This window comes from Sphaerodactylus townsendi, linkage group LG07 (genome assembly GCF_021028975.2).
Source record: "Sphaerodactylus townsendi isolate TG3544 linkage group LG07, MPM_Stown_v2.3, whole genome shotgun sequence".
NCBI lineage: Eukaryota > Metazoa > Chordata > Lepidosauria > Squamata > Sphaerodactylidae > Sphaerodactylus > Sphaerodactylus townsendi.
Window position 1 is genome coordinate 34,820,401 of NC_059431.1, and position 259,244 is coordinate 35,079,644.

Here is a 259,244-nt window from a genome sequence, read left to right on the forward strand (position 1 = left end):
GGCAAGTCTACCCCCATTCACGTACACGCTGAGCTAGGGACCGCTCAGCCTGTCCTTCCCATGGGAGGAGCTCCAAGATACAGGAGCCATTCAAGAAAGGGAGTTCTCTCATCATGATAAGCTGTTCATGTAAGTCTGAGTTGATCGACAAGTCTGTCCTTGTCTGTTTGCTTCATATCCCTTCCTGCCACCTTTCCTTCTGCCCACGTGTAACTTCCCCAAGGCTTAGGGCTTCGTGTGGTGATCTTGCCTTCAGAAGCCTGAGAGGATGGATTGTGGTGGCTTAAGGATGTTCACGCTGAGATTGCTGCTGTTTGTCTTTATGGTGCTACCGGACTTCTATTTTGTTCAGCTGCATGGTGTAACCGGAGATTCAGCAGCACCTTGAAGACTACATGCCTCAGAAGTGGGCTGGCAAGCTCTGTTAAAGGGACTGGGCATTTTTCTCCAGGTCAGTTGGCAACTCCAAGATGGAGGCAAATGGGGTAATACAAAAGAATTGTTTGTAAACCTAATTATTCTGGTTGTTGAAAATACCGAACACCAAAAGAAATAAAACCTGGGCTTGAGAGAAAACCAGTTACATAAAAAATGTGGCTTTATTTACAGAAACTTTATTCCACTTGGACACAATTAAAATATTAAACTTAAAAGAGGAAAAGGAACTTTGACATCAGAGAAAAGTATCTGTTTAACATATGAATTGGTCGGCAATAAATAAGAGAGGCACAAATTGTGCTACAGCAGATCTAAAAGAAGTCCCATATTTCTTGAAAAAGGTTTACATTTTAAAGATTTTTTTTTCTTTAAATCTTAATTTATATAGTGGTTGACCAATTTACAAACATTTACACAAAAATAGAAACAAAATAAGAACTTGGCTTATTGTAGCAGCTAATTTGAGCAGTTATCACTATTATTCTCTTTATATGGAGAAGAAACTGTTGAAAAGGGACTGGACCTCATACCACACGACACCTCAGGCAGAGGAGCAGCATCGCTGCTTTATGATGCTATTTTGTCACAGGAGTTGGGAGGGGGGACACAGGCAAGATGCGCAAGCAACAGTACCACCTCTGCACATTTCTTTTCATCTGCTACGCTAGTAATAACGTAGGAGGAATTGCAGCCCTGGCTTTTGTTTCCTCCCCCGTCTATTTCATCATCACATTTGACACCACCCCGATTTGAAATTATTATTTAAGGTCTTGCTACAGAGAGCGGCTTGCCACATGCCAGAGCTGCACAGCCTGAAACTCACCAGCTGAACAGCCCAACTGTCATGGGTTGTTTTTTTTTAGGATTTTCTGGTAGCTCCTGAAGATAGGATGCACAAACAATTCATTAAGCCTGGTAGGCTGCGTTCAGTCTGGCAAGTCACATGCAGTGTAGTAGCTGTGCCGCTTAAGAAATCCAGTTGTTGTTACAATTCCTGGCGTTGAGCAATTTGCACCAAGGCAATAAACTGTGTTTAAGATGTACCATGTCAGCCTGCAATGGAGGCTCCTTCATACAACAAAACTCCTTCTTCGGAACCTTTCTCTGTCCAAGAGGCAGGTGGCATTTATGCGATCACTCCATCACGCAAATCCCCATCTGCAGACTGAAGTGGTACAATCCAGACATAGGTTTACTATCTCAGTGAAAACAATATTTTGTTTTAGAGCCCATCTGTTATTTCTGCAAAGATGCCACTACTATTTCCAAGATTACAAACTGGAAACAGCCAAGTAAAGGCAAAGCGCAGTCACAAATCAGGGGCAGCTCTTGAGGAAATGTGCCCTGTGTGCTCTCTTTTAAGGTTATAGCCTAGCTGTGGTACGTTACATAATTGATTATCTTCATATCTTAATATTTACTGTGGTTGACTCACGACTACAACCAATGTTAACAATAAATGAATCGACTCCCATCAGATCTGCAAATTCATATTAGTCCCTTTATTGGTCACTGATTCAAGCCATTTCAAAAAAGTAGTCTTTCAAATGGTTTGAATGAATTTTGTTCAGGTTGCATTTTTCTTCTTTGTTCTTGCAGAAGTCTCCTTGACAAAAGCTTGAAAGAAAAATCCCCTTTTTGGGTGTGGGGAGAGTACCAGGGCAAAAAAACCTTCATCTGGGGATTCGCGTCTCAGTCATGGAAATGGAAGTCAGTTATCTTTTCTGAATAGTTGCTCTTAAAGGTAGTATACAGTTCAAGTCTCTCCTGTCTCTCAATCTGTGCCATGACTATGGGATAGAAGAAAATACATCATGAATACAGTGGAATTACCATATCTCAGAGCAGAACAACAGCCATCAAGTTCAGCAGCCAAACGAAACACCCTGGAAGACCTACAGGCAGAGGACAAGCAACCATTCTGCCCTCCAGCCATGGACCCTGAGCCTGGCTCTTTTCCTCCATGATGTCTAGCTCTCTATTAAAGCCATTAAAAGCCATTTCAAGCATGGTTATAGCAGTGTTTACCATCAAAAAGGAGCAGAAGTGGCGTAGGAGGTAAGAGCTTGTGTATCTAATCTGGAGGAACCGGGTTTGATTCCCAGCTCTGCCGCCTGAGCTGTGGAGGCTTATCTGGGGAATTCAGATTAGCCTGTACACTTCCACACACGCCAGCTGGGTGACCTTGGGCTAGGCACAGCTTCTCGGAGCTCTCTCAGCCCCACCCACCTCACAGGGTGTTTGTTGTGAGGGGGGAAGGGCAAGGAGATTGTAAGCCCCTTTGAGTCTCCTGCAGGAGAGAAAGGGGGGATATAAATCCAAAAAAAATGAATATAGCAAGGCAAAAAGACTAACTGAAGCAGGCTCAAGAGGTGTACCCAGTGAATTTTGTAGGAAGTTAAGGGAGTCAATTTCCATATCACGTGGTAAGCTAAAAGAGGGTCAAAACTGCAGTGTTTTCGACTTGTTTCAGCACTGAAAGATGAGAACTGGAAGCCGTTTTTGTTTCAGTACTTTCAAAACACCAAGCAAAAAAATTAAATCTATTTACAAAATGGGTCTTGTACTATGTCGCTAGTTGCATTTTACTTTCCATACCGCATTTTGCTTATTTTGTCCAACGGCACACTAGCTGCTACACACAGTTTACATATTCCCTATTCTCTCATTTTAAACAAGTATTTTTACAACACATTTCAAAGAAGAGAGCCTATTTAGAGACAGATAGATCAGCAATGCTACCACAGCCTGCTCAAATGTACAAATGAGAAATTTAAAGACTCTGATTCTGAATAATACAGAAATATCTGTAGACAAAACACTAACCATGCTTACAAGATACCAGATCGTCTCCCCAAATAACTATTCCACTATGAGATTTTAGGTTACTAGGGAAAAATCTATACATTCCAGCCCAAATTACCAAAATAAGTTCTTTTAAAATCCTAACTAAAGGAAGTATCCAGTGTACTGAATATCATCCTCTCTGATTGCTGAGCAGCAACACAGGAGATGTCCAGTAACAATGGTAAGAACTCCCGGGCCCTGAGAAGGATTCCACCTTATTTGATTCTTTCTCTGAATAGCAGATTGTTTGCCACAAAAGTTTTAAAAGTCCGCTGAGTTTAAAAGGTGGTCTGCCAAGTGACATTGATAGTGTCCTGTTTGGAAAAGGCCAAATCTCCCTTTGGCATGAAGTGCTGGTTGTGTAATTCTTTTCCTCTCGGCCATGGAAAAGAAGCTGTGGCATCTAGTAGGCCTAGACCTATAAGCAGGTGAGGATAGCAGAACTTCAACCATCATAGTCTCTGTGTGTGTTTTAAAACAGTAACAACTGGAGTACACGTTACAAAGAAGATAAACATCTGCAATATAGTTAAAAGTAGGTGCTACATTATAAATGGGGTCCAAAATGGGTCTTGAGTTTGAAAAGTCTGAAGTTGATTAGCTGGTGGAGGGGAAGAGATGAGAGAAACACAAATATGCACCACATTTTAATGCTTATATTTTTCTCTAAACCTTTTATTTATACACAAGGTTTTTTAATATGTAATCACTGCTGTAAAGTTGCATATTTTACCTTTCGAAATTCATCTATAATGATGTCAAACTTCTGTTTCTCATGTACTGCTCTAGCAGTGTTTGTTCGGTCAAAAGGTTCTGGAAATGTTAACAGAATATTGTTAGGATTGTAGCTTTCGCTAACTTTCCCAATTTATCCAAAGCACCAACTATACCACTAATTACATACAAATAATTTTACTGGAGTCAATTAGACTGCTTAAAGATTCATATACACACATTTCTCCTTAATGATGGCCTTACATTAATATATTTTTCTGGTATGAAATAGAATCCAAGACCCTTTTCTCAACAGATTATTAGCTGGTTGTATCTCCATGTTGTACTACATATAACACGGGCCACTATTTGAGACTACATTAAATAGCCTGCATGTAATTTGTAGTATTCAGAAAACAGTTCTAGTGAATAGTTATACATGCTTATCTTTATGCAGAACATGAAGGAGATTCAAGCCACAGTACTCTCTAATGAAACTGGGAGGTATTTGACTACATACAAGGAAACAGAACGTGCACATTTCTGAGAATGTGAATCACATTTATTTAATGCAATAAATAAATTCCACGGGAAGAGGATAAAAAGAGATAACAGTAGAAATTTTAGGGCACTCATTTTACCACAGGATAGCTCAAGATTGTACCATTATGCTGGGCAGGTGACACAACTGCTTGCTTTTACTTGGCTTTAAGAAAGGCTCCAGTTAAGGGGACAATGAGGCTGTAGTTGATCTGAAGGTGGTGTTCTACCCTCATTCTGCTAGTGGAGGAGTGGGGTAAACGTTTTTGATTACTACCCCTGCTACAGTAGACCTTCTCCTCCAACCCCATGCCATTTGTGAGGTTCTCCTGATCCCAGGAGGGTGATCAGTGGTCTGCAATGAAAGGGGAAAAAATCCCCTCCAATGAGTTCTGTAAACAGTTCTTTGGATTCAGCCCATTGATAAATATGGGCCTTTTCCATCTCCCTATGCCACTGCAGGTAGAACTGTTCCTGGGGTTTTTTTAATCTATTTTGTATGGGTGTGATTCTGAAGGGGTTTAGATCCCCACCCCTACCACTCTAGTAAGGCTTCAGAGGAACTGGTTAAAGGCAGTGAACGCTGAAAATATGCGCACTATATCTAAGTGCAGTGGTCCAATGTACATGTTGCTGAACATTTTCCAATACAGAACTGACCAAAATTTGTCATGACATCAAATCTGAACTGTGATGTCAAAATCCTTGTTTGCAGCCAAGAAACAAACCACAATTGATTAAAGTGTCTGATTTGGACATTACAACAAATTGCAATTAGTTCTAAATCAGAAGATTTTTTTCACCTCAGCACAATACATGGGAGACTCGTAAGAGGAACCTTGCATCCTCACAGACCTCTTGGCTCGTTCTTATCAAACTGTGTTGTCTCTGAAACTTCCCAGTGAACTCTGCTCATGCTCCTTTTGCTGTTACCAAAAAACGTGAGTTATCAACTAAGCGCCACAATTTACCTTCTACACAAATGAACTTGTTTCTCCATTCAGTGCCATCAGGCCTTGGAATGGCTTTGGCTTCACGAACTGAAATCATCTGACTGTTCCAGCTAGTGAGAGGAAAACAATTTTCAGAACCCTTTAAGTTAAAAAAAACCCCTCTCTAACAACAAAACAAAACAAAAACCCTCATCAACTCTGTAAGCACAGCACTTTCCAGAGCCAGAAATACTGGCACATAGCCCCTAGCAATGTAGTAGTAAGCAGGGAACAGGAAAGTGCCTGGTATCTGCCACCATCAAGATCCTTTAGATATCCCATTCTCAGCCCTGCATGTTCTATAGAGGTAAGAGAGATAATGAAAGTATTACTGGCGGGGCCAAAATAACGATGGGGAAATATCACACAGTACCAAGCAGAAATCTGGCGGGGGGAGGCTGTCTGAGTTGCCTGCAGCTCATGGACACCCCCCCGCCCCCCACCCCCCACCATTTGGGACTGGATGACTCTCATTAACAAAATGTAGGTTACCGGAAAGAGACACGTTATAACATCATTTGGCTTGCATCCCAACTTGTCAATAAATTGTAGAAAAATAAGCTAAAGGGAAGAGTTATATAACAGAATTAAGCAGATCACAGCAGGCAGTAATGCCTTTCTGCTGCGTTCTGAACAAAACAAACAATTTTTCTAGAATCCATCTGGCTTCTTGCATCACTCAAAAGAAGCAGCTGTATCTTCAGCACAAAAAAAGAGCCTATTGTTACTTCAAAAAGTCAAAATATTAATAAGCTACTTTCAGTATGAAATGCTTGGGATCCATTTGCATTTCGATTTTAGCAAATCAAATAATAATTCACTTCTGTAATTACATTTTTCTTCTCCTGTTTAATAAAGAAAGATTTTATGGAATCTGTGCCCTGTTTTTTTTAAAAAAACCTTCTACATTTATCATACATTACAAACTTATTCTGTAGCCTTTTGTGTCATGAGGAAAACAATGATCTGCCTCCAACATGATAAGAGATAAATAAGCCGGAAGGGATCCTTGAGTTCATGTGCTCTCCCCCAACCCTGGGTTTGTGATTCAAATTAGTGACTTCTGCTTTTGTGACAAATGACAGTATATTATTATGACCAATTTACAAAGTATGGTTTACGCTCTTGCTTCTTAACCTGGATTAAATCACAGCTTGGAACCTTGTTTCGGAGGATGGATCGCAAGTCACAAAAGTTGGAATTAACAATATACTTCGACAATACATTTAACAATATACTGTTTGGCATGAAAGCAGACATCTTTAATAAAGCCATATATGCGGGCAGGCTTGATCATGTAACTTCAAGTTATTATATCTGAAGAATTTTAGAGTAGGAACCAACGTGCTATAGAGTACAAACTGGGTTATCCAGGGTGATGGAATCTTTGCCCCAAGATTTCAAGTCTTTTAAAAAAGATCTTCAGCCATTTCTTATCAAAAGGTGATTATGGAATTTCCGTTGACAAACTGTGGCTTGGTTTATATGAAACGCCAAACCATGTTAAGAGTTATAGGAACAAGCCTTATGTTTCCAAAGGGAGCAGGTTATCCCTGTTCACCACCAGACCACTCCAAAGAACCAGTGCTTATTTTTTGCATATGAATGAATGGTAGCCATTAACTTTTGAAGGAGTATATCAGGCACACCATAAAGGTAGGAAGTGTTACACATTCTCACCATCTGTTAATGTCACTATCTTATTTGGGGGGAGGGGGAATGGTAGTGGATAGCAAATTTACTCTCCACCACAACCTTCCTGGCAGCCATTCAGTTAAATGCAGCTGTTGGTGGTGGGATGGGGAACTCTCACAAATGCCCCAATGGTATATTTTGTAGCAGTTTTAGTTTATATTCTATCATGGCACATTAGCATAACACTGTGCCAATTCTACCAAATATTAGGTTGGATCCAGTGAACTATAAACAAAGAAGGCATATACACTTCCTTACTCAATCAACCCCTGGAATGGGCCCTCTAAAAGCTGCTGAAAATTGGGAGGACTCCTGGAAACATATAGCACAGAACGGTGTATGATGGGATGCTACAGCAAGACGGGGAAAGGATCTGCAGAGGTAGACCTCTCTCCATTTGTGCCAGCTCATCAAGGAACTCAAGCTTCCAATGAAAGATTATTGATAAAAGTTTTATTATTTCACAACATTTTGAACCTGCTTACCAAACGTTTAACTTTCGACAAGCCACTGAAAGCAAAGAACCTCAAGCAATGAAAAGCTAAATACTTACTCAAATTCGGTAGCATAATATTTCAGGAAGCCCAGCAAGAGGTCTCCAAGAGTTGATTCGTTTTTGGAAAGGTAAGGAGGAATAATGCACGGGGCTCGGTGCACAAGGTGGAGCTGCATAGTCGGATCAAAAGATTCCTGCAAAAACAATGAGACAAAAGAAAGGACAGGAACAGATTATTGCTCACTGAGTGTCTACGGAAGCTGTTTGCCAAGATGCTTCCAAAGGGAAAGACATTCACATGACCTCAACACTAAGCCTTGGATCCTGGGCACCGCCACTGTCGGTGCTGGTGGATCTTCTCTAACATCTCCATCCCCCAGCAGCCCTGCAAATGCTGAAGAGGCAACAACAGGGTTTGCCAGACCCGAGTGGACAAAAAAGGCAAATCACATACAGTAAGGGTGGGGGATTTCATCTATAACACCCTCTTCAATTCCTACTTATGATGTATGGTTTTTGGCCAATGGGGCCCTCAAAGTATGCTGGGACGAATTAAAAAAAAATAATGAACACAAGGAAATTAGCCATTAGCACCGTTCCACAAATGTCTGTGCAGAAGCTTGCACAATGATCCAATAGCTGCTACAATAAATATGAATAGCAGTTGTACAAGGGATTGCACAAGCTTTCATGCAAGTTCTTGCATAGGTCAAAACATTTTTGGATGCATCTTCTGGCACAATGATCAAGGCCAAGGTAAAAAACAACAGATCTGTGAGCAGAAGACATCTTCTGCCTAGAAGAAACTGCTAGATCCCAGAGCACAGTGCTGTTTTCAATGAGCTTTTCACTGGTTGTTGTGGGTTTTCTGCGCTGTGTGGCCATGGTCTGGTAGTTTGCTCCTAACATTTCACCTGCATCTATGACTGGCATCTTCAAAGACATGTCATGGTAAGATGTGTTTTCTCCATGGAACAGTGTGGAAACGCATCTTGCTGTGACATGTCTCTGAAGATGCTAGCCAAGGACACGGGTGAAATGTCAGGAGCAAAAACTACCAGACCATGGCCACACAGCCCAGTAAACCCACGACAACCAATTGATTCCAGCTGTGAAAGCCTTCGACAATACGTTGAGGTTCTTCCTTTCTCAATCAAGTATATATCTCCCTCACACAAAGCAATATGCTATTTGTTCCCTCACTGTCTCTTTTACTAAGCCAGCTTAGTTTGATAGTAGTTATATAAACTTTAGAACTCCGGTGAACTCTTCATCAAGTACTTTGTCTTCCATTAGATGTTTTGTGTCAATGGGCTGGATCCAGCAGAAGAGTTCACAGAAGGAGATGGTGGAGCACAGTTTTCCCTGCCTTTCTCAAACAGACTTCAGTTTGTCCTGAAACAGCTCTGAGGATTAGAAGAGCCTTACGTGCAAAATGAACTATAGGTTGGGGTGATGGCGCAGTGATAAGGAACTGGGCAAAGAATGAACCCACAGAAGTTCTGATGAAACTCTGACTGCTTGTTTCTGAAACACATCAGTCCTGTTTGCATGCTGCAGAAAACACATGAAACGCTGGCATGGATGAGCATTCATCTGTCCATGAGAAAGACCAAGGCATGTCCACTTTGCAGTTGAAACCAGGGGCCAGTACCTGGGTGAGTGTGGGGTTTGTATCATATGTTGGCATGCATGCATTAAATCAGGAGTACCTAGCATGGAGCCATGGGGAAATAAGGAAGAGAACCCGCTGTGAACCAATGTTTTACTTTCTGCTATCTCCCTCAGTAGGACAGTCAGAGTCAAACGTAAACCACTTAAGCTTGAATGTTTATTCTCCAGTAGATTTTACTTTCTAGCACAGACTTTCATAAAGGTTACATTTAACACAACAACAGCTGTAACATAAGTAACTATTTACAGAGCTGTTTTATTCATTATGTGACAATTACTCAACACCACTTTTTTTAAAAAAAAATCAAGGGTACACTGTACACAGATTGTAAATGGATTCACTGTAACTTGAGAACTGAGCTAGTTATATATAGAAGTATTTTATGAATTAACTTTATTGATTACTGTAAATATTAAGTACACCGGGTATAGAAATAACTACACATACCAGCATACAGCTATTGGAAGTCCTTGATTAGAAGAATTTCTAGACCAAAATCAGAAGCTATAAGTGTCAAACAGTAAGCTCAGAACTCAGCAGGCTCTCCAGATACCAGGGACCAGCACCCTATCAAAGTCGCTTCGTCAGCATGGCCAATTGGCCATGCTGGTAGGGGCTGATGGGAATTGTAGTTCCTGAACATCTGGAGAGCCGCAGGTTCCCTACCCCTGGTGTAGCCTAAGGACCAGGGAAAAGAGGTCCTGCCCCTTAATAAAAAATTACTCCCTGGAAATGGGCAGCTGCAGCTTTTCACGGCATGAAGGGAAATAACATCACCTGGTAAATAACATTCCATTAAACCTCTTTTATAGGGACAAAACTTTTTTCTTCTCCAGGCCCGTTAGCAACCTTAAGATAGAGGGAACATGAAACTTGAAGGATCATTCTTGTAATGATTAGCTCAGCCTCTGTTGAAGGATATCCAAGTGATGACAGAGCAGATATTAAATCCAAGCCTTCTGGCTACCAGGTGTTAACTAATGAGGTGTATATTTTCATCTGGTATATTTTATCTCTATTTGCATTGCACAAATTTGTCCTTATCAGCGCTTGACCACATCTGCATACGCTGACTGGCTGGGTACGAAGATCCATTGGCACAAAAGATGTCACACACCAGATGGTAGCTGCCGTATCATACAATGGAGGACGCGTCGTCTCGTTTGCTCGATATGGTTGGAATTCTAAAGCTGCTTTATTAAGTAACGTGGGGAAGATTCTGGGGAGTTCTACTCATCTTTCGAAGTATAAGAACTTGGATACATGTATGTCCAGATTTTATGGACTACAGTTCCCACCATCCCCTGCCAGCATCATGCTGGCAGGGGATGATGGGAACTGTACTCCATAAGATCTGGAGGGCCGCGAGTTTGACACCTGCAACCCATCGAACACCTATTTTTTAATTTAAGTAAAAAGAATATTGAGCTAGACCAGGGGTCGGGAACCCGGGGCTCGCGAGCCGCATGCGGCTCTTCCGCTGCTGTTCTGCGGCTCCACGAGCGGAGCCGCCGGCCCCCTCTTCGCCCGCCCTGCAGGAAACAGGGCGGGCACATCTCCAGCCCGCGGCCGGCGAGGCGGCGCGCGGGGGCTTTGGCTCCTGCCCACCCCGCTGCTTGCGGGGCGGGCGCTCTCCCGGCGGCCGGGCAGGCCAAGCCGCCGGGCCCCTCTTTGCCCGCCCTTCTGCAGGAAGCAGGGCGGGCACATCTGCCAGCCCGGGCGGCCGCCGAGGCCACGCCAAGACGTGGCTTTGGCTCTCTGCCCGCCCCGGGCTGCTTGCGGGTGGGCGCTCTCCCCGCTGCCGGGCACGGCCGAAGCCAAGCAGGAAGCAGAGGCGGTGACATCTCCAGCCCGCTGCTGGCGCAAGACGCCCAGCGGGGGCTTTGGCTCCTGCCCGCCCTGTTGCTTGCGGGGCGGGCGCTCTCCCGGCGGCCGGGTAGGCCGAGCCGCCAGGCCCCTCTTCGCCCGCCCTGCAGGAAGCAGGGCGGGCACATCTCCAGCCCGCGGGGGGGGGGTGTGAGCGGGCGGAGGGAGGGAGGGCGAGAGAGCAAGCAAGTCGGCGGGGGAGTGGACGGGGGGCGAGCGAGTGGGTGGGGGGGTGGGGGTGAGCCAAATGGCTCTTTGGTGGTGAGCCAAATTTGGTGGTGAGCCAAATGGCTCTTTGAGGGGAAAAGGTTCCCGACCCCTGAGCTAGACGCAGACTACCATGAGCAGAGCTTCTGGAAGGTTTCTTTGCCCCATTCCTCTTCTTGCTGCACAAAAAAACCCCACCCTGCTTCATGGGCTTCATCTATATTTTACAAAGTCTTTGTGTTTGTTAGGGAACAACATGAGGACTTTGCATCATGTGTGATAAGAGTCGTGTGTGTCTCCAGGGCATGCCAGAACCTTTCTGTTTGTGACCGCAACATGCAGAGATAAATGGTTGCAGTTTCTCCCCCTCTTCTATTCCTCTCCCCTCACCCGAGCTGCTATTGGATCTCTTGTAAAGGTCATGCCGAGAGCAGCTATACAGGGCAACTTGGGAACACGGACATTTCAGAAGAGGCAGCTAATGCTGCCTCTCCCTGCATGCCGTGATTGCAAACATAAAAGAGCCACTGTGTGTCCGGGAGACATGCGTTGCACAGGAGATACAAAACGCTTGTGTTGCAAACCTAAGGGCTTTGCAAGGTGTAAATGGAGGAATGAGGAATGTCTGTGAGAAACGGAAGAAAGTCGTCTTCATCCAGTATCCCTGTGTCAATGAAGCAAAAGCTCCTGGAGAAATGCTCCTCAACACCCCACCCCGCTTTCCTTCCTGTTACAATCCTGGGCCCTTCCTTTTCAGTTTCACACTGTTCCTAAGGATCCTTTACTCCCCAGGGAAAGGTTTTAGAGGGCACAGGGAATGACATAAAGAAGGGAAATCAAATTCCCCTTCCACAGCACAGCTCCTTTCCGGATTCAACTCCAAATGAAGACGTTTTTAAACCCTGCTTTTCTCTACCATTAAGAACTCTCAAAGTAGCTTATAATCACTTTCTTTCCCCCACATTAGGCACCTTTTAAAGTATGTGGTGTTGAGAGAGTTCTGAGAGAAGTTAGTAGGCTTTATGTCAGTGGTTCTCAACCTTCCTAATGCCGCGACCCTTTAATACAGTTCCTCATGTTGTGGTGACCCCCAACCCTAACATTTATCCATTTTACAAATGGAGAACACTGATGCAGAGAGTCTTAGGCGACCCCTGTGAAAGGGTCATTCGACCCCCAAAGGGGTCGCGACCCACAGGTTGAGAACCACTGCTTTATGTGGAAGAGTGGGGAATCAAACCCAGTTCTCCAGATAAGAGTCTGCTGCTCTTAACCACTATACCACACTGGCTCTCTGTGATTAGGAGACATGTGTGTATATATATATAATCCCCACCATTTCAGTTTTAGATTTGAAAAGGAGATCATTTTAACAAATTATACTGATTAGCAGCATCAAATATCACCAAATTCATAATATTTTAACACAAGAAGTTACCATACAAACTGCACAGCTGTGTATGACTAGCTATTCTCTTAAGTATAAATGCTCAATTCAATTAAGGATCGAAAACTAATTTTATCACTCAGTTATATTAACAGAAAGGCTTAATTAGATTAAGTAAAACAGTAAAACCAGATTTCAGAATTACTGCAACATTAAGTGGATGTGTAGATGAGAAACATACATTATGAAGTACAACAGCTAAGCAGATATTAAGCGTTCTTTTCTTCCAAAATAAAATGCTGCATTAACACTACAGCAAACCTGCTTATTCTGGAATCCTAGCATATGTCAGAAAGTTTTCCATTGTGCATTGCTAATCTTAAAAAACTGCAGTTGCTGATGTTAGACGTCTTAAAACTGTACATGATTAGCATTTTAAAAAGCACATTTTCAATGCAAGGTTATAAGCATATGCAGATAACATGGTGTTTTTCAAAGGAGATGGTTCAGCATAATTCTAACAGTTAACTAGTAGGATACCCAGTATGGTGAGCCATAAACTGGATGAGGCAACAGTAGGTTCTTTCTAAACACACACACACATTTGGAAAGGGAATGACAACAGAATTTTTAAAAAGGTAACTGAAAAATGGGAATACTGTTTCCAGTGTCTGTGGTTAGATAACAAAATAAATGATTTCTCTTCTTGTCAAATGGTTACACTCAAGGAAATTACTGCACTGTTTGATGCCGAAGAACTTTTCAAACTCAATTTTTAACCCATCTTCAATACATCTTGCATCTTCCACTACATTTTTTGAAGAAGCAAACAGCCCTTATTCCAGGGGCGTCCAACTCTGGTGCCCCAGATGTAAATGGACTACAGTTCCCATCAGTTCCTGCCAGCATGGCCAAGGACACTCCTGCCTTATACAAAGTGTTCCATCTCCCCCATGCGCTTTCTCTTGCCAGGGATGTCTGTAATTAAGTTGTATTCTATTTCAATGAGTCTTACTCATTCTACTTAATTCTGTGTTCCCTGGATCTGTACCTCTGGATCTGTGCTGTATCTATAGCCCTCCCTTAAGCTGCTTGACCTGTCAACCTCACTGCAGAAAATGGCATTTTCCTCTTTTTCTCTTCTTCTTCTCAGTATTATGATTGAGCGTAACTACAGATCTAGCTAACAACACATGCACTGGAAAAATAAGCTCTAGTTCACAAAAGCTTAGGCCACAATAAATGTGTTTGTCTTAAAAAGTTATACATTGGGGTGCTGTGTGGTTTCCGGGCTGTATGGCCGTGTTCTAGCAGCACCCCGGTGATTCTGGCCGTGAAAGCCTTCGACAAGTTATACATTGTTTGGGTTTTTGCTGCAACCCATTAATTTAATTACATTTCTGGAAAAATTAAATACTCTTGGAAGTGATTATGTTACCAGCAGTCATGACTTACCAATATAATTCGCTAAATTGCTCTAATGCATAGTACAGTGGTGGTGAACCTTTGGCACTCCAGATGTTATGGACTACAATTCCCATCAGCCCCTGCCAGCAATTGGCCATGCTGGCAGGGGATGATGGGAATTGTAGTCCATAACATCTGGAGTGCCAAAGGTTCGCCACCACTGGCATACTATAGGGTTTTTCTCCTCAACTGGTTTATTTGGGACAATGTGGAAACTTCAATTCTCTCTTCTGAGGTCCAGAAGAATCATTTTTGAATCGGACAGCAGAAGTGACTTGTTCAAAAAAGTCCCTCCCATTGTCACATTGGTGTAGGCCCAGTGGTCTCTTCCCGAGACGGTTCAACAAGAGACAGACTTATCTAGCTGGGTCTTTCTGAGCTGCTAGGAGGAAGGTGAGCAGCCAATTTTAATTGAGGCAAAATGTGTTCCAGATTTCAAAGCCACAATACATACCATGTTTCCCCGAAAATAAGACAGTGTCTTATATTAATGTTTGCTCCCAAAGATGCGCTATGTCTTATTTTCAGGGGATGTCTTATTTTTCTGTGTTCTGTTCGTCGGGCATGCTTCCAAACAAAAACTTTGCTACGTCTTACTTTCGGGGATGCCTTATATTTTGCACTTCAGCAAAACCTCTACTACGTCTTATTTTCAGGGGATGTCTTATATTCAGGGAAACAGGGTATCAGCCAACTCTTGTTGAAGTGCTAAATGTGGGTTTCAGATAGCAAGTCTGGCTTCCATGCACCCCCATTAAACAAAAGTCATTCCAGTGTAAAGATTAAAGCACTGGACCAGGATCTGGGCAATCCAGGTTCATATCCCTATTCTGGGTAACCTTGGTCCGGTCACTCACTCTGAGCCTAAGCTAAATACAGATAAGCACAGGGTTGTTCTGAAGGTAAAACGGAGGTGGGGAGACAGAGGCATGTTGCACCAAGTTCCTTTAAAGAAGGGCAGGATAGAAAAGTACTAAAGAAATACATTTAAAAACCTCCCTACCCTCCATACAGAAAGCAATACAGAGAAGGACACTAGCTGTAAATCCAGTTGAATTACATGGGTCTTGCTTCCTAGCTATAAGCAGGCCATAAATTTAGCTCAAACAAAATAAAGGGAAAGTTCATCCTGTACTTTCAAAACATGCAACCCTTACACACACATACAAACACACACGAAGTGGTGGCTCACTGTGAGATTCTAACAAACATGGTCACAAGACACGTCTTGCCATTACCCAAATTTAATAGTTAAATAGCAACATTCATATTGTAGATATAATCAGTTTTTATAAACATATTATGTAGTAATTCATAAGAAGCACTTACTGGGTAATTTTTTTGGAGGGATGGAAGGATAGGTTCAGGTAGGGCTATAAAAAAAAAGTTTAAAGTTGCTGTGATTCATGTACTTCACAGAAAACAACATACCAGCTACACCAGTGGTGTGAACTGAAGGTCTAGGATAAACAGTTACTCCAAAGGGTCAATTACTAGGCTTTTAAATTAAGATTACCTGCATAAATTTGTGTGAAACAGTCTAGAATATGAAAGTTACTAATTTCAGCTACTAATGTATTACTGCTTAAATTTATACACGGTTTATCTAAGGCAGGTGTGGTCAACCTATGGGGCTCCAGATGTTCATGGACTACAATTCCCATCAGCCCCTGCCAGCATGGCAAATTGGCTGTGCCGGCAGGGGCTGATGGAAATTGTAGTCCATGAACATCTGGAGCACCATAGGTTGGCCACCCCTGATCTAAGGCCACAAGGTTATTTTTTCATTATGAAGACATGTTAATTCATTCGGTATGTACATTCAGTACCACCTGGGCTTTCAGCAGAACATCAGTTCAAAAGATGCTAAAACTATGAAACTATAATCACCACCTGCGAATGGCTTCGCTAACACTATCCATTTCTTTGGATACAGAAACGTAATTGGCCCAAGCACAACCAACAGCTATTGTCAATACCAAAGGCATCTCTCACCAATTCTCTTTTAAAAGATCTACTGGATTCCAAATGGGAGGTCAATATTGAAGGTATAACCTCAAAATGTTAGTCACTGCCAGTTGGATCCTAGTGCAAAATTTCTGCTTGCCTTTGGAAGCAGAAGACAAAGATGGTGGTGGCCCCTTGCACTGAGTCAAATTTATAGCCCCCCCCCCCCAATTCAGCTTCATTTGCACAACGTATGGTGCAACACAAAGGGAGAAAATCGCTAGGCATTGTGCAAGCTTTTGAACAAGCGCAATTGTGCTAAGTCAGTTGATGTTTTCACTTGCACACCATTGAATCCAAAGGTACGGCTATGCAGATGCAAGAAATCTTCCAGTTGAATTACGCTTTCTAGATGATTCAATGGGATCAGATCCAATATCTCTATGAATGGACTGAGTTTATGGAGGATTTTGCCTCTTCCCCTTTGCCCAGTAGCTTCTGGCGTCCTTCCAAAAATCCACTCCAAAAGGACAGGGAATCCCCACAACAATAGAGTGGTATGCAGCATAGATAAGCTACAGCCAGAATGGAGTGAGAGAGGAAATCAGAAGCAACTCTTTGTATGATGGAGGACATACATGAGGAGTGATGTCTGCCCTTCTTTTCTGAGGCCCCAGGAATCACATGCTGTTTCCTGACCCTTGGGGGATGGAGAGGGAGACTGCAGGGGCCACTGGAGGATCAAGAAGGAGGAAGACTGGATCCCACCTTTTGGCTGAATGTCTATGAAGCTGACATTCTCCAGGTAGGGCTTAGGACAATGATGGCGAACCTTTTCGAGACCGAGTGCCCAAACTGCAACCCAAAACTCACTTATTTATCACAAAGTGCCAACACGGCAATTTAACTTGAATACTGAGGTTTTAGTTTAGAAAAAATGGTTGGCTCCAAGGTGTACGTTACTCAGGAGTAAGCTTGGTGGTAGTCGGCGGCTTTGCTTTGAAGCAACCGTGCAAAGCTTCAAATGGGTGAATCACGACCCTAGGAGGGTTTACTCAGAAGCAAGCCCCATTGCCAGCAACCGAGCTTACTCCCAGGTAAAAGACCGCGCTTTAGTTCTTCCCATGAAAATCAGTGGGGTTTAACAGCGCTTAACAGGGTTACCTACACTGCTTCCCCAAAACTAGGTCTGAAGTTTAATGCTAATAACCTCCCTGAAATAATTACACTATTATCACATTGGGGGCCTGGCGGGGGAAGGGGGAGGGGTGCGGGGGGAGAGGGAAGTAAAACTTTCACTTTCTGAAACCCAATAACCCCTCACCACCACCACAAAATAGAAGTAAAAAGGCAGTCAAGGAAGGCAATCCTAAGTAAGACTGCTGTGCGACGGGTGGGATAACTTCAGGAAAGCTAAATTTGTGGAGCAGCCATCTGATCTGCGGTTTTTCCTTCACATGTCATCACAGCACTTGACTTCCCACAAAAATGCAACAGGAACAGAAAAATAAAAGCATGGAGAATATTTTGAAATGGACCTCTCTGTCCCACATTTTCCTCTGTCAGAATGGTCCTAATTATGACAAGGGGGGATGGGGAGGGATGCTCAGGGTGGTAAGGGATGCTCCTCTCCCTTTCCTGTCAGTTGGTTGGGTCCTGGTTTAGCTCAATTCTTTATCGGTGTGAAATGCCATTTGTCTTTTGTACTTTTGCTCTGATCCTATGGGAACGGGATTGGCGTAGCGAGCCTAGGGACCTTGCAAGATCTCTCCTCCCTGCCCTGGGCTCCCAGGCACTAAAAGCCCCATCACTCTCTCTCCCAGGAGAGGGGGACCCTTAACAAATTGTACACTCCAATCGGGGTGAGTGCCTGAATCGCACCACTGCACCTGCCCTGCTCTTGGCAGATGCACTCCTCCCAATGGAAGTCCCTCACCCGGACTGCTGCTTTTTAATCCAACCCTCAAAGTTTTAGTGTGGTCCCAAAAGTTACACGCCAAGAGAAGCATGCCAGCCTCCAGTCTCCCAAGCTTTGTGGGGGAGGGGGGGTACTTGTGGGGCAGTAGATGGTACTTACAGCAAATCAGGTCAACTCAAGAGGACCTCCCTGAAGCTCAGCCCCAGCTGGCAGAGCTCCTTGTGCACAGCCAGCCTGTGCAGCGTGACTCCCAACGCGTTTGCTGGCAGCTGCCTCTGGCTGGACAAGGGGGAGATGACGGCATGTGTGCCCACAGAGATGGCTCTGAGTGCCGCCTTGGACACCCATGCCATAGGTTCGCCATCACAGGCCTAGGATCTTCCACCCATTATACCCAACTGAAGTCCCTCCCCAAATCCCACACTCCTCAAGGTTCCTGCCCCAAATGTCCAAGAATTTCCCATCTGGCATCCCTAATGATATCCCAATTGTTCCTCTATATGTATTGTCGAAGGCTTTCATGGCCGGATTCAACTGGTTCTGGTGGATTTTCCGGGCTGTGGTCTGGTGGATCTTGTTCCTAACGTTTCACCTGCATCTGTGGCTGGAATCTTCAGAAGTGTATCACTGAGGGAAGTCTGGACACAGTGTATAACACTCTGTGGTACACCTCTGAAGATGCCAGCCACGGATGCAGGCGAAACGTTAGGAACAAGATCCACCAGACCATGGCCACACAGCCCGGAAAACCCACCAGAACCTGTTCCTCAATAGTTTGGAAACAACTAATAAAAAGTCCATCCATAAAGAAAGGGGAATCCTATAAAAAGGAATACGAAAATGCTTAAGTGGGGCTGGTGTAATAAAGAATAGGGCTACTGAAGTTTCAAAATATGATGATCAGATATCTAAAAATGGCTAATGATATAATTGTCTTGAATGCTTTTTTCTTTCTCCCCAAAGACACTCTCACCCAATCTGCCTGGGCAACTATTGTAGTCAGAAAGTTGATACTTATAGGTTGTGTTTGCTAGAGAACACTATTCTACCATGACTGTATGGCTGCTAGAGACTTGTCTCTAATGCTCACATGGACTTTGGGCTTACAAAATCAGCTTAAAGCCACAGGCAATTAACATCTAAAGATAGATTCTATAACAGGGGTCTAAAACCTGCGGCTCTCCAGATGTTCACGGACTACAAATCCTATCAGCCCCTGCCAGCATGGCCAATTGGCCACCCCTGTTCTATAACAACAGGATGGACTACACAAGAAAATTATACTTGGAAAAGGCATGGGGAGAAAATGATGGATTTGCACCTATCATCTAGCAAGAATTCAGTGAGTAATTACTCATGCACAAAGATACCAACTGTATGTATCCTTTTACATGGAGCTTCTGGAACTATTTGAAATACACCTCCTTGCAACTATTTCAACCTCTGCTTCTCATCTTTACATGGGTACTAATAATCCCAATCTCACAGAATTTATGTGAGGATGAATAAATCTCAAAAAACACTTTGAATAAGTACTAAAGGAATATAAAATATAAGCAGCTTTGCCTCTTGGATAAGATACAGAACACACACAAACTCCATTTTAAAATCCAGTTTCAGTGACAAGAATGATAATAGTGACAACAGAGATGTTTAAACTCCGTTGAGATTTGGGTTGGTTTTTTCCTAAGCTGTTTCCTGCTTTTCGTGTTATATCTAAGAGATTGCAAGGAAGCAAATGCTCATGTTCCAATTTAATTTTTTTGTTAAAAAAATGAATGCAGCTATCAGACGTTAAGATGGAGGCAGTATGGAGAATGGGGCAGTCTAAGAGGAAGGAAAAATATCTACTTTATCGAAATTCTAGTTCTAGAATAGCTATTAAAAATTAAGTAGGGAGAAAAATTTTAAAAAGCATGGAGGGGAAAAATATTTCAAAAGCTACACACATACTTACTTTGTAAATAGTGCAAAACCATCAACACAAGACTGTAGCTGCTTAAAGTGCCTCGACTAGCATCATTAATGCCACGAAAGCTCGCCCACTTCTTCACAACCAGCACTAATGGACGAACTCGACTCTCAACTGTGAATAGGATAAATACTTATCAGGCAGAGCAATTTGGCGCTTTTCTAAAGGCTCATCAGACAATTTAAACTTCAATACAGCCTCTCCCGGTTCACCCAGCATCCCCTCTCTAACCCTAGCATGTTTCTACCCATGATTTTTAGTTGAAAGGCAGTACATATTTTTTTACCTGATTTGACTTAGTACTCCACCCTCCCCAACTGAGGCCAGACTCAGGGTGGTTCACACATGTTTATATTACAATCTAAAACAGTATATCAATACATTAATAATTAAAACACCTAAGGCTGCAATCCTAATCACACCAACTATAGAGAACGTCCCAATTGAACTCAGTGGCTTAATCTTACTCTACTTCTAGACTGAAACAAGTATATGAAACTGCATTGAAGAAGAGCAGGAGGAGGAGGAGGAGGAGGAGGAGTTTGGATTATACCCCACCTTTCTCTCCTGTAAGGAGACTTAAGGTGGCCTACAAACTCCTTTCCCTTCCTCTTCCCACAACAGACACCTTGTGAGGTAGGTGGGGCTGAGAGAGTCCAGTGAGAACTATGACTGGCCCAGGATCAGCCAGCAGGAATGTAGGAGTGCAGAAACACATCTGGTTCACCAGACAAGCCTCTGCCACTCAGGTGGAAGAGTGAGGAATCGAACCCAATTCTCCAGATTAGAATCCACCTGCTCTTAACCACCACACCGGATCATGTTGACACCTTGCTACCTCCCCTCTATGATCTCCCTGTACTGTCGACAATTAGATTGCCAGAGTAGTTTTTTTTTTATTTTTAGCTTCTATTGTTTTGCAAGCCACCACACATGCTGATGGTGTCACATATATAAAATAAGTAATTAACTTATCAAGCTAATCTAAACCTATTACACACCTGAAATAATGGTCTATCAGAGAATTGTGTTGAACAGGAAATATTGAGCTATTAAACAATAATTCTAGTGCCCTTCTTTATAAAGCCCCATCAAGTAGGTATGCAGTCCAATTCCAGGCATATTTCCTCTGCTGCAAATCGTACCGTCTAAGGAATTTATTCCCAAGCACACATGCATAGGATTTACTCCTCTAGTACCAAGAATCTCTCCGTTTGTAAACATAATAAAGAGGGTCATGGAAATTTGCCAATGAATATAAAATAAAATCTACAGATCACTTACTGTATGCATAGGTTCTGAGAAGGAATGTGTTTCTTATTCCTACAACATTGTTTACATTCAAGTCAAACTCCACACAGCTGGAGGGGAGAAAGAAGAAAAAATTATACAACCATTATACAAACCTGTGTCATTCCGTCATAACGATAACATTGATGAGTGGAATATTTTTGTAGATAAAACTATATTTCTTTTTAACCTAAAAACTGACACAGAGCTGTAGAGCAGAATCTGTATTTTCATTCCTGCCCACATGAATTATGCTGGGGCATGCAGTTGAACAAAACAGGACCAGAATAATTTTTCAATATTTATTTATAATCCTGCCCTTCCTCCACTGCTTGACATTCCCTGTACATAGCTCTTCCTTTTTTATTTTACTTTTACAACCAACTTGTGAGGTGAGTCAGGATGAAAGGTTGTGACTGGCCTAAGATGACCCAGCAAGCGTCATGGCAGAGTGGAGATTAGTGTCTCCCAAGCCCATTCTCACCACACTGACTCTCAAACAACATGGCTTAAAGCCCTATAGGACAGACTGTCATTAGCATCATGAAAAAATATAACTGGGTAAAAGGTTTTCATTGCTAAAACACTAGTCTATCGCAGAAAATAAATATATTGGTGTAGATCCCAGAAGTATCCATGGCTTGATTCAGATGTCATTTATGCTGCCCCTACATTCAGAGACCTAATTACTTTGAGCATCATGGCGCATTACCAAGTTGGATCTCGTGGAAGGAGTTGACAAACTAGATCTTTCCTCCCCGTGACCCTTTCCCTTCTGCCATAAGCCTCCTATTTATTCTAAAAGTCCTGAGGGTCAAATGTCCGTGTTAATAAATGCACCACAGTTCAAGAGGCTGTAGCGAGGCTAGTTCTGATAACTCCCCAAATCTCTTTGCCTGATGCCACTTGCCGCAGCTGTGGGAGATTTTTGTTTTTAAATGAAGTCTCGTGTACCTACTGGACGTGGAAAGGACACCTCCAGGAATCACATTTAAGGCTGCATTAAAAAAAATTATCCCACAATGCTATTCCCTACCACCAGCTGCCAGGCACTGGTAAGGGGGGAAATTAAGAAAATTGCTTGCTTTTCTGCTGGGAGCTTATGTCAAGAGGGGGTGTGCCTACTTCACCCAGTTTCTTCTCCTCACTGCTATACTGTGGTGCATTTTGTTATGAGGCTCCATGATGCTTAGAAAGGATTTACAAGACAATGAGCAAGTTGTTGAGGATTAAGGGAATGTAGGGAAAGATTTGCTCCTACAATTCTTTCCATGAGCTTTTCTGCAGGGCTGAACCCAATACGTCTGAGCCACAGTTGCCCTACAAACAATGACTGCCAACTAAAACAAGCCACTGGTTTCAATCAAAGCTTGAGAGATAAATTACAGTTTAATGCACCCACATCAGAAGACTATGGTTTGTCATGAAAGAGCAAGAGACTAGCTTATCATAAGGGAGTGATCATGAGTAGAAGAGGCCCAAAGATCATTGAATGATTGCTCATGTAGCTCCAGACCCATGGCTGGGCATTCCACCTTAATCTCATCAGCGCTTTGCCATAACCAGGGTGGATACAAATCCATAGTTTTAAAAAAAAAACAAAAAATGGATTTTTAAAATTGAAATTTCTAAAATTTAAATCATATTTTAATAAAGTGCTTCTTGAGAAAAAAATTTATCCAAAGATATTTTAAATAGCTTTATATTTAAGATACATTACAGTCCAAAGGTCAAAAGATTATCTGTCATGAAATAAAGATTCGTTTTTAACTATGTAGCATGAGACTGTATACACCTGCAATGTTTACATTTTCTGCTAAATTATTTCTAATTTATTCACAAAGTGATGCTGTTCCAGAGGTTTCTGAAAGATTATTTTGGGCAGTATTTTCATGTAGAAGATATTATCACAGATGCTTGGTTTTGCAGTTTTCAAAACTGTGAATTTGTGTCCACCGAGATAACACGCCTCTTATTTCTTAAGTGCTAAATTTCAAGAAGTTGAATGAACAGAGTTTGGAGTTGGGTAGATCTGCACAAGGAGTTAAGTGTGCAGAAGGAGGGGCAAGAAGTAAAAATAAAAGTGAAATCTGTTGAGCAGAATACTCCACAAGTTTTGAGATCTTTGTGTGTATAGTTTCAGGTTCATTATATTATTCTCTCCCTGTAGGAAAAAAATCCATAAAGGCAGCAGGCCATAAAAGAGACCCAGTTTGGGAATATTTTAATGAAATTCCTCTACCTATGTGTAAGGCAGGCATATGTGCTAAATGCAAACACATAAATAATTGTAAGGGGAACTATCTATATATTTCTAATAATATAATCAAATCAATATTTTTGGTATCTTTATTTTCAGTTTATTACATTAGATTTCTACACTGCACTTTAAAGGCACAAGCCAGGCTCAGAACAGCTAACAACAAACATAATATACAAAAGTCAAATCAAGAAACAAACCATAAAGACATATATAGGCAAAAACAAACATAAATATAAAAATATAAAGACCTTTAAAATTTACATTAGTTAAAATGGTGCCATAATGATTATTCCCTCATTATTGCCCATGCCGGAATAGATTTGGTTCTTTTCCACTTGGCCACTCTGCTCCTGAATTCTAGAATTGGCTGAATTCTAGAAGGGGGGGGGGGGCTATGGATATTTACTGTAAAAAGAAGAAACCCATTGCTATTCTATTGTCTATTCCAGGACTGAACAGAGGCAACTATGAAGTGTTCACAACCCTGGCTCCACCCTGGCTTCAAGCAGATACCCCATTTATCAAGGTCCTGAGAAAACGGATTCAAATAAATTCTAAAGGAGCAATGAACAACTTAATGTAATTACAGTAACTATAATGGATTTATTTTAGCTGGAAGCTCCTTTTCCTGGAGGCAGCAATAAAGGTACAAAATCCATTTCTACTTCTCTCCCAACAAAGCCAATGAGAATGATGATGAAGAGAATCAAACTCATTTCCTTCCTGATACTCCACAAACAACAAAGCAATAGCAGGAAAATGATATTTATGGTCCCATCCATGAACTGGGTGCCCGGCTGTGGTGCAGCGTCTGCACTGGCCACCCCCACCCCAAAGAGGCTTCCCAGTGGCATGGGGAAGCCAAAAAGCCTCCCTGCCACTGAGAAGACTCATTTGGCTGCAATGGACTTACACCAGTCAAAAGGCTGGCTTACCAGTAAGTGGCGATCAAGGTCTGCCGGCATTACACTGGCAAAGGCCAGGAGGGAGTCGACTAATGTTGGCTCCTCCCTCAGCCCACCCCTGTTCCAGAATGGGGGGGGAGTGGTGGCAGCCACATGCTGACAGGATCATCCCTCCACCAGGGCAAGTGCCCTGGGGAGGGCAAAACCCCAAAAAGCCACTCCCAGAGCAGATTCGCACACACACAACCTTTGGATGTTAATAAGAGCAGTGGTTTAATTTATTTATTTATTTATTATTACACTTATATACCGCCCTCCCCCGGAGGGCTCAGGGCAGTTCTCAACCTTCCTAATGCCGCGACCCTTTAATACAGTTCCTCATGTTGTGGTGACCCCCAACCATAAAATTGGTATCTATAAAATATAAAAAGACCGTTTTCCGATGGTCTTAGGCGACCCCTGAAAAAGGGTCATTCGACTCCCAAAGGGGTCACAACCCACAGGTTGAGAACCGCTGATCAAGAAGAAATCAAATGTGGATATTGGGGATCAGCAGGGACTTGCCCCTCCATCTCAATGATCAGGAAACAGGAAAAAAAACATTTTAATAGCAAACCAGGACAGATGGCATGAAGCCAGGGTCAGCTCCAAACTTCTGTATCTCTTACTCATCTACCTCCCCCAAACACAACAGCAAGAATGGCCTCTTAAACGAATTGGCAGCTGTTGCTCTGAGGGAGACTAGCAAACAGGAAAGTGAGGACTGTCAGCAATTAGGCACCACTGCTACTCATTTGTTTACTTGGGTCGTGAGCAGCTACAACTCCTAGCCTCCTGCCACTGACCTGCTCCCCCTCAGGGTGAAAACCATGGGGGCAGGGGCAGTGGGGGCGCTCCCAGGACCTCCCTTGCATACAGAAAGCACCTAATTACTGCAACTAAATGGAAAACATAAATTTGGTATGGTAAAGAGTTGTATTGAACAATCATCTCACTCTTTCCCTCTCTGACAAAATAAGATGGCTGACTTTCATTCCAAAAACGGTTCTTCCTCCTGTTTTCAGCTAGCAGTTTGGATCTGTCTTATGTAGCAACTGTGACATTTTTATTTTGTGTGTCAATGCATAGAAAGGCATGAGATGGTGTAATTATAAGAATGACCCATCATCCCAGGGCACCTGGAGGCTGGCGGAGGGCCAGCAGTTGTGGAGCCCAGCAACAGCCGGGGCGCCTCCCCTGGGGCTTTGCCACGGCCCAGGAGAATGTGGCCTGATGGCCACGGCCGGGGCGCTTCCCTGGAGAGGCCAGCAGTGGCTAGAAGGCGTGGGCCATGCTGCTGGGCCCTCCAGAAGCCAGAGCAGCCCCGGACGGTTCAGCTCTCCCATCCCCTCCTTAAATAAGTAAAATAAAAAATTTAAAGTGTGCGCCAAGGGTGGAAAAATCTGTTCTTGTCCCAGGTGCTGGGGGCGCAGAAAACTCTTGTCTTGCCCTGGGTGCCATTTTCTGCCGGTACGCCTCTGCCCCCTGTCTCCAAGTTAGCTACTCTTCTATTTCCAGTAACCCACATAGAAGGGGCAAGTCATGATGTCATCTAGATAATAGGGTGGGCCCAACCATCTTCTAACTGCTTAAATTATAGAAAAACTCGACTGGAGGATGACTTCAAACCGGAGTCAAAATGAAAGGTAGTGTACAAATGTTTCCATGTACGAATGACTGTGGCTCAGTGGAGTGGGAGGATCAGTGAAGGATCTATTCCAGTATCAAACTTTATCACTTTTACATTTTCTTTAAAATGTGAATGGAAGTCATTCATTTTTGCTGGAGAAAGTAAATTCAGCGTGTTACTCTTGAAAGCATTTTACTCTAATAAGAAAAGGATAAAGGCACTCAGGGAGGTATCAAAGACCACAATAAGACAACAAAAAGTTGGGAAATGCAAAACATCTTTAGATCCCAATAGAATGGGAATATCTGATCCACTGCTACCTGTACCAATGCCAAGTAATGGACAAAATGATACAACCATTATGAAACTGCTAATAAATAATAATTAAAAAAACGAGAACACATTTTATTGTTAAGTATAAGCTTTTACACCTTTGGAACCAAGACCTAAACGAAGAACAGCAGTAATCATCAGTACTTGCCTGACTTTGTCCCTGAACTTCACTATTGGCACTTTTGCTCGAATCAGTTGAGGTCTCTCAATGTAGCTTGCTGTGTGGAGGGGGGAAAAGAGAAAGAGGTCATCCTCCAATATAAAGCTTCCCAACACGTTGTCTACTCTGACTGGTAGAGGTCTTTCACATCACCTGCTGCTTGAGACTTTGATCTAGAGACGTCAAGGATTAGAAGTGGGATTTTTTTGCACATAAAGCAGATGCAAATTCAGGAAAAAGTCAGCCCATTAGCAGCTGGATATTATTTATTCATGTTAAAAAATTTAAACCGCATACGTCACCATCATCCAAACATACTTCAAATAAGGACTATTTCATGTCTTGTGGCAGCTAAAAGTGCCAGCTAAGAAGAATTTCTGCTTATGGCATTTCCACACAAGGGGCTGAATCGAGTGCAGTGTTTCTGCAGGTACAAGGACATCTGCTTGCATAAGGCAACTTTCACAGGTCATCCCACCCCCAACAGTCCAAATGCCCACTGAAATACTACTCCTGGACAGGAGATCCCCCCTCCCCAGAAATAAGACTATGGGAGGGGAAGGCAATACTGAGAACAGGGATCCTAAGGAAATCCTTGCACCCATGGAAACAATGCACCTAGATTCAGCCCAGTCACCAACAACTGCAAGAATCCCAACCTGTTTGTGATCTTGTAAAGTATAACCAATCATTCCACCACATAATCCACTAGAACTTACAAAGTTTCCTACAGAAGAGTTTTTGGAGCAGGCTGAGTATGTGTCTTGCTTCAGTCTTCTGATTAATCTGAAATAAATTATAGTTATGAACTGCTGGACATAAAACCATCACATGAAGATTTTGTTTCAATAAAATTCCTTCTTATAAATTTATCAGATCCTTTCAACATTTCCTTTGTAAGATCCTAGGAATTTCCTATTACCCAACTTTCCTTACAGATCAAGCAGCGTCATTCCCCCCATCCCCAATAATTCACCACAATATATTCAACATGCTAACACAAGGTTCTTCGCTTACGTTCATAAAGGAGACAGCTAAACAGAGTGCATAGAATAACAGATTATTGTCACTAGAACATAAATTGAAAGCATTACATATAAGGCGTGCTAGCTTAATTAGCACTGCTAATTTAGTCCCTTCATTAGAGACCTTCATAGGCGATGTGAACAATGCAATTAAAATGATTAAAACAAATGCAGCATGTAATGCAAGAAAACACTACTTTTACTACAAATGACGGTGCCTAGAAATGCAATTTTCTTCAAATTACCTGGAGGAACGATGTTTTCCACTTCTATGAATAGATACAATTTCAAATGATGCACATTATGCAGCACCAATCCCACCCTCCACACATTTCCCTGCTCCAGTAAGCTTTTTATTAAAACATATATGTCCTGCAAGACACCTTAGAACAGGGGTCTGCAACCTGCGGCTCTCCAGATGTTCATGGAGAATTGGCCATGGTGGCAGGGGTTGATGGGAATTGTAGTCCATGAACATGTGGAGAGCCACAGGTTGCAGACCCCTGCCTTAGAATAACAATTAAAACATTTCCTATCAAAACCAAAAATAAAATGGCAAACACCAAGTATGAGGTCTACCGTTTATCTGTCATGTTCAGTTCCTGTTTGATCCGGCCATATTTTAACTCCTGGCCAGGATATGGGAACCTGGCTTTGCTTATTTCCCTCCCTACTATGCTTCAGCTACACCGCTTTGATTTATCTCAGATTCATTAGCTCATTAGACACCTGCTGGTGTAGCTCTGCCAAGAGTATGAAATGTAGGTTGTTTTAACCCTGGTGGAGGAAGCAGTTTCTTCTTCCAACAGATCACGGTACTGGAGGGGTCCCATCCACCCTTGGGAACTGGTCAGCCAGGGTGGGGCAACATGACATGGGGGATGACGTGGGATATAACTGACTGCACTATTGGCTATGCTTAGTTCTGGCAATGGAAGTCTAAATGCTCATTCCTGATGCTGTTTCATAATAAAGAAATCAACTGACTACAGAGCCTTGTTATTGAACAGTCCATGGGCACGACATAACCCTCTTCACATATGGCAAGGGGTGGGTGCATCTGTTCACATCACACAGGTAAGGTAATAGTTACTCCGAACTGTGCAAACCCCTCCTTTTACACATTAATATATGTGTGTGATAAAGAACATCCTATGTTTCTGTAAGTTCACCAGAAAGAAGGATAACTTGCTGGGTTATGAACTGATGCTAAGAACATAAAAACGTTAATGTTTGACCAAGCACAATGCAGTGGCAACCTCATTAACCAGGTACGTACAATAATTACTAAATTTCTTACAACCCTGTTTGTAGTGCCCCTTGTGAGAATAGTGATTCTTTTCATTAGCACCCATTTTAAAAGGGGCACTTGGTCTCTCCTTCACAGTAAAAAGTGGCTACCGGTACAGCAACTGGAAATTTAGACTGCTTTTAAGTTTGCAGAAGATCTCTAATGTTACTTCTGGCATCACTTCCAATAGCTACAATATGGTCTTCCTTTAGACCTCTTTCAGAAAGGACAACACAATAGTCAGGGATTAGTATCTTGGTTAGCCATGTTGCATGAATAGTTTTTTCTCTCTACTTACTGGCTCCTCCTTAACCACTAGGCACAAATCACCATCACTGCTACGAGTACCGAATCCATTCAGTGAGGATCCAACCAAAAATAGTGTACTATCTGCAGAGCAAGAAAGCGTTAGGTTAAATTCAACTGTTTAGAAAGAGTCTTTTATTTGAAATATAATTTTAGATCTGCAACGTACTTGGAAAGATCTGCTGAATTTCTCTTTGGAGTTGTGTCCGGCAAAGCTCTTTTTTGTTCAAGTCATAGGTTTGTTGTTGACATGCCTGAAATATCTCCAGTACTTGCTGACTTAACTGTTCGATATAGAAAATGATAATACAAAGTCATATTTACTATACACCAAGCATGCTGACATACACAACCTCCTTTTTCAAAAGCTATTTTCAATTCCAAAGTAAGACACGCTTCTGAAATGTCATTTTGGCCACAATCAAGCTAATACAGGATACAAATTATACTATTAAGAGTTCAACTCAATCCATGCTAGGGACAGCTTTCTTATAACACCCATTGTGCCATTCTAAGCACAAACTTCCAGAATGGGCATGCATCCTTCTTCCAACTGAAGGCTAGTCTGGTTAATGCGACTTCCCAGAAGCCTGCCTGGCCTTCATCTAATCAATTAGAGTTCGAAGAAAAGATCACACTTTTTAGAAACATTCCAGGGAAACCCTTCCCCCTACCCTCCTGCCTCTAGTGACAGAATCTACTGGCCATGAGATTCTGGCACACACTTAACAGTATGCCATTACACTTATGCTGGAAAAGGAATATTAGTGTTGCCCAGGGTCTCCCTATTTACAGAGCAGTGAATTAATCCAACAGGTAGCAAACAGAAAACATTGGCCTTACCTTATCTTTGGCCACAGGGAGAGCAGTTTCTATAGGGTCAGGAAATGAAGCTTCTTGTAATGGTGGCACGCATCCGGCCAAATCTGAGATATAATGCGCATGAAGTAATGGCAAGGGAATGGATCTAGGGAATGAATGCCTGCGATCTTCTGGTAAAGGCACTGGTCGGCTAGCTGAAGTGGATTCATGATGAGGTGAATGAAACCGCTGGCGCTTTACTTCACAATGAATATCTTGCTCTTTCAGTCTCCTAAAAAATGTTTTTAAAAGTGCTGGTTACTCCAGTTCTGGAATATAAATATGCAATAATAAAGCAGGCTGATAGCAAACAATGCACATTCTACCAATTCATCACTGTGAACATTCCCACAAGACCATGTATCCGTTTAAAAGGCAGGGATGCCCAGCCTTGATTCAGAGAACCCAGAAAAATGCATCAGTTACTAACACAGGATGCAACAACTGCTGAATGTGTGTCTCCTGGAAAGATGCAATTGAAATGCAACTTTAACTACTCAAAAGTTGAAATCTGCTCAAGCCAATTTGTGCCTATTGCATATAATTTTCTTTCTGAAATAGACACTATTCACAAAAGTCATTCTGAACATCAAGAAGTGATGTATACAGTGGGCACCCAGTGAAAAAAGTGGGAGGAAAGAGTGGGAACGTAGAAAGAAAAACTTACCACAACAGCCATTCAAAATGTAGAATGTGTCTGTGTAGATTTAGATTGTACGGATAGTAAAGTGTTTCATCTGGGCAAAAAAGAACTTCTATTTCATTTGGCAAATATTTAAGGATTAATTAATCTGCGTTCAATTTATTACAGTCAACCCATTACAAAACAGCTTGTTTCTAAAAAACCTTCACAAGCTTGGCATAATTCTGTTACTTTTAAAACATCACACCAAATAATGCAGTTATCTATACAGCATCTGAGTTGTTTTAAACCCCGCAAGTGCTACTGATCAAAGTTTCTACCATGCTTGCAGGCAATCCTATTACACTATAGTCACAGCTGTAGTCAACTGCTGGCAGAGCAGGGAATCTTAGGGTCACAGTCCTTGGGGTCAATGAGGCGTCTGAGATTAGAAAAGCTACAGTTGTCAGAAGGATATTGAAAAGGGACCAAACACTGGATGAAAAGAAGATGACCAGAAAATCAGATGATCAGTAGATTTAAGTTGATCAGTGCAATTTCAGAAAGAATATTGGGGAGAAGGGAAGTCAATTCAGCAGTAGTTGACATAATAAAGCCCTAAGAAAACTGTTTAATACTTATTATTCTAATCAAACTAGGAAAATAGACAACCAAGAAATGGAGAAGATAACCAGCTTATGCCAGGAAAGAGGCTGGAAAATGCTCACCTGAAGCCCTTTAATAAAAGCCAAATTGTGGTTTGGCCATAGCACTTAAAGGGACCTCTCTCTTTAAAAACATTAACCCTATGCATGCAAAAAAACCCACCACCCTAATTGTTTTCTGCTAAAAAAAATAATAACCACATGTTGAAAATTCCAAACAGAACTTGCAATCTGACACAAAAAGGTTCCCTTGGAGTTCATTGTACTGCAAATAAGTAAAGCCATGCACATAAATTATTTTGGCAAATTCACACATTAGTTTTATACTAGTCAGTGACTAAAGCATAGAATTTCTCTGATCTTCTCTGTTCCACTCCACTGTTTCCAGTATAGGTATCTAAGAAACAGACAGACACCCATAAGTACGACTGTGGAAAGGGAGTAATTTCTTCCAGGTTTTCATGGCCAACATTACAGAAGAAGAGAAGGAAAACAAGGAACTGTTTCCCACATGGAGAGACACAGGTGGATAGCAAAGGCTCACTCTAACTCCTGGACATCTAGTGAGTTGTCCGTTTTGATAAACTATTTCTGTGAATAAAAGCCCCAATACGTTTTTCTTTAAATTGAAAGAGGAAAGACTATTCCTTACAGGGGTCTAGCCTGGTGTAGTGGTCAAGAGCAGGTGGATTCTAATCTGGAGAATCAGGTTTGATTCCCCACTCCTCCACTTGAGTGGCAGAGGCTTATCTGGTGAATCAGATGTGTTTCCGCACTCCAACATCCCAGTTGGGTGACCCTGGGCTAGTCACAGTTCTTTGGAACTCTCTCAGCTCCCCCACCCCCTCCATCCCATCTCACAAGGTGTCTGTTGTGGGGAGAGGAAGGGAAAGGCGTTTGTAAGCCACCTTGAGTCTCCTTACAGGAGAGAAAGGTGGGGTATAAATCCAAACTCCTCTTCTTCTTCATCTACTTTACTCTTAAATTTACATTTTTAGATGCTGGGAGCCCCAAAGGGGTTGTGGGAGGGGACAACAACTGGATTAAAGTATTGGACTAGGACCTAGGAGATTCTAGGATTGAATCCTCACACTACCATGCACTCACATGGTGACCTTGGGTCACTCACTCATTCTCAGTCTAAACTACCACCCTGGGCACCTTAGAATAAGGTCACTATTGTACCTCCCACCACCACCAATATTTTGTTCTCTCAAAGCCACGGACAGACTGATTTCCTCCTTTTCTCTTTATCTTTGAGCTGCTGTTGGCACATCACTTCTGGGGAATATTTAATTTTGATCAGGGTAACTTTTAAAGATCTCATTTGGTTAGAGTATGAAGTCATATTTCTATGCGTTCCTGGGGAACCTCCCAAATATGAAGATGTCTCTGCCTTGTCTGTGATGACCTTGTGGTTTCACTTTCATGGAGACCAGCTTATTACTACAGCACAGAAAATATTACACAGCTACAAAACAAAGTCTTAAAGTCCAATAATTACACATGGTGTCCTTACTTTCTGCCTCGGAATAATGCAGGTGCGGCTGATGTATGTACTGGGCTGCCATTTCTGAAGGTGAAGGGTGGAGGTGGTGGTGAAATAGGAAGGACAGTAGAAAGGTTACCACTCACCAGAGCTCTAGGAAGATTAAAATGCAGGATTATTTCATACACCTTATCTCAAATATAACCATTCACCCAGTAGCATAAGGAGCACTACAGACACTTACATGATATAATACAACTGTTTCCTGACAATCTAAACATGCCTTATGCACGATAAAACATACTATTCAAGATGATTACTTAAATTTGATTTCCTATAAACAGCCTCAAAGTTCAATTGGATAAGTGGAAAGTATTTCCCTGAAATGGTTAATTTAATAAGTCCAGTCCTGCAGGTAGGCTAACATTTTGTTCTGATGCACCAGTTCTCAAATAAACTTACGTTGAACTTTGGAATTGAGGATGATCAATAATTTGCTGGTGATAAAAAAGAAGAGGAGGTATATTCACTGGAAGATTACTGAAGAAGTTGTATTGTTGGTGCTCTGGAGGGAAGGGTGGACGACCAAGGTTGGAAGAATTTGGGAACATGCTCCTCTGTGCTGAACGTAAACATGTATTCTTCTACCTATAATCAGTATTTTTTTAAAAAAGTATGAAGTGAGGCAATTAAAAAAATCACAGTAGTAATATTATTGTTCGTAAACTTTGATAAATTCAGCCTGATTTTTGACAGCCAAGTAAATAAGTTTCAGAAAAGGATTTTTCATTTTTGATAATTTAAGCACAGATATGTACAGCGCCATTTCAGATAAGCAACATTTGAAAATTATGGAAAACTACAGATATACTATTTTGCAGACATCAACAAATTACCCATTCAGGGTTCTTACAAGCAGCATTTTAAGTTTTAAAATCTTGGAAAGACATTTCCAATAGGCTCAAAAAATTCACAAATCTGAAGAGCTACAAGACCAGAAAGAAAAACAGAAGGTTTTTTAAAAAGAATTTTCTCTGCTGCCCACTACATAAAAGAGACAAGTGTCAGGTTAAAGGCACCCTCCACTTTCAAACATTTAGTTTCCCATATAATCCAGCAGAATCTCCTAAGAGAAAAACAAGATAAGTATTTATCTAGTTTTTCCTACCTGCTTCCAGTAGAAAAATGGTAAGCAAATACATCAACAGGAAGATGGTTTTCTTGCAAGCAATGGCCCTTTCTGTCCATCTGTCCCCTAACAATTGTTACTCAGAGGCACACCACCTCAAACCTGTGAATCCCTTTTATCGATTATTGAAATACCAATATCCTGCCTCTCAACAACATGCAGCCTTAGAAATGTTAAAACATGAATGGGCAGGCTGCAGGTAAGATACTCTTTTCAAACTCAGGTCAGTGTGCGGAGCGGTGCGGAAAAGCCACTTTTGAACCTCGCTCCACGAGCAAGGTTTTTCAGAAGTGGTGCCTTCCACCCGCTGCGGGTGAACGAGATGGCTGAGTTTTTAAATGACACCAGTTTAAAACAAAAATGGATTGTGAGGAGCTCCAAAAGATCTCTCTAATTGGACGAATGGGCATTAAAATGGCAAATGAAATTCAATAAGAGCAAGTGTAAAGTGATGCACTTTGGGGCAAAAAAATCCCAACTTCACATATACACTGATGGAATCTGTGCTGAGAGCAACAGACGAAGAAAGGGATCTTGGGTGTCTGTAGATAGCTTGATAAAAATGTCAACCCAGTGTGTGGTTGCTGTGAAAAAGGCAAATTCCATGCTGGCCATATTATACAAGGAATAAATAAAGCTGCTGCTATCACACTGCTCTTGTACGAATCTTTGGTGAGAGCAGCCTTGGAATACTGTGTACAGTTCTGGTGACCTCACCTTAAAAAGGATATTGCAGAGCTTCAGAAGGTGCAGAAGAGTAACCAAAATGATCCAGGACCTCCATCAACTATCCCCGTGGTGGTGAACCTTTGGCACTCCAGATGTTATGGACTACAATTCCCATCAGCCCCTGCCAGCATGGCCAATTGGCCATGCTGGCAGGGGCTGATGGGAATTGTAGTCCATAACATCTGGAGTGCCAAAGGTTTGCCACCACTGAACTATCCTATCAAGAGTGGTTAAAATGCTTAAAGCTGTTTAGCTTAGAAAAATGGTGGGCAAGGGGAGACATGATTGTGCTCTATAACATTATGTATGGTGTCGACAGGGTAGATAGGGAGAAACTCCCGCTCTCATAATACTAGAACACAGGATCAGCTGAAGGGTGAGAGATTCAAAACAGACAAAAGGAACTATTTCTTCACATAATGCATAGTTCAACTGTGGAACTCCCTGCCACAGGATATGGTAATTGCTGTCAACTTGGAAGGCTTTAACAGAGGAGTGGACATGTTCCCAGAGGACAGGGCTATCCAGGACTACTAGTCAAAATGAATACTAGTCATGATGCATACCTATTCTCTCCAGTATCAGAGGAGCATGTCTATTTTATTAGGTGCCGTGGAACACAAGCAGGATAATGTTGCTGCAGTAGTTTTGATTGTGGGCTTCCTAGAGGCATTTTGTTGGCCACTGTGTGAACAGGCTGCTGGACTGGATGGACTCTGATCTGATCCAGCAAGTCTTTTCTTAAGTTCATATGTTTGTCAGAAGACTATACCTCCTACCTCTCTTTGACTGCATGCTGAGTGGAGCTGCAAGGTCATTCAGTGATGGAGCACAGGATTCCATGACTTTTAACTACAGTACACTTTCTGGTGGCCAGTTTTCTGTTTTCATCTCATGATGTGCTATCAACTGTCACAGCCTGTACTTTGATAACTGCATAACTTTGGCTTCCTCTCACCCTATTAATCTACTATATTGTGACTATGAATTCAAGTATGAGTTGGTTCCAGGCCTGGGAGGGTTGAAGACCTCTGCAATACACCTTTCCCTGCCCTTTCTACTCACTTTTTTCATATTTCATAATTTACCCTGAATCTCAGTAAGAATGGAAGGTTACAAATGAAGTTAATAACTAATAATACTTTACATTTATTCTTTCAATTTTTAATCTCCAGAAATAAAGCTATCCCATGTATTCCTCCATATATTCTATTCTCATAGAATCTCTACACCCACAATTTTCAACCATCAGTTGTGCCCAGATAGACTGCAGAATTCCAATTTCTAGATCATAAGATGACTTTTTTTACTGTTTCTGGAAGGACTTGTTTGCATAATTACATAACAATGGTTTTTGAGGAATAAAAGACAAAGCAATCATAAAGCATAAGCCATTTAGTGAACAACACAAAAGCAATGCTAAAGCCTGCAGCACTGCATCGATAGATCTAAAAAAGTACAATTTAGAATCAAGTCCCACTTTACAAAATTCAAGAACTAATGCTTTACACCCTCATGACTGAGAAATGATCAAACCAGATGGTCTTGGGCAGGTCTAACAACAATAAACAGATAATGAATAATAACAGGAATAGCTTTCTGACTTTTCATCTAAAGTCAAGCTTTCCTGTTGATCTATCTAAATAAACCCTTCACCTTTTCCCCTGAACTCTTGTGCACTTCAGAGGATTTTAGAACACATTCTAAAGGCCACGTTCAGTCACAAAAAGTTCTGGTGGGATCTGCGACTGAACATGGCCAGAAAAGGCAACCTAGGTCACTTGCAATGCTCATCTACAGATGGAACAGATCACCAAGAAAGGTATGCAGAGGTGGGCAATAAGTCTTTTACTGAAATTTACCTATCTTTCCCGAACTTATCAAAGTTCTCCAAACAAAGCAGAAAATCGTCTCGATCAGAAGACCAAATAAACAATCAACAGAGAGGTTTTTACTCATCTACTATTAGACCTTCGCTTGTCTTTAAGGGGCAACAACGACACTGGAAAATATAAAAACCAGCGCCAGTCTCAGCTTGTTAATAACTATACACAACCGAAACAGGGACCAGGCAATACCTTAGCCCACTGCCTTCCCTCGCGATCCGCTGTTTCTGTTACAGAAACCAGCCCCGGCCAAAGCAACTCGCCAGGCTGCTGCCACCCACCCCCACCCCCAGCAAGGATCCCTGTGCGCATTCCCTGCACCCAACCACGCCGTCTGGAACAGGCCACCCTCCCTTCCCCTCCCCTCGGTCCGGAACGTCTCACTCGCTTCCATCGAGTGAAGCCCCTCCGCTTCATTTCCTGTGGTCCCTCGCAGCCCAAGCACTTACTCTAGTGCCGAACGGAGAGAGTGGGAGAGGCGCCAGACTGGGCCAAGCCCAGCACGGTCCAAAACCCACACCCTCTTCTGTTTTCTTCCCCTTCTCTCTGGAGAGAAAGGGGGGAGGAGGAGGGAGGTGGAACCCTCCGGAAGTAAACCTGAATCGCCCTGCTGAGATCATCTCTATGGCTGAGCTCTCCCTCTGCCCCGGACGGAAATCAGGGGGGCAGGAAGTGAGAGCATCGGAGAGCGAGCGCTCCAGTTTTCCCTCCCCCTCAGCGCTACAGATTCACTCTGCGCATGCGTTGTAGCCCGTCCGGCGAGGCAGCGGGAAGCCGTTGGTTATACTTAGCTTTACTTATGGGTCGTTTGAGGAGTAGTAGGAGAGGTTCGCAGGGAGGGATCCTAGAACCCAAAATATTATTTTTAGTTCAAGTTTAAGTTTCAAAGCAATAGAAATAATCAAAGTGTGAATGTGTATGTGAGTTTTTAAGTCTAAAGGGTAGTATTTGTCTATGTTAGTTATAGTTCTCCTTTCTCACTGAGACTCAAGGGCAGTTTAAATAATGCAAACCAGTACATGCAATAATATGCAGACATGTAATAAAGAATGTAATAAATGTTATTACTGGATAGAAATATAATGCAGTGAGAACAAGTGAAAAAACATATAGCATCAGTTAATACATAGCAGTATAGTCCACATTCCTGTTCTGTCTATTGAAATGGCTTCCTGGTTGTTGCTTTTTAATAATGCAGCCCTTTCCTTTCTAAAAATGCCCTCCTGGACAGTTCTGTTTTACATAAAGCCAAAGGTGTAGGAACGTTTCAGACCTCAGGAAGCCTGAAGGATAGGGCACCAAAGAATAGAATGTGTTGGCCTAGATCAGTGATGGCAAACCTATGACACCTGTGTCAAAGGTGACAAGCCATAACATTTTGAATAACTTAATAATAATAACAACAACAACAAGCATGGGCAAGTGAAGGTCAGTAGACATTATATCCAGAAAGTCAGGAAAATTTTGAAATCCAAATTAAATAGCAGGAATACCATCAAGGCCAACAACACCTGGGCCATACCCGTCATCAGGTTCACTGCTGGAATCATAAACTGGACACAGGCTGATCTGGATGCACTGGATAGAAAAACTCGGAAGCTTATGATAATGCACTACACTTTACCCCCATGTAGTGATACCAACAGACTGTACCTGCCCTGGAGAATTGGTGGCAGAGGATTACTGCAAGTAAAGCAAATAGTGGAGGAGGAGAAACATGCAGTGTCCGATTGTGTGAATGAAAGTCAAGGACAGGTGTGGAAGTGAGGAACTTGAATTTACTGAAAGCCCAGCAAATCAAACAGGAGTACAGAAAAAATGTGATTAAAACGAGAACTGAAAGCTGGCACAACAAAGCATGCATGGTCAATTTCTAGAGAAGATCAAGGACAAGGTGGACAATGAAAAGACCTGGCTGTTGTTGACAAGCAAACTGTAAAAAAGGAAACCAATTAACTGATTTTAGCTGCTCAAGAGCAGGCAATTAGGGCAAACATGATCAAGGCCAGAATCCAAAAATTGCTCAGATGATGTGAAGTGCATATTGTGTAAGGAAGCCAATGAAACAGTAGTTCACATACTCAGCTGCTGCAAAAAAGGTGCAGAGGCACAACTCAGTGGCCATGAGGATCCCCTTGAATTTATACAAGAATTACAACATCAGGATAGCTAACAATTGATGGGAACATCACCCAGAGAATGTCATGGAAAAGGAGAAGGTTAAGATCTTGTGGGACTTTCGAATCCAAATGGGCAAAGTGTTACTGTATAACACACCCGACATCACAGTGATTGAGGATAAGAAAGTGACCATGATCGACATAGCAATACCTGGGGACAGCAAGGTTGATGAAAAAGAACATAAGGTAACTAAATATGATTTGAAAATCAAGATTTAGAAACTATGGCACAAACCAGCTGAGGTCGTTCCAGAGGTCATCAGCACCCTGGGCACCATTCTAAAAACACTGGAATATCTTCAAATCGACAAAATCAACATCTGTCAGATTCAAAAGGCAGGCCTGCTAGGATCTGCACAAATACTACATCGAAACATTACAATGTCCTAGGCCTCTGATGAGGCTCAAATTGTAATGAAAGGCCAACAATTGGCTAAAGAACTGGCAGATGTGATATCAAACAAAATTAAAGTAACAACAATCATATAACATTTGCTGCTACAACGTGGTGTTCCAGATGGGTGTGACATACAGAAGCTTTAAAGGCTTTGGTTGCTTTAGTGCAGGGGTCTTCAACCTTTTTGACCCCGTAGGCAGTTTTGGAACTCTGCTATAGAGTCATGGGCTCAACAAAAAATGGCAGCCACAAGAGGCAGAGCCAATCAGAAAAAAATATCAGGCACTAAAATTATGCATAACTCTAAAAGTAACTAGCATTTCGGGCAGAAGCTCAGCTGCACAGGATATCCTTCAAATAAACATACTGCTTAAAAATCTTTTCTTGCTTATGCACACCTTCAGTCATGTAGTGAAAATACTTGTGCTGTAGTGGCAACTCCTGCTGAAGCATTTAAAAAAAATTCATGGCCAATCAGATCTCCTTTGGCCAATCCTCACCTGACCCTGCCCACTTTCTAAAAACACTTTGAGGGGACCAGGAATGGGGTAGGCAAGCACCATGGTACTAGGTTGCCATCCTCTAGATGAGATCTGGACTGGAGTTCTCCCAGTAACACAATTGACCTCCAGACCATACAGATCAGTTTGCCTGGAGGAAATGACAGCTTCAGAGAGTACACTCTATTGCATTAAATCCCTAATGCAGAGACGTAGCTCCAAGGGGATAGGAGTGCACGCAACGCACTGGACACGTACCCTTGTGGGGGTGTGGTGAGGGTGTGGCAGGGGTGTTCTGGGGTGGGGGGCATTCCGGGGCAGGGCAGGGGCAGAGGACGCACAGTGCACTGGGCACTTTTCCCCCTTGCTACACCTCTGCCCTGATGAGCTCCCTTCCCAAATTCTGCCTTCCACAGGGCAGTGGTGCGACCGCACTTGGAGTACTGTGTCCAGTTCTGGTCGCCGCATCTCAAAAAGGATATTGAGGAGATAGAAAAAGTGCAGAGAAGGGCAACAAGGATGATTGAGGGACTGGAGCACCTTCCCTATGAGGAGAGGCTGCAGCGTTTGGGACTCCTTTAGTTTGGAGAGGAGGCGACTGAGGGGGGATATGATTGAAGTCTATAAAATTATGCATGAGGTAGAAAATGTTGACAGAGAGAAATTTTTCTCTCTTTCTCACAATACTAGAACCAGGGGTCATTCATTGAAAATGCTGGGGGGAAGAATTAGGACTAATAAAAGGAAACACTTCTTCACACAACGTGTGATTGGTGTTTGGAATATGCTGCCACAGGAGGTGGTGATGGCCACTAACCCGGGATAGCTTTAAAAGGGGCTTGGACAGATTTATGGAGGAGAAGTCGAGATTTATGGCTACCAATCTTGATCCTCTTTGATCTGAGATTGCAAATGCCTTTAACAGACCAGGTGGATCGGAGCAACAGCCGCAGAAGGCCATTATACCACATCCTACATGTGAGCTCCCAAAGGCACCTGGTGGGCCACTGCGAGTAGCAGAGAGCTGGACTAGATGGACTTTGGTCTGATCCAGCTGGCTTGTTCTTATGTTCTTATGTTCTTATGTTCTTATCACTTCCACATATCCAGGAGTTATACGATCTGAACAAAAACCAGAGTATTTAAAGACCTTGTCTGTTCCTGATTATAGTCGACTTTTTACAAAAGCAAGGTTAAATGTATTCCTTTCCAGATTTCTGAGAGGTAGTTTCAAAGGTGGTCCTTTCTCGCTTAGGCTCATTCCGCACATGCAAAATAATGCACTTTCAAACTGCTTTCAGTGTTCTTTGAAGCTGTGCGGAATGGCAAAATCCACTTGCAAACAGTTGTGAAAGTGGTTTGAAAATGCATTATTTTGCGTGTGCGGAAGGGGCCTTAGAGTGTGTCCCTGTAACTTTCAGGACATGGAAACTCTCCAACACTTTCTTTTAGACTGTAAGTTGTAACATCATGAGTGCCAGTTAAGATTTTTTCCCCTTTTGTCGAACCTGAGAGGAAGCTCAGCTCAGTCCTGTGTCCACTTTCTCTGTTAGAAAATAAAAGTGGCAGGATTTCTTTGGAGGTAGCAAATGTTTTGGAGGTATTCAGACTGGAAAACCAGAGAACCTTGAGTGCTGATTCTTGGGGAACTTTTAAAAAATACCTTGTATCTTGTGTATGTTTATAATATTTTAATATGATTATTTTTGTTGGTTTATTTATTTATTACGGTCAGTAGATAAATATCTAGGAGTTTGTCAAGCTGGATTGGCAACCCTACATGGTGCTCACATGCGCTGCTTTGAGAACCCCTGGTTTAAGGTATCAGACTGACTGGGGGGGGGGGGAGGGCAGAAGGCTAGTGTGGTGTAGTGACTACAGTTTCTTTCTAAAATGTTGCCTCGTTTGTAACACTATTTACAATTTCCCTTTTAGATATAATTAGATATAATTCAATTTATAATAAATATCAAGATGCAGTGTGACCTAGAAAACCTAAGTGTAGTAAACACTGAATCCTAAAAGCACAGAAATAAGTGAACATCCATTGGATTTAATTTGGTCTAGTGTCCACAGATAAAATTGTTGCTCTTTAAATATAATACCCATGTGAAGGACTTTGAAGTTCATTCTGGGATGGAAGCCAAAAGAGAGGCTTAAGCAATAGAAGGAATTTTCTTTCCCAATGAAAAAACTGTCTTTCTCAGAAAACGCAGTACAGGCCTTGACTAGCGCAAACATGCAGTTCTAAAATGTACTTCAAGAAACAGGACAATAATATCAAGCTCCAAGTCAAGACTTCTAGTGCCAACTGATTTTATTTTAACAGATTGTGATCAGAAATGAACAATATGAAATTCACTGTATTATTTTCAGAGCTTGATTTTATAATCTATCAAGATGTTCAGTTGGAAACCAATATTGCCCATTGTGCAGCATAGCAATATTATTGGCTAGTGCTGTGGGGTTTCTGGAGTTGTATGGGTCAGAAGCTCTAGCAGCATTCTCCCGATGCTAAGCTGTGAGCCCAGGGCTGGCATCTTCAGAGGATCCTCTGAAGATGCCAGCCACAGATGCAGGCGAAACGTCAGGAGAGAATGCTGCTAGAACACGGCCATACAGCCTGGAAACCACACAGCACCCAAGTGATTCCGGCCGTGAAAGCCTTCGACAATACATTAATATTGGCATTGTACAACGTAGCATTATACAGCAGTAAAGTACCTCCCCTCCTTGAATTCTGCCCTCCTCAGGCTCCATCTCTAAAATCTCCAGGTATTTCACAACTCAGAGCTGGCAATCCTAAATAGAATTCAGCCTCCCAAGCATCCGCTTTCTCCAAGGGAACTAATCTTTGCCATCCAGAGATCAGTTATAAGTTGAGGAGATTTCCAGGCCCCACCTGGAAGTTGGCAAACTTTAGGCTGAGTCAGAGAAATTGAGTCAGAGGTATGAACCTGCCCCACAAAGATATTATTCATTCATTCATTAATTCATTCATTTATTAATTAATTAATTAATTAATACTGGGTTTTGTATACCGCCCTATCCCCAAAGGGCTCTGGACGGTGGACAACATAAATTTACAACATATACAGTTAAAAACCCATTGAAGTAAAACACAGCGGTTGATATCATAAAACAACGCCAACAATAAAACCCTCATTAAAACCCTCCCAAAGAGGGAGGAAAGGAAAAATGGGTCCCATCGATGGTAAAGGGACCCCGAGCACAGAAGAATAAAGGGGGCACTTAGCAGCTGGACACCCCAAAAGCCCGGTGGAACAATTCTGTCTTACAGGCCCTGCAGAACTCACCAAGATCCCGCAGGGCCTGGACAGCTGGAGGAAGAGTGTTCCACCAGGCAGGGGCCAGCCACATCATTGAGGGGCCGGGAACCACCAGCAGATTGGCCTCTGCTGAACGCAGAGGCCTAGTAGGGACATATGGGGTAATGCGGTCCCGAAGGTATGAGGGTCCCAGGCCGCGTAAGGCCTTGAAGGTCAGCATCCATACCTTGAAGATGATTTGGAACTCAACTGGGAGCCAATGCAGGCGACGCAACACAGGTTGAATATGATCACGAAAGGCGCCCCCCCATGAGCAAATGAGCCACCGCATGTTGGACCAGCTGTAACCTCCGGATCAAGTGCAAGGGTAGGCCCGTGTAGAGCGAGTTACAATAGTCCAACCTGGAGGTGACCATTGCATGGATCACAGTGGCTAGGTCTACGTGGGAGACGAAGGGAGCCAGCCGCCGGGCCTGACAAAGATGGAAAAACGCAACCTGGGTTGTATGGGCCACCTGGGTCTCCATTGAAAGAGATGAATCCAGGTGGACCCCCAGGCTGTGAACAGCGGAGGTCGGCGCCAATGAGACCCCCTCCCACACCAGTGGCTATAAAAACAAACACACATGACAAACTTAGGAGACTTAAGACAGATTAGTAAAAAGAAAGAATTAGGCCATCTAGGCAAATAAGAACAATTTGTTCAGGATCTGGGGCCTCTCAGTCATCTTCATTGTATTTAAAAGCACTTCAGTTGTGGATTTGATATGCGCAAGTCCTCCAGCTCTTTCCAGAGCAAGGAAGGCAATGATGCATTATATACATACTAAACCCTCAAGCAGCAGAAATCCAGGACTGACATCAGTATTGATTTTTCTCCAGCTGGAAGCAGTCTATTGAAAATCAACTGGATCCTAGTATGCTGTGTGGCAGACTTAACCCCTTTTAACTTTGGGTCCACAGTAGATCCAGATCACCTTTACCGAAGAGCAATCCTTCCAAAACAAGGGTATTGTGCTCATCCCCAATCAAGTTACTATTATTTTGGCAGGATTTTCAGTAGACCTTCCAGTGTCATTATGCTGCCTCCACTGTATTGAGTTGCTTTGAAAACATAAAAATTGATGGGGTGCTGTGTGGTTTCCGGGCTGTATAGCTGTGTTCTAGCAGCATTCTCTCCTGACGTTTCGCCTGCATCTGTGGCTGGCATCTTCAGAGGATCTGTTGGGTCCACGGTCAGCCCCCCAGTGATTCCTGCCATGAAAGCCTTCGACAATACTATATTTTGTTACTGATTTGGATCCAACATGCAAGCAGAAACATAAATGGACTTAGAACAGTTCTACCTATGCAAGATCTTGCACAACACCCAGCGCTTTCCTCCCCATATGTCATGGAATCTGGCAGTTGGTTGCACAAGGTCTTGTACAAGCAGAAGTACAAGTGGGAATCCAATAAGTGTGATTAGCACAAGCCCCTACCACAATCTGTTTCTTGTATTTCTGTTGGCTTAAGTAGTTTAGCACTCCCTGCAGAATTTTTTCCTGGAATCCAACCCTATTTTGCTGAGCGTTCATTACTGAGTTCAAAATGAGGAAGGATACATACAGCTAGACTAGCAGTGCTATCCTGAGCAGAGTTGCAGTCTTCTAAGGCCAAAGAAATCAAAGGTCTAACTCTGCTCAGGATGGCACTGTTTGTATATTAAGCTTTAAATGTGATAGATAAAGCTGTATATAAAGCACACTAGTGTCTGCAGAGGGCTGATTCAACTTTTACCTAGCAGGTTGAGCCTCTTGACATTTCCCTTAAAAGACCAATGTTTCAGCACTTCTCTGAACAATCTGTACCTGTGCTGTTATTTGGTAGAAGCTGGTGGAGACTATGGTGTGGTGGCATTTTGAACCACAGTGGTCTGGATCTTCAGAATAATGAAACAGGAGTTCTAGCTTCCTCATTGGCCCTTTCCCCACTCATCTTTGCCTGAGGGTTGCTGCGGGCAATTCCCGGCGCACGCAATTGCTGGCGCGCGCCCTGGCTTCCCCATGGTCGTCAAAAGGCGCCATTTGAAAAGGCGCCAGGAATTCCGCACGTTGAGGGGGCGGGAGAGAGGCAGAATCGGGGCGGCTGCGTTCTCGCCGCCCCTGAAGTGGGGAGGGCAGCTGGACCCCGCGCTACTTGAGGAGAGTAGCGCGGAGCTTAAGGTAAGTGGGGAAAGGGCCTTAGTTATACTTGTCAGGTATTTATTAGTGGCAAGGTATGGTGGTATCTCAGGTTTAGACTCTCTCTTCATACAGCAGAAACTATCTAGAAAATGCAAGAGAGAACATAGAATCTTTGACAAAGACCTTTGTTGCCATGATCCCTGTAGTTTGGTGCCTCTCAATTTCAGGAATCCGAAAAAACTCAGGATGTGCACCAAAATAAATCTTCACATTAAAAGATAGAAAAATACACATCAACTGTCTCATGGACTTCCTTTTTAATTTGCAGATAATTTGTTTAGATTTTAGATTAGTTTTTAGACCCATGAACTTCCCTCCTTTTGTTGATTACAGTAGTTTTAAGTTTGCCTGACTTTCCAACTAAGATGCAGACAAATAATAGAAAAGCTTTTTCAAGAAGTTGCTGCAATGTTATCCATTTTTCATAATTACATAGGAGACAGTTCATCTTGGATGTTTTGTGAACTGAGTATTAATACTTTTTTATGATTTGAATGAAATTAATTCCAGTGTTAGGCACTTTATAAATGTCAAGCACTCAAATAATCTTCAATTGCCAAATGTATTCAATACAAAATACTATGTTCATGCAATGCTGAGGCTCAAAATTTAAATCTGCAAATTGAGGAGAACTCAAAGAGTTTCTATGGCAACCTTGAGCTCTTTATATATGCAATAGTCTATGGCTTAATTACTGCCTTTATTGATCAGCTTTATATAAGAACCCTAAATTAATTTCAATAGCCAATGTTGACTTAATCTACCAAACATGCTATCCGTACTATTGTTTTAATTGCCAACACATATCATTCTAGAGATATGTTCAATGGTAGCCAAATTTGTACTTTAAAATTACCTAGGACGGTAATGCTAGAAAATATAAATAACAGTGCAATCCAGAAGCAGAAGGGGAGGGGGACAAAAGCATTATGGCAGCAGCAGGATCCCCATACCCACACAAATGCCACTTGCACTAGTGTCAGGATATTTATGCTAGTGCCAGGGCCCTTACGTTGGTGCCAGGGAGTAGCACAGGAGCGTGACAAAGGAGTGCCAGTGCAGCTGGGGTAGCAGCACAGTCCTTTCACAGTGGCTTGCACCAGTGCCAAAGATGACATTCCCAGGGGCGTGGCTAACACTGGTTGGCTATCTGAGCACTTTCAGCCCAGGAATGCCTACTTTTGATGGCACACATTTATGCCTGCCAAAACTGTAGTGCATTCCATAGGTCCCAGTAATAAACATTTCCCAAGCACAACCCCCAATGGTGCAACCCATCAGAGCCAGTCACAACCAACAGCTCTGGTGCCCACCAATAGCAAGTGTCCCCAATCCTACAGGGTTATGATAGGGTGGAAGGGGAGGGAGATTGGGAGGGCTACATGGTTTTACTCCCATACTTACAGCCATACAACCTTGCTGTTGGCAATGATGCAAGGGAACCGGGGCAAACAAGAGCACTCCCACAGGCTCGAGTGCCGAGGCTTCAAATACTACCTTTGTGTTGCAGGGAACAGCAGTTGCCATGAGAGGATGCCACAGAGGTTGCCACCAGCAACCAGCATTAGTTAGAGGGGCCACTGTCCCAATGGTGAGGTCAGAGGGAGCTGGGTCAATGGCACCAATGAAACAGCCCCAGCCCCCAAAGGCATATGATTGGACCAGTTCGACAACCCATGTGATTTGGCATGTGCACACAAGGGAATTCCCAGCCTCCCTCTGCACCCATGCACACTGACTTCCTTTTCACAGACAGCACCAAGAAGCCATCAAAATGGTGTAGGGCAGGATGCAACCCCCACTCCCTGGAGTGACCCACAGGCAGACCAGGACAACCAGCCACACATCCAAATGAAGCCATTCTCAGTCAAACAGCCCCTCCTGCAGCCATCAGCAGACAGAGATATCCTAGGAGAGCCAGAGGTGGACAGCGAGGACAGAAGCATCCATTCTGATATTCCCTTCCTGAATAAAGTTCAATTGTATATGGCAACAATATGATGGCCTCTCAGTAAGGGTGAGAGGCTGCTGGGAGGGTGGCAGGGTTGTGGACAGTAATATTGTGTCAGGCCAGAAAAATAAAATTTGGTCAAGATCACCCTAATCATTAGCTGATATACTTATAGAGTGATCATTAGTAGAATTCATTTCATAGTAGCCTTGTTGACAGTACTACTAGCAGAAAGGCATCTTTCTTTACAAAGCCATAGCTCTATATTATTTAAAAATATATTAAACCAAAGATCATTCCTTCTTTCACAAGGAAACAAATTCTGCATTCCAGCAAGTCACCGGGTTGCTCTCTGCATTTTGTAAACAGGGATAACAAACAGGTTTTACCACAGTCTCACTGTAAAATGCAAAATCACTAACAGAATGTGGGAAAAGAACTTCTTTGACTTAAAAGGCCAGCATATCAAGGACCTGGGTTTCCCCTTTTTCCCTTCAAAGGACCCTTTTCCTAGGTCAATAAAGATAGCTCCATTTGAAACCAGCAATTGTATCTGAGAACTGGTTTTTGTTGTATCCTTACATATCATCTGTTGGTAAAATACAAATCCCAGGGGTGTGTTTGATGCTATTAAGACATCTATGAAACTGTGTACTAGAAATGCTGTGTTTTAGCAAGGAAATATGATTATTCATAATTGAATAAGTATTGCCCAGTATAATTCTGTCCTGGTTAGGTAGGTATTGTGTTAAATACTAGAGAACAGGAATATATATATATGTTACCTGTCAGCTACGAAGCAGCTAACCTTGTGACCTTAGGGTGACAAACATTTGGCAAGGAAAGGAATCCTCCTTCTGGGAATAATGCCTCTCCCACATCAAAGCCCCAAATCCTATCTATCCTAAGATGTTGTGATTGTACCATGTAAACTAAGCTCTTGTGATATATTATTTTGAATTCCTGGCTTATTGTGTACTTCTGAAGAACACAGATGTATTCTGTTTCCCACGAAATCTATATACATAAAAATCTATCAGTGCATTTTTCTGCTGACAGGTAATCTCCCAAACTACTGGACCGATTGTTTTGAAATTTTCACACAACGTCGCATTCGCGTGCAGCCAGGTTTCCATACTGTTTCCACACCTCCTGTTGTGTACATGTCACAACTGTGCCAGTTATTGTGTACATGCCACACCTGTGACAGTTGGAACCATAGTTCTGTTCCGCAACAGCGCCATCTGCTGGCCGTCAAAGCAACACCCTCTGATACAAGGGAAACAACCATGCCTTCCTTGAAAACCGCTGCCATCTGGAGTGAAAAAGATGGGGCCCGCCATCTGGACATGGCCCACCCACCCTAGTGGAGGAAGGGGAAGGTGAGGGAGGGTCCGGGGGTTTGCTGGACCAAATGCTCTGAAATTTGAACACAACGTAGCTCATGCCTCCCAGCGTATTTTAAGCTAGGTACTTCGCCTGCAAGGGAAGGGAGTGAAAGAGACAGGGCCCACCACCTGGGCATGGCCCACCCACCCTAGTAGAGGAAGGGGAACGTTAGGGAGGGACCGGGCGGGGTGCCATGCAAGGGAATGGGAGAGAGGGTGGGGAGTGAGGAGCCCCTTGCCCCTCACCTCCCTTGCAAGCATTGTGCAATGACACATGTTCGAACCGTTCGCTTCCCCTTTTCTTTCTTTTCCACTTCACCAGACTCAGCCACAGCAATGCGTGGCCGAGCCCGCTAGTTTCCTATAAAAATAGAAAGTGCCCTCTTAGCGCTTCACTCAGGAGAAGCCAAATGAGGAGGTAACACAGCCCTCCAATTAAAGCTTATTTCTTTTGACCTCTTACCTCTCTGCTTCCATTATTGGCCTGGAACATTGAGATACAGAACTGATATAAAACTGGGACATATCAGTAACACCAAATGAAGGGTCCAAGTGCTACCCCTAGAGTTACCAAAATGACATATCCAATACAGGAACCATCTATTGTGATTACTATACAAACTTTAATATCAGAAGAAAGCATCAAAAGCCTGTACCAGAGCTTACAATAAGCACCCATGTCAGGGCTAACTGATAGGACAGGAAAGAACACAGTCTGCATATAAGGTGTTCCTGCAGTGAAAGTACAAAGATCTAAAAACAGCCTTTAAATATATCAGGCTAATACTGCATATATAATCATCCAGCAAAGCAGCTAGAAAAAATATCCATGTATTACATGGTATACAAATCCCATGTTTCCATGAACAACGTTTCAGCAACAGGAGGACAATATATCAAAGTCCAAGAGAGAAGAGCATGAGGTCGCCAATCAACTCTAATCTCATTTCTTGGAAGCATATGTCCACTTTGTCAGCTTTCTCAGAATTTTGTAGCTTGCTTGTGTCACTTCCAGAAATTTAAAGGTTATTTAAAGCGTATGTTCCTCAGACTAGCGAAGAAGAAGAAGAAGAAGAAGAAGAAGAAGAAGAAGAAGAAGAGGAGGAGGAGGAGGAGGAGGAGGAGGAGGAGGAGGAGGAGGAGGAGTTTGGATTTATATCCCCCCTTTCTCTCCTGAAGGAGACTCAAAGGGGCTTACAATCTCCTTGCCCTTCCCCCCTCACAACAAACACCATGTGAGGTGGGTGGGGCTGAGAAAGCTCTGAAAAGCTGTGACTAGCCCAAGGTCACCCAGTTGGCATGTGTGGGAGTGCCCAGGCTAATCTGAATTATCCAGATAAGCCTCCACAGCTCTAGTAGCAGAGCAGGGAATCAAACCCGGTTCCTCCATTTCAGAGTGCACCTGCTCTTAGCCACTACGCCACTGCTGCTCCCTAAGCCGTGCATGGTAGATTCTCTAGCGCTATAGTCAATTGAATAGATGGTTCCTGTATTTGGTTCAGTGTATGTGGTTTTGACAACTGTATGGTTGTGCACAAACTGCTGAAAAGCCAGCACCAACAGTCAGCATGGGGGCCTGACCATCGGGGCTGGTACCCCTCTCCTCGTGTGACACCCACAGCAAAGATCTGTTGCTCCCCAGGGGCCCTGGCCCCACTGCCGTTTTGGCAGTGGTGGGTTGGGAAAGAGGACAGGACCCTGGTGGGCAGGCACATTAAGGGGGTTGAGGAAAAGGGGGGGCCTAGGGGGAGGATGGGGATGTTCTCACCACCATACTGGTGTTCCTAAGCAAAGGGACAGGCTCATGTCAAACAAAGCACACCTGTGTTTCCGCAGGGTGGGCAGCAATAAAATTGAAGCCACAAAATTTAAATAAAGAATAAAAATAAAGTTTTAATGCGGTCCAGCAGAGTTTCGTTCGGCAGGGGGAGAAGGCAGAAGCATATACGTTGGTACAATGACATGAGGGCTCAATGCGCGGCAAGGCACAAGGCCAAACCTGGCAAAGTTGCACTGAACACAGAAAAATACAGACTTCTTATAGTAATTTTTAGAGGTTACATTATACACTGAATTATTCAATAATATTACAGGGCCATCAAGGTCCATTAAGGTTCTTCCTCCGAGACATCTGGGTCTTATCTTTGGTCAGGAACACCTCCAGATAGGTGTCCTTGTGATAACACAGATGTTTGCCTGCTGGCTCTTACACATATTCACCTTGACGTTCCTCCCTGTATCTGGCTGTTAATGGGTTTATTCCAAAACTGCTGATTTTTGGGAGAGACTTTTAGTACGGTTAGACAGTTTAACTATTCCTTTGACTTTCCCCAAACTAAGAGGAAATTGTTTAACATAAATTCTGCCATCGGCTACTGGCTTTTCCTGGGTGTGTGTGACAATTACTTGGGGCTATGTAAAAATGCAAAAGGGATTTGCCTGATCCATTAACTGTCTATATCCTGTTTCTCTGGGTCCACCTTCAGCATAATCTAATGTTTTGGGGTGCTGTCTGGTTTTCAGGCTGTATGGCCGTGTTCTAGCAGCATTCTCTCCTGACGTTTCGCCTGCATCTGTGGCTGGGATCTTCAGAGAGAATGCTGCTAGAACACGGCCATATAGCCCGGAAACCAGACAGCAGCCCAGTGATTCCGGCCGTGAAAGCCTTCGACAATCTAATATTTTGTTTCAGCAAGCTTGCAATTTAGACAATGGTTTCAGGGAATAATACATTTTACAGCAGGAAGGAAAACCTTTAAAGAAAAACCAGAATAAAACCTAAATTCTACTAACATTATATGTCTATCTAAAATTATATTAAAATTATATTTTTATTCATCTCTCTGGCTACACCTGCAAAAAGAGGCAAGGTGGCCTGCAAGGTGGCCTGCCTCACCCAGATTAGCAGATTACCCATGAGCTACTGCTCCTGCCAGGACCAGCCAGCCCCCTCCTAGCAGCCGACATGGTTATTTGCATGTTGAAAGGGGCAGCCCCAAAAGGATTGCAGCTGCTGGATCAACATCATTGGGACTATGTTGGGGCATGGCCCTGCACAACATCAGCTGGGAGGCCAGTATCTGTTCTGAGTCCTTGCCAGAGGTGGGATCCAGCAGGTTCTCACAGGTTCCCGAGAGTAGGTTACTAATTATTTGTGTGTGCCGAGAGGGGGTTACTAATTGGTGATTTTGCCATGTGATTTTTGCCTTAGTTATGCCCCTCCTCTCAGCAGTAGCGTGCAGAACTTGAAGCAGTCTAGCAGGAGGTGCACCAGCATGCGTGGCAGCCTGCGCCTATGTACATTCGTTTCCTGCCCAAGGACCGGCGCAGCAGCTGCGTCCTTGCCACAGCCCCACCCAGGAATGCCCCACCCCAGGAATGCCCAGCCACGCCCCCGTCGCGCCCAGCCCCATTGGTGCTACGCCACAGTTTGAATCCCACCACCATGGGAACCTGTTACTAAAATTTTTGGATTCCACCACTGGTCCTTGCCACCCTCAATCACCTTTGGTCAGCCTCCCCTCCTGCCAAGAACAGTGCATCCTTCTGTTGTCCATGTGGGCAGCTTTAGAGTGCTTGGAGGGTGCCATGAGTGGCGGGAGTCTTGGATGCATTATCCTGCTCTTTCTAGGCCCCTGCAGCGCCAGCCCCAGGTTGTGCTGCCCGTTGTTAATAATTGGAATCATTCTATGGACATGAACTTTCTTAAATGGAATTATAAAGCACAGCAGTATAGCAGATACTTTAGCTACTATAAGCAATGACCACCCACAAACAGCAGTTACTGGGTAGTAATGGAATAACCATACCACATGAAACTTAAGGCTTTGCTAATTTGTACTGACTTATTGTTGCTGAACGGATTCCTCTACTGAAAATAACATGGTCTTTTCCTTATCTTCAATTTGTGCCATTTTGCCCCTTGGCTGCTGTTGTTGGAGTAATCAAAGCAGAAAAAAAGGAAGGAAGCCCTTGATCAGCAACATCTGCTTTTGCTGCAGGCATTAAAATTATGGGCAGAGAAGGTGACAGTAGGGGCAGAATTCAGAGGCTAATAGGGTCATGTCAATCAAGAAAACTGCAAGGTCTGAAATACAGAATTGGGATTTTAAAAGCTAATCTATTTTTGTTGTTGCTATTTGGACTACATTGTTTTTTAAAGTCAATGGCGTAGGATCATCCATGAGAAATTGCACTGCATTAGGTAATCCCTCCCTGTTACCCTAGGTAGGCAGTCCACCCTTTCACCCTAAGTAGGCAATTGGGGGAATTAGCTGGAGACAGAAAGCAAGAGGGGGTAACTGGAACTGATGACCTATGTATACAAGGATAGTCTTGGGTGAAAACTCTCAAATGAGCAGGCAGGCATGTAATTAAACAGGAAAACAAGAAACATAGGAAAACAAGAAAAATATCTCAAGTAATAAACCTACGCACACAAAGCATACAAGAGCTGACTAAGAGAAAAAAGGAGGAAGTTGGATGGAGTTTCAGGAATGGGATGGGTGATAGTTACCAGTCTTGAAGAAAGTTACCAGTCCAGAGAAAGTTGTGCTCAAGAGGAAAATGACCAGTGTTTCTAGGAGCCAAGGAAAGAGCCTGCGTGCATGAGCACATGGATCCTGAGTGCACACAGACTACCGTACAAATGGCCAAAAGGCCAACATTTATTCCCCCAAATGGGTCCTGACTCTGAGGCAGTATGATGTAAGCTGGCAGGAAAGCCAGAGTCAAAGGACTGATTGCTTTTCCAGGGTTCTAACAAAAAGATAGGAGAGGCTTGATGAATCGTCAAGACACAAAAGAATGCCTGGGCTATTATCTTAAATACTGACTGATCGTTGGAATGGGTGAAGATAGGGTAAATAATGGTCTGCCCAGAGCACTGATTAAATCACTGTAGGGTGACAGCTAGCCCTATTGTCCAGTTAGGCAGACCTTAGGGAAGTGCCGCACTGGGGTTAAATTGTACCTAGGGGCATGACCGCCTCCCCGCAGCCCCCCCATGCCTGGCTCCCCACACCCTTCCTGCGCCCCACTTATGGGAGCCAGGGAGCCAGCAGGGAGGCCAGGAGAGGGTGAGGCTTGTGGAGGCAGGGCTCAGACAGGTGCCGTGGCGATAGGCTGGCTCCTGGGCTGCCCACTGCTGAGCCCCGCCCCCTGCCCTTCCCAGGGCCTGAGGATGGCAGGGAGGCCTGCAGGAAGGCCAGGGGGCAGGGCTCAGCAGTGGGAGGCTCAGGAAGGCACTCGTGGGGAGGGGGCTGGAGCCAGAGGAAAAGTTCAGTGACCCAGGTTTGAGAGACAGGATGGATCCCAAAACTCTCTGATGGGCACCCATTTTGTGAGGAACAGTGTCTTGCTCTTATGTCCCCATGTTTCTGTGGCACCCCTTAGCTTGAGGATGGGTCAGACAGCTTACAATCCCACTTACAATTTGAATACTATGACTGCATTTGGCCTGCTGCCCAGATATATCACATTATCTAACTGAAAACTAGGTCACTGTTACTTTGACTCAATGAGCAAGAGTTTCTGGCTGATGTGGCAGCATCAATGGCTTATTTTTCAGTGCCAATAGATATTGTTGCAGCCCAAGCTATGGTCTCAGTGCTGTCCGAATGAAATTGTGTCAGCAGGAAATTGTATCAGCAGGAAACAAATACAGATTGACCCCTTGTTCATCAACAGGAGAGTACACAGTCATCAGGGTTCAGGTTGCAATAACCCACCAGAAGAAGAAACAATAACTTCTGTTATTGGCTTTTTGGAGATTCACATTTTATAAATCTATTCACATCGATCTTACTTCCCTGAGGGCAATTACCAACCTAGATATACTCTGTAGTATATCAGTAGCAAGACATCCAGACTCCAGGCTAGCAAGAACAAACATTTTATATATACTCTATATTTTTCCCCAGAGGTTTCTGTTTCCCTTTCTCAAAAAACCCATACACTCTCTCCTTTTCTTGCTTCCCTTTCTTCCTCCCACTCAACAGTTAACCTACAACCTCTGTCTTCTGCTTTCCCCCTTCCCCACCAGCAGCCACTGGGGCAAGTCAACTTACATGGAAGGGAACCCTTAAAGACTTGTGGGGGGGGGGCACAATACTTTTCCCAGTACCCCTCACTATTTCCTTTTTCTCTCCTCCTTGCAACCCCATATTGTCTCCAACCCACCTGTTACCTGCTGCTATCTTCTGCTGTATTTATTATTTATTTGCTTCATTATACCCTACCATTCTCCACAGTGGGAACCAAAGTAGCTTACGTCATTTTCCATCTCTTTGTTTTATCCTCACAACAAGCCTGTGAGATATGATAGGCTGAAAGTATGTGACTGGGCCAAAATTACCCAATCAGCTTCCATGGCAAGTTGAGATTTGAACCTCTGTCATCTAGATCCTCCCCTGAAGTTCTAACCACTATATAACAATGACTTTCATAGAGTGGCGGCTGCTGTTGAACAGTAGAAGGGAGCTAGGCCTAGTTTTCAAGCAAACTGAGGGTTGCCAGCTCCAGGTTGGGAAATACCTGGAGATTTTGGGGGTAGAGCCTGAGGAGGGAGGTGATTGGGGAGGGGAGGGACCTCAGTGGGATGTAAGGATATACAGTCAATTTTCCAAAGTGGCCATTTTCTCCAGGTGAACTCATTTCTGTTGGCTGGAGATCCATTGTAATCCCTGGGGAACTCCAGTCACCACCTGGAGATTGGCAACCCTAATCATTATTGATTTCCAGATGACAGAGATCTGCCCTCCTGGAGAAAATGATTGCTTTGGATGTTGGATTCAGTGACATTATATCTGGCTGAGGCCACTCCACTCCCCAAAACCCCTCCTTGGACTCCACTTCAAAATCTTCAGGAATTTCCCAACTTGGTGATGATGGTGATGGAAAAATGGCAACGAGATGGAATAAAAGACATAGATTCTATAAAACAAATGATAGAAAATATAAGAAAGATAAAAATTGAGAAATATGCTGAATTAGAGAAGAAACTAATGCTAAAATGGTACAGAACACCGAAACAATTGGCATATAAGATAAGAGGATTCACTCCAAAGTGTTGGCATTTTGGTGATTAAAAACGCAATTTATATCCATATGTGGCTGGAATGTCCAGAGGTAAAACGATTGGGGAATAATGTTATATTGTATATCGAAAAATATGTGAAAGTAAAAATAAAGATAAATATAGATCTATAATTCATAGGTTAAATGGAGTATACAATAATAGAACAAAGAAAGAGAATGTTATTTAAATTTATGATCAGAGCGGCTCATGCATTAATAGCATTGGGTTGGAAAGATAAAAGAACCTGGACTATACAGAAATGGATGGAATATATATGGGAACAAATACAATTAGAGATTTTTGATATAATGTCAAGAAATCAAATATGGCAAGAAAAACAAAAGGATATGTTGTGGATCTGGACTGAATTCAAAGATTGGTTAAATGAAATTGGAATCACAGAAGAAAACTGGAAAAGAAGACTAGAAAGAATGAACCTGCTGCTGCACATTTAAAGAAGAGAAAAAGAAGAGGGGGGTGAGGGTGGGGGAAAGGGGAATAAAAGGATATGGAGGATGGAATATAATGATGTATAGTATAAGCATGTAACAATCCAAAATATCAATAAAAAATTATTTTTTTAAAAAAAGGAATTTCCCAATCTGGAGATGGCAACCCTGGTCAGGCCTGCCCACAATGAATCCTCCCTCAAAGGCCAAAACAGTAAAGGGCCCTGCCCTCTTCCCCTGCCTTCTTACAGAAACCCAATCTGGAATACTGGGGTTACCTACAAGTTACAACAGCCACTGAGGGAATCCATTTCTTAAAGCAATAGGCACTCCTTTTATTGTTTTAGACTTTTAAAGGGTTTTTTAAAAAAGATTTCACATATTTCTAATAACTTGTTTTTAGGTTTGTACAAAGAGCTGCCTTGCCTGTTTACAGCTCCAATTACTGGATTTAAGTATCCCCAGGTGATGGTGATAATGATAAAGATTGTGAGTGTGTGTGAGTGTATGCAGTGCAAAACATATTAATATATGAATGGCTGTCTACCAGTAATGTACTAAATATTTTTATTTTTGTCTTTGTTATGCTGATATTTGTTCCTTTAAAATGCTCTCAGATCATTGTGAGAAGAGAACTTTATAAGAGATTAGTATTAATAAAAATGGTGTTGAGATGAGTCCAACAGAAAACATTAAATGTATTGAATTTTCTCTTAAAACCTACTTACAAGTAACAAAGCATAGCTGGGAACAAAGATTTAGCACCAGTTCTTGAACCAGAGGAACAAATTCACAGTCTTTGGTCACTTACAAGTACTATTAAATTCCTGTATTGTTTTCATAGTTTTTATTGTGCTCTTCAGTATGGTAGCTGTGTCCTTGACCAAACAGAAACCAAAATATCACAGCCTTTGGTTTCTCAGAAGCTGTTTTTTGAAGTCAGATATGAATTTGAAGAATTTAAATTGGATTTGTGTCTGCTGGGCTGTTTGGAACTTTGCATTAAAAAAAGTCTTTTGAGAGAGAAGTCAATAATTATGCCTCCTATAACCTGCCCAAGGATACCAGTCTGGCTCAGTTCCTAATTATATATATAGCTGCAAGATCACCCAGACTTGTTTGCTTCTCCATAAATATAGTTCCATGAAAACAGCCAGATCTTTTTCTTCATCTGGTGGGAATGATGGGGGCTGCTGCTGATAGATTGGGAGATATCCAGGTGTTTCACCATGTGAAACTATTTCCCTGTATTAAAAGCTCAGAGTTTACATTTCACAGATCCCTCTCCCTTCAAACGGCATATAGTTATTTTTTCCCTGTACCAGCAGAGATGGTGAGAAGAGGGAAATGAAGGCTGTTTCTATATTTCACAATCTGCAAATCAGAATTCCACTGGCCTGGGGAGACATATGACGTATGAGGGGCAATCTGATATGCCTGTCCAATATAAAGTTCCAAGATCTGGTTCCCAGCATGTAGCTTGCCAAGCCAACTGTGCCATCTTAATGATATGTTTGCATGCATTCTTGCTCGTTTTTGTGGAATCTCTGGTGGTTAGCAAGTACAGTTGCCAATCTCCAGGTGGTGGCTGGAGATCTCTTGCTATTACAACTGCTCTCCAGGCAACAGAGATCAGTTCATCTGGAGAAAATGGCCACTTTGGAAGGCTGACTGTATGGCATTATACCCCTCTGAGGTCCCTCTCATGCCCAAACCTTGTCCTACTCAGGCTCCACCTCCAGAATCTCCAGGTATTTGACCTCCCTATCAGCAAGATCTCCCTCACAGCCGCGGTGACAATTTAGGGTTGCCAACCCTGGATTTGGAAATACCTGTCCTGGAGATTTGAAGGTGGAACTTGAGAGAGTGTTTGGGAAGAAGGAGCTCAATACAGTAAAATGCTTACTAGTCCAAAGCAGCTTTTTTTCCTTGAGAAGGGAAATTAATATTTTAAATAAATAAATGATAAATAAATACCGTAAGTGACTTATGTAGTCTGGAAATCGGTTGTAATTCCAGGAAATCTCCAGCCCCCTCCCCCCCAGTTGGCAACACTAGTGACATAGCCCTTCTTTCTAAAGAAATGCACTTAGTGCCCATTTTGTTATTCTTCCCTCTTAACCCTCTGTGTATTCTCCACTTCTCCAGCAGGACACCCATCCAACACTGGAAACTGTGGTTATGCTACTGTTCCATATCAGTGTCACAAACCATTCATTACAAGGGCAGTAAAGTGTATTGTTGATGCTGAATAAGCCTGGCATATGACTGGCTAAGAGATTTAGAAAAATTCTTTAATCATTTGGAAAGGCTCTAGCTGCCTATGCTAGACAATAGGCCATACTGATTTTATAAAAGCTGTACATTTTAAATCTTGTTTAGTTGCCAGCAGAGCAAAAGAATGCCAGTTTGGAGGAAATTTTACTTAATGGTCTAAAACCATTTTTTGTAGGTCAGAAGAAAGTTTTTTAAAGTCCGGTTGGTGAATGAATCCTAAATACTCCATGTAAAGTTGACAATCTTTGCACAGATACATGGATATCCCAATCAAAAGGGTTCTTATTGATTAAAGATTCACAAGGTGGGGCTTTAAGCATACCAGGCAAGTAATTGTGGCAATGATGTCTTACATGGATGGCGCCTGTTACTGCCTGAATGGGAAATACAGGGAAGCCCTTTTATACAATTCAAAAGTTTTGAATTCATATGAGTTACTTTTAGCCCCCAGGAGTTGGTTCATAGTTTACTTCGAGGCTGATTTTTTGTCTCCTTTCCATCTGTTTTAGTTCTGTCATTACAACATCTTGGCTTCACTATAAGGTCATGAGATATACCCCCAAACAATATTAAAGCCAAATAAATGAAACTGAACCTAAATAAAGTGATTGACTTTGGGGGAAAAGCAGGCATTGAAGGTAATGTGAAATTAACAAGATCTGTGGTCCAAAAACAGTTCTTTGTTCCTTTGGGGAACAGTAAACAAGCAGAATTTTTATCTGTTTCATCATTTCTTGACCTTGCTGTGTTGCTAAGACAAAAAGCTTTAAAAGCGTACTTTATTTTTGGTAAACTCATTTTGGAATCCTAGACAACTTTGTTCCATGTGCCTTTCTCAATTTGTCTTCTGAGTTGGTAGTCACTGTTCTCGATCACATAAAACCTACCTTTCCTCCAAAAGGTTTGGGACATGGAATATGGTTTCCCCCTCCTCCTGTTTTACTCATTTATTTAAAACATTCATTAGCCACTTTTCTACCTAATCGGAACTCAAGGCAGCTTACAATGTAAAATAATTATAAATTACAATAAAATACATGAAAAAGTATTAAAAATCACTAGTTAAAATTAATTGCTTAAAACTGCTAGTAGTCAGGAGAACTAACTCCTGTCTTGGCTTTCTGTATACTATGCAAAATTGAATTATTCAAGTGAGCTTTCAACATAGGCAATAACTTGGACTGTACTAAGTGATTCACAAAGATACTTTAAAAAATCATTAGGGACTGTGGTATGTATAGCTTGTTAAAACTAGGTTCCCACTATGTAATTTTGCATCATTTAATTTGTCATGTGAATACATATACTTTGCTTCAGTTCTGTTCTTAGACTTCTGGTTAGTTTCTCAAACCTAATCCTATAGCATTGTTTACTGAATATCCCATCTGTCAATTGTATCGACTAACTTAAGCTGTGTTATCTGCCTTGAGTACCTATGAGAAAGGCAGACTATGAATAATATAAATAAATAACATTACACATGCCCGCGGTTCACTGGAATCCTATGACTCCCACTGCAGAAATTTGGGGTTCAAAGAAAGCTGGAGTGGGGAGAGGAAGCAAGGAAGTTCCATTCTACTTGCTTTGCTGTCCTTTGGATTCAAGCCATGCCTAGAATCTAGTTGCAAGACACAAATCAAGTCACAGGGCCTTTCCCCACTTTTCCCTCGGCTGCCGTCACTGTGCGCAATTCCCAGCGTGCGGCATCCCTGGCGCGTGCCTGGGCGTCCCCACGACGCGTCTGGGCGTGGGCCGTCCCCACATGGCCTCTGTGAGTAGCAGAGTGCTGGACTAGATGGGTGTGGGCCGTCCCCACGATGCATCTGGGCCTGGGCCATGGGGACGCTCTGCGTGGGGTCATCAAAAGGCGCCCTTTGCAAGAGCGCCAGGGATGCCTCGTGCTGAGGGGGTGCAACAGCGGCAGCGTCGGGGCAGCTGTGCGGTCACCGCCCCTCTCGTGGGGAGTGCCGGGGGACCCCGCGCTACTCTCCTCAAGTAGCGTGGGGCTTAAGGTAAGTGGGGAAAGGCCCACTATAATTAACCACAAATCAGGGGCTCAGAGACTGGCAAACTGGAAATAACTGAATTCTTACATCTTGGTGTTGCATTAGAATAGCTGAAGTGCATATGACCTGAACTTAAAACTCTTTTTTAAAATATAAAATTTTAATTGATATTTTGGATCGTTACATGCTTATGCTATACATCATTATATTCCATCCTCCATATCCGTTTACCCCCTTTTCCCCCACCACCCCTCTTCTTCTTCTCTTCTTTAAACGTGCAGCAGCAGGTTCATTCTTTCTAGTGAACTGAAAACTCTAATACAATTTGTCCTTTGGCATTTTGAAACGTGCCACTTTAAAATATTTCAAATAACACATGTTATTAGACTGCTCAGCAGTTAATTACGATCAGCCTACATAGAGACGATTCCAGCATACAAAACTCTGAAATTGCAAAATCTTCATTGTTCTTGGTAACAATTTGTGGATACTCCTGCTGAAGTTGAGTATTTTCAAGTGAAGCCCAATACCAAGAATCTTGATGCACTTTATGTATCCTCAGCATCTGATGACTTTGAAAAATAGCCTGGAGTAGACTATCTGTAAATAAAACAAGACAAAACAAATTAAAACACTATAATCAGCTGGTGCTTCTGTAGATTATGTTTGCAAAGCAAACTTTACAACAGCTTGATCACAATGAATGATTGCATCCCCCCCCCCCCCCCACATTCTTTTGCTGGCTTCTGTGATATTTTCAGCATTTTTTAAAATGACATTTAGATAACTACCAGTAAGTAGTTATCACAAGTGGCAAATATCTCCCAGCCTCAATACAATCGAGCTTTATCCATTTAAGAGCATATCATCATCCAAATAGAACCTGTGTTTTATGTTTTGCAGAATCTCTGTTACAAATTTCATGTGTATGAAGATTTTATTTTATTTATTTATTTTTGAGGCTTTTATACTGCCCCATCCCCAAAGGGCTCTTGATATATTTGATCTTCCGGTGTTCTTAAGGAAGTTAGTTGTTTTTAAATGTTTCCTGCAAGAAGCATTTTCTCAATTTAGTTATATTTGCATTTTGGTAACGTGACATGCCATCATTGGGTATTAACATTTTATATTGGCTATTATATGACATTTTATATTGATTATTATATTGGCTACCAACATTTTGCAAAAATATTTTCGCCCATAATTTCAATAATTGGGGAGAGTTGGGGAGCAGAAAAAAGCACAAGTCTATGCACTTGTAGCTGAATATGTTTAAAATATTTTTCGTTAAATTTTCAATAAAATCAAGTTAAAGAAGTACCAGTCCATTGGCTTCAAGCCTTTGTACTCAAGCGTAGGGGTGGGTTCGTATCTCACTGAGCAATTGTGTAATCATTTTGGGATGCATTTCTAGAGCAGGCTTGGAGCAGCTCACAAGGGCACCTGTGCATCTGTGCATCTTGGCGTAACCCTACGATTGCCAAGCGTCAGGTGGGGTCTAGGCAATAGAAAACAGTTCACCTAGGAAAAAAATGACTGTTTTGGAGGGTGGACTCTGTGGCATTGTACCCTGCTGAAGTCTTTCCCCAAGCCTCATCCTCCCCAGGCTCCACCCCCGCCCCCAAATCTCCAGATTTTTCTCCACCCAGAGCTGGCAATTCAGCATAACCCTCACACTAACTCCTTCAGCTGGGGATTTATAGACAATGCATCTGGTACAGGTAATCAAGGAAGGGGATCTCTTCAATCAAAATCTGACTGATGCGAATTTCTTTTCCCCTTTCTTCCTCCCCCTGCAATTAAAATGAATTGATTTAACAAGTTCTCCTGAACAGGGGTTAGCAGTGTCTCCAACACAAGGCTACAGGGTAAGTATACCCTGGAGGGAGGGAGGGAGGGAGGGAGGGAAGGAAGGAAGGAAGGAAGGAAGGAAGGAAGGAAGGAAGGAAGGAAGGAAGGAAGGAAGGAAGGAAGGAAGGAAGGAAGGAAGGAAGGAACCTTGTGATATGTAAGCATGATATGTCATGCCAGCATAACACTGATGTTGGTAAATGCCATGCTGCAGCTCACGTGTAGGTGGAAGAAACAGGCAGCGCAACCACATTTAATACTATGTGTACAGGTCAAACACTTACAAAAACTTTTATCTTACAGGCTTATGGAGCAACCCAAACAGAAACTGCAGGCAGAGTTCTAATACAACTCTGTACTGTACATACTAGGCCTATGGCACTATATTTCCAGGATTGGGAATCCCAAGGATTGGATCAGCAACAGAGTGGGGACTAAACGGAAAACTTGGCTTTAAAGAGCTTGGGGGAAGAAGAGGAGCTCGATAATTGGTATAGATTTGTCTGATTGTACTGATAATAGTGTTACCGCGATTTGCCAGGTAACAATAAGTGATGTCAGCTCAGCAACTTAATGAGGCGCAGGGAGCAGGCGTTCTTCAAAGCAAAAGGATTTTATTGCAGATGGTGGTCACAGCTCGGTCAGGAGAGAATCGTGCTCTTGCAATGCAGTGCAAGAACTTTTATTCCCAAACTTCAAAGGGGGCAAAGGGGAGGTGAGGGGGCAAGTCCCTCACCCAAAACACCAATCATGAAACAAAACAGTTTACAAACAGGATACAATTACTCTTTTCTGAATGGGAAACCCAAATCTCGCTATAAGGCGCCTGTGAATTACCACGAGGCGGAGTTGCTGATCGGGGTGGGGGATTGGAACGAGCCCAGCTGGCACTGCCCAGACAAGGGCGGAAATGGAAAGGGAGCCACTATGGGAAGGGGCAGCGCCACCGGATGAAAGGAGGAGCGAGCCGAGGCTTTAAAGGGACTTGCCCTCCTTTGTGCAAGCCATGTGCTTGCCGGCCGACGATTTGTGCGCACCTAGATTGCTGTGGTGAGTATGCACCCCCCCCTCCTTTTCAATAAAGACTCGGTGTTGTCTCCTTACCTGTGGGGGGGGGGACTACCACTTTCGTCTGGTTTACTAGCAGGCCTTCCTGGCCAACGCGACTCGACTTTACCGGCCAGCCCCACCTGCCCTGCCGCCCGGCTGCTTGCAGGGCGGGCAGTCTGGCCTGGCTCCAGTCGCCCACAGAGATGGGGGGAGGGGCGCTTCCCTTCGCCGGGCTGGAGCCGGGCAAGCTGCTGCTCCCAGTCCCACATACACCCCCTCTGCTTGGCCTTCGCTGCCGGAGTAGGCGTAGCTTCACACCCCTCGCGGGGGCAGCTGCGGCAAGGCGGGGAGTGACTTTTCAGGCCACGGCTGTAGCCAGGCGCTCTACCACCAGCGGCAGCTCCCGACCAGGCGGGAGGCCCTCCCGCCGCCCCCCCCCCCGCCCAGGCAGGGGCGGGGGGGGGGCGCCTGCCTGTCTGCGCCCGGCGGGAGCCCCGCGCCCGGCTCCGGCCGGGCGCCCACGACCTCACCCTCCCGCTCCCAGTGGGAGGGGCTGCTCCCGGTCGGGCCGGGAGGCCGCTACGCCGCCCCTGCTTTGAAGCAGGGGCGGGGATTTTCCTCCGCGCCCGGCTCCAGCCGGGCGCGCTACCTTCACCCCTCCCACTCGGAGGGGAGCTCCGGCTCAGTGCGGGCGGGAGGCGCTTCTGCCGCCCTGCTTTGAAGCAGGGGCCCGAGGGGATTCCCTCCCAGCGCCCGGCTCCAGCGGGCGCCACCCCTCCCACTCCGAGTGGGAGGGGCTTCCGGCGGGCAGGAGGCCGCTTTCTGCCCGCCCTGCTTTGAAGCGGGGCGGGGATTTCCCTCCCGCGCCCGGCTCCCAGCGGGCGCCACCCCTCCCACTCCAGTGGGAGGGGCTTCGGCTCCCGGCCGGGCCGGGAGCTGCGCCGCCCCTGCTTTGAAGCAGGGGCGGGGATTTCCCTCCGCGCCCGGCTCCAGCCGGCGGCGCTCCCTTCCCCCCTCCCACTCCAGTGGGAGGGCTTCGGCTTCCGGCGGGCGGAGGAGCGGCGCCCGCCTGCTTTGAAGCGAGGCGGGGATTTCCCTCAGCGCCGGCTCCAGCGAGCCTTCACCCTCCCACTCCAGTGGGAGGGGGCTCCTTCCGGCGGGCTGGGGAGCTGCGCGCCCTGCTTTTGGCAGGGGATTCCCTCGGCGCCCGGCTCCAGCGGCCTTCACCCCTCCCACTCCGAGGTGGGGAGGGCACCGGCCGGCGGGCGGGAGGGGCAGCCTGCGCCGCCGCCTGCTTTGAAGCGGGGATTCCCTCGGCGCCCGGCTCCAGCGGCGGCCACCTCCCTCCAGTGGGGGGAGGGGGGGCTCGGCTTTCCGGTCCGGGGCGGGGGGGGGCGCTGCGCCCGCCGTGCTCTGGGCAGGGTCTGTGGCCCGGCTGGGCTGGCGCGACCCCCCTTCCCACTCAGTGGGAGGGCCTCTACTCCGACTGTACCGGGAGGCTGCTTCGCCGCCCCTGCTCTGGGGCAGGGGCGGGGATTTCCCAGCCCGGCTCCAGCGGGCGGCGGCACCCCTCCTGCTCCAGCCCGGGCTTCAGCCCTGCAGCCTGGCGGCAGCCACAGGGGCACCATCAACATCAGGCTGCGAAATCCGGGCGAGGCCACTATACATGGCGAGGGCAGGAGGGCTTTTGCCTTGCTGGGGCGAGCTCCCGGTACCCCCCCCCCTCCCTGCGAGGCCAGCGGCTTATGCGGGGGTTCCACACCACCAGCGGCAAAAGCGGCCCGGCGGTGAAGTCTTTGCCAGCGGCGCCCGTTGGCCGTCACCATCCCTTCGGGCTCCTGCTAGCGGCAGGGGAGCATCCCAATGCAGCCACCGCAGCCACTGGGGCGGTAGCTGGGTTTCACCGGGGATGTGGGTGGGTGAAATCTGGCACCATAATACACCCTCTCCTTCCAGCCCAGTGGGTGATCCGTGTGCTCCAGCCGCGGTTTCTGTTCGCTTAGCAATGGCTCAGCTGCAGCGGAGCGCAGATCATCAACCCCTGGAGCGCGTCCGCGGCGGCGTGCCAACAGAGAAGCGATAGAAGTCATTCGAGTCACGCAGAGTAGCCAGCGCACTTCATGTATCGCTCGACCCAGTGCCCCTGGCAGCGAGGTGGCGACGGACCACAGCGGGGGGCCTTCCACAGAGGCTTCCTCCATACCCGGCAGGCAGAGGTGTTGGGACAGGGGCCTATGCATTGTTGCTTGGCTTCGGGCGGCTCCCGAGATAGCCCCACCCAGGAGCACCATGGGAGGGCATGTGCGCCTCCTCGCACAGAATACCAGGGTGATGGAGGATCACCGTAGAGTGTTCGAGATGCCCCAGTAGCGAGGGCATAAACCCCCTTCCTTCTACCACCGAAGAGCACCGCCGGATGGCGGATTGCCGCGATGGCGGGCCCTTACGAGGAGAGGGCTCTTTCTTCTTTAGAAGGAGACCCGGTCGCGACCACCAGTTGTCACATTGGGCAAGCGCCAGTGAGGCGGATCGAGTCGTGAGGCGACACACGCGGCGAACTCCTCCCTCCGTTGCTGCGGATCCCACCGCCCGGCTCGAGGCTCCTCCTCTGACAGTGAGTATGACGACCTCGGCGACCCTGGAGCGCGAGGATGGCACATACTGGTGCAACCGGGAGGCCATACAGGCGCTACCTGCTTGGCTCAACGACGAGGCGGAGGAAGGTTGTGCCTGATTGGCTCGACCCCCAACTGCAGCTGCTTTAGGCGAGACTGCTCCGCCATACGAGAGGCATCTTTCAAGAAGGTGCGGGGAGGCCGGGCCTAAGCGAGGGTACATGGTGGATGTGTTAAGCGCTTGGGCGGCGGACGACTTACCGGGACTTACTGGAAATTTCAAAGTCGAGGAAGCGAGCTGGTACATTTGACAATTGGCTTGATGGCTATCGGGCATATGCTGCTATGATATCCGCCGCCTTCCCATTGAGGGCGTGGCAGCTTTGGGAACATCTGGGCAACGTCCTGGAGGCCAGGGCCATCGCCGGGGACGCAGCGGCCATCGACTACGACGAGGGATTCCGCCGCTATGCTTCCCACTCTGACACCACTCTGTGGAATGCTATTGATCAACGGGTCTGGACTTTGAAGGTCCAGGCATATGCCGAGCATGACCGGGCAAAGGGCCAGCGGCCCAGTGGGGAACAGAAAGTGACGGCTGGTGTGTTTAGAATTACAACCAGGAGGTGCACCAGAGCTGATTACCAATCTGAAACCGCGCCTGTGAAGAACCTGCCATGGCGCCATCCCAGGGAGTCTTGCCAGAAGAGTGGCCGGGGCAACCCTTTCGTAATGCCGACCGCGCGGGGCCAAAGGGCAAGGGGTCGGGGCAGCCCCGCTGCGAAGCATCGAGCTACCACCAGGGTACAAGTGTCTGGCCAACCGCCCGGTCCGCACCGCCATGCTCCTTGGCTGGCCAGATACCCGAACAACGGCGGCTGACTATCTCCGGGAACTTCCAGCGAGGGCTTCGCATTCCATGTGAAAAGCATTAATGCGCCAGCGGCGAGAACCTCAAAGTCGCTTCGTGACTACTCCGGCGTGGTTGCCGCCAAGATTGACAAAGAGCTTAGGGCAGGCGAGATTCCGGCGGGGCCATTCCTGAGCCTCCCTTCCCCAACCTGCGGGTCTCACTCTGGGGGTGGTGCCAAAGAAGGCTCGGGGAGAGTACAGTTAATACCGCCTTGTCTTACCAGCGGGGCTCGTCGGTGAAACGGCGGCTGACCCGCCCTATGCTCCGTTAAGTATGCGTCGCTGGACCACGCGGTGGCCATCATTCGGTCCTGCGGTCCCGGGGCATTGCTTGCAAAATGTGACATTCAGTCGGCCTTCCGCCTCCTTCCATTCACCGGTTTTGCCTCTCGGGTTCAAATTTGGGGTAGCTGAGTACCGTGGATAAGGCCACCATGCCCATGCGTTGCTCAGTAAACTGGCTGCCTTTGAGACCTTTGCTTGCGTTTCTGGAATGGGCGGGGACCGGGCCTCCACCCCTCATGTCACCCACTACTTGGATGATTTTTTTTTGTTTTGCTGGGCGGGCGACGCGGCTGAATGTGGTGACAGCCTGCAGGCTTTCAGGGGATAAGCTCTTGAACTAGAGGGATTACTGAAAGGAACCGGAACCGAGGGCCGACCCGTCACTGAGCCTGGGCATCACTTTGGATTTTTTTTCATCACTGGCACCTCCGGCTACCGCCCGGAGAAAGGTAGCTACGCCGGCTCTCTCATGCATGGGGTTGCTGAGCGAAGTAGAACAAATGCTCCCGTTGGAGCTCAAATGATCCTGGGCCACCACCAGTTTTTGCCTGTAGAGATTGGTGGCCCAGTGGGGCCTTTCCTGCGCCGGTTGGCCCCGACCACACCAGGGGGCCGCAGCCCCCCACCACCCGCAGTCTGGGTTACCAATGGGTTGCGGGCAGACCTGGCTATGTGGGTGGAGTTCCTGGACCACTTCAACGGGGTGGTCATGTGGCAGTCCGTCTGGCGCCTGAAGCAGTGCTGCAGATCAACTCGGACGCAGCAGGGGTCCCTGGGCTTTGGGGGTATATTTTGATGGCCGCTGGTGCGCACAGCGGTGGCCCAAGGACTGGGCCACGTCGGGCATCCAGCAGGATCTCACCTGGAGTTTTTCCCCATCCTGGTGGCGGTTCACATCTGGGGGGAGCTCTTTAGAGACAAGAAGGTGCTATTCTGGTCGCGCGCAATCCCAGGCCCGCGGTGCGAGTGATCAATAAGGCAGTTTTTTTCGATTAAGTAGAATTTGATGCGACTAGTCCGTGGGTTTGTATTGATTAGCTGTTGGTCAATAACATCACTTTTGTGGCTAAAGTATGTTCAGGGGCGAGATAAGGATCGCCCGGCCAGCTGTCGCTTCCAGGAGGAGGTTCCGGGCCCTGGCACGGGGGGGCCCGCGCAGCCCGGCCCGGACCTTACGCAGGACCTGTGGGCAAGTGGGCCTGATGCAGGGTGTGCTGGATTCCCTCGCCCCATCGACACAGAGGGCATACCGGGGGCCCTCGCCACTTTCTGGAGCAGACGCCAGGGTTGCGGGGAACACGGTCGAGGGAACCCAATTGGCGGGGGGAGCAGCGTCCTGCGGCACCTCGCCTACACCACGGTAGACCCGCAGCGCACCATCGCGCATTTCTGGCAGCGGTTTCCTTCTATTGTGGGGGCGGCGGGCGTGCGGAGCCCCTCCCACTCATTCACAGCGCGGCCGGGCCCCTCCAGGGGATGGGACCGGGAGGTACTCCCGCCCCGGTGAGGCCGAGGCGATTCCCCATTTCCACCCGGGTCTCCTCGGTCTCCTAGGGGCCCGCGGGGTGAACCATGCTCTCGCGATACGAGACCCTCCTGTTCGAGGCTGACCTTCTGCTGGCCTTCACAGAGCCTTCCCGGCGAATTAGTAGCAGCCTCCTGCAGGAAAGGGGCCCGAGGAGCCCTGGGGGTCCGGGATGTCCAGCTGAGCGACAGCGCCTTATTCATCTGGCTGAAAAGGTCCAAGACCGACCAGAGGGCGCGGGGAGCCCTGGTGACCCGGCACCGGCTGCGTGTCGTGGCGGCCGCTGGCCCACCCTATCTGGCAGCGCCCGACGGGGAGGGCCCCTATTCATCATAGGGACTCATCTGCCTGCCCTGTCCGGTACCGGATTGGCTGGCGTCCTCCGCCTCACCCTGGCCAGTCTGGGGGTCCCAACCCGGGGCTACGGGCTGCACTCCTTCAGAATCGGGGCCGCTTCCACGGCTGCGGCCTTGGGGGCCCCCGGGGCCGCCATACAGGCAGTCGGCCGGTGGCGGTCTGCGGCCTACAGGGGTTACGTGCGCCCTTTCCCGGCCCATTGACTTGTTCCCCCCCCATTTCTTTTGTCTGTTCCAGTTTCACCGGGGGCCGGTGGGCGGCAGGTCTGGATCGTGGGTCACAGCATTGTACACTGGGCGTCTCGCTACGCAGCCACTTCCGGCTGGGGAGAATCAATGGGTCTCCAGCAGCAGGCGGCCATTCATTGGCGAGGCACCCGGGGTATGCGCTGGGCGTCACTGCTCCAACTCCTCCGTCAGGCACGACAGCTCCTCGGCATTCCACATGCCGTCGTTATCCAGCTGGGGGAGAACGACCTGCCAGAATCAACTCGGCTGCAGCTCCTACATGCCATGCTGGCTGGCCTGGGAGCGGTCCCCCTCCTTCTGCCTAGCACCACCATATTCTGGTCACAGCTGCTGGAGAGACGGGTGTGGCGCGGGGCCAGAGCCCCTGGGCGGGTTGATGCAGCTCGTCGGAAGATCAACCGGGCCGTCTCTCGGTTTGTGTTGGCAGCCGGTGGTAGAACCATCGCCCATCCGTCCATCTCCTTTCGAGATCCAGCTTGCTTCAGGGATGATGGCGTCCACTTATCGGAGCTGGGCATGGACCTGTGGATACGTAGTGTTCAGGGGGCTTTGCTGGAGTGGCTGGGGTAGAGGGAAGCGTTTGGCGGGAGACGGGGGTAGGCCCCCGTGCTCTTGTGGCGGTTTGGCGCATGGGTATTGATCTGGAAGGGCAAGGGAAGGGGCTGGGGCAGCCTTCCTTAGGAGCGGCTAACAGTGACAGAAGGCGACGCCCTGTCGAACGGGCGAAGGGGGGAACATCTCTGGCCGGGCGGCCGCCCGGCAGCAGAGCCCCTACAGTAGATCGAGCTTCGGGACTGGGCACCAGCCCTGCGAGCTGTAGCGTACCATGACCAGATCAGACCCATGTAGCCTCAGCTTCTGCTCAATAAAATGGCTATGGCAATTTATTACCCAGCGGTGTGATGTGTATCACTATAGAGGGGCCCTCGCACAGAAGTGATCTCGGACGTAAAGCCTGTGAATTACCGAGCCCGGAGTTGCTGATGAGTGGGGATGGAAACGAGCCAGCTGGCACTGCCCAGACAGGGGCCCGGAAATGGAAGGAGCCACTATGGGAAGGGGCAGCGCCACCCGGATGAAAGAGGGCGAGCAGAGGCTTTAAAGGGACTTGCCCTCCCTTTGTGCAAGCCAGTATTAGCGCGACTGACGATTGCCCACCCACCTCACCCTGCTTTTATATGTTAATGCATGCTGTTCTGTCTAGCCCAGTTCGGCGGTTTGGCGCATGGGTATTGATCTGGAAGGGCAAGGGGAAGGGGCTAGGGCAGCGCCTTCCATAGGAAGCGGCAACAGTGACAAGGCGACGCCCTGGCTTCGAACCCGGGCGAAAGGGGAACATCTCTGGCCAGGAAGCTGACGCCCGGCGAGCCCACAGTAGATCGGCTTCGGGGACTGGGCACCCGCCCTGCCGAGCTGTAGCACGTACCCGCATGACCAGATCCAGACCCATGCTTAGCCTCACGCTTCTGCTCAATAAAATGGCTATGGCCAATTTATTACCCCAGCAACGGTGTGATGTGTATCACTATAGAGGGGCCTCGCACAAGAAGTGATCCACCCTCGGGCAGCAACAGGCGTCTTCCTGTGGGATTTCGCAATGGTCCTGAATGGAAAGCAGATAGCGTCTATTGTAAATCCAGGTGGCTTGCTATCGCCCTCAGCTGATCTTACTATCAGCTGGCTGCTTCCTTCAGTAATGCCCTCAGGTTCCCGCCTCTCTCCGCTGTAACAAAGGGCCTTTCTCCACTTTCGTCCTTCCCCTCTATGCTGCGTGCTGCTCTCAGCGCACAGCATCCCAGGCGCGCACCCAGCACGGGACCATCAAAAGGCGCTGTTGAGAAGAGCGCCTGGGATGCTGCGCGCTGAGGGGCACGACAGCAGCAGCTTCGGGGCAGCTGCACTGTCGCCGCCCCTCTCAGTGGGGAGTGCCGAGGGACCCTGCGCGAGTAGCGCGGGGTTTAAGGGAAGTGGGGAAAGGCCCCACGAAAAGTTCAAACTGTCCAATGGTGGTTCCTGCATGTCTTCCAACGGCTGGGAGATCTTTGGGTGCTGGCCACAGATTTGATTTGTAAATCCAAAGAGGGTCGTCCTTATCAAAAGAGTCGGCTGTGCGTTGGTCTAAGCCAGTGGTGGCGAACCTAAGGCACAGGTGGCAGAGGTGGCACTCAGAGCCCTCTCTGTGGGCACGCACAGAGTATCCCCCCCCCCCACACATATCTAGGCTGGCCTGGACAGCTGGGCTCAATTATTAGCATTAAACCTAAGACCTAGTCTTGGGGAAGTAGTGTAGGTAACCCTGTTAAGTGCTGTGAAACCCCACTGCTTTTCATGTGAAGAACTAAAGCGTAATCCTTTACCTGGGAGTAAGCTCAGTTGCTGGCAATGGGGCTTGCTTCTGTGTAAACCCTCCTAGGGTGGTGATTCACCTGTTGGAAGAGTTGCACGGTTGCTTCAAAGCAAAGTCACCGACTACCACCAAGCTTACTCCTGAGTAACACACGCCTTGGAGCCAACTGTTTTTTCTAAACTAAAACCTCAGTATTCAGGTTAAATTGCGGTGTTGGCACTTTGCAATAAATAAGTGGGTTTTGGGTTGCAATTTGGGCACTCAGTCTCGAAAAGGTTCGCCATCACTGGTCTAAGCTGCATCCCAGAACCAACTTCCTTGTCCCTTAATATCAGACCTTAACTGGCTATTGCTTTTACCATCAGACACAAATTTCAAAAATAACATTTCTAACTTAAACATTAGGGAAATCCTAAAGGATACTTCACAAATACTTATTGGCATGGCTTTCTTAAATCTAACAATAACAAAACCTTAAGCTAACTGAAGAACCTAACTAAACTAACATCCTAGGCTGCAGGCACATCCTAAATTCAATTTAAAAGTGGCATTTATTATATCCTAAAATGACACAAACACAAGGGAAACCACATAGCATTGGCACAATCATACATATACATTCTTTGTGAACCTTATGAAGGCTTCTGAACCACACAAGTCTCCACATCCGGGCATGGAGCCAGTGTAGCCAGGCAGCCTGTCTTCAAGAAAATATTTCTTTATTTTCTTGTGGCGGTAACAATAGAAGGAGGGAGGCTAGGTATTCTGCTGTAGCAAAAAGCATCCTGACTGGACCTCCATTCTCTGTTCCCCGCTACTGCTTGACAGAGCAGGGAGAATGGGGGTAGGGGATTTGGTCTCAAGACAGCATGCAACCTCACTTCCAGTAAGAAACCAGAAGCTATGTCATTGTGTCAGCACAATTCTCTAGGACTGCAACAGGATCCACCCTCTGACCTATCCTACATGTCTTCAGCAGACTGCATAAACAGACTTTATAGACAGACATTGTGTGTAAAAAGTAGGGAGCTCTACTTGCATGGACCGTTTGCTTGTACAGTTCACACATATGCAGGATTTGTTCTCACTATCTCCTGAGTGGGCATAGCAAGTGTTTGCTGATCCTTCTACGAAGACTGCTCCCTGCCACCCACCTGGCCAGTAACTTGAAATGATTGCCTAGAAAAAGGCTGTTGCATTCACATTAGTGAGGCCAACATGATTGCTTGAAGGGATACTTGAAACCTGAATATCAGAGATGTTTGTTATTATCCAATTATCCAGAGATGGCCTGCATATCAGAGATGTTTGGTCATGTGTCTCCCATGTGCTTATGACTTTGAATGCCTGCTTGAACAAGCCAAGGAGGCCATTAAATAGGGCAAAATGATGTTGTTACTTCAAATTGTGCTGAAACTTGAAAGATGGATCTCTGTCTTTTCTTTGTTGGCTCCTTTACACTCTTTCAAACACTTCAGGGAAAGCAAGGCTATAAATAGTGGTGTGAATGTTTCCTGTGAGACATTTTGGTTTTCATTAGTTAAACAGAACTTGAGAAAGTCTTGAGTTAACTAATGGATGAGGGACAGGGAAATCTACTTTTCCCCATTCTGACTGATGGTATTTATGAGGAGAATGTAAAGCCCCCTGCCTACCCCCATCTAAAATGTGGTTATAACAAGCCTGCTTTGCCACCTATCTCCCTTCCCTGTAATCCTGGAATTAGAAGGTTCTAGAGCAGTGATTCTCAACCTTCCTAATGCTGCGACCCTTTAATACAGTTCCTCATGTTGTGGTGACCCCCCCAACCCTAACATTCATCCATTTTACAGATGGAGAACACTGATGCAGAGAGTCTTAGGCGACCCCTGTGAAAGGGTCGTTCGACCCCCAAAGAGGTCCCGACCCCAGGTTGAGAACCACTGTTTTAGAGGTTTCCATTGGAATGGCAGTTGAGACTGTTGGGTTGTTGAAAGGCCTGAAGAATAGATAACATTAGTACCATGAGTAACTTCCATTCAAGAGCAACTTAAAAGGAACTGAAAAGTAATTTACTGGTCACTGAAGTACAGGTATGAATTGCTAAATTAACCAATCACTATCATTAACCAGTCACCAATCACTAACCAATCTTTAATGATTGTCATATATAGTTTCAAAATAATGTGGTTTGATTTCCTTTAATTCTTCTACTGGTATATAAATGCCTGACTAAATTATTGGACCCAAATATTTAGCAATAAAGGAAATAAGATTAAGATGTGGAAAGGTTTTCCAGAAGCCTGGAACGTAGCCATCAGTCCTATTATAAACAGATAATAAATAATAATAATGGGATGAACACAAAGATCCACATACAGTAGTCATTCATAGATAGGCTGTTTTTATATCTTGTGCTAGGACTGTAAAGAAATACAATCTGTCTGTATGTGTGTTTGTGTACCCATGTATGAACTCCTGCTCAAGACCTTATGCAGATATTTGTAAAAAAGCATAAATAGCTATTTTCATTTCATTCATATTTCTTTGGCTCCATAATGGGTATCACGCTCACAATAAGGATAACAGTACAGAGCAGTGGTTATATCTGACCCTTTTAAAAAACATGTTTATTTTCAGATATGTGAAGAATAGCAACATTGTATGAAAGTTTAAATCTCAGTATCAGTTCTAAACTCAGTGAAATAATAATAGTCAATGTTAATAAAGATTTTTCAAATAAATAATAAAGTAATAATAATAAATTAAAATGGAAAAAGAAGAGAGGTGAATGTGTGGAAAAAAATGTAAAAATGTGACAAGTTTGAGAAAACTGTAATTTTTCTGTTTGCTGTAGGCCAGTGTGTTCTTTTTTATGATTTAGTTTTAGTAGTGTCTCCGTTGGCTTCAGGGCTTGGCCATTTACTTCGTCAAGGATATATTTTAAGTCTTTAAAAATTTTAGGAGTGAAACAGAAGAAAACAAAAAGAAATCTTGTGGCAAAGAAGTACACCTTGTCTGAATTTAAATTGTCTCAGCACTTTGTAGCTGAGGTCCCAGGGTTATTTGTAGTCTACTGAAGACAGAAATGTAGATATCTCGAAGTACCAGCAGACAAAAAAACCCAATGGCTTCCCCAAACAACAGTCAGGCATGATCAAAGTACAACTTAATAAAATTGTAAGAATTTATTTCCTATTTGTTTCTGAGCTTTTAATGTACCGGTATTTGTCAGCTGTAACAATCTGAAAAAGTAAACTAGTGTTTTGGGGTTTCTACCAGAAGTACCTTGGAACTGACAATTACTCATTACCAAGGACTGGAATCATTTGACTGTATATCCGTTTTCTCTTTGTAGAGCAGCTGCCAGGCCCTGAACCGTCCAATTCAGTGTAGATGACGTTGGTTGCAATCACAACACTTTCCTGGGAGTAAGCCATTTAATAAAATTGGTCTTACTTCCTATTAGATTTAGGATTGTTTCTAAGGAGGTAGTTTCCTAATTCGTAATCCACACTGCAACGATGATTACTAACAACGGCTTAATGTGGGACATACTTGCTATTTTCATGCTAAGCTTTTATTCTTAGGCTAAAAACGAACAGGCAAGAGATCTTTTCCCCCTCCTGACACAGATAATCACGGAGGTGGATAGAGGGGGCACCAAGGGTCAAAGAAGCTCAGTTTGGCACGCTACCCCAGAGCCAGGCTAATCCAGCCTCCTCTCTACACCCGCCTAATCCCATTCCCTATTATAGCAGCGCTTCCGGCGGCGTCGAGTATTCTGACATCATCCCCCGCACCCCGGTGACGTAAGCGCCTGGAGCAGAGTGTGACGTCGGTGCGTAGGGGAACGCGGTGACGTGTCCTATTTAAAGGTCCCCCTCTAGTAGCCGATGGAGACAGACCAGGCAGGTGCTGCCGCGTGGGGGAAACGGTGGCTGCGGAATAGCCCAGGGACGCTGCACCGGCCACAGTGAGAGCGGAGGGGGAGAGACCCTCGAGTAACCGGCTTGGATCGTTGACACGCCGCAGCATTCAGGCTTCTCCCCGCTCTCCTCCCACCTCCGCCGGGCTATTTTTTTTTTATCGGCGGCTGCAGGCGCCGGTGGGAGGGACGGTGCGAGGAGAGAAGGATCGGGGCGCCCCCTCCGCCCTGCGCTCCGCCCACCCCTCTCGGGGCCTCGAGTGAGGGGAAGGGCTGCGCTGCGCGGGAAACCGGCAGAGGGAGGCGAGCCTGATTGACGGAGGCGGAGGCGTGCGCGCGGGCGGGGGAGGGCGGAGAGGGAGGCCGGAGGTGTGAGGAGAGGGAGGAGGATGTGAGCGGGCGGCGTGGGGTGGTGCACAGCTGGGGCACGGACCGAGCCTGGCAGCGGAAGATCCCCCTCCACCGTGCAGAGGGTGCCCCGAGGTGCGAGAGGGGCACCTTCCTCTTCACTCCTCCGCCGCAGCTCCGTTGGTGCAGAGAGGGGCGGCAGGGGCTCTGCTGCGCTCGACTCCGCCACCCCTCCTCCTCCTCCGCCGCCGCCGTTACTGTGAATGATTGATCTGCCAGCCCTCCGGAGGAAGATGCTCGCCTGCTGCAGAAACGGGGCGTGATTGGAGGGCTGGGGGGACCAGCCGTTTGCCCGACCCAGCCGGGGTCAGAACCGGGTGCCCCGCGCCCATCTCCGCCGCGGCTCCCTTTTTCTCATCCCGCCACCTCCCGACTCCGGTTCCTCCCCACCCCATCACATCCTTCGTAAGGGGATGCGCGGCTGGTGCCCTGCCGCCGCCGCCGCCGCGCTACCGGAGCCCGATGTCAGCGCCAGCGAAGCGGCTCCCTCCGCCTGCTGCTCGGGAAAATGAAGCGACACCCCCCGTCTTCCTGCTGCTGCTGCTGCTGCTGCTGCCGCCGGCGGGGGTGTTAGAGGCAAGGGCGGCGTGGAGCGCTGCGCACACCGCAAGCCCCATCCCGCTCTGCACCTGAGGACGGACGGGCGGACTGCTCGCCTGCCGGGAGCTCTTGGCTGCTCTAGAGCCATTGCGATCGGACTGCCCGGGGGGGCATCGGCGCTGCCGTTGGGGTTGGCATAACCCCCCTGCCAGAGGCAAGTGCCTCCGCCTTCCCCCTGCAGAAGGAAGGTTGGCTGGTGCTGCTACTGCTTCTACCTCCTCCTTGTCCGCCTCCTGGCAAGGAGCTGAAGCTGCCCTGGACCCCGTGCTGCAGGGGAGGGGTCTGCGGAGAAGAAGACGGGCTCCGGGAGGCTATGGGGAACGTTCCCATTGGGCTTGCTCCTTAGGCAAGACCTCCCTTTCTCCTCAAAAGGGTTGTGATCCCCCACCCCCCACACACCTGGCTTCGCTCCCACATGCCTGTAGGCTTGTAGCCTTTAAATCCTGCTGAGAGGTGCTTAGGGCCACCTGGATTTGTGGAAACACCTGGGATCTACAGCCAGAAAGGCAGAAAGCCAGACAAGTAACAGGAGTGTCAGCGCGGCGTTGCTTAGCAGGCTACTCTTGCAGCTCTGTCACAGGGTGAAGAAAATCCTTTTTAGGAATTTGGCTGCTTAAACAACTTGCATTTGCACGTCTCCATTGGTCATCATGGGGTAAGATATTTCATACTGAATCATGGAGTTGTAAAATGGGGAAGTGGATGTCTAACATGTTCAGTTTATTTCCATGAAGTGCCCTGTCAATCCCTTGATAAATGTGAAGGAAAGACAGAGGTTAGTGTTCATGAAACTTAAGGTATCAAATTTGTTTTCAATAATGGTCAAATAAATGTCTTGTTTTTGGTCAGCAGTATTGGAAATGTTGTTAGGGCCATAAAACCATTGACATTTAAATTTAATCCAGCCTGCAATATAAGGTTACTTGAATATTTCAGTCACAAGGCAGAAAACACTTGTTGCTTTGGTTTTGACACATCTTTTTCATTGGTGATTCTGCACACCCTCAGTGCTGAACTCCAAGGGGGTTTGTAAGTTTTTCTGCTCTGAGAATACTTTGAGAATCTTTCCTGCAGGATTTTTTTCTTTGCTTTTTTAGCCCTTTTGGTAGCCTTCCGAAGTGAGGAAAATGACTCCTGTAATCAATGTGTGGGTTTGACATATACAGATTCAAAAGGTTTTTTCCCCGCTTTTCAGTTTCTTGGTGACAGCTGTCTGAAGTAGTTTTCTCAAGTGACACTTAATTGTTGTTAATTTGATGTTTTTCACATTCCTGTGGACATAATTGGATGTAGAACCTACAATAACTGGAATGTAGAACAACTTAAAAATATGTTGTCTGACCTCCATTAAGAACATAAATGAGTTATACATTCTAGACTGAAAAATGTGACAGAGTTGCTTGGATATATGCTGAGTAATCTATGCTAATATCTTTATATATCAAGACTAATACATGATAAATAAGGTTGGGTATCATTGCACCATACATGTCATACCTAACTAGTAAAATGCAACAGATGTCCTGGTCTTGTTTTGTAGTACGGCAGTCTGTGTTGTCATGATGGTCAGCTGATGTTGGTGGAAGGTTTGGGCCAGTGAATTTGACCCTGGAATCTCTACTAGATTCTGCTGTATGTGGTTAACTTAGTAGACCTAATGAACTTGAAAGCTTGTCTAACTATTTAACCTGAAAGCAGATAGTTTCCTACACTTATAATGTTATGTGTAGGTCTACACTAAATGTAATATAAATGTCATATAAAATTGTTTTATGTTTTGCCTGCTCCTAATATAATGTAGGTTTTCAGTGAGGGTCCTTAACTTACTGGTTCCTATATGAAATGAGCTTTGCTTAGAGGCAGTAGCAGAGGAGATGAAAGTTATTTTATGGTCACTGTTGGACTTCACTATATGTTGGAGTTCTGGCATTTTTTTCTTTATTTTTGTGGAAACCTTGGGCAGGCTGTGTCTGAATGGATGAAGGGCAGGCAGAGGGTTCTTTGTTCTTTTTCCAGTTAAAAGGGGATCATGGGGTCATAATCACTTACCTTACCCACTTAGGATAGGGATTTTAGCTGAAAAATCGAAAGGGCAAAGGGTTAAGCAGTATACTAGATTTGGCCTGCTTTGGGTTGTTTTAATTATTTAATTATTTCCACTGGCAAACTGCCAAACAGCACTTAAGTTTGCAGTTAGGATGACTTGATTGGGCCAAGTGGTAATTCCAACTGTGCCTTCCAAAAATACTGAAGCCAGAGGCTTGTTGCCTCAGAGGGCAAAGGATAGAAGTAGGCAAGATCCTGAGAGTTTTATGTTTGGAGCTCCCAGCATTTTCCATTTTGTTCATATATTTGGTTCATAGGACTCCAGTTTAATTTGGGATTAAGATGTAGGTGTAGTATAAATTCCAGCTTTTCTCCCTGTAATGGTTTCCCTACTCAAATTGTAGAGAAAGAGGGAATATAGTTTCTATGCAGAACCTCACAGGGCTGAAATTTGCCCAGTTTGAAATGACTGTTCATTGGATCCAGATTAAATTGTCCAACGGAATAAGAGAACAACCCTTACTGATTTAATTCCTAATAACAGGAGAGTGAAACAGGGATGTGTCTTGGCTCTGTTGCTTTTTAACTTTTTTTCTTAGTGATTTAGTATCAAGATTAACTGGTCCTGAATTTGTTTTCCCCACTTTATGTTCTCAGAAAGTCTCAATCCTACTTTATGTGGACAATGTGGTTTTAGTTTCTGTTACACCTATTGACCGAAAAAAAAACTATTAAACAAATTGGCAGAGAATTGCAATGAAGAGGCTCTTAAAATTAACTATAACAAGACCAAGGTTGTGGTTTTCAGGAAAAGACCCCGAAAGTTTCACTGGAGCATCCATGGAACCTCCATCAAACAATGGAATAATTTTAAATGTGTGGGGATAACCTTTAATGAAAAACTTTGTTGGAGAGTTCAGTTGCCAACTATAAGATCTACAGCATCAGAAACAATGGAGATTATTCTGAAATCCTGTTATGCAAAAGATGGCCTTCTAATAGAACTAATTCAAAAGTCATATCTGACCAAAGTATTATATCTGACCCAACTTTTTATGGGGTAGAAGCTTGGAAATTGAATGGCAACCTATTAGCAAGTTTAGAACTGGTTCAAAGTTATTTTTTTCCAAAGGATCTTGGCCGTACCTAAGGGGATCTTAGTCACTGTGGTTTGGGCTGAATTAGGTATGCCCTCAATAAGGAGTTGCTCCCATATTTCCTTTTTAAAATACTGACAAAAACAAGGCAGTGCCTTTTTCAATCTGCTCCCCAACAACCCTTCCAAGAGATGGCATGATTGAATGTGCCCTTGATATCCTATGTGAGTAGTACTCTACTGGATGGCTCATTAGAACCTCTTTATACCTGGGTACACAATTCAGGACTGACTGTACAAGTATGATGCTGCAAGTGATAGGTCAGCCGTCTCCCAGTCAAAATCCTCAACTTGTTTTATAGGATTAAAAAAAATTATACCAGAGCTTCCTACTTATAATTTATCTAATCTTAGCTTTCACATCACACTGCTTTCAGACAATGCCAACTTCCTCTTGGATGATATTCCCAAATGCCAAGCCCCATCCAATCCTGGAGACTGCCCCAGCATCTCCAAGAGGACTTTCCAGTGGCCCAACCTCCCAATCGTTGAAGAGCCCCCAAGAATGGTGTAAGTTCCAGGGCTGGGGTGCCATACTTCTGGCCCTCAACCCTGGAGAGGGAGCTCAATAATGTATTTCTGCCCCTGGAAACACACTGCCCTGCCTCCCACGCTGACTTCTGAGCCCCGCTGCAGCCATGACTTTTGGGTTCTGTGGTGGTGGACTGTGGGATGGCTGACTGCTGGTACATTTGCTCCCTCCACCAGGGTAAATGTCGCAGGGAGGACAAGCGGGCTGATGCAAGGCTGTGCTGATCCTTAGAGCCCTTTTGGCCCCATCCTTTGGATGGAGCTGGCCAGCACATCTGCATTTTTGCATATGTGGAGAGTCAGTTCCTGAGGACTTAATGCATTATGTTTTCTTTTGTCCCCGTTAGGCAGAATCTAGGATTAAATTTCTAGATAAGTTGTTCATTGGCCCAAGTGACCTCACAGGATCATAGAAGCTGGTTGTACTTTTATCTGAGACCAATCCTTTTGTTACCTACAGCACTTCTCTTTATGCTTTTGCTGCCAAAAAGATATGGGACTGAAATTTTAAAAATATGTTTAATGATCACTCCGTTCAATCTAAGTTTTAACTCTAGGTTTAACTGTGATTTTTAACTCATTCTTAGCCATACATATTTTTATATATATTTAATTTTTTGTTTTATTTATCTACTTATATATATATATATTGAGAGAGATTCTTATGTTTATTGTAAGTTGTAACTATCTGTGACCATAAACAGTAATAAACTTGACTAGAATAACAAAATATCCCTTTCCGACACAAATGACATTTAGGGGTAATCAGTACAAATTGCCAATTAAATCTGGAACCAGACCTGTATGTTTGTTCTGGTGGTGCAGACAGAGGAGCAAGGTCTTTGCATTTAGAGAAAAATGGGGTGGGGGGAACATCTCCTCTTGCTGAGGTCCTGATTGGATTCTGTGGTCCCATGCACCAGCTTTTTTTTTTTTTAAACCCTGATGGAAGCTCCTTGTCTCGAACTTCCAGAGTCTGGTTTGGCCCATCTGCCTTCCCTTTTTATTGGATTGTGTGGCCTTCTCACCCTTTGGATTTGATCTTCTTGGCCCTGGTCCATTTTGGGCATTGTTTTTTTCAGGCAACTTTTTTTCCAAATACTGAGAAACTGTGACAAGAATCAGAGTCCAAATGCTTGCCATTGAACCTGACATGTGCAACTGAACCTCAGTGCCTCTTTGTTTCAAAAAGAGCCCATAGAGTAGAGAAGTATCAGCTGAGATGCTTAACCCTTTTCCTGCTTTCATCTTCTGCATTCTAAATTGCATCTTAAGTTTCTTCTTCTCCCCTAAGCACCCATAGGGTTCCAAGCACATGCTAAGGTGTGGCAAGGGTCAAAGCATTCAATACCTATTGTTGTTCCTATAAAATTATTTTTCATGTGGAAAGAGAAGGATAATTAAATTCTGATATCTGACACCATGTATAATGTGTAGTTGTATGCCCTCATCAAATAAATTTGATGTAATCTTAGAATTTGCCATTTTGGGCCTAATTATCCAGAGATCCCATCCTAAGAGGAGTGGTTAAGACAGCATTCTTTCTTATTTCTATCTGGAACAACTGATCAAGAATTTTTTTTTTTGGTATATTGGCACTTTGGTCAAACTATTAGTCACATGTTATCAAATGTGAAAAAATGTAGTGATGTGATTCCGATGATAGGTACTCTTAATCAGTTGGAAGACCCTTATGGAAGTTGGAAGAGCAGCAGTGACGTTGTGGTTAAGAGCAGGTGCATTCTAATCTGGAAGAACCGGGTTTGATTCCCCGCTCTGCCACTTGAGCTGTGGAGGCTTCTCTGGGGAATTCAGATTAACCTGTGCACTCCAACACATGCCAGCTGGGTGACCTTGGACTAGTCACAGCTTTTTGGAGCTCTCTCAGCCCCACCCACATCACAGGGTGTTTGTTGTGAGGGGGGAAGGGCGAGGAGTTTATAAGCCCCTTTGAGTCTCCTACAGGAGAGAAAAGGGGATATAAATCCAAACTCTTCTACTCAAATTCTTCCTGTGAATGTACATCCCTCGAAAAATCCCCACAGACAATGCTGTTAAGTTACCTTACTTTCTAGAACACTGAATGGGAAATGAAGATCTAGAGTTACACTGAGCCAAGTCTAAATACTTTATAGCTAACTTGCATGTATTAATAATTAAGCCACTTTTTGAGCACTATAAATGCATAAGGCTTTTCTATACATGCATGTGCAAATTTTAGTATTATAATGGAATAAACATTGCAGTTCAACTGGTAAGTGACTAGAGTGGATTGACAATTTTCTACTGTGAGCATAGCTGAGGAATAAATGTTAGGGACTGGTTCTGGTGGGTTTTCCAGGCTGTGTCGCTGTGGTCCAGTGGATCTTGTTCCTAACGTTTAAATGCTAGGTAGTTTTCTCCTATGAATTCTAATTTTGAAAGAGTAAATTTCAATACTTTTAAGAAGGTGGTTTGCTCTTCTGCTGTGTGTGGGAGCCATATTATGTTTTAACTCTTTTGTCCTATGGACAGTGGTGTATCTACCTAGGGATAAGGGGTACCCCTTGTCCCCTGGCGCCAAAATTGGCCCCCCATGTGCCCAGGACTTCCTGCTGCCTCCAAGCACTCTCAACCCCACCCTGGACTCCCCCCCCCCGCCAGCTGGGCTCCCAGCCAGCAGCCTGAAGTCTCTTCTGACCTCCCCTCCGGGCAGGCCAGAAGACACTGCAGTCCCGACCTCGGAGGCCTGTTTTTATAGGCACTGAGGCCGGGGGTGGGACTTGGGGAGCAGGAAGAGGTGGGACTTCCTGCTCTCCAAGCCCAACCCCCAGCCTCAGTGCTTATAAAAGCAGGTCTCCAAGGCCGGGACTGCAGTCTCTTCTGGCCTGCCCGGAGGGGAGGTCAGAAGAGATTGCCGGCTGGGAGCCCAGCCGGCAGGGGGAGGGGAGGTGGGCACCCTAGACCTTGCCCATGTCTATGGTGACATGGGCGGGGTCAAGGTCAGTGGGGGTGGAGCCTGGAGGCATCGGGGCGAAGCCGGGGTGGTGGTGGGGCAGAGCCTGGGGGAGCATCCTGGAGATAATTTGTCTCCGGGCGCCATTTACCCATGGTACGCCTCTGCCTATGGAAGAGCATGTATAGATGACCATACATTAAACAAAAATTAACTGGAATGAACAGATTACGTGGGATTTGCAGGGGGAAAGACTGAGTATGAATATTTTCTTAAGCATATTTTGTTACGCATGTACTCCTTCTGCAGGGGAAAAATGTGATGGGGGCATATCATAGCAGACCCAAACTGTTTAAAATATTTTCTTTTCCAGCATAATGTTGGTTAGTTATTATGCAAAAAGTTCAAGTAGTGTTGCAGAAGAGAATATAACTCAGCTACTCCTAGGGTAAAACCACTTCAGAATTCTTCCCTCATCTCTTTCCCAAGCATGGTAGTAATATTCCAAGATAAAATCCTGACTTTGTTGAAGCAGTAGTTACTTGGAGTAGACCACCTTGTAGGATGCAATGCAGAAACAACTGACAGACACACAGTCAACGGTGCAGAAGTTCTATTTATTGCTACGACTACCGAAGTGCTTCGCTAGACAACAGGTGTTTGCAGGCACACTCCTCTGTGTTCTCTGTGCCAACTATATACAATACAGGTCCCAATCAGGTGCACAGGTCTTATCAGTTATACACACGTTACTTTTGTTGCACTCGACACTGATTATGCATGCGGCACCTGTCTAGGGGTGGACACATCTGTCATATAGATTTTGCTCGTCTGCACATGCCTTTTTGACAGGTTCTAACAGACTTGCACTTCATTGCTGGAGATGCAGTGTTATTCTAAGTCTCTACTTTAGTTGGGGGAATTAACCGGAAACAGAGGGTGGTGGGGTGTAACCAGTGGTGGGATTAAAATAATTTAACAACTGGTTCCAGCGATGGGAATTCAATTAATTTAACAACTGATTTTTTACAAGTACCTTTTTAAAAATCGGTTCTGCCGAAGTGGTGCGAACCTGCTGAATCCCACCACTTAGTGTAACTAGGATCGATAACCTGTGTATACAAGGATAGTCCTGGGTGAAAACCCTCAAATGAATAGGTGGTTGTCTAGTCAAAAGTAGTTTTTATTAAAGAATTAAGCAATAAAAACCAGAAGTATGTTTCAAACGATGAGCACACACAAAGGAAGCATACAAGATCTGACTAAGAGAAAAGAGGAAGTTGGAGAAGACTTCAGGGATGGGTGATAGTTACTAGCCTTGAAGGGGTGTTCAGGGAAAGTGGGGCTGAAGAGGAAACCAGCGTTTCCAGAAGCAAAGGAAAGAGCCTGCATGCAGATGGAGATGCACAAATGGATCCAGAGCATACGCACTCTATGAATGGCCAAAGGACCAATATTTATACCCCAAAATGGGTTCTGAGGTAGTATGAGATAAGCTGGCAGGAAAGCCAGAGGCAGAGAATGGATTACTTTTCCAGGGTTCCAGCAAAAATATAGGAGAGGCTTGATGAGCCATCAGGACCCAAGAAAATGTCTGGGCTGTTTTCTTGAATACTGATTGATTGCGGGGATGGGTGCTGATAGGATAGGTATTGGTCTACTCAGAACACTGCTTAAATCACTTTAGAGCAACACAGTGGAGAATAGGTAGTACAATAGAGATATGAATAGACAGTACAATAGAGATATGAATGAGATAGGTTGACCAATGGTCTCATTCTGCATAAATGGCTTCTAGTGTTCATACATGTTCAAATGTGAATGGAGAATCAGCTTTTTTTTTTTTGTCTTGAAGAGGGCCAGCATAGTGTAATGGTTAAAGTTTCAGACCAGGATCTGGGACACACAGATTTGAGTCCCCATGAAAACTTATTGGGTGTCCTTGAATCGGTCACTCTCTTTTATCCCAATCTACATCACATTGTTGTGAGGCTGAAATTGTGAAGAGAATGGTGGATCTCCATGGGAGAGAAAAGCAGCTTTAAATATCCATAAATATAACTCATAAATTGTAAAAATAGCTCCAAAGCATAGCTGGGTGTGTAGGGTGGTCTTAGGTCCTTTGAGATCTTCATGATGGTCTTTGGTGCATTTACTGCAATCTGTACAATTCAGTTGGTGCCAAGGCTAGAAAGCCTATCAGTTTCATTCAGAAGTGGCTTCTAATTGGCATCGTCACTTTACTTAATTCCTTGTGAGTTTTTCTTTTGTGTTGTTTAGGCACCAAAAAAAATCCTGTAGGTTGTTTTATGTTTGTTTTCCTTCACATGCAGATAGCTTATAGGGAGTGTGGAATGCTCTGTGGAATTTTGTGGTGAGAACTCTTGAGTGTAAGTCAGTTATTCAAACACGGAACCTTGATGTTCGTGAGAGAGAACGCAAGTTTAGTCATTCTTCTGTTTAGGCTTAGCCAGCATTGACAGTTGGAACAAATGTTTGTGGCTAAGTTTGAATGCAGACAAATTATATTTTTGTCAAATGAAGATTCTAGTACCCATCGGGGCTTGCAAATATTACCCATTTTGAGATCTTGTTGTCTATGTTGTATCCTAAGTATTTGATGAATAGGATCTATAGGGCCCCTTTTTCTATTTTGGGTTTGAATGTGTTTCAGAATAGATCCATCTTGGGGATCTTTAAATGTATCTTAAGTTTTATATTAATAGTTAGTTAGTGCTTTATTATTAAACTGAAGGTGTGTCACAGCATATCCAGTCGCTGTGAAAAACTGCTACATTTTATCAAAGAAATGGTTGAACAAGCCGGTCCCGTTTACAGTAATGACAGCTCATTCCTTCTAAATTGACACCTTGGGTTGAAACTAGTCAAATGATCTACAACTGTGGGTTCTTTCAGGGAATTAGACTGGTCAGTAACTGGCAATTTTAAATTGGAATTTGCAATGTGACATTTCTTATTTGTGTAATTCAGTGATCATTCTTGAGGTGGTATGAAAAAATTAAAATGGATATTTTTTAAAGAGAAGGTTTTATTTGGCTTGGGGCATAACAGAAAGCAGCACTGGACTGGGCATTATTAAGATCTCCTTAGTGTGTTTTGGCAACAGTGCTCTTGAAAGCCCATCAGAAATAATACGGAGGGGTAATTTGGGGGGGGGGGGGACCCAGACCATACCCCAAATCTCCCTGTATAACTATATCTTTCAAAACATTGAGCAGAGTGATCAGTGCTCCTCATCTCTCCTTTCCTTTAATTGATACTTGGCATTTGTAAACGTTTCATTACTTCTGGGAGAATGTTAATCCTCACCAGGAGGAGGGTTTGCTTGAAGTCTTTGTATTTCTTTTGGTTAACATCACAGTCTTTTTTTCAGCATACTTTGGAAGTCTCATTACCCTGTTTTCCCGAAAATAAGCCCTATCCTGAAAATAAGCCCTAGCATGATTTTTTGGGATTTTTGGAAGATGCTTGAAATATAAGCCCTACTCCAATTTCCCAGTATAGCTGATCTGGTCACGTGGGGGATGCAAAATCATGGGAAAAAATAAGACATCCCCTGAAAATAAGCCCTAACGCATCTTTTGGAGCAAAAATTAACATAAGACCCTGTCTTATTTTTTGGGAAACACGGTAGTAGGTTATTAAGACCCCTACCCTATCTACTCATGGCTACATTGTAAGACTTTCATTATATACACAGGGAACAGGTACTTGCAATAGTAGCCTTATTTATGATGGCACTGAAATTCCTGGTCATGACCATGATCACCTAGTTGCAAAGAGTAAAGGAGGTTAGGCTGAAATTAGCAATCCTTGCTGCTATTTTATAGAGATTTTTTCCCCCCCCCCCCCCCCCAAAAAAAAAAAGCTTTACTCAGGTAGTGAAACTTAAATATATTGCCGTTTGTAGTCTAACAGAAAAAGATTGTGGGGAACTTCATTTTTTATAAAAGTTAAAGTAAAATTGGTGATTTTGGTGAAGTGATGGGTTTGACCTGAGTCTTGCCTTGGGTGCTGACAGTGTTAGGAGAAAGGCAGGATATATAAATGTCCTAAATAAATCACCTATCTGCTGGATAGTGAGTTTGGCCCTTCATCTCACTGAAATTTGAAGTATTGCACAGTAACCATATATGGCACGAAAATAACTGCTTATCTATTTCCCTGCAGCAAGTAAGGATTGCCCCCAGGCAAGTGAGTGGGAACTTTTTCATAAATCAAATGAGTGCTCCTTTTTTGGACCATTGTACTACAAATGTATTGCTCTTCCGTGCATTATTAGCAAATGGACTAGCACAGATTTTCATGGGCAGATAACCTTTGAGAACTTATATTCTACTTCACTGTTTTATGGGATTATGGTAAATATTTTCTTGGGGTTTTTTCTTCTCTGATTACAAGGGGGTGCATAGATGTTAAACTTCACTAGTTTTATTTGATTCTTGTCTTGACTTGTTTGAGGCCTGTCACTTATGATAATTGTTTTGAGGAATGCCCATGCATAAAAAGTATGCGAAGATTTATCAAGCATGGGTTCTTGTATCTTAGGTACTAATGTTTTGTGACTTCTACAGTATATTTCAAAGTGAAGCCAGTGTGTTGACAAGCACATGGACCAAGTTCGTAAGGGTCAGTCAGCACATGGGCTCAAATAGGGAGGTAGGAGTATGGTCTGGAGTTGAGGAGTCGCAGGATAATTCCACCAGGCTGTTTTCCAGGGAGCACTACCAAAGGCTCTTAAAAAAGGTTATTGGTATCCTCAAGTACCAATTAAAGGGGGATAACCAGGATACTAATATCTCTCCCTGTGCTAATCTTGGCAATAGAGCTTTCTACAACCAGTTAAACCTATTTCTTACTGCTTCTTGCCAGACCACTTTGCAATAGTCATCAAAAGGAGTAGGCTTTCCCTGGCAACAGTACCTCCTTGGGCCTGATAGCTAAGTTACATTATACCCTTAATGAGGAGGCCATGGATGATCTCAAAGTGCCACTGGTGGGTGCCCCACTGGTGACCCTCTAATTAGGAGTAGTCCTTTTGAAAGGTGAGGAGAATGTCCTTAAGAACTCGCAAGAATGAACAGGGTCTTAAAAAGCATATGAAGCCTCATCACTGGCTATTAGAGTGATGACAGCCTTACCTAATTTTGCTTGAGCCTTTTGTTTGGACTGATGACTTACTAAAGGGTCAAGAGTTGGACCCAAATTCCCTCAAATGATCCCTATTAAAAATGCAGAGGGCTTCCCAATTCTTTGCGCATGCCTCATAAGATGTGATGCAATTCTGTGCACAATTCCAGGCAGCTACAGTGCTAGTAGCTAGGAACCTATGGCTGAAAAACAGGTAAGTAGATACTTTAACCAAGGGCAACCTTACAGTGGAATGGTTTACAGGTAGACTGCTGTTTGTAGAATCAACTCTGGAAAAAGTACTAGTGAAAACCAAGGGAAAAATGTGATACCACCTTCTTCATACCTGGCTTCAAAGGACAAGGACTACAAAATGGGTCCATTTTGTTCTTTCACCTTTCATTCAAGCAAAAGGATCAGAGTACCGAAGATTTCGAAATCCAAAATCCCCAGAAAATCTTACCATTCTGAGAGAGGTCATGCAGCATCTGTAAGACATTGAAGTTATAGATCCTGTACCTGTAGCACAAGTGGGTCAGAGAGTGTACTCACCTGTGTTCACTTTCCCCCAAAAGTCCAGAACATGGAGGGCCATTCTCAGTCTGAAATAACAAGATCACTGGATTAAAAAAGAAGATTCCAGATGGAGTCTGTTGGTTCCATATTACAAGCACTGCTGCGGCATGATTTTTTTACCTTGGCATACTCAAATATCTCTGTCCATCTATTATCCTGATGTTTTCCTACATTTCTATATCCAGAGGCAATTTTTCCCATACAGAGCCCTCCCCTTCCATCTCTCTGCAGTTCCCTGGGACTCCATAATGGTGCCAATGACCCTGGTGACACACCTGAAGCCATGTTTATCCATGGCTGATTAGCCACAGCAAGGTTCCCGTGCCTTCAGTGAGAATTGACCAGGGAGTCTTTATTTTGGGGCATGTTCGGCATTATTACCCTCTGCCCTGTTTACAGCAGGGCAAGGCATTGCCCACTAGCTGGCTTTTTGCTTGCGTCCGTGGGTGTGTGTCCGTTTGTGATGCTTCACAGGTTCTCTATTGCTTATGCGTGCTTTAATTTTTGATGTAATATTCAATTTTTATCTTTAATCTTTAGATTGATATATCGATCTATCAATAGATCAGCATTAAAAAGGGAAACTATTACAGAAAAGTCTTGAATATGCCATCTGTACACTTTGCCCGAACACTGGTTGTCTTTTGTGGTGGGAAGTGATGGAGTAATGGCAATGTGCAAACTGCAAAACTGTAAAAGGACAACATGAAGTGCCATTTGCTAAGCTGCCAGGTTCACAATTGTCTGTTTCCCAATGTTCTGTAAACCCAAGCATCAACACCAACAGGTTTTTCCCTGTGAATCACTGTTTGCTTGTGTGTAAACCTACGAGACTGGAGACATCCCAGTTTGTTGATTAAATGCAGGGGCAAATTCAGTTTTGTACTGAATGACTAGTCTTAATTATGTTTACTTTTTTAGTATTAGTATCAATTTATCGATCTTTCCACATGGTTATTTAATTTTTTAAAATCAAAAGATCTAAAGGTATGTAGGAGCAGGGAGGCCACGGGCAATAGAAATGATGCGGAAGAACAAGAAGCAGGAAGTAGTCAGCAACAGGGAGGAGGGTGTTGCGGAAGTGTGCATGGCAGCATGAGGGGGGTAAGACTAGGGGGGCTAACTACAGGTGGAGGGAAGAGGTCTGGGGCAAAGCTGTGCCCACTGGTGGCAACATACATTCAACTCCACCATGCAGTAAACACATTGTGCGTAATTGGTCCATAAATGGACGACATCCTCCTATGAGCTTCTTTGGAGTAAGCGCTCCTGGAGGACACTCACTTGACTATCCAGGTTTTGGAGGAACATGGATTCCGTGGGAGCTCTCTCTCCCCAGCAACTGATGTAATTCACCTGTGGGCTAGGATTGATACTATTTAGGGGAAGGGTTTTTTTGCCAGAGGGAAAACAGAGCAAAGAAAGGGATCCAGTCTTATTCACCTGCAGCCAACAGTAATGGGACCTGATGGGCGAATGTAATGTTCCTATCATACAGGAGCAAAAATACAAGGGGAAAAGGCTTCCAAGACAACAGTTGATCGTTGGGTGAAACAGGGCATACAGGTAGCCTTTGAGAGCTGGCGCTGGGGCTCATCACTGCGCATGTACGTTTGTGTGGTACTATAGACTGGACCAGCAGACATTGGCCAAGGCTGCCTCAGGAAGGAAAGTCCTTCAGCAAGTGGCACTCCAAGATCATTGTTATTAAAGTTTGTTCCCTCTCAGGGATGGCTTAGCCTAGATCAGTGGTGGTGAACCTTTGGCACTCCAAATGTTATGGACTACAATTCCCATCAGCCCCTGCCAATTGGCCATGCCAGCAGGGCTGATGAGAATTGTAGTCCATAACATCTGAAGTGCCAAAGATTTGCCACCACGGGCCCAGATGATGGAGTCCTGTTGAAGGAGATTGACAGGTTGGACTTACTGTGCAGCTGTTTTCTCTTCAGTGGGATGAAGTCATCCACTCCCCCCACCCAAGGCCAACAAAGGGTGCAGAAAGGGAAAAAGAATTTAATGGAGCTAGGCTGTGGGAATCCTTGAAGGGCCAATCTCCTACAGTACAGGAGAGTAGCAAAAAAATTTGCATAGCCCTTTAAGTTCTCCAAAAAAAACCACAACTAAATACAAACTGAGTATTATTTCTGTACTTGTAGAGTTTGTTACTTGGCACAAACTTGTGGTTTAATTCTTGTCACAAAATTGTCAATACCTTGCGGGAAAAGTGTATTTGGTATAGTCCTCTAAATTTTTGGTTCTTATACCAGGTTTTTCCTAGCAATTAACAGAACAGGAAAATTCACAGGTAAAACCAACATAATAACTGTGCAAGCCTAATATGAGTATTCAGAAATAAATCCCACTGAGTTCAGTAGGTCTTACTCTGTAGCAAGTGTGTCTAGGATTGTAATCTAAGGAAACTTTGTAGTTGGTGATATATCTGCTTATTTTAATTGAAGGAAAATAAGGATCCTCAAGTGAACATGTAGACTGAGCAAAAACACCTTGCTGTCCCAGGGTTAAACATGACTGCCTTGTGATTCTCTTAAATTGTTTCAGAAGGAAAAGATGGGTATAGAAGGGGGAAAATTGAGGGGCTGGATTTGAAAGCAGGCTACTTTTTCCCAAAATATGTCTTTGCCTTTTCACTTTATAGTTGACGTGGCTCACTGGTGAAGCTAGCTGGGGGGTACCAAACATGCTTATCATGTGAATTGGTCTTCTAGTTAAGCAAGAAAATGAAACTTCGCTGATTGAGAAATTAATCTTGTTCCTAAATGAGCTATCTTTGCATTCTAGATTGTCGATCTCTTGAGAAAATTATCTAGATTGCTGCGACTCATTGTATTTACTGATTTCAATTGCTGGAACTGCAGCCATTTGTATTTGCAGCATGCGTAGAGCATGAAGTCTGCCTGACCCAATTCAAGTTCTTGCAGACGGTAAAGAGAGGCTTTTAAGGTAGTAACATTCTGTACTTTATTGCTGATAAACATGTGTTTTGTACTTTGTTTCTGAGATACATCAAGGTGAAGAAAAATGGAACTGGGAAATTAGGTCATACCAGGAACTGATTTGTAAAATTCTGTGAAAAGTGCAGGAGCAGAATTGAATATAATTTTGGAGGGATTGTGGATGTGGGTCTAAAGATCACGGAGTGCAGCTTCACTTAGTAGTTTGTTTTGATGTTAAAAATGTTGGTAAAATGTATTTGGAAAAAAATGGAAAATGTATACACAGGCAAACTTAGAAGCTGCTTAACATTTCTGTAGGTTGTATTTGTAGGTAAACCCTAAGTTTAATGTATAATGTAATTATGCAGTTACAGCTTGAATGTGTGACTGCAGCTGAACTAATTGTAGTCACCTGCAGAGTGGTATTGGAAGCACTACTGCCTTAAACTAGATCTAATTCTTTTTTTGGGGGGGGGGGGGGGAGGGACCAGGGCCAGGACAAAACCCTCATGTGCAAGTGGAAAGTCTTTGTGTATGTGTGTTGAGGGTGTGTTGTATATTTTCAAAATACCCCCTACTGTTCCAGGGGGCCTCCAAACTTGGGATGGCTGGCACTCTGGAATGTTGCCTGGACTTTGTTAACTAATGTGCCAGTCCTGATTCTTCTGCTGATTAAAAACAATAGCAAAACTTTCAGGTTATCAGAAGGCACCATGTGGATTAGTGCTATACAATCAGTAATAATCTGGTGGAGTAGCAGTAGTAAGTATTATTGCTCAAGTCTGAAAGAGGTGGAAGGACAAACCTTGATTGTGAGTTAAAAGGCTTTAGGAAATAATGGGTGCTATAAAAGTGTATGTAAAATTCCTAATACAAATGCAAGCATATTTTCAGTAACTTGTTGTTAAGCAGTAGTCGGCAGAGGTTTTCATGGTACCTGGCTTGATTCCCATCAGTCATTGGGTTACTCTAATTTTGACTTGGGTATACATGATAGTTGCTGTGTCAGTAGCAGCTAGCTAGTGTTTCATGTTTGAACAGATTAGGTTCATGGAAGCTTAAAAATATTTTATCTAAAAGGCTAAACTGGTTGCAACACTATCTGGTTGTGTTTCAACATGGAACTGCCCTGTTCATGTAGAGAAAGGAAAGTGGGTGTATGTGTCAGATTGTTTAGACAAAAAGGATTTGAAGGTGATGGGCATTGAACCCTTCCTGCAATATCTCTCCTGAAGATATTTTCCCTAGTAGAAGTGCTGACTAATTGCTTGAAAAACTGTTTACAGCCAAACAGAGAGTTAGGACCACCCATGAAACTACTTGTTTCTCAAATATTAATGTTTAGGGGGAAAGGCACAGTGCTTATCATTTGGCACTGAATCTGAATTTGAAAGCTGTTGTGGGCAACAACATACATTATAGCTGTTTTATAGAAAATGGATGGAAATCTGGGGTTTTAGCAAATTATTTTAAAGTGTGGATTCTTGTTTGCCTCTCTTATTCATGCAGTGATATTGAGCAACTCCATTTTCTGATGAGTAAAATTTCCATAAGCAGTCTCATAATGGAGCAGCTCTGTTTCATAAGAGAGGAAGTTTATGTTCATGTTGGGCTGGAAATACTACCAGTCTGTGAACAAGCAAATTATGGAGTGGAGGTAAACATAAGGTATAAAATAGAAGTTTGGCATATGGGCTTGGCATTCTGTCCTGTAAGCTACAGAACAAACTCTTCTAAATTGTCTTTGGCAATTTGCCTTTGCTTGGTTGTCTATCAAACTCATCAGAATTATATGTTCATTTGCAATGCTTTTCTTCAAAAGTGAGATCTTTTCCCACTGTTAATTCTTTACATACAAAAACAAAGTTTTACTTGAAGGCAGTAGAGTATGGAGCAATAGAAATTATGGGTAGAGATGCTTTGGGGAAATGATGGGCAGAATGATAGTAAAGAAGGGCTCTATAATAGAGGCAGAAGGCTGAATCTAACGTAGTGTTTCCAGTTGCCTGCAGTATTTAACTTTTTGGTGCCCATTCCCTTCACAGCCCACATTTCATCCTGAAATCCTGCTTGTGGAGCAGAGGCCCCCCTGTAGCCAGCTGAGCTGCCACTGCCAGGGCCCCCAAGAATTTCTGCTCCATGAGCGGAAGTTGTTGTGCCTGTAGAAACACTTAATTCAATCCGACCCAAGAAAATTGGTTAGGGTATGGGGTGGAATGGGAATTCAGCACTGGCTTAGGGATTTGAATGCTGAACTAGCTAATCAGTGTTGGGTCTGACCATTCTGGTCCTCGGTTTTCATAACAAAGTCTCTATAACAGGAATCATGGCAGATAGTAGTAACAGTGTAGTGATACTGTTCTGTCTGTGATGAATGTTGATCATATATCATGTTGCTGGTAATCTTAAAACTTCAAATGAATGTGGGTTAAATCTGCTGGAAATACATAATAATTCACACTGTAGATTTTGGATCTGACATTTAAGTGAGAACCTGAACTACCAATGCTATACAGGTTATGAAAAAAGAAATCATGACTTTTTCTGAAATTGTGAACATGTGAGCTTTGGTAGTATGGACTTAGAAGACTAAATTAACAAAAATCTTACAGCTTTTCGTTAGGTAACAGAGTGGGCAGGAACATCGTATTACTAGAATTAATCCAGTATTTTAATCATGTTTTCAGAAAGAAATGTTTCTGTATTACAGTAAACCAATAATTTTATCATTTTTATGTTGGTGGCAAGAATACTACATGGGTCAATATGTTCTGCAACAGCAGACAGCCTAACCCTGTGGTGTCATTTCAAATGCCATGATGCAGTGTGAATAGTGCAGTATGTGAACTGTATGTGGAAAGTTCTCTGGTTAATCATAGAAACAGTTCATATTATGGAACTGATTGCTGAGAATATGAATTTGTGAGCTAGTCCTATGTCCTATTCTAGGTACGTGGGACAAAACAATCCACCTCAACTTTGTTTGCTGTTTACATTGTACAGATTGGTGCTGGCATTAGAGAGATGGACTCTTGTTTCTGAAGGCGGGTGCTCCTTGCTGTCTGCTTTTTCCTCCCTTCTTGCATAGACCGTACGAAAGCCCTGGCATAGCAGTGCAGCTAGCTATTACTGTGCCAGAGTAAAAATAGAGCTGGGTCTCACCTATGGGACAATTGATAGTCACAGTGCAGGGGACCTTTTGCTGACTTGTTTCACTCTTATATCTCAGAGCTATGTATGCAGGATCTATTAGTATACTTCTGACTCCCACTGAGAAGCTATGAAATTCCATTACCACTTATGCTTTCAAATGATTTAGAATAGATGTTTTAAGTGGATCTGACACTCTCCATTATGTACTATTATAGGTGCTAAAAGAGGCCACACACTGATTTAACTGAAGTTACAATCTAAATAAACCCAGTGCAGGTTGAGAGAAGGGTATAGAATGGAAGAAGTTCAGTGAAGCACTGGTAAAATTTTGGAGATCTAGATTTATTTTAGTATTGGACTTGGAGTGGAAATAGTTCAGTCTTGGACTTGGGGTGGGTGGAAATAGTTTTGGTTGCCCTGGAATAATATTGATTCTGTTGGATCTCTGAACAGCTTTCTGTACCATTCAACCATGATGTACTTGAGGAGAGGTTGGCTGGATTGTGGGTAAGGGTACTGCACTTTGATAGTTTCACTCATACCTGATGGACTAAAACCATGCTGCTTGAGAGGGTGCTGCAGGGATTTTGTCCTCCATTCTCTATAATAGCTACATTAAACTGCTGGGAGAGATTGTCTGGCAATTTAGAGTAATGTGTCATTAATATATGGATGACACCAGCTCTCTTTCATACCTGCTTGGGGTGGGTCTATGGAAGTCCTAAAGAAGTGCCAGAAGAAAGTAGTAGGATGGTTGAGGCCAAGTGAACTGAATCTCAATCCAGGCAAGGCTGAGATGCTGTTGCCCCATAACTAAGTCACTTGGGCTGAGAGGTCAGCCTAATCCTCTTTTTGGGGGGGGGGGGCACGGAATACTCGGTTTGGAATGCACCTATGTTATACGGAACATTCTTATTTCTTGTGGTAGCCATTTTATGTTGATTCCCATTCTCAAAATTCCCAAAGGACCTGTAGGGTCAACAAAGTGGGAGACTTTGGGGTCTATGTTTCCATTGAGCCCATGGTGAAGAAAGCAATCATTTCTTGACTATCTCTGTATCCCAACTTTGAATTGGTCTCTCAGATACTAGGCTATCACTTAAGATGCTTTTGTCATGTTACTTAAGCAGTATGCTATGGTTTGCCACAAACTAGGCAGGGAGGGAGGGAGATTCAATATATGAAGGCACAGGCGTGTTCCTGATCGTATTTATATAGAGCCAAAGCTTGGATTTACCACTGCTTCCTGACCAAATTTTAGGCTTTAAATACCCAGATTAAAATTTTAGCTGGAATAGAATCTATTGTGTCTTTAATATGGGAAGACACAAAAGCTTACTCAGGTTTATTAGTGTAAAATTAATAAAATTCTTTTGAATGCTGAAAGTATTGGGATAATGCTGGAACCCTTGAAATTTTGTGGTGCTGGGGTGGGGGCAGAGTAACATACCGTATATACTCGTGTATAAGTCGACCTGTATATAAGTCGAGGCACCTAATTTTACCACAAAAAACTGGGAAAACTTATTGACACGTATAAGTTGAGGGTGGGAAATGCAGCAGCTACTGGTAAAAATAGATACCAATAAAATTACATTAATTGAGGCATCAGTAGGTTAAATGTCTTTGAATATTTATTTCAAAGAAAAACAGTAAACCAGCTCTGTAAGTGGAAAAGGGAGTCAACAACAACAATATGGTCTCAACAATAACTGTAAAAGTACAAAAACCTTAGCTCAATCAGCAACCAAACTGAAACACAAAAGTTAAAATCCTTCAAAACTGGATTTTGGTCAGGGGAGGAATGTTTATGTTAGCAGTACCAACATTTCAGAATATCTTTAGGAGACCCTCCTGATGATACCACCCAGGTTTGGTGAAGTTTGGTTCAGGGGGTCCAAAGTTATGGACCCTCAAAATGTAGCCCCATCTACTATTAGCTCCCATTGGAAACAATGGGGGATGGGGCACCCCCTTTGGGGGTCCTGAACCAAACTTTACCAAACTTGGGTGGTATCATCAGGAGAGTCTCTTGAAAAATCTCTGAAATTTTGGTGCCACTAGCCTAAAAACTGCGCCCCCTGGCAGCCGACAAAGTAAAAACCCTAAAATATTTTTTTTAAATACACCTGACTCGCGTACAAGTCGAGGAGGGCTTATTCAGCACAAAAAATGTGCTGAAAAATTTGACTTATATGCGAGTATATATGGTATATGATCGTATCCTGTCCAGGGACTCTAATGAGTGAGAAATAAATTTAGAGAAATAAATAAAATAAATACATCTGCAAACACTTTTACGTAGAAAGAAACAGAAGAAAGAATAGGCAGGGAAGGAAGAATCTCTTATTGCTAGAAACCCTTTTCTACTTTTCAAAGGGCCCAATTTTTGTCCTCTGTGATCAAGTTTAGAAGCAGAATGTTTCTTTTGTTTCTCTAGAGCTGTTTTACATTTCCATACAATTTGGGTACCTTTACAAGAGATGCTAAGAATGCTTTTGGGCTGTAGCGCAGGTTAATTTGGAATCTGAACTTGATAAAGTAAAGTGATAAAGGTCATGCTGTAGGTTTTATCTCTGTGGAATTTTGATGACTGAGTGCTCATTTTGATGCAGTCCTTGTTTCTGCTGAAAACCAGTCATTTGATTTCAGGTACAAGCTCCTCTTGCAGCTAAATCTAAAGAGTGGGTGTTTTTTTTCTTTCAACAATAGCTTTTTTGGGGGGAGGGTGTTTGTGTGTGATGGGATAACTAAATAGGGTTTACTTCTCTACCTCCTAGATTGTCATTTAAACAAAATAATGTCTTCACTGATCATGTACAGCTGTGTACTCCAGCTGTTCTGAAGCACCACAATAGTGACAAATTAATATTCAAAGAAATTGACGTACTATGAATAAAGTTTTAAAAAGTGATTTTTGTTCGATACTTGTATATTTTGACCATCACTGGTTCTCTAGAGGCAGAGAGAATGCCAAAAGTAAAGGTATGTGACCGAAGCAGCATGAAAACAGGCTGGTTCCGTTACTGTGAGACAGCTATGGTTCCAGGGTAAGAACATAAGAACGTAAGAAATAGCCTGCTGGATCAGACCAGAGTCCATCTAGTCCAGCATTCTGCTACTCGCAATGGCTCACCAGGTGCCTTTGGGAGCTCACATGCAGGATGTGAAAGCAATGGCCTTCTGCTTCTGCTGTTTGGGGGTACATACAGTGTAAGCAGCATTTCTTTTCATAGATGTGCATGTTCCTTTGTCCATGCACTCATTGAAAGATGCTTTCTGTGCTAATTATTGGCTGAGAATTATATTATTTATTCATTTCTCCCGTGTTGCATTATACTCCCCCCCCCCCCGTGTCGCAGAGTAGTAAGGTGCAGTAGTGCAGTCAAAGCTCTGCTCATGACATAAGTTTAGATGACTGGCGAAGGCAGTGTCAAGCCATCTCATAAACATAGTCTGCCTACTAAACATCGTGATGTGACCTCACCCCGTTGGTCAGTAATGACTTGGTGCTTGCACCTTTAGCTCCCTCTGGTAGAGGCCGAAAGTGGCTTAAACTTGTTCTCTTCTTTGTTTTGTCCTCACAATGATCCTGTGAGTCAGGTTAGGTTGAGAGGGCGTGACTGTCCCAAGGGCGCCAAGCAAGCTTCTATGGTAGAGTAGTATTTTGAACCTGGATTTTCCAGATCCTAGTCTGACATTTTGACCACTGCACTATACTGGCTGGCAGCGTGCTCTCTCTTAATGTTCGCACTTTGGGCTGTGCAGGTTCAGAATACGAGAAGAGGTTCATAAATTATGCCGCCACACCAAAAAAATCTCTTCTAGATACAAGATTAACAGCTCCTTTAGAAACGATGAGAGATCATTGAGTCTTTTGAACCTCACATCCTCAGTTGGAAGTGGTGCGTGCAAGATAGCGGCACAGCACTGTGGTTTCTTTCACCCGTACTGCTTCAGCAATAGAAAACTCAGCATGTAATTTCGGGAGGACTAAAATATGTTAAGGGAAAGCTGTTAAGGTGCCACCACAGTGATTGTCTTTAAAGCTGCTTCTGAGGTTTTGTGTGTTCGTATTTAATATGGCGTAGCTTAATAAATAAGAGTTCCTTTTCTTCTAAGAACTGACCAGTGGAAACTTTTAAATCAGCTTTCACTTTTTGATTACAATTCACTGTAGCAAGTGGCAGCTCGATAGAGCTCTTTGAGAAGGCAGGACGGGGGCTTAACATACATAGCCATACTGCAGATCTGAATTAGAGTCAACGTGCATGTTATTAAAAAAGCTAGTGAGCTCTATGCGCAGAACTCGCAGCATCTGTTTTGACCCCTAGGATAAACAGAACATGAACTGTCATTTTATGAGTATTTGTTGTCTTAGTAACCAGCTTCTCTGTAGCAAAGATTTTTATCACACAAAATCCAAAACAGAATCACATGCCAATCTTACACATGCTTATAAATGCATGTAGCTGACTTCAGTGAAGGTGGGTTTTTGTCCAAGTAGTATATCTGGCATGCTGTTCAGTAGGATAACTTTAATCTTTTGTGTTTCCTACTGAAATAATGCAGGCATATTTTTTTTTACTGAAGACAGAGGTGTGCATATGAGGTTTTGCCTCTTTTGTGTTCCCTCCTGAAGTAAATATTCTTCCGTACAAATCAGTGGGCTCATGAGTGAATAAGGCAAGTCCACCATGAAATTTTAGCAGCTGAAACACTTTTTGAATTCCACTTTTAATGATGTACTAGTTATTCTTAAAATCAGCAGATGAACTGCATGCTGAGGCCATGCTCCATGAAATAACTTTGAACTTGACCTTTTAAGAGCCGTAATGCTGGGAACTAGGTTTTGAGAAATTAAGGGCTTCAGATAAGCACTTGAAGAATAAATCTGAATAAATGCTGCAAAGATAACACAAGCAGGACAGCACTGGAGCTTGCTAAAGCTGCTTATATCAGTAGGCCTGGTATTTCCTTTGTGCTATTGCTGAGCATTTATCTGCTATTGAAATTTCATTTGTACTTTTAGATCTGTTCTAATATTAATATGCAGCTGAACCAGAACTGTATCTGACCTTTCTTTAGCAATAGAACTGTAGCTCTCCCCTCCCCCTAAACATACTGAAACCTGCTGATATCCTTCTCCAACTATTAGTTGGTACTGAGAGATCTCCTTGGCAAAAATAAAGGTCAGAATTGTGGTCACACTTAGTGTTTTCCTTTTTGAAGCTTAGGATTTATTGAAGATGCTAGCCGGCAGGCCAAGAACGTGCAGTGGAAAATACTTTTGATTTTCCTTATCCCAGCTAAACATACTGTTCCATTTCCCGTGTAAACTGTTAATTCGTTATTATTTTATTGTTTGCCATTTTATTTTATTACTTATCATTAAAAATGACATAAGCAAACATCACAAATAACGAAATCAAGTAAAATACAAAACGAATGGCAAATGTAAACAGAATCTGACAGATTACAGCGATATAAAGACCTACAGACCTTATTCCACCATGCTATCCAAGGTTTTCCCCACACTTGAAGGGGCTTTTCTCTTTCAATGGCTGCCACCACCTGGCCTTTGTAGGAATTGCACATTGGGAGGGCCAGGACTCCCCCTTGTGCCTTCCCAGTTCAAATGCCTTTTCTTTGTGTCCCTCACTATCCATTGTCTGGTCATCACAGGGATAGTTTGCAGCCTTGTATGCCGCTGTGGGAGTAGGCCCTTGCCAACTGACTACCTCTCCCCTTCCTCCTTGTGCTCCTTTTAAAATAGCATATCCCAGATGGTGGAGTTCTATGTGGTACAGAGAGTAACTACCAGCATCAAAAGTTATAAAGTATTTATGAAAAAGGAAATGTCTACAAGTGTACTTTCAACACACCAGTGGATTCAAAAGGAAGGGTAAAATGCAATTCCTCTGTCCCTGCTTCTATACACGCAGATGCTAATTGTAAGGCAAGCTCCTTAGCTTGGAAAATTGCAGATATTTTGCATTACCGTGAAGCCACTGCTTAGATGTGCCAACCTGCACACAGCAATGGCTGCCTCCCACAGGCCTCAGATGGAAATTCTCTCTGTGTTGATAGAATCAGGCTAAATGAGCCTTCAGTATCATGAGTTTTATCTCTCTTTCTCCTCCCCCTGACCAGGTCAGACTAGGTCTAAGAAATGTTTCCTGAAATCACCAGAATTTTTTTCCCCCTTAAGTCTTTCTAGCCTTTAATTCCTCCATATCTGTGTTCCCTGTTAGATACTGCCTGTCTGGGGCTGCGCTTGACCATCCTATTGTAAGCACTAGAACCCAAACAGAATTCTAGAACAAAGACTGTCTAGCACATGACAGAAGACGTTCTTTTTGTTGAAAAGGGTATAGAAGCATTTCTAAAAGGGTGGCTGTGGTGAGGCTGATTGACTTCCTCCCTTCTGCCTGTTCTCTAGTACGACAGAGAAAAATGTTTTAACATTCAAGGTGAAGGTTTTGCTCAATTCAAGCCTCCAAAGAAAAATAAATTTCTTCACTCACCAAACCAGAGTTTTTTATTGTGTCAACATGCTCTGTGCTTATTGGAATAGGTCCCAATTCAACCATACATACACACATGCATATGCATGCATACACATACTCAAGAGTTTCTTAGCATCTTCCAGTATGGCATAAACCAGAGCTTACTCTCACAAAATGTGGTTTGGACTTCCCATCCCAACAAAGATTGTGAAGTAGGATTTGAAGCTAGCTAGCAATCCTGGTTCAGAGGAGAAATGCTGTTTATGGTTTAGTTTAAGCATAATGGTGAACTTTAGCCTGTGCTATACTGAAAGCTGTGGATTCTGAAAATGGAGACAGGATATCGGCACAGGGCTGTTCATATCATTCTATCATGTCTGGACTGACAGATAATGTGTAACTTGTCAAGGAATATTTGGCTCACATCTCACGGCTGGTGCACATACATACGCTTCTTGTTTCCTGAGTATGTGAACTAATTCGGATTGAAAGGATTGTTTGAAGTGACAGTGAGTGACATGGAAACAGGATGTTAGATTTGTGGCAAATAATTTACATAAGAGGTTGATCCAGACTAAATTTCCACTAATGGAAATTTTTGGATAATTTCCACCAATTCCCTTGTCATGCTGCAGACCCCCAGTTTGTACCTGTCCTCCAGGAGCAGCAGTTTGGGGAGATGAGGAGGTTGGGGGTGGGCAGGAACTTTTTGTTCCTGTGACAGAAGTGCCTTGTTTGAGCAGAAAATTTAGACAGGATACAACTCTACATGTCACTTGATGCTTCACTCATCAAGTGATGAATGTACACATATGAATCATTCCTAAAAATATATAGCTCCAGTTAGTCACTTGCTAAAACAGCTACTTCTGTAGGTAGATTGCATTTTACATTCCTGCCCTGCACAGTACATCTGTTCTATTCACCAAGCCATGGTTTCCCTGTCAATTTAAAGCACTGTGGAAATTATCTCTTAGGAGCTTGGGGTTAATAATCACCTCCCTAGTGCAAGAGCTCTTTACATAGCTGCTTCTGGGAGTCAAAGGAAATATTTCTTCTCATATTCTTACTTGATCCTTTATTGCTTATTACACTATGTTGATTAGATTTTGAGTGTTTTCCTTTTAGATTAGCATCCCTTTGGTTAAGTATTACACAGGGAGTAGGTTAAAAGTCAGAAGACTATGCTTACTTTTATTTACTTACGTACGAAAGATCTCTGATCTTATTGAGCCTGTGGGCACTGCTAGTATTTTAAGAACCTGTAGTGATTCCCCAGATTTGGATGGCCTAGACTAGCTTAGTCTTGTTAGTTCTTGGAAACAAAACAGGATTATCACTGGTTAGTATTTGGATGGGAAACCACCAAAGAAACTATTCAGAGGCAGGCAACAGCAAACCACCACTGCATGTCTTTTGCCTTCAACTTGGGTGCCTCCTGACGGCACTTTATAAGAACATAAGAAAAAGCCGACTGGATTAGACCAGAGTCCATCTAGTCCAGCACTCTGCTACTCGCAGTGGCCCACTAGATACCTTTGGGAGCTGACATGCAGGATGTGAAAGCAGTGGCCTTCTGCTGCTCCCGAGCACCTGGTCTGCTAAGGCATTTGCAATCTCAGATCAAGGAGGATCAAGATTGGTAGCTATAGATCGACTTCTCCACCATAAATCTGCCCAAGCCCCTTTTAAAGCTGTCCAGGTTAGTGGTCACCACCACCTCCTGTGGCAACATAATCTAAACACCAATCATGCATTGCATGAAGAAATGTTTTCTTTTATTAGTCCTAATTCTTTTATTCTTTAGTCCTAATTCTTTTATTAGTCCTAATTCTTCATTTTCAATGAATGCCCCCTGGTTCTAGTGTTGTAAGAAAGAGAAAAAAACTTTCCACCACCAGAGATCACCCCCACAAAATGGCTGCCGTGGAGGGAACTTCAGTGCTTTTAGTTCTCTGGAGGAATATTAGCCCAAGCTTACAAACTTTTTATTTATATAAACAAATATGTTGTGAGTAGTCTTATTTAACATCTTGGAGTCTTTTTCACACAGGGCACAGGAGAATAAGTAAATTTGTGGCACAAAGTACAATGGATTTTAGTGTGCTATGTTTGTTTTCTAGAAAAGGCAGGTGTTAGGAGGGTAACTGAAATCCTTAATTCACTCCCTCCCCCCTCCCCAGCCTTTTCCTCATCTCTTCCAATTCTTCTATTACTTTTGCTTTTTGTAGTGAAGTTCCATCCCAAGTTTCTTTCTGGCTGGTGATAGAACTGCTATTGTAGCAAAGTAGTTTCAGGTGAACACCCCCCCCCCCCCACACACACACACTGTAAACGGAGGCACTTGATACACTTTAAAGGAACAAAAAACTAGAATGGGGCCCCTTCCGCACATGCAGAATAATGCACTTTCAATCCACTTTCACATTTGTTTGAAAATGGATTTTGCTATTCCACACAGCTGGAAAGGGCATTGAAAGTGGATTGAAACTGCATTATTCTGTATGTGTGAAGGGGTCTGGGAGGGGTTAGCAGAAGGGAAGTAAGGAAGCAAACAGGTACACTGGCAAGCATCACACTGAGAACTGCTTAATGAATATACCCTAAGAAATACACTGAGGCATCAGCCAGTTCCTTCATCTTTTCAAACACTTCAGATCTTTCCTAACTCTTTAATCCCAAGCTTCTGCTTTTGAGAATGAAGAACAAGGAAAACTGCTCAAAGATAAAAGATCAACACTACAAAAAGAAAAAAATTCAGGCATTTGCCTGTTGAACTTCAATCTGTATCCTCAAGAGCTGCGTGAACCAGAAGGCAGTATATTCTATTCACTAAGCCATGGTTTCCCTGTCAACTTAAAGCACTGTGGAAATTATCTCTTAGAGCTTGGGGTTAATAACCACCTCCCTTGTACAAGAGCTCTTTACATAGCTGCTTCTGGGAGTCAAATGAAATATTTCTTCTCATATTCTTACTTGATCCTTTATTGCTTATCACAATGTGGCTATGGGTATATATGTCAATTTCCCCCTTCAGACAATAAATCACTTGACGAGTTCAAGGATTTTATTGAAGATATGAAAGAAAGACAGCAGAAGACTGTTCTGGCGAATTGGCGCCAAACCAGTTGATAATATGATGTAGCAATCCCCACCCACATATGTGAAACATTTCAGTACAGTATCAACAGCCCAGCCTGGAGCATCTTTCCAGCTCAGAGCTCCCAGGCCAGAGAAGCAGATAAGCTCCTCCCCAGCTATTCCCCCCTCCCAGCAATGGCACCCTGACAATGTACAACAAATATTTGCCTTTTTTTTATTCAAGGATATATTGTTCTTAGTTTCAGAAGGTAGCCATGCCTGCTGTAGAACAGTTGGATTCAAGTCTGGTATCACCTTAGAGACCAACAAACTTTTCAGGGAATACGTTTTTGAGAGTCCAAGCTCCCTTCACCAGGCATGATTGTTTATTAGATTATATTTGTCTTTAAATACATGGCATAGAATATTTGTAACCAATTTTCAGCTTTTTAAAATGTTGAATTGCTGATTGCGTATATCAGTGTCCTATATAGTTGTTCCATATCTTCCATCTGTCTGTTATTACAAAACATTGCTGTTACAACTATCTTTCTGAGTGTCCTTGGGTGCATTCCAGGTAGTGCAGTGTTATAACACAAGGAGAGCAGAAAACAAGTGTGTGATGCAGAAGTCTGGGTTACAGTGACCTTAACAACTGCCTAGTCACTTTAGAGAACCACTCCAGATTTCTGTGGCTGCTGCTGTCTTTACATTTGACTTCAGCTGTATTTACTATATTGGCTTAGCAAACTGTGCTAGGCTAGTTGACAAAAACATTTGCGCTTCGAGTGTGTGCTTTGGTCTATTCTCCCCACACAATTTTTCCATTCATATTGGAATTCCTGAGCAGCAAAAGGATCTCAGATGCCATCTGGCTCAACTTCTTGTACTGAGCTGAACTTGTTAGAGGAGGTTGCAGAGCTTTCTTAGTTTTAGGGCGAGGACCACGGCGTGAAAAGTTACCTCACGTTGGAAATTTGTCAAAATGTGGCCGCAGCATCTTCACAGGCTGAATAGCATATCAGTAAATCAAAAACAGCTTAGTAGTTTTCCTATGCTTTTTTCATCCGCTTCTGATTGACGCTTTTTTAAAAAAAATCTGTTTTATCCAGGTTAAATGTGCATGTTGAAATTTCTGTCTAACACTGTATAAGCCTGTATATGTGAACAATACAACTATATGGTTATACTTTGCTAATTCCTTCTTATTCTACCATTTAATGCAAGCATAGTCCACATGGGCCAAAAACAGTGGTGTGAAACGGTGTAAACCCTTTTACACCATTTTAAAACCATTTTAACCATGGGCTGTTTTTGGCCCATGTGGAATCTGCCCAGGGGAAGAAAAATTGTTGTTCACCTTTGTAAGCAGTATTTTAAACACTTAAAGGCTTATTTCTTATTTTAGGCTGAAAGTTTTAGAGAATTGTTTCAATTCCAAATGTAGTTTACTGGGTTTTAACCTGAGAATAATGCATTAATTTGCTAATTGGAGCTTTGGCTGTACTTTTAAGTCTAAGGCTGATTCCCCATGGGCCAAAAACAGTGGCCCATGGTGGAATGGTGTGAAAATGGTGTGAAGACAGTATAAACCCTTTTACACCGTTTTAAACCCTTTTACGCCATTTTCACACTGTTTTCACTCTGCTGTTTTTGGCCCATGCGGAATCAGCCTAAGTCAGTGGTTTTCAACCTGCGGGTTGCGACCCCTTTGGGGGTCGAATGACCCTTTCACAGGGGCTGCCTAAGACTCTCTGCATCAGTGTTCTTCATCTGTAAAATGGGTAAATGACTTAGGGTTGGGGGTCACCACAACATGAGGAACTGTTTTAAAAGGTCGTGGTATTAGGAAGGTTGAGAACCACTGGTCTAAGTGCCCTTATTGCCCCTTTTTTTCTAAACCTATTGCAGTCTGTCTCTTAATAATGTCAGTAGTGGGTACAGCACCATCTATCTTGAAGTGAAGCTACCCAGAGCAAACACAGTAGTCTCCATCTTTATCTTTACTAATTTCAAGCACAGTAAAAGTATTTGATGCTTTTGTTAGTATTACCAGATAGCCTTGTGATACTTTCAGTGCCAACAGAGAGAAAAGTCAACCCTGCTGGCCACCCTGCATTACCACTATTAAGAGAGCAAGAGGCAAGATTAGGTGTGAACATATACTCTTGTTATCTTTGCAGTATATCTGGGGAGTTAAGGGTGTGTGTGTGTGTTTTTGTGTGACATTTCTTCTATGCCTTCAAAGTATGTCTGTTTAATCCCACTCTGGTAGTATTTCAGAATACACAAGTTATCAAATCATGAAAACAAATAAGAGTCTTGCCCCCTTCCAACTGAGAGGTGGACAAAACAGATACCCAACCATGCAAATCACTGCACACTGGGCCACGGAGAGAAAGATGTCATACTACGACAGCTATCTGAAGATGCCAGCTATACATCCAGATGAAGCATTAAGAGCTAAAACTACCAGGCCACAGGCCACAGCCACACAGCCCAGAAAACCCACCAGTCAGTTGATTCCAGCTGCAGAAGCCTCTGACAATACATATAAGAGCTTGCTCACAGGAATTCTGTTATCTCTGTTTTACTACTTCCTGCCTGTTAACCTTCTGCCTTTTGACCTCTGCCCACCTCAAATGGGTATTGAGGTGGATGGTATTAAATTGGATATATAGATAGCTGGAACCTTTGGATGTCAGAGAGGGGAGGTCACTTTACCTTAACCAGATTACAAGTGAGCAGCAGATATGGATGCATGGTGTTTATTGTCATCTGGCAGAGGACAATGTCCAGGAATGAGGTAGAAATGAACCTGATTCCAGAGCACACTGTACTAAATATCTTATTGTCTAGGCTTGGATTTAAGTGTACAGCCTTAGATTCTTCTGACTTAAACTACAGTGCCAGCACATGCTGTCCCTGTCACATACAAACATGTACACTTATTTTTACACACACACACACACGCACACACGCACACCCACCCTTTGAATACATGGTAGGGTGAAGATTCATGTGAGTTCAGTATAACATTCTGGTGATGAGGCTTCAACAATGAAGACATATTTTGCTGAGAGACGTACTCAATATGTATACAAGCCTGAAAACACTTTCAAAGCAAGATCTGAACTGGTGGTTGTGGGTTTTCCGGGCTGTGAGGCCGTGGCCTGGTGGATCTTGTGCCTAACGTCTTGCCTGCCTCTGTGGCTGGCATCTTCAGAGGTGTATCACAGAGGGAAGTCTGTTACACACTGTGTCCTGATCTGAACAATTTATTTATTTATTTATTTATTTGTTCCACTTTTATACCGCCCTCCCCCAAGGGGCTCAGGGCGGTTTACAACATAATACAAGTGGATAAATAGAATAAAATGTTAAAATTTATATTAGTTAAAATGCAGCGCTCCAAGTAAATAAATATTTAAAACAGATGGCGTTCAGCCTTTCACTCCCCTGACTCTGAGAGGGGGACAGCGGATCTCAGTTGTTAATGGGCACCTATCAGCAGCCGGCCTCCCCAAAAGCCCGGCGGAATAACTCGGTCTTACAGGCCCTGCGGAATTCACTGAGGTCCCGCAGGGCCCGGACAGCTGGCGGAAGAGCATTCCACCAGGCAGGGGCCAGGGCCGTAAAAGCCCTGGCCCTGGTGGAGGCCAGCCGCATCATAGAGGGGGCGGGGACCTCCAGTAAATTGGCCTCTGCCGAGCGCAGAGACCGACGTGGGACATATGGGGCCAGACGGTCCCTAAGGTACAAAGGTCCCAGACCGCGTAAGGCCTTAAAGGTTAACACCAATACCTTGAAGACGATTCGGAATTCCACTGGGAGCCAGTGCAAGCAGTGCAACACGGGCGTGATGTGGTCTCTGGAGGCACCTCCCGTGAGCAAACGAGCCGCCGCATGCTGGACCAGCTTCAATTTCCGAATCAGCCTCAAGGGTAGGCCTGTGTAGAGCGAGTTGCAATAGTCTAATCTGGAGGTGACTGTTGCATGGATCACTGTGGCCAGATCCGCCCGGGAGAGGAAGGGGGCCAGCCGCCGGGCCTGGCGAAGATGGAAAAACGCAACCCGGGTTACATGGGCCACCTGGGTCTCCATAGAGAGAGATGAATCCAGGTGGACCCCCAGGCTGCGAACCGAGGGGGCCGGTGCCAATGAGACCCCCTCCCACACCGGCGGCTGGAAAACCCCTGCCCCCCCCCGGCGGCCTAGCCACAGGATCTCCGTCTTTGCTGGATTTAGTTTTAACCTGCTCTGCGTCAACCAACCAGCAACCGCCTCCAAACAATGCTGTAGAGCTGCAGGGGCGGTGTCTGCTCCCCCCTCCATTGACAGAATGAGCTGGGTATCATCAGCATACTGATGGCACTCCAGCCCAAAGCTCCGTACCAGCTGAGCAAGGGGTCGCATATAGATGTTAAATAACAGCAGGGACAACAGCGCTCCCTGAGGCACACCGCAGTAAAGCGAGCACCTCCGGGAAGCTTGGTCCCCGCACCACACTTGCTGACTCTGGTCCCGGAGGAACGAGGCAATCCATTGAAGGACAGTGCCCCGTACCCCGGAAACAGCCAGGCGGTGGGTCAAAAGATCGTGATCGACCACATCAAACCCTGCGGTGAGATCTAACAGCACCAGCAGCGCCGATCCGCCTCGGTCAAGCTGCATACGGAGCGTATCTGTGACGGCGACGAGAACAGTCTCCGTCCCATGCCCAGCACGGAAGCCGGACTGGAAGGGATCGAAGGCTGAGATCCACACCATCAGGATCTCCCACTTCCTAAGAATTCCAATGCCGTATTAGCATCTAATGATAATATTAACTCTCCAGGAGGAAAATAGTAAAACATTTGTAAAAAACCTCCCCAGGTAATATCAGATTCAGATCATGTAGAGATTAGGTTGGTGAAACAATATATACAGATTTGAGAGGGAAGGGCTCTTCCCCTAGTGCAACTACCCAGTCAAATTAGCAATTCTGTGCAGCAGCCTTGGAATAATACATTTAGAGATCGTGGGTTAAAGTCGTTACAGTTCTGGACTAAGGACTGGGATATCCACTTTCAAAACCCTAGAAGCAGCCAGTCTCAGAAGACTACCAGTGCTTGGGGACTGAATCTGCTAATGAGTACTCAGAGTACACAGTTTGAAAGCCATCTTTGGGATAGAGGAAGTTAGGATGAAAGTATCTCTATGATGTATGGTGAACTCAATTATTTATCAGAGATTCCTTGATTTTTTTTTCTGTTGATAGATACTTGACTATCCTGATTTGTGTTTCCTAGGCATAAAGAAGTATAATTTGATATATGTATTAAAAGCCATAGTGAGCACTGGTGTATCTAAGGGGGCAGGGGGGTCAGAGCCCCAGGCACAAGTTCTTGAGGGCACATTTGTACCCCGCCCAATTGCTCGCCTCTCCGGAACTCCCCAATTGCGAGCAGGGCCAGCTGGGCTCACCCCGCCCCCATCTCCATGTGGAGGTCAGGTGGGGGGCTGGCTCTGTTCAATCTCCACATGGAGATAGGAGCAGCAAGGGTCCATTTGAGCCTGACTGAAGCCAAGCTTGGATCCAGCTCTAAGCCACAACTTTAACTGTTTGCTCCACCCCCAAGCTCCATATCCAACTCAATATGGAGCTGAGGGTTGGGAGCAGAGCCAACAGTATAAAGGTAGAGGCCAGGCTTGGATCTGAGGTCTAAGCTGCACCTTAGAACTGGATTCAGGCCTGGCCTCAGTCAGGCTCAAATGGGCCCTTGCTGCTCTTATCACTGTGTGGAGTGTATGGGCAGGGCGAGCTTGGCTTGCCGGCCTTCAACTGTGCCTCATATGCGGTGGGGACCAGGTGCAGCTGTGGGAGGAGGGCATGGCACCTGGGCATGGCACCATGGCACCTGGGCCCCTGGTGCCATTTTAAGTAGATATGTTCCAATAGTGAGAGATTGTTAAATGTATTTTTCTTTTATGTACACTGAGAGCATATGCACCGGAGACAAATTCCTTGTGTCCAATCACACTTGGCCAATAAAGATTCTATTCTATTCTATTCTATTCTATTTTGAGGTGGAGAAGCAACTAGTCCCCCACCCCAGAATCAGTTTGGGGACTGAAGCTATATCATCATTTATTTATTTTTTTACCAAGGATGAACAGGGACGTAATAAAGTTTGTAGATGGCCCCAGTTTGTTCAGGAAGGTGAAAATAGAAGGGAATTGCGAGAACCTCTACCAATTGGCAATGAAAGGAAAGATAAAAGTTCCTTGTATGTGCAAAATGATGCATAAATCCAAATTTCACATATAAGCTGATTGGGATCTGAACTGGAAATGACAGACCAAGAAAAATACCTTTGTGTTGGGTAGCTTGTAAAAAATACCAGCTCATTTTGTAGAAGTAGTAAAGCCAGCATGATCTAGAAGTAAGAGTGTCAGACTAGGATGAGAAGAATGGCGACTGGACCAATTGATAAAGAACAGCCAAATAGGACCTCTGTGGCCACTGAGTCAGGGCAGAGGTCTTTGCTTGTGGGCATCCCAATGGCATCTGACTTCTTGTTGTTAGAAATGTAATGCTGGTGTAGATTAGTCAGTTGTCTAATCCAGAATGGCTACTTTTAACATTCGAAACAATCATTTAGTGTTTGGGTTTTTTTTTAGCAGATATCATTGTTCATTAAATATCAGGCCATAATAAAAATTTTGAATTGTCTTTATTATGATGAGTTGTGGAAAAGTATTGCTAGGTGTTCTCAATATACTAGCTTTATTGACAGCCAGTGTTAAAGAGGTTGACAGATGGGTGGAGGGGGAAGGGAAGGTGGTAGATCAGTAGTGCCTCTATATTTAGATACGTCTTTTTTATCTGACTGTACAGCTGGCCACTCACTTTGTTTTAAAGGACTCGTGTATCCCTTGCTTGTGAGTACCATTCATGTGCTTTGCAGCTATATCCCTCTCCACTCATAAAAGCTTGTGTGGGGGCAAATATATTACTCATGCAAAGTCAAGTCCATAGGACACAATGGAGGGAATATCCAAATGACGTATGTACAACTGTACTGCGTCCACATCAGATTCACCACTTTTACTTTTTGCCTTTCAGGGAGCAACCCATCTACAGCACCCGAGCTCATGTCTTCCAGATAGATCCTAATACGAAGAAGAACTGGGTTCCCACCAGCAAGCATGCTGTTACTGTATCCTACTTCTATGACAGCACAAGAAATGTCTATAGGATAATCAGCTTGGATGGCTCAAAGGTAAGCTGTTTGTTTAAGCTCAGGTAATCTATTAGAAATACTTTGAACTTTAAGCATAAGCTTTGCTTTAATTTGTGTTTGATTTAGAACACAGTTTTCTCTTGGAATGTGATTCAGGATGAGAATTTTCTTTGGAAATTTGTTTGAAGTAATTATTTATTAAAAGAGATATTTAAAGTGGTTGTCATTATAGATACTTTTATGTATTCCATGTAACTAAAGTTAGTGGCTCAAATATTTGCTGTGAAATGTAGTTTACTAATATCACTTCTCCAGAGGAGTAGGACAGACATTTGTTTAGTTGGCATACTTTTTAATTAAATATTTAATTAACACAATTCCATTTTCTAACACAAATTCTGGTCTTTTTTAAACATAATATTCAAATAGATGAAAGTATTTGTAGTACAAAAAAATTCTTAATTACACTATATATAAGGTTTTTGGTTGTTAACCTGTCTTCTCCCCTGCCCTACTATTTTTAAAGTGGATAAAATTCCCTAAAGTCAGTGTGAAGTTTCCAACTGGTTTCTTATATTAGTCAAAATACAAGCATATACATGTTTTAATATTTAATAATGCATAAAATACCATATACAAATTAACAGTTCAATTATTTAAAATACTGCTTGAAAAGTGTCACAGAACAACTGCTGTTTTGACTAATGTTCAGAATGCCTAAGGACAAAGCAGAGTTCTGGACTTTATAGAAAAGAAGAAGGTTTGCAGTTAGGTAATAAATATGTAGTTGTAGCAAGTGCCTGTTGGATTGCAAATGAAGGTAGAGTTTCCTCTGAAGAGGTGGAGGAGAACAGATACAGGTAGGAGAAGAGGCTACTTTTAAAAATCCTCATTTTGCTCACTAGTCTGCAGTGAGGATGTACCTTTAGGACTTTGAACTTGCAGAGTTTTGCCAAGTTCTTCGCATGTTACATCAAAACCCCAGGTTCCTGCTCCCATTTTTGTCTTGATGTAGATACTGTAAGAATTTAAATTCCCAATTTCTAGAAACAACTAATTTATGCCAGTCTGCTCAAAGTTTTTGTTTAAATTCAAGCATCGAAACATTGAAGCCTGTTTGTAAGAAACAGAGAAATCTTGTGAGGCTATCAATTCTGTTCAATGTCACGTTTTAGGGGATTGTTGACAATATCAGGGAAACAACTGTTGTGTACCACGGGAAAATTAGTTTACACAATTATCTAGCACCACCCACTGGATGTCTTAAATATAAAAACCTACAGTGTTCATTCAGTTTTCTGCAGTTAAATGATCACAAGTCCTCAGTTGAATAAAAGCCAAAACGTTGACATCTGACCTAGGCTGTCGCTAGGAAAATCCAAAGCGTCCTATCTCCCCACACTGCCCCCACAGCATTGTGAGATTTCTGAGCCCAGTATAACCTTTTGCTGGCCTATGATAACCAGTTCTTGCTGTGTAGTGATTGCTTGCTGCTCAAGGAAGCAGATTTTTTGGGACTGAAATCGCATACAGTACCCTGATTCCTGCTCCATAAGGACTGTAATGCATCTGACCTGGGACTTCAGTAATATCTGTCCCTTTTTGAAAATGCATTCCTTAGATCAAGCTGCAGTTTACCCTACCCGAGCATTGAACAAGTATATCTTTCTTTGGTATTCATGAGTGGCAGATTTAAGTCTCTTCTGGTGAGCCTCTATTTGTAGCCTCAGGAAAGATGACCTTTGCTTTCAGGAACTGATCTGGCTGTGGGTGTCAAACATCTCACGGGCTAATTATTGCTTTCAATAGAGCCTTCTCTAATTACTGAGTTGTAGTTTACTTGACTATGTAAATGTTATACAACAGTGATGGCGAACCTTTTCGAGACCGAGTGCCCAAATTGCAACCCATAACCCACTTATTTATTGCAAAGTGCCAACACGGCAATTTAACCTGAATACTGAGGTTTTAGTTTAGAAAAAATGGTTGGCTCTGAGCCGTGCGTTACTCGGGAGTAAGCTTGGTGGCAGTTGGTGGCTATGAAGCCCCCGTGCAACTCTTCCAACAGATGAATCACGACCTTAGGAGGGTTTACTCAGAAGCAAGCCCCATTACCAGCAACCGAGCTTACTCCCAGGTAAAGGATTGCGGTTTAGTTCTTCGCATGAAAATCAGTGGGGTTTAACAGCGCTTAACAGGGTTACCTACACTGCCTCTCCAAAACGAGGTCTTAGGTTTAATGCTAATAATTGAGCCCAGTGGCCCAGGCCAGCCTAGATGTGGAGGGAGGGGGGACTCTGCGCGTGCTCACAGAGAGGGCTCTGAGTGCCACCTCTGGCACCTGTGCCATAGGTTCGCCACCACTGTTATACAGCCTGTATTCTTTTGATCAATTGAAAAACAAAATTAGTTTACTGATTATGTTTAGAAAATTTTAGGCTTCTGCAGGTGGGAAAATTGAACTCCACAAGCAGAAATCTTTGCATCTGTGGAAACACTAATCTGAATTCAAGCATTCTATGTTTTCCTGTTGGTTTACAAATGCTATTCTGGCACACGGTACAGAAGAACAGACTAAGTCCAATACACAAGTTCTAGCATACCCAGAGTTTCACTAGGATGGGTCAGCAACCTTTAACACCCAAAGAGCCATTTGGACCTGTTTTCCATGGAAAAGAAAACACTTGGAGCTGCAAATACTTTTTGACATCTAAAATGAAGATAGCACTGTATATATTCTCATGCAGGGAGAAGTTCCCTTCTTTGGGGCTCATTTTACCCATCAAAGCAAAAGGGGGGAGGGATAAAAAGCCTATTTTGTACATGATTCAGATGACCAGCAAAAGAACCCCCGTTTCACACATTTCTCTTTTCTGGTGTTGAAAGACACTGATTATGCCCCCCCCCAAGAACCCCCTCAAATTCCATTCTGCTGCTGGGCAGGAGTAGGTCAGGGCTACCTTGGAGTTACGTTTCAGTTCACATAGCAGGGAATGTTTCTGTATGTGTTTTCTCCATTTCCTCCTCTCCCCAATGTGGTGGCCAAATTACAAGCAGATTAGTCATCCTGCATTCTGCTTGCACCAGCATGGAACAGGAGACATTGGTTTCCAACCCTTCAGAGAATGGCCCAGGACCATTTCTGCATATCATTTTGAGTTTTGAGTCTTTTTTTTTTCTAAACCGTATCACAAGAGTTAGGGCCTAGCCCTAGCTAATCTCTATCCGATCCCTCAGTGGAGCCTTTCCCTGGTATTCTCATACCTCATCAGCAAACCATTGAAACCATTGACATCATGTGACTTAGCTGACCTGTCCCACAAGGTTGTGTTCTTAGGTGCCATTACGTTAGCAATCAAGGTTGGGGACTTACAGGCTTTGATGTATCACCCACCATTTACCAAATTTCACTCGGATCAGGCCATGCTTTACTCTAGCATGGAACATCTCCTAAAGTTGTGTCAGCATTTCATTTGTGCCGGAGCATAGTCCTGCCTGTATTTTTCCCCCAACCCTCATCTGATGTGAAGAAAACTACATTGCTTAGGTGTGTGTAGAGCACTTCTGTTGAACTGAATAAATTTATTGTGCTCCACTGACCCAATTATACTTTTGTTTTATTTAGAAAGAACAACTTTTTTTAGATTAGATTGACACCTATTTGTTTGTTCTGCTGGCCATACCCTGTCCAAATGGGTGACCAAGGCTATCCACAGAGCTTATGCTGTGGCCCAAATAGAGTGTCCCATTACTGTGTGTGCTCATTCCACCAAGGCCCAGGGTTCATCAACTGCTTTTACCGTGCATGTGGATATCAGAGACATCTGCCGGGCAGCGACGTGGCCCAGTCCGTCCATCGTCATTTATCCGGCACTGCACCATCGATGTAGACTCCAGATGCGATGCAACTGTTGGGAGAGCAGTGTTACAGAGCCTGTTTAAGTAATCATGGAAACAAAACAGTGTTGTCTGTTTCTATTTTACATGGTCTGTTTTTCAGTGACAGTCTCATCCCACCTCCAAGGTTGTTAGTTTGCTACTTTCCCATGTGGAACCGCACATAAGACCATGAAGGTGGAAAACAATGTTGCATGTGCCTGTAACTGTTTGTTGAGTGGTCTTCGGTACAGGCACACATCCCTCCTTCCTTCCACACAGAGAACTACTCCTTCACCACTCTGGAACTTAACTGTATGGGTTCACTTGCAAGTAATGAGGAGTTGGTCTGTGATGGTGGTTTGAAAACATAAAGGATTGCTTCCTTCCCCTCCACCCTTGTGACCATTTTGGCGGGAAAGTCTCCCATCTTTGGCTCGAGGGGGAGGGAGCACTCTGGAGATGCAGGAATGCAGAGAAAAGCTTGCCACTCTTCTCTGTAGCAGACTTGAACATGTGCCTGCCATGTGTGCCTGCAGAGAAGACCACTTGATGAACAATAGTTACAGGTAAGTGCAACCTTTTTTTTTTCTTGTTCTACTGCCAATTCCTTTAGCCCCAACCTTTTATTCCTCATCTAGGGTTGACTGAAGTTTCAGGAAGTATCACTTGAGCTGATTAGGAGATAGGTGCTCTGCACACTGTGAGTGGGTATCCTTTTATAACATCTCTGTATCAGTTGCACAGGTCTGTTAACGCTTTTGTTTCAGAATGCCTGTCTTGAACAGATACTTCTTTCTTCTCACTGAATACTGATGGTTTCTTAAGCTGTAAAAAAACCCCTGCTTTTTCCTTTTGCATCTATTTTTTAATGCCCACTTGCTACTGTGATTAAAAAATACTTGGGAAAAGTTATTCGTTCTTACATTTAAACAAGTCATTTTTTGAATAGTCACAATTCTGCGGGCTATTCTTTCATAGATTGAACAGTGTATGTTTCATATTCTGTTGTACAGTGTTGTTCCCTTTGGTAGATCAGGCAAAAAATTAGGATCCTGTAATGTATTCTGTAATGTGATGTACAAAAATTGCTTTGAAGAAAATGTTTTTGTGTTTATTTTCAGAATGTTATTCTGTTAGACCGTATGTTTATGTAGTATCTGAGTCTTCTTTCCAGACAGCAGTCTATCACACCCATCTCCCCACTTACTATTTTGGTGTGTTCTTGGACACAAGATGTCACATGTTAGGGATGATTATCTTTCATTTCACTTTGAAATGCTGCTGGATGCTTAAGGTTTGGTTCTTTAGCTAGGTAACTGAATTTCACAATGGACTGACTGTTTTACTAAGCTCATTCTATAACTCCTTTTTGATAGGCAATAATAAATAGTACCATCACGCCCAACATGACATTCACAAAAACATCACAGAAGTTTGGCCAGTGGGCAGATAGCAGAGCAAATACTGTGTATGGCTTGGGATTTTCGTCCGAACATCATCTTTCAAAAGTAAGTACCGGAAACATGCAACTTTGACTGTTTAGGGGTTTCATTGGAATCTCTAAAAATGGTCCTGAAATGTTTTACGGTATGTTGTTAAGGAACAAGAAGTGGCCCACAATTCAAAGAATCTCTAAGCAATTCCTGAAATTTCTATTGTATTCCTTCAGTACATCAGCAAAAGCAGGTTAATTTGAGGGTTTGGGAGGAATAATGCCACATAAGTCATCACACTTAAATCTGTTCTTTAAATGGACTGATTTTTTTCTGTTGTTGATGCACCTCATTCTAACTGCTTGAAACTGGTTTTCAGTCTATTTGAAATATTATCACAACTGCTAAAATATGCTCAGACTGCTGGCCATATACCAGCTTGTTTAGCTGAAATTCAGAGTCCTTTAAAATTTCTGAAAACTGTTTGGGTTTGAACATAGGGAACTTTCTATGGAAGGAAACACCTGAATAATTGGGCAGCAAGTGGCTGTTTGTGCAGAAATTGTGCTAGTGTGAAGGTGCTCTCATACAGTCTTGGCTATCATTACAGATCAAGGTGGGGAAAGTGTTCTTGTGTTTTAGGCCTGAACCAATGCAGATTCCATAATCAATTGCTTATCCTAAGCCCTCTCAGATTCTGCAGTAGTGTTCCATTCTCACAAAGCTGCATCTCACTAGCAGCATATTTGGGAAACACAATATGCTTAGCTGCTGTATTGTTTGAATAGTTTACTTTCTTGCATACATTTTTCAGGTGGGTATAGCTTCCACTGCTCATATGAATGAAAACTTGTATACTCAATGAAAACCCACTTTTTGCCCAATTTGCACAATAATGATTGCATATATCATGCTTCCTAAATGGGGTGTTAGCTGGTTTGTTTGTTTTTTGCATGAATAGAATGCTAGCATAACATTTGCTAATGGGGTGTAGTGGTTAGGAGTGTCAGACTGGGATCTGGGGGACATATGTTTTAATGTGGTTTTATTGTAACTATTGTTTTATTGTGTTGTTCACCGCCCAGAGCCCTTCGGGGGAGGGGCGGTATATAAAACCAATAATTAATAAATAAATAAATAAATAAAAACAAAAAATAAAAAAATAAAAAAATAAAAAAATAAATAAAAATGTTTGAATCCGCGCTCTGCTGTGGAAGATTGCTGGGAGACCTTGGTCAATCATGCATGTTCAGCCCCTACCCTGCTTCACAGAGTTGTTAAGGTAAAATGAAAAAAAGACAATACCGTAAGTTTCTTTGGTTCCCTACTGAGGAAAAAGATACATTATAAATGAAACTAGGGCATTTTCTGCCTGGTCCAAATATCCCAGGATGGGACAGTGAATTATCCCGGTTTGTGCAAGATTTTTGCATGGTTCCTGGTCCTAATTCAGGTCTGCTCCACAGCATTTCCCTTGTCCTGGGATTTAAAAAAATCGCCAAATTGGCAATTCTTTTCAAATATCCAGCACTGATCCCAGTACCATGCAAACACCGTGGGATCTGGGCCAGTATTTTTCCCACCTCACTGCCTGCTTTCAGTGCCCCGTGCCCGCCTCCCTAGTCTTCCCTTCTGACGTCATGGTCTTCTCCCCCCGCACTGGCGTCTTGACTGTTTATTTGCTTTTACAACCTTGCCTGCCCAAGATCTTGGTGAGCTGCAGGGCTTGCTGGTTGTCCAGGGTCTCACCACCGCCATCCCCTCCTGCACTGCCGCCGCCCCCGTTTCTCTCCATCTCAGTGAACAGCGAGCTGGGCATCATCCCACTGGAGGGTGGGCTGCTAGCAGGCAGAAGTCTGGCCGGGTCTGACCCTGAAGGACAAAGCAGGCAGCAAGCACAAGCATGGTCAGGTCGCAGTCCAATGGGTCAAGGCAGGCAGTAGGCAAGAGATAGTCAGGTCACAGTCCAATAGGTCAAGGCAAGTGGTAAGCAAGGCATAGTCAGGTCGCAGTCCAATGTGTCAAGGCAGGTGGTAAGCAAGGAATAGTCAGGTCACAGTCCAATAGGTCAAGGAGAACCGAGGGGCAGGTTAGGAATCAATGCAGAACCAGGCACACAGTGGCGACAGGTAACATACTTGTTACACCCAGGCAGAAGCAAGCTAACAGCAAGGCTTATATAGAGAGCCTTGTTCAGGGGACTGGGATTCTGCAAGGTGTTAGTTCTCATCAGATGCAGAGACTTCTAATCTCCTTGCTTCCAAACGAGCACTCCTCCTTCTGTTCTTCTGCAGTAGCAGCCTCTGCTTCTGCCTCCTATGCACAGCTGGCTAATCATTGGGTTTCTTAGAAGGATCTGCAGGCGCCTCCAACTGTATGTCATCAGGCAGGGAAGGACTGGGGATTGGCTCTGCTGCCTGACCTTCCCCAGGAGCAGCCAACTCTGACTGCACTGTATCCTCAGGTTGTGCCTCAGAGTCCTCTGTGTCCTGGTAAGTACCTAGGGGTTGATTCATGACAGAGGGGCAGGATATTGCCTTCTTCCTCCTCCTCTTCCTCCTGCTCTTGGATTAGTGGCAGGGGTGGTATGTGGTGTGGTGGGGGGAGCCAAGCAGGAACAAGGGAAGAAGCCGAGGCAGATGGCCAGGCAGTGAAGGGAGCACCCCCCACGCCCGTTGTAAATTCAAATAAACCGGGCTTGTGCAAAAGAAACTGGAGTACTTCATCCCGGTTTTAACTCAGTTCCTGGACAGCCATGCGAAGGGAGAAACCGGGATAAAATGGACCCGGTATGTATGATCCCGGGTCTACCCTGGTGTAATGCAGAAAATATAATACTTCCCCTCCCCTCACCCCACAAACAAACCCACCCTGTCAGGAAAACCACTCTCCCTTCCCCTTGGATCAAGCATAGTAGTATGATACTCTCCTTCAGGGGAGGCAATGTATGCCAGTTTTAGCCTAGAGCTCCAGAATTTTCCAAAACCATTCCTCTCCAGGCACAGAATTCAATATGCGGGGCTACACAACAACCATAAAGACAAGGGAGATTGCAGAAAAGCTGAATGAATTCTTTGCATCTGTCTTCACCCAAGAGGAGGTGAGGAAAATTCCTGCACCTGAACCAAGCTTCTTAGGAGGCGAATCCGAGGAACTAACGAAGATAGTGGTAGACAAGGAAGAAGTTCTAGCAGCCATTGATAAACTAAATGCTACCAAATCCCCTGGCCCAGATTGCATTCACCCAAGAGTTCTTAAAGAGCTCAAGCATGAAATTGCTGATGTTCTCACTTTAATATGCAACTTATCCTTGAAATCAGGCTCCATCCCTGAAGACTGGAAGATGGCCAATGTCACACCAATCTTTAAGAAAGGATCTAGGGGGGACCCGGGAAATTACAGGCCAGTCAGTTTGACATCTGTTCCTGGTAAATTAGTAGAATCTGTCATTAAAGATAAAATTATAAAACATGTACAAAAGCAAGACCTGCTGAGAAAGAGTCAGCATGGCTTTTGCAGAGGCAAATCCTGTCTTACAAACTTACTAGAGTTCTTTGAGGATGTAAATAGGCATGTGGATAAGGGGGAACCAGTGGACATTGTCTACTTGGATTTCCAAAAGGCTTTTGACAAAGTTCCTCACCAGAGACTATTGAGAAAACTCAGCAATGAAGGAATAAGAGGGGAAGTCCTCCTATGGATTAAAACCTGGTTGAGAAACAGGAAGCAAAGAGTGGGTGTAAATGGGAAATTCTCACAATGGAGAGATGTGGGGAGTGGTGTCCCCCAAGGATCCGTATTGGGACCAGTGCTCTTTAACCTATTCATAAATGACCTGGAAGTAGGGGTGGGTAACGTGGTGGCCAAGTTTGCAGATGATACCAAATTATGTAGGGTGGTGAGAACCACAAAGGATTGCGAAGAGCTCCAAGCGGACCTTGATAAATTAGGTGAGTGGGCTAAGAAATGGCAAATGCAGTTCAATGTATCAAAATGCAAAGTGATGCACATAGGGGCAAAAAATCCAAACTTCACATACACGCTACAGGGGTCAGTGCTATCAGTCACAGACCAGGAAAGGGATTTGGGCGTCTTAATTGATAGTTCCATGGGAATGTCAACTCAATGTATGGCAGCTGTGAAAAAGGCAAACTCTATGCTGGGGATAATCAGGAAAGGAATTGATAATAAAACTGCCAAGATTGTCATGCTCCTTATATAAAGAAGCAGTGGTGCGACCACACTTGGAGTACTGTGTTCAGTTCTGGTCACCACATCTCAAAAAGGATATTGAAGAGAAAGAAAAGTGCAGAGAAAGGGCAACGAGGATGATTGAGGGACTGGAGCACCTTCCTTTATGAGGGAAAGGCTGCAGCGTTTGGGACTCTTTAGTTTGGAGAGGAGACGTCTGAGGGGATATGATTGAAGTCTATAAAATTATGCATGGGGTAGAAAATGTTGACAGAGAGAAATTTTTCTCTCTTTCTCACAATACTAGAACCAGGGGGCATTCATTGAAAATGCTGGGGGGAAGAATTAGAACTAATAAAAGGAAACACTTCTTCACGCAACGTGTGATTGGTGTTTGGAATATGCTGCCACAGGAGGTGGTGATGGCCACTAACCTGGATAGCTTTAAAAGGGGCTTGGACAGATTTATGGAGGAGAAGTCGATTTATGGCTACCAATCTTGATCCTCTTTGATCTGAGATTGCAAATGCCTTAACAGTCCAGGTGCTCGGGAGCAACAGCCGCAGAAGGCCATTGCTTTCACATCCTACATGTGAACTCCCAAAGGCACCTGGTGGGCCACTGCGAGTAGCAGAGAGCTGGACTAGATGGACTCTGGTCTGATCCAGCTGGCTTGTTCTTATGTTCTTATGTTCTTAAGATACGCTTTGAAAGTTTATCGCTGGTTGTCTGATTTCTGGATGAAAAAATTCTCCCCTGTAGCAGAAATTGATAGCTAAAATCTGTCCTTTAACTCTACAAAGGAAAACAATTGTTCTTTATTGTAAAGAGTTTGAAAATTTGTCCTTGTGCAAACATTGCTGTGTCAGCGGTGGCAAACTCCCTATTACCAGTAGATGTAAACTCTCCCTCCTGTTCTTTGGTGAAGGATGTAGCTCCACTTCTGTACTATTTCCAGTGTGGTCCTATGAATGAAACTGACTGAGGACAGAAGATCCAAACTGGCTACATAGGAGAGAAAATAAGACCCTTATTACACACCCTTAATTAGCAGATCAGATCCATGAAAAGGATGCTGAATATTTGGTTAGGTATACGGTCTTATCATTAAAGAGCACCAGCTGACCAGTGTTTGCTGCTAAATGACACAAAAACATTTAAGAAATATTAAATACACGGACAAGCCTCTGAATGTTGGAAATGTAGCCAAGTGATGTGTTTGATTTCTATGTGGGCAGTTTCTTGAATGTGCAGCTATCCTAGGGAGTTATGCAGTTGACCTAAGCTATAGAATTTGAATTCCAAAGACTCTGTACCTGAAATTCTGTCAGAATCACTGCAGTAGTTGGTTTTGTGAAGCCATATCAATACCCAGGCAACACTAACAGGTGGAAAAGGAAGTACGAGTCAAGAGCTGAAAATTGGAAAGCCAAAATGACTGCGCTGGCAAATTACAATGCATACTCAGAAGGGAAAGACCATTCACCTGAGATTGCAATACAGTATTAGGAAAAATTATCAGGGGGAAGACATTGCTCTAAATAAATGATAAGTAACTTGATTAGTAACTTGTAAATGATTAGTAAATGATTAGTAACTTGTGCTTGAGAGTTGATTACTAGTGTAGGGAGGATGAAGAAGAATCTTGTTGGACTCACAGGATACAAGTTTTCACAACTTTCAAGTTCTCTCAGTGTCCTGCCTGGCGTTAGAAACCCATCCTATCCTATCAGTAGCTCAGAAAACCAGCAGCATTTGATCATACCTTGAACAGCAGGCAGCCTCCCCTTGATCAAGCATAAGGTTGGCTCCTAATACCACAAGCTCTGGTTCTGTTTAACTAGTGTACTATGTCTAAGTCTTATACGTGATTTTTATCTACAAAGTAAATAACAAAAATGTCACAGCAATTGTATGGTGTGGTCATTGGACTAGGACCCAGAGGACACAAGATTGCATTCTTGCTCTTCCATGGAAACTTGCTGGGTGACCTTGAACCAGTCACCCATCTCAGCCTCACCTACTTCATGGTGTGTCTGTATGTGACATTTAAATGGAGAATAAAATGATGTAAGCTTTATTTTGGGGTCCCTGTTGAAAAAATGAAAGGGTGCAAATAAAGTGGACAAAAACATATCTTTTGTACATTGATTTTGAAAATGTGTATGCTGTCTCTCCAGAGATGTGCTACAGATACCAAAACAAAGCCATTAAGCAAACCACTGAAAAGCTAACCTACTCCATTAAATCAAATCAGGGTGTAACAGGTTGGTCCACTTTCTTATCAGCCATTCATAATCCAGAGCGTCTGGATTGCAGTTTGCAAACAGAATGATGGCAGAAGCTCTGTCACTTCAGGAAGGATTTTCAGAAGTTGTCTCTACTGTTGGTTTCACGTTGTAAGTCTCTGTCGAAGATAAGAATGTCCTGGCACAACTGTGTTTTCTTTGGCCAAAATATTAAGAACAGAGCGATCAGTAGAATTTTTTGAATGTAGTGTGTAATTTATGTAATCTTTGCGTTCAGTTTGCAGAAAAGTTTCAGGAATTTAAAGAAGCTGCAAGACTAGCTAAGGAGAAATCCCAAGAAAAGATGGAATTAACAAGTACGCCTTCACAGGTGCGTTTTGTTTAAATCTTTGTCGCTAGTTGGCATAATTAATCTATTACAGGCTTAATAGCAGAGTCATATCCTTGGTTAACAGACTGCATTCAGTACTCCAAGGCCGTGGGAGGGGCTGCAGCGATTGATGTATAAATATGAGGAAGCCTCCCAGAGGAGAGGAGAAAACAGGAAGGAGTTGGTTGGATTGGCATCTTACCTTCAGTCATAGCTGCAGTAATTAGGAGTCCTAGCAGTTCTTCCTCGACATCATATACTCCCCCCACCTCTACCATCAGACCAGCTCTGCTGACCAGATCCTGCCACATAGTTGTCTGGGTGACTGGTGCCTTTCTGTGAAGTATGAAAGTCTTCTGTTGCTCTGTAACAGACTTTTGCCTAGCCCAGGGGTCTGCAGCCTATGGCTCTCCAGATGTCCATGAACTACAATTCCCATCAGCCCCTGCCAGCATGGCCAATTGGCCATGGGCTGATGGGGATTGTAGTTCATGAACATCTGGAGAGCCGCAGGTTGCAGACCCCTGGCTAGCCCCATGCTTGACATGGTCTTTACATAGCAGGGGAAAGACTATAGGTTCACAATCCTTGGGGAATGGCTCTGGGTAGCAGGAGTGAATGCGGCTCTCAGATTGCTGTGATTTAAGCTGTATTCTGTGAGAGTAATGGAAATGCTTGAATGAGCACGTGTGACTTATTTTAGCCAGAGCTTTTTGCATTGGAGCCCTGCAGAGAAATCAATGTTCTTATTTAAAGTTGCCTTCAGCTGCAGGAAAAGGAGGAATATAAAAAAATAATAAATAACAAATCATACGCTGTGTATGTGTTCCTCTGAAAGATGCAGTGGATTAGATCCAAAGTGGCTCTTATACAAATTAAAGATAATGCAAGGAGGATTTCTGCAGAAGAAGCTTTTGGAGGGTAGTGGGGGTGAGGGCTGCAAAAGATGAGGAGGAAGAAACTATCCTTTCTGTGAGCCGACTTCTGCAGTTCTGTGCATTCAGCCCATTCTGCAACTTGCAGCCTCACAGGTGTCTAGGATTAAAGCTCAGGGTTTTCTTTCACATATGGGACAGTTGAAAAGTTACTATGAAAAATTTTCTTAGTCAGACAGGAGAAATACTTGTTCCAAAGATATATTGCAAAATCCATGTTTCTGCTGTTGTAAAACTTCCAATGAATGTAAAGGCTGTGTTTTAGTTTGCTGTATGAGATCTTGGGATACCTTCTATCTGTCAGTTTTATACACATGGCATTCCAGAGTTGTAAAAAAGTTTTTACTAGAGAAGACAAGCCATTTTATATATATTTCCCCAAATAATTGTATCTGGGTTTATTCTGCAGTAACTCCTGTGGTAACTGATTTGACTCTGCCCTTACACACACTCATACATTTTTACACTAATTAAACTGCTACAAGTTTGCACTAGTTTGACATTCCCTACATGTCTTCCAACATTTAATACCTTTGCTTTGTTGCATTTGTCATAATAGTGATCCTTCTGTTTCTCATCTAAATTTTTGACTTTCCTTTAAAAAAATCCTTACTTTTCATAGAGTGGGGGCCAGGGGAGGGGGGCATAATTCAGTGGAAGGATCTGCTTTGCATGCTAAAGGTCTCTTCCTGCATCTCCAGTTAAAAGGATCGGGTAGTAATTGATTTTACAAAGCTCACTGATGGAGATACTGGAGTGCAACTGCCAGTCAGACTAGACCTGTGGTGGTGAACCTTTGGCACTCCAGATGTTATGGACTACAATTCCCACCTGCCCCTTCCAGCATGGCCATGCTGGCAGGGGCTGATGGGAATTGTAGTCCATAACATCTGGAGTGCCAAAGGTTCGCCACCACTGGACTAGACAATGCAGACCTTGATGGATCAATAGTTGCAGCTTGAGGGTATTTCATGTGTTATGAGCCCAAGCAAGGGCCCAAATTCTTCTGAACAACTTGATTTGGAACTTCTCAATTTTTATAAAAAATGAGCTCACTTTTCATGGGTCTCTGACCAGTTGCTTCTTTTTCTTATTTTTTAATTCATGATCCTTTCTGTATTAGAGAGATCAAAGTGCAGTCTGAAATGTGCCCATACAGTAGTAGGGCATTTTAATTAATATACTACTGGTGTACTTGCCCTGATTTGGATAACCCAGGCTACCCTGATCTTGTCAGATCTCCAAAGATAAACAGGGTCCACAATGGCAAACATTTGGATGGGAGCCCTTCAAGGAATATCAGGGTCATAATGCAGAGGCAGGCAGCGGCAAACCACTTCTGAAATTCTCTTTCCTTGAATATCCCACCAGGGATTACCATAAGTCAAATGTGACTTAATGGCAAAAAAAATACTGCAGTGTACTCCATGCATATTTACTCTTTGTCATGCAAAACAACGTTTTGTGTACTGTACTTGATTCTACCCTGCTTGCTGATGACATCAGCCTAATTTCTTCAGGCTGGTAATGTTACAGATCTGTTCCCTCTGCCGTATTTCTAATCATAACATGCACAATAGACTTTTCCTCCAGTAAAAGAGAATGTTAGAAATAGGGAAGAATCAGCTAAAAGTGGCATCTCTGAAGTATAAAGGGCAACTAATTTCCAGGTGCAAAAATCCACATGAACATAGTTCATGTATAAGGAAAATGTCAGAAAACTAAAGCAAAAAGAAAAACAGATTTGTTCTTCTAAGTGTTTGCTACTGTGTTAAATTGACATCCAACACCCATTATCCCTTTCTCCATTGCACCAGATCTAGCAAGTGTTTTTTTTTAACATGAACAAGACCACAATGAGTATTAGGTGTGAAAAACAGCACACCTTTTTTCTCTATCAAGTTTTAATGAAACGGAGACTGAGGAACATGGGATTGTGTACCCCAACTCATGCCAGTGCACTCTGGTGTTATTATTAGTGGGTACAATTAGTTACTGTCATTGGGTTTGTACTTTCCTGATACATTAATTTAGTCTCTTGAAATGGTTCATTATGCTCTTATATCTGTCAGCTTTGTGCAGTATTCCGTGGAAGCCTTGTGGCACTGGCAGCTTCATAGTCATTATGCTTGAAGACTCAGAGGGTGGAAGCCGTTCAATATACAACATGAATATTATTTTAAAATTGCCCCAATTATTTTCCCCAACTGCTTTTTAAATTCCTCTGAGCAATTTAGCAACGTTGTAGTAGCGTAGCACCTCAGTTAGTTGCAGCTCAAAGATACTTATGGCCTACTGTTAAATGTTCTCAACCTTGGGCTACAAGCAGAATAGCATTCTTAGATGTCTTCTCTTTTTATTCACTTATTTACAGCCCACTGTTCTTGCTGAGACTCATGCTGGTGGATAAAATTAATATGTAAAACAGTGACCCCTCTATTCATAAGGTGGTCATCATTGAGAATTCATGTACATGATCAGTTGCCAATCTTCCTCAGTTGCAGGACAACAGCTGTAGAAGTCTTTGCTCAGAGGGGTGAAGTCATGGTAGGGAAGGTGGTCCTGCAGATACATGTGACAAAGGTTGTTGGTGACAAACAGGGCCTTGAACTGAATCCTTGGTTAAGAACACACGTAAACCATGCTGGATCAAATCAGAGCCCATCAAGTCCAGCAGTCTGTCTGCACAGTTTAACTAACTAGGTGCCTATAGGAAGCTCACAAGCAAGACTGCTATAGCACCACAGCACCTAATATAGCAGGCATGTTCACCTGATACTGGAGAGAATAGGTACACATCAGGAATGGAATGACAGTAGAAGGGTGCCAGGAGCATCTCCCTAGTTATGTTGTTAATAATCATGGGCCTGCCATGGAAAGTGTCTTCTCTCATGCCCCCAGCCAATGAGATTCTCTGGTCTATGGGAAAGTCTAGAAGGCCTCTTCCTATGAACTTAGTACCCTGGCGTACAGGAGAAAACAGTCTTGAGATACCCTGGTCTCAAGCCATGTAGGGCTTTAAAGATCAAAAACAATGCCTTGAATTGGACTCAGGACCAAAAGAAAAGGCAGTTGGGGTCACATGAACCTGACAGCTGGCTTCAAGTAGTTGTCTAGCTGCATTCTGTTCTACTTGCAGTTTCCAAATGTTCTTGGAGGATTGCTCCAAGTAGAGCACAATTGCAGTAGTCTAGCCTAGTTGTAATTAATGAGGAAACTGTGGCTAGATCAAACAGAGCTCAGAATGGGCACATCTGGCACACCAGCCAAAGGTGGGTGAAAGCACTCCTAACCTAGCAGCCACATGATTTTCTTGTGTCAAGCAACATTCCCAAGCTGAGAACCTGACTTTTCAAGGGGCATGTAATCCCGTCCAGGACAGAGGAGATCTCAGGTCCTGGTCTGCCTTTCTTCTAACCCAGAGTACCTATGTCTTGTCAGGATTACGTTTCATCATGTTCATCCTCATCCAGCCCATTATTGACTTCAAGCACTGGCTTAGAACCACAGCATCTTCCTTGGAATTAAGTGGAAAAGAATGCTAGAGCAGGGGATCATCTGGATATCAAGTGATAACGCAGCCCAAACCCTCCTAATGACCTCTCCCAGTGGCTTCATATATATATCAAATAGCATGGAGGATAAAATCAAGTCCTGAAGAAATCCACTGGCCAATAGCCATGGGGGAGAACAGGACTCATCTAGCACAATCTTGTAGGGCTGATCTCCTAGATAAGACTCGAACCACCACAGAGCTGAGAGGCAGCCCAATAGAGTGCTATGGTTAATAGTACTGAAGACTGCTGAGAGATCCAGGAGAACTAGTAGGGTCACATTTTCCCTAATCTAGTTCTTGCTAATCAACCAAGGCAACCGAAGCAGTCTGTGTTCCAAATGCTGTCCTAAAGCCAAATCGAAGTGTATAAAATCAGTCTCTGCCCAAGAATAGAACATCGCTGCTTCATTCTGTACCAACTGGTGTTTCCAAGTTGATTCTTAAGGGTAGACTCGTGTAGTGTGCATTATAATAGTCAAGTCTCAAGGTAACCATGTCTGATTGGTTGGGTCAAGATAGGGAGGTATCCTCTGGACTAAATGAAGATAGATGAAAGCATTTTTAGCTGCTGTATCAACTTGCTTCTACAGTAATAATGTTGTATCCAGTATAACCCCTAAGTTCAAAAGTGAATTCAGTCATGTCAGTTTGACTCAAATATAGGAAGCACAGTGTCCTTCAAGACCTCAGCCTTCCAATCAGCATTATCTATGTATTACTAGGATTTAGTTTCAACTTGTTCACCCATAGTCATTTAACCACAACAGGCACTGGCTCAGGACTTCTACAGCATCACTGAGCAATGCAGAGAAAGAGATAGAGAGCTGGGTATTTTCAGCATTTTGATGGCATCCAACTCCAGAAGCATGAATGGATTCTCCTAAGTGCTTTACATAGAAATCAAATGGCATGGTGGGATAAGACTGAGCATTGTGGAACCCCACAGAACAAGTTTCACACTGATGACCACTGGTCTCCCAGCAGCAACCCAATCCAAAGCAATCGCTCCATCCCTACCTCTATCCCCAAACACCTCAACCAGATTGCAAGGTCCACAGTATCAGAGGCTATTGATAAATCCAGTAAGAGCAACAGAGAAGCACACCGGTCTTGTCTCTTCTCAGAGATCATCAGCTGAACTTGTCGACCCCATCTCTGTCCCATAGGTCATCCTGAAACCAGACTGAAAGGGGAGGGTGGATGAGTCAGCCAGATAAACCTGGAGTTGTTCTGCAACCATGCTCTCTATTTATCTTGTCCAGAAAGGACAAAGTAGAGGTTGATAATTTCTAACTTAATGCCCAGTGTTTGTCCAGTTTTTCTTATAGCTACTAAGCATATAGTAGTTTTAAATGTATTATTGCACTGCTGTACTCAGAAGTTTTACCTGTTGAGTATATATTGTGCACAAAAATCAATGTGTAACCAATACCTTCTTTCTTTAAGGAATCTGCAGGAGGTGATATTCAATCCCCTCTTACGCCTGAGAGCATTAATGGGACAGATGATGAAAGAACAACTCCAGAAGTGACCCAAAACTCAGAACCAAGGGCTGAACCCACCCAGAATGCTTTGCCATTTGCACATAGGTACAGATTCCATTCACACATCCTTATTAAGTAAAAGGACCCTTTCCCCATTTTTTTAAATATAAAATTCAACGAGACTTAATGCTTGCTCTATGGGACAAGTGTGTGATGGGGACAGTAAATTTGCTTACCATTTTACTGGAGCATTTCCCTCTGCCTAATGCTGTTTGTCTCCAAAAGTAGGAACTGCTGCAGCAAAATCGGCAAGCTGCACTCCGGCAGTGTATGTTTTCTGTCTTTGTGAAACTGAGCTTTAGCGTTCTAGTGATGTTGGTAGTTTGTTATTAAATGATTCAGAATATGGTTTTTTGATGTCTTGAAATGTTAACAGAATTTCTGAGCATGCACGGGCTAGAAAGTACTCCTGGCGTGTGTTGCCTGATCACTAGCCCTTTGTGCATGCAACACTATCAGTGTCTCAGATTCATGGAGCCCTTGCACATGTAATTTTCAGGGCACTTGATGGCTCTGCTGTGACTACATATCCTAGAGTTCTTACCTCTTGGAACACACAGTTGCAGCATTCCAGCAGGGACCAGGCAAGAAAAGGCCTCAAGGATTGGCCACATTCTGGTAATCACCACTGTAGTTGCTGTTGCCACCAGATCAGGCATGAGGAAAAGAGGCAGCCCCTCAATTAGAATGCTTATGGGCAAGTCTGGAGGTTTGTGGCAGAGCAGGCATTTAGGCAGAGCCTTTCTCCTGATGATGTGACGAGGAGTGCAACAAAAACTTTGGAATGGATTTAGAAAAAGCTGTGGAATGGACTTAGAAAACACATGTTATTTGCTAGGGTTTTTTAAATGGCTTGTATCAACCTGTTCTGAATCCAGGTGAGGGGAGTATGCCTATCCCTGTTTTTCTTTAAAACTAATCACGCCGAAGGTGAATGGGGATACTCTTTTAAGTTCAACGTTGAAACAAAATATTTTTGAAACAAAATATTTTAGTAAAAGCACTTTATTCATGTTCATTGGAAGCAATATTTTAAATGACTGTGGCTTTATTAGAATTAATTGCTTTAAAGGACTTTAAATGTTTTAAATCCTCTTAAAATGATACCGTGAAATTATGGAGTCATGGCATGCAAAGGGCTATTTGTAAATTTTAAGTCTCAGAAAGCGGGCTGTATCAAAACAAAAGTTTCAGGTTTTGTACTTGTTTCTAACAAGCAAATAGTAAACGCTTCCTTCAGAAGTTACTAGAGATTATTTTGAGGAGAGAATGTGTGCTGTTTTTTTGCTTTTGAACCATAAGGAACACATACAATTTTAAAAAGTAAAATATATTATACTTGCATCTTAGAATGTAAATGAGATTTTCAGAATTCTTGAATAGCAGAGGAAATATTTTTAGAACAAATGTGCTTTATAGTCCAATATCACATTATTAGCTACTAAAATTAATAGTAATCTTTCGCAATTTTGTGCTTTTAAATATATATAAATTGTGATATTTTATGTGAATATGAGTGAGTCTCTGCACCCACTTTCAAGGGCTGAATTTGAAATTTCATATGTAAATTTTATGCAACTTCCTTTTTGCGCTCAAGTTGGAGCATAATGGTTAATTGTAATATGCTAGTAAAATTCATAATTGGTAGACTTGATTTCATTTGCTGAAAATGTTTGGGTGCCTTTAGAAAGCCTACGTATAGAAACACTTACATGCACTGTCGCACTTCAGGGTTCGTGTTCTCCCATTTGCTAGTTTGGACAGAACTGAGAACCTGTGCAAGACCATGTCCTGAGTAGTGGGAAGTGTTTTGGAACCCCCAGCCCAATAGGATAAAAAACCCCACGGCCACTATCACTGAGGAATATGAGCAGAACATAGAGGGAGCAACGGAATTGAATACTCCCTGTGTTACTACTTATTACCAAGTGCCCAAAGGGTCCAGGTAGTGATTCGCTCTTCTGCCAGGTTGCAGAACCTCTCCTCCTGAAAGTGAGATAAAGCATCTGCAATACTGTTATCAATGTTCAGGACATGGCACACTGAAAACAAAATGTTGGCAGACAGGAAGACCACGAGGCGTCCTTTTGGCAAAAAAACTGAGGCCAAAGAGGCCTGTTCTGGACTGCAGCACATTGAGGACCTTGTGAGAACCCACAGCCTGGCTCAGGTCCTCGTAAGGCAAGCCTTGATTGGTCGGCTGGGCCAGAAGGAAGCCAGGTGCCAGACAGGGAAGGTCCATAGGCCTACTGAAGAAGGTTGGGTGGCCAGGACTGTGCTGCAGTCCTCTGACCTGTCATACCTTCCTCCTCTCTCCATCCCCTCCCCATGTAGGCCCACGCTTACAGGTTCTAGGCATACTGTTCCTGGTGTGCACTCTTGGTTGCATGCCAACATGCAACACACTTAACTATTTTTGTAGCCATCAAGAGAGAGTTTAGTTAAGCAGGCAAAATCAAGATATATGAGTTTGGACTTTCACTACATTTTTCTGGAAATAGGTTGAGCCAGGTGCAATGACTTAGTAGATGGTTATAACAAATCCTGATCTCAGTCATTGTAGAACCTCACTTCTCCCATTTGGTTTAGTTGTAAATATTTTTATAACAGTTTCAAAATGAGATAATTATTTGCAATTAGTGGCAGTTAATGTTTTTCTTAAATAAGGATACAATGACTCATTGTTATTCTGCTTATATTTTGCTGGTCTTATTGGTTAGGTTTACCTGGTGTGATTTTCTTATCTGTTTTATTCACATGTTATACCAATAAAGGAATCTGAATCTGGCTTATTTTTAGACTACTTGTATTACTGTATTGCCAGTAATAAAAGTTTCCTTTACACTATTATGCTATTTTACTTAATAGTCTTGAGCTGATATTGCAGTACTGAACCTTCTGTTGAAATTAGACTGTTTCTGAATGTCTTGTTAGCTTCAGTAAAAGCTTAGCAGCAAGTTGTGATTCATCAAAAAAGCTGATTTTTCAGGTGGAAAAAAATGCTGTTGCAATTGTCATTAAAATGAATGCCTCATTAAGTCATAATGTTGTGGTTCAAAACAGATTTTTATATGCAATTACTTTGTTATTGGCACTTTTCCACCAAGAGAATAAATAGAATTTTTGTGGTTCTGAAAATCTTTTGTGTGTAAGCTATTCTTCTGTAAAGAACAAAAGAATATTTGTGTTGCTCTTCATGGATTGTTTTTTCCTCAGGCATATCAGCTTGGCTTCTAGGGTGGCAGTTGTGTGACATATTTCAAATCAAAATCTGAAATTCTAGATTTGAGAAGGAATCATGAGTACATTAGCATTTAATACAGAATTCTGGGGCCAGTTTGAGGAACAGATATAAAACTGAAATTATTTCAATGAAAATTATCATTTTAGAAAGAACTGCATTTCAGAGTCAAAATGTTGTGTTTAATGTTCTAAAAAGTTTATAATAGCATAGCTCAACTTAAACAACACAGTTTGTGTTTATAATAAGTTGTATCTTGCAGATAAGAACTTAAGTAACGTGTTTCCCCAAAAATAAGACAGGGTCTTATATTATTTTCAGGGTAGGGCTTATTTTAGGGGAAATATGGTACCTTCACAATTCATTAAGGCGGGCTCTTGGCAGTCCCGTTGCTTCCCAGTCACATGTGATGCAAGCTGCATCCTCATTGGCAGGGAGCGCTCTGCTGGATCACACCATCCAGATCTGTAACTACCAGTAGGGCTTATTTTTGGAGTAGGGCTTATATTTTAAACCTCCTCCAAAAGTCCTGAAAAATCATGATAGGGCTTATTTTCGGGATAGGTCTTATTTTCGGGGAGACATGGTATATTCAGCAACATAACTGCCCTGTTCTGTATCTTCCAGCACTGTCTGGAAAGCCATTGACATGCACAACTGTCAGTCCCTGAGTCTGGGATTTACTGGGATTGGAATAGGCCAGCATATCATGTGTCTTCTCCTCTAACACTCCCATCTTTTCCTTTTGCTTACTTCTGCCCAGTTTCTACATTACGTGTTATCATTTCCAACACACTTCTATTTTTAAAAGTCATTCTTAGACTCTGCTTTATTTGAGAGTTTTCCTCTTGCTCATTGGTATAATCTATGCACTGTGGGGCTCAGCAGTGCTTGAAGGATGGAACTTCTCCCTCTTCCTAGTACAGGGTGCCGGTCGCCTTGAAATACTTCTCCTGAGGGTTGGGGGACAACATGAGGGGTCTGTGGGGTGTCTACAGTGGGAGAAGGTAATTGGCAGAAATAACGTTAAGACAAGAAGAACAAGACACAAGTGTAAATCTGTTGTAACTTAGCTTTATAATTTGACTGAAGCAGCAGTAGGGTGTTGGTGTATGTAATTTACTTCTTGAACTTGTTTTTAACTGTGAGCCAAAGAAATAATGCCACCGAGAATTGATTTGTGTCACATAAGTTGCCCCAAGACCAGAACACACATGGCAGCTTGAATCAGTTCTTCAACTTTTGCCTTCTCAGTTATGGAATGTAACAGAAGGAACTGTCTCATCCGGAATAAGACCAAGAATTCATTTACTCTGACAGAAGTTCTTGGAAGACTCAAGAAGGATTCTAGCCTTTTGGAATTTCTCAGTCAGAGATGCCAAGGATTGAGCCTAAGACCTTAGGCATGCAAACTATTAACTGCACCAGTGAGTTGTAGCCCTCCCTAAGCAAGGAAGGCACTATGGGAATGATGAGTAGTACAGGAGTGGATGGAGAGCTGTTTGTGATCTCTTCTTCATTGGTAATGTTAAGCTGCTTCAGTTTTTTGCCTTTGAGAAAAGACATGAGCTACGTATCTAAATAAACAAATAATATATTTCTGAGGTTACTGCTACCTGTAATGGCCAAACGGCATTCCCAGACCCAACTTTAATTCACCTCAGTCAGGCAGCAACTGCGTTAATTAATTTCTCAAGCACTGCAGGGTCCTAATTCAGATCAGGACCACAGTGCAGAAGATGGGGTTTCAGCCTTCCTTCCCATTCTGTTTTCCAAACCACAAACAGTGCCAGCAGGAATTATTTACTCCATGAATGGAACTGCATGTTCACAAATGTTCGCCCCCTTCCCCCTCAAAACTATGCTCCTGATACTATTTGGGCTCCTTTGGCACTTGAAAAATCATCAGCTACTGTCTGAGCGAGAAGAATGAAAGTCATATTTTGGGAACCTTGATTTTGGGAACCATAGATGTCCAGTGTATCTACTGATTAATGCCACCAAAAGTCAGAATACACACCACCCACACACACACACACACAGAGTAGCAATGTGGGAGCAATTTATTTAGAAAAACATTTAGAGTCTGGTAACATATGTAAAATATAGCACATTCACATTGTTTTGTGAGCTCTTTCAAACAGTTTTTCCTTTTTGACATTATTTAGCTACTATTCTCGCTATTTTTTATAATAAGGCAGGAGAGTCCTCAGGAATTAAGAACAGAAACCTACACCCTTGCATGTCACAATTGTATTATTTTACGATTCTGGAAATCTGCTGATGGCAACATTGCTTTCCACCCACTTTCTTGTACTGGTGGTTCCAGATTTAAGTTGCATTACAAAGCTGGATCATCCAAGTATGCGCCATTATGCTAACTGTAGTTAATCATGGTCTGCGACACCAGGATCTGCACAGGCTATTTCTGTGACTTTGCACCTTGGGATTCCATAAGAGAACCATATAAAGATGTGTCTCTTTGGGCCTGGGTCTCCCAACTCCACCTGGCCACTGCAGGAGGTGGAGCCAGTTACAAAATGGCTGCTGCAGCTTACCTTCAGTCTCAGTGAATATCCTTGTTCAGACTGCAGCAAATACTGCCAAAGCAGCATTTTAAAATATCTGCACAGCCAGTCGGAAAGCTTGCTGGACAAAACCCTCACATGACCCCATCCACTTTCTAAAACCAATTGGTGGGCACCAGGAAATGTGTTGGGTGGGCTCCATGGCACCCATGGGCACCACATTGGGGACCCTGGTATAGCCATAGTAGTGAGATCATAGTGGGAGGAGAGCCTGCTATGTTTACTGCAGGATGGGATACTTGGAACTGTGTTTGGCTTGAAGACTTCACAGTGTAACTTCCGTGCATTGACATTGCTATTGGCCAGAGGTAAGGAGCTTACAGTACAATCCTAAAGAGAGTTACTCCAGTCTAAGCCAATTCATTTTAATTTGGAGTAATTTTGCACAGGATTGCACTGTTAGTGATACAATGAAACTTGGCCCTCAATTTAGTGTGACAGTGCAGGTTGGGATACTAGCCACGTTTCAGGTGGGGGAAAAGAACACAGGTTCAAAAACCAGGATTTGCCAAAATGAGTCAGGACTCAGTGATTATTTGCAAGCTGAATCCAGGTTTCATTAATTATGGTCAAAATAAACCATGGTTTCTTGTTGCATCTGAATCAGCCCACATAATGGAACTATCTTTAGGGTTTTTGGTGATATTTGGCAAATCTGAATTAATGATTCTAATGCAGTATGATACAGATTAAAATGAAATTACCTTCAGATTCAGTTGTGCATATTTCATGTGCCTGTGTTCTGTTGACTTCAGTGCATGTACCTAAACTCAGGATTTCCTCTATAATTATGTATACTATCTGTAATCATTCTCTGAAATAAAAATCTTTAATCACTATTTACTGTAATTAAACTATTGTTGTAGCAGGCGGTTTTTAGTTAATGAGTATTTCATTAACACTAGCATAAATTCCATGGAATTTTTAACAACTACCTATAATTAAATCACCAACCCATCAACTATTGTGTTTAAATGGTGGGTTATTTCAAAAGTGTTAATTTTTATACATACATACTAAAACTGACACATGAACTGTGTCCTGTTGTAAATGTACAGTCTATTCTTTTTTTGTTAAGCTGTCAAAAATTAAATACATCTTAAAAGTTCATTTTAAGATTTTGCCTGTGGATACTATTGACTAACGAAGCCTTGTGGAAATCCGCTAGAAAGCCAATCCAACCTCTGCATTTTACATTGATTTTTGTTTCAGAAATTAACTTGTTAATTTTTAACATGCTATTGTTACCAAAAATCAAGAAAACTGGTTGAAATATGGAGTCTGGTGCTAAGATGTTTTAAAATTTATGGGTCAATGAATGGAAGGAAGGGCTCTCCATGAAGATACCAGGAGTCCTTTTGAAATTGCTTGTTGTCAATTACTTGAAAATGTTCACAGACTGCCCTCTGTGATACACCTCTGAAGATGTCAGCCACAGATTCAGGCGAAATGTTAGGAACAAGATCCACCAGATACACGGCCACACAGTCCAGAAAACATACCAGAACCAGTTTTTGAGAATTCTTCAGTAACCCAGGCCACCCATCTTAATTTTATTAGGACATTTTAATGTCTCATCCTTTGGAAAGACGAATTAAAGATTAACAACTAGATCTGTAGCAATTTCATTGCCTGTTTATTAAAACTTGCTTTTTTTCTGCAGAGTTTTTAAATCTGATGTATGGAAAAAAGGGTTTTTTTAAATAATTATTACAATTTTGTATTGGCTGTACAACAAACCAGTTGGATGCTGTATGAATATCCATTACTGTAACTCATGTTTGCTGCTAGTCCATGTTTCTGCTGTGGGCATTCATTAAAGAATTTATACAGAACTTTACCTTTTGTAGACTGGTTTGCGTCTTATCTTACATGTTACAGCTGCATTTGACATTTGTAGCTCTCAATTATAGCAAGACTTAAAATGAACATAAAGTATTCCCTATGTAAAATCATATGAAAAGGCTTGAATTTGAATCCAATTGTATTGCTTTGTTCACATTAGTTTTTGCTATTTGTAGTTGAGTCTAATTTTTAACCAGATTATAAAGTTGTAAAAATATTTAGAGGAACTAAGTGACAGCTGTGGGGAGGGGAATGTCAGAACTACAACTTTATATGGTTTCTTCTGCTTACACTTTTTGTCTTTGTTTTAAAGTAAATTATACATGAAATGAGCACAATTGCTATATTTAACTATAAATTTTCCTTATCTTGACAAGTGCAAGAAGAAATATAGAAACATAACTTCTATATAGAATACGAATGTTCTTCTGGTGTTTTTAATATGGAAAAATTGTCTTAGTAATGTGGCCAGATGTCCTCGGTGCCTGAGTAGACCGATAACGCAGATATAATGCTAATTTGAAGGAGGCATATTTGTGCTAGCTTGTGTGTTATTTCTGGAATTAGAGTATGTCTTGTCTTAGAACGCTGGAAAAGGAGGCAGAGGTGTATAAATCATTTTAATCTCTGCTGCCAGTGTTTCATTGTCTTTTTTTTGGTATTAATTTGTCATTTGTTATGATGGGAAATATTTCCAGACGATTTTTGTTGTTGTTGTTATGTGAAGCACCTTCAAGTGCCAACCTAGCCTATCCAGTGGTGATGGGGAATAGGTACTAGGATGGCAGGTCTTCATAGTAAGGGGAGCCAAGATGCAAGCACAAATTACTGTGCCTGTGAAAACCCTATGCTTGATCCAACTCAGCTGTGTATGGCTTTGAAATGACAGGGTGTGGCTAAGAAGGACATTGGTGCACTGTGGTCTCCTACTGAGTGTTTGCAGCACTGTCAGGGATAAGAAATATCACTGAGGAATGTTAACGGATCATATTTTGAGTAGTTTAAGTTTAAACTCAGTCCCTGAAATTAATCTGTCTTTTGGAATTCTCTGAGAAAAAATCTATGAAGCAAGCAAAACGTAGGAGCTTGTCAGATCATATGGAAATGTTATCACTGGTATAAGATCATATGGAAGTGTCATCACTGTGATATATTGTTTATACCTTGACTTACCATTTTTGTAGCCTCTATAGCAGTGATGGTGAACCTATGGCACGGGTGCCAGAGGTGGCACTCGGAGCCCTCTCTGTGGGCACGCGCACACAGAGTTTGTCATGTGGGGGGTGGAAAATCACCCCCCCACACACACACACACATCTACGCTGGCCTGGGCCACTGAGCATGACATGCACGCACTGCGGTGAGGAAGGAGGACTCGGCTGGCGGGCCTGGTGCCTGTGCTCTGGGTGGCTGCTGCCCGAGGGGGGGGAAGGCAGAGGAGGCAGAGATGCTAGAGAGGCACAGAGCGGTGCGCGCGGGACTTGCTGGAGGCTAGAGCAGGCTGGCCCCTGCTTGAGCCGGTGGGGCGGAGGAAGAGGGAGCTAACCGGTTTTTTCCAAACTAAAACCTCAGCATTCAGGTTAAATTGCCGGGTTGGCACTTTGCGATAAATAAGTGGGGTTTGGGTTGCAATTTGGGCACTTGGTCTCAAAAAGGTTCACCATCACTGCTCTATAGGCATTATACTGACTGTTAAAATTTAAGTGGATCTGTAGAATTTAAGTGGCTCTATAGAATGTATCTGTGTTTAGCTATTGTATGAAAAAATAGATTTGAGTTGAGCTATAAACTTTTGTTATAAAATATGAATTATGGTGATTAATTATATTGTATGTATAAGTTCTTTCATTTTATAAGAAGAGTTGATTATTAGCTTTATTTCTGAACAGTTTTTTTCTTTCATGCTAGTTTCATATTTGTACCAACCACATGTTGGGGGCGGGTGTGTGTGTGTTACCAGGCTAAAAATAAACATAACATGGAAAGTAACTTTTGCTAAATGTAAAATGTATTTGAGCTTATAGTGCAAATTACTTTCTCACATTTGCATTTTACATGTGCAAATAGTTATCTCAAGGATGCTCATGAAGAAGCCTTAGAAGAAACTATATGTCTGGCACACACCATTATCTCTCCAGGGGAAAAATGATTTGTTGATTTAATTATTGTACCTATATTCTTCTCCAAAGAGATATTGCTGGGTAGAATTCTAAAACTGCTGGAAAGACTAGGTGGGTACAGGAGAATGCCATTAATCGGTGCCTTTAATTATTAACGTGGACGTTGCCTAAACTATACCTTCCTGGAAATCAGTTCATGCAATCTAACTAAGTAGATATGTATATCATTACTGTGTAATGAGAGGGTAGCTCTCTGCACATGTGCAGTGTTGTTTGCGTTCTTGGTAACTAGAGAACTGGTTGTTCATGGAACAGGTTTATTTAAATACTCCCAAAGACTTTGTTTTTCTGTAGGAGAAAGCTATGCACTTAAAAAGAAAGCAAGCAAGCTGGGAATTCAGAGGTGGGGCAATGACATCTTTGAGTATAAGCATCCCCATCACCACCACCTAGTGATTATTTCTGTTGGCAGTGGGAAGAAAAAAATATTTTTGACAGCAATTGAAATCATATTGTAGAAAAATGAGTTGTTCATTATTGACTAATATAGGGGTAGATCTAGAGATGTCCATGTACCAGTGCTTCTGTAAGATTTTTTGTATAGTCTTTGGATGACATATGGCCTAGAATCTGCATATCTAATGTACCATCTTGCCTCCTGTGTTCCAACTAAGGTCATCAGGGGCTTCACATGTTATGGTCTGCTCTGTTTGGGAGATCCATTCAATCACAGCCTATGTACAATTATTTTCAATGTGTCTGTTCACGCACTTTGGAACAGCCTGCCAAATATGGTATGGAAAGCTTCTGCATACTCCTCCTTCCACTAAAAATGTCAAGTGGAATATTTTGACATACCTTTAGTTGAAATAACGAATGACTGTCTCCAGCAGCTGATAGGTACAATATTGTAGTTTTAACTTGAAGTATTTTAAGTCATGTGTTCAATTGTTTTCTATTTAAATTTTGTAAGCTCCCTTGGACATTGATAAAAGGTGGAGAATAAACATTTTAAATAAATAAAAGATTACTATGAAGGTTGATGTGATGTTTTACCAAAAAATGATCACACATGTTTGCTCAGTAAATCTGTTCTTAGATTTGGTTCACACTCAGTCAGTTTCTATCATTTTATTTTATTTTTAACAATGCAGAGAATTCCCATTCTCACAAACATTCTATGGGATACAGCATTAAATACTTCCGTTCTCTTACTGAATTTTACATGAAGAAGCAAAGGGATTCCAGTTTGTCAAGGCTGTCAGAAAGGGGCAATATTCAGATTACTTGGAGTTTCTGCCTGGTGACAGACAGTGACTGGCCCAAGGACACCCAGCACGTATTCATGACATGGTGATGACTTGAACTGATCCTAATCCAGCACTCTAACCACTTCATAACACTGGCTACAAGAGTTTTAAATTGTGGGAGAGCATTGACTAAACCAAGATGCCTATCTGAAGACCAGTGGGAAAAGAATAGCCTTTCATACCAACACTGAGCTGGTCCTTCTGGCGAAGGGACAGAAAAAATAGTTGGGAGAGAACCAGTAGTGCTATGCAAACCACAGCCTTAATAAAAAGAAGAAGAATCCAGATAATGGATGGAAAGAGGACAGGATAAGTAGCAAGGTGAAAAGTAGGGACTGGAGGGGAAGCCCTTGGTGAAGGTAGCATATGTTTGAAAGGAGGAGGAGGGAAAATTGACCTGAAGCAAAAAAACAAGGCAGAGTGCAAAGCTGAGCGAAAATTCATCCAGGGCCTAGCAAGAACCTTTGGGGGGCAGCAGCAGCAGCAAACAGGGGTAATGGCGTAGGTAGAAATTAATATTTCATAGTAATTTCTCCATGAGAATATTTGGTTGCAGATTTTCAATGGCAATATGTAAGTAATATTGAAAATAAAATAAGACAGAATGAGTGGAGAGTTTTGTGGAAAGAATCAGAAAAACTTTTGTGGGGGAAGGACTGAGAAATATTATGGTGAAATACAACTTAATTATTTTATGGGTGTGCCAAGTGTTCACACATTACAGTTTTCAAAGCAAAAGTGATATGAGGAGGAAATACTTAAGAGAAGTAAAGATTCGTCACCTTTTTTGAAAGGTTTATCTGTAGACCTTGTTCTCATAATATTCTGCTGATTCTACACCATTTTCTTCTTGATTAGAGCCATTCTACACCATTTTCTCCTTCATAGAGCATCTAGATTAGAGTCTAGTAGCACCTTAGAAGAGAGCCAGGGTGGTGTAATCGTTGAGTAGTGGGCTCTAATCTGGAAAATCGTGTTTGATTCCCACTCCTCCCCATAAAGCTTGCTGGGTGACCTTGGGCCAATCACAGTTTTTTCAGAACTCTTTCAGTCCACGCAGAGGCAGGCAATGGCAAACTACCTTTGAAGTCTCTCGGTTTGAAAAACCCACAAGGTTGACATAAGTCAGCTGTGACTTGATGGCCCGCACACACATGCACAGCAACTTAGAGACCAACAAAGTTTTGAGTGTATGAGCTTTTGAGAGTCAAGGCTCTCTTTTTCTGCTATCTCACAAAAGTGTTGGCTCTTGAAAGCTCATATCCTCAATGGACAGTAATGTGCTACTGGACTCAAATCTAGCTCTTCTATTGCAGACCAACGTGGCTACTCTCTCAAACCACCTTCTCAGAGTTGTCGCTGCTAATCAGGGATCACATAAGTATTGTGGTGAAATCACAATATTCTTTGCTGACATCACTGAGGGAAAGCAAAACTCAGTGAATGGGTCCTGTTCTGGTCATACAAGTGTTCCTGCCCAATCAGGAACATGAGTTTACTCATATATTCCCTCCCGCCCCCCCACTGCTGCCATTCTGCCATTCAGAAAACCAACCCAAGTGACTACATTTAGAAAAGGAGAAAACTACACAAAATGAGAATCACACTCAGCGTAGTGCATAATCTTGCCTTTAATCAATTAATAGATATTGCATGCAAGGACGTAGGTAAGGGGGGTGTTTTGGGTTCAAACCCCCCCCCATTGCATGTCCAGAGCTCCGCCCTTCGTTTGTGGGTTTTTTTGTATTTTTTAGCGTTTTTTGGTTTTTGGCCTGCAGGGGGCGCAGTGTTTAGGCTAGCAGCACCAAAATTTCAGGAAATTTCAGGAATTGGGAGACTCTCCTGATGATACTACTCAGGTTTGGTGAGGTTTGGTTCAGGGAATCCAAAGTTATTGACTCCCAAAGGGGGTTCCCCATCCCCCATTGTTTCCAATGGGAGGTAATAGAAGATGCGGGCTACACCTTTGAGGGTCCATAACTTTGGACCTCTTGAACCAAACTTCACCAAACCTGGGTGTTATAATCAGGAGAGTCTCTTACTGATACCGCCCAGGTTTGGTGAAGTTTGGTCCAGGGGGTCCAAAGCTGTGGATTCCCAAAGGGGGTGCCCTCATTTCCCATTGTTTCCAATGGGAGCTAATAGAAGATGGGGGCTACACATTTGAGGGTCCATAAGTTTGGTCTCCCTTAACCAAACTTCACCAAACCTGGGGGGTATCATCAGGAGAGCCTCCTAAAGATACTCTGAAAGTTTGGTGCTGCTAGCTTAACAATTGCACCCCTGACAGCAGGCACCCCCCAAATTTCCCCAGATTCTCCTTTTAAATCCACCCCCTTCGGCATGGATTTAAAGGGAGAATGTGAGGTCCCCAGTGTAAACATTGAAAGTGATGCTGTTTCACGGTGGGGGATAATCCTCCCCAAAACAGCATCACTTTCAATGTTGTTTAACTAGGGACCCCAGATTCTCCCTTTAAGGTGGATTTAAAAGGAGAATTTGGTCTCTCTAGTTCAGGGGTAGGGAACCTGCGGCTCTCCAGATGTTCAGGAACTACAATTCCCATCAGCCTCTATCAGCATGACCAATTGGCCATGCTGGTAGGGGCTGATGGGAATTGTAGTTCCTGAACATCTGGAGAGCCACAGGTTCCCTACCCCTGCTCTAGTTTATACACCATTGGAAGTGATGCTGTTTGGGGTGGATTCCAGCATCACAGTTGCCACCTGGGGGGGGGACTCAGATTTTGCACCGGGCTCCATTTTTCCTAGCTACGTCTCTGCCCAGAGTGGAGGGTAGAAGGGGCTGCCCAGCTGGTGGGGGGGCGGGGGGGAGGGCAGGGCAGTCTGCTGTCTCCTGCCTCAGAAGCTACTTTTACAAACACTGGGGCGGAGGCTGGGCTTAAGGAAGCGTGGCCATGCCCCAAGGGTGGGTGGGGGCGTGGCCCTTCCCCCAACCCCCCCATAAAAAATCTATACCTACGTCCCTGATTGCATGAAACCCAGTCTGGTAGTGGGAAGTGCTCTCAGATTGCAGCTGAGTTATGGTGATCCTGTGAGGCAGTGGCATAGCACCCATGCATGCGCCCCAGGCACAGTTTCCCCTTGCTCTGCCTCCGCTGTAAGGTTTTCAAGGCAAGAAATGTTCAGCGGTAACTTGCCATTGCCTGCCTCTGCATAGTGGCCTTTGTAGTCTCCTATCCCATTATTAACAAGAGCTGGACTTGCTTAGCTGTGGGGATCTGACAAGATCAGAGTAGTCTGGGCCATCCAAGTCTGGTTGAAACCCAAACTACTGATACTTATTTTAATTTAGTTTCGTTCTTATTCTTGTCAAGTAGCTTCATTAATTCAGTTAATTAAATCTGTTGCAAATATTAAACATTTGTTTTGATGTCATTCGTTGCCTGATAGGCTGCTATGAATAATAGGACTTTGGAAAGGAGGTGAAGTTGCTTATCCTTTTTGCTGTGGATTCTCGGGGGGAAAGGGTTCAATATTTGCCTGGTTTAGCACAAGCCACTGAAAAGCAGACCATACAACAAGTTGTGAGATCAAAATGTATATCTGGCTCCAAATTGAAGATCAAAATGTATATCTGGCTGCAGACAACCATGGTGATTTTCATTCATCTATATAAAATACTAGAGGGGCCCGGCCAAGCATTGCTGTGGCAATTGTCCTTCTCATCACAGTCTGCAACGCACACAGATGTCCATGCAGGTCCAATGATCCGCAGCATAGCCTTTTGGGGTGGTCAAGTGGAATCCCTCTTTCCCTTTTCAATTCACATCGTTAATATGGTGCTGTCTTGTTTTTTTAGTATAAGGTAATCCTTTCCATTCCACAATGGAACTGTCCAGAGTGCGAATACCGCTGTCCATGAGGCTGGTTGACATGCACAGTCCTGGCTTGGGTAAGGCAGAACTGGGGCAAGCAGGCTATCCCAGTCAGGCAGCAGAGGCGGGGGGTGAGGCGCTCAGATTGAGGCCAGCTCCCTGGGTTCTTAAAGGGCCATGTGCAAAAGAAGCAGAGCCGGTAGTGTTGGTTCGCCCCCACCCCGCAGATTTTCTTAGAAGAAAAAGGCAAACTCCAAATCGCTTTTAGTAAAAGAGAGCTGTGGCGAATATGGGTGAGGAAGTGGGTAAGAGGTGGTGGATGTGAGAGAGGGCAGAGTGAGGTATGTGAGGATGAGCTGGATGTGTATTGTGTGGTAGCAGTGGGTGAGGCACAGAGAGTGAAAGTTACCTGTGTGTGACGGGGGGGGGAACCCCACCTGGTGTCTCACACTTTGCCGTATTACCTAACAGTGTTACCTATTTACTGTATTCACTGCTCATCTGTGCCCATCTGCGCGAACATTCTAAGCCCTCAGGCCACAGACAGGCTGCACGAACATTCTAAGGGTGATAGTTAAACACAGCCAGCTTCATCGCCTGGTGCGCCAGGAAAAAGACGTTTTACCTGGCTCAGGTATGGACTTTCGGCAATTTGAAGTTCCGATTACCTGCCCGCAACAGGGAGGAACGTCCTGTGAAAATTTGGGGGCAATCCGTCCAGCCGTTTTGGCGTTAGGGAGTGACTAACAAAGTCACTGTTAGCTTTTTATATATATAGATTGCCTGTAGCATGCTAGTGAAAGAGAGGACTCAACCCCTAAGCTTCAAAGTGTTTTTTTCAGTGCAAGTGCCACTGGAAAATGGAACTGGCAATTACAAAATGCTTTGTAAGTCACTGTGTTCATGAGAACATAAGAAGGAATCTGATGGTCAGACAGGTGATCAGCCTGGTCTACCATCTTGTTTCATACAGCCACCAAACAAGTCCTGGAGAGGACTAACAAACAGGGTGCAGAAGCCAAGGTCTCCCCCTGAAGTTGCCTTCTTTCACTGGTATTCAGATGTTTGCTGCATCAGAATATGGAGGTTCCCCTTAGTTACCATGGAGCTATTGTTGAACCTACTGACCATGAATCTCTCTTACCCCCTTTTTAAGCCACCCATGCTTGTGGCCCAGTGGCAGTGAATGATACAATGAAATTGCTCATTGATTAACAAAGAATTTCCTTCTGTCTGCCCTGAATCTGTGTGACAGATACAACGTTTATCTCAGTTTTTCACATACGAAATGTATAGGCACAGAGTTCCATTTCTAAGGACCAAATATCATGTGAGGCAATCGTTCCATGATAAAAGATTTCATCCTTTAAAAAAAAAAGCAAATTAGCAGCCCCACATGGCTTCTTTGAAGATCGGGGATGAAATGCTGATGAGAGGAGATGTTTTAAGCCTTTCATCTCATGCCTCTTACCATGATGTAAATAGTTCCTTTGAAGATAAAGCTAGCTCTGGGGAAAGAAGATGCTGTACCTGTTTTTGTCTTCCTGTGGAACAAATTGCAATTTCAGTTGAAATCATAGAAGAGGCATGGGAGGCAAGGGTTTTACAGCCCCTCCTTCAGCAATTGATCCCCAATCTTCAAAACCAAATAAAATTGCTAATTGGCATTTGCGGTAGTACGAAGGAACTCTCCCTTCATGTGTAATTTGGCTGTACATCTGCACTATGCACACTTATTTAGGAGAAGGCCTCAAGGAAACAATGGCTGGAATGCCTGGGACATGCATTATAGAAGATGTGCTTTTTTTTGCTATGCACAGCCAATCTTCACTATTGCATCACAACTGCTTTTGAAGGTCTTCAGTTTCAAAAGTAGTTAATGTATGTTATCTATAGTCCAGCTTACTGAGACTCAAGGTGGATCATATAGTGTATGCCAAAATAGTGAACAGGATGGGACATCCAATAAGCAGTGTAATAGGATTAGGATTGCAGAAATCTGTGGCCAAGCATATATCTGAGACAAAACTGAAACAGTGCACAAATATTAATATGACATGTTAAACAATGAAGAAATTACATAGTGGGATAATACAGCAACAGTTACTATTTACTATGCACAGTGGTTTAGTTCATAATCTCTTTCCTTAAAGCATCCCTCTGAATCATTCCATCATAGTTCAGTCCTATTACCTAAGTAACAACACCCTCCTAAGTAACCCAGCTTTTCTGTAGAATGCCAGGAGATGGAAGTGGCTTCACATATACAGCAGACACTGTATGAACCCTAGGAGGCTTAATAATAGAAACCTAAGTATAAAATGAGCTACTTGGAAAGTGAATGCTTAACTGAAGACGAGGCGGTTGTAATGGTCTAGATCAGTGGTCCCTAACCCTTTTCCACTTGGGTCCCCTTGGCAACCCATTTCCCTAAAAATTTACTTCCATATTGGCAAACCCATTGCATAATATTTTTGTGTACCTTCAAAAACTCTGGCGCATACCCCTGGGGGTATCTCAGGTTGAGAACCACTGATTTAGATGACAAATGTTAGGAGAACATATTGAAATATTCAGGAATGTCATGCTGTATAGTTCTCTTTTTTTCATGGAGTGTAGGAGACAGCTGTTTGAGAAATAAAACCCCAAAGACGTGGGCATGTGAAACAAGTTTGAATCCCATCCCACGGAAACATATATGCAGGTTCCCGTTGATCTTCATAATTCAAAAACGTTATGTAACTTCACAACACAGCTAAAAGAAGTATCAAAGGAGGAAACAGCATGTGGAATACAACATGCAATTATTTTCCATTGGCTGACATCCTCATGGAGGATTCCACTGATGGAATTTGGGAATTTTCACCAGTTTCCCCTTCATGTTGTTTCTGGGGATCTCTTCTACTTTGTCCTATCAGAAGCAGTACTGGGTGGAGGGGGACATTTTGGCCAGAATGGAGAGGGTAAAGTAAAATAGTCACAATCCACTGATGGAAGACCTTCTGTTAGCAGATATTGTTGGCAGGATCTGTGACACTGAAATCAGTGGAAAAATTATAGGTTTTCAGCAGCCTTTTAATTTTTAAAAGTGTTTTTAAAAATTGTGAAAATTTTCAAGAAACTGCTTAATGTTTCTAACTATGATGACAATTATGGTCAAAGATGTCACACTGTTTATTCTCAGAATGCAAAAGGCTAGGAATTAGCCATGCCATTCTAAACTGAGTTACGCTATCCAGGGACCGGGCTAAATCTGGCAACAGTGTCTAGTGAAACAGCAACATCGCTCTGTAAATAACTGCCTGATTTTGAAACGTACCCGTTTTCTCTTCGTGAAAACACCAAACAACTTAATTAGTTTTAATAATTCTTCTAGTTCAATTAATATATTAGTTAAGGGTGGGACACGATTTGTATATCTATATAACATTACTCACACATAAAGTCAGAGCTACTCAGTTCCTAATGGGACAGTCTGATTGTCTTTTGGAGGGAAAAGTTTCCTCAGTGTGTCAGAAAGTGTGGGGTCATCGTAGAAGGCATTGCTGAGGTCCAAACTAGACGTTACATTTAGCATGTGATTGCTGTATGGACATTCTGTTACCCTACTAGGCTGTCTACAACTTATCCCTGAAATCAGGCTCCATCCCTGAAGACTGGAAGATGGCCAATGTCACACCAATCTTTAAGAAAGGATCTAGGGGGGACCCGGGAAATTACAGGCCAGTCAGTTTGACATCTGTTCCTGGTAAATTAGTAGAATCTATCATTAAAGATAAAATTATAAAACATGTAGAAAAGCAAGACCTGCTGAGAAAGAGTCAGCATGGCTTTTGCAGAGGCAAATCCTGTCTTACAAATTTACTAGAGTTCTTTGAGGGTGTAAACAGGCATGTGGACAGGGGTGAACCGGTGGACATTGTCTACTTGGATTTCCAAAAGGCTTTTGACAAAGTTCCTCACCAGAGACTGTTGAGAAAACTCAGCAATGAAGGAATAAGAGGGGAAGTCCTCCTATGGATTAAAAACTGTTTGAGAAACAGGAAACAAAGAGTGGGTGTAAATGGGAAGTTCTCACAATGGAGAGATGTCTGGAGTGGTGTCCCCCAAGGATCCGTTTTGGGACCAGTGCTCTTTAACCTATTCATAAATGACCTGGAAGTAGGGGTGGGTAGCGTGGTGGCCAAGTTTGCAGATGATACCAAATTATGTAGGGTGGTGAGAACCACAAAGGATTGCGAAGAGCTCCAAGCGGACCTTGATAAATTAGGTGAGTGGGCTCAGAAATGGCAAATGCAGTTCAATGTAGCAAAATCCAAAGTGATGCACATAGGGGCAAAAAATCCAAACTTCACATACAAGCTACAAGGGTCAGTGCTATCAGTCACAGACCAGGAAAGGGATTTAGGCGTCTTAGTTGATAGTTCCATGGGAATGTCAACTCAATGCATGGCAGCTGTGAAAAAGGCAAACTCTATGCTGGGGATCATTAGAAAAGGAATTGATAATAAAACTGCAAAGATTGTCATGCCCTTATATAAAGCAGTGGTGCGATCGCACTTGGAGTACTGTGTCCAGTTCTGGTCGCCGCATCTCAAAAAGGATATTGAGGAGATAGAAAAAGTGCAGAGAAGGGCAACAAGGATGATTGAGGGACTGGAGCACCTTCCCTATGAGGAGAGGCTGCAGTGTTTGGGACTCTTTAGTTTGGAGAGGAGGCGGCTGAGGGGGGATATGATTGAAGTCTACAAACTTATACATGGGGTAGAAAATGTTGACAGAGAGAAATTTTTCTCTCTTTCTCACAATACTAGAACCAGGGGGCATTCATTGAAAATGCTGGGGGGAAGAATTAGAACTAATAAAATGAAACACTTCTTCACGCAACGTGTGATTGGTGTTTGGAATATGCTGCCACAGGAGGTGGTGATGGCCACTAACCTAGATAGCTTTAAAAGGGGCTTGGACAGATTTATGGTGGAGAAGTCGATTTATGGCTACCAATCTTGATCCTCTTTGATCTGAGATTGCAAATGCCTTAACAGACCAGGTGATCGGGAGCAACAGCCGCAGAAGGCCATTGCGTTCACATCCTACATGTGAGCTCCCAAAGGCACCTGGTGGGCCACTGCGAGTAGCAGAGAGCTGGACTAGATGGACTTTGGTCTGATCCAGCTGGCTTGTTCTTATGTTCTTATGGTCTTATGTTCTACACTTGGGGAAATTAGCTGGAGACAGAAAGCAAGGAGAGGTAACTGGGATCTATAGCCTATGTATACCAGGATAGTCCTGGGTGAAAACTGTCAAATGAGCATGTCGTTGTATAATTTAAAATTGGTTTTATTGAACAATAAAAATAGTAAAACAAGAAGTATATCTTAAGCAATGAACATAGGCACACAAAAAATACGCAGGAGCTCACTGAGAGAAAAGGGGAGAAGTTGGATGGGGTTTCAGGACTGGGATGGGTGATAATTACCAGTGTTGAAGGGATGTCCAGGAAAAGCAGCACTGAAAAGGAAAATGACCAGCCTTTCCCGGAGCAAAGGAAAGAGGCCACATGCAAGTGGGAGGGTGTGCACAGATCCAGAATGCAACACACTATGAATGGCTAAAGGACCAATATTTATATCCCAGAATTGGTCCTGAGGCAGTAAGAGATAAACTGAATTGATTGCTTTTCCAGGGTTCAAACAAAAAGATAGGAGAGGTTTGATGAGTTGTCAGGACCCAAGAGAACGCTTGGACTATTCTCTTGGATTCTGATTGATTTTGGGGATGGGAACAAATAGGGTAACAGTCTGCTTGAAGTACTGATTAAATCATCTTAGGGTGACACAGTGGGGATTAGTTAGCCCCATTGTCCAGCCAGGGGAAATGTTCAGCAGTCATCCGCCTTCCAGCTCAGGTTTGCACATAAGATGGATCCTACAATGCTCTAAGAGGGATTCATTTTGCGAGAAGCAGTGTCTTGCACTTATAGCAGGCTTTGGCCCCCATGGTTTCATGGCATACCTTAAGAGAGATGAGGAGTCTGGCTGCTTACCACCCTCCCCCTATCCCCACCCACAAAAGAAGACATACAATTCCAGTGTATGGGTTTGTTCACATATACTGGATGGCTAATCAATTAGTGGGGGTCACCTAAGAGATTAATTGGCTGTAAACTGTTAGCTTTCCAGCATAGTAGCAGAAAGATGTGGGTGGGGGGTGGGGTACAGAGGATGAAGACAGGAATGGAAAAGCAGTTGGACCTGGATTCTTTATCAGAAAAAAACATGAGCCAACTGAAATTTTGAGGTTGAAGTCAAATGCTGCTTTCACTGTTCATGGATGTGGGGAAGGCATTTCCTAATTAACCATTAAAACAATCAACCATTATTATTAAATGGTAGAATAAATCAAAGCATATAAACACATAATAATGCAATGGTGGTTAAATATTAATTAGCGATTTCAAATAAATTCAATGCATAATAAAGAAAACACAATGTTCCTAACTATGCACAAATGGTTGAGGCAGCTATGAGAGTCCCATCAATAGAGAATCTCAAAACAGATTACATGTTTTGCCAATCACCCCCCCCCCCGAGTCTGAAGCCACTTTGCAAGTGCCACACACCTCCCTACCCCACATTGGCGAGGCACAGGCAATCGAGGGGACCATGGGCCACAGCTGCAAAAGTTTATGAAAAGTGGTGACTGAGGCTGGAGCAAGTAGTGGCCCTTTAATTCTTAGGTGGGGTCTGTTCTATAAGATGGGTGTGCATAGCCATTTGTCCATATGGATTATGGGCTTGCCATCTGAGGTTTTGCAGTCATTAGCCAGCCAAACAGGAAGCCAGTTGTGTTGATAGTCCAATCTGAATCCGTGTAAACAGCTAGAGTACAATCAAAGGCTCAAAATATAAGATAGCCCAGAGGGCTTCTGTTTCTGCAGCTTGACTGGAATAAGTGTAAACTGTGCCTTTCAGGGTATAGGAGTTAAACATTCTTGCATAACCTGTCTTGAGCATATCAGCTTTGTGGAAGAAGAAGCCATCACAGAACTAGCAAAGTCCTAGAGCTGTGCTTCTGCTAAGGATGCTCCCCACACAGCAAGCCAATGGAAGCAGCAAACTGACATTTGTGCTCATACCTGTAACTATGAGTCTGCAATTGGCAAGAGATTCATCCTGCTAACAAGGACTCATGTCTATTGTGCAATATGTATATTGGAGACTTGTTTATTCCGGCACTTTTCTAAGAGGATGTGTTTAGGGGAGTGTGGGAGGTTTGGACTCTCACCTCAGCACCTCCAATAATGAATTCCCAATGGGTGAGGCACCAAAGGATGGCCGGACAGATTTTCCCACATGAATTAGTCCTTCCACAACTCTCTGACAACTGGACAGCTGTTGGAAATGTGGTTCCTACACTTGGTTCTGAGATAGCTACCAATAAAGAAAGGCTTGGTCACATCTGTGTGTGCTGGCATTTGAGCAAGGCTATGTTTTAACTCCGCTAATGCAGTCTGCTGCTCAGTCCTCCAGTACCAGGAGGTGTACTTCTTTAACAAAGCACATAATGGGCAAGGCTTATCTGCAAAGGACTTAATTAAATCTCTGGGAAAGTTAAAGGGGCCTAACCGGGCTCTTAATGAGGAAACATCTCTGGAGGTTTGGCCCAGCCAGAGAAACTGCACTCTCTCTCTCATCCATGGTAACTCCTACAGCATAGTGAAATCTCTGGTAGCTGTGCCCAGCTCAATTGCAGGGGCATTGGCTCCAAGGGCACCAGCTGAGTCAGTCAGGTCTTTCCATTTGCAGAAGGGTAAAGATGAGAAGCAGCCATCAGCCTTGCAATCCCAGTGTCCCCATTAAGAGGGCCCAACTGGCTGGCCACCTCTGTAGGTTCTGTGACTGTCCAATGAATTTTTTCTTTAATTTCTTCCCTTTCTAAGTGTCTGTTTCCAATTCTTTATCCTTTATCTAGTGTTCAGTCCTAGTTGGATGAAGGGGGGTTGAAGCTGTTGAGTCTGGATTAATTGGGGAGGTAGGAACTGTGTCTTCTGGAAGGGAGCAGATCCTGGGAAATCCAGGAGGGACTCTGGGTGAACAGAAGAGGGGTTGAGGGCTCTCTGAAGTCCCAGCTGTTCCTTCAAGGGGCCAGTTTCCTTGTGGCTTACTTCAGCACACTGGGTCTTATTTTTGGGCAGTGAGTTATTGGGACTGTATGTTGGGCATGAGCAAACTGTTGCTCTAAAGCAGCAACTCTCTTTTCAGAGGCTTCCACTAGTGCAAAGTCATTTTCCAGTTTCTGCCGGGCAGCAGAAGCAAAAGTTCCTTTGTCAACAAGGAAACCGGTTTTCTGTTCACAGCCTCCTTTACTCTTGTTCCTGAAGTTTAAGTTTGCATTTGCTCCTCTGGTGGAGCTCATTCAGTCATTCAGGGCTATCCAAGGACCTCAGGCTGCTCAGGCTTCTTTTTTCAGATCTTGGAGCTTCTTGCTTTCACACTGCACCTGGAAGGCTTTGTGCAGTGTCTGCAGGGGGTCAGGGTCTTTATAGGAGCATATGACTGCAACAGATTTTGACCTTTTTTGACAACCAATTTCTCTAACATCCAAGCTGGTGCGACGCTTGAACGTTTTTGCACCACTAGAAGAGTTTAGGCAGGAATGGAACATTTTCTCCTGGCCAAGGAATTCCTACTGCCTCTGTGCTGCTGTTCAACTCCAGGGATAGTACACCACAGTTAGTTAACCCCCAACTGTGAACCTAAATGAGGAACATTTAGCTCAGGGATGGGAAGGACCCATATCCTAAAGAGCCTTGGTCCTACTATTTAGTAGGTTTGCAGGGTGGAAAACAAACTGTCTTGAACTTGCAGCCATCCTCTGGGCTGTTTTCAGAGCAGTGGGAGAAAGAGGGTCAGGAACCAAACTGAGCTAACCTAATCCAAAATGCCTATGTTTTTCAGAAGGGAGGGGCACCTGACTACACAGTCCAGGAAAAGCTTGCAAACCTTTCTAAACCCGCTACCACCAAAGATGCTCTAAGCTGTTCTTCCCAAGGGCACAAACTCTTGGGGAATTAAAGCTAAGTCAATGGAAACTCCTTCCTGCTATCTTGCAACTCAAAATAGTGGCTTGCAGCCAATCTTGATAGTCACTTTTATAGAATCAAGCACAAAATTGTTCACACTCACATAGACCTAAAGAGTTTTCCATAGAGCCATCTCCGGGTCCTATTATGGACCACCTCGGCTGGTTCTCTCTAAGTGATGTTGACAGAGTCCTGAGAGCTCTAAAGCCCACCATATGACTCTTGGATCCATGCCCGTCCTGGCTGGTGAAAGTTTTCAGAGATGCGGTACGGACTATCTTGGGAAACTTTGTCAACTCATCCTTGAGTTCAGGGATCTTTCCTGAGGAATTGAAAGAGGTTGTGGTAAAACCGATCTTAGTATCCTAGATCCTTCTGATCCTACCAACTGTCACACAATGTCCTACCATCATATTTGCAGGACTACCTCTCCCAGTATGCCCTCCAATAGATGCTGCAACCAGTGAGTAACAATTTACTGGCAGTCCCTGGCCTGAAAGATGTCTGGTTAGCCTCAACCAGGGCCAGGTGTTTTCAGTTCTGAGCCCAACCTGGTGGAATGCTCTGTCTAATGTGATGAGGGTCCTGTGGGAGTTGATGCAATTATTCAGGGCCTGTAAAACACCAGATAGCTGGAGAAGATAGCTGGAGAAGACACCAATTCCACCAGATAGCTGGAGAAGACAGCTACGGTTTCCCATCATTTAACTGGCCTCACTCCCTTACCCCTCCTTTTTCTGGGTTGAAATTCTGTTCCTACAAGATGTTTTAAGGTTTGGTATTTCAGTATATTTAAAGTGAATGGGCTTAAAGGTGGCTTTTAGTATATTTAAGATGAAGAGTCATGAAGTGGGCTTTAGAGATTATTTGAGATTTTAAATGAAACGTAATTCATGTTTTTATTGTCTATAAACTGTTGGATGCCACAGCATATGTGAAGCAAACAAACAAATATGATAATGTATGTCCCTTTACATTTGCAATCTAAAAACATGTGTGTCAGCTTGCCATATTCAAACTTGCATGGTGATGCCCACTTGATCCGCCATTTATCTGTTATCCTAAGAAGGCTGTCTCCACTTCAGTTTGGTGGAATAACTGGGATTTAGAACTTGTGTATACCAGGATAGTCCTGGGTGAGAACTCTCAAATGAGCAGACTGTTGTAAAGTTCTGAAGGGCTTCTGTTAAAGAATTAAGTAATAAGAAATATATCTCAAGCAATCAACATACACATACAAAGTAAGCAAGAGAAAAGGGCCAAAGTTGGATGGAGTTTCAGGGATGGTCAATAGTTATCAATCTTGAAATAATGTCCAGGGAAAGCTGTGCGGAAGAGGAAAACAACCAGAGTTTCTAGGAGCAACGCAAATAACTCACATGCAAGTGAGGCTACACACACATTATGAGTGGCCAAAGGTTTGACATTTATACCCCAAAATGAGTCCTGAGCAGTATGAGGTAAACTGGAAGAAAAGCCAGAGACAAATAATTGATTGTATTGTCGAAGGCTTTCACAGACGGATTCAACTGGTTGTGCTGGGTTTTCCGGGTTAGAGACCACGACCACCCAGCCCAGAAAACCCACCACAACCAAAGAATTGATTGCTTTTCTAAGGTTCAAACAAAAAGATAGTAGTCCTCAGGATCCCAGAGAATGCCTGGCTTATTGTCTTGAATGCTGACTGACTGCTGGAATGGGTGCAGATGGGGTAAATTAGCGTTAATGAAATCACTTCAGTGTGACACAGCGGTGATCAGCTAGTTCCACTTTCCAACCAGGTCTACCTTAAGTCCAGAAAAAACATTTCAGTGGCCAAGTGCCTTCCTTCCCAAGGTTGACACACAAGATGGATCCTAAGGCTCTGAGATGCAACTCATCTCCACCCAGTACTGCTTCTGATGGGACAAATGTCTTGCTGTAATGCCAGTTTTTCATTCTCGTGCCTTCATGGAGCCCCTTCGTGCAAGGAAGGGGCCAAATGCTTACTATGCAACCACACAGCAGCTGTGAGTTCTCCAAGAGAACTCAACGCTGAAGTCATGTACAGGTATACCTCCCCAACAGGGCAAATAGTGCCTCCCAGGGCCTTTACAGGTTTGGAAAAAGGCATGAGGGAAGAGGCTGAAGCCCCTGCCCCCCCTCCCCCCGATACCACAGTCACAATTCAAATCAAAGATTCCATTCTCTGAATTCCCACTAGGAACTAATGCCTGCCATACAGCTGCAGTTCCCCCACGGAGTCTCGTTATAGGTAGCTTGGACCTTCGTCAGACCCCTTGTCAATGTATCCTATGTTTACTCTGACTGGCCATGTCTCTCCAGTGCCTGACAGAAATTCTTACCAGCCCTGCAACCTGAGACGCTATTTACTATACATAGCAAAAAGAAAGAAAGAAATTAAACCTGAGATCTTTTGCATGCAAAGCATAGGTTCTAGCGCTGAATGTTGGGCCTTTCCCCGAAGCAAAGTATTTTCACATTGAACTGCTGTGTATCTTTGCCCTACGAAATACAGATTTTTTTTAAAAAAAATGGTTTTTGAAGAGAGCTGTGTAGCGTGAACCGAAAAGAAGGGGGGAAAGGAAGCCACGGCGGTCTCTACTGTAACGACAGCTCTCGTTTTTTTGTCTGCAGTTCAGCAATCAGCAAGCACTGGGAGGCGGAACTCGCTACGCTCAAGGGTAACAATGCCAAGCTTACCGCAGCTCTGCTCGAGTCCACTGCCAACGTGAAACAATGGAAACAACAGCTTGCGGCGTATCAGGAGGAAGCAGAGCGTCTACATAAGCGGGTGAGTTTGAGACCCTTGAATATGTTGAGCTAACACTTCCTGCCGTTCTGTTCCGAAATAAGAAAACAGTGTAGTAAAGCATCATCAGAACAAACCTTCAGTCCATTCTATAACTTTCAGCATTCGTGCAAGCTCAATTTCAGCATTCGTGCAAGCTCAATTTTGTTTTCAGTTCTTAAAATTAAATGTAATAACTTATTGGGGGAACCTTTTCTACCGCGTAAATTTTAAGTTTTATCGGATGATTCTCTCCAACTTTTTAATACCTATTGTTAAGAGAGGTCCTGTTTGCTTTGTGTTGTGCTGTACAGTGGTACAAGATTAATCTTGCATACTTGGCCAGAAATGATAGAAGAGGCAGTACCAAATCTGTGATCGCGTGCGTCAGTTTAGTGGTGACCCTGCAGCTCTCCTCCCTCCCAAACTCTTAATCATTCTAACTGCACTTATAATAGCTTCAGCAACTGTACCTTCTGTCCCTTTCCTCTGGCAATTCAAGGCCAGGCCACACGTTGCAGTTGCCACTGAGTTGGCACTTCAGGCTGCTTCCTTGTGGCAAATAATCCCAGCTCCATCTGTAACATTTACAAGAGCACATGGCAGTGACTGCTGTCATTTCATGATCTATTTGCATGCCTGCCTCACCCCAGATGTTCCTATAGCTCTCTGGCAGTCCCTGAAGATTTTTAATATGATGGCAATGATTATCATGCAAGCTTTCTTGTACGTGTCAAGTATTCCAAAATAATTCTTGCATTTAAATGAAGTAATGTAAGAAACTCATATGCAGTGAAATGTGGTCCTTGTATAAGTTCCTTTTGTTTTATCACTGTTGCCTAATCCATGGCCCTTTCCGCACGAGCCAGGGAAGCGGCTGCACACAGGGGTAAATGACCCCAGTGGAGCCTCAGAACCATTCACATGCTTCTGTGTGGGCGGTCTTGGAGCTGCCGTGGCCCGCGGAGGTGCCTCTGCATGGAGGCGCCTCCTGTTTTCCCTGGGCAGCTTTGCAGGGATGAGACATGCCCCTGCGGCCATGGTGATGCCTTGGGGATTGGAGGACAGCATGGGAATGTCTCCTCTTACCTGTGGAGCTGCTCAGGGAGAAAAGGTAAATTTTTAGAAAACAGGACACGCCTAGAAGCACCGCCTCCAACCTGGTGCCGTTTGCTTGGCACCAAGTGCACAATGATGTTTTTGAAAAACCTCGCTCATTGAGTGAGTTTCAAAAACAGTGTTTCCCTGCTGGTTGCGGGGGGTGGGGAGAGCACGGTGCTGCCTTTTTTTGGAGGTGGCAGCCTTGCGAAGTGCGCCCCAGGAACAGTGTTTTTACCGTGCCTGGGGTGCTGTTTTTGTCCCCTGCGGAGTGGGCCCATACAATGCTATGTCTGCTCTGCTTGGTGAATCTGCTGTTTGCTGCTCCTTTCTCTTCTCTTCTCTTCTTTATCCATTTAGTTGTGTTCAACTCTTGGATACTCTGTAAAAAAAGTCCCCTCCATGCTTCCCTGTTTGCCATGCCCATGTTCCTCTTAATGGTTTCCAACCAATGAGTCATTGGCCTACTCTGTTTCCGTTTACCACTGACCATTCTGAGTAGCATCTCTTTTTCCAGTGCTCCTTTAAGTAATAAATTAGCTTTGACCACACCTTTATTTTCTGAAAACATTGACTCAAATTGTAATCATAGAGACTTAGTTATGAAGTTGGGTGTTTGATATATTTTTTAAAAAAGGTTATCATAAACTGCAACGGTGAAAGCTCTTACAGTGTCCTTTTGAGGAATTACTAAGCACAGATTACATATCTGTCTAACTAATAAATCCGTCTCTCAAGGAAACTTACAGCATTTTTGCAGCCAGAACAAATTTTAACAACCGGTTCTGCCAAAGTGATGCAAACCTGCTGAATCCCACCACTGCCTGTACCTGTAAAGGGCTAAATACATTCTGTTTCATTCCTTCCTGTTCATTCTCTTTTCTGTAAGGATTAGATATAACTGTTGAAGATCGACAAGCTTCTATTTGAGTACTAAATTCAGTAGCACCATTTATTCTTAAACCTTGTATTTGATTTCCATATACCAGTTTTCTCAAAAGTCTTGACAGAAAATATTAGAATGTTACTGAAATACTGCTATAACCAGCTAGGGCTGTAACAAACTGTACCAGAATAAGAATTAGCTACTATATTGATTTGAACTGTATAAAGGGCATCGCAGCTGTGTCCCAGATATGTACATATAACATTTTAAATTGAAAATATCCTTTCTGTGTAGCTACTAATGAGTAAAAGCATTTTTATTTTCATTAAAAAGAACACGTGTCTAGAAAATCTGTAAAAGGACCATGGTATGTGAACCACTATGTGGTCTTTGGTATGCATTTTGGAAATGTGACACATACATATTGTTTCTTAATTTTGTGAAATTGTATTATAAATATATTAATGAGTCCACAATTTGTTATATAGTTTCATAACTATTGAACCTCCTCTAAAGAAGGGGCATTGAGGTAAGCGGAGCCAGCCAACTTGTCAGGATTTAGAATACAGCTCAGAATTGTGGCATGGTTTATTTGCATCTATAGAGCTTCTTATCTAACCCATGTGGATTCTGTTGATTTGTACTGATTTATGTTGATGTTCTGAATCTGTGTGGGGTATTTTATGAAATAGGTTATGATAAAATTTGCAAGAAAAGGTATATTGAAATCGCACGTTTTTATTCATGATTCAAGTTGGAACACAGTGTTGTTCAAATCAATATAGTAGCTAATTTTTGTTTTGGTACAGTTTGCGCTAGTTTGTGTTTGACTTTGTATATTCAGCTAGGAGGAAACCATAACTATATAAAGGAAACCATAACTATATCATGGCAAATGCATAGCATGCCTTTTTCCAGACTCTTAACTTCAAAGGACAAGAAGGAGAACAAATCTCTAAAGTCATCCATTTGATCCTAAAAGATCAGCAGAAGCAGTGGGTGTTACCATCCAATTGGATTAGGCTACATCAGGGGTCTGCAACCTGTGGCTCTCCAGATGTTCATGGACTACAATTCAGGGCTGATGGGATTTGTAGTCATGAACATCTGGAGAGCCGCAGATTACAGACCCCTGGGCTACATAGTTCTGTCACAGAAACTCCATGTAACTGCAAATCATGTAGAATTAAGATCTGAAGTCTCAGCTAAACAATTAAGACCCAAGAAGATATACAGCCCAGACAGTGGTAGGGCAGGGATTACACTCAGCTCCCACTGATAAGGAAACCAGAAAACTTGACCCTCTGGGTAAGAAGTTTTAGTCTTCTGCAGCTCTCAATCCCTGTATTGCGAACTATCAAACTGTAATGGGGAGGAAGGGGTTAACTTTTTCTTTGGAAGAAACATTCTCCATACCTGGGTATGATACCAGAGGACAAGAGGTGATAGTAATTCAAATGGTGGCCGTTCATTTTTCTAATCAGTAAACCAATGCTGGCATCTGCCCTTGTGCTTTGGCATTCAAGACTTAGGACAACTGCCTTGCTACTTGATACCTGACATTGAGTTTAGGCCAGTCTCTGTTTTCAAAGACAGCTGGTGAGTTGAATCAAGTGAAGAAAAACAGATACACTGCAAAATCCTTTAGACTCGATTCCCGTTGCTTTGCAATTGTGCCATCAGAGATGGTGTTTTTCTGACATCTGGTGTTCCTTTCCTTACCAGTGTGGCCGGCAACACTTCCCATCCTACCAAAAGTATCCTACTCAAAAACAATAATAATTTCCACCTTTTTTCAAGAAAAGGTTCAGCTAGGCCAAAATCTGGGATGTAATCCCACTCATCTAAAGAGCCTCAACAACGTGCTCAGAAACCGTTATTCTTACTGCAGGATTTATCCTCACAATCTCTTCCTAGTGTTTGGAACAGGTTAGCGCCTTTCTTGCAGGAGTGGTGTGCTATTTGTTCAGACTGATGGGTCCTGTCCATTGTGGAGAGGGGGTTTCTATTAGCATTTGGGACACATTACAAAGCGAGGCATCTTTCATTGCTGTGGATGATCTGTTCCCTAAACTGTGATAGCACCTAACAGAGTTAATGTTCAGAGGTGCTGTTGAATCTGTTCCTAGTGGAACGGTCCATTGTCAGTTTTTCCACTTTCGGGGTACCGGGCCAACCTTGATCTCTGCAGATTCAGTGTTCTTCTAATTAGCCAAGTTTCCTGTGCCTACCTTGACTTCAGTTATTCAGTTTCTAAAAATAAATATGTGGTTTGCTGTACTAAGTGTGAAAGATGTGTACTTTCCTGTTTCTATCTATGAGGGTCACAGCAATTACCTTTGTTTTTGATGAGACTATTTTTCAGTATGCTGTTCTCCCGTTTGGTCTGGCTACTGCTCCAAGAGTCTTTACAAAGTGCATAGCAGCGGTGGTAGCACCCCTGAGGACAAAAAGGCAATAAGTTCTCCCTGTTTAAATGATCAGCTTATTGCAACCTTCCCCAGGAATACCTCATAGCCCACGTAAACTTTACATTGCCAACGACTAGGCTTAATTGTGAACTGGGCTCGCTAGAATCCCAATGTGGTACTGCACAGAAGGAGTAGTAGGAGGAGGAGTTTGGATTTATATCCCCCCTTTCTCTCCTATAGGAGACTCAAAGGGGCTTACAACCTCCTTGCCCTTCCCCCCTCACAACAAACACCCTGTGAGGTGGACGGGGCTGAGAGAGCTCTGAAAAGCTGTGACTAGCCCAAGGTCACCCAGCTGGGAGTGCCCAGGCTAATCTGAATTCTCCAGATAAGCCTCCACAGCTCAGGTGGCAGAGTGGGGAATCAAACCCGGTTCCTCCAGATTAGAATGCACCTGCTCTTAACCACTATGCCGTGGCTGCTCCTTGAAGATGAAAAGTTACATTTACTTGTAACTGTTGTTCATCTACCTGTCTTCTATGCAGGCATACATCTCTCCCTCCTGCCCCACTGTTTATTCTCGTGTGTGTGTGTGTGTTTGTTTTGGTCTAGTTGAGTTTTCAGCACCCCCTCAAGTTCTTTAAAGTTAGAAACTTCTATCAGTGACCCACCTGCATGTGCACAGTCCCACTGTGTGCCAGGCAGGAGATACATCAATATGAACAAGAATTACAGGTAAGTGCAACCCTGTTTTTCTTGAAAGGCGATAAGCAAAGACCACCTACATCCTGAACAGGTGTTGTCCCAACCCTTCTAAGTTTCCCACAGGGTAAGTAGTCCTCATAAATGCTTGGAGAGTCTTAGCCAAGAGTGCAGTACCATTGATTTTTAAAAAAATAACTAGCTGATCTTCATTTCTCCCTTAATTTCCCCTTTGTTGGCTTATTTTATTTGTTCTACCTATCTTCCTTTTTCATGTAATAAATTCAAGGTCAGCGACAAATCCATCTAAATTTATTTATCTAATATTCTGCCTCTCTTAAATAGCCCAAGGTGGCCTGCAAATATAAACATGTGCTGTATAACACGGTTAACAAAAAAAAAATAGGAATCCATACTGTAAAATTACAAAGCTTTTAAAGAGGGCAGTGGCAAATCAATTGCTTGCCAGGAGAAGTTAATATACTGTCAGTTTTCAGAAGTTTATAAATGAAAAATATGAACTGTAGTCACAAGTGTCTTCTCTTGAGAGGGAAACCATTCACTTTTTATTTTCTTACCTTTGATACCGTCAAAACTGATGTTGGATCCAAACCAGCACTAGAAGAACTCTGTTCGTACATCAGGTCTTTCCTGCTTCTTACTGCAATTCCCAGTCCGCACTGAACAATCAGTTATAATCTTTCGAAATGCATGGGACACAGCGTGGGGGAGAATCGTTGGAGATTAAGGAAACGTAGAGGGGCTTTCCAAGAGCAGAGGACTTTTTACATCTAAGACTTGTGCAAAAAAAGGGGGGGGGATTACTTCGAATACAGTTTTGCAGTTTAATAGGAATTGTTTATATTCAGGTAGTTCTTGCCTGTGAAGACAGGCAGCCCCATCCAAGAGCCGGGTGCCCGGCCATGGTGCCACAGGCATACCCTGCCACTGTCTCCAAAGAAGCTTCCAGCAATGCAAGCGTGAAAGCCTCCCCGCCACCAAGAAGCCTCCATTGGGTTTCATAGGCTTACGCCACGCCAAAGGGTGGCGTAAGTCTTTTTTCCTGGCCAGTGGCTTAACATGCCAAATGACTGGCCACCTAACACTGGCTCCTCCCCTGGCCCTGGCCCTGCTATGGCAGCAGCAAGGGCACTGAGAAACTGGTGCCGCATTTGGGGAGAGCCAGAGGTGGGATCCAGCAGGTTCTCACAGGTTCCCGAGAGTAGGTTACTAATTATTTGTGTGTGCCAAGAGGGGGTTACTAATTGGTGATTTTGCCATGTGATTTTTGCCTTAGTTATGCCCCTCCTCTCAGCAGTAGCTCGCAGAACTTGAAGCAGTCTAGCAGGAGGTGCACCGGCATGTGTGGCAGCCTGTGCCTGTGTGCATTCGTTTCCTGCCCAAGGACCGGCGCAGCGGCTGCATCCTTGCCACAGCCCTACCCAGGAATGCCCCGCCCCAGAATGCCCGGCCACGCCCCCATCGCGCCCAGCCCAGCCCCATTGGCGCTACGCCACAGTTTGAATCCCACCACCATGGGAACCTGTTACTAAAATTTTCGGATCCACCACTGGGGAGAGCCACAGCAGCTGCACACCGGAGGGATCCACCCTCTGCTGAGTAAGTGCCCGGGGGGAACACAAATTCACTGGAGCAGCCATGCACCGCTCCCAAGGGCAGATTCGCCCCCACCTCTGGATGGGGCTCTCAATATTCGACAATGTATCCTCAGTTTAATTCTCAGCTCCTCTTCCAGTTACTAGTGAAATAATAACCAGTCCAGTGGGTTCTTTATTGGATTGTCCTTGTATAATACATTTCAGAATATTGTTTTAACAGTTCCTGTATCATTAGTCATAACAAAACAAAACAAAAAAAATTTGAAGCAAAGGAAATAGAGCAAATAAATTTCCACCCAGTTCTTTTGCCTGGGGCTACGAGGTTTTGCTTTGCTTATTTCTGCTTTTGGTTGTACATTAAAAAAAATACTGCATTGCTGTATAGCCCTGATCTGGATTGCTTCAGCCCTGGCTAGCCTGTTGTCAGATTTTGGAAGCTAAGCACTGTCATACATGTATGAAAAATCACCAAGGAATACCAAGGTTGCGACACAGAGGCAGGCAATGGGAAACCACCTCTGAATGTCTCTTGCCTTGAAAATCTGACAAGGTTGCCATAAGTTGATGGCAAAAACAATGCTGCATTGTTGCATAGTTTCCCAGGAGTTTTACATTTAGCTTTCTTTCCCGTGCATAACTTTGATTGATTCTTTCGTTCTGGATACCTAGAAACCTCACCCATGAGCCTGGCAAACCAGAGGATTGTTTTTAAACCAGTTAACTTCTTCTAGCTTAAAGTTTAAAAAATTACAGCTCTTCATCTGGAGCTTCATTCTGGGGCTTCAGAAATTGGAAAAAAATAACCCTACAATTTATTGTCCCATAAAGAATTGCAGAGGATGGGATAGGTAATCTCCTCCTCTAGTACACTGCAGACTCTCCAGTTTTCCAGTTTAACTGGCACTCAGCTGCTCTTAATATTTCCTGGCCAAGCAGTCTTTTCTGATCATCAGTGGATATTGGGTTTTTTTTTAATTACAAAGTAATATTTTCAGTATGTTGTGGTAGTTTCAAACTGAAGGTCATAAGAAACGTAAGGCCAAGGAAGAATTTAAGTGGTGGTTAAGAAATTCCTTTTATACACAGAAATCTCCCTCTCCAAGATACGCTTGGGAGCTTGAACAAGTAAAAATCCCTCCCCTCCCCACAACAAGCTCTTGAAATGCTTGCAACAGTGCATGTTTCCCGGAGCATACTCAGTGTTCACCTGGCCAGGATTACTTTTATTTTGGTGGTTTTACAGAATCTTCTCTCTCTCTCTCTCTCTCTCTCTCTCTCTCTCTCTCTCTCTCTTGCATATCTGTGGAGTCCCCGTGTACAATTAATGAGTATGGCTGGGATTGAACTAGTTTTTGCTGCCTTTACTTAACTTCAGTAGATGTGCTAGGTGCCAGTGGTGCCTTTTTCTGGTGTCACCTTTGTGTCATTAATTGCGTTTGTAACTAAGAGGAGCTAAAAAGTAGTTTGGGATGTGGCATATGCACAAGGTCTACCACTTATACTTCCTGGATTGGGATTATGAAGTTAAATTTAACCATGGATCTTGCTAACATTACTTACTGTTCATCTTTTTCAAATTATACGCTGGTTTTCTGCATAATATAATGACATATATTATCAGGGATTACTTATTAAGCATGTGCCAGAAAGCGCATTCTGTGTTGTAGAAAGTATGGAAAACTCATTCGTTGTTGGTATTTAAGTGTCAGAAAGTTCTATGAATTAGCAATAAACATCTCCATATTTACAGTAATGACATTATGGCAGTAATTCTGTAAGGTTAATACAAAAACAGACTTTCCCTTTATAAAACCATTACAAGCTTCAGTCCCTTCGGGTAATTTTCTACCCTCCAGCATTTGAGGGCTGTCTTATTTACCACCAAACTGCAAATCTGGACCAGTTGTTCTGCATCAGTGCCTGAACGTAGTAATGCAGCAGAGTACTTCATCTGAAAGGATTAGGCTTACATGCAGACAAAATCATGCATGTATTGCAAAAAGAATTTTACAGTAAATCCCATGCAGAGATACTTTGGTCTGAGCTGATTGCAGTAACCCTGCACAGGATTCCACTGCTTATTACCTACAGATCGATATAAAGTCATGAATTGTAGAATTAATACCACAGACTTTCATAGATAATTGCTGTGTGTTTAATATCTACATTTAACAGATGTTTAGTGTAATCAAAATATCTAAAAGTTACCATTTTCTCTGCAGTCATTCAGCAGAAGTCCATGTCTGTTTCTTAAGTGGTGGAGTTTGGCCATAACCTCATTTGTTGTAATTTGGAGTCTTATATGCTTCAAAAATGAGCTCTTTCACATCTGTTTTGTAGCGACTGGGCTTAAAATGCTGGTTAAGAACGATGTGCTGTAGAAGCCTCCCAGTAAGTGCTCTTTATATGGTGAAGTGATTCTCATTCAAACAAATCAGCTTGAGTGGCTAGAGAAGAAACCTGTGTGTATGGAAACAGGTACTAAAGTGCTCAGAGCTATCCTCTCTAGCTAAATCACTGATCGTTTAAAAACCTCCCTCAGTGTAATAGTTTGCTCTCTAATGTGGAGTTGTTTCAAAAGATGATCACTGTTTTTGAAGTCCAGGAATTTGGAATCTTCAGCTAACAGGGGTCTGCAACCTGTGGCTCTCCAGATGTTCATGGACTACAATTTCCATCCCCCTGCTGGCAGGGGCTGATGGAAATTGTAGTCCATGAACATCTGGAGAGCCACAGGTTGCAGACCCCTGAGCTATGGCCTGCTGCTATGAAATCTGTTAGTTTAACATTCGTGCCCGCACCGAAGATTTCCATAGGATTGTAGGGGATTTGGATGTCAAAATTCTGTCATCATTACTCTTCCGTTTCTAGGTAGCTCCAGTAGAGAGAAGGGCAACAGGAAAATTACTTTCACTTTTAGTATTTTTTGAGCCAATATCCTAGTGTCTGGAGGAATAAGAGCACACACAAATATAAAATGGATACTTATGGGTTTCTTACAGAGCAGTTCTGTTGGGGCTGAAAGGCCTGTGAAGTCAGCATGACTCTGTTTCTGGCGTAAATGCCACACAGAGGCACCTATGCTGGCGACAGGGCACTTAGGCCCAGTGCAAACGCTGCCATGTCGCCAGCACTCCTCCAGTGAAGAAGTCCACATCACTTCTAATGGGGGTGTTCCTGGGTACAAAGTTGACATGTCAGCTTCCCAGGGGCTTTCAGCCTGGGAACATCCCCCTTTTGCTTGCGTAGACTTGCACCATCAAAAAGGTAGGTACAGCCCATTGGGCTACATGGGGTACTAGCAGGGTAACAGGCTAGGTTTCCCCCCCGCTGTTTTTTGACTTTCCACATCTCTACAAACCTTTTTGTAGATGGTGGGGCTGTTCTGTGCCCAGCCGCCATGAATCTATCCCCCCTCCCCCTGGCCCCGGATTGCACTGCGTGTGCCGTTCTCAATCTGCTTTTCATTATGAATTAGTGCTTCCTGAATTTGTTTCGTTTCAGTTTGGATGCGCAATGTAGGAAATCAAATTGGATATATAATTCTTATTAGGATAGAGCAGAGTTTTTACTGTCTTGAACCCTAGACATGTATGTCATTATTTCGTTTCTGGCTTTTTTGACTTCTTGTTTAATGATGTTCCACATACCTTTTATCCAAAAACAGAGTGAGCCTTAAGGACTCATATTCTTGCATCCGTTTCAGGTGGACAAGAAGGCAGAAATCTTCCACGTTGCCCATGCATTTTATGTTTACCGATTGTACTTCCTTTTACAGGTGACTGAGCTGGAGTGTGTTAGTAGTCAAGCAAATGCGGTCCACACTCATAAAACAGAACTAAACCAGACAATACAAGAATTAGAAGCAACGCTGAAGAAAAAGGAGGAGGTAATTGCTTGCATGTATTTGTTATAAAGCTCCAGGTTGCCAGGCTCCACATGGTGGCTGGAGATCTCCTGGGATTGCATCTGATTTCCATCTGATAGAGGTCAGGTCACTTGGGGAAAATCACTGTTGTGGAAGGTGAACTCCATGGCATTCTGCTTTACTTGAAATCCCTCCCCTCCTCAACCCACCCTCCTTAGGCTCCACCCCATAATCCCCCAGTATTTCCCAACCCTCAGCTGGCAATCTTTGAAATAAAAAAAGTCTAAGAAATAGATCTTTAGACAATTCTTAATGGTACATCTTAAAATGGATATGGAATTTGGCTGAACTTCTTCTATAATGAAGTGGAATCAGTGCCATCTTTAGTCTTGGCCAAATCCAGTGAAGTCAGTGTGTTTAGAAAAGTGTAAGTTTATATATTCATCCAGACACATATATACATCGTTTACTTCATTTATATCCCCCTTTTCTCTCTGTGTGTAAAGTAGAAGTTACAAAAATGAAATATGTGTCTTTTTTCTAATTATTGGTTCAATTGACTAAATCACTCAATGATATGCATAGTAATAGTATGCTACTTAGGAAAACAAGAGAGTTCTTTCTAAACCAGTGTCCTGTTTCACTTTTGAACGATGATTTAAAAATCTGGGGAAGTATCTATGACATTTGAATAAATAAAATGAAAGCCTATAACAGCAATGATGATTAAATTGATTTTATCAGGAGATGGGAAATCATACGAGAAAATGTGTGTTAAAATGATGCATGAAGTAAACATCTCTATCAAAGTGTTTGTTGAAAGGAAGGTATGAGAAAGAAAACTTTTGACCACATTGAATGGAATTACTTATGAAGAATTCTTAAAGTCCTTTATATTGGTTTCCACTTTGCAAAAAGTTTAATGTGGCCTATTTTAGTGCAAAATATTTAATGCACATGAAGGCGAAAGGCATAGATATCCATTTTCTCCCGAACTGTGGGAGGCAAATTCCAATTCACCCAGTCATCACAGGAAACTAGAGTTTGTTTGCCTATTTTGTACAAGAAGGCTGAAGGTGGAGGTGGGGAAAAAAGAAGAGAGAAGAATACACAGAAATAATTTACAATCTGTATATGTTTGTCATGTCAAATCAGAGTTTAATTGCGACTTAGTGCAATGTCTGTGTATTCAAGAATGGCCCAAAATATTCAAGAATGACCCAAAACCACTAGTCCTCATTTTACTACATATCATTTGCCTCATTCCATGCAATGGTATAGCTGGTTGGCACTGGCATAGCTAGGAAGGACAGAAAGGGGCTGGAGCCCCATGCACCTTGGGGGAGCATTTACAGCTGCCCCCCCCCACAACTGCCCCCAGTTCCGAACTCTCCTAGGCGTTTGGGACAGGTGTGCAGTTGAAGGCTGGCGAGCGGAACTCACCCTGTTTGCAGCCTCCCTGTACAGATTGGGAACAGGACCAGCCAGGCTCACCTCACCCCCATCTCCATGTGGAAGTCCTGATCTCCACCTGGAGATGGGAGCAGCAAGCTCCTGTTTGAGCCTGGCTGAAGCCAGGCTTGGATCTAGCTCTAAGATGCAGGCTTCCAGTGGAGATTGCAGGTGGGGCAAGCCCTGCTCACCGGCATTCAACTGCACCCATTAGCCCCGGGCGCCATTCAAGTAGCTGCGCCCCTGCTGGTTGGTTTATGTTTAAGAGTTTACAAGTGAAATGGGGAGCTGTTCAGAAGTATAAAACACAACGTTCGTGAAATACTGGGAGAATTGTACAGTCTGGTAGTATAACCAGTTTCTTTTATATAAAGGTTTTCCATGCCTGAAGAACACCGTGTAATAGACTGAAAGATACTCTCTGTAATGATTGTGGCCAGCATAACAACCCCAACAGTATGAAGGCCTGGCATGGGGGCGGGGGGGAGGCACTTAAAAGGATCTTTGCTATTCCAGGTGAAATACACTTGCCTCTCAAAAAAGTGAATAATAGGTAGGGACTACCTCTTTATATCTCTAGTCCTGGAAGCACATTATTCTTTCTTTGGCAGTAATTGGCAGATGTTTTACTGGAAAATTCAAGATGCCTCACCGTAGTGCTGAAATAATGTGCCCTCAGGGAAGTTTCTCCGAGTTGCCTAATTGGTAGACTTTTATTACACTAAGGTTAGAACGTTGGCTGCTTCCATGAAAGCCTGCTTTTGGTTTTGAAATCTTTACAATTATAAATCCCGAGCTTCTTCTTCTTGTTCTAAAACTGCTATTAGCTGGTCCTGGTTTATCAGTGATTACATGCTTTTTGTCATTCTTTTGAACTGTGCAACCCAGTGATAACTTATAGAAAGGAATTCCTAAGTCTTCTAAGGCATTGTACAAAACTAGATTTTTTTCGGCATGGTTTGAATGTTTCGGAATTGCTTCAGAGTTTGCGTTCTCTTGTCATTCATAGTTCTGTAGTGTTTTTATTGTACTTCCTCACACTGTAAAATAGTCCCTTGTTCTCAGTTCCTGGTAATCTGGAGTCGCATCTGTATATGCTCAGTAGCTTTTCTTCTCAAGAGTCTTTATCGCCAGGAAACATCACTGGAAATCTGGCTTTCTGACAACTCATTCTTAACAATTCAGTTCTGTTATTGCCTTATGATCAATAGCAGCATCTTATCCTTGTCACCGTGAGGCAGAGCTATGCGCCCTACTGGGAACAGCATGGGGGTTTGTTAGTACTAAGATTAAGTCAGTGGTGTAAGGTGAGCTAAACAACTCATAACAGCGATGCATTGAGGTGGCCTAGCTATCAGCCTGTTCCTACCTGCTATGCTCCTTTTAGATGTATCAGCTGGCTCCTGTGACATTGGTCTCCCTAATCCCGGTCATATGCCAGTTGGTACAGGCTTGTGCTCTTGTACATGATGCACAAATAATATTTTTCAGAGGTCGTGATTAAATCTGACAGCCTGGTAGTAATGAAACAAAAGCCTCAACAGTGTGCCTTTCCTACACTTATTTGTCAAGACAGACTGTGATGTAACTTCATTACCCAGCTTGAATTGGTCAGTATCTATGTACGCCAGATGAAGACCTTGCAGATATGATTGACTTTGGAGACGTAGTGTGTTTCATATTCCCCATGCCAAAGTGTCATTGTCAACAGCCATTCTGTGTCAGTTCACAAAGAACAATTTGTCCAAGGTGAACATTAGCATATTCACTGAGGTCAGTTCAGGTAACGGTGTTTTTCTCCCCGCTCCCTTTTAGGAAATAGAAAAATTGAGGCAAGAAATTGATAATGCCCGTGAGCTTCAAGCACAGAGAGACTCCTTAACTCAGAAGCTACAAGTAAGTAAATGAGTGGGATGGGGGCAGTACATAAAGAACTGACTTTGTTTTATTTTTGCTCAATTTATACCCCTCCCTTTCCTGGCAAAGCTGCGCTTGTAACATAATGAAATAATCAATACATAGATGTATAATATAAATTTAAAACATCCAATTAAAACAATATGCTATCCTGATCCAACATAATTCAATGCAAGAAGGTGCCCTGAGATGCTTCCTATTCCACGGGGAGATACATCAGCTTCAAGGAAAGGAAGCTATAAGACCTACACTTGTATAAATTTGGGGCGAGGGGAGGAATTTTCTTGCCCTTTGGTGCTAGTCCCAACCCTGTTACTTTATTTATTCATTTGTTGTGGTTTTGCCCCACATTCTACCACACAATTTACTCCAGAAGTTGCTTGCATTCATTTAAAATAAATGTAATGTGTTTAAAATAGAATTTCAGATATGCTTATGATGCAAGCTGCCAGTCAATTTGGCTGTAGGCACAACGGATGGGTGGCTTGTCAGTGGTGCTTATTCCCTTGGCCTCAGTGAGGGCAATCAGCAGATGGGAAGAGAGGCTTTGTTCAAAATTAGTGGAAGCAGGGCGGGACTTTATCCTAGTGCCGGAAGAAACCTTAAAAAGCACAAAGATGGACCTGTGCCTTAGGCCCAAACTACATGCTAACATTGCAGACATGAAGGGTCAGTGTGTTCCTCGCCTGACTTTGATTTTGAGAGTCTGATGCTTCACCTTCTCCCAACCAAGCCATTTTCTCTAACCAAAACAGCACCAAGGGATGCAATTTTGGGCTGATCTGTCATCAATATGCTGATGACACTCAGCTCATTCTGTTGTTGTGTGGGGGGGGCAGCCACTGCCTCTGTGGCTCTGTAGCATTGTTTGGAGGCAGTTATTGGGTGGTTGAAGCAGAGCAGGTTAAAACTTAATCCAACGAAGGCGGAGGTCTTTTGGCTAGGCCGTGAAGGGGGAACTGGGGACTGTCAGCTGCCGAAGGGGTCTCTTTGGCTTTAACCCCTTCAGCTCGCAACCTGGGTGTCCACCTGGATTCGTCTCTTTCAATGGATACCCAGGTGGCACATGCAACCCTGGTTGCTTTTTTCCATCTCCGCCAGGCCCGGCGGCTGGCCACCTATCTCTCCCAGGCTGACCTGGTCACTGTGATCCATGCAATGGTCACCTCCAGGTTAGATTATTGTAACTCATTCTACGCAGGCCTTCCCTTGTAGCTGATCCGGAAATTGAAGCTGGTCCAGAATGCAGCAGCCCGTCTTCTTACGGGCGGTTCAGCCAGGGATCATATCACCCCGTGCTTCGCCACCTGCACTGGCTCCCAGTGGAATTCCGGATTGTCTTCGAGGTGTTGGCATTGACCTTTAAGGCCCTTCACGGCCTGGGGCCCTCATACCTTCAAGACCGCCTTACCCCATATGACCCAACTCAATTCCTCCGTTCAGCGGAGATGAATCTGTTGGTGGTTCCCCGCCCATCTATGATGCAGCTAGCCTCTACCAGGGCCAGGGCTTTTACAGCCCTGGCCCCTGCCTGGTGGAATGTTCTTTCTCCAGCTGTTAGGGCCCTGTGAGACCTTGGGGAGTTTTGCAGGTCCTGTAAAACTGAGCTGTTCCACCAGGCTTTTGGGAGGCTGGCCGCTGAGTTACCGACCCTTCCTGATGCCCTTTGTATCATCTGTTTTCTTCAGCAACTTGTCAGTTCCCTCCCAAGGTTAGGACCGGACGCCATCCACAAAATTGTGTGTGTGTGTGGGGTGGTGGTGGTGTTGTATCGCGGCTACTGATTTTATTGGTTTTATGTATTTTAATGATGTTAGTTGATGTTTTGTTTTCTGTTATTTATTGGCCTGTACACCGCTCTGAGCCCTTCGGGGGAGAGCAGTTTATTAAATCGAATATATAAATAAATAAAATAAATAAATTAAACCCATTGGGGGTTATGTGTTTAGCCTATCAATAAATGTGCAGCTCCTGGTAGGGCAGAGAACACCCCATTGTAACGGGAGACAAGGAGTTCATGCCACTCAAAGAAGACAAAAATTAAATTTAAAAAATTCTTGAAGTGATGAAATAACCTTGCACTTTTTTCTTGTTTAATGGTTATGTATGTGTTGAGTTATGCAGAGGAGCACTCCTCTCTTACCAAATGGGTAATTCTTTTGAAAATCAAACCTTTAAGTGGTTGCAGAGCGGCATGGAAATGAAGTAAGGGAGAGAAGGGATATCTGTGATGTCTTGGGAGTAATTTAGTTGGTCAAACCCCATAGAAGACCTGGAAGAGCCAGTGTGAAGTAATGGATGTAGTGTAGGACTAAGGTGGATGAGGCCCAGGTTCAAATCTCCACTCATTTATGAAGCTTATCCGGTGACCTTGAACCAGCCACTCTCCCTCAGCCAACTTATCTCAGAGGTTCTGTGAGGATAAAACTGAGGAGGAAGCTATGAGCTCTCTGGAGTAAAGGAAGAAGAATAATGTACTAGATGGTTAGTGGGTTTTGACAAAGGGGCTTTTCAGTTTTGCCCAGTGCCACTTAAAGCGCTATGGAAATCCTGAAGAAATGGTTTGTCAGTGACAGTGGAGTAACAGAAATCACATCATCGCATGCAAATGACTCTATGGCATTTTTTTTTCCTTAAAGGAAGTGGAAATTCGAAACAAAGACCTAGAAGGACAGCTCTCTGATCTTGAACAACGCCTGGAAAAAAGTCAGAATGAACAAGAAGCTTTTCGCAATAACTTGAAAACACTTTTAGAAATTCTCGATGGCAAAATCTTTGAACTAACAGAACTACGAGATAACCTGGCCAAGCTAATAGAATGCAGCTAAAGGAAATGGAATCTCAGTGCCAAACATCTTAAAGATGCACTGTCTCTCTTCATAGGACTTCGTTGGGCTCTGCATCAAAGTTGCACAAAATTAGAAAAAAAAAATGCTCCCCCAGGAGGGTCTATTTTAAATTTTCAGCCGCATATTTCAGTGTAAAATTTTAGAATTCAGCTTGTATCTAGTTGAAAAAAAATAAAATAACTTGAATTACAAATTACCTCCTTGTATATAATTGGCCATAGATAACTCGAAAGATATTAACAGTAATTGAATGCAATCCTTTTCTAATTATTAGCCAGTGAAAGAATGAGAAGTGGCCCAGATGACGTCCTTTTTAGCATTAGACACAATGTAGATGATCTGCTTTTTTTCCTCCTTTCCTTTTCCTTTTTGTTATGGTACCTAATTGCTGTGTTTTGTGCAAGAACTTTGTGATGACAGCCCTTGTCTTTTGTTGTAATCTTAATAATTTCTCAGGATATTTTGCACTGTTGAGAAACAGTGCATTACCAATTAATTCTTGCCAGGAGTGAGAGAGAGTTGCATCTTTAATTCAAACCTAATGAATAACTGCTTGTATAGAGTTCTTCCCTTTTTTATACTGGAAGATACTGTATTTATTTACGATGTTCACTCTGGTGTTCTATAATATTGTCCAGTGTATGGTTTACTTTTCCCTATTTTATGTCCATGTATGTAGAAGTTCTGTATCCCATTTTGTCATACATTTTGAAGCCAATCAGTGAAGACAGGTGAGTCCCTCCGTGTATTTTAAAATTTGGTACATACAGATAAGCATCAAACTAGTCTTATTAAATATCACACAGGTTTAATGTTTATTGTTACTTAAAATATTTTACTACTTTTAGCAAGAAACTCATTGATTATCAATGCAGCTTTCTATAGCAGCTAAACAGCTATTGCCAGGGCATTCCCTTTATGTTGACCGTATTAAACCAAGATAATTTTTTGAGAGAACCTATATAATCATGAGACATTGAAATAGAGATTTTTGTTTTCTCTGTTGGATCTTGACATCTCATCTTTACCAAAAACCACACCAGGCAATATTCTGAACTTCAAAGCAGGAATTGAATTCAGTTATCCTCAGTGAACAGTTTTTAAGTTGTTTTGATGTAATTTACAAAGACTTTTGCCAAACGTATATTTCTTTATATACTATTTTTATTTTAAGGTAAAAAAAAACCGGAAAGGTAAACCAAGTGTCACATGTCTGCTAACTGAATGGGAACTGCATTATGGGACAGTCTTGCTGTAAATTGTCTAATATTGGAAAGGATTTTTTAAAAAAAATGAAAAAGAATCAGCCACAATGATGCACTCATCTTTTCTTTATGTTCAGATTAATTTGATGGTCAGATACAAAATCCACCTTAAATATTAAGTCTCTGTAATAGGCAATTTTTTTCCACTTAAGGACTGCTATTCAAAACTAGATAATATAAATCGGGTTTTTTATGTGTGTACTGTATGTATATACTGTATAATACATGCATCCTGATTTGTATTTGATGAGAAGAAAATACATAGTTTAATTTCTAAAATGCTATGTTATTTCTCTATAATTTATTAGTTTTTTTCCTGATGTGTTTTCTGTTTAGCAAAGCATTAAATTACCATGTATTATACTGTATATACTGTACACACTAAGTTTCATCCATATTTTTGGGTATTTTATTACTTTTTTTGTTGGGGAAATATTTGTTCATTGCATTCATGGTTAAAAGCTTTCTATGGTGATTTTTAAAATTAATAGCTAGATGTTGACGATGTGTAACTTTATCAGGTCCAGGGCAGTAGTGATTACCTGATTTTAATTTACCTGGAGAAGTTTGTACCTGATTCTCTTGCTATATGAGTGTCAACTGGGAACATCTTCAGCAAAGTATAAAATTGGTGTAATTGTAGGAGGAATCAAGTATGTTCATGATGGGAGTTCTTAATTATAATGTTGGAACTGAAATTTGATGGCAAAAAAATGTGACATTATTTTTAATGAGATCAAAATTTTTAATACAGTGACATGTACATGTGGAAAAATAGTTTACAAAATATTTCCACTTAAATGCTGTATATATGTGTGGTACAAGAATATTTCTTTGTATGCGTACACACACATACATGTACATAAAGTACATGGAAAAATTTAAATGTGCACATTTTTAATATTTTCCTATTGAAATTAAATTTAAAAATTGGAAATCAATATTTGAGAATTTCTTTTCTCATGTATATTAAGATGCTTGACTTTGGGTTCTTTTGTTTGTAAAAAAAAAATAAAACATATGAGGGCTGCACCGTTCAATTCCCAAAAAGTCATCTAATATGTATATGGGAGAAGGTGGATTTAAGTGCACATATAAATAAAATCCTATTGTTAAAATATTTTAATGTTAATTTACAGTAGGTGAGTGTTTAGAAATTGTACTATAAAAATTATACTCTAAAGTTCCTAATTAGGTAATCATGCCTACTTTAACCCCTACCCTTCTGTATTATTAAGATGGCATACTGAAAAAAGTCATTTTCCCAAGGAGAGGTATTACATACTGTATCTATCCTAAGAGAAACGATGGGGAATATGTATATGCCAGAGAACAATGTTGGGTACTGTCGATTACAAAAAAAAAAAGAAAAAATCAAACAAGAACTTACATAGGAGAACAATCACATTGTGTATAACTTGTTATATGAAAGCTATGAAGTCTTGTTAAAAAAATTCTTTTAAAACCCAACAAAAATACAGTTTTTATTTTGAAATACAATTGCTGTTCTGGAGAATGTACTTTATTCAAAATCTTCTTCTTTAACTCTTTTTAATATTATAAACTGTTCAATGGATGGCAGCGTTTACCTTAATCCTTCAGGTGCTACTGGATTTTGAATCAGAGTGTCATGTTGTGAATTCTGACTTTGACATAAAAAAAAGGTTTTATAAGTATATCCCCGTCTGGAAGTTGGTTTTTGGGCCCTTTTTCTCACACCTCTACTCCAGAATGAACCATTTCACTCATCAAACTTCATAATAGCATAGGAGCACTAACTCCCAGAACATCCAATTCAGGAAATGCTAAGAACAGACTAATTCCTCAGCTTACAGTGCCATTTGAAGCAGAGTTAGGGCTGTCTGCCCACTTAAATCAGAGTGTAACTCTGTTTAGGGTACCGCTGTTAGCGAGCAAGGTAGAGCTGGACAGAATATCAAATTGATTGATCAAGTCTCCTGGATATCCATTTTACAGATAAGGATAAAGTTTTAATGGTTAGTTTTCAGCCTCCATCTTTTGTGATTAAAAGTAGGGAGAGAAGTTGCTTTTTTAAAAACCTGTAACACAGAGAAAATTGCATACTACTTCAAGAATGATTGAGGCCGCTGTTCTATTCAGACAAACTTGGACAAAGCCCTAGTGAATTAATTGTGACTTATTTCAAAGTAAAGGTGGATAGGAGTGAGCTACAAGTTTTTTCCCCCTCCTTCATTTGGTAGCGAGCTGCCCATGAAAATCGTGGTTTTGTTTTGCTTTCCATTCCAGTTGCTAGATTTTAGTGCCAAAATAATGGTATTATTGAGCAATTTCCTAAAGATTTCCTGGTCTTAGGTGGATGGGGGGGATCATCAAGGAGCCTTGGGGAAAACCCTTCCATCATAATCCTGCTGCCATTTAATGCACAATTGATGTTCTGGGCTTGCACAGCCATGAGTAATAGTCCATGCCATCCCATTGTGTGAACAATGGTCAGCTCTTTGCTGTAAGATACACACATGGGGAATTATGTTGTTGTTTTAATAGTTCTACAACTACTGTTTTGGACTACATCCCCTATGTAACTGTAACATGCTTAAGGTTTACGAAGATCCAGTGCTAATGCAGAAATTGACAGCAGCCAAGCACCTGTCAGCCACTTCCTAATGTATTTACGTATTCTGTAGGAATCATGTGTCATTCTGGTTGGATAATACGCAGTTATGCCAATAGTGGGCAATGGTATTACGAGCTCTGTAACACTGCTGCATATTAAGATGCATTAATGAATATATATATGAAGTGCCTTTGACATAGAAGTGCGAGATAAATGTTTATTGTTATTTCCAATTTTTCCATGTTTTCAAATTCAGGATTACCATGGTATGGCACTAAGTTTTTCTTTCAGTTTTTGTCTTGAACATGTTACATACCTAATAGTACTCCCCAGTCCTTTCAAAGATCTGATATGTTCACGTCCAGCAGCACCTTCGGACCACAAGATTTTTGGGATACAAACTGGAAGCAAAGCTTCTTTTATCAGATACCAGCTTTGACTCCCAAAAGGTTACACCCTGAATCTTGCTGGTCTCTTAAGGTGCTCCTGGACTTGAATAGCTGTTCTACTGCAGCCCAACACAACTCACTTCTGAAACGGTTTTCAAAGATTTGTTAAGTTTGGGTAGTTAGAAGATGGGACTCTTTATCCAGATGGACTTTGTTATTGCTTGTTATAGTATGCGGAAGAAACAAATATGAGTCTCGGCAAAGAAGTATCTTTTTTAAAAAATGTGTAAAGGAGCGTCATCAGCTTTCTATGTCAGATAGCACCAGCATCTTCAGGAATTGAAGTATTATCAGTGCTTGGCAGAGTCTGAAAGGAACATATTTAAACATAGAAAAAGCAATAAATAACATCCTAAAGATCATTGCAAAGCAAGGAGTATTTGCTTCTGTTTTAAAAAATTGTTTTGACTGTTCTATCTATGGTATTATGGGTTAATCACTAACAAAACTAGAGCTTAAAAATAGTATCAACACTTCTAATGAAATGTTGACTTTTGTGAATATCTGTGCTACCAAGATTTTTCTTGTCAGTAGACCAATATTCCTTCACTGAGCTTACTAGATATCACATATCAAAAGGACTTCATATAGACAGACTGCACTCTGATGTTAGAAGTGCAAGAGCAGTAAGAATTTATGCTGTAGGGTTCTATTATAGTGTCTGAAAGGCCTGCAGAAATAAAAGCACATAGAATGGAGGGGATTTGGTGTATTAAAAATGCTAAGAGATACAAGAACAGAGAATATAAGATTGATACCATTTCCTAATTCCAGCTGTTGCTTAGAGGTAACTCCACAACTTTAAATAGAATTTTCCCTTGCTTTTTCAAAGCACTAGTTGAACAGATTAAAACTAATTCATAACCCACATTCTTAGCTGATCTGCTAGGCAACTTGTTCCGAGAATCCTGTTTAGTGTTCTGTGTTTCCTGCTGAATCCTATATTCAAGGCAAGAACTATACAAGAGAACACTTTTTGCAGTGCACACAGATCTTCTATTCAAAGTCCTTGTACAGGTATCAAAGGAAGGGAGAAAATTGCTATATTGTAGCCCATTACTTGTGCAGAAAAGCACATATTGAGCTGCCTGAGCCCTTTCCATTTGCTACTGAAACAAAAATGAAACCATGTTCAAATAAATATCCTTTATTAAAGAAAACAAAGGAACAAATTTTAAGCACCAAAACTGTAAGTATGTTGTTATGTTGCATGTACAAGAGACAAGTCATTCAGGACTTTGTTTACAGGTTTGAATTTTGAAGCCATGATAGTAAAAAAAAACCACATGAAGTACAAAGCAATACAATAAAGTTGCAGAAAAGCTTCAGTAAAGAAAAAAACAGCAAAAAGGCAGTTAAAACTGGTTCAGTTCTCAAAATATTGTTAAGAATGCTTATTTAAACAATGCTGCTTGTTTAATACTTTAGGAACACTAAACATTATAAAGGTAATGCAAATCTGCTGGAGTGTTTTAAAATGAAATGGACATTTATAATGTCCAGGTAAATACAATTGTGCTAAAGAACTGTAGCAAAGTTTGCTGATTAGTGAATGGTGAATCAGTTTTCCTTTAAATTTGTTAGCTTTTCGAAAATGAAATCTTTCATTAACCCTTAGCAGTTTTACCCATGCAACATAATCAGCAGCCTTTATTTCTGATAGCATGTTAGAGCAGTTGTGTTGTTAGCAACATGTAATAAGAAATGAACATCCAACAGGCTGCAGCTACAGGAATGTGTGAGTCTAAAATCACTTCGCATGTGTAGAAATACCATGTGAGAGTCACTGCTAAATACAAAGCGGATAGCATGTTGTGAATGTTAACATTTCAAAATCATCTTCCCCCACATATAAAAAGCTAGCTTTAGCTAGAACTTTAGATTCACCATCTCCCTTATTTGTTACCTTTCCATCCTAATGGAGTTCTATGGGGAGAGCACTGAAAGATGCACCTGCATTATGAAGGTGAATAGTCCAGCACATTTGAATCAAGGTTCATAGTGTAAAGTACACATACATATAGTGACACTTAAAAAAAACGAGAAGGCAAGGAATGATAATTGGGTGAAAAAAATCCTTGTTTCTAACTTCAAATGAGAAAGAATGAATAAGCTTTTCCAAGAGAAGAGATTGTCCAAAATATGAAGGCCCCAAATCAAAATGATAAAAATCAATAGCACATTTGTTATCAACTTGCATGGGCTGTAGAAGACAACATAAGTTATACTATCTACTAAACACAATTCTTAGTTGAACAGAACAGGAATGTTACATGTTTCATAACTGCTGCTCCCAGTGAAAATGCTTTTGCCTAAATACTAAGAACAGTTGTTTTTATTTTCAGGCAGTGTAAATATCCACCCTAAGGAATGCATGACAAAGAATGAAAGTCTGCAAGTTTAAAAGGCATGAATATCAATAAAAAAATTTAAATGCCAACTTGGAATTCTTTTGAAGTTGGATTAACAGCCTTGAACTCATATGGCTGTGCATTACATTAGAAAATATACTGATGGAATCCCTACCCCTGCTAAAATTATGTTTTAATTTCATTCAAGTTCATGCAGCAATTAATTTAAATTTGTTTTATTGGACGCTTCAAAATTATAGATACAGGGAAAACAAACCCAGCCATTGCTGTATTTTACAAACCATTACATAGTAACATAACAATGTGATTTTCTCTACTAAAGAACACTTAACAAATGCCTCAGTATAGGGAATGGAGTATAGCAAAAGGTTGTGTGTCTGGTCCCATACCACTGGGCACTAAGCCTGCCTAAGGCATATCTCAGTGCTCACAGAAGCAGTACCAGTAAAGCAGCTACTACTGGGGGACCACAATGGACTTGGGGACATTTCCAAGCCTAATGGATGATTGGTTGAAACAAAGGACCTCATTTCAACATGCAGACTGTTACTGCTGGACTGAGGCCAAAATTGATAGAAAGCTACTGCCTTTTGACTCTAGTAGCATTTAAAAACCCCACAAACTCTCAGTAAGGTGCTTCCATCTCTTTGCAATAAGCTTATTTGTTTGTTAATGATTTACCGACTTTAAACATATCTTGCTTCATGCTTAGGAGATCATTACAGTAACACAGGTAACCTAATTACAAAATCATTATAGTGAAAATAAAATATGCTCATAAATCCAAATAACTTTAATTTACAGGTACACTTTTTAAAGTCAGTGCAAATAAACATATGTTGATAATTAGTTTCCTCTTATCACAGATGGCATTGCAGTAATGCACCAATATATAAAATAATGCTCACCCCCCCCCCCATGGTGAAGTAGATTCTCCCCCTATATCCCTGCAAGACATAATTTAGTACTGTTGTTTTGCTTTTTGTGGTATTAGTTTTACAATTTTACTGTTCTGTTTTGAAAAAGCTTTATAAGCTAATGGTTGGAAGAAGCTGAAGAATATTAAATACATACAAGTAAACAATGCACCTAAAAGGCTCATGAACCTCTAAAACACACGCTGCTGTTTCCATTCTATTTCTGTAGCACAAATAAAATTTCTCCACTCCTCGGAGCCCTGCTGCAAAATCTCTGAAGTCACACCATTTACCACAACAGCCAAGCTTTATTGTTCTTGAGAAATTCCACCACAATTTTTAGGAACCTCCAACTATGTCTGAAATATACTCACATTGCTTCTTGACAAGTAGAATGTATTATGGACAAGAAACTATATGAACACTGACAAGCAATGTTAAGCACTTTTGAATATTTTTGAACACTTTTCAGTTGCACAGAATTGGGTCTGAATGCACCTTTAAATAGCATTCACTGAGATATTTTAAGTGCCTATGTATTTTCTAAATACATCAGGAGAATTGCACCAAACTTGGGAACAGCATTATCCCAGCCTTCTATGAACTTTCAAGTATAAGGGATTCAAGTTACAAAATCAGGAATTGCCATTAGCCAACAAAAAAAAAAAAACCTTGGGAAAATTATTGTAAGAATTTATTTAGGGCTGGGTGCGCCAGGATGTTTTTTAAATCAGATGGAATGCTGTTTAGTGATTACTTAGAAGAAGATTGTTCTCTGCTTTTTGTGTAAAGGAGACCTTTGGATCAATCTTTGTACAGCTGACAGCCCATATAAAAATGTCCTAATGAATAAGACACTTTATAGATTCAAGCCAATTTAAGACCTTTGCAATAATTAACAAAATGGTGGAGCACAGTTATTCTTTAAAACAGTTTTCAAGGCAAAAATCTCAAAAGCCCAAAACACTATACAATCATATTGAGAGTTTCATAAATTGCTCACATAATTCAGATAAAGACAAGGAACGTTATTCCAAGCTTTCAACAAATAATAATTTCATCACTCAGAACTTTTATTACTATCTTATGTGAATCCCCCAGGGAAATGTGTTGCTTGAGGCTCCTGTTGCAACTGACAGTGTGAAGCGTTACATGATCCACATCATTTTAACTTTAGAAGTTTATGTTTTGTGCTCAAAATTCAAATTTGGTATACAGTGCAAATTTGGAGAGTGTGTGATCAACAGAAAAAGCTTACTAACTATGCTAAAGGTTTACAGATATCTTTTTCAGCTACTGAATTATTGCCATTAAACCCTGCATTATCTGGGATTTTAACTACGTATTCAATTATGCAGTGTAAAATGCAGTTTTGGTTAAGATGCAATAATTTGGGAGGAAAGATGGGCTGTTTCTTGCAAATTAATGTCAAATGCATAATAGAAATTTGTCTCAACAGACAGTGCTCCCAAATTAACTGAATTCATGCAACTCTCAAGTATGCCTTCTGAAACGGGCAGCATTTTGAACTATATAAGGCAAGCTTCAAAAGTAGCCCTGCTAAGTACAGAATGGCAGGGGCTCCACTAAAATACTTGATATTGAGATCTTCACTGATCAAGGAGTCACTACTGAAGACCCTAACGTTTCCATGAGCTGAGTGCACTCAGTTACATACCATATTGTCACTGGTTACTGGCTCCCCAACTATTTTTGAAAGGGAAAAGGGCAAAATATTTAACCTCTTCATATACAAGTAAGAGGGGTTGTTATATGCATTCTTTCCAACACAAAAACTTATGCAATCTGCTTGTAGCAGGATACCGAATGATTATCGTAAATAATGTTTTTTCTAAGACAAGGGATCATAGTTTCTCAAGCTCAGTAAACACCAAACTTTTTTTAAAAAAAAATTAAAAGCAGGATAAACTCAAGATTCTCCTAGTGGAGGGTCCCATCCAACACAGAATTTTAAAACAGGCAAGATTAGCCCTGGTGCAGAAATACTGTTTAGTGCTCTGTTAGTATTAAACTAGCTGCCTGCAGCTATGAGTCACGCTGTTTGGGATTAGGTTGCTTTAGATATTGTACTGAAGGCTGTGCCCCCTTTAGACCATTACACAACCAGGGTTAAAAGAAAAGAGCATTTTTCAAATAAACAGATTGTTATATAATTGAGATCTGTCCAACAATTAAAAGAGAATAACAAAACTGGAAAAAAAACCTCACATTCCATAAGAGTAAAATCTTATTTCAGTTTTGCATTCTCTTTAAATAAAGGTTTCTTATTAACCAAAAACAGGCAAACTAATAGACAAAAATAATTATAATTATTGTCATTACAAAATATTGCTTCTATAAATAAAACTTTATGTAACTTTATAATAACTCAGCCCTGAAGTTAAACATTGCTATTCATAAGAGCAAGGAAAAAAAATCTAATTTAAAAATATAAGATGTATACAGTATACAGGTCCTCCTAAAGGGTTCTAATATATACCATTTTTCAATGTACTAGGCTGTAAACAAATACATTCTTAAATACATGCCTTTCGCTCTTGGTGATTCTCTCCATTACTCTGCATAGCCAACTGCTGCCATTTTCAACTACCTTACGCTTTGTATTTGGAATAATTAACAAATGAATAATATCTCTGAAATCCACCTCCTGCATGAAGAATACAGTGATAAACTTTAGGTAATTGTGCTGTTGTGCAAGAAGCTGACGTGAATGTAGTGATTTGTTTCTTAAACAGCTGAATCTTCAGTGAACCAAAGGGCTGGTTTTCATACCTGTCCTTGCAACCAAACTTAGGAAGAAACTTTGTGCAATAGCTGCTACTTAACTGTGTATCACACAAATGTAAAAAGTGAGTGAAGAACTAGAAAATATCTTGAAGGGATCACTCTCCTCAGTGTTACACAAAATGCACATCTAAATAAGGTAGTGTTTGGTCCAACCACAATCTTCTACCATGAATAAAAAAATGTACTGAGGCTCTTATATACATATCAAATAGTCTGTCCACGTAAGCCTTTTCCCAGACTGAAGTTGGTGATCAAACTGTTGATTCTGAATGTTCAAAAGTGAAAGGAAAACGGTATCTTGTGGAATCCTTAGCACCTGTTTAAACAAAAACAAAACAGCTTAAGAACAAATGACGTAAGTTATATTAACATTCCATATAAAAATTCAGCACCTTCTTATGCAAATTCTTTTTAAATGCAAATTTCTGGCTTAAAAACTAATGCTCTGCAAGCTCCTATTTTCCACCAGTACTTTGATCCATCACCATTCCTCAACCTCCCATTCAAAACCCATTTCTTTTTTTGATGTAACGGAACTAGATCAGACTACTGCCATATGGCTAGGAATCAAGAAAAACAAGGACGCCAAATTTAAGAAACCACTGTTCATTGGTCTGCTGCAGCAGAAGGAAAAGTTCTGGTCCCTTCAAAAGTCTTTTATGCAACAGGTGTAAAATATGATTGCTCATGTTACATCGAAGCCTGGAACAACTTCTCATCCTTAGGCGGAGGGAAGAATAAAGGTAGGATAACATTTGTGCATGAAAAGATTAAACAACTTAAAAAGTGGTTCATGTGCAAGTGAAGGGGTCAGATATGCAGCTCTAGGGTGATCAATTTTAAATAGTTTATACCATGGAGCAGTTTTTGACAGAACTAGTGACTCTGTTCCAGGATGTCATCTATATTTAGATTGAATGCACCTTTGCTGTTAAATGGCAAGTCCTCGATGGCAGGTCCTTAGCCTCTTTAAGTCACAGCAGTGGAGCAAACCAGGTATGCTTCCTAAGGACAATGGAGCTCGTTACACTCTTACAGTAACAAGACATGACGTGTCTGGAGGTATTGGTGTGCTTTTTATTTAATCCAGAGGTTTTTCTTTTGGAAAACTACAGCAGAGTCTTTAATCTTAAGGAAACAGTACAGTAGGAGAGAGGTTATGCCAGAGACTGTTGCTGTGAAGAATTTTAATTCTATATCACCAAACTTTCTGCAATTCTTGTCTGCTTCAGCAAAGTATATTTTTACTTCCCATTTCCCTGTGAAGGTTCAAGTATGATGGAATTGAGAACAGGGTGGGAAAAGAAGAAACACCACTCTCCTTGTACTTAATACATGTATTGTAGACTTCCAGAGGTGGGTTGCTTGAAAGAATCAGGAAGGCCCTCTGCTTAGCTTTTAGGACTGGATGTGGAGAAAGTCTGTGGGTGAAATGATGATGGAAGAGTCTGAGCCAATTCAGTCAGTGGTGATGCCAGAGGAATCAGAAAGACAAGGCACAACCCAAGACATGGCCAGAGAAGTACAGGCAGTGGTAAACAAGAAGTATCCAGACTGAAGTTCCACCATTGGGCACTTCGCCTTCTTTCCTCAGTTCCAAAAAGGTGTGACAGTGGTACTTAAAGTTTTATTCTCCTAGCTGGGCTGCAGAAGAATCAAAGTCGCAGTATTTAAAGGGTTGGATGTAAGCAGGGTTAGCGGAGAAACCAAGACCAAGCAGGTGGGTGTGCCTAGTGCTGAGGTAGTCAGTACCCTCGGTCAGCGAATCCAATGCCAGCAAAGCATGCTCCTACAACGTCATCCAGAAATGACGGTAATAACTGGCAAGCCTGTTCAGTGAAGTACTGGCATGGTAGAATTGCGGTAGAATGAGTGGTGTCAAATTTACAACACCCGGAAGGGTAAGTTATAATTGTGGGAAATGAATTTTTTTAGGCATTTTAATGAAATCATTCAGTTTTGCCTGCATCATACTTGGAACACATTTTTAAATATATGACTAGATTTTTAAAATGAACGGTATTTAATATATGAAAGATATCTATTTGGCTAAACAGAGCAATTCTCCATTAACACAAAACATTAGATAGATACCATGTAGTCTGACAATGCAGCATTGTATGAGAGAGATTTTGGAAATCCTCAATTGCAATTATTACACTGTTAATTCTGGGTGCGTATTTTTGGACAACTGGAGAGATTCCTTTTTCATATTTAAATATTAAAGAAATAACTACAGCACTGATATGATACAAGGAGCTGGGGTAATGGCTCAGAGAATAAGGTATATACTTTGTGTTTCTTGCTCAGGAAAAAAAAAGACATTGATCCTAGTTGTCCAATGTGGGAAGCTAGCCTCTGCACTTCAGGCACTTTTTAGGTGCAGACCACTGCACTGCAGATGTGTAAAGTAAAGTCCCACAAAAAGGACAGCTAGAAAATGGAAGAAATAAAATAGACTTTTGAAGACAAAAAAAAAGCTTACAAGATGGAACAGAAAATTCCCAACAGAGCTTCTGGTGTGGCAATCGAATGATTGAAAAGAACAGAACAGCACAGCTCCACCCCTCTAGGCATACACACCATTGCCCTCTAAAGACTGAGGAGCTGGCTATCAACATTGTTTCAGACTTAGCTCAAGAACATTTTGTGCATGGAAAAAAATTCATTGGTGTGCTGTGCAGGTAACACAAAGAATGGGAAAAAATTAAGATATGGAATAGATTTTCAAGGGAGCACAGTATTTATCCGTTCTCCAATGGTCCTTTGCTGGTGGGAACAGTGCTTCATTTTTAAGAAAGAAAGAAAAAGAAAGAAAGAAAGAAAGAAAGAAAGAAAGAAAGAAAGAAAGAAAGAAAGAAAGAAAGAAAGAAAGAAAGAAAGAAAGAAAGAAAGAAAGAAAGAAAGAAAGAAAGAAAGAAAGAAAGAAAGAAAGGTTCTGTGGTTTCAACCTGTGTGGTAATATAGAAAGTCCACAATTTTGACAAGCCCACCACATCAAGGAAAAGCACAAAGAAAGTGGTAGCTGAAACTCCTGTGTGGCCACTCTGCTGCCAGTGTGAATGCTGAATTTGCTATGGCAAGGGCAGAGCAACAGAGTTTTCATCATGTGAATGCAACCTCAGACTGAATACACTTAAAGCACTTTCTGATATCAGATTTATTACAGATATGTCATGGGAGTTTTCAGAATTGGTCATCTATATTTGTTCAATGATTTCTAACCAACTATGTAAAGCAAACTAGTATTATTTCTTCAGAAGAAGGATAAGATCATAGGACAGTGATGGCGAACCTTTTTGAGACCGAGTGCCCAAACTGCAACCCAGAACCCACTTATTTATCATTTTCATTTTAACCTTTAATGGCATACAAATTATTTCCATTTAAAAGAGAAAAGAGAAAACTTTTAAAACATTTAAAGGAGAAAACTTTAAAAACATTTAAATATGGGTATTTAAAATGCTTTCCAAGAATTTAGCCACTGCCAAGGTGATCGATGGATTACAGTCACTTAGCAGAAAGCGAGTGGCCTGGAACTTGGAGTGCACAAGTCTTGGAAGCAGCAGAGGGTGAATTAAAATCATGCGCAGGTTACTGTGAAGACAGCATTCCAGAAGAATATGGGTTATGGTTTCTATGAGATCCCACATCCGCAACGGCATAGTCCTTTTTTCTGATGCTGTTTCTAGGGATCTGGAGGTATCTCCCTGAGGTTTCAGCTGATGGGAAAAATATTGAGGCGTGCTAGCATGAATGCACGACGTTGGTTGATGGATAACAGAGATGAGAGATATTTAGCTCTTGCTCTGTAACTTGGTTGTATTCCGAGGGAGCGGGGAGAGCATACAGCCGCCTTTGTTGGATAGAAACAATGATGTTCCAGATCCCTCAGTCTTTCGACTTATTTATCACAAAGTGCCAACACGGCAATTTAACCTGAATACTGAGGTTTTAGTTTAGAAAAACCGGTTGGCTCTGAGGCATGCGTTACTCAGGAGTAAGCTTGGTGGTAGTCGGTGGCTTTGTTTTGACGCAACCGTGCATCTCTTCCAACGGGTGAATCACGACCCTAGGAGGGTTTACTCAGAAGCAAGCCCCATTGCCAGCAACTGTGCTTACTCCCAGATAAAGGATTGCGTTTTTGTTCTTTGCATGAAAATCAGTGGGGTTTAAAAGCGCTTAACAGGGTTACCTACACTGCTTCTCCAAAACTAGATCTTAGGTTTAATGCTAATAATCGAGCCCAGTGGCCCAGGCCAGCCTAGATGTGGGGGGGCACTCTGTTTGCGCGTGCCCAGAGAGAGGGCTCTGAGTGCCACCTCTGGCACCCGTGCCATAGGTTTGCCACCACTGTCATAGGAATATTGACTGGTCTAAGGCCATAACGTTAATTCTAAAGACTGTACAAATGTTTCAGGGTTTCAGTGGTTCACAACAACGAACATGAAATTCACTGTGTTTCCATATGGAACTATGAACACATCTCATATAGAATACCAACCGTATTGTATATGATAATTTTCCTGGGATGAAATGGAGAGTGAGTCAAAGTTGCTGACTTTCAACTCTTCAAGGTTTATTCCTTGAGTATACAAACAAATCACAGGCTGTTGACTTTAGATAAATGATACTGGGGCAATTCCACCCAAAGTCTGAAGCTGCCAAGGTTGGCACTGCTGCTGCACCACCTCCAGGGGGCTCTCCAACAGTGAGGGAGGCAAGGAAAACTTTAAGAAAAAAAAAAGCCTCCAGAAAGCTTTCCATAGGGCTAATTGACCCCAAACATCATTCTCCCAGCCCTAAACCCCAAGTGGAAGATAATGTCGGCTCCACCCCCAGAAATGCCCCTCCCCGCTGGCATCTGACTGGATGCCAGCATTGCTCTACAGCAGCCCTAACTTCTGAGTTTTGCCACCATGAAGCTGAGGGACAGCGGACGCTGGCACATTTGCTTCCTGCTGCAATGGGGTGGCTCCTTATGCGGTGGAGGGGGCAAATGCGCCAGTGTGAGGCCGTGCTGCTCCTCCAAGCTCTTCCCCTTCTCCCTGGATGGGCCTGCAAGATTCCTGAATTTTATAGCTTGCTTACTGTTCTTGATGAAAAATCAGTTTTGAACCTTTTTTTTTAGTTTCGAGTGCACACTTAACTGTTGCTTACAACTGGTATTCTAAAAAGCTTTTCTACTATAGCTGCTTAGCATGATTTGTGAACATCCTCATTATCACTACATCTTATCTGCAATGTAATGCTGACTTACATTATGTCCCAGAAAGCTGCATGTTACCTATTTTTTAGGAACCCATGAAAATCCCAGGACCCAACAAAGGAAGAGTTTTTTGCTTGGCGAAACAGGCCGGTGTGAACAAGGACCTACAGTTTCAGACGACACTGATAATTTAAATTTTTAACTATTTTCCTTTGTCCTTGTATTCAGCTCTACAGTTTGTTTCACAGAGTACATTAATAATTTCATACTTTAAATGGAGTACAGTATTAAATTAATTTCCCCCTACTGGAACACTCGCCTTGCAGATATTGGCTGTGACCTTCATTTTGATTAAATTTACTTGCAATTAGTTACTGGCATGCTAATTCATATATTAATTAAAGGAGGTCATCTCTGTCAAATTGATAACAACTATGATGAGAACAAGTCTTACATTAGATTAATACAACATATGTTTCAACTTGCAACTCTGAAATCAGATTAAGACTTTCACACAATTTTTACCTAGGCTTTACCCAGCCACAATCATGGTCCTTCCCAAAGTCTGTTCCTCATCACAGATAGTCAAGATTTGCTTACTAAGACCCCCTTCCACAATAACTTCCAGTACAATGAAAATGCATCCTCTAGCAGGACAAAAGTTTTAAACAAGAAACAATAAAATGTTCTGTCTGGAAGAAATTATTGTTAATACGTTTAAAGCTACAAGAAGAATGCTGATATTTGTTCCCCATAAAAGCTAGATGAGGGTGGGAGAGACAGCACCGCTCTGTAGAGTTTCATAAATTAAAAAAATATTTCTCAGAGTTGGAGAAGTACTAATATATATTCCCAAAGTCCTTGTAATTTAATAGCAGTTCAGATGTTTTCTATCAATTAAGCAATAATCAAGTGCCTGCTCCTATCGCTCTTCTTCAATAAGAACCCTGCAATATAGTGCAGTCGTGAGTGCTTAGAAATTAGGGGGCTTTGCAGACAGTAACACTGCTCAGGATTGCTTTTTAAAGGACCCCCATCCAGCAAGCTCATGGCAGGAAAAAGTACATTTCCATGTACACCTACTGCCTTTACTCCTCAAACCAAATGGGAACCCTGTACACACAACAGACGGCCATACATCTGAGCACTCACAGATCTTCAGATCTGTATTCCTGTCATAGCTTAATGACCCTCAGGTGGAAGCAACTGAGGCATCTGAACTGCCCGATCTTTCAGGAGCCAGAGGTGAGGAAGGCATAATTTTCAACCATGTTAGCTCCACATAGTACCTATACAAGTTTTTTCCAGATATGCATATCAATGATGCATTCATTTTTCCCCAATCCTGGTATTTAGGTTTCTATATATGCTGAAATGTTCTACTATGTAATACTAACAAATAATAATAACAAGAAGAGTTGGATTTTTATCACCCCCTTCTCTCCTGTAGGAGACTCAAAGGGGCTTACAAACTCCTTTCCCTTCCCCCCTCACAACAAACACCGTGTGAGGTAGGTGGGGCTGAGAGAGCTCCGTAGAGTTGTGACTAGCCCAAGGTCACCAGCTGCCGTGTGTTGGAGTGTACAGGTTAATCTGAATTCCCCAGGTAAGCCTCCACAGCTCAAGCGGCAGAGCGGGGAATCAAACCCGGATCCTCCAGATTAGAGTACACCTACTCTTTAACTACACTACTGCTCCTCAAGATGTTTCTTGAGCTTGGAAATAAGAAGGTCCTTTGTTACTACTTGGAGTAAAGTCATCCTGCATTTCAACTTACTGCTATTAACTATAAACATGCTAGATAAAATGTTCCTCTTATTTGAGCAAACATGAATGAATTTTCCCACATTTTCCCTCTTAAGCTACTTGTGGCTCTTCTCTTACCGCATATAAATAGGACAGTTTATGCATATTCCTACCAAGACAACCTGGCGAAACAAAATCTCTATTAAAAGTAGGAACATTACACCTTAATTTTCCCAGTCCGTGCAAGGAAGATTTTCCTCCTCATCTTCAGACTCTGGTGATGCCTCCTTGATTCGCCGGAGCGCTTCATGGATGCTGCGCGTCAAAGGATCATCATCAGGCAGAATTGTGAAAGACTCTCGCATCAGGTCCTTTTGAACCTTCTTCAGTTTCACTCCTTTTCGTATCTGTGCTAGGATGTTATTGCTGTCATCTTCATCTGGGAAAGGAGGAAGGTTTCTCTGCTCAACCTTCCTCAGGTGAAAGCTTCCACGCTTCAAAGAAGCCAACACCTCATCCATCGGCGAACTCACTGTAGTAAATCAGAGAAGTTATTTAGGGTGTTTTGACATATTGTAGCTTCAATATTTTTATATTCTATATTACAGAAATTATTTATTGAGAGTAAGATTTATTGTTGCGGTCAATGGACTCATAAAACATACAAACAGCAGAAAACAGTATTTGCTCAACAATAGCAAACAGGTCCATAGATTAAAATAACAAAATTATTTATTAAACATGCATTAGAAAAAGCATCACTTTCCAGAAACTACAAGGTGGTGGTACCAGGGGAGGGGATATCCTTGAGTTTCTTGAAAGTTTTAGCAATCTAAATTCTTTTTTAAAAACATACATTTCCACTTTTGACTAAACCAACTATACAATGTACGTCTATCATTTGTTGCTCACCAAAAACCAAGTACCACTATCAGTGTGAAAAGTTATCTTTTGAAAGGCAACTTTTCCATCGTGTAAGGCATGAATAAAAACTGTCAGATATTATACAGCTTCATTTGTTTTTCACCAAAATTCTAGCAGCAGATCTACAACCTGATGTATGGATCATAGTCAGTCTAGAGGAGGAAGATGAAAAGCAATAGAAGATGTAAAGACTTTTCATCTGACTATCTCTCTGATAGATATCTCAATTTTCTGTGTGAACAGTATTTTCAATGTGAATGAGTTTCTTAATATTATTTTTAATATTTTATCCTTCTTTCCACTTGCATGGTAGACCATGCTAGTGGTACTACTCCTTCACTGATGTCCTTTTTATGCCGGGCCCCTAATTTTAAAGATATATATATATATCTCCATGAAATATATATATCTCCATGAAATTAAAGCATAGTACAGAAAAAAGAAAAGAAAAATGGATCTACATTCATAACTAATTGAACTAGAAGATAGCAATTACAATTCAAAATATCATGAATAGGAAAGAAAAATAAACTTGATACATAAATTTGGCAATCCCTTCATACTAACATACTTCTTAAAAAGTTATATATTGGTTTATGCGTAATGTACGGTAAAAAAATGGTCTCGGTAGTACGCTTAGCAGCCCGAAGATGAGGCTCTCCATTAGTTTCAATTCCTATTCTGGACTTGTAGTTGGTTAATTTTGCAACACAAAAGTATTATCTCATTTTAACTTCCCAATTCTCTTAAGTAGGAACTCTTTCAAATTTCCATGTCAAGGCAAATTTCCTGGGTAGGTGACCTTTTCTATTTACTGGGAGCATTTCTCTAAAACCAATCCTAGAGTTTTTAAAGAAATCTTCATTTATAAGACATGCTGCCAATTGTTTTGCTTGATTTGCAGTTTTATGATCATTTTCCCTGTAGATGGGAGCATTTCTAAAGCAAGTAAAATTTTCCAATTACCAGTATATTCTGCTTCTTTCATGGGAATATGTCTCAGAAAGTTAGGCTCACTTTTCTTCAGGAGTGTGTTCACCAGGTCTTGAAAATTAGTATATTAATCTTTTCTATTAATAGTTCTCTGTAAATCTGCTCAATATCAAGAAGATCTTCACCAAATGGGATATATTTTCAACAAATTCTTATTCGAGATCTATTTCACCTGTTGTTTCCTCTTCACTCAATATTCTTTTCTGCCGGTTGTTTGCTTGGCAAAGAAATTCCAGCTGGGTCTGAATGGTTGTCCCTGTGCCTTATACATTCTTCTGAACTTTTCCATTGAAATATAAGCAGATTTGGGACAAATTTCTGTCTTACACTCTGCAGGTCATTCTTTAACTGTTCTTTGATTGTTGATTGTTGAATTTCTTGTTTCTTCATATTAAGTTCTAGCTGACTTATGTGCAAGGAGACTGACTGAAGCTGTTGAATTATCTCCACTGCAGTAGGTGGCAGCACCATATCAGAGTAAATGGGTTTTTTCAATTGCACACAAAAAGTACTAAAAATCTAAAAGTAACTGTAATATACCAGAACAAATAAAAGTTATCAGCAAGACCAGAGAGAACTATTGTTTACTTTTAAAGAATGGAACAAGATAATAGCTGCTTCTGTTCCAATGGTCACCAAGAAAGAGCGGCCACGATTTAGCATGGCTGCCATTGCCAGCCGGAAAAGGGCATGGCAAACAGGACCCTGCCGCACCTGCCCTTAGAAGGGCAGAAAGCAGGCAGCAGCCACGCTCATTATGAGCAAAGATGTTGTGACGCCAACGTGGTGTCATGTTGTCATCAAAAGGGGCTGGCTGCGAGCCTTTATAAGGCTTCGCCCAGCCTTTGGCCCCTTCATTTTGTGCGTGACGGTGATGAGTTTCCCACCTACCCGTCCGCTTTGGATACATGTTAATACATGTGTTAATACATGTGTTAGCTGTCATAGCCAAGCTAGCAGGTTGCACATGGGAACTGATCTGGTGGTGATGGAAGCTGCCAAGCTACCCCTCTTTGGTGGTACCTCCTTAAGAGGTTTGGGGTGGAGCAAGCCACAAGTCAGGACGCCCAGGTGGGGGCTACTGAGGCTTGCATCCCTTAACAGTAAAACGGTTCTTCAACAAGAGTTCTTCTGCCTATCTGAGTTCCACACAAGGTTGCTGTGCAAGGTTAACTGTTTCCTCCAACAGGCGGGTAGGAGGAAGTTTTCACTGGGGGACAGCACTCGGGCTGCTCAGTGTACAGATCAGATCCCATGCTGTATCTCAAGCTTCTTTTCATCCTTTGTCAATAAAACGGTTTGGCTATGGCCAAAATTTTTACCTCACAGACAAGAGTGTTGTGTCGTTATTGTTGTTTGGGGACTCTTAGCAGTCCCGGTCTCGTCCTCGGCTGGCAAACAGTCCTGTTATGAAAGGTATGAAGCTGTTTTGAGGACCTTTAATTTGATGGGTGGACTAGTTTGGGTTTATTTTGACCCACTACTTTTGATAATATTCAGGATCAGTCAATGCAAGCATGCCACTTCGGCAGGAGACAGCCCTCTTTATCTCTCCTTTTTTCCTTTATATTCTCCTACTTTTGTTTTCTCTGTTTTCTTTTAAGAGTCCTTGGATCCGTTACAAAACTTTTAGAGTACTGAAGGAATTTAAAAAAATTATCAACTAAATGAAGACACTTTCTTTGTAACACCTGTCTAATCTGGAAAATCAGGTTTGATTCTCCGCTCCTCCACCTGAGCGGCGGATTCTTATCTGGTGAATTAGATTTGTTTTCCCACTCCTACATTCCTGCTGGGTGACCTTGGGCTAGTCACAGTTCTGCGGAAAGGAAGGGAAAGGAGTTTGTAAGCCATTTGAGGAGAGGAAGGCAGGGTATAAATCCAGATTTTTCTTTTTCTTCAAAGCCCTATCTGCTAAACCACAACTATCTACAGATAGGTCATAGGCTTTCTGGGTCAGATGCAAAGAACTGTGAGTCAAAGGAACGTAGCCAGCAGCTCCTTTTCCCAAATGCATTTGCAACAGTTTGTACAATAGTTTATGCAGCATAAACTAATATATTCTAAATAACCTTGTACACATGAAGCTGCCTTATACGGAATCAGATCATTGGTCCACTTAGACTGGCAGCAGCTTTCCAGGGTCTTGGGTAGGGATCTGTCATATGACCTACTACTTTAACTGGAGATGCCAAGGACGGAATCTGGGATCATCTGCATCTCCTAATGAGCCATGGCCCCTCCCACATATGCCTCCTCGTGAGCAAGAGGGTGTGCAAGCTGTTACTCAACTTCATGGACAAACGAAAGTGATGCTTTTGCATGTTTAAGAAATAATTGTTCAAATTAAATCACTGCATTTCATTTCACCTTTATTATACAATGTTCTCCCATGAGTGAACTGATCCTTCCACAAGTGGAATGGCAATTCACTACACTTTAATAGTAAGGAAATATGAAGAGCATTGAAGCCCAAACTTTAGAAAACAACTGCAAATCCTGATATCCCTCCTCCCGCCCATGACCGCTCAAGATTTCAGAAGTGTTGTTTAAACACTGTTCACCCTGTTTATTTCAAATCCACTCTCACAGTCACACAAGATCTAGAAACATTTTTTAAAAAAATCTGGGGTTCTCAGAATGCTAGTCCCTGGTCAACTAGCAACACTTTTAAAAACCACAAGAAGAATATACTAAAATAGAAAAACTAGATACATTTCACCAGCCTGTTCTCCAAGCACCTCTCTTATCTACATACATAGATCCTCAACAATATCCATGTGCATATATTTAGTAGTGAAGTGTAGCCCCCATCTGTGGATATCTAAATCTGTGGATTGGAACCATACTGCCACTAAACAGATCTTCCCTCAAACTTAGCAGACCCCCTAGGTTTGCAGAAAAATCTAAAATCCTTGTAAAAAATGCACTGGGGGTGGTTTACGTTCTCCCCAAATAAAAGTGCTTTGTCTATGCACATGCAGATACTCTGATTCTGCAGAGCAGGCAACACAACACTCTGGGGGAAGCCCCAGGTCTGGCCACACTGGTGGCGGATTCTGGAAGCCATTGAGGGCTCAGAGCAACTAACACCAACACTGCTGCAACTGGGCTCAAAGGTGAGTGGTAAGCCCTGCAGCTGTATCAGGCTCAGCAAGATGGGACCCCCCCCCCCTTTGTTCTTCTTAACATGGAATCAGAGCTATCTAAATTAACGAAATATTCAAATGGCATAATACAAATACCCAGAATGTTGATTAATTCTACTGGCCAACATCCAAAGAGTTATTTTAGGTGAGCCCCCGGCATGCCCCGTAGGATATTTTGTATTGTTTTTTTTGTTTTAAACAGAAGCCTTCCATGTCATATTACAAAATACTGTGGAACTGCCATTCAAGACATACAAATACTCAACTTTCCTACTTGTTTTAGTATCTTAACTCCTGACCATTATTTTTACAATTATTAATCAAAGCCAATATCAACATAGGAGCAAATTAATCATTGCTTTTTCTTTTCAATTAATCATATCCAGTAGAACTACAGTCAACAAACAAATAAAAATGAAGAACTACCTCTTCTTCTCTGAAATCCTTCTAAATCGCCAGTCTTCTTTAGCTTCTTCTTGGCACTGACTAACTGACTGCTATCAAAGAAATGAGCCGATGGTGCAATGGTGCTCAGTAGACTTGGCTTTTCTGTGCTGTCTTGTTTAATGGGGCTAGTACTTTTTTCAGAGCATTGAGTAGACTGTTCCTTGGTGGGCAAAGGTGGTGGGGGCGGCGGCGGCAACGGAGGAGGAAGTGGTGCCTCACTACCTACACCTGGGTGAAGTTCAGCCGGAAGAGACGTAGTTTGAACAAAGTCAGAAGTAACGCCACAGGGAGGTAAAGAAGTATTCTGAATTTCTCCTAAATTCTTAGGCTCATGGATTTGTAAAGGTTGGACTACTTTTTCTGGTCTCACTTCTTGGGGTCTCTCATCAGTCTGGGTGGTTACTGGTAAAGACAGGGGATGATCAGCAGATGGTATTAAACTAGCTGTACTTTTTTTTCTTGAGTGGGCCAATCGGAGTCTGGTTGATTTGAGTATTACTTGACCAGGATAACGCTTAGGGAAAAGAAACAAGTTAAAATTAGGCAAGTATACAATATACCTTTGGAACTGTACATGTCATTTTAATGTTTTATTCAATAAACCTTCAATAGGAAAGCAGTTCAATATTATATCACATCTAAAGAGACTATGAGGTTTATCTGGCACAGACATTAGACCCATTGTTTCTCAAAATGGAAGCCTTAGAATAATAAATCTTTCCACAGAAAAAAGCAAAATAAGCATACCTCAGTTCAAATAGGAGAATCATTAAAGCTGAAAGACTTGGACATACACTTTGCATTTCTGCAAAACTAACATAACTTGCATGACAAAGAGGTTTGTTAATGTTCTCTGGAAAAGTGTACAGTCATTATTCACCTCAGCAAAATTGTCAGATAAACTAAGAATTGAAACAGGTAATGAATGTGGGAACGTGAGCCTTAATGATGCCCTTACATTTCTAACATTATCTGAAGAAATCCCAAGGGCCAAGAATACAAAATCAGGGATATATTTGTGCCTTTAGGTTAGCCACAGAGGTAATGCTGTCTCAGGAACTACATGCAGTTTAAACTGCCATGACTAAAAATCAAAACACATACTTTAATGTTCCATAAATAAAAACTCTTAGTAATAAGTTATAAGAGTTGCTTCACATATTGTACAGCAGCAACATGGTAATGCCCTATTATTGTACATTTTTTTGATACACAAACATAAAACAATGTCCACCTTCTCACCTGCTTAAATGTTCGAAGTCTATCCAGTGTTTTCTGTCGCTCTTGACTAACCCATGAGCTTTTCCTCTCTTCCTCATCTTGCAATCGCTCTCTCTTCTGAGTATAAAAAACAAAAATGTAAACCAAATACAGAAGATAGAAGAGGAGAGTTGAATAGCAAAATGTGGCTGGAATTATCTTCCCACATAATTCCCTTCTTCCTCTTGGCTCAAGCTAAGCTTGTTGTTTGCTCCTGTCCTTTGAAAAGGCAGGAGAAAGAGCCAGATGATTGGAAATGAAAGGACTGCAAGAAAGAACAGCAGGATTCTTTTTTCCAGAAATATTTTCTACAGCATGATTATTAATATCTATAAGATGAACACTCAGATTAGATGAACACTCTATGAATAAAAGCGGCAACGAACAAGCCAAACACAGAAAGATATCTGCCAAATACAACCAGTTTTTCTGCTGGCAAGAAAGGAAGGAGGGTCCCCTCTGAGCACACAGACAGGCTATACTGGGTATCATGGGATGTGCATGTACAAAAGTACAAGAAGAAGAATTAGGTAAGACTGAGTGCAAAAGCTGGCTGGATCCAATCCAAACTGTACTTCATGCATAGTTAAACTACTCCTGGGATTAGTAAGAGTATGATTTTGCCAGTAAGTTTGTTTCTTTTTAAATTCTAGTTAAAATTTTCAGATTTTCAAAACATCATCAAAAACATGCTCTTCCACTTCAGTATGAGCTTTTTGTTCTGTTCCTATTGATCAGTTTGCATTTCATTTCACATTTTGTTAGATACATCAATCAAAACTGTAAACAATGTCTAAAACATTACTATTTGCTTGGAAAAAAACAGCATATTTATGTATTGTCAAAGGCTTTCACAGCAGGATTCAACTGGTTCTTGTGGGTTTTCCGGGCTGTGTGGCCGTGGTCTGGTAGATCTTGTTCCTAACGTTTCGCCTGTATCTGTGGCTGGTATCTTCAGAGGCGTATCACAGACAGAAGTCTGTTACACACTGTGTCTAGACCAGGGGCCGGCAACCTGCGGCTCGCGAGCTGCAAGCGGCTCCTTCCTGCTTGTAGTGCAGCTCCTGGCGCAGCTGCCCCTTCCTGGGACCTCGTGAGCTCTTGTTGGCTCGCAAGGCTTGTCTCGGCGCTGATCAGGTCTCCCTTCTTGGCTCGTCCCCTCCCCTTCTCTCCTCTGCGCCAAAGAATGCTTGTGGGGGGGCGGGAGGCCCCGCCCCAGACTTAGCGGCCCAGTCGTGCAGCCGTGTAAGGAAATGTGAAGCATGCTCCCCAGACACAGCCGCGGCGGAGCAGACCAGCTGAACCGGGGGCGGAGCGAGCAGACGAACGCGCCGCAGCAGGTCAGCTCCCTAGCCCCGGCCGTGGAGAAGCAGACCAGCTGAACTGGGGGCAGGGCAAGCGGCCGATCGCGCCACAGCGGGTCAGCTCCCCAGCCCCGGCTGTAGATGAGCAGACCAGCTGGACCAGGGGCGGGGCCAGTGGCCGATTGTGCCGCAGCGGGTCGGCTCGCTGGCCGTGGAGGAGCAGACCATCTGGACCAGGGGTGGGGCGAGCAACTGCGTCGCAGCCAGCTGGCCACGGCACTGGCACAAGGCCAAGAACGAGGGAGCCCCAGAGGCCTTTGGGAGGCTATTTAAGGCGGGGCGGGGCGTGCATGCGTGGGTCCTGGGAGTGGGGAGCCGGGACCTGTGGAGGTTGCGAGGAATGGTAAGGGAGGCAGAAGAGGAGAAGAGAGAGGGGAAGGAAGCCATGAAATAGACAGAGAAAGCGGCTGAAAGGGGCAGAGGGGAAGATAGAGGAGAGCCACGCAGGGAAGGGATCTGAGAAAGCGGATGAAGGGTGGAAGGCAGAGACAGAACAAAAGACAGGAAAGCCAAGCAGGGAAGGAAGCGGAGAAAGTGGCTGAGAGGGAGAAGGAAGAGCAGAAGGCAGGAGAGGGCGAAGACAGGAGAGAGCTGCGGGCTGATAGTGGGAGGAAGTCACCAGCAACCTGTGGCTGAAGTTGCATATTTATTTCATATTAATAAAATATATTTATTTTGCATGAACTCAGTGCGCAAAAACCATGGGGAGGATGGATTTCATATGCAAAACACTATTTGGTTTTAAAAAAACAATATATACAGTGTTATCTTCATTTTAAATGTCAAAAAGTATTTGCGGCTCCGTGTGTTTTCTTTTCCATGGAAAACGGGTCCAAATGGCTCTTTGGCTGTTGAAGGTTGCTGACCCCTGGTCTAGACATCCAGCCACAGATGCAGGTGAAACGACGGGAACAAGACCCATTAGATCACAGCCACACAGTCCAGAAATCCCTTTATATGGGCAGGTAAGTTTCCTCTTTAAAAATTATTAGGAAAAACCAGACCAAAATGGTAACTGTATTGACTGCATTAGATTATTAGGCAGCTTCTCAGATACAGGCTGATTTTGCACAGTAAAAATGCCCCGTGCTATATCTGGGAGCACAGTTGCCAAGGACGTAGGTAAGGGGGGGGGGTTCTCTCGGGTTCAACCCCCTCCATTACATGTCCGAGGCTCCACCCCCCGTTTGTGTTTTTTTGTATTTTTTTAGTGTTTTTTTCGGTTTTTGGCCTGCAGGGGGCGATTTTTAGGCTAGCAGCACCAAAATCTCAGGGATCTGTTGGGAGACTCTCCTGATGATACCAGGTTTGGTGAGGTTTGATTCAGGGGGTGCAACGTTATTGACTCCCAAAGGGGATGCCCCCATCTCCTATTGTTTCCAATGGGAGCTGACAGAAGATGGTAATTGCACCTGAGGCTTCTCCAAACCTAAAAGCTGTGTTTCAAATAATGCAGGGGATTGCATTGAAGAGGAAAAGGCAGAGAAGATCAGTTCTGTAAGCAGAGCTCTACTTCCAATTGTCTGAATCTAACCCAGTTACGCTTAGGTGCACAAAACAATTACTTTCCATCAACTCAATAAAAGATGTAAACTCAGGTGCCAAAGTCTACATACATGCTCAGTCATGTACGGGAAAGGGCAGTATATAAGCCTATTAATCAATCAATCAATCAATCAATCAATCAATCAATCAATCAATCAATCAAGCAATTAAATGAATGAATGAATGAATGAATGCCTTGGGGAAAGAGAAGTTGCCTATATTTTCAAATGTGTCTACCTTTTCAAAGAATGTTTACAGGGAAAATGTGGGTTCTAATCTAGATAAGTGATTGCAACAAAAAATTTGGAGGGAGCATTTATTCCAGATTGACAGGGAACACAAGAAAATGACAGTAAAATGACAGAAATTAGAAATTAAAATAAGAAAACAGTATCTTGGTCAGCTGTTGATAATTTAACCTGCCATTGTTCCTCTGTTTACTACATGATACAACACAACTGGTGGAGGGGTATTCTCATTCCTTAGCTCAGTATAAAATCTCAGGCCAGTCTTGGAAGAGGGACAGAGATAACCAACTGAAGGATCCTTAAAATTTTAACATAGGGGAAACTCACAAACTTCCCAGGATGCGCACTTGACTCCTCTTCACTTTGAAGGTGCTTCAGGAATTTTTCATTATGTTTTACAATGCAAATCTCCTGTAAAGACAAAGGATTATCTATAAAATATAAAGTCAAGATTAATTCAAGAAGGATTGAATAGTCCTAGATCAAAAAGGCAGAAATTGATAAATTATACACATGAATTTTATAGCAAAATTAACATAAACTTTGTTAAATATTTTAATGCTTTATTAAGAATTTTCCATTTATTACAAAGCTCATAAATTCAACATAATTCTAAGTGAGGGAAGCTATAGAAAATTTTAAGAGAATACAGATTCATGTGACTTCACTTTCACTAAATAAACAGCATGACTATTAAAAACACATATACAAGTTATTATAGATTTGTAAGTAGAAAAGGGTAAATTGTATAATTACTGCAGAAATACAGAGCAATTTGAACATTTGTTAATGCAGTTCTGTTCTACAATCTATTCATGCTATCTTTTTGCACAAACATTCTTATGCACATTTAGCAACTAATTTCAGATCCATTTTTATACATTTTCACTTATCTCAAACTTATAATTTACCATGAAAAAACCTGTTTTAAAAATATAGCCCTATATGTAATTCTGTCAGTTTACTATCTGTGGAGATGTGATGCCCATGTTCACCAATAACTGAGTAGGATTCTCATTGGTAAAAATGTGACAACTGTGTGTGTTAAGTGTTATCAAGTTGCTGCTGTAACAGCCTTGCTACAGGTGAGATTTCTAGAAATTTTGAAGCTTTATCATGATCTTTTTTTGGCCCTCCTGCAAGATAGGGAAATAAGCTATTTTTTACCAGTCTGTGTAAATGTGCCACAATGGTTTGAGGGAGGGCTGAAAAGGTCAACCACATCAGGTCAAAAGGACCACAGATGGCATGCAACCACTTGAGAAGAAATGGAAATCCTGCATGCTTCCCTCATAAGATCAGGTAACCTCCTAGGTGCAGAAATACATCTTGGATTTAACAGTTGTAAAGATCTACAGCATGCCCATCTTGTCTTTAAAAGCAATTCGCTCATAGAGCTTTTTTCCAGTATTTTTTTAAAAATATTTCCTTTTTTTCGTTTTTCACATCTCTAGTTACAACATACTATATTAGTTCAGAGCCAGCTAGGTTAATTGCCTATTTGGATTTAGATACAGTTAAAAATGCAGGTACTTATCTGTAAATTACTTTACACCTTGAGCCCCACATATCAGAGGGACTGCTTCTTCCTCTGTGAACTCATGAAAAAGTTTAAGGTCCTCTATGTATTCCTGACTGTGTCAGGTGGTTGACTCTCATTTTTAGTGGTGGTCCATCCTTTCAGCCTTCAGGAAAGTTTACAAGGTAATTTTGTTTCAACAAGCATTTGGCAATTGGTGTGGTAGGAATATGATTGGAATTTTCCTGTTTCTATAGAAATATGATTGTCATTTGAAAACTTCTGTTGTGGATAGCCTTCATAAAAATAAACAAATCAACTACCTTTTTGTTTCTGAGGTAGGCTTTCTTGGCTGAAATTCGCCCACGTCTTGCTTCTAGCTGTCGGACTTTCTGCTGCAATTTCTGTAATTCTTCTCTTTGCAAGTGTATAGATGTTGCCATATTCTCCTTTTCAAGCATGGCCTCCATACTCTCATATGTATCGTAATATACTACTTCATCTCTTTTCTCTGTTAGAAAATACTAACAATTTTAATTATTTTAAACTGACATACATACACTCAAGTAGTATTAGGGTAAGATCTGGAGAAACTTTCAGTTGTGAAAAACAGAATGACATCCCAAATCAAAAGTTCTGATTACTATCATATCATATTTCTATTTTTGATCATTGCTTCTCATTTTTCCTATGGTTAAATTCCTTTCAAACCTCTGCTCATTTTTGTGTACCAGAAAAATATGTTCAATAAAAATAGAAATAAAACAAAACAAAGAACAGAACAGAACAGAACAACAGAACATACTAGACAGAGGCCTGAAGGGTACATAACCCTCCCCCAACAAATGAACATCCACACACAAACACTGATCTAGTAACAAACAAGGTCCACCTGAAGCTAGGCGGAAATGACAAGCAGAAACAAATAGGGCGAATCACACTGGAAAGGGCCGAGGTCAATGCTACAGAGAAACGGCTTCCTATTTCAATATGGACAGTGAGCATCCTTAAGTTAGCCTTGCTGAGAATTCAAGTAAAAATCCACTTCATCTACCAGAGTCTCGAACTCTGGCCAAGAAAAATAACTACAAACAGGGCTATTGCTGGAGTGCAAACCCAAAGGAAATCCCATACTCCCAAATTGTAGTGTGACAATTTGATAAAAATACAGATGTAAATGAGTATATGTCACCTGAAATAAGTCTTTTGATGCTTTCAAGTTGAGCAGTCAGCAGCAGTTCTTCACACTTCAAGATTTCAAACTGCACTTCATATAACTGAAGTTGCAGGTCATAATAGTCAGCTTCTAGTTGGTCCAAATGTACAATGGCTTCTGTGCCACCTTGTAAACTCTGCATCTAAACAGGGTCAGGGGGAAGAACAGTGGTGGTTACCGCCAAAACATATAAAAATGGGCAACATTGCAAGTTATCATGGCTTCCTATGTATCATTCAGAGCTCAATTTCCCCACCACAGAAATATAAATCCCCATGCAAGCCTTCCTAAGAATCACCAAATTCATAATGAGCCTCAAGATGTTTCACTTGTGTGAACAGCACCCCAGGGACAGTGTTTTTTCCGTCTCTAGGGCACTGTTATTTGGCCGTGCGGAAACGGCCTTTGATACACCCATTCGGAGTAATTTTTAACGTGATTGAAAGATATGCTGAAAAGTAATCCAGGTTTTAAACATAAGCAGCTAAAGCACAGTTATTCAGCATGAAGATACTGCAATGATATTGACAGATCTAACAATATTAGATAGCCAGCTCAAGCTTGACTCTGCCTTCCATCCTTCCAAAGTTGGTAAAATGCCTGCTGGGGGTAAAGTGTAGATGACAGTGGAAGACAATGGCAAACGCCCTGTAAACATAGTCTGTTCAGAGCCCTTTGGGGGTAGGGCGGTCGATAAAATCGAATAAATAAATAAAAGTCATGATGTGATGTCATTCCATGGTTCAGTAATGACCTGGTGCTTGCACAGTGGACTGACAGCCTTTACCTTTCATTATATAATAGCATGCAACTGAAAGGTCCCTTTATGGAGTAAAAAATCCCAAGGTTTCTGAATTTTTTTTGTCTGTTTAACTATTATGACTGCTGACAGCATCCACCTAGAAACTGTTAGTCTGGGCAGGGATGCTGTGAATCTTCCTAGGATTCCATGCGGAGAGGGCATTACTATTAACCAATTTCAATTATAGTTAGACATGACTGAATTGCTCAAATAAAAACCTTGTGGAAACCTTCCTGATCATCTAGTCCTGATCATCTACTCACACAAGTTTGGGAGGACCACTTTTCTACCCAAGTGAGAAAAATATGCACCAAATGTCACTACAATGACAGCCAACTTTTTTACTAGAAAGTCAAAGAAGAGTAAACTGCCATAGAAGTTTCATTGAGTTAGAAGACAGCAGTTTAAAAATTAAATGTATTTTTAAAAATTGCATACATCTCTCCGAACAGTTAAGGTGGTAGATCTGGACCATTTTTACATGGTTTTCAAAGTATGCCATGACAGTAAGCAAGACAGAGAGATGTTTGATTTTTAAGTCTTAAAAATTATTACAGTAGACAATTATCTTGAAATTTCAACTACATTCATTTGGGTTTTGTACGTTTGGCATCATTTTTCTTTTAAGTTTCATTTCAAAAGTGAAATTACTCTAACAAGTACCTCTTCTTTCAGTGCATGTTTCTTTTGTTCCAGACTGATTTCTTTCGCTCTCATCAGCTGCAGAGTCTCCTTAGAAACGGCATATTGAAGTTTCTCCATCCGTTCCACTGCTGCTGCCCATGCAGCCTTGCCAAACTTTTTCTGGTCTGCTCGCATTCGGTCATATACAGCTGTTAAAAGAAAAGAAACAACAACAGCCAGTTTGTCACCTTGTACCTGGAATTGTTTCATGCTCTATTATAAAGTTTAATTCAGTCGTGTATGTGTTCACTTGGTCAAATAGTAAATAGATATAGGTTCCAGTCTTAGAAAGCACAAACTCATTGAATAGCTCTATTTCCCAACTTTGGGGAAGGGGCATAATATAGGAAGGATAGTGCTCTGTGACACAGTTTGGTTTTGATGGTGGCATAATGCTGTTCACACAAAAATGATACAGGAATGGATGATCTGTACAGTAATAGTGGTCCCGCTCAGAAGTCACTTTCCTTAACTTGTTATAAACTCAAAGCAAAATACAGTGGAACCTCGGTTTTCATTGGTAATCCGTCCAAAAAGAATCAATAAAAACCGAAACCGATGAAAACCGAGGCAAACTTTTCCATAGGAATGATTGTAAATCCAATTAATCCGTTCTAGGCACTTCAAAAAACATACCAAAAACACATTTTTGGTGAATAAACATAGTGTTTAATGCTGAAAACAGTAACAAACAATAACACTAGGATCAGCTTCAGAGCCAGTGGACCAATGTCACACCAGAAAGCTGTCCCAAGAAGTCTGTTTCTGATGCCTCTTTAAGATTTGTCTGAAATGGGGCAAGACATTGTCATTAAACCAGTTGCAGACACGGCCTGCAACAGCTTGGTCCGGGTGATTTTTTTCCACAAACCCCTGCACCTTACTGCAAATTGATGAAAACCGAGGCAAATCAATGAAAACTGAGACAAATTTTTCACTGAAAAAATCGATGAAAACCGAAACCGATGAAAACCTTCAGGCAATAAAAACTGAGGTTCCACTGTAGTGATATCACAGTCAATATTTCATGAGGAAGATTCTAAAAATCTAAATAAACCACTGCCAGAGATAAGAGGCACAGTAGTAAGGTATAAACAAGACCTCTGATTGTCAAAATGTGAAGTAGCAGAAGTCTGTTACCTTTCTGTGCTTTAGCTGTTATTTCAAAGTACTTCACAGTAAGGTCTTGAATAGAAAGTACAGCCATGTGGGCCTTCCGCTGCCAATCTGCATCTTCTTTTTGTAGACTCTCAATTCTTCTTGGACCTAAGTAATCATTTTCTATGGAAATCTGGAAATAGAGTGATCTAATATGTCCATCACCAAATTACAGGATATCTTCAAAGAAGCTTTTTTTAAATTTAAAGCACAAACACAGTGTTCTCTAAATAATCTACCTACAGGTTTGCCATTTATCAAACTGAATGTTTTAAAACCACTAACCTTAGGTAAACTGCAAACAGATACATGGTATAAAAATTATCAGATGATAAAAAGGCTGAAATATATAACTGAAAAGGAGAGGTAGATGGTCACGTGCTTTGCCATACTATACATAACTGTAAGTTTGGAAAGAAAGCTCAGGAATGAAGAAAGAAGCAGAGAATCTCTGGTTTTTGGAACAGCATGGCTTGCATCCAAACTAGATTGTTCCTAGACATTTATGGAGGCAAAAGGATTTTCACCAATAAAGAGCAATTTTCTCCCTCTCTCCCTCTCACATCAGACTGAAATGTCCCCCAATTCTGTTCCAGAGGGGTCCCCTCTGATCCAGGAGCAGTACTTCTGAGGGTATTTCCAGCTACCATAAGAGGGAGGAGACAAGAACATCTCCCTCCATGGGTGGAAATCCTTGTGCCAGCAGAAACTTTAGTCTGGATCAAACTCTTACTAGATCTGAACTGTTATTATAATAACAGTTCTGTAGATTACCATTGTTCCTTAAGTGATTTATTTCTGGCTACTATATCACCACACATTTTCATCAGTTTCAAGTATGGGAACAGATATTTATCCCCGTGACAATCTTGAGTAGGAAACCAGTGGGACACAGGAGAGACTTATTCCTTTCTCCGGTCTTTTCTTCTGGTAAAAATTGTCCTCAAGTGCTGGTCCCCCCCCCCCGCCCCCTTTTACAAAAAGCAAGTTAATATGGGGGGAGTACTTTTGACTGAAACGTTCTAGTGAGAAACAATGACACATCTCCTTCTCGTCTCTTGCACTCAAGATGGCACTCTCCTGTAGTTTTCCATTTTTGGAAAGGTTTCATGCAACTGCATATCAGACAAATTTGGCCATGAATGAAGAGAAGCTGGATCCAATATCACTGAGAACAAAAATCCTGTACATTGCTAACTCTCTGAGCAGGAAATGCATCCCACATTCTGTATGACATCTCACATGCGGTTCCCATGGAATATGTACAGGTATCACTATTCTTGAGAATATGTTCCATACTTTCCATGTGTTGTTTTTTTCTATATTAACTGTCCTGACTCAAAATCCTCTCAGGGAAAAAAACTACCCTGAGACTCTGCCAAAAAATGTGCAAGCCTCTGCAATGTTTTGGTCTAAAAAAAATAAGCAGACTTCTGTCTTCTTTTCCTGCCTCACCCAGTAACACATAAAAGTTTTAAAGCTGCCTAAAGAGATACCATTGGCCTCCAAGCCTCCTTGCCTCCCTTCCAAGAGCATGCACCCAACAATTGCACTGAAAACAGCTAGCAGCATGAAAAACTGTCTAACTTGAAGTCCTTAAAGTAAACACAAAGTGTTTCAATTCAGTCAAGAAATATGTAGAGACAATGCTTCACCAAAGCCCCATGGGTCTTGTTTTATTTCACAAGTGTTTTTAAATACCCTATTAATGTCGTAGGGAAACTGTAACTCAGTACACCAATGAATTCCTCGTATACAGTCATACAAACATAAATCAGACTTTAAACCAAGGAAGGTACATAGATAAGCAATTGACCACGGAGCCAGTTAGCATCCTGATAAGTGCCTGACTTTGTCTGTACTTCATAGGCTCATGACAAACACTCAGCTCTCCCAAATCACTTTCCGTGGAAAAAAATGCCAAGTTTCAAAAAGAAACAAAACCACATGGAATCGTCCTAGACTGCAGTCTGCAGTCAAACGACACTAGAGGAAGAGACTTCAGGCTGATGTTTTTGGCAGCAGCTGTTCCATCTTCCATAGCCTCCCACACACACTTGTGTGTGAAGAATTCCTCTTTCATTAAATTAACAGGATATACTAATACCCTGACCACATGCCACATTCTTATTCCAAAATCCGGCCACTCTCATATGCAGACAAGGATTCCACAAAATAGGTCTTTCTCAGACAATCAATGACAGGACAGATTCAAATAGCGGCTCAAAGGAACATTCAGTACATTCAAATGAATAATGCAGCTCTTAGGAATTTGGTTCATGTTCATTCTCACTTGTAGCATAAGTCCAGCCTACAGAAGTGTTATTACAAGGTGGATTCCACAAAATGAGACAATGTAGTGAAAACAGCTGTGGGCATGACCCAATTTGTGCCCTATGGGTACGGTTATGGGCATACATTACTCTCTACATGGGGAGGTTGGGGGCTGATGGAAGAAGGAAGTCTGTAGGCAGAAATTCTGCAGTTAAGACAATGCAATAATTTGGAGGGACATGGATTATACTCATGTTAGATATAAATAACTGTCACAAAGGTATTCAAAAATGGCCCAAAGGTCTAGAAGAGATGAAAATAGATCATGTTCTATTTCTTATGTTCTTTAGGGTTTTTAGAGGTTGGTACCTTTATTTGCTGTCGCCTGAGCATTGCAAGTTCCCTCATATCTCGGAATGGCTGCAGTAAATACTGATAGAGTTCTGTGGTGGCTTCAGCAAGGCTACCATATGCTTCATCTTCCATTTGATACAACTCAAGCAGCTCTACCATGCTTTCTGTATTCTTATGTTTTTCCAGGAGCTGTATGCAAAACAAAATCAAGCAAAACAATCTATCAGTACACATAAATACTTTTTCATTAAGGTATATGGATTGGCTAACACTTGCAACTAGCATCAGTCTTGCTAATGGGCCTTTCCCCATTTACCTTCTGCTGCGTGCTACTCGAGACCCAGAAATGGCGAGTCCCGCAACACTCCCCACTACAGGCGTGATGCTTGGCCAGCCGCCTTCTGACTCTCGCGCCCCCTCAGCGCGCATTATTCCTGGCGCTCCTCAAAATGGCGCCTTTTGATGGGGAAGCCCGGGCGCGCACCAGAAATGACGCGCGCAGCAAATAGCGCGCAGCGAAGGTGGTAGAAGGAAAAGTGGGGAAAGGCCCAATATCTCAAAGAATAGTGCTGATGTCAGTGACATTACAATTATTTGTTCAATTACCATCTAAGCTGCGATGACATGTACACAAGCAACTGCACGAGGGACTTCAGCCACCATTCCAGCCTGGCATATCAGTTCTGCTCCAACCAAGTCCCTCATCTGTCACACACCCCAAATACTGGGCTCGCCATCTACTTGAGGTTTCTTCTATTTCTAGCCATTTTACCCTCCCCTACAAAAATAGATTCAGGGAAATTTTACAACTTAACATACTTTTCTGAAATACATCAATCCCAAATACATTGTTCAAAGTCTTCGGCCATTTATAAGAAAGCTCAATTTATCATGCACCAAAAATATCAACTGTATGGATATAAATTGGAAGTCTCTCTCTCCCCCTCTCTACATTTTGTTCAGTTATAACTTTAAAAAGGTACAGTTAGTTCCCTATGTAAACACCAAATCATTATTGACCCATGGGGTGATAGGATGATGTCACATCATGGCAATTACTAGGCAGACTTTGTTTATGGGGTGGTTTGCCATTGCCTTTCCCAGGCCCACTCCACACGGGTCTTCAGAGCGGCGGAGCCGTTCGCACACTTAAGTACACGCGGCCCCGGAGCAACCTCCAGATGGATGCACCTCCAGGTGGAGGAGCACCGCTTTTTTTTACTTACCTCCTCTTCCCTTCGTAGCTCTGCAGAGACGAGGGGGCACACCCCCATGGCCATGGCGACGCCTTGGGGGTCGGGGGCCAGGAGGAGTGTCCCCTCGTCCCCACAGAGCTATGCAGGGAAGAGGAGGCAAGTTTTTAAAAAGAAGGCGCCGAAAAATGGTGGTGATAAGGCAATGGCGGGGTAGTTGCAGCCATCCTGAGGAGAATTCCTTCAATAAAACCACTTAAGTTGGAGGAAGTCTCCATAAGCAGGAAGAAAGCTTCAACATTTTCTCCATGGAGTAGATCAGGATGGGTTGCCATGTTAGTAGTACTGTCTGTAGCCGCAGAAAAGAGCAAGAGTCCAGTAGCACCTTAAAGACTAATAACATTTCTGGCAGGGTATGAGTTTTCCTGAATCACAGCTCATTTCTTCAGATATAGCTGGAATGTGAGTCCATCTGCCCTCCTGCAGAGAAGACTGAATTCAGACATCCGATGTCAAAGCATGTAAGTGTCAACAACATGTTTATTAATCACCTCAGCTCACAAACATGCCTGGGTGTTGTACAATAAAGACAACAACAGGCATGATTGGACTAGGTGTGTTATGCCGACGAGTAGAAGGCATGGAGAAATCAACATTGGTAATGAGACAGGAATTCTAGGTCTCTACTGAATCCCAGAGAATGTATTGGCTTGAGCTTCATTATTAGTTGTAATTCAGAAGTTCTCTTTCTATACCTCCCTTTGAGATCCCTTCGTGGAGTAGCAAGATATGGAGAGAAACTACTCGGGGGAGGGGCAGCTCACATTGTAAGAACAGCAGTAAAGGGAAAAGAGATAATCTTCATTTCCTGCACTGCCAATCCCTAAACAGCTGCAGCATTTCAGAAGTGAGGCAGCAATTTGGGAATGCCGCAGAGCTTGATTTACAGAACATTAAACAGTAAGGAATGTGGCTGCCAACAGGCCTGGAGAAAAGTGTTGTGTCTCTGTCACAGAGGCTTAATGGGATGGGAGGTTTTACCAGGTGATGTTAGATATCCCACACCTTGAAAAGCTTCAGATGCCTTTTTCTAAACATGAACCCCAGGATACTTTTCTCCAGGCCTGCTGGCAACCCTAGTAAAGGAGAAGATTTGGACTTAACCCCTGCCGCCCTCACACTGCCTGGGATAGATCCGTTTATCTTAGTTGATGGGGGGGGGGGGATTCCTCCATCTCTCCCTCTCATAGCAAAGTGGCCAGCTCCTATGAGGGACACAAAAGCAGCATAAAGAGGTCACCTGAGGACAGGTCAGATGTTTCCATATAAATACACTCTACATAAAATATGGCTTTATAAGTCAACCAAACGAAGAACAGAAAAGCCAAACAGCCACCTGAAAGGGACTGAATATGCTCTAAAAAATGAACTGCTAAAAGTTACTGAGAGTCAATTAAAGGAAAAAAGAAAAGGGAACTGGCCTGTTTAAGCTCCCTTGAGGTGAGAAGAGCCTATAGAAGAACTTCCAAATTGTTTTCCCCTTCCCACTGTTCACAGGCTCTCCTCCTAGTTTTTTTAATTTTATTTGTTATTATCAGTTTTGCTTGCCATATTTACTAATCACCGCAGCTCACAAACATGCCTGGGTGTTGTACAATAAAGATAGTGAGGCTGTGTGTGCAGTAGCCTTGCCAATACACATACAGCCAGGCTCCTTAGGAACATAAGCAACTGTTCTCTAATTTAGTATTGAAATGTGGTATTATCTTCTCTAAAAGAGGTACACTACAACTGCAAAAAACAACACGAGAATGGTATGTTATTTCAAAGTAAAGCTTATGAAACATCATATAACATCTTATGGCCCAACTATGTGCTCCTTATTTTGAAGTTCTGATAGATGCTTTCTTTCCATGTTGCTCTCTTCAATCAGGTTATCTGACAACAGGTAGTTCTGCTTTCGCTCTCTTCTGCTCAGGCTAAGATGATCTTTGGTAGCAAGTGGTGAAGGAGGGGTTACCCCAGCTAGAATCAGTGGGAACTGGATCATGGACAGCTCTCACCAGGTTCTTCTGACTTCTCTCCCCTCCCGTCAGAGAAGTATGGCTCTGCAGTAGTCCTCCGGTGGCAACTGGTCGAAATAGTTCTCAGGCAACTTGGCTGTGGCACTTTGAGGGGGATAGCTTTGAGCTGAAACCACTAGGAAGTTAGAAGATGTCCTCTCATAAGGACAAATAAGTCTTTGTTAGCATTGTTTTCATCACTTTAAGGATTTTAGGTCTATCTTTCTGTTTCTATGAAAGACGTTTGAAAGGGGGGGTGTCTTTTCCCCCCACAATAATATTTTCTTGCACGCCTGGGGAGCTTCTCAGTTTGCCTCTGGATTGCCTTGTTTTGCTGTCTGACTGGTTTACAAGGGATCACCAAGCATATTACCAGAACGAATGCTCTCTCTCGATAACTTTTATAGAACTATTCTATGTTGTTTTAGTTTATGAAATTCCCATTAAGGAAGAAATAAACTTTTAAAACCTTTTTCTCTTAAAACATGCCAAAATTATATTTATTTTTATTTTTTTATATTTATTTATTTAATTATTTTCACAGTTAAGATAAATAAGACAGCACACTGACTTCCACAGTTGTCATACAGGGATGCTAGCCTCCAAGTTGGACCTGGGAATCCTCTGGAATTACAACTCCTCTCCAGATGGCAGAAATCAGTCTCCCTGGATGCTTTGAAGGGAGACTGGCACTGTACCACACTAAGGTCCCTGTCTCCCCCATGATCCATCGCCAAATCTCCAGCAGTTTCCCAACCTGGCTCTGGCAATCTTACGCCGCCCCCCCCCCCCCAAATCCTCTGCTGGGGTCAGGGGAATGTGGTTGTCCTAGAATTTGCCACATCGATGGCACAGAAAGCCCAGAAGGAGGGGCCCAGATGCCAAAACTTTCCCTGGTTACTGCTCCCCAGAACTGGCATGAAGAAGAATACGGTTTCCAAACATGCTCAAAAACGTCCAGCTACCATTCCTAATAACAACTGAGGGACCTTATTCTCTATTAATTTGTCCAAAGTTCTTTAAATGCCCTCCAATCTAGTTGCTATTGCCACATCTCATGGCAGTCAGTTCCACACATAGCATGAAGAAATGCTTTCTTTTGTCCATCCTGAATATACAGTTCAAATATTATAAATAATTTGTTAGCCATATTTTGAGAGGCTGAAGTCTTTGTGTAAACAGAGATGATGCTAGAAGAGAAAAAAAATACCCAGCACAATCCATTTCCATGTAAGTCCATTTATCTTTGCATAAAAGGACTGGCACAGACTTCCAACAGAACCCTATTCCCTGCCCTTCCTGCTCTTGGGTGCACACAGAGATATTACAAAGCAGCAGGCTTGAGTAAACTTAATGAAACTTGCAGAAGCCTCACATTCCCAGTGAGCGGATGAACATTTTATTCTTTTTAAATCAAGTTTTTTAAATGGAAAAAAAGAATGTTATGTCTTTATTCTGCAAGCCAGATATGGACTCCGTTGAGATGTCCAGACCTTTACACCATCACTGTAACAAGAATGAGACCACTGTGGGTGACTCATGTAGTTTAATCATGATAGCGACCACAACCAGGAAGGATCAGTCTGGGAAGAAAACAGCTTTTCTGAGCTCAAACCCCAGATTCAGTGTCTCTCCCAGGGTACAGCTCCCCACAAATTGCCCTCTGGAACACTGTTTTAGAACCCTTAACTGTCGCAAAAATTACAATCACTGAGTCCCACTTGTTGGAGAGAATAGAGGATCTACCAGGAGGCCTCAGAGCATTGCAGTAGTACACAGGACACTGCCCTAGGAAGATGAGGCTTGGCTGATCTTCCTGGACCTGCTTCAGGGTATAAGAGCTCCGTTTGATCCTGTCATCTGTTGGAACAAGTTATAAGACCTGGTGTTGTGTGAGGTCCTACAGCTAGCATCCAGCTCAGCCGGTTTTCTGACGCCTTGTTCTGCAGACGGATGTCACCTATGGTAATTCTTCAACTCAGCCTGCTACTGCAAGAACTCGGCAGGGAGCCCAAAGGCTACAGCTACGACAGAACATGGGGTAATATTAAATAGCTTTGTTTAAAACAAAAGCGAAGCATGTTCATGATGTTATATAACATCCAGACAAATGGAACAAAACCTATAGTGTAAACTCCTCAATGTAAGGCATCTCCAAAACCTTGCTCAGATAACAACAAACAACGCTTTATCTTTCTTCCTCTACGCTGCTGCTCTTGCCTTTTAATAAACTGACTCAAACTATGTGTATAAAGACGAATCAGATTCCACAATCCTATCTTGAACAGGAAACTGATCAGACAGTTTAACTCTTCATACTGAAAAACTTTGTATAGTCAGTATCAAGAGATTTCATTTAGCAGTTATCAAACTGGAATCTTTAGAAATGGACTTCCAAAATTTAGCACAAAAATGCCTAGCTATGAAGTGTTAACACATAACTGCACATTCCACCAAAAACACTGCAATCATTCATACTGCAAATATAATTTGCAAATCCAACCACTAAACCTCACAAGCTACAGAGTGAAATTTTCTTTTTCAAAAGTGAAGTAGAAAGTGGCAGTACAGAAGAAAATTATTTCAGAGATCATTCCCAGCTCCTGTTGATTTTATAACAAAAATATATTCAGTTTACAATTTTTTCATAAATATTTTAAAACAAGTTGTGGAAAACTCTTGCAGACCATTATTATGGTGACTGGCTCCACCCAAGCATTTAACCAATCAGAAATAAACAATTTATAAATAATATATTTTCTTTCTGATCTTTATTAATATTTATTTTTGTGCTCGCTTGGGCAGCACATATACTAAAATTGGAACGATACAGAGAAGATTAGCATGGCCCCTGCGCAATATTTATTTTCTATTCTTCAGTAAAATCTCAATAAAACAAAGACCACAGCTAAAAGAACAGCCTAGTTAGTGTTGCACACGCCTGACGCATGAACACAGCACTTTATGACTAGCAACTTGTGGAATTCAGTGGAGTTTATAAAACAGTATGCAATGTGGAATGGAAATGGGGGGGAGGGGACAGAGAGAGATACATGGAAAAATAGGCAAAAGCCCTGTTGCATACACAAACCCCAAACCAGCCCCCACAACAAGCACCTAACAACCTGAAGAACTAGAATTACCTTAACAAGCTCTGATTTACTATAATCACCACAGGTTATGCAAGGGGGAGGGGACAAACTGTTCAGTTCTTCCTCCATGTTCTTCTGTTATCTATCTGAGAATCCTGAACAAGATCATACATGATTCTGGAGTGGGGATGATACCACACCCAGTTGTATATTACCCTGACTGAATTGACAGGAGCTGTCATTTTTGTGATAAAACAGTGCCTGTATGTGGAGGTCAACAGATGGAAATCAAGTGAAATGGAATCCAGGTAAGACAAAGGAGTTCTCCCCATTACTCATAGGGTGCAACTTTCACTGAAGAGCTCAGTTAAAAGCATAGGAATTAAGTTTGATCTATGACTTCTTATAAAAGGTAAATAAGCTAGCAGACAAAAGTTCCAACTGCATTTAGTTTGGATGCTGCCCCATTTCTGCAGACATTCGGTCATTCTCTCCATTCTATAGTAACCTCAGGGCTAGCTTAGTGCAATGCTCTCTACCTGAGGATGCCTTTTAAGACAATTTGGAAACTTATACTGGTGCAAAATGCAGCCACACGTATGTAATTGGGAGAGTACCCAATGATAACCACATTATGTCGGTCCTGAAGTATCCTCACTGATTGCTTATTTGATCTAGGACCATTTTAAGGTGCTACTGCTTACCTTTAATGTTCTTCATGACCTAAGACCCTATACTTGAAGGGCCACACTTCCTGATATGAACCCTTATGGCTATTGTGCTCCGCACAACAAAGTCGTCTAGCAATCACCTACCTCTCATGAGTATAGCTGTTATAGCTGTCACAGGTCTTTCTGTTGCTGGCTACTGCTATAGAATAGCTTATCTGTACAATGAATTGATTTTTATTATTGTATTCTATTTACTGTTGATACCCCCCCTTGGATTCTGACTGTGTGGGAGAAAAGGCAGGGTAAGTCAATAAATACACAAATATTGATTGATTGATTGATTGATTGATTGATTGATTGATTGATTGATTGATTGATTGATTGATTGATTGATTGATTGATTGGTTGGTTGGTTGGTTGGTTGGTTGGTTGGTTGGTTGGTTGGTTGGTTGGTTGGTTGGTTGGTTGGTTGGTTGGTTGGTTGGTTGGTTGTTTGGTTGGTTGGTTGGTTGGTTGGTTGGTTGGTTGGTTGGTTGGTTGGTTGGTTGGTTGGTTGGTTGGTTGGTTGGTTGGTTGGTTGGTTGGTTGGTTGGTTGGTTGGTTGGTTGGTTGGTTGGTTGGTTGGTTGGTTGGTTGGTTTTCTATACCGCCCTATCCCCGAAGGGCTCTGGGCGGTGTACAACAAGAGTTAAATCATAATTCAGCTAAATAACAAATTCAAAACTGAACAAATAAATTCCAATACAAATACCACTAAATCCCTTTAAATACTGTACTACTAAATCCCTTTAAATACTGTACTGCCTTTGGAATTCCATCCTTTCCCATGTACCTAGTGAAGGGTTGCCAGTTCCATGTTGGGAAAAACCTTTGGGGTATTTTGGGGGTGAAGAACAGGGTTTGCAAAGGGGAGGGACTTCAGTGAGGTCTAATGCCACAGAGTCCATCTTCCAAAGAGGCCATTTTCTCCAAGTAGACTGAAATATAGGGAGTTCTCCAGCTGCCATCTGGAGGTGGGCAACCCTAACCTACTGTTTTCTCCAGAACATCTTTGTTACCAAAGGCTTTTCTGTTTCAAAAAGTTTTTAATTAATCTGTTCCCATCTTCTTACAGCAAACTGTTATTTGTTGTTCATTTTATTGGTGCTGGTAGATTTTTACTTCAGAGTTGGATACTGTGTTAGATTTTTGTACTTTAATTATGGCACACCATCTCCTACACTGTTAGTAAAAACAAAATATACAAATATTTTAAAGAAACACATACTAGATTTTAAAGCAACACTAGAAAACTATACTTTTCTATAACATGCTAAACAAATTTGACAGGCCAGCATATGTATTTTGGGATGTTATGACAATTTTTTGCTCCATATGCTTACCTCTCATAACAACTCATAACAATTACCTCTATTAACAACAACTGCACGAAACCTGAATTATGTCATCCTAAGTAATTACAACTGTAGCCCACAAAGAGGCTGAAGTGAAATTTTATCTTCACAAAACTCTTATGTAGATATTGAGTCTTGCCAAAAGCCAATCAGTAAACTTAATAAGTGAATGAGAATTTATATCCATATCCAAGTCCAAAATACCATTATACTGCAATGACAACAAACATTTCCTATCTAATTAGTTTCACTGCCAAACTCAAATAGTCATATTGTGTGGTCAGTATCAGCAAAGTTGAATTAAATCTCACTTTCATATACTCTACACTCAAGCATACTCTACACTCAAGCATAACAATGTTTTTTACAGGAGAAGTTTTTTGTATTTCACAGTCCCTGCCTTCAAACATGGGCATGAATATAGAAGACTTCCTTGTTGCCAAGTCTGCCTTGTACCCAGACAATATGAACAAACTGAAGAATACATGCCTTGTTCTTTTTCTCCCTCCTTTCATTTAAAAGCAGAGCTGAAATTGAAGACCTCCTGGTTTATAAAATCTCTGAACTAATTCCAACTTGTGACAACCAAAAGCAGACACCATGATTTTTCTGAGCTTCAAAAATGTGAAAGCTCAGTGTCAGATGTTTGTGATGTCTGAAAATCATTTCAGTTGATTTGGAAGTCACAACAATTTGCGATACAAATGGAATTGAGAAGTCTTCAATATCCCAGTTATGAATGAGGGGGGGGACACAGAAGGACTACATGAGACCAGGACTTCTAATGCTGAGTCCCATTACGGCAAACAATACAGCCTACATTTATGTTAATAAATGGTCTTTCTTTTCACAAACCGCAAATAATAGAGTAATAAAAAACAGAAAACCAACACTATCTTTTCACTTTGTTTTCAAACATTCCTGCACATCTCCCCATTCTTTTTACCAGATAACTATCATTAGAAAGCACTCATCTACAAATTTCAGAGAATTTCATCATAGAGATCTTTCCCACATGAAGCAAGTTCCTGATCCAGAATCCCTTCATATCCAGAAACTCAACAACCAATTTGTTCACTTTGTTTCTAAAGGCTCGATTTATTTGTCACACAATGTATGAATCCCTTAATATTTTGACAAAATTAGAAGAATTGGCAGAGGATAAAGATGTCACTAGGGCTTGATATTTGCTAACAGAAAGAGCAAGAGATTAAACAGGGAACAAAAATATCTTTTGTGGTTAAATAATTCATCCACACACACAAAAACCTTCTGAAAACTTTTTGGGCAATCTTAATTGGTAAGTATGATGAAATACCATCTTAATACACAGCTAACCTGTAAAGCTCCGTTTTGGAGGGAAATTTAATCTACACTATATAATATTCAGAGATCAATTTAAATTTGCCGCCTCTAGGCAGACATGGCAGTTGTGACAACAGTTGGTACTGGTTTGAAATCAGCTGAAAATTTAACTAGGGGAAGAAACCACTGAAATTTAATAATGTAATATATTTTAAATGCTTTTATACCAACCTTCTTTTCAGGACCCAAAAACATTAATGACTGCTAAAGGGATACAAAAGTGGCAGAAGCACTTAACAAGTTGCCTGGGTCATGTGGGGAGGGGCAAATTTTGGCCACCCGCCCAGTCCTCTCCCTCCCCACACCCAGCCCCTGGCCAAACTCCTGCTGCCCACTCCCTGCCATGGCCTCCCTGTGGCAGGAGGGAGGGGAAGTCAGGCCAAGAGGCATGGGTGGGGGGCGTAGCACCTAGGGCTGTTTTGTTATGATACACTATTGCAAACAAAACACAGATTCTTTACTAAAGTTTTAGATAAAATACAGCATAAATGATGTTGCATAACATAAAATAATTACTTCTAGCTCATTCATTATAATGTTGACTAAAGATGTCAAAGGTCAAGTCAGAAACAAAACCATTTAGCTATATTTATCTCTGTTCTTATTTAAGGTATGCAGTATGTGACTGTGGTAGGGTGGGACAGAAATCAAAAATAAAGTAAAAGAGTAAAGGTGGAATCAGCAACACAATTCCTAAGCTGTTCAAGGAACAAATCAGCTAAACTGATTATTAATGATAGTCCTGCTTCCTTTTTAAAGATAAAACCTAGTGCTAACAAAACAGAATCCCACATTGAACATGGTATCAACAACACTTTCCAGTAACGAAGTAACCTATGAAAATTCAGTCCTGAAGAAAACTGGGATAGAATCTAAAGGGTTCCACTCTAGGACTGTGGGAGACAGAGGAAATTAATGACTAACCATAAAATAGTTACCAGAGAAGACATGAAACATTAATTCTTAGGTACATTGGATTAGATGTTATTGAGGCACACAGGTCTCCCTCTCAAGCTGACTTGTGGATAATTAAATCACAAGTCAAACAGGCTGGATAATATGACTGCCTACATATCAAAGCTAAGTCGCTAAGCAATAAATTAGAAGGAAAAAGTCCTGAGCAATAAATTCAAAGGATATACATATACAAGGCTGGTTTCTAAACAAACAAATGTCATTGGAAAATTGATCACAAAAGTGAAGTTAACTGAAAACACCGCTACAGGAGAAAGAAAATGTATTTGCCAAGAAGTTCAGGAATATTAAGAACAGTGATTAAAAGTGAAGTATCATAAAGTCACTTTATATGCCAGCTGACAATGTAATATTACAAAAGAACAGCAGAGCTGAAGAAGGCATAGAAAAAGGCTGGCAAGCCTGCATTAACTTGAGTTCAGGTACTAGGGTATACTTTTGTGGATGAAGCTGGAGTGTTATATTCTGCATAGTTTATTTTACAACACTTGCCCTCATAATAGGTACAGCAACTGTCCAGTCAAACCCAAATATTCACAACTGTTTAATTTTCTTATTTTTCTTACTCTTTACGTGAGTCAGATTGCTGGCTCATCGAACAGCAGCAAGATCACAGCACTTCTGACCAAAGATGAAATACCTGAAGATGACTGAAATTAAAGCACAGATCTCCTGCATACAAAAGATCTGCTCTTCTACTGACCTAAGAAGGCTGTATTCCCATCCCGTTCCCACAGGATATTGTGATATTTTTCTCTACTTTGAAGTCTTCAGAGGTCCTTCAAAAATTTTTTTTAGTTTTCCCGGAAATCATACATACTCCCCCGCCACCCCAAATTTCATATTTTATCCTAGTCTTTCATTTAAGTACAAAATAGATGACAAAAATTGCATAAATGTGTGAATGGAAAGAGACTAATTATTCTCTATAGAAGCCTTACAAACGACTACTCTTTTTTGAGTTCATATGAATAAAATGTATCATTCATTTTTCTTTAGTTTTACACCAAAACACATGTCTGCTGTTAAATGACTGCTATAATTTACAAACTGGCTTACCTGATATATTAGATATGTATGTAGGGTGATTTATGTACTCTCCCCTAACTATCCCCTAACCATTCATATAAATACTTCCATTGGGAGAAAAAATTCAGCAAATTAAAGTTTTTAAATTGCAAGAAATAAGAAGGCGAACTAAATGCTCCAGCCAGAACTCCCATTAACCTACTGTCTCAGATTCTCTGAAGCACAAAGTCTTTTGTATTAAGACCTGAACCAGTAAAAATACTTCCAGAATATACACTCACATAAATTTTAATGTAAAACTGTCCTGAAATTGTTAGAAAAATTATTCTGGCACTTTTCTCCTGTAGTTTTGATTCTGTATATGATCCACAGACAGGTAAAACAATTTTATCTGAATCATTCACATGAAACTCCTAGCCATAAACTTCCAAGCGTAATCACCAACAATAAAATAATTCATTAACAAAAAGAGTAACATAATAACAACGTAATGACAACATAAACTAGCAAAAAACAGCTTTACAAATTTATCTTTAAAAAGAAGTCTGCTACTAGCTATAATCGGAATATCACCACCGAAGAAAATGAGAACAGTAAAATCAACAAAAACGTGGGAGGAAAGATTTCACTCAGCACCTAAAGGTAAGGAAGTTACATGCCAGTCAATCAACTACAGAAAATTTCAAAAGGCACAACCACAGAAAAGATGACTGAAATGGCCACTAACATTACCTTTGAAGGTGGGGGCACACATATCAGAGTTTTCCCGAAAATCTTAATTGACGGATAATCTCATATAGCAGAAACAGGTACCTTATGTTCCCTGGTTCCAGGCAATGAAAGGTTTTAACAATGACCAGTGCTTTGAATGTTGTCAGAAGCAGACAGATACTGTAGTTCTTTCAGATATGTTCTCTGTATTTTACACCAGCAATGGCATTATGCACCAATTCCTGCTTCCAAACTGTCTTCAAGATAATCTCATATATAGACTGCAAAAGTCTAAGCTGCATGAGATCAGAATATGGATATATGTGCCCAGATCATGCTTATTAAGGCACACCAATCAAAACTGGCAAGAGGTGTTAAGACCAAAGCATCCATATGCAGACATGGATTTAATATCACTACCAAGAAGCAAACCAAGATTTAGGGAGACTGCAACCTCATACGGTACATAATGGGTTGACGTTCACCAACTAATTAGTTATACAGTCAGTAGCACTTCAATCTCATCTGGACTGAGCTTCAGTGTATTGGCCCTCATTCACCCCAATGCTGCCTCCATATTCAAGGCTTGTGTCTCCTGACTCAGCTGAAATGGGGAAATTAGAGTGGGCTATCATATGCATACTGACAATTCTTCAGTCTCCAAACCAAAACCAGCAGATCCATGTATAGCATAAGGGAGTGTCTACCACACTAATCCTAAATATTTCTGTCAAAGCAGTCAACAATAAAGTATAATGTCTCCTCCTTTATGAATTAGCTTGATGGGGGTACTAGATCAACAGTACAACATCCCCTACCTTGAATAATCTAAATCAAAATATTCTAGCTCTTCTACTTCACAGGAGAAAATTCCCATAGCTCCAGTATCTGAAGGACTTACTGGATAATCCAAGTAGGATCCTATTATGTAATTTTTTCACTGCGTAATGTGTCATTTTAATATTTACACTATGCTTCAATCCTTTCCAGAAGTATGGGGAGGCTTGCAAAACAAAATACGTCATGACTACCCTCTCCCCACCCCTTAGATGGGACTCAGTTTTCAATATGATGGGTTTTTTTCAAACTGAAGATAGCCAGAATATTAACTAGTAACATTTAAAGTGCAAATTTTAAGGAAATTAGCATGAAAAATGTAAAACCCAAGATTGGTACCAACCATAAGAATACAAACTCACTAAAAACAATAAATAAAATCTAAAAAGTTTCACAGATGTTTCCTTTAAAAACCAAGAATTATTATGGCATCTCTTCTTAACATAAATTATATTCTCATAATTGTTCTATTATTTTAGAAAAATGCCTAACATTTTCAATCACACAGTTTTTCAAGCACGAACCTCTAACTGCATTCAGATGTCAAGACACACTGGTCTGTCTGAGGTATGTCCATGACCAGCACAAACACACTTTGTTTTGGTTGTGGTGGGTTTTCTGGGCTGTGTGGCCGTGGTCTGGTGGATCTTGTTCCTAACGTTTCGCCTGCAACTGTGGCTGGCATCTTCAGAGGTGTATCACAGAGGGAAGTCTGTTACATCTTGTTTTCATGCACCAGCGTTCCCTTGACTCCTTCTCTTCTCTTGTACAATACAACTGAATGCAGCTGCATTCGGACCTCGTAGTAAACTGCAGCTGGACTGAACTTCCCAAACTTCCCAAGTTTTCAATCACACTATGTGCAACAGAGGCAAAGGGAAGGGGGGCTGACAGAAAAGCACAAGAACAAGCTACATTTGTGCCTAATATGGACAAGCCTCAGGGAAATGCCAATTGCCACTTTGGGTTGAGGAAGTAATATTCCTCCAGGCCAGGTTGGCCAGGGATCCTGATGAGTGTTTTGCCATCTTCTGGGCATGGAGTAGGGAAGGTCTGCAATCTGCAGCTATCCAGATGTTCATGGACTACAATTCCCATCAGCCCCTGCCAGCATGGCCAATTGGCTGATGGGAATTGTAGTCCATGAACATCTGGAGAGCTGCAGGTTGCAGACCCCTGGAGTAGGGGGTCACTGGGAGTGTGGACCCTGGAGGTCCCTTCCAATTCTGCTTGTCATGACATGTAAAATTCAGTCTCATTCAAATAAGATGTACATGTAATTTTGAACATTCTGAATGGGCATCCAATTGTTAAGAAAACAATAACATAGTGATGCATAATATATCTTTTCACCACAATTTTTCTTTGCAATTCAGATGTAGTATTATAGCAAAGTCTTTGTACCTGATTAAGGGGGCTTTAACTCTTGAAAGCTAGTATCCTGAAAATGTTGTTGATGCTACTGGAATCTAGCTCTTCTACTCCTCTTCTACTGTACAGTTCTTCTACCTCTACTGTATACCAACATGACTACCATCTGAAAATATCTGTAAAATCTCAAAGGTTAATTAAAGATTCAGAACTGAAATACAGAATTCAGTATGCAACAAGTGTTAACTGTATGGTCAACTTTCATGGCTGGAATCAACTGGCTGTTGTGAGTTTTCTGGCTTGTGTGGTAGTTTTAACTCCTAATGTTTCTCCTGCATCTGTGGTTGGCATCTCCAGAGGCAAGCTTCAGGAAGATGTGCCCCAAAGAGAAACACATCTTACCATGACATGCCTCTGAAGATGCCAGCCACAGATGCAGCTGAAAAGTTAGGAGCTAAAATCACAAGACCAGGGCCACACAGACCAGAAAACCCACAACAGCGAACACTTAACTGTTACAGAGCTCAAACAGATAATGAATTTTCATGGTACCTTTCCACTCAATCAAGGTACCCAAAGCAGTACACACTGAAGCATTTAAATAAATATAAACAAAATTTAAAAATATAAAATAAGTCAATTGAAACGTATAAATAAAACCAGAACCATGGAGGAGGGCCACTAGTGGTTAATGAGGAGTATGCTAAACAAAACAAAAAAGTTTAGATCTGCTAGCAGAAGGCAGCAATAGAGGGAGAAAAACTAATCTCCATGCGGAAAGAGTTCCAAAGTTTTGGTGCCACAACAAAGCAATACTTTCTCAGGTTTCCGCCCATCTAGCTTCAGATGGCAGGGGAAACAGAAGCCGCATCTCTGAAGATTACCAGAGTGAATGGACAGGTTCATATGAGAGAAGATGATCCTTAAGGTATGTTGGACGCAGGCTATACAGGCCTTTAAGGTCAAAATCATCACCCTGAAATGAGACTAGAAGCAAATTAGAAGCTGGTGTAGATGCAACAAGGCTGGAATGATACAGTCCTTACAAGCCACTCTAGTCAACACTCTGATCACAGAATTCTGTACCAATTAAGACTCTAAACAGTCTTCAAGGGCAGCCCCACATAAAACTCAGTTTGCACTGCAGTGGTATGATCTTTTCTGTCCAAGAAGGCCTGCAGCCAGCCTATCAGTTGAAGCTGTTGAAAGGCTCCCATCTTTAAGCTATGAGCCTGCTTCTTTACTTGGAATACAACCCCATCTAGAAAAGAGAATAACTCATTTCCAGGGTTAGACCTTCCCCCAATCAGTAACATTTTCATTTTGTTGGGATTAGGTTTCAGCTTGTTAGCCCTCATCTATTCCAAAACTGCCTCCGTACATTTGTTCACAGTTTCTACAGCCTCCCTGGGAGTGAGTGCAAGAAACCGAAGTGTCATCTGCATATCAGCGGCAACTCAGCCTCAATCTCTGGATGACCTCTCCCGACAGTTTTACATAGATGTTGAAGAGCATAAGGGATAAAATGGAATCCTGAGGAACATTGCAGGTCAGAGGCCAAGGGCACAGGAGTACTCTTCCAGCACCATCTTCCACAACCTACCTTCAAGGCAGGACTGGCGCCACCATAGAACAGTGCTTCCCAGTCTCAAAAGGCAACACAGAAAGATACCAATATCAATGGCATCAAAAGCAGTCAAGAGTTCAAGAAGAACTAACAGAATTAGCAGCGCAGCACTTCAGTAATAATACCAAAATGTGACTTGCTTCAATGTGAATACACCTAGAGGATATACTACCTTGTGCATTTCCTTGTCTCCACTTTGCAAGATAATTATGGTTTCCCACAAACCTGGAAACAAGTTTAACTGCTACATTATCAAAATTGAACCTGCAACCAAAATCAAACCAGTTATTTGCAGAGGAAGCACAATTTGCTGGTTTAAATGATGTGGTAAAGTATGATTTGCCATGAAAGTGCAAATCATTAATCATTAATTAGCTGGAAGTTAACTTATGTAACTAATTAGTTTAGGAATGAGGAAATACAACTCCCCTCAAGCTCAAACTTTTAGCAAACAAACCATGGCTTGCTGATGCACCTGAACAATGCCTAAAATAATGAATTCTCTTGTTCAACTTGCTTCTGCATATCTTCATTCCACTTCATTGAATCAAAAAGCAGAATATGTCAGTAAGTGTTCTGGCATGACTTAAAACTGAAAACATGAGAAATGTTTGAATGTTTGTTTTCTATAGTCTTCCACAGTATCTTACGTTAATAAAAGACATCTGAGTCTAGATCCATGCCAAGTTTATAGGTCTCTTTGAAACAGAAAACATTTATTATGAAAGTTCTAGCAAAGTTTCACCATACAACAGTGTTGTGTAATGGTTAAGAGAAGGTGCACTCTAATCTGGAGAACTGGATTTGATTCCCTGCTTTGCCACTTGAGCTGTGGAGGCTTATCTGGTGAACTGGATTAGCTTGTGCACTCCAGCACATGCCAGCTGGGTGACCTTGGGCTAGTCACAGTTCTTTGGAGCTCTCTCAGCCCGATCTACTCTCTCAGCCCCATCTACTTCACATCTACTTCTTCTTAAAGCTAGAATCCAGTATCTCTACCCATATTTCAACACACTTGAAAGCCATTTTCAAGTACAGATGGCAAAAGTAACATGAAAGAAAATACATACAAAACACATGAGCTTGGCAAGTTCATGTTTCAGAAAAAGAACAGAGTCCAATCCTGAAGTGTGGAAAACCGCTGCATCAGAATTACACATTAATATTAAATGCCTATCATCTGTTGCTCCATTATCATGGAATAACTTAGCTAAGTGAGATATGAGCTTCTTGTTTAAAAGAAAGCCGCTATCAAACAACTAACAGGCAGCAGAAACCTGAGAGCCAGGGGAGAAAAAGCAAGCCTCCTAATTGATTTCCTTTCTTAAATATGAAGCACCTTTTAAATTAAAGATGGGTCAGTTTACACAGCAGTCACTAACACAGATACTGACATTAGATATGAATTAATACTTTCTGAAAGTAATTAATTCAGCTACCACGGGATGAGAGAGCTACACTGCAACAGAACACAACACTCTTATCACTTCGGTCATATCCACGATGCACGTTACTTTATTAGGGGAAGGTCTGGCTTCCATCGTTTTTACTATGAATTTATCTTTGACTCTTGGTATCTAAATTACTTGTAAACCAGCCCAACAATTTTTTTTCCCCACTGTGCATACCTCAGCCTACACCAGAGCAAATTCAGGCTATCTGAGGAGTCTTGGGGAAAGGCTGTTTATCACTAAGAGCTACAAAGATTGCTTTTTCTCTGTTGCTAATATAACATTTTTCAGTGTCTGCACAAGCAGGCACCTGTGAGTTTCCCATCATCCAGATTATTTTTTAAAAAATCTCATAAGGGAAGGTGTATATTCACTAATTTAAAAAGTAATAAAATTATGTTACAAATTTGAACAGTTAAATTTGAATAGGTACCATAAACAAAAGAAGTAGGTAGAACGTGGGCTCATATGCCATATTTTGTGGCAGAGCAAAGGTACTAAAAAGTAAGCAGAATCAATATATAAAATAGCTAAATCTAAGACAAACTTTTCTGTACACAAACATATTTGTATTGTGGGGTGCTGTGTGGTTTCCGGGCTATATGGCCATGTTCTAACAGCATTCTCTCCTGATGTTTCGCCTGCATCTGTGGCCACAGATGCAGGCGAAACATCCGGAGAGAATGCTGCTAGAACACGGCCATACAGCCCGGAAACCACACAGCACCCCAGTTATTCCGGCCGTGAAAGACTTCGACAATATATTTGTATTGTAATAAAGTTCTTTTGAAAAAATTGACCCCTCTTGTAACAACAATATAATTTCAGCCTACCAGTAAAGATTCTTACCTGGGCAATATTAATTTCTAGACCTTTTCAATACAAATTCATACATCAGAAATTAGTAAAATCAACTTCAAATTAGCACTGTAACCTACAGCAGAGTTCCTGAAACGTTTTGAGTATGTGGGTATTTTTTGAATGTATGAATAGGTAATAGTTACCACCATAAAATGCTATGAGGGTGTAGGGTTAGTAACAAATGTAGGGAGATTCTATGAAGAAGTCAGCTGCCTCCAAATGGGTGCTCCCTACAGACACAAAGGTGATGTCTCCTGAGCTCTTCTGAATAACTTTCTAATCTAGTTAGTTGGAGGGAAAGCCAAAACTAACTCACTGTTTGGGGGAAGAATCAGGTTAGCAACAATAAATAAATTTGTGAGGTCCATGGTACTCCAGGAATTAAGGCCAGTTATCAGCAATCTATTCTACAATTTGTACTTCTGTACTAAATCATAATAATTCACTCCAAAAATTTTTTACTGTCAAGTCACATCTGCCTTACGGTGATTCCTGGTAGGTTTTCATGGCAAGAGACAATTTAGAGGTGGTTTTCATTGCCTGCCTCTGCATCATGTCCCTGGTACTCCTTGGAGGTCTCCCATCCAAACACTTGTCAGAGTAGAACCTGCTCTGAAATATGATGAGATCAGACTAACCTGGGTTAGGGCTTTCCAGTCCTGACTTTGTTTTTATATTAAAATTAGCTCCTCAATCTATTTGCTTCTCATTAATGTTTTACTGAAATGCTTCTCTACATATATGTCAGGGGGATTGTCTCTAGTGATTGAGATGCATTCCTAACTCAATGTAATTGCTACAGGACATATGTACCCAACTTGCTACAAGATATATGTAACCAGTCTGCTATATGTTATCACTGCCATTCTGGGACATTCTTTTCTTGATCTTTGCTGTATGGCTTCACACGCTGTATAGATAACTAGGCTTTCCCCTGACACTTTAGTCTCATGGGAAACAGGATTGTTTCCGTAGTTCTGTGGCTTTATCTCTGTCTATTGATGACCTTGGGGCTCCTTGGCTCCAAACTAACTCTTTCACACATTCCTTGGGGAAAAGGGAGGGGGAATTAACATTGTAATAAAAAGGGTAGCAAAAGCTAGGTTCCCCAGAACTGCCTTTGCCAAAATGGGTGTTTCGATGCCAATTAATATATGCTGCTGATCATCAATACAAGGTCCATTTATTGCTTCAAGGTTTGAGACCTAACAATATAAGAATCAAAAGTCAAAACAAACCCTAAAGCAGTCCTGCTGGGCCAGTGCTCTCACACAGCATCCAAACATTTCAACCCAAACATGGCCTTCATTAAGCCTGTAAGATATTATTTAAATTAGAGTTTGTCTGGTGCCACGAAGTTTCACATGAAAATTTCACAAGCTAACAATGGAACAAGTGGATGAGTTATAAAACATGTTTGCACTTATTTCCACTAATGCCAACTGACTTACAAAATTAAACAGGGTAAGCAGTACCTCACAGACATCACTTGGTTAAAGTTCCCATCCGTGCAACTCTAAGCAGAGTTGCACTTTTCTAAGTCCACACAAGCCCTTTACATACTATTGTGATTGATGCATCAAAACAAGCTTTGTCAAACCCCTGTAGGACATACGCTGCAGGGTTGGGATGTGTTCACAAATACATATTTTCTACATATCTTTACAACCATAATATGTAGTGCTGAAAGCATTATCAACAGAGTGAACACAAGAAATGACACGGAAAAAAAGATAAGAAAGTGGTCTTGGGTGTACAGAGCTCAAGTTTAGGGTGTTCTAGATTGAAAATAAATCAATCTGAATTGTACCAAAGGCATTAATAGCAGGACTGAGAAAATATTTCAAATTTTAAGGGCAACCGTGTGGAAGTACTTTAGAATTGGTATCACGTGGTTGATGTTCCCATCAGTGCAATTCTAAGCAGAACTGCACTTTTCTAAGTCCATTGGGTTTGGAACGTAACTTTCTTTTGCACTTTTTCCAACCCTAGCAATACACAGCAAGAAAAGGCGCTGAAACTTTTATTCAATTCACTTTCAATGATCTGATTCATAGGAAGGCAACGATACAAGAATGGGTTTAAAGAATGTCTTCTCTAGGAAATATATTAAGATGTTACATTTCCACACATCTTAAACTACACTTTCCCTTACATTTTATAAAAGTAAAATGATTCAGAAATTTAGCTCAAAGCACATTCCCACATAAGTGTCAGGAGAAGAATAAAATAGTCTAGATGACGTCATCAAATCTCTTCCCATTTCAAATGAAGGGAACACCCTGCTAAAAAGCTGAGTGATGAGGACTCTATAAGTGTAAGAGACAAATGTAACAAAAAACATAGTCTGAAACTAAGTGCTGTAGATACAACTTTGGTCCCAAATGGCTAAACTAACAAGACTACAAGCATCCTACTTCACGCCATTCATTAATTACTATTCTCATTAACATCAATGGGGATAAAATGTTGTCCTAATTAGAGGTCATCCAATCTCTATTGCAAACTGAGCATGTGACATCCATACTAGTATCCAGCTTTTTGAGCGCAATACATTTACTCTGCATAACAAAGGGACTTTCTGGTAGACAGAGAAAAGATACTGGCGTCAATGTCTCTTTTTGACAGTTGGGCTAGTGACAATTCATCAGAATCTGACCTGAATATTTCAGCTTTGACAAATTTTAAGAATAGGGTGTCGTTAAATACCTGTTGAAAGATCTACCTTGGCCAAATCCAGTCATTTGTCTTTTGCAATCATCCCACCCAGCAGTTAAAATGAAAACGTTTAGGCTCCTCCTTTAAATCTCTACTTCCCAAAATGTTTTTTAAACATCAGCATATGAAAGATCCCAACAAGGCTGGAGCCAACATGCCTGATACATGGAAATATGCCCCGCTAAATTTGCTTTTTAATCCAATACACAGAACTGTTTCTCGCCATATATAATAACTCTTTTTTAATGTTTTACTCCTAATCAGAACAGGAAGAGAAGCAACTGAAATTTTGCACAGCCATCGTTTGGATGTTAAATCTCACTGATGCAGTGGAAATAAACAAGTGTTAAAGGCGTGAGTGCTTGCCATGTTTGTCAACTCAGCACTCCGTACCCAGGGCCCCTCACTCCTCCCTCCTGAATGCGCTTGCGGGCCCGCTGCAGCACCTCCTCGTAGCCCTTCTGCCGCAGTTCACTCAGGCTTTCGTAATATTCCTCCGGGTCGTCGGTCTCGGTGAAGAGCACCTGGGAGAGGATCTTCCACCCGCAGGTATCCAGGCAGTGGCCCAGGTAAACGGCGCAGCCATAGGGCACAGCGCAACCGGCCATCTCCCGCTCGGACAGCTCTGGCGGTCTGAAGAGTTACCTTCGTCCACATGCCTGAGTGGGGCCTCTTCAAAGACGGGGGCAAGCAGGGCTCCAGCTCCGAGGTCACCGAGCACAGCTGCTGGTGCACGGCCCGCAGGTCCTGGAAGGAGAAGAGCCCGGCCCAGCTGCACTCCTCCCCCGACGGCGCCTCAGGCTCTGCCGGCGAGTCGGCGACCAGAGGTCCGGCGGGCGGGGAGGGCGGCAGCAGAGCGGCGGCGGCGGCGCCTCCCGCGGGCTCGTCCTTGCCCAGCTCCAGCACCTCCATCTCCTGGGCCGCGCAGGCCGCGGGGCTGAGCGGCGCCTCTGGGGCAGGCTGAGGCTTCCGGCCCGGGCTGCTCCTCGCCCGGGCCGGGCTCCTCTGCGGCACCTCAGCCGCCCGCCCGCCGGGGCTCCGGAGCGACGAGTCCGACTGGACCGGGGAGACCGGCGAGCTCCTGGCTTGGCCTTGCTCGGCGCTCCAGGCCGGGCTCCTGCGCACCGTGGGGCTCCCGCCGCCACCGGCCTTGGAGGTCCGCTGCTCGGCTCCGCTGCTGCCGGGGCTGCTGCTGCTGCCGGGGCCGCCGCTGCGGCGGAGCTCCCGGGAGCCGCTGCGCTGCCTCTGGGCCGTCCGGTTGTGGCAGGTGATGGCGAACTTGCCCTCGATCTCGTTCCAGGCCGCGATGAAGGCGAACTTGTGCTTCTCCCGCTCGTGGAAGGCGTGAGGCCTCACCGCCACCCAGTCCGCCTCCAACGTCTCCTCCAGGGCGAAGGCGCTCATGGTGGCGGCGCCGCGCTCGGCTCGGCCGCCCCCACCCGCCGCCGCCGCGGATCGGGGTTGTTGCAGTCGCCGGGCGGCCGCTCACTGCCCAGCATCAGCCATTTTGGCTGACACGGAGCGAAGGGAGGCAGGCAGAAAGGATGCGCTGGCGAGGCGGTGGGGAAGGGGATAGGCTGAGGCGCGAGAGAGTCGTCAGTCAGTCGCCGCAACGGCCGCCTCCGCCTCCTCGGCCCTCTGCGGCGCGCGCGCCCCGCTCTCCCCCTCGCTGCTTTGTGGCGATGAGGCGGCGGCGGCGGCGGGCTGCCGGGGACAATGCAGTCAATAGGCAGACATACAGGTACTTGAGGCGATCACGTGGAGGCCCCGGATCTGTTTACTGGCGCCGCTCCGCCCTCAGCGCCCGCCCTGCTTCACCCCAGCGCCGAGGCTACGTAGCCCCCTTCCGCTCTCCCGCTCCAGCACCTCCTACCCCTCTTTCGACGCCAGTTGGGGAGGCGGGGGGTGCAGGGAGTTCCCGTCGTTCCTCCTCCTCCTCCTCCTTTGCTGTCCGACCTGACCAGATTTCCTGCTTTCTCCAGTTTCTCCCTTCTGAGTGCCCAGGAGCGCCTTTGTTGTTGTCAGCCTCCTCTCTCTCCGCCCTCCCTCAGACAATGTGCCCATTGAACTCCGCTCAGCCGCCCTTTCGGAGAGACAGCCCGGTTCAGACCCAGTCGCAACCCCTCACGGAACCCTGGGATGCCTTTTTATTTTATCAGTTGGTTGATGGTATCGGAGGTTCTCTCTTGCTCCGGTGCGCAAAATTAGTGCACAATGGAAGCTGGATAAGACAACTTTGCTAATGTTTCCTGAATGCGGTTTCCAGGGCAGTTTGTATTTTTGTTGTTTCTTCCAAACCAGTGCTCAAGATGCCTGACATCCATCCCAATGTCATCGCTGTGCCATAGGCATATATGGCTTCATGCAGTCAGGAAAGATGTGGCTGGAAATAACTGTAATTCAGGGCATAATTCTGAACCAAAATTCCCAAATAGAGAGTTTTACAAGCTGTTTTCAGTCTGTTAACATTAGGCAGGGTGAAACTCAGGGGCCGTTTCAAGACAAATTATCTTTTTACCACCTGGAGTGCATCATTTGGATGTTCAGGCACCAAAATGTTTTAGGCTATCCCTGGCACAGCCCTAACAAACATAAAGTGTTAAAAGGGAGACTTCCTAACCACAGCCAATTTCTATTATGGAAGTTACCCAATTCATGATTTTGTAGTCTTTTATTTGGTTGTGTATCCTTTACTTCATTTATATTTACAAAATTAAAAAAAAACAAGTTTGATCAGAGAGCATAAGATAGCGCAAAAATGCAGTAGGATAGGATTACAGAGCTGGAAAGCAACACAAGCAAAACAAAGCTAAGCAACCTGTCTGAGGCATAATGTGCCATAATGCCGAAAGTGGGTTACAAAGGTTGAAGTCAGTGCTGTACAAGCAAGATGATACAATAAACACTGCAACAGCCTACAATTCTATTTCCTCATAAAAGCGACCTCCTGAACTGTTCCATTACACTATAGGTCTAATCGCTTTGTAAGAGTTTTAATTGATTAAACATTATTAAATCCACAAAATTTGCATATGAAAACTAGTCACTCTAAAGAAGAACATTCTTTGTTTTTAGGTGATGGGCACATGTATCACAACAGGCATAATTTTAGGAGTGGCACTGCCCCCTTTCACACAAAAGGGCATGCCTTTCTTTTCAAAGATGCACTTTATAACAACCAGTATTAAAAATATTTTAAAATGCTGTTTTTCCAATCAGTCTTTTCATCAGCTAAATTTGTTACACATCTTGAGACTAGGAGGAAGAGCTTCTCTCATTTTTAAAAAAGATTTTGTTTGCTCTCTGTTAAATACTGGAGGAAGAGTCCCTTGAATGGATGAATTGCGCTATGGACAGAGCAAGAACAGGGAGTCAGGAGGGAAGGGGAGCAGGTGGTGAAACTAGACAGTGACCACTGAAAGAAACAAAGCACAGCGGAGAACAGAGGTTGAGTCCACACAGTGTGTGCCAGATGCTGCCCAACAATGACACATTTAACCCTTTATCTGTCTTTCATTATGGGTTTTTAATTCCCCTCATGGTAACAGTCTATCTTTTATTTTACTGTTGTCCCTGAAACAAATCTCTATGTTTTCAGTGGTAGCACTGGCATTAATCAATAGACTCAACTGCAGCAGCTAGTACAGTAATTCCATTTTGTCACCCATAATATGTGGAGGAAAATACTGTTGCCTCCAGGAAGCATACAGATCACCAACTATAACTCACTGACATTTTCTGAAGCAGTTCTGTTCTCTTTTTCCTGAAGAAATTCTAACTCAATTCATACTCCCCCACCCCCATGTAGAGATAATCTTTGTATTGAGTGAGAAAGTGTGCGTGGTTTTGAGTAAAACAAGCACGTTTTTCTTTGTGTCATGGAAAATGCAGACTGAGAAACCTTTGTTCTTTCGCTTTCCAACCTATGAGTTCATGGCAAAATAGACACTTGAACTGTCTTTTCATGAGATAGCTTTTTATTATACTGTGAGTATCTCCACATGGAACAAATCCAAGACATCAGTACTTTCCTCTCATTTGCTGCTATGGACCCTCAAAATATCCCTTCCAAGGGTCCTTCCCTCTCATCCTCATCCAGAAACCCATTGGCAGATGAAAATGGCTTTACAATACATGAAGGAAACTTTCGCCACAGGTATGGCATTTGAGTAAGTAAAATGTGTGATCTGTATTCATTAGTCTCGATAACCAATATCCCAATATAAAGAATTCGGGAGATTTTTGACTTCAGTGTGTACTTTTCTCTGCCTTCTTCAATGAACACATTCTTATGTTTATATTTGGTAGTTTATAATGCAAATCAAGTTTTCCAGCTGTTTGTATCTTTCAGAATTTCACTATTTGATATACACCTGAACATTGCATTTATTTAGAAGTAAATGCCAATTATTTCAATGTGAGTTACGTCCAAGTAAAACTGTACACATAAACATAAAGTCTACTTTGTATTGTTGAAGGCTTTCACGGCCGGATTCAACTGGTTGTAGTGGGTTTTCCAGGCTGTGTGGCTGTGGTCTGGTGGATCTTGTTCCTAACGTTAGGAACAAGATCCACCAGACCACGGCCACACAGCCCAGAAAACCCACTACAACCAATAAAGTCTACTGTCTCTCAGCCAAACCCTGTACTTGCCAGATATTCTGCAGCATGAGAAACAGTTTTGTTAGACACTGCCAATAGGTAACTATGATGAAAGAAAATTTACTAAAGAAGGGTCTCTGTTATGCAGATAAGCACTTGTTCTCTTTGCCACTCCACAAAAGAGATTTAAAACTGAGATTTATATAGTGCTGTGAAAATACTTTGGCCATTTCCGCACGGCAGTGGAAACAGCTGGGTCGGCACTTCTCGCGCCGACCCGAAGACGCTGGGACCGTCCGCACGGACGGTCCCGGGAAGAGGCGGGCAGCCGGCGCTGCAGAGCGCCGGTGCAACAAGATCTATCTTTACTCCGGAAGCGCACTTCCACTGTTGCTGTCGGCGGTCTGGGGACACTTCTGGCCCTGGCGCGGCTCGCTTGAGCGGGCGCAGGGCAGGGCGGTCCCCAGGCTTTTCCTCGCGACGCGCCGGAGGCCCGGGGACAAGGTGAGTGTCTGGTGGGGGAGGCGGCATGAAGCCAAGGCCGCTCGGGCCGGGCAGCGTTTTCCACGCCAGCCGTTTCCCCAAAAGAGCCGCTGGGAAGCCCCTGTGAACGCCGCTTCTTCAGGGCGGCCGGGCGGTGCGAGGGCGGCGTGGCTGCATTGCAGCTGCGCCCCCCCCCCCGTGCGAATGGCGGCCTGGAGACGGTGTTTTTACCGTCTCCAGGCCGCCATGATTTGCCCGTGCGGAAACGGCCTTTATGTGTGTTGCTAGCTGTGGATCTTTGAAAATCCTTTCCACTAGACCTTAAACAGGGAGTGACAGAGCAATTCAAATATGTGAAAAGCTGTTGGAACAACTTTATCGGTACAGATATTCTTCACTGGAAAAGCAAAGAACACATAATTCATCACAGCAGTCTTGTGGTTTATTGTTTCATTTCCTCTTGAAGTAGCCTAGACAAAATGCAATTTTTGGTGTATTTTTGAGTCTGGGGAAGCCAGTGGAGCCAAAGAGACATTATCATTCATATTTTGGATTCTATGCTTCAACTATTACTTGCTCCAGAGAAAGAAGAGGAATGCTGGTGTTTTGTATAAAATATGATTCTATAACTATCCAGTCTCATGTTTACAAAAAACGTTAAGCAGAAAATAAAAGCAAACAAGAGTACAGAGATGAGCAAAGTCATTTCCATATACATTTTGCTGTTGATTCTCTACTTCTGGAATATATATTGAAAACCTATACTAATACTGAAAAACGTTTTTTAAAATACAACACCGAGAATAAGAGTGATTTATGACTTCTCTAGAGATGTTCTGTGCCCGATAGTTAATGCTTCTGGACATAGCAAGTGTTGCACCAGTGCAAAGACATAATGGCATATCAGCATCGTATACAGGATGGCACATACAAGGCTATATAGGTCATAGAATCCCAGAGTCACTTGCTGGAGCAAGGAAGTTTTTCCCCTTGATTTATGACAAAGAGTTTCCAAATTCAGCTCTTCTATTTTCATTTACCTGGCAGAATTTATACTTGGGCACATTAAGGGGAGGGGGATTATACCTGTCCCTTGACATTAGCCACCACTGGGATGAAGGGGGAAATTTTGACACTGGAATGAGGGGGGAAGTTTTGACACCCCAGCAGTCTTTCCAAACATAGACAATTACTCCTGTCTACGTTTTCTACAGAACTTGATGGGGAAAAAGTTAATATGTTGCTATGAGGTACTAGGGATATCCCTGATTCTTAATAGTAGTATAGCAGAGATTCTGGGAATCCACCCACCTAAGCTTCCCTGCTAGGTGGGCTTTTTTCTGGATGTGGCAGGAACCCTGTGGACTGCTCTGCCAGGAAAGCTGACCACTTGCAGGTGAGACCTAGAGTTTTCTAAAAACTGCAATGGATCTCTAGACTATAGAAACCAGTTCCCCCAGAGCTACTGTCTGCTTTTGAAAGTTAACTGTAAAGCAGTACATCTCCACTGAGCTCTCTCCCTTTCTCAGACTTCTCCCTTTTCAGGCTCTACCCCCAATGTTTGGAATTTCTCAAGCTGGAGTTGGCGACCTTATGAGAGCCAACAACACAGAAATAGCCTGGCAGAATTACATGGATCAGGAGGGGAGTTGTGGGGAGGGAAGGGGTAAAGGGTTAGGGTTAGCACAAGTATGAGGCTGGGTCTATCAATCAATCAGCTGTCCAGCTCTAGGGAGAAGGTCCACTCTTCCATCAGAACCAGGAAACTGAATGGACACCCTCTTGAGGTTGACCTTAAACATTAAGAGTCCACTAAAGACACATGGGTGTTGGCTGTTAATGCCCCTTTTTAGAGCTGGGGCATTTAAAGAAGTGGATAGGCCTGCAAGACAGGGTGTTGACAGGTGGAAGGGGGTGTGACAAAGCATAACAGTTGACAAAAGTTACACATTTCTCGAGGTCCAAAGCTTCAATTTTATTGCAAATTGCTGACCTGGTGTTCTATACTTTAAAAATGTAGATTGGCACCAAAAAATGAATTAGGCATTTAAAAGTGGACCTGCCTGCTCACTTTCTCTCTCTTTTGGAGGTATATATATATACATATGCACACACACACACATATATGTATGCACGCTCAGAGATCGTGTGTGTGTGTGTGTGTGTGTGTGTGTGTGTGTGTGCGTGCGTGCGTGCGTGCGTGCGTGTACCCACAGATCAGCTTTGAGAATAAATATGCAAAAAGAAATAGTTCACAAAAATATTAACTGTTCTCAGTAATGTGTGTGTTGTCACTTCAATCACCTAAGTAAACAGGGTCTGGAGTACAGAAGTGCATTTTGTTCTTGTTCTTGTATTGTTCTTGTAAAATAAGCAACTTGTTATTTTAAATATTTAATATTATAGTGGTTATCCATAATTTATTGCTTTATTGGCCTACGTGGCCCTTGTACACCACTCAGAGCCCTTTGGGGGTGAGCGGGTTATCAAATGTAATTAATAATAATAATAATAATAATAATAATAATAATAATAATAATAATAATAATAATAATAATAATAATAATAATAATAATAATAATAAATAATCGAGGACAAGAAAGTGACCATCATCATCATGGCAGTCCCCGGTGACAGCAGGGTCATTGAAAAAGAACATGAGAAGGTCACTAGATACTGTGATTTGAAAATCGAGCTTCAGCGTCTATGGCACAAACCAGCTGAGGTCATCCCAGTGGTAATCGGCACACTGGGCGCCATCCCAAAAACACTAGGGCAGCACTTGAAACACTTCGAATTGACAAAATTAACATCTGTCAAATTCAGAAGGCAGCCCTGCTGGGGATCCAAAGCACAGTCAACACTACGGCCACACATTACAACTTCCTAGGCCTCTGGGTGAGGCTCAAATTGTAATGAAGGCCAACAACCAGCTGAAGATCTGGCAGCTGTGAAATCTACCACAACAACAACAACAACAACAACACCACATAGTTTATCATGCATAATGCTGGGGGTTGAAAATATTAGCTCAGCTCTCTCATGCATTGTCCTGCAATTTATGCAACTCAAATTGCCCACTGTTGACTTTTATAACATCACTGTATTATCTAACTTCCCATACCTAAAACTGCTGCCATATTGCTTATCTGGACAGCAGTGGGTTGATCCTTGTAGAAATGTTGGTGGCTTTGGAAACTTATACTAAAATATCTAAAAATGTAATAAAATATATTTTAAAGGCTGATTCTTACAACTGCTCAGGTACGTATTCAAATATGATCCAGGGACAATTCATTGTAAGAACTACATTGACCAGTTGTAACAAGTCTGGATAATAAGGAGATTAATTTATGATTCAGGTAATGAGTTTGTATTTTAAAAATATTCCATGTATTCTGAGTTTCTATCCAGAAAAAGTCATGACACATCATTCTCCTATTCTGCTGGACAAGACTCATCCCATACATATACAAGCTTTTTTCATTGGATGAAGGACGAATATCTGACTCGTATAGAAGTACAACATCTTGAAACAAAAAGCCCCAGGTGGACAACTGTACTTTCTGGATTGATCCAACAGTCAACTTGAGTGCAGGAACGCCTATTCCAAAAGGAACACAAAACCAAACAACTCTAAAACCAAAGCAGTGAAAAAATGCAGCTGAGGGGAAGCCACAAACCACCCAATAGATCATTTATACAATAGCTGCCTACATTTCTTTTAAAAGGGGAAATAATAGTTCATTCATATAAAAAGATCTTCCCAGGACTGACATTACAGTGGTATGAAAACATTCCAATAGCACTGTAGCCACAGGCTACTTTCCCATTAGATTTCCAGAAATAAAGCAGGAACCTTGTAAATAATATATTTCAGATTTATCTTCCAGGCCACATTCATCATAAGAAAGCTTGCTTTGACAATATAATGCTTGCTGTAGTTTGGAAAATAACCTGTAACATGAATGTTGCTACACTGATTGCTTCCTATCACATGCCACAATCAGCAATACCGGAAAACCATTTGCAACTTGAATGTATATTTAAACAAACTTTGGTGGAGTTGGTAAAGATGTATTAAAACACACTGTCTAATTAACAGAAAGCAAACTTGTTATTTAATGTAGTAGCATAGAATGTGTCTCTTCATCAACATAGCTACTAATTCATGGAAAACAACATGTAATAGCTAGTCTGTTTGTTCAGTCACTGTTCAGTCAAGCAGCCTGCCACCACCCTAACTCATTTCGTCAGATGTTCTTGTATAGCATGCAGAAACCAAAACAAAATTCGTAAATATATTAACAGCCAGGGAATTGCAACATTACCTTATTTATTTCAGAGTGTTGTCCAGCCTACAATAGTTATGTAGCTTGTGACATGCCATTTGACACGCTTGTGACACGCCTATATTTTTATGAGCTGCACTCCATGATTGATGTGTCCATTATGAATCCTCACAGGTATTCAGTCTTAAATTCAGGGCAAGCCATCAATGTCACCAGCAGTTTTGGAAGTGTGTTCTTAACTAGTTTGACCAGGTTCGTGAAGGCATGCATCACATACTATTCCCTTCCTCCAGCTATCTAGCCTTCTTGCATCCAGAGTAACACATGTTAGCAGACATGTAATGCAGTCACATTCAAAGTTATCAGTTCAGTTAACCCATAAACCATTCATAAATCCTAATCTGTACTCTAAACAAGAAGACTGTCAGGAGAATGCCTCACATTTTCCCATATGAAATGCTTAGTATCATTTAAAAGTATACAGTTAGAGACAATGATCTATGGGATTGATCTTTCCCACCTCCTCATTGTCCCCCATGTGCCCTGGAACGCTGCCTCCTTGGATTTTAGGAGATCTCCAAGAATATTACTGGTTGCAGCTTGGGAATCTGCAGGGTGACAGGGAAATCATTAAAATTTGTCCTTTATCACCACTGGAGGTACCTTTGCTCTAGTAAAACTAGAGCGTTAAAACCAAACCATAACTGTCTTCTTTTATGCAGAGTAAATAACCCGGGGTATAGATATTTAAATTATCAGTTTAGATATTCTATTGTCTTCATTGTCCATTTCTCTGATTTTTCACCTTCACAGCATCATCAGTGAAATTGTCCTTTCCATCCCAAGTAAGACTGAGTTTGCAATGTAGCTTTGACTATTAAATCCTCCCAAAGTGTTTTTCCTGTATGTAGATTAGGGGTGGCCAACCTATGGTGCTCCAGATGTTCATGGACTTCAATTTCCATCAGCCCCTGCCAGCATGGCCAATTGGAAGGGACTGATGGGAATTGTAGTCCATGAACATCTGGAGCACCATAGGTTGGCCACCCCTGATGTAGATACTCAAATATCTATCAGATGTAGGTTCCTTAAAATTTTTACCCTAAACCCCTGCAAACATTTGCATCTACCATACCTTGTTCACATAGAAGACTGGATGGTTTGCTTGAAAGTAACATTAGGTATATCAGTATATCAGGTACATCAGTTAGCCAATGTCATCAGTTAATATTTCACTCAGTTCCCAAGCAAAAGCATATTCTGCTTTCCAGACCATTTTAAAATGTATACCTTTTAATTACTGAACTGCACCTAACTCTAACATAACCCTGTAGTTTCTAATTGCAGTTCAGAAGGTGTGTAAATATGTTTATCTGTACTTCTGCATAAGTACAGGTGTTTTACCATGCAATTTTGTTGCCATTGTCCAGCCAGCATATAGTGATCCCATAGAGTTTTCAAGGCAAGAGACATTCAGAGGTGGTTTACCATTACCTGCCTCTGCATAGTAATCCTAGATTTTCTCTGCAGTTTCCCACCCAGGTACTAACTGGAACCAATCATAGTAAGTTTCCAAACTCTGATGAGACTGTTCTAGCCTGGGCTATCCAGGTCAGGTATCTTCCAATATCCAAACATTGCATTCCTCAAGACATCTGCAATTCTTCTTACATTTATATTTTAATCCTTTTTATGTTTTTGTGGTACTTGATCTCAGTACGATTTTGAGCATTTTGTGTAATTAGTTGCCTGCAGTATTTCTATGGCCAACATTTCCATTGCAGAGAATTTGAATGTAAAAATATGCTAAAATGATCTTTACACACTCCCAAAAGAAAACAACAACAACCGTAGACTTGCCAATGGAAGGCTCTAATTTATTCAGGGTGTATTACATCTTACATGTGAGATTTGCATAGGAATGTACCAATTTCATGGTGTTCTTGTTTTATGATACATAGGAATTGAGGGTGTAGCCTACAGATTAGTCTTTAATATGCTGAGGATATATTCAAGACAAGGCAGTACTTCCATATTATTCCATTTCTGCATTTTTATACACAAAATAATTATTTCTCTGGACACTGTTAATTTAGTACCAAAACTACCTTTTAAAATCTTGTCTGACACATCGTTCTACTAAACCTTTGCTTCTAGAAGTGTGTTACATTCTTTTTCACATGAGGCACAACATAAACAATACATCAGTTATTATAAATTCCTGTTTGGTAACAAACTGCAGACTTAGTGCTTTACATCAGTTCATCATCAAAAACATCTATTGTTTGCTTAAAACACTCATGAAAGGAATGTTGCCTGGATGCACTCAACCATTTATGGTATGTTTTATTTTAACCTTTCTTACAGTGCAATCCTATGCACACATACTGTAGTCTAAAACCATTAAAATGACTCTGCGTAGGATTGCATTGTTAATTGCCAAGGGATGAGAATGATTATTTACAGTACTCCTTGGGGAGACAACCACTGTTAAGACCCAGAATCTGACTCAAATATAAAATATATGGATGGAGGACCATTCCCTCTTGTCAGTGTTTCTGTCTCCACAAATGATTATTCAGCTTAATGATGCCACAGACCTATAATGTGTTTTCCAAACACCAGCCTTTCTGAGTCAAATTAACAGAACCTTTATTTGTAAAAACAGAAATGTCTTCAAGGATCTTCTTTCCAGACAGCAAGCTGGCTATGAGATTTCTTCTTCCAAACTTTCCCTTTTACCACCAAACATTTCCACACATGTGGTTCTGTGGGGGCAGTACAGTACAGTACAGTAAACCTTTATTAGGCATAAATAATTCTGCATACAGTATGTTCATATCATAAACAACAATATGAGGAATCCAATACATCATTTCATAATAAATAAATCATAAACCATCACAAACGAACAACCTCTTACTTAACCTGATATAATACAGAAGAGTAGAAAAATAGATGGTGACTTCCTTTCTACAACAACCCACCTACACTACCAGAAGAATACATCCAATTTAGTACACACATGTAATCACAATAAAAATAGTGGTTTCCGGGCAGTATGGTTTCCGGGCAGTATGGCCATGAGATCCTCAGATCCTCTGAAGATGCCAGCCACAGATGCAGGCAAAACGTCAGGAGAGAATGCTGCTAGAACACGGCCATACAGCCCGGAAACCACACAGCACCCCAGTGATTCCGGCTGTGAAAGCCTTCTACAATACAATAAAAATACGTCAACCAAACTAAACTAAACTCTACACTTTAACACCCCATAAAAATCTAATAACCCCAAAAATTAACTACAACTGTAACCATCATTCCCAATTTTGAGATAACTGAAATGTCCACAAGCGTTGCATGTAAGATTCTTCCATGCCATGGTCCCCCAGTTCAGTTCCTGCCCTCACTTCAACTTGCATTTAATTATTTACTTGTTTCTTTTGTACCCCACCCCTCTTTTCTCTTCAGTGAGGACCCAAAGCAGTTTACATCTTTCTTCTCTCCTCCAGTGAGGTAGATGAAGCTATGGCAGATTCTGCATGGGCCAAAAACAGCAGTGTGAAAATAGTGTCAACCCTTTTACACCTTTAAACCCTTTTACACCATTTTCACACCACTGTTTTTGGCCCATGTGGAATCCGCCTTTGAGTGTGTGACTAGCCCAAGATCCCCCAGCCAGAGTGGGAATTTAAACTTGGATCTCTTGGATCCTAGCCCAACACTCTAATCAGTACATTATCTCATCATTACACTCTTCTAAGTCCATCAAAGCGTAACTATGCTTAGGGTGGCACTGCTAGAGATAGATATGGTCAGACAGATTCCACTTGATAGAACCTTCCAACTAAATCTTTAACATCTACTTGAAACTGCTGGAAGAGGTCTTCAGGAGGTTTGGGGTAGGTTGTCACCAGTACACTGATGACACCCAGCTCTACCTCTTGGTTCCATTTGTATCAGGTGAGTTGTTGGTGTTAGACCAATGTCTGGAGGCTGTCATGGACTGGAGGAGGACGAACACATTGAAATCGAATCCCGACAAGATGGAGGTGTTGTGTGTGCTGGGTCCCAAGGTCTGGGAGATTAAAAGGCATCCAACACTGAACGGGGTGGTGTTACCCCAGAAAGATAGGGTACAGGACCTGGGTGTTATTCTTGATCCATTTCTAACACTGGAATTCCCTGGCTGGTTTGCCAGATCTGCCTTTACTTGGACTGGAGTGATCTGGCCACAGTCATTCTTGCACTGGTAACCTTCCAGTTAGACTATTGTAATGTGCTCTATATGGGGCTGCCCCTGAAGGTCTTCTGGAAGCTGGAGCTGGTGCAGAACATGGCAGCCTGGCTGCTAGTGGCTATCGTGGGACATCATCATGTAACACCTATCCTGAGGGAACTGCACTGGCTTCCTATTCACTGCTGGCCCCAATTCAAGGTGCTGGTACTGACGTACAAATCCTTACATGGCCTGGGCCCTATATATCTGAAGGAACACCTGCTCCCATATAGACCTGTCCAGGCGCTGAGGTTAGCAGGGAGGCTTCCTGGCAGCTCCATCGCCTTCTGAGATTCAGGGTGGGGACCACCTGGAGGGCCTTCTCTGTGGTGGCTCCAGCACTTTGGAACATTCTTCCCCTGGATGTCTCCAGGGGTCAACTCTGCAAGAGTTTAGGTGCCTGGCCAAGACCACCCTCTACACCCAGACATATGGGTGATCCCTCCTGGGTGGTACCTCCTTGTCAGCACACACCCCCCCAATACTTTTCTTTTTTCTTTTGATCACCATACTGGCCCTCTATTGGTCCAGTCCCAGCCCAATTTTAAAGTTCATTGGGGGGCATTATGGGGGGAGGGATAGTTCTGTATTTTTAGGAGGATTAGGGTGAGGGGGTAGTGCTAAAGTATATTTAAGATGGTTTTAAGATTGTTTTCTGTATTTCATGACTGTACGCACCCCAGGGACTTCAGTGATGGGCGGGTAATAAGTACATAGAAATAAAGTTTTTCCATCCTCTCATACCAAGGATATTCCTTTGGCTCCTTCAATTTCTTTTAATCCCTAAACTAATAATCCTAGTTTTTCACTAAGTTCAATTCTAGGCTCAAACAACTCTTTACTTTTCCCAGGAACCTTCATTTTACAGTCTGTCAAAACTTGCTTCATAGCCAACATAAAGAGGGGAAAGAATAAAGGGTTCAATTCAGAATGGGGGCCTGCTGTTTAATGGTCAATCTACCAGTACAAGTCAGTCTGCTTCCACTGCCACTGTTGTTTTCACTGTGTTGTAGAGCATCAGCACATCAGTCAGTGCCATGAGCCCCACTTTTCAGACCATGAAGGGCTGTCATGGAGCCCTATAGATACTAATAATATCATGAGCCCCAGAGGCTAAATGAAAAGATTCTGAGCTAAGATTTTCAGAAATGTTTCCTAATGCACGTACAGGATTAACTTAGTCATGCAGACAGAATTTTGGTGAGAGGCTGATGTTGTCAGAATGGATTTGCATTTGTTAGGCAAAAAGATGAAAAGTTTTGAATAAAAAAACCCCTGAATCTACAGCTGGTATTTAAACTTAAACAGGTTGCAGAGAGGTTTTTAAACTAACAGCTGGAGAAAGGCTAAAAAGTACTGAGTTCAGATTGGGATGACTCATCCATCTGGAATGAGGATAAACACATGATACATTTTAAAACAGGGACAGGATAGAGAATCTAACGTTGTGCATATAAAATCCAATTGGAAGCAGCCAGATTAAACCAAATGTCAGATTTTTAAAAAAAAAGACACAAGAAGGATTACAAAATATATAGATGTTTGGATGCAAATGCTAGGAACCTAAGAGTGAAGATGGGTGACGTAGAACGCCAAACATTTTGAAAGCTTACAAGCTGCTAGGCAGATGAGAAATCCATGGACCAATGAAAGTAAATAGAGCCCAAAAGCTGCAGGAAAGCTAGATTTCCAGTCATTATTTTGGGTACTTCATTTGTTATCCGATTTTCTCACTGATACTCAAAACAGATTGTGTGTGTGTAAAGTGTCATAAAGTTGCAGCTGATTTATGGCAACCCTAATAAGTGGCTTTCAAGGCAAGTGAGAAGCAGAAGTAATTTGCCATTGCCTTCCTCCGCAGTCTTCCTTTGTGGTCCCCCTTCCAAGTACTGACCCTGTTTAGCTTCCGAGATCTGATAAAATCGGGTGACACCAGACTTCCTTCTCTCCCAAAAGACATTACAGAACTAGAAAACAAACTGAATCCTATGCCAAGATACTCCATTCTGGTGGTGGAAAGTGCCATCAAGTTGCAGACAACTTATGGTGACCCTGAAGAATTCTCAAGGCAAGAGATATGCAGAGGTGGTTTGCCATTGCCTCTGCTTAATGTTCCTTGACCTCCTTGGTGGTCTCTCATTCAAATACTAACCACGGTTGACCCCCACTCAGTTTCTGAGATTAGGCTATCCTGAACCAATTTAAGTGCATTTATTTATTTGTTAAATTTAATATATCTGCCCACTCCCAAAGGGCTCTGGGTGGTGTACAACAGTAAAATATATTAAATTACATATATTAAAATAATAGCCATAATTTAAAACATAACATTGTAACAGCAGAGACCTAACAACAATGGCAACTCAGAGGAAAATACCTCCTACTCCCCTGGGAGGGGGCTAAGTACATAGTAAAACCAACCAATTATGATGTTATATAAAGGTTGGCGGGGGATGGCAAATCAGTTGCCAGCCTTCCCAAAAGTCATATGGAACAACTCCATTTTACAGGCCCAGCGGAATTGTCTAAGGTCCCACAGAGCCCTGATGGTCAGAGGAAGAGTGTTCCAACAGGCAGGGGCCAAGGCAGTAAAAGCCCTCGCCCAAGTGGAGACTAGCGACATCATTAAGGGGGCAGGGACAACCAGTAAATTTGCCACCGCTGAACACAGGAGTCAAATAGGGACATGGGGGAGAAACGGTCCCTAAGGCATGAGGGCCCCAGGCCCTAACTGTAAAAACCAATACCTTGAAGGTGATCCAGTATTCTACTGGGAGCCAGTGCAGTTGGCGCAGTATAAGGGAGATAGGGTCCCTGGTTGAACCACCTGCAAGAAGCTATGCAGCCGCATGCTAGACCAGTTTCAGTTTCCAGGTCAATCGCAAGGGAAGGCCCACGGTTAAAATAATTTTAAGATGAAATAAAGTGGAAACCATGAATCTCACTACTCTGACCTTTTCTGAATGCACTGCTTACTATAGATGTTCTCATTAGTTAAATCTTTGTTACTTGGAAATATTTTCTGTGGAATTGTTTCATGTACATGCAACCTCCCCTCCACACACACAAAGAACCACATTTTTTGGCCAAATTTGATCTGTAATAATGTACAATCATTACTACAATAGACCCTGATTACATGCAGCTATTACTCCTAGCACTCTTTCAATTGCCCACTTCAAAATCACTCTATGCTTTAATGTTACATCAGTAGATCAATATGAAATTCACAAAGCTGATCCAATCGACCAGGCTTGTCTGTTTCTGTGCCTGAATGTTCCATTGCAATATATAAAATTGACAAAGCTGATCCAATTGATTGTGCTTATATGTGTTTCCGATAAAATATTCCATTGCTAGTTCAACATAACAAGGATATACATTTTTAATTCCTTTCAAAAATGGAGGATAGAGGGGAGAAGAAAATGGCTGAAGGGAAGCTGGGTGACTACATAGAAGCCAGGTGTTTGGTGGGGTGGAAAAATAAAGACCATTTCAACATGCTCACACATTCAACTAACGCTGGCTCAGAAACAGATTGAAGAAAACGTGGTAAAAGTGCTGGGAAAACAATGGAGGAAAACTGAAGGGCATCTGTTAATCTCTACCTCATGTACAATTATATTACTCTGTGAAAGATTAGCCCATTTCCATTGGTTATGGATTGTAGATAATTGCCTTCCCATATACTTTTAACAAAAAACAGGAAAGCAGGGAAAGGAATACTACAATTTGTCACTCCCTTCACATTGGAGACGGAGTTGTAGCTGTTTCTGAGCCGGGTATCTGGTTCTGCCAGTCTATTTGGACTAGTGGCAACCAGTTAAGAAATTTGCATATTTCCAATGTGTCAGTTGCACTAAGCTGCCTTGAAGTGCCTTCATCTGGAACTATCTCCAGGGTTGTTACCACCTGCAGACTCTGTTTTAGGATGGAAAGACAAACCTTGAAGTGCAGAACTGCGAATGTCTCTGATTAGCAAGGAAGCAGGAGGTTATATTAGCATTTTCTCCTATTTAGCACACAGTACTTCTGTCTTCTTTACAGTGTCCGAAGAAATGTATCTTTCATTCATTACGGAGAATGACAGCTTGTTTTATGTAAGAACTGGATGTGGGTTCTCTTGTAAACAAACTTTGCTTCAAGAACTTTTTGGCTCTCCTGTGCAACTGTACAAAGGCCCTTTGTTATGTTTTCAGCTAAGATTGCCAATTCCTTTTTTAATTAGGAACATTCTGAAGCTGCAGACTGGTGCATATATTCCACTAAAACTGAAGGAGCTGTGCCATGGTAATAAAGAGCAGACCTACACATTTAAAACACTGTGATGTTACGTTGATTTAATGACCGATTGACAGCTTTGCTCTCTATTCAACTGTTTGGTACAATTTATTATTTATTTTTATTGGATTGGATTTGCATCCCACCCTTTCCTGACATCAATCAGGCTTAAGGTGGCTAACAGCATAAAAATGAACAATCACTTAAAGTACCCAATACAGTTAAAATAGCCATCAATTAAAATAAGCATCAGCATTCCAAAATTGAACCATTTCCTGATATGGCCAACCAAGAAAAGAGAGACTTAGGGAATAAGCAAAACAAAAGAAATCAAAATCAAAACAGCCAAGGGAATAAAATAAAGGTAAATGTGAATAGAGGCAGGGAGGCAAGCAAAGATTTAAGTCGTTTCCCCACTTACCTGCTGCTGCGCTCTACTCTCCCCAAGTAGCGTGGGGTCCCCCGGCACTCCCCACTAAAGGGGCAGTGACAACGCAGCCACCCCAACGCTACCGCTGTCGTGCCCCCTCAGCGTGCGTCATTCCTGGCGCTCCTCAAAACGGCACCTTTTGGGGAAGCCCGGGAGCGCACCAGAAATGACACGCGCTGGGAGTAGCACGCAGCAAAGGGTGGTCGAGGTAAGTGGGGAAACGACCATAGTCATCATTGCCTCAAGTATAGGTCTGGTGGAACGTTTCCATCTTACAGTTCCTGCAGAAGAGATTTGTTCAAGAATGCTTCATTCTAAATATTACATTCTATATATTTGAACTATTTTACTTACTATAGAGAGGCAGCTTTTAACACTGGGCAATGAAAACCCAGAATTGGATTTACAGTTTTGTTTGGTGAATAGTCAGATGCACGTTTTTGATTCTGTCTAAAAGGAAAGCACAAAAAAATGCAGTGCACAATTCCTGTCAACTATAATTACCTTAAGCAGAAATAACCATGAAGCTCTATTAAACAGAGATAGCAGGTCAGCAAATTCAGAAAACTTTGCCTAGTGCTGGAAAGAAAAGAAAACCCTACTACTGCTGGAGAGGACAGTTTTCATGTTGCAGGCAGAAAGCTACCTGCTTCGTTCACTAATTATCTTTTATGCAATTGGTTGGAATATTCAGCATAAACCTCCCACTACCATAAGGTAAACCCAGTGTCTGCTGGTACTTCACAAAGGTTCCTGATCCCAGTTAAAAAGAACTTAAGTTTTTTGGAAGCAATTAGTATCCCAAATTTTGCTGTAGAGCAACCTGGTAATATAGATCTCTTTGTGTTTTCTTTTTATATGTTACTTTGTGCATAACTGTGCATGGTGCTTGACCCTAAGCCTTGTTGAGCCTGTGGGTACTTTTAAAATTTGGAGAATACTGAGTGGGTGCCACCACAAAATGGTTGCATTTTGGTTTCACCATATTGGGAAGTGCCAAGCAAGTATCCTCTTCTGATGGTGACAGGTGTTTCTGAATGGGTGTTTGCTGCAGACAGAAAGGTGATACCTCCTGAGCTACTTTTCTGTAGCACCTCTTGCTACAATGATATGGAGAGAACCCAGGATCATTGAAGAAGAAAGTGGGTACCACTCTGGTGGGTGCCATGGTTTCTGAAAATCAAATTAAGTATTGTCTTAATTTCCCCTAACACACATTATGAATACATGAAGCTGCCTTATACTGAGTCAGACAAGGTCAGTATTGTCTGCCCTTACTGCTATCACATGACTGGCAACAGCTACTACCCAGCTAAGATCAATTAGGGACCTTCTACAGGCAAAGCAAATTCCCTGCCACTGAGCTGTGGACCCTCCAGTGAATTCATTCAAATCAGGTAATCTCTTAAAGTCATAGCTGATCCCTTAATTCAGCCAAATTCAATGAGAACTAATTGCACATGGAAACAGTGGCTTTTCCCAGAGCAAACACAATTTATAACCCAACCAACTCAGTGGTTTTGTGTGCTTATGAATGGTATTGGATTGTAATAAATGGTTGCCCTAGAAAATTTGCTTACAAACTTATTTTGAAGCACTCTGAGGGGGCTGCTGCAATGCACAAATGGCTCAAGGCTGTGGATTATGTGAAGGAGGACCAGGGAAGGCTTGCTGGGGGTGGGGTGAGAATTGGGAAGTGATGTATCAATATGTTATCACTGAGAATTAATTGCATTTATTAATTACTGATATCAAATTGCATTTACTAATATTTCCATTTTATATTAATTGCTTACTTTTATTAGTCACTTGTAGCTACTCTTAGAAATAAGAAAACTTCTGATTCTCAATTTGAGCTGAATAAGGAGTCAAGCAACATGGATATCTAAGCTTAATGTTGATTAGGCAAGCCCCATAGGAGGAAGATAGTTTAGAGGCATTTAGGAGAAGATGAAGGTTGCATTTTATTTTAAGCTTATCAATATTTCTTCTTAGCTTCTTTGTTCTGTCATATGCAAGCTTGCAAAGACCAGAACCCTAACGAAGTGGAAAAGTACAAGTGCTTATGAACAAAAAATCGTTAACCAGTCAAAAATTCCACAAAGTGCTATGTGTCTGTCTGTCTGTCTGCCTGCCTGCCTGTCTGTCTGTCTGTCTGTCTGGCGACTTTGTATGTTATTCCAAGGTGTCAAGGATTCTGTGATGTATAGGAATTTAATGACTTAGCTTGTGATGTTGTTCTATAAAAGGGACAGTTCCGAAGCCAAACTTGAGTCTTTCCTCCCAGGGTGCTATTGCAACCTGTTTCTCTCTAATAAACTTACTAACTTCTTGAGATCCTTTGTCCCTGGTAGTTTCTTTGATTCTCTAAACAAGAATTGGGTAACTTCTCCTGTTCCCTCTAATTGGGGTAACAAATATGTGCACATATGTGCACTTAGAGAAGCAGGAAGGAGCTGGCAACATGGGGGGGGGAGGGTGGGAAAAGGCATGCAAAGCCGCACAAGGGAGTGGGAAGGCTGGCTGTGGGCAGAGGGAAGATTTCTGGGGCAAAGTTATGCTCACAGGGCAATCTCCCTGCTTTGGCAGCAAAGCAAAAATTAAATTCATGCTAAAAGTGGTCTCGCTTGCCGTGGGGAGAATAGAAAGTGAAAGTGGGGCTCCAGGACATAGATCCATACAAGAAATCTTGCTGCGACGGTCATTCACCCCCATTCACACAGCAAACCTTTTTCTTAATGGGCCATTGTCTCACTGCTGGCTGATCATTGTTATTTTACCTTACAGGATTGTGCTGTTGCTTTGTGCTGTTTGTTTTATAAGCCTCTGAAGGGTGAAAAGGATTTTCCATAGTTGAAATAATTAGCATTGTTAACAGCAGAAAATATCTGGTTTCAGATCAGAGCCTTTATTGGGCTACCCTCCCCCAGATAGTCATATTCTGGCTACAAACTATTGTTTGCTGTTTCCAGCTACATAGCCATTGATGAGGGGAGGGGGGATTAATCAACATTTTAATTTAAAGATGGAAAATTGGGTGTTATATTTGGGGTCTGTTGCAGCCTCCAAAACAACTAGGTTTACAAATGTATACAAATTGAAGAGGATGTGGCTCAGTTAACAGACCTCTTGTTTTTGCATGGGCACAATCCCAACTTAAACTCCTCAGATTGCAGGCACTGAGATCTTTCTCTGCCAAAGACCCCAGAGAGCTCTGCTAGTCAAGGTGCAAGAATACAAAATAAATAATTAAGGTTTAGTAGAAGGGGGAATTTGAGGTTTTATTGTTTAAAATACGTATTTTAAACTGCCTTGAGCAATTAAGATATTAATGCTTAAATAAATGCATACATAAAATTACCCAGATATTTAATTTTGCTTAAAAGTTGCAGTTAGAGGAAGGGCAGATTAGATTAGGGCTGGGACACCGAGTTGGCACGTGGATATGGGTTGACTCTTTTCCACATACAATATTTCCCAGCTAGAAATCCCCTGAGGTATTCCTAGGCCTGATAGGGAAAAGTTGTTAGGTCAGTCTCTGGGTTACTAAACTCCCAACCGCAATTTTGTAACTTTAAAAAAATAAGCATTGAGCATTGATCCTCCTTATACAGTGTCCAAAAACGAAAGTCCCTGCTATATTACCATCGAACTACTGTTCCTGAATCAGCACCATTAGAGCACACTTGCTTAATATTCCAGGTACAATCAGTGTAGAGTAGGGACCTTGCAAACTTGATGTTTGGATGAAGAATCCTCCTCTTGCTACCAGGCCAGGCTGTGGTGTATCTGCTAAGACTGACTTTGTGTTCCATTGTTGCCTGGATTCCAGGAGCTGTGCTTGGCTTCTAAGACCCCACAGAGTCATTACTGCCTCCATATATTCTACTTACATGCTATTGTCGAAGGCTGTTGTTTCTAAGTGCATAATTAACCTACAGTGGAAGCAGTCTAGTGACTTTGAGGAACAGAAGAAAGGATATTATTTTCCCTCGTGTATCTCTCCATCATTTGGAAAATGCTTTTGCTTTAAAATTTTCATTTCCCCTCTCCAGCACTAGAAAACAAATCTGGAGTAGTGTGCTATCCATGTATATTTACAATATGAATTGGTATAAGATAATTCACAAGTCTGGTTCAACGTAGTAAAATCAACTGAAAGCATTGACTTCTCACAGCTTGAACATAAGAACATAAGAACATAAGAACAAGCCAGCTGGATCAGACCAAAGTCCATCTAGTCCAGCTCTCTGCTACTCGCAGTGGCCCACCAGGTGCCTTTGGGAGCTCACATGTAGGATGTGAACGCAATGGCCTTCATGGCTGTTGCTCCCGACCACCTGGTCTGTTAAGGCATTTGCAATCTCAGATCAAGGAGGATCAAGATTGGTAGCCATAGATCGACTTCTCCTCCATAAATCTGTCCAAGCCCCTTTTAAAGCTTTCATATCCAGGTTAGTGGGCCATCACCACCTCCTGTGGCAGCATATTCCAAACACCAACTCACACGCTATGTGAAGAAGTGTTTCCTTTATTAGTCCTAATTCTTCCCCCCAGCATTTCTAAGCAATGAATGCCCCCTGGTTCTAGTATTGACAGAGAAAGAGAGAAAAATTTCTCTCTGGCTCAACATTTTCTACCCCACGATAATTTTGTAGACTTCAATCTATATCCCCCCTCAGCCGCCTCCTCTCCAAACTAAAGAGTCCCAAACGCTGCAGCCTCTCCTCATAGGGGAAGGTGCTCCAGTCCCTCAATCATCTTTGTTGCTGTCCTTCTCTGCACTTTTTTTCTATCTCCTCAATATCCTTTTGAGATGCTGCTACTCAGAACCAACACAGTAACTCCCAAGTGCGCGTAACGCATCCACTGCTTTATATAAGGAAGCATGACAAATTCTTTGCAGTTTTATTATCAATTCCTTTTCTAATGATCTCCAGCATAGAGTTTGCCCCTTTTTACAGCTGCCACATGCATTGAGTTGACATTCCCATGGAACTATCAACTAAGACTTCTAAATCCCTCTTCCTGGTCTGTGACTGATAGCACTGGACCCTCTGTAGCGTGTATGTGAAGTTTGGATTTTTTGCCCCTATGTGCATCACTTTACATTTTGCTACATTGAACTCTGCATTTGCCATTTCTGAGCCCACTCACCTAATTTATCAAGCAAGGGGTCCAACTTGGAGCTCTTCATAATCCCTGTGGTTCTCACCACCCTACATAATTTGGTATCATCTGCAAACTTGGCCACCACGCTACCCAGCACCCCCCTATCACTTCCCAGGTCATTTATGAATAGTTAAAGAGCACTGGTCCCAAAATGGATCCTTGGGGACACCCACTCCCGACATCTCTCTCTCCATTGTGAGAACTTCCCCATTTACACCCACTCTTTTGTTTCCCTGTTCTCAACCAGTTTTTAATCCATAGGAGGACTTCCCATCTTATTCCTTCATTGCTGAGTTTTCTCAACAGTCTCTGGTGAGGAACTTTGTCAAAAGCCTTTTGGAAATCCAAGTAGACAATGTCCACCGGTTCACCCCTGTCCACACATGCCTTGTTTACACCCCTCAAAGAACTCTAGTAAGTTTGTAAGACAGGATTTGCCTCTGCAAAAGTTTTCACATGCTGGACTCTTTTCTCAGCAGGTCTTGCTTTTCTACATATTTAATAATTTTATCTTTAATGATAGATTCTACTAATTTACCAGGAACAGATGTCAAACTGACTGGCCTGTAATTTCCCGGGTCCCCCCTAGATCCTTTCTTAAAGATTGGTGTGACATTGGCCATCTTCCAGTCTTCAGGGATGGAGCCTGATTTCAGGGATAAGTTGCATATTAAAGTGAGAAGATCAGCAATTTCATGTTTGAGCTCTTTAAGAACTCTTGGGTGATTGCAATCTGGGCCAGGGGATTTGGTAACATTTAGTTTATCAATGGCTGCCAGAACTTCTTCCTTGTCTACCACTATCTTCGCTAGTTCCTCGGATTCGCCTCCTAAGAAGCTTTCTGGTTCAGGTGCAGGAATTTTCCTCACCTCCTCTTGGGTGAAGACAGATGCAAAGAATTCATTCAGCTTCTCTGCAATCTCCCTGCCATCTTTTAGCACACCCTTTGTTCCTTTGTCATCTAACGGGCCTACCGCTTACTGCTTTTGATGTACTTGAAGAACTGTTTGTTGCTGGTCTTGATGTTCGCAGCCATGTGTTCCTCATAATCCTTTTTTGCCTCCCTTACAGCTAACTTGCTTCTCTTTTGCCACCATTTGTGTTCCCTCTCATATTCTTCTTCATATCAGTCAAACTGGACTTCCATTTTCTAAAAGACATTTTCTTTTTTCTGATAATTTCCTCAACCTCTCTTGTTAACCATGGTGGCTTTCTTTTGGGACTGGTGTGCTGCCTTTTTTCTAACCTGTGGAACACATTCCAGCTGAGCTTTTATTACTGTGCTTTTAAATAACCTCCAAGCATCCTGGACAGTTTTGACTCTTCTTTGATTTTCTCCTTTCAGCTTCCTACAAGACTCATCCCTCCTCATCTTTGAGAAATTTCCCTTTCTGAAGGCGTAATGTAACTACATTAGTAGTTGCCATTTGTTCGTGATGCTGAGATACTCGAAATCTGACAGCATTGTGGTCAGCTGTTCCCTACTCGGCTCAACAACACTGACTTCCCTTCTGCACCAGGTCCTGGGTCCCACATAGAATTAGATCTAGGATCATTCCTCTCCCTGGTTGGTTCACACAACCATCTGCTCTAAGCTTTTTTCACAGTCATTTAGCATATCCAGGAATGCTCTCTCCTTACTAATGACCTGAACATGCATTTTTCCTTAGCTTCTACATGGGGATAGTTAAAATCACCCATTACCACTACATTTTTGTTTTTTGTTGGCCTCTCTAATTTTTCTTTTTCCATCTCAGAATCCCTCTTTGTGCATCTCTTTGGTCAGGGGGACGATAATATATTCCTAATACATTAAACTGTCCTTTTCAGCACCTGGTATTGATATCCACAGTGATTCTCTGTAGGCTCCCTACAGTGTAGGGGAAACCAGCTCCCTTGCATTGTCTATTTTATGTGATACTATGTCTTCTCTTTGATGTAAAGGGCAACTCCACCCCCAATGCTACTCTGTCCTATCCTTCCTATAGAGCCTGTAGCCTGGTATAACAGCATCCCACACTGGTTCTCCTCATCTCCACCATGTCTCTGTAATGCCCACTATATCAAAAGTCCTCCTTCAAACTCTTGTACTCTAGCTCCCCCCCACTTTTAGTAGTCGAATGCTTCTACTATTAGCATAGAGACACCCCGTGTATACCCTGTCTCTGTCCTTAACCTGGGATTTATGTGCTTTACCCTCAAGTCTTTTGCAGACATCTATCCCTTTGTCACATGCACATTGCTATGTTCCTCGCTTGTATGTGGTTGATTCTAGGAAAACCTCCCTCTCTCTGTCTGCATCCCTATATAGATGTATTGTATTCCGAACCGAAGTCACCTCAGCTCCTGTCGGCTTTCTCCCTCAGTGGGATCAGTTTAAAAGCTGTTCTGCCACCTTTTAATGTTGGAGTGCCAGCAGCCTGGTTCCTCTTTGGTTAAGATGAAGTCTCGTCCCGTTTGTACAGGCCTGCCTTGTCCCAAAAAAGGTTCCCCAGTTCCTGACAAATCTGAAACCCTCTGCCTTTACACCATCTTCTCTTCATCCACGCATTGAGACCCTGTATCTCCTCGCTTGCCTAGCTTCGCCATGCTCGTGGAGCGGGTAGCATTTCTTGAGAATGCCACCTTGGAGGCCCTGGCCTTCCACCTGTTTCCTCGCAGCCTTAATTTAGCTTCCAGCACCTCCCTGCTACATTTCCCCAATGTCGTTGTTGCTAATATGGGACCACAACTGCTGACTCCAATTCCCAGCACTGTCTAAAAGCTCTTATCTGTATCTAAGCGCGCGACATCCGCGAAAACCTTCGCACTTCAGGCAGGCAAGTCACCATGCAGTCATCACTTCTCTACAAAACCCAACTCTCTACATTTCTAATGATCGAATCACCCACTACAAGGATTCCCCCCCCACCTTCCCGCTTCGAGGGGTATCCTCAGTGCGCAGAGGATAGCTGGATCACCAGTTAAGGAAGGGGATCCTGGCATCTAAGGGAGCATCTTTCCCCACCTCAGACTTTGGCACCCTCCGGCCCCTCAAGACCTTTCATTCTCCATGACATCTGAAGAGATGTCACCTTGGGAGTGGGACCCGGCTGTTAAGTCCCTGAAAGCCTCGTCTGTCACCCTCTCTGCCTCTTTCAGCTTCTCCAGGTCTGCCACCTTGGCTTCAAGAGAACACACACATTCCTTGAGCGCCAGGAGCTCATTGCAGCGAGGGCACACCCAAGACTTCTGTCCTAGTGGCAGATAGTCATACATGTGACACTCAGTGCAAAACACTGGAAAGCCCCCATCCCCCTGCTGGCTTTCTGCCTCGGGTGAATCAGCGAATGAAAGCTCTACTTATGTATGTTATTTAAAGAATTTACATGGTATTTATGTAAAGTAATAAAAACCTGAAATTATTAACAGCCATTAAAAACCAGCCAATAAAACCCAGAAACACAGGTTTTCCTGGGAGTGAGAGCCATTATATGACCCATTTCCACTGATTTGGATTGCTTCTACGAAAGCTTTCCTGGTATCTTTCAGAGAAAAAGAAATGCTAGACAGGAAAGCAGAATGGCAAAGGATATGAGTAAGTTGCTTAGGACATGTGAGCTTCCCTTTTTAAAAAAAAACAAACCTTTGTGTTATTAATCCTCCCTTTCCCCCTAGTTAAACTACTTGTATTAAGTCCAAGCATGTTTAAATTCTTTAAACACTTCTTCCATTTTGTAACTATATCAGTTGCCACTAGGAGGCAGTGTCATCCAACACATTTCATAGTTTTTGTACAGAGGAAAACCCTGACCTGGATAGCCTAGATTAGAACAACCCAATCTTGTCAAGTCTTCTGCCTGGTTAGTATTTGCACAGGGGACCACCACGTAATATAAGGTTGCTACGCAGAAAGGGAAGGAGAAACCTCTGAATGTCTCTTGTCTTGACATCCCTATGGAGTTACCATAACTTGGCTGCAACTTGACCACATACGCACATAAAGGCTGAAGGGAAGGAAGTTAACCCAGAAAATTTTCATATTTATTAAGGTTAGTGTTGAAGATTCAGACAAAGAATGGAAAATTCTGTTATACTGGCACACCCTTAGGATGCCAATGGAAAACTGGGCTTTATTCTTTCTCTACAGTAGCCTCACCACAGAGCCAGGTAAACATTTCAAGATGTTAAATGCACTTGTAAAAGTGTAACCGAGGGCCTTTCCCCACTTACCTTAAGCCCCGCGCTACTTGAGGAGAGTACCGCGGGGTCCCCCGGCACTCCCCACGAGAGGGGTGGCAACAGCGCAGCTGCCCTCGACACGCTAAGCTGTCAGGCGCTCTCAGCTCTCGAGATAGTATCCCTGGCTTCTTCTGCAAAGGGCGCCTTTTGATGACCCCGCGCTCTGCGTCGTGGGGACGCCCGGGCGCGCACCAGGGATACTGCGTGCTGGTAATTGCGGGCAGCAACCCTCGGAAAAAGGTAAGTGGGGAAAGGGCCCGAATCACATGACAAGTTGCCTATTGCCACATCTGAGAAATCCATCACCAGTGCAATCCTAAGGGCTGTCTCTGCCGCCATGGTCAGCCACTGATGCAACTGTGATGCCGTTAGACTGCTTCCTAAAGGGTGGCTGGCAGGAAAAAGAACATGTAGCTGGATTTCTGAGGCTGCAAGCATGTTAGCATTCTCAGCAACCATTATTATAGGAAAGACAGGAGCGACTTGAGAAATTCAGAGACTAAACATGACTGGTTCATGTTCTCATCATTGCCCCTGCCAGCGCTGGCCACTATTGCCGCGCATTAACAATATGCTGGCAGGGGCTGATGGGAATTGTTGTTCATGAACAGCTGGAGTGCCATAGGTTCGCCACCACTGTTATAGAGTCTCATCCAGGTGTTGTGGCATGACTGCTGGCTCTTCATATTCAGGCCAAATAGAACCAATCCGGGGCCAGGATGCCTAGGGCTGGGGGAACAACTAGTCCTGCCCTCATCACAACCAAGAGGTGGACATGGACATGTCCAGGAACAGTGGCTCTATGTCTACAGCACACACCCCCTCCATTAAAGGGACTGGGTACAGTACAACAATATAAAGTAGCAGCGGCATCAACCTGAATTAATCCAAGCTCAGGTTGAATAAATAAATATTCTAGCATTTGACAGCAGTCAAAAACAGAAAGCTTTCTGAGATATAATCCTTATTAATGTGAGATATATTACTTGCTAGTGTGAATTCATTCTGTGCTTGTCTGTTTATATGTTCTTACTGTTGT

The 259,244-nt window shown here is 42.5% G+C and overlaps 3 protein-coding genes and 1 non-coding gene across 5 annotated transcripts; 2 read left to right on the forward strand and 2 right to left on the reverse strand.

Moving 5' to 3' along the window:
* Window positions 1-580: 580 nt before the first annotated feature.
* TENT2 (terminal nucleotidyltransferase 2) lies at window positions 581-37,449 on the reverse strand. The gene is made up of 15 exons (XM_048503778.1): window positions 37,294-37,449; window positions 33,503-33,688; window positions 33,071-33,193; window positions 30,247-30,496; window positions 29,573-29,687; window positions 29,396-29,487; window positions 27,501-27,567; window positions 26,770-26,839; window positions 21,446-21,522; window positions 20,147-20,275; window positions 15,654-15,697; window positions 7,780-7,916; window positions 5,511-5,602; window positions 4,019-4,098; window positions 581-2,228 (listed from the first exon to the last, which is right to left on the reverse strand). Exons 2-15 carry the CDS (start codon window positions 33,649-33,651, stop codon window positions 2,154-2,156), a joined length of 1,500 nt encoding a protein of 499 aa, XP_048359735.1. The 5' UTR covers window positions 33,652-33,688; window positions 37,294-37,449; the 3' UTR covers window positions 581-2,153.
* A 38,196-nt stretch (window positions 37,450-75,645) lies between these two features.
* Window positions 75,646-178,464, forward strand: HOMER1 (homer scaffold protein 1). Of its 2 annotated transcripts, XM_048503195.1 has the most exons (9): window positions 75,646-77,345; window positions 111,894-112,050; window positions 117,267-117,398; window positions 124,041-124,133; window positions 130,071-130,213; window positions 156,833-156,989; window positions 167,481-167,591; window positions 170,838-170,918; window positions 173,579-178,464. In XM_048503195.1, exons 1-9 carry the CDS (start codon window positions 77,341-77,343, stop codon window positions 173,765-173,767), a joined length of 1,068 nt encoding a protein of 355 aa, XP_048359152.1. In that variant the 5' UTR covers window positions 75,646-77,340; the 3' UTR covers window positions 173,768-178,464. The 2 variants fall into 2 exon arrangements, with proteins under 2 accessions (XP_048359152.1, XP_048359150.1); XM_048503193.1 differs by lacking the exon at window positions 75,646-77,345 and having other exon boundaries at window positions 111,772-112,050.
* A 765-nt stretch (window positions 178,465-179,229) lies between these two features.
* Window positions 179,230-232,214, reverse strand: JMY (junction mediating and regulatory protein, p53 cofactor). The gene is given in 12 exon segments (XM_048502881.1): window positions 179,230-184,511; window positions 191,374-191,682; window positions 196,643-197,177; window positions 197,906-198,001; window positions 201,408-201,491; window positions 202,923-203,110; window positions 203,792-203,957; window positions 205,281-205,450; window positions 206,442-206,592; window positions 209,103-209,276; window positions 230,859-231,086; window positions 231,088-232,214. Coding segments are annotated over 11 exon segments (2,862 nt in total). The 5' UTR covers window positions 231,850-232,214; the 3' UTR covers window positions 179,230-184,511; window position 191,374.
* Window positions 215,133-215,240, forward strand: LOC125437336. Its single transcript, XR_007245180.1, has one exon. It is a non-coding gene; the product is annotated as a U6 spliceosomal RNA (small nuclear RNA).
* Window positions 232,215-259,244: the final 27,030 nt, after the last annotated feature.

Bases quoted from the DNA above. Each gene is read 5' to 3' on its own strand.
- HOMER1 (XM_048503193.1), top strand. From the start codon at position 111,787: ATGCAAAGTCAAGTCCATAGGACACAATGGAGGGAATATCCAAATGAC. The intron at 130,214-156,832 runs GTACAGATTCCA...TTTTGTCTGCAG, and splicing joins GCTTTGCCATTTGCACATAG to TTCAGCAATCAGCAAGCACT. The intron at 170,919-173,578 runs GTAAGTAAATGA...TTTTCCTTAAAG, and splicing joins CCTTAACTCAGAAGCTACAA to GAAGTGGAAATTCGAAACAA.
- TENT2 (XM_048503778.1), bottom strand. From the start codon at position 33,651: ATGTTCCCAAATTCTTCCAACCTTGGTCGTCCACCCTTCCCTCCAGAG. The intron at 27,568-29,395 runs GTAAGTAGAGAG...AATTTATTTCAG, and splicing joins TAGTGGTTAAGGAGGAGCCA to ATTAATCAGAAGACTGAAGC. The intron at 7,917-15,653 runs GTAAGTGCTTCT...TTGTTTTTGCAG, and splicing joins CCCTCCAAAAAAATTACCCA to GAATCTTTTGATCCGACTAT.